Below are 288358 nucleotides of genomic sequence, written 5' to 3'. Positions count from 1 at the left end.
TGAGTAATTGAAGATGTCGCAATAAAGTCGGGCTAGCTCCCGTCTTCATAGCTGTCAAACTCCTCTCTGTCGTTCGTGTTTCATTGTTTCCCTCTGGACAGCTTTTGATGAGTTGAGTTACAGACCAGTCAGATGGGAAAACAGGGCTTTGTGGGGAAATAAGCACTACCATTTCTAAACTGAGCCGAAAGAAAGCAGGAGACAGATCACTGAAGCTACATTTTAATTGTCAAGCAGAATCTTCCTCATATTTTGGGTTAATTAGCTGTAATATATTTAGGAGAACCTTTCATGCATTTAAAGCAAACTATTCATGTTTCAACAGACCTTCATGCAACAGAAGTTAATTAATCGTAGGCCATGTTGCCTCTGTTACAAACAGGACTGTGATTTCTTACAATGTCAACCATCATAGAAAAGTCCCTTGTTATTTCTCTTCTCGATGCTTCTTGTACTTTCCATCTGTACTGCAGTGGCCACTGTAGCCTCATATTTCTCTATCTGACATAAAAATTGCATCTCAAACTGGTTGCCATAACTTTTCCAAATTTTTCAGCCTGCAGAGTTTAAAGGTCCCATGACATGGTGCTCTTTGGATGCTTTTATATAGACCTTAGTGGTCCCCTAATACTGTATCTGAAGTCTCTTTCCCAAAATTATGACCTCATAAGGAGAAGATTCCAAAACGGCTCATGTGAGCTTTCATTTTCTCAATGGCTCGGTTTACACCTATCACCATTTCTAGCCACTGAGGGACCATAGGCAGGCTGGGGGAACGCATATTAATGTTAAAAAACCTCATAAAGTGAAATTTTCATGCCATGGGACCTTTAAGTCTTTTATCCAGTAGCTACAGAAACAACATAATTAAATGATGTCTCAGACATTGAAGGCAACTTAAGATGAAATTACTTAATCAACCAATTGCTCTGCACACAAAGTGCTAAAAGTGTTCTCTACTAGGAAAGACAAACATAAGAGTAGCTGCATTTACTTTCACCAAGAAAAGTGTCTCAGAATGAGGTGGTGCTGCAGAGCTGAGGAACTGAAGGCTTTGTGTAAATTGTGATTTTTTTTCTTTTGGAAGAAGATAATGAAAGTTGGAGTCAGAGCAGCAGAGGTGATGTCATAGGCAGAAAAGAAGTCTGTGGCATGATGAGATCTGCACGGAGCTAAAAGCACTTTGTTGTGACTAAACAAAAACTGCATGTATCAGCAAAACAACGGGGAGTCAGAATGGACATTAATCAGGAGGTGATGTGTATTTTAACTGTCTTGCGCTGCTAAAAGCCTTTTTATACCTTCAGGGCAAAAGGCTCTTGGACTCAGTCAGCAGTTTAAATGTAAGTGATGTAAAAGGATTGAAGGTCAGTGGGTATAGATGAAGACTGGTGGTTGAGTGTGAAATAGTAATGAAGTTGTCTAGCTTTGCTGCTTTTACATCTTTATTGGCACTTCTGGGAAAATTTGTGACCATTTTGGGTATAGGATTTTTTTTGCACCTCTTGAGAGTGGGATGTGATTTTCATTTTCTTTGTAAATTTGATTTTTACAGGCTGAGATGGGGCCACCATAGTCAAGAGTAAATGTCAAAAGCTAAATGAGTGCTCTGTAACTGACACTTTAGAATTTCATCTTCAGCACTGCTGCCCCATTTAGCATTAAGGGTTCAGTATGTTTGAAACAAAGTGGTTTGTACAATCTGTTGTCCAACCATGTCCAAAGACAGATATGTTAGTACCTGCTTTTTAATTGCTGCACTAGGAGGCAGTGCAAAAAGCCGCCTCCTGGTTGCATCATACCGATATTTCTCAAAGACCTCTTTTATCTTTTGTTACCTCTTTATGGTATCTTTGTAGTCTTGATGCAATGAATTATACTTGGAAAAATGAATTGGCAGCAGGGATACTGCTCTAGATTGGCTTAAATTGTATTCATACGAAACGTTTTCTATAGTGGTTTTCTGTTGCCCGTCTGACTTCTGGTGTTCCCCAAGGTTCCATACTTGGCCCCCTATTGTTCTGTATCTGCAGATTACATGCACATTAATGTCTCATTAAAAAACAATGAAGACGGCAATTTTCATAAGCTTTTATGTTGTGTGTCAAAAAATAAAGTGCTGGATGTCCGAATATATTCTCCAGCTAAATGAAAAAAAAATCAGAAATTCCTTCTTTTGGTCCTTCAAAGTTTATCACAATTCTATAAAAAAATAAATTGGTTCCCAGGCTACAAATCTCAAACCTGCAGTGAAAAACCTGGGTGTAATATTTTGACAATGAACTTTCATTTCAATGATTATTTAAATTCATTGTATTCAAACAATTGTCTAGTGTCATGCTCTACTCATGAAAGTACAGGATAACAATAAAATAAAATACAATCAAACTTTTTTCTATTTAGCAGATGCTTAATATAATCCGCCTAGCATCAAAATGTAGATAGGCAACATCCTATCTTGTTAGTTTCAACAAACACCATTGGCGGTGTTTGTGGGTGCAAGGTCAGTGATGAATGACGTATTTGGGGGGGATAGTGTGCACTCTTCTGGTGTAGCCCTGGCAGGTGAAAAGAAGTCAGTCTCTCAAAGATAGAAGATATCTGTGTGCAGCCTCCACAAGACAACAGTATTTTTTAATAATGACAAGAACTGAAGTGCAATGAAAATCTTATGAATAAATAGAATAAAACATTTTTTAGCATGAACCCTGATTGTGTTTGTGCCATGCCCATCTTTTTAGCAACATCGACACATGAGATGACAACTGGAACTAAATCAGTTTGGTTTGCATAATGGCTCAAGGGACAAATGTATCACAAACATACTTTGTCATAATTGCTGGCACATCTTTTCTTTTCAGTTGCTTGTGTGTTATAGATGAAATGCAAGCAATTGTTTATAAAGCAGAATCTGCATTACATTTTGAAATGATGGAAGATGTATTGAGACTTAGCTGCATGTTGATGTTTTTGCCGTCGGGTGAAAACAAGAAATGTATGCAAAGTAGACTTTTTCATGATTTAGCAGGTTTTAGAAGACTTTACACGTACAGTCCAATGTTAATATTGATATCAAGCAGAAAAACTTCACACATTTGAAGATTTCTGCCTTAAAATGGACCTGCATACAAGACTACAGAATATAATGAAACTAGACTCAGTGATTTCTCACAGGGAGGTTTGACCCCGTGCAGGCGCTGAACGGTTTTGGGGGGGTCAAAAGATTCTTTAATGAATGTTAGGATTTACATTTCTATTATGCCCACATATCCTTTGTAAAAATATGTTTGCCTCTCAAATCCCATGTACAGTATTTGCAGCCTCTAGGCTTCTCTGGTAATAAATCAAGTAGCAATTTACTTTAAAATGAAAAACAAGATTGATTTTAGTGTTTTGTGGTCTTTGTTGTTGCATGCATAACTCAGTTTGTTTTTAGCAGTTGGAAGCGAATCAGAACCTTCACATTTACAGGACTGAGCTTCTTTGTTATCCGTTTTTTATTGTTCTAAATGAGAAACCTGGTTAGTATTCCAAAATGATATAGATGAAGATTACGGAAATCAAATTGCGATTTTTTTTTTAAATAACGTTTGGCTTTGACTACAACATTAGTTTATACGTAGGAGTAAAAAGTTAACTTAAAACGCAAAATAAGGCATGCCAGTGTCGGCGAAACACAAGAGCAGCTCTCAGGTGATTACGTGACTAATCACATGTATTCTCAGAGCAGTAATAACCAATAAGACACAAGGATGTAACGTACGTCTGCCCCATTTATTCTTTTGAGAAATCCTTACATACAAAAACAAACTCGATTGAATCTACAAAGGGAATTATGTGAAGTTAGTCTGCAACAGCCTGTATGGTTAATTTTTTTTTTTTAAAGTCAGTTGTATTTGCGTGAAATCTTAATCATCTCGAGCAGCAATAAACACACAACTACTGTAAGTGTAACCTCCAACTATAAAAAAATGAATAAAATGATAGGGTATTCACTAAAACTGAAACCTTTTCTTCTTTCTCCTTAGTCTTCAATTATTCTTGTTGCAGTTTGATAAGTGCATGTCCAGGAAGACAGTGAAGAAGTGATAATAATGTAACTTCAGCTGGAGAATAAAGAAGAAGTACGGGGTGTAATCTTTGGAGAAGTTTAGAACAGCAGCTGAATGTGAAAGGGAGTGAGGTGCAGAGATGCTCAAAGATGGGATGATTGGAGGCCGATCAATATTAATGGCGCTGGGGTCAAAAGCTTTAACCTGTGCCAGGAAGCTGTGCGTGAGTGGTTTTTTTTTTTAACTCTGTGATCTGTAGAGTAAAAAAAGAGCGACTTCTGACCTTTTGTCATCTCAACTCCACTCGATGTTCACATACTGATTGATCTATAGTTGGAGTAGAACATTGCAGTTCAGTTTCAGGATGGATTTCATTTCATCTCACTCTCTGTACATTGCAATTCGCCCGCAGGCACAGATCGTCAGTGTGCAGAGCTGCTCCGACAGGCTCATTAGCAGTTTCTTTAGGACACTTTGGCACAGGGAGCAATCAAACACAGGATGCTTTGCGTGATTGAAGAGACAGTGCTGATGTTAATTATCGCAGACGAAGTGAGAGCTCTCTAAGCGACGCTTCACAGTGGTGCAAAGACACTGTGGCTTGTTGCTTGTGTTGTAGGTAATCTAGAAACAGACATTTCATATAACATCCAAGTGGAGCCTGTTCACTTGCTTCTTTAATTGCTCCAGCTTTTGCCATAAAATATACAGCAGCTATTTCAGTGAAACGGAAAACAAGTGTTTCTCAGCACCTTAAAGTTAAAAGACGTTTGTGCTCAGACTGATGGGAATGACATTGGTTTTGCAGGTATTTGGTCATAAACCGAAGCATTAGACAGATTATAATTTTGACGTCATGATGGTGCCAGCTAAAAAATGTCAGGGGAACACGAAAGTCATTGGGATACATTGTTTGGAAACCATGTCTGTGAATAATTTCATTCAGTAGTTGCTGAGCTATTTCAATCTTGATCAACCAGCAGATCAACACACAGATCATTACAAATATTATTCACAAGAGAAAAGGAAAGATAAGGGACATGGCAGTGATTTGTTTGGCAGTCTTAGTAGTTAGAAATATAGCCCTATCAGTTTCTGAATATATTGTATTTAAAAATGTTAAATAGGCAATGAATGAAGACACCTTCATTGAAGTTAGAAATGTAACATAATAAAAGCAGTGCAAATGCACCACGCGTTTTGGCTTGGGACTTAAATGGCTTGAAGGAATCATTCGAAAAAAGCTCTGATCTGTCTTCGGTCTGTGAAGTCTCAAATTTTCTTTAGCAATTCCTTTTTTTACTTAACAATTAAAAAAAGCAATAGCTAGAAGGATATAAATGCAGGTTTGTCAATAGTTAAAGGACCAGCTGGTGGGCACACGATTTTTGTTATAAAAATTAAAACTAATGCTATCCTCCTGTGGTAAAAGCTGCCGATGTGCCCCTGAGCGAGGCACTAAACTTGTGCATGCTCCAGTGTTTAGTGATGGCAGTATGTTGCTGAGATGGCAAATCTGCTCTCTGTCGACCTTCTCGGATAAATGAGGGTTTAAAAAAGTGTGTGATGGGTCAGAACGTCATTATGTGTCTTACTGTAACCAGAGGAAGACTTCTTTAACTGCATGAAATTTCCATTTATGGTAGAGACGCGGGACCGTGAATGTCCGTGAAAAGCAGTTTGCTGTGACGAAATTGAATTCCATCTGTCATTTTGTGCGTGCGTGCGTGCGTGCGTGCGTGCGTGCGTGCGTGCGTGTGTGTGTGTGTGTGTGTGTGCGTGCGTGCATGCATGCGTGCGTGTGTTTAAAACAGTATGAGAGGCTGGATGTTTAAATCACTGTGTGACCTTCCATGTATGATGGTGTTTCTGGGGGTGGGGCTGGCGGTTTAGAGTACATTATTAAAGAGGAGAAGCCAGAAGGAGGCTGTTGGCATTTGGGGGTCAAGGCGCTGGATGATGGATTATGGGATGTTTTCCTCTTTCCACCATCCAGCTCACAACAGTGATGGCTGTCACTCTGTACACTGTTTATAGGCTGTATGAGCGTATGAGAGTGTGTCCTTTTGAGTGTTTTGTCATCAAGGGTGGCAAGGGAAGCTTTTTCCCGTTGCTAGGTAACGCCATGCTGTTATCTCATTGGTGGTGCTCTCGTAAGGTCAGCGGCAAGTAAGTCAAAGTTAAAATCATTTCAACTTCGAGCAGCAGCGCAAAGCTAATGGAAAGGCCTGCGCAAAGCGGTTTTGCCGCCCATCATGCGTAGGCCACTTTACTGTGTGATAATACATCCATGGAGCTGTCCGTGGTGCTGAAGTAGCAGTCAGATTTGTTAGGGTTGTAGTCCCACCGTTCTGTCAGTTCCATCCTGGGTCTATTCAGGGGCAGTATGCTCTTTACATAGAAACCCTGTGTTTCTACTCTAGTAGACTCAAGTAGAAGAGAGAGAGAGAGAGAGAGAGAGAGAGAGAGAGAGAGAGCCTAATAATGAGCATTGCAGATATGAGTATTATTGTGAGAGAGCAGTTCTATCATAATAATGGATAACTTGCAGCTAATCACAAGTCTGTCTGTCTGTATGTCTGTCTTTGTGTGTGTCTGTATCTTTGTGTGTGTGTGTGTCTGTGCGTGTGTGAGCAGTCAGGCCGGCAGTGAGACATGGCAGACAGCTCCTATTGCTCTTTTGGATGAGAGCAGAGCGTGTGCCAGTGCGCCGACAGGCTCGCTGGGAGAAATACTGGATATCATCACAGCGTCTGGGTGCATCGCTTCGTGCCTCGGCGTCATGTGTCTCTTGGTCTGTCTGTCTAAATGCCTCCAGTGAGGGCGGCAGGCATTAGACAGCAGCTTTAGGATGGCCAGATCTTAGCGAATATATTTTTTCATCCTTTGACTATCTTTATCCAATGTCCTTGGGCAGGATATCGGTCCCAGAGTGAAATGTGGCATCTTTTTTTCCCGTTTTTATTTCTGTGAACTATCAAGAGCTTGACACATATTATGGGTGTGTACATAAAACCATTTGACAGCTGTTTGTGAAGTACCCCTATCGCTAATCTGTGTCAATGTTCTTGTGTTTGCATGTAACGAATGTGTGGGAGTGTGTGTACTGGGCTCAGGAAGCGTAGCCCCCCCTGACTGGTGCCTGTCTGAGTCTGGCAGTGACGTTGCTGCTAGCAGAGACAGAGATGGATAGCCATGCAGCAGTGGAGGGTCAAGGATACAGCTGGCTCAGCCCCAGGCCTTTGCACCGGCAGCACAAACACACCAACGTTGGAAGGACAAGCATGTATTCCGTGTAAGAAAAACCAACAGTCCTCTGAGATGCAGATGGATGTTCTGATGCAAAAGTTTTGACACATAGTGGTTGTCTAAGAATTCTGCTTAGTTTAGGGACAGCATAAAGGGTAGTGTTGCTATGGACTTCCTCATGAGTATTCTAGACTGTTCACACCATTAACGCAATAGCATTGGTCGTTTGTTAAAATGCTTAAAACAACCGTACAGTACAGTAAGTGTACATTTTCCTGACGAATAACCCTGACAATAATGACTATTCTCTGTCAGTAAAGACTTGCGTGACGATGTTATACTGCCACAGACTGTGCAGGAAGAAGTTGTTAGTTGATAGTGGCTTTCATGTACAAAGCCTCTGATTTGTCACAGGAAACTGTCGACTTAAACCAGAGATGCGGCAGATCAGAAAATACTAAAATATGTCATTTTGGAAGGCATTGTTTTCTTGAGTGTGAGGACTTGCTGGAGAATATTGTGTGCTAAAAAGAAAACCGATACCTCTGAAAAGGTTGCGTTTTGGGTATTCTGCCGCTAACTGTCGTTACGTTTAATTAGTTTCCACGTATACTGTAGGTTGCTGTGGCACAGGAATATGTGCAATCATTAGCACTGTCTGTTTAGGTTACTTTGGAAACGTTATCTCAGATTAAGCTAAAAACAAACAAATAAACACTGCCATCTCAGATTAGATCAGGAGTTGGTGACCCTCAGGTCTTTAAAGAAAAACAATAAATAAGCTTCAGCATTATTACATAAACTGCTTATTTGGACATTAAAGGTCCCATGGCATGACAATTTCACTTTATGAGTTTTTTTTTAACATTAATATGAGTTCCCCCAGCCCGCCTATGATCCCCCAGTGGCTAGAAATGGCGATAGGTGTAAACCGAGCCCTGGGTATCCTGCTCTGCCTTTGAGAAAATGAAAGCTCAGATGCGCCGATCTGGAATCTTCTCCTTATGAGGTCATAAGGAGCAAGGTTACCTCCCCTTTCTCTGCTTTGCCCGCCCAGAGAATTTGGCCCACCCATGAGAAAGAGAGAAACATTATGGCTTTCAAAAGAGCAAAGTGGTAGGCCACACCCTCCACCTTGCCCCCCCTCTCTCCTCCTCAATAGCATTTAAAGCTACAGACACAGAAATGGCACATCCTAAGGAAAGCTCATTGTGGGACTGGCTCTAGTGGCTGTAATTCTGCACCAAGGCTGAATTTCAGATACAGTATTAGGGGACCACTAAGGCCTATATAAATGCATCCAAAGAGCACCATGTCATGGGACCTTTAAAATGGAGCACACCTGAAATGTCAGCTGTAAATATTCATGTCCGATTTATAATCGTCCAATGATGACTCTGGAGTAGAGGCGAGGATGTTGTGTTTACACCAGCAACGTGAGATACTGTATCTGACCGGACAGCTGTTGGCTATTGATCAGACTTATCAGTGTTGAAATGTTAAATTCCACTCAGCCATGTCTATTGATCTCTGTAAGGATGGCCAAGTTGAACATTTAGAAAAGCAGATCGGCTCTTCACTTATCTTTATTGCTGCACAAGATCTGAGGACCTCCAACATGGCCGCCAGGGAGTTCTTGCCACACCTGAAAGCCCTTCATTATCTAAAAGATAATAGGAGCGCTGACACAGCAGCAGTTACGGTTCATTTCTTTTCCCATCGAAACAAAGCAACCAGCAGGACAAGTGTATTAAGTCATTAAGTTAACACTTGACTTTATAGCACATAAGATAATTGATCAGGTCATTGTGATGTGATGGGAAAATGACTCTAGTTTCTGTAGCTTGCTTTAGCTAGCTTAAAGTGCTCATATTATGCTCATTCTCAGGTTCATATTTGTATTTAGAGGTTGTACCAGAATAGGTTTACATGGTTTAATTTTCAAAAAACACCATATTTTTGTGTGTTGAGCTCTCTGTTTTAGCTACAGAGTGAGCCATCTCACTTCTGTTCCATCTTTGTTGGGAGTCGCACATGCGCAGTACCTAGGTAAGGACTACTAGCCAGTCAGAAGCAGAGTATGAGGGCGTGCCACGCTAGCAGCTAGGCGAGCATGACAATGTGTGTTACAAAGTGACGCACATTCGTCACGGAAGGCTGGACTACAATAGAGCTGTTTGGAGCAGTTTGTGAACAGTGTTTTCTCTGGAAGATGGTAAGTCCCTTTGGGGTGGACTTTGGGCTTTTTCACTTTGTAAACCTATAACATGCACAAAAAAGATACACAATACTATAAAGGAAAAGGAAAAAGCCAAACAGAATAATAGGAGCTCTTTAACAAAGTGTGTAAATGACTTATACTGTACCGTCTATATTGTCTTGTTTAACAAGTTGCGAACACCTTTTAGTCACAGAATATACCAAAATCCTTAAAATAACCCCTCATGAACATGCTTTATCAACTCTGCTCTGCAACAGCAGACCAACAGGATCACAAACATAATCGATATCAGATCTGTAGAGACTTCGGACACAGAGCGATAACCTTTCTGGGCATTTTTTCAGCCAATCCGAGCCGATTAGTCCTTGTGTGTTCAGTGAACTCTCCTCCTCAATGTGCCTTGATCCCTTTAGCTGTTAACAAAACTCAGGAAGTCTTGTTTTTTTTTTCTTTCTAAAGTCAGACTCCCGGAGTCAATCCAACCATAAAACTAACGTTTCACTCAGAGGATTTAATATTGAACTGTCACGCAAGATCAACTTTCCAAATAACAGCCAATCCCCTCTTCCCTTGCCAATAAACAAATGCAGAAAAATGATAAATCTGTGATGGCCTGGAGGCTGGTTTCCGAGAGTTTTGGCTGCAGTTCACATGACACTATCCAGGGAAGTGATTTGAATGGAAATTAGGGCAAATTATTTAAGATAATGAGTCGATGGAACAGTGAAATTGTTTAATATGCAACGTACCAAGCACCAGCGGCTACTGGTTTGTTCCTTCTTGTTCTTCTCAGTTGTTCTCCATGTTTGCGCTATTTTATGAAACTGTCGATACGCAAAAATGGAAATTGATTCCCCCACATCTCCTTCAGGGCGTCCACATTACTCAGAACCAGCATTTAATAGATAATAAGGGTCAAGGGTGCAGGGAGTTATCAATTCCCGTCCGATCGCTGCAAAGAGGAGCTCCTTTCCTTCTGCCTGCTCTAGACATTTACACACAGACACACACACACACACACACACACACACACACACACACACACACACACACACACACACACACACACTCTTAATTGTTTTGTCAATGGCATAAAGCCTCACTGAGTTTCTTTACCGTCATATATCTCCACACACACACACACATGCATTCCGATCCAGAAACCGCTGCCTCAGCATATGGCATGATAGGCCATGCTGCTTGCTAAGCTGTAATGCATTCTGCTACTGAGGTGGGTGTTTGGTTTATAGCTGGGGAGTGGTCCTCCAGGGGATCTTGGACTGTCACATGTGTGTGTGTTTGGTTGTGTGTATGAGAGGGTGTGTGAATGTCTAAACACTGGAATAACTGTCGGAGGTGTGAACGTGTGTGGAGGCTTCTTAAAGTGAAATACACCTATGAGCCTGTGTGTGGGTGTGTGTGTGTGTATGTAGGGTGTGTGTGTGTGTGTGGGGGGTGATCCCAACTAGGGCTAATCACGATTATTTAACACAATTACTCGTTGACTTTTGGGAAGATGTTGCATTTATTGACCTGTGAAATTTCCCTCAGTACTCTTCACTTTTTTTTTATTTAATTTGTTTTAACCCTAACCATTTAGAACACAAGACAAAATAAGACTTTACTTGCAGAACGTAATGCGCAAAATAACCGCTTTTCTCCATTCCTCTGTTTTTGTGATCGATCCAAAATCATAATTGTGGGTTTGAATTTGATTAATTGCACAGCCCTAAGGCCAGCAGTGTGTGTCTTTGTGCAGTGTGAAGGGGTTTCCTGCTTTCTGTTTGGGGGGGCATCTTTCAGGCGTCTGTGTGTCACACACGATTGTGCAGCAGTTTTGTTATTTTCGTTGTCATCGCTGCCAGGCTGTTGAAGCTCATATGCAAACAGGACCGGCTGATACCGAGCAGATTAACTCAGGCCACACAACACTCATGAGCAAATCTGTGTAGCAGTCAATATTTGGGGAGCAGCACGGCCGGGTGGTCACAGAGACGGTCCTGTAACCAGAACAGCGTGGGTTTGATCCCCACAGCTGCTAGTGAAGCATGCAGGGAGGAATTTTAGATCAGTTTTGATTATCTTTTCAATTAATTGATTAATCGTTTGTGTCGGAAGATAGTGAAAAAAAAGCGCCCAAGATGAAGTCTTCAAATGTTTTCTTTGACTAAAGTCCAAAACATAATGATAATACTAACAATATTACAGTCATTTAAAACAAAAAGGAAGAACAGAAAAGTGGCAAATTGTCACATTTTCGAATTTTGAAAGATTTTTTTCCCTTTTTTCCTTTTTAAATATTTGAAACAGTTATTTGATTATGAAATTGTTTTAGCCCTGAATTTCTGTAGATTAAAACTCAAATCTAAACAGAAGTATTAAACGTGCTGCTGGAGGGATATCAGTATTGCCAACATGACATCATGACTTTGCGTAAACCTACACGCCCACTTTCTTAAGCCAAGTGGCGTGTTATCTGTACGCATTTTGAGCATTGTATACAGCGGACGGGTTGGGTTTAGGAAAAGAAGTAAGCGACGGTTGAGTTTAGGAAACGTGACACGCGGGTTGGGTTTAGGAAAAGAAGAACCGGTTGGGTTGAGTAAAAGAAGAAAGCCACGATTGAGTTTAGGAAATGTGACACGTGGGACACGATCCACGGCCTCCTGGGTGAAAGTCCTGCGTTTGACCACCACCAACCTCCCAACGTGGATTTTCGCCCTTTCATACTACTCGCTACAGCGTCAATTCACAGGCAATCGCAAGGTAATGTAAGTCAATGGAGGCCAAACACGCTAAAAAGCGAGTATGCGTCTTGATAACACGCCAATAATGGCATACCAATTGGCGTGTCACAATACACACGCCACTTCATGAGATCAGTCTGGTATTGCAGAAAAATCTTCCTGGACATCATATAAAAATGTTTTCCGTAAACCTTCTAGAAATATTGCCTAATAATCATGTTCACAAAATGTCTTCTTTGTGTCAAAATGAGTCCAATGATTTTTTTGTGTTGATGTAGTGTGAACACAATCTGCTTGTCGTGAATGCAGCACGCTTTTCAGTGGTGCAGATTTACAGTATATGAATCAGCAGAAGCATTCAGCATACCTTTGGTCTCCAATAGCAACATTACAACATACTGCACTACCTGTTTACCCAGAGCATGATGGGGACCCTGGTGGGAAAATCCTAAAAATATATTCATTCCATAGGAAAAGGAAAAATAATAAGAGTGACAGACTGCGGAGCGCCTTTGGAACCGAGTGGTTACACTTCCAGCCTCGGGGCCTTTGTTGCATGTCACCCCACAGCTTTATTGTGACCTGTATTTGAATAAACCGCATATTTAGGACTCAAGACCCAACTTATCCTGCAGGAAACAGCTGAATGAGCGAAAAACCAAAGTAAAGACACACACACACACACACACACACACACACTGTAATGTAATATTTTCTCCCCGCTGTTTCAGATTTAGTGTGTTTGCACTCTGTTTTGAATTTCAACTTTTGCCGACTTACTTGTGAGCAAATGGAGTACATTCAGGGAGGAGTGCAGAGTCATGGTTTGCATGACTTATTTTTCGACAGTGAGCTCTAACATTATATTTGTAATGCCAACTAGTAATGAGGAATATCGTTTTTTTTTCCTAAAACTGTTCTAACAAGTTACAGTGTGCGTGAGTGTGCAGTTTTACAGTGACGTGTAATTATAACGGCCTTTTTGTGTGTTTTCCTTTGCTTCCACTTCCACATAAGTAAGGGTGATTTACTCTGAACCTGTTGAAACTCTCACGGTACTGTAACGTTCAGAATAAGCGGGACTGTTATCACATTCCAATAACTCTGCCGCCTGACTGTGATGAAAGGATGCATTAGTCTTTCAGTGTCTGCTGGAGAGAGAAATGGCCTGAACTTTCCAACCTTTCTAAGGTAAAAGCGAGTGGCTACACCTCTAATGTGCCGCTATAAATCTGAGGCCAGAAGGGTGGCAAAGCTGATTAGCTACTTCTGGTGCTCCCCACACCAGAGAACGTGATAGGCATTTGTCTTATTAGGATGTACTTCTTGTTGACAACAGAGAATGACCACAAAGATGCAAAGATATTCAAAGCAACCAAGAAGAGAAGCTAAACTTACATGCAGAGATGCAAAATGACCGCAAAGAGACTCACGCAAATGTGTCCCCCTTCTTTGAATCTGTGCCCCAGTCTGATCTTTTTTTCCGTTTACAGGGCTAAAAACGGCATCAAACACAATACGAAAAAGATTGTTGATCTGTCACACCAGGGAGGATCAGACGCTGACATTTTTACGGTTTCCAAATTGGCGGGCTCGATGTCTGTAACACAGTAAAACATCTAGTGCATTTTGTTACAGATAAAATAAATAAAATATCTTCTAAGCTCTTTGATTTAGCAAGCTTGTTTGCAATCTACGACCATGCGTAACGTCAACTTGTGACGAACGCTCTAAACCAGCTGATGGAAACACTATTAATTTGCATTTCCTTTTTTCTTCCTCTTTGTGACATTTTAAAAGTTCGCTTAAAATTCGCTTGACAATTAGATGGAAACATGGCTACTGGCACAAATGCCTCTTTTTATAGTATATAGATATAGTATAGTATATAGTATAGATGAGGTATTTAAAGGTCCCATGACATGGTGCTCTTTGGATGCTTTTATATAGACCTTAGTGGTCCCCTAATACTGTATCTGAAGTCTCTTTTATATAGACCTTAGTGGTCCCCTAATACTGTATCTGAAGTCTCTTTTATATAGACCTTAGTGGTCCCCTAATACTGTATCTGAAGTCTCTTTTATATAGACCTTAGTGGTCCCCTAATACTGTATCTGAAGTCTCTTTTATATAGACCTTAGTGGTCCCCTAATACTGTATCTGAAGTCTCTTTTTATATAAGTAAGTAAGTAAGTAAAATTTATTTGTATAGCACATTTCACAGATAAAAATCACAAAGTGCTTCACAACAAATGGGTGGATACACAACATTTATACATTGCAGTACATAATCGGAAAATAAACAGAAATACACTTAAGACACAATAAAACCGACCTAATCACCCTATGGTCTATTGAAACGCCTCTTTAAAAAGAAGAGTTTTCAACTGCGTTTTAAAATTTGTCACTGAATCCAAGCAGCGTACGGAAGGAGGCAAAGAGTTATAGAGAGATATAGAGATATAGACCTTAGTGGTCCCCTAATACTGTATCTGAAGTCTCTTTTATATAGACCTTAGTGGTCCCCTAATACTGTATCTGAAGTCTCTTTTATATAGACCTTAGTGGTCCCCTAATACTGTATCTGAAGTCTCTTTTATATAGACCTTAGTGGTCCCCTAATACTATATCTGAAGTCTGCTTTATATAGACCTTAGTGGTCCCCTAATACTGTATCTGAAGTCTCCTTTATATAGACCTTAGTGGTCCCCTAATACTGTATCTGAAGTCTCTTTTATATAGACCTTAGTGGTCCCCTAATACTGGCCTTGACCAACTGCCACTTTGCTTGTTTGAAAGCCATGATGTCTCTCTCTCATGGGTTGGCCAAATTTTCTGGGCGGGCAAAGCAGAGAAAGGGGAGGTAACCTTGCTCCTTATGACCTCATAAGGAGAAGATTCCAGATCGGCCCATCTGAGCTTTCATTTTCTCAAAGGCAGAGCATACCCAGGGCTCGGTTAACACCTATCACCATTTCTAGCCACTGGGAGACCATAGGCAGGCTGGGGGAACGCATATTAATGTTAAAATACCTCATAAAGTGAAATTTTCATGCCATGGGACCTATAAATATATATGTATTTAGATATTTTATATAATGAAATTGTGTTATGCCTCTGGGATTATGTCTGTATTAAGTGTTGTGCATATTGTACTGGACCATGAGTTTGTTATAAAGTCTTATTATTATTATTATTATTATTATAATATTTCTTCCTCCTTGTCCGAGATTTGAGGTCCGTAACCTTCCAGTCGCAAACCTAGTGGCGATCACCAACCCGTACTGTAGCTGGAGATGTAATTAAAGTCTTTTTCTGATCAGATCACCAGCTGGTTCTCACAGAGATCAGTCCTGGAGGGAACTGCTGATTATTGGTTACAGAATCTCAAGCTGCACATTTACAGCTAAAGTGAACATACTGTCATCATTACTATTAGCCGTGATTATTCATCTCAGGGAATTAGCCAACATTAGTGAATTTGGTTTTCACCCACAGCAGCTGTGAGTCAAGTGAAATAACATTTTATGTTTCTATGAGGCAGAATTCTGCAATTACCAATTATGCAAACTAAATTTACACTTTGCATTTTCACAAATCAAGTGTGCAGCTCTGTGACAAATGGAATGTATAGTGTTGGTATTCATCAGCCCAGATTGTATTCATAAACTCGGAGAGCAGGCTGCCAGAGCCCAGAGCCAGACAGCTGGCAAGATATTGGCAAGATATCTCAGCTGTCAGAGCCGAGGAGATGGTGAGTGTCATAACCAAAAGGGTAATTGTAATATCTGAAGTTGTGGGTGAGTGAGTTTTTATATCCTAATGAGAATCAGTTGGGTTTCAGGGTATAGTACACGTCTGTGGCTGCAATTTTAGGCATTAGGTTCAAGCGGCAACTTCCAGGGTTTGAAAAGTGAAGCCAATGGGGAGTTGCCTTTAACCTGCATTCTGTCTCATTTCCAGCAACTCCACTGGCTCCAAAAATAAGTCGGTTTCTATGGAAATCTGAGAAAATGACCCTACTACTCACTTGATTTATTACCTCAGTAAACATTTATATTTCATGGTCTCAATCGCTTGTTTCAAGTCTTCTTCAATACAACATGACGTTCATTTTGTAAATTATGGTCCCATTTCTTTTGAAATAGACGATAAAGCAGGGGATGCGTTAGGGGTGTAGAGGCTTAGTGACGCTAGCCATGGACCTGTGTACTCTAAAATAGATGCGACCTTGTTTTGGGGTTTTGTTGTCCATGTATTCATCTCAGACGTGACCCCTCTCACTGGGTTTTCACTTCATCAAAGCTGATAGGAACATTTTGGTAGTCTAAAAATGTCTTTTTTTTATTCCAACTAACTCATGTGTTTTGTTGTGTTTTTGAATTGTTTCGGTGCTTGAAATGAGTTTACCAAAGTCTTTAGGTTATATATGATTAAAATAGTGAATATGTGTCTGAAATGAAATTTTGTAATATCGCTTTTTTAGTAGTTTTGTCAAACATCGTTTGGACGCGTCAGTGCGTCGTGCGTCCTCAGAGGAATAAGTGAGTAGCACTGTTGTGGAAAGTGTTGAAATGGAGATGTTGCTCTGTTTAGAGTTGTGTGTGTGTGTATATATATATATATATATTAGGGTCATTATGCTTCATGGATATAATCTCTGCAGTATGTTCTGGGTCTCCCCTAGTGTCTCCTCTTGTTTGTATGAGCCCACAACACCTCAACATAGAGGCATCTGGGCAGCTTTTGGATCTACCTCCGCTGGCTTCTTTGCCCCGAGAGAATTCGTTAAGAGTTCCTCTTCAGCCCATCTTGAAGAGGATAGAGCCACCTTGTCATGCTGGACGAGCGGAGGGGCCTGTGTGGTGCCAGCCAGGCTGCAGGCAAAAGTGGACTCCTTGGCAGAGTGTTGGCAGGAAGTAAACAACAAACATGTCACACATTAGTACAATGTTTGTTTATGAAAACATCCGGGTAGAAAACTATAGCACCCAGAACAACTTGATATATCGCATTTATTTAAATTCATGTTTTATGCTTTCTTATGTCAACACCTTCACTAACATCACATTGGAGACCTAATTTACCTGTTGGGCCACAGACTACAGAAAATGACCCCACCCAAACTAGCAGTCGGTCCATCCGGTGGTGAGATGTTGCTCTTCCTAACACTAGATTTGATTTATCAAAGACGCTAGCAAAGCAACAGAAAATAAGCACAGCAGAAATGACAGATAGGTCGGACCCTTTCATGTTTGATATCTTTAATTTTACAGTTGCACCTGAAATTGACAACAGGAATGAACAAGTTTGGCCGTTTATCTACCCTGACGCGATTGTCACAGTGATTCGGTCTATTGCACATTATACATTTTATACTTGTGTGTAGTGTGCCTTTAATGGTGGCAACATTTTAGCATGACAAAGCCAGGTCTGTTAAAGAGATGTATATCGCAGTTTGACTTGACTGGCCTGCACAGAGAGCGCCCTGATCTCAACCCACATCTGACATATTGGAACAGCGACTTTGAGCCAAACCTCATCACTGAACATCAGTGGCTGGCATCACTATTGCTCTTGTAGCTGAACTGGAGCAAATCCCTGCAGCAGTTTTTTTTTTTTTTTTTTTAGAAGAGTGGAGGCTGTTATAGCAGCAGATTAAAGCCCGTAGTTTTGGAATGAGAAGTCCAACAATCACACAGTCCCTCCAGAAAAACGCAATTCAATGCATAATCAGCCACAGTCAGCTTTTTTATGCGGGGGCCGCATTTTTTCCAAATACGCCGCACTTTCGCCGCATAAATTGCCAATTTCCGCGCAAAATATGCGGGCTTGCATGATTTCATAATCCCCGCATTGTTGTTGAAAAATGTTGCGTTTACTTCACACAAGTGCAGCCATTTTCCCCTGTTGCCATGGGAACCTTAAGAAGTGGCGTAATTACACGACGTGAACATCATCGAAAAGCAGGGTGGTGGAGGAATCACTTTTTTTTTCTCTTTTTCATCAAACATCGCAATTTTTGCAAGTTCCCGCGATTTCATCGCATAAAATTGCATAAATATCCCGCATATTCCATTGCACTTTTTAAGAAAACGTGCCACATAATCAAGGATTTTGCCCGCAACAATCACAAAATAAATCCACATTTTTCTGGAAGGACTGATCACGTATTGTTGAAATGTTTGGGTGTCCCTATAGTGTTGGTCATCTGTCTACAGCATGTTCATAGACAGAGGGGTTTAGCTTACCTGAGGTTTTCTGCTTGTTCAAAGGGAGTTTTTCCCCGCCGCTGTCGCACCAAGTGCATGCTCTTTGGGGAATTGTTGGGTCTCTGTAAATTATAGTGTGTTAGAGTGTGAACTATCAACCCGTTCTCACTCCCAACTCCTAAAAAACTCAGCGTCGGATACGATGCAAAAAGCACCCTTCAGCGTATGTTTGCATACGCACCGGGCCGAGCAACAGTGCGACCGCGTTGCTGTAAGATGACGCAGCATTAAGAACGACAACGTTAGCGAGTAGTATGAAAGACCGTAATGCAGCGTAAGGAGGTTGGTTGGGGGTGGTGGATGGGTCAAACTACATTTCATAACCCCACCCACAATCTTTTCCTAAACCTGTCCCGTTCTTGTGTCGGTACGCCCCGACCCAGAGCGTCAAAAGTGACGTCAAGAGTCCCGACGCTAAAGGAGACTTTTAGCGTGAATAACAAAAGCCAAAGGACGCCAAGAGTCCATATTTTCAAGATGGAAGAGAATGTATTGGGTCTAGACCTACTCTGTCTGTAAAGTGTCCTGAGATAACTTCTGTTATGATTTGACGCAATAAATAAAATTGAATTTAAACTGAAATGAATATATGCTTACTTGCTTGTTGTACTGCAGAGCTGCACTCAGGCAAAGTACCACAAAATTCCTATTTTTAAGATCTATCTAAAATAGTTACAATATGGTTTGATGGTAAATATGGCGCTGCAGTCCATGGTCACGGGTTACAACGTGAATGCATTTAATTATGTCCTTGATAAGCGCAATAATACAAATATGTGTGGATGTGTGTTTGCAGTACAGCTCCTGCCCTGTGTGTAGCAGCCCTGTGGGGCCCAGCAGTCAGCTCCCTGATCACTGCAGCTTCTCGTTTTAAGCCAAAACATAAGAAACCATTGAAGCCACAAGCTCTCATCATGCACACAGGATTCACTGCAGGCACAGATTTCAACTCTCATGGAGATTCACAACCCACAGTCTAATGCAGAACCTTTTTAGTCACACACTCACACTTACAAAAGCACCAGGCTGGAAGCAAGGATGCACTTTCTCACACAAACACACACACAAATACAGACACACACACACTTGCAATGCCTCATCATGCCAGCAAGTCAGGGGGAAACCTCACAGTTAAAGCGCGATGGATAGCAGTTGACAGCCGGCAGGAGACGAGTAACTGGTGGCTGTTTTTGTTTTCCGAGGCTTTCATGGCGACTGCAGAGCGGCAGAGAAGGTAGAATGGTGGAGTAAATCAGCATGTGTGGTAGGTTGCTAAATTGGAAAGCAAGCTCACAGATTCACAGTTGACTTTCACTCCTGACTTTGCTTTAAAGGACACATTAAATGCATTCCAGGGGCAATGAAGTGATAAAGCGTTTTCTTTGGTAGCCACTTTTTTTTATCAAGCTGCCTGATCGTGTTCTGCTTGAGTTTGTTTTTTCCTACAATTTAATTTTTTTTTACTTTATTTCCATTCAGTTTGAGTCTGAAATGGTTTTCCATCAAGCTTCCTAGATGTTATGCCATGTTGGGAGCAACCTGTGACGCCAACTGGGTTTAAAATCAAACTCGGTGGTAAATGTTTGGACTCATTTTGTTTATAGCAGTTCGAGGAATTGCAGGTATCAACTCTGATTTTTTTATTGATTTAAGCTAAGCTGTTGCATTGGTATTCAAATGCACATCAGTTCACACATCATCATCATTCCTGATGCTGTGATGTTACAGCACTTAGATTTTAGTCCGTTGCTGTTTCAAATTATTCTGTTCACTTCATTGCAAAACCAGGTGCATACAAACACTGTTTCTAAGGCAAGGCTAGGCGAGGCAAATTTATTTATAGAGCACTTTCTCATACACAGAGGTCATTTAAAGTGCTTTACAGGCAGAAACAACAACAAATATACAATTGAGATACATGAGAAGACAAACATATTATAAAGGTATAACATAGTTTAAAAACAAATAATAAAGTAATTAAAATACCATCAAGCAAGACTAATTGAAAGCTCTGGAGAAGAGAACATTCTTTAACTTAGATTTAAAAATGGTTACAGTTGGTGCATGCCTTAGACCCTGCGGAAGCTGATACCAGCTAGAGCTGGGCAATATATCAATATTTTATCGATATCGTGATATCGTCTTAGATTTTGGATATCGTAATATCATGATATGACATGATATGTCTATTCCTGGTTGTAAAGGCTGCATTACAGTAAAGTGATATCATTTTCTGAACTTGCTAGACTGTTGTAACTGTTCTATTATTTGCCTTTACCCACTTAGTCATTATATCAACATTACTGATGATTATTTATCAAAAATCTCATTGTGTAAATATTTTGTGAAAGCACCAGTAGTCAACACTACAATATCCTTGCAGTATCGATATCGAGGTATTTGGTCAACAATATCGTGATATTTGATTTTCTCCGTATCGCCCAGCCCTAATTCCAGCAGTGGGGAACATAATGGCTGAGGGCGATTTCACCACTCCTGGAAAGAACTCTGGGCACCACCAACTGACCAGTACCTGCTTATCTGAGAGACCTACCAGGTTTGTAGTCAATAAACATGTCAGCAATATATTTAGGGCCTAGACCTTGAAGGCAATAAGTAAGGCCTTGAAATCGATTCTGAATTTAACCGGAAGCGAGTGCAGGGATTTGAGAATTGGGGTAATGTGCTCTCTCCTCTAGGTGTTTGTGAGTATTCTTGCAGCATCATTTTGGATGAGTTGCAGCTGTTTTATGGTCTTATTAGGAACATTAGTAAGAAGCGCATTGCAGTAGTCTACCCTACAAGTAATAAAAGCGTGAATGATCTTTTCTAGATAATGTTTGGATACAAAGGTTCTGATCCTCGCTGTGTTTTTGAGATGCCAGAAAGTTAACTTAGTTACTGCTTTAATGTGACGACCAACATTTAGGTCTTCATCAATTATTACGCCAAGATTCTTGACTTTGGTACTCGTTTTTAGTCCTCTATAGTCAAGGTAAGTACTAAGTGCTAGTCTTCTTTTTTGGTTGCCAAACAGAATTATTTCAGTCTTATCTTCATTTAGTTGGAGGACATTTTGTTGCATCCACTGTTTTACTTTCTCCAAACAAAGACATAGAGAGTCTATAGGAGCATAGTCATTTGATGAGAGTGTCCGCATAGCTATGATAAGAGATCTTATGGTGTTGCAGAGTATGACAAAGAGGAAGCATTGGTGAGGTTTTCACCACAGTACGCAAATACTCAAACGATTTGAATTCACCTAATGAAATCTGTTTACATTGAATTGTATCTTTGAAAATAGCAACAACACTACCACCCTTTCTGCCGACTCTGGAGACATTTAAAAAGTTGAAATTTGGGGGTGATGCTTCAATAAGGACTGTAGCGCTGGAGCTATTATCTAACCATGTCTCCATAAGAAGCATAAAATCTAGATGGTAAAGGGTAATAAAATCGTTGATTAAAAATGACTTGTTAGATAAAGAGCCGACATTCAAAACAGCCAATTTTAACAGCAAACCGGTATTGCTTGAGACAGTATGAAGTTTATTGGGTGCAGATTGGATAAATTAGCTTTGTTGGGGAGGGAGAGAGGGACTTTTTTATGGTGTATTATTGATTATGACTGGAATGATAGAGCGGCTCTGTGGGCTAGCAGAGTTATTTGAGCAGTAGGGGGAGCTTTTGGAACAAACAAGTGGCAAAGAATCAACATCAGTGACCTCTAATGTTAAAGAGCTAAAAGCTAAAGCTGGAACATGCACTTTCACTTAAAAAAATGCTTTGCACTGCCTTCTGATCCCTTATCAAATTATAACCCCGAAGAAAAATTACATTTGTAACTACTTTTCTATGACTTCTTTATGGCCGACAGATTTATAGTCTGTGGTGGTCAAGACAAACGAAGAAGAACTCACCACATGGTTGACAGTTAAATTCTGGTTCAACCCGTTCTCATTCCCAAATTGTCAAATACTGACGCTTGGTCAATGTCTCTCAGCGTCAGATTCCGACGCAAAAATCATCCTTTAGCGTCTGTACGGGACGCACCGGGGAGAGCAGCAGCTCGGCCGCAGCGCTGTAAGATGACATGGTATTAAGAGCGACAACGGTAGCGAGTAGTATGAAAGACCGAAAATCGGCATGAGGCTTTTGGTTGGGGTGGTGAATGGGTCAAACAACACAGGACTGTCACCCAGGAGACCGGGGCTTTGTGTCCCGCTTGTCACTGAAACATACATTTTATAACCCCCCCACAATCTCTTTCTAAACCTAACTGTCCTGTTCTTGTGCCGTATGTCAGGTAAACCTACGTCCCCACCCATAGCGTCAAAAAGTGTCGCCAATTATCCCGACCAAGCACATTTAAATATGAAGCTAAAGGAGACTTTTTGCATCAGTGACAAAGGCCAAAAGTACCTGACCAAGCGTCGCTTTTTGATGCACTGGGAGTGAGAATGTGTTTGTTTAATATGTCTTCATAGGAGGGGCTAAAACCCCAGATTGTGATAGGACATGGGACACAAGGCATCACTGATTTTCACATTAAGTTGAGTCTAAAAGACAGAATTTCCCTTTTTTCTGTTTTCCAAAAAAAGCACACACAAAAACTGCCATTACAATGAATATTATGGACTGGAACCAGAATCCATTGGTCAAGATAAGATAAGATAGAAAGACTTTATACTTGTTATAACATTACAATCAATACAACGGAATTATGAATGCCCCTCCCGGTGCTTAAAAGAAACTATGTTGCACACATCCGTATGTAACATAAAAAACACACACACACACACACACACACACACACACACACACACACACACCGAGTCAACCCCATTCCACGTCGTATACCAACATTCATCACAAAACAAGGGGCAGGTAGGTTGTTATAAATAATAAAGTACATTTACTGAATCGGAACATATTTTAGTGTTATGGATTTTATGTTAAGTTACTTTTTATTAGCTCATCACCACCTCACATTCGGATTGTTTTTATGAGTTCTGCTGTCTTTCAGTACTTTTAACCAAGAAGTCAAATCCTGTATATCACAGCTGAGCGGACATCAGGACTTTTAGTCATCAGTGAGTGGAACAAAAACCCACTGATTTTGTCAGTGACACTGATGACAGACTCGGTACACTCAGCTCATCTCAGTTCACAGCTTGCGTCTTCCTCGCCATTTCATTTGACTTCTTGTCTGATATTAAAAACAGTTGTGGGTAAAAATAAATACACACCAAATCTAGACCCTACATCAATTTTCGTGGGACAAGCTGATTCACGACAAAGGCCTTTTAGTGGTTTAATAGTGGAAGGCTGTGACTGACGTGTTGAATTTGCATTAAAGCGCCAATATTATGCTCATTTTCAGGTTCATAATTGTATTTTGAAGTTGTACCAGGATAGTTTTACATGGTTTAATTTTCAAAAAACTCCATATTTTTGTTGTACTGCAGATTTGCTGCAGCTCCTCTTTTCACCCTGTGTGTTCAGGTCTCTGTTTTAGCTACAGTGTGAGACATCTTACTTCTGTATCATCTTTGTTGGCACTCGCACATGCGCAGTAGCTAGGTAAGGATCCCATCAGCTAGCTAGCTGTTTCCATAGACAGTTAAAGAAAGTCTGTTTCTACAACTTCAGTTAGTACAAGGCAGGATTAGCCGGGAGACTTCTTCTAAACGAGGGCGCACTTCCAACTTTGCGTGGAATAGCTGCAGAACAGGGACATGTAAGTAGTTCTTTTGTAGATTATGGTGAACTTGTGTGTGTTGTAGCAGTGTTTTGCCATTGAGAACAAGGTAGCAGCGCTAGCATTCTAGCGGTTCTCCACCTCGTCTCGGCTACTGACGTAGAAAACCCTGTAGATTTTGATAAGCTCACTCGAGACTGAAGGCAGAAGACATTCAGAAACCCTTATCTCACTGAAAACAGCATGGATTTTTTTGTTCCAAGTTTGTATGCGTATGGAAGAACCCAAGACACAAAATAACTAACCTGACTCCGCCAGATGGATTGCTTCGCATTTGCTCGGCATATCCATCTGGTAACTTTCGGTTGGAGAACTTTTGGGAAGGGGTGGAAATACTGGTTAGCTGATTGGATGAACCATCTGATTTGTTGATTTGGCCTGTCTATCACCAGTAATAGACAGGCCAAATCAACAAATCAGATCCATGAAGTGTATGAAAATACAACCACAAGCCCCTGCTGCGGCATGCAAAGCATAGCTCGTTAGCTCAGCAAGCAAGCAACATGTCGGTAAAGGATATTTGCCGTTTGTGTAACGAGAATTTAGGAATAAAAGGCACCATTTCAGATTCCCGGACCATATTCCAAAAGAAGGATCCAAGATAAAAAAAAGCATTAGCGAGCGGCTAACAGAATTAGGGCTACCGCTTTCTGAAAATACTGGTTAGCTGATTGGATACACCATCTGTCTATCACCACCTAACCCACCTCAAAACCAACGCTGATTGGCCCGGTCGTTTGGCGAACGGCTCCAAATTTTCTCTATCTCAAGATGCCAGACTGATCTGCGAGCTTGCGAGATCAGGACGGTCTCACGAGGCTACAAAATAACACCCCAAATCCCCGAAAAAGTGATTTTTTTCATAATATGGGCACTTTAACAGGCAGGAAGGGTTGATTACTGCATTACAGCAAAGGCATATTTTTGTGCTGGAATGATACTGCTACTCCAAATCTGTCAGATATTATATTCATGCTTTTTCAAAACAAATCACAATATTAAACAGGATGAAAACAGCATTTTATATGCATTTTACAAGTTTGTGGTTTCTTGTGGCAGAATGTTTGTCAGGAGCAGCTGGGACAACAAATCTCCCCAAACACTGTGTTTACTGCAAAGTCAATATTAATTATCCTCATTGTAAAAATGAAACGAACAAGCAGACTTCACCGCAGCAGTCAACGTAAGATTAGACTTGAATTCATCAACATAAAACACTTCAAACATCCAATTTAATCTTTAACACCCTATAAGTTAGCACAATCAATGTGTGCTGTTTCTATATGGAAATGGGTTCCCTGTCATGTTTAATTCAGCGTGCTGTGGGATATCTCAGGTTCCCTGTGGAGAAGTGAAGCCTTCTCCCTCGGCTTTGAAGACATCACCAGGGAGCGACTTGATGACATCTGTCAGGACTCACTGAAGCCATCTGGGTGGCTTGTGTCAGCCCAGTGTCCTATTAAAACCCTTTATGTTGGGATTTTCAGCATTCTGGCAGGTACATCTATCATGCTTTCATCGGCCTAAGGGATGTTGGCTTATTGATTAGCCGGCCTACTTCCTGTTTACCCAGGATAACCTAGAACACGTTCAAACAGCCACCGACATGCTGGAGATGGACATCAGCTGAGGGCAGGGACAAGATTTATGATGTAAGATAATAAAGCCCATAACTAAACTTTTAAAGTGGCTATAAGAAACTTTTCAGTTTGTGTTGATTCTAGCGGCCCCTTTGGACAAAAAGTGGCTGTCGCAAAGATTTTTTCTTTACAGAAAAGTGTAAGTGGGGGCAGGTTCCATTCCGACACTTAAACCCTAGTTGCTCCAGAGGTGTGCGACCTCTGACATATATAGCAATTGTAAGTCGCTTTGGATAAAAGCGTCAGCTAAATGACATGTAATGTAATGTTTTGAATAATTTACAATCCCATAATTGTCTCCATCTGTTGAAATCCCAAAAGAGCGTGACTCGGGTTTCGCCCGTTGTCTGTCACTTTCCCTTTTAACTTTTACTTGTTCTTCGTTTAATTTCCTTCTTTCCTGTGACGGCCCTGCACCAGTATCAGCAATAACTACAACAGATAACTTCTAGAGTAAAATTAAAATACAATTAAGCCTATTTAAAGAAATCCCCTGCTACCTTTTACCTGCATACTCACTAACACAGGCTTTTCCGGTGTCATGCCGAAATCTGTGACCCATCAGATTGTGTGCTCTGTAGCGCTGTTCTACCTGCAGCAAATCATTTTGTGACTTCGCGGGAAAAATGGGACCCGGGCGGAGGCATTAATTAATTAATATATATATATATATATTAATTAATTAATATATATATATATATATAATATATATTTACTTAATTATTAATTTCACTTTAAATTGTTTGCTGTAACCTGTCATTTATGATGATCAGATGAAAAATTACACAGTTTCAGAAACATGTGGCCAGCTGGTTGAATGTCAAGCATTGACTTGAATGGCTGCGATTGCTTGCGGGGGACGTGGCGCCTCCGCAACGCAGCGCAGACGCGCCGGGTGGGAAATGGGAGATAGCAACTGTTGACGTCATCTCAGATTTTATTTTGACGCTACAGTAAATGTGCACCGGTCTGCAAGGCTGCTCGGGCTGTGTTAACATTTGTTCATTTTCAGAATAATTCCTGGTACATTTTTGTACCAATTATCAAATAATGAGGGCTGTGCAGATTCATATTTTATTCATAATCATATAATAATAATCATCATCAACAGTGATCAGTCATCGAGACAAAGAACGGAGTAGAGCGGAGCTTCCTCAAGAGAGTCAATTATTTTCTCGGAAACCTCGAAGGACATTATTGCAGCCATCATCAAACGTTTAAGCATTTCCATGGTCAATTTAAGCCACGGTAAGGTTAGTTTCTCCACTTAATCTGTAACATAGTGTGACGCCTCAGTATCGTTGCTATGGTTACCAACAGTTTCATGATTTAACAAAAAAAAAAAAAAGAGTTTGTGGACATCTGGCAGCGAAACAAACAAGTATTCTCAGTGGCCATGGTGTAAACAAAGATTACAAAGATGCTCCTTCTTTTTCATTATTTACAGGGCCCCTTAGTAGCTCGGGTCAACAGAATACTGTGCGGTAGAAAGGGCCACGAGCAAATCAGTTTCTTCTCCTGGAAATCTCTCCTTCCTACTTAGCAAATCCGCCATCATAGCAGCAATGCTCCTAGGTCCAAACGCGCCTGGCTTTTAAAGGGAATGGGAGATGACACTCTGATTGGTTTATTGCATGTTTACGCCCAAAACACACTTATCAATTAATGAAGACACTAAGTACAACCCTTTTAAACCATGTGCCCGGCACACAGACCCTTTTTTTCTGCCGTTAAACTAGCGAAAGTGGATTCTTAAACGCCCTAAACGCACCTGCGCCAGACGCTGCACGCCGTGTGCTTAGATCGTTAAAACAGGGCCCTCAGTTTCTGATTTGATCTCATATTTGTATATTCCCATTTTCCTGTATACAATAATAATCATCAGGCTCAAACATGAAGGGAGGAGTGCTCTACCGTACAATAAACAACAGGAAACATTAGGAAGCAAACCGTGTCAAATGAAAAGAAAATAAGCAGTCTCTGGCTCAGTGATTCTCAAAGTGGGGTCTAAGAACCCCCGTGGCACTCTTCCAGGAGGTCCATGAAAAGTTTTCTGATTCATTCATTTAAATTATGATTAAAAAAAAATTGTTTTTATTTTTTTTACAAAAGGCTTTATAGTTCAACAAATAATATTGAAATGTTTAAATCTAAAATAGTCAATGATAACTTTCTTATCAAACAAATCTATAACTCTCAGAATCTGCAATGTGTCTAATAGCTTCTAATAAGGAGGGCCCTCCGGTATATTCTCTACCTTGTAAGGGGTCCTTGGCTGTAAAAAGATTGAGAACCTGTGTTCTAGCTGCAGTCTCCACAGCTGTTTCTGTACTTGTTTGCTGCCTAATGTACAATGAGACACATTATTTCTGCAAGTGATCACTAGGCAACATGCTTACTTCACCCTTGTGAAGTAGGTAGGTATACATTTTGTGTAAATTGCTTCTATTTAGAGAAATATTCAATAATGTTTTTGCCAGGCAGGGAATGACACATACACACTTAAAAGCACACACCGACACACACACCGACACACACACACACACACACACACACACTCTCTCTCTCTCTCTCTCTCTCTCTCTCTCTCTCTCTCTCTCTTTTTGCCATCTCCCATAATGGCCGACGGCTGTGTGAGCCCTTTAATATCTGCCTGAATAATGCAGCCGCGTTTCACGAACCACGAGTTGTTGCTCGGCTCATTCCAGGCCTCGCCGCCTGCCGCAGCCCGAGTAAGAGATATCAGGAATATTTCTCTTTTTTTTTTTACTCTCTCCTTCGCCTTAATATCTGTGTTCCCCCCCCCCCCCCCCTTTTCCTCTCTGCCCTCCATTTCGTGTTTCTCACCCTTTTCCCCCTGCCGCTCCGCTCATTATACGGTGCACTCTCTGTACTTTATTACTCCAATGTCTCTCTTTCTGGCTCTCTTGCCCATTCCTTCTCTCTACAAAAAGACAAGAATACTAATGTAGTCATGTGAACACACTCACCTCCACTCATTCTCAATCACCCCCTCTCTCATAGGCTTGGTATATATTTTTTTGTTATTTTCCACCAAAGCTACAGTACATTTATCCTCATCTGTTGTAAGCTAACTCTCTCTTCATTCCTTAAATGTGCAGTTTTTTTTCATCTTAATCCCCCACCCATCTGTTTCCTCACTCTTAAGACTGCTTGCAGAATGAAAAAAAACAAAAAAACATGGACAGAGGGATGTGAAAATGAAATCAGAGAGAGAAAACAAGAGGAGAAAGGTTGGAGAGTCTGAGAGAAGAAAGAAAAAGATGAGAAAGAGGGAGAGAGAGCCTTACTTCAGAAAGCCTTCTGGTTCTAAGCAATGCTATTAGAAAGGGATGTTAAAGCAACCAATCTGGGAAGAGGGTGACAGTTATGGGGTGTGGGTGTGTGTGTGTTTGAGTGTTCATACTCTACGGGCCCTATCTCGCACCCGGCGCAGCTCAAAGCCTGACACAAGTGTCTTTGCTAGTTTAAGACCGACCAAGTTGTCAATTTCCATTTTCCAATTTCACCAAGGTCCAAACGCGCCTGGCTTTTAAAGGGAATGGGAGATGACACTCTGATTGGTGTATATGTTAGGCCCCAAAACACCCCTAGGAATTGATGAAGACACTAAGTACAACCCTTTTGAACCATGCTTCTGGCGCACGGACCCTTTTAAACTTTTTTTAAACTAGCAAAAGTGGAATTGTACACGCCCTGAACGCACCTGCACCAGGCGCTTCACGCCGTGCGCTTCGATCGTTAAAATAGGGCCATTTATGTGTGTGTTTTTCAGTGGTGGATGTAGTGTATATTTTGTACTGTACTGCAGTTGCTACAGAAACTCCCACTTCGGAAACACACTCACTCCCAACTCATCACATGGGTCAGGACCCATTAGCGTCACTTAACACACTGGGTACCCCTTAAGGGCCATTTTTTTTTTAACATGCAGGGTAGTTTAGTATAACCTGACTCTGCCAGACGGATTGTATTTGCTCGGCATATCCATCTGGGAACTTTCCGTTGGAGAACTTTTGGGAAGGGGTGAAAATACTGGATAGCTGATTGGATGAACCATCTGTCTATCACCACCTATATGTTGGTGATAGACGGGCCAAATCAACCAATCAGATCAACCAGGCATATAAAAATACAACCACAAGCCCCTGCTGCGGCAGGCAAAGCATAGCTCGTTAGCTCAGCAAGCAAACAACATGTCGGTAAAGGATATTTGCCGTTTGTGTAATGAGAATTTAGGAATAAAAGTCACCATTTCAGGTTCCCGGACCATATTCCAAAAGAAGGACCCAAGAGAAAAAAGCATTAGCGAGCAGCTAACAGAATTAGGGCTACCACTGTCTGAAAATACTGGTTAGCTGATTGAATAAACAATCTGTCTATCACCACCTAACCCACCTCAAAACCAACGGCCTCAAATGTTCTCTGTCTCAAGATGCCAGACTGATCTGCGAGTGGAAAACTGGAGCTCGCGAGATCAGGTCGGTCTCACGAGGCTAAGTCTAGTAGACTTCAACACGTGGTTAACGTTGGGAATTCAGACTATAGATTTAGGAAAAGTTAGTGGTTTGGGTTAAAATAATGTGTTTGTTACTTAACTTAAATTAGGTACACAAATTAAAATACATCGACACATCATAGTTGACTTTTGGTTTCACACAGGACACAGGTCTCTTGAGTGTAGGTCCTGTAGGTCCTCTTTGTATAGTCCATATTGACGACGCTTCATTTCCGGGATTGTTCAGGTGCCGCCGGAAATTCCGCCTGATGTCCCTCATTTTGTCCGGATGTCTGTCACCTTCCGCTTTCTTTGTGTTGGCATTTTAAACTCCGGTGGATTTCTGAGGACTATGGTTAACTGCTCCTCAGATCTCTGCAGGGTAAATCCAGACAGCTAGCTAGACTAGCTGTCCAATCTGAGTTTTCTGTTGCATGTATAAAACATCCTTTGAACGTATACATGTTCCCTCAAAACAAGTTCCTCCCGAGGCTACTTTTTAGGGGCACTGTTGCTCCCTTTGTGCTGTGCGCCTCCCCAGACGATTGTGATTGGTTGAAAGAAATGCCAATAAACCAGAGCAGAGGTTTTCTCCCATCCCGGAATACTGTGTGGACTAGCCAGAAGGTCTGGCAATGCAAGACTACTCTTTATATTATGTCGCCTGCAGTGTAATGACAATTTCTAAAAGAAATTCATGGATTGTAATGTATTGTAGGTGTGTGTGTGTGTGTGTGTGTGTGTGTGTGTGTGTGTGTGTTTGTGTGTATGTGCAAGTGCTATTTAGTAAGGAAAATGTTTGTATTGGTGCCTTGGCATGCATTTGTGCAAGCCTGAGGGGAGTAGTGGGGAGGAGGCAGGGTTAATTAAAGAGAGTGAGCGGAATGGAGGAGTGTGTAACGGAGGGTGGTGAAGGTGAGGGGAAGAAAGATGGAGTGTGTGTGTAGGTAGTCTGTGACATTTGAGAACTCAGTGACTTGAGGATTCCTGGACGCCCAGTCAAGGCCTCAGTTGGCTCACTTTCCTTGGCCCATATTTCATTCACTCACTCAGGATGGTGTGTGTGTGTGTGTGTGTGTGTGTGTGTGTGTGTGTGTGTGTGTGTGTGTGTGTGTGTGTGTGTGTGTGTGTGTACATCCATCTTAAACACAAGCTCATGCAGGAACATCCTTGTAACTTACCTGTTAAATGACAAGAACTTAGATACTAAAATGGTTTACATTTTTCCGCTGGATGATTCGTTTAAGAGCCTGACACTCGCCACACAGGACTTTGAGTTATACTGTCACTTCCATTATCCAGTGATTGATGACTGACCTTTAAGGGAAAAATGGCCACTGGTCACATGGACACATTGTAGTTTCACAAAATGTAATTAGTCAATGGGCAATGGTCCTTTCACAGACATTTTGACTTGCAGCAGGAAAAGCACAGGTGGAACTAATAAAATGAATGGTTCAGAACCATTTAAGTGTTCCAGTAAGTCGTGCCAGTGAGTACAAAAGGCATGTAAATGCTTTTCAGCCTTGATTAATACTAACCTGTGCTTTTCCTTCATGAGAGAATGTCTACTTAAGCCTATTCATAGTAAGTGGGTTAGGGTGAGGTTAATTAGCTTATATTTGACTTATGGATCGATTGGTATAACCATGGAGTAAAGTAAACATAGACTAGCATCACTACAGGGAATTCAGACAGTAAAACACCAATGCATTTTACAGGTTTGTGTTTGCAGACATGCTTTGTTGACCATTTCATCTATTAATCTGCACCTCAATATTTTCACCTTTTCACACTGGAATTAACATAGTTGTCATGGTTATAAAACATATTGTCTCAAACAATGTCTAACTAACTTTATGTAGTGTGTTTCTGGTAAATTCAGAGACTGTCCTCACCTGGAAAAATGCTCCCATAGGTCGTTTGTTCAAGCAGCAATTACGACCCATATTAACGTTTATAGTGGAGGCGCCCTCCAGTGGTCGTAGTTACCATGACTGGAAAAAAAAGCAGGAAGTAAAGTGACGAACTTTAAGAGCGCCAAATTCCACGTAAGGAAGAAGGTTGGGGTGCTGGATGGGTAAAAAAAAAACGTAGGACTTTCACCCACGAGACCGAGGTTTAGTGTCCCATTTGAAAATAAAAGTAAACTGCGAGTTTTTCTTTTTACTTTACGGAACAAACAGAACTTTGTCACATTAAGCGTCACATGTGTAACCGGAAGTGAGGTAACCATACAACCACCCCCAATAATCACAACTAACCAGTTTTTTACCCACAACGCAATGTTTTTCTAAGTAGCATACTAAAGTTGTGTTTAATTGAAACCAAGTATGTTAAAATGTTTCACTTGAATCGTACTTGAAATCTGTTGAGGTATGAAACAATATGCCGTTTTATCATGCCAATCAAGGGACTAATCAAACTGTGAAAAAACTGCTTCTCTGTCCACCGAGCCATCACCATTGCCTGGAACTCAGGTGCATTCAGTGATGATTTATGGAATGATATATAACATGCACTTGTATGCATTTGTATTTCTTTCGGAGGCACTTCTGTAAAGGAATTTGCCACCCGTAGCGAGTAGTTTCAAAATAAGATTTGGCGGAAAAAGGCTCTCAACAGGGGCGAATTCTCTGAGAAGTAATTCCTCATTGTGAAACGTGAATATTAGATCTACTAACGTGAACAATATCGAAAGCTTCAACCCATAAGGATATAAAGGTGGGTGTGGCGAGGGAGCTAAAGCCACATCATACACGCTGCCTTGTATACCTGTATACATATGTTTGGACTCACTAGTCAGCAGGCAGCCGAGCAGCTGATGTGGAAGGTAATGAAGCAGATGATTTCTTAAAAGATACCCTTGATCTCCGTCTTGCACACACACTCAAAAAAGAGCGCACACACAAACCCACAGAGAGAAAAACCATCATTTGCAGTGTGTCTGTGCAGTTCAGCAAACCCTAAGACCCCCCCCCAATGCTTGTTACGAAGACGGGAGTTGTTTGCAGCTGCAGACGTACAGAACAGGATACACAGCAGGTTGCTGCCTGTAATGATGGCTTGTTGGGGGGCCTGCTGATGGCTTTCTACATGTGTGTGAGTGATGTTTGGGGGGAATTGCATGGGTTGTGTGTGTATATAAATTCACGACGGACATGCTCTGTTTCACGCCCTATGTTCATTTATCCATGCCTTTGATATACTGAAATGTATGCATGCAGTGTGTGTGTGTGTGTGTGTGTGTGTGTGTGTGTGTGTGTGTGTGTGTGTGTGTGTGTGTGTGTGTGTGTGTGGGGTAGCCGCAGATTTATAGGCATGCCTCCATGCTCTCCAATGATGTGGGACTGAGCCATGAATCAGCTCAGCCTGTAATGGATTCTGATGGCCCACAGGAGAGGAAGAGGAGGAGAGGGAGTATGAGGGGAGGAAGATGGAGGAGGAGGGGAGGCATGGTAGAGGAGATGAGAGAACAGGATGAAAGGGAGGAGGAGAGGAGGCAGGAGTAGAGGAGGGGAGAAAGAAGAGAGGAGATGGTTGGACAGAAAAAGAGAGGAAAAGGGAGGATAGAATATAGAGAAGGAGAGGGATGAGGAGAGGAAGGAAGCACATTGCGGAGCTGTGGCTTCATTGATTTATCACGAAAAAAAAAAACATACACACTAAGGGTTCTTAAAAGAAGGAAAAAATACAACAATTGCACTAAAATGTTTGTTACGTTCATGTTATTTCCCCACATCTTAACACCAGCGATGGTACATTAAGTGTAGTATCTGAATCAATGGAGAACATGCTTCTGAATGAAAAGTAGTTATCCCAACACGGATTCCAATGAGTGATCTTATTTGGAAAGCTTTCATTGAAAAAGTGTGACGTTGGGATAAAAGTGTTGATTGTTGCCAACCCGTTCTCACTTCCAACTCGTCAAATACTGACTCTTGATCGGTGGCTCTCAGCGTCAGATACCGACTCACAAGGTATCCTTTAGCGTCTGTATGGAACGCACCGGGCGGAGCAGCAAGATGGCAAGAGTGAAAACAGTAGCAGAGTAGTAATAAAGACCGAAACTCTGTGTATGGAGGCAGGTTGGGGGTTCCCTAACCTTAACTAAGTGTGTTTACCCTGCTCATTGAAAAGATCTGCTGAGATCTAACTTTAAAGGTCCCATGGCATGAAAATATCACTTTATGAGGGTTTTTTTAACATTAATATGAGTTCCCCCAGCCTGCCTATGGTCCCCCCAGTGGCTAGAAATGGCGATAGGTGTAAACCGAGCCCTGGGTATCCTGCTCTGTCTTTGAGAAAATGAAAGCTCAGATGGACCAATCAGGAATCTTCTCCTTATGAGGTCATAAGGAGCAAGGTTACCTCCCCTTTCTCTGCTTTGCACGCCCAGAGAATTTGGCCCACCCATGAGAAAGAGGCATCGTGGCTTTCAAACGAGCAAAGTTGGTCAAGGCCAGATACAGTATTAGGGCACCACTAAGGTCTATATAAAAGAGACTTTAGATACAGTATTAGGGGACCACTAAGGTCTATATAAAAGACACTTCAGATACAGTATTAGGGGACCACTAAGGTCTATATAAAAGAGAATTCAGATACAGTATTAGGGGACCACTATGGCCTATATAAAAGAGACTTCAGATACAGTATTAGGGGACCACTAAGGTCTATATAAAAGAGACTTCAGATACAGTATTAGGGGACCACTAAGGTCTATATAAAAGAGAATTCAGATACAGTATTAGGGGACCACTATGGTCTATATAAAAGAGACTTCAGATACAGTATTAGGGGACCACTAAGGTCTATATAAAAGAGACTTCAGATACAGTATTAGGGGACCACTAAGGTCTATATAAAAGAGACTTCAGATACAGTATTAGGGGACCACTAAGGTCTATATAAAAGAGACTTCAGATACAGTATTAGGGCACCACTAAGGTTTATATAAAAGAGACTTCAGATACAGTATTAGGGCACCACTAAGGTCTATATAAAAGAGACTTCAGATACAGTATTAGGGGACCACTAAGGCCTATATAAAAGAGACTTCAGATACAGTATTAGGGGACCACTAAGGTCTATATAAAAGCATCCAAAGAGCAACATGTCATGGGACCTTTAATTCCTTTATTAATAATACCTTTATTCTGTTGCCTGGACCTTAGTCTAGTCTTAGTCTTCCGGGATTGCTCCATTGCCTTGGGCTTCCTTTGTGTTGGCATTTTAAACTCTGGTGGCTTTATGAGGACTATGGTTAACTGCTCCTCTGATCTCTGCAGGGTAAATCCAGACAGCTAGCTAGACTATCTGTCCAATCTGAGTTTTCTGTTGCACGACTAAAACAACCTTTTAACGTACTCATGTTCCACCAAAACAAGTTCCTTCCTGAGGGTCTGGCAAAGCGAGACTACCTGGACCTTAAAGGACTCAGGGTGGGAACCATGGTCCGTGTTGTTCTGCACCATCCAACTCAAACTCCTTTTTAATGGCTAGTTTGCTTCCTACTCTAGAAAGAAAAAAAACTGTATCAGGGAAACAATCCAGGCAGCAATTATGTTTTCCCTCAAAATGTAATTGGCAAAACAAATTATAGTGGCTTAGCCATTTTCATTTCTGGGAGGGCTATGATGAAAAATAGCTAAAGGGTTTTTCTGAAGAGCAACCAAGAAATGCAAACAGAATTAAAAGCTGTAATTTCACAATAAATGGGAGAGCTTCACTTTCTCTACAGCATGAACTATACATGACTATAAGGAGGCAGAACCCAGTCAAGTTAATTCACATCGTTGCAGCACTCAGTGGGAGGAGGCAACAGGCTGTAGTGCCAGCATGAGAGCAGCAAAAAATCCATATTAAATAAGAAAAACCTACAGTAATATAAAACTCCTGGGCGCCATAAGTAGATGTAATTAATACGCAGGGGAGCAGCCACGGTCGCTATACCCTCGGAGCAGGAGGCTCAAAGCTCCAGAGGATGTGTACTGTACTCTGCATTGTGGGTGAGCTGACCTAAATTGATGGTGATTGATTGTAGTGTAGACTCCCGACTGCTCCCTCCTCCCCCCCAAGACCATCTATCTCCCCCCGCCTAGAGAAATATCTCTGCCACTGCATTTCTATATGTCTTATCCCACTTTTTTTGTCTGTTTTCTGTCTGGTTTCTTTTTCTACGACCTCTATAAACCTTGTCTTTGTTGCTGCGGGACTGTTGATGGTGGCCACTATTTTCAACAAATCACCCATGTACCCACATGCACACGCCGCATTCACACGCAAGAACAGAAAAGAATCGACCATTCTGAAGAACACACAACCTTTCAAACAACCCGCAAGAAGAGCACGCTTAGACTCGCTAACAGCATCTCTTCTGACTCCATGCATGTTGTAAATTATGAATACCAACTTTTGCCTTCTAACAGGCAATTTAGAGTCGCTTCGTTTGGATACAGAAGGCTCAAGAACTCTCGTATACATCAGTTTATCCTGTTGCTTAACCAAAATCAGTGTGCTGCCAGTTAAGACCTGGATCCAAAGATATCATGAAACATGTTTCTTTGCCATGGCTGTTGATATGTCTTCATCTTTGGACTACAGTGGGCGGCTGTGGCTCAGGTGGTAGAGCGGTCGCCTGCCAATCGGAAGGTTGGTGGTTCAATCTCGGGCAAGACACCGAACCCCGAATTGCTCCCGATGCTACTTGTGTGAATGTTTATCTGATGAGCAGGTGGCACCTTGCATGGCAGCCTCGGAATGTAAAAAGGTGAATGGTTCCTGTACGATGTAAAAGCGCTTTGAGTTGAGAAAACTAGAAAAGTGCTTTATAAATAAAGTCCATCTACATTTATATGTGTAATTGTAGAAAAGTGCTTTATAAATACAGTCCATTTACATTTATATGTGTAATTGTTGACTAGCTCTGTGTGTATTTTTATTTTTACTTCTTCTTTTGAGCAGAGCTGCTCGGGAACGTAAAAGGAATTTTGTTGTGAACTGACAATAAAGTTGTATTGTATCGTATCATATTGTAGATATGCACCTGTAAATCTTTATCTGTTTATAGAGTGGATTGAAAGCATTTAAATGCATGTGCTTTGACAGTGTCTTCAAAGAATTTTGCATTTGCTTTCACAGTTGCAGATATTTCAAATGCTCCAGGTCTGTTGCATCCCCCCTGTGTCTCAGGCAGCAGAATACTGATTGATGATCAATCATGCATTAGCAGGCTTCAAGAAAAAAAGAAAAAAAATCCATCTCACCAGCACCGCACAGCGCTAAACTCACAACATGTTCCAACATCTACCCCAGAAGCAGCCGATTGACAGTTTTTCTTGTTCTTGGGTGTTTGCGTACTTTGCATTTTGTTTTTCCACGTTAGCTGCCAGTACAGCTGTTCATCTCAAATTTGAAATGCTGGGTTTGATTAAGGCCCATTAAACATCCAGTCTGACAGCCTAAATCCTAACCTCAGACCAATTTTTAACTCTACAATGTTCCTACCTCACTTTTAAATTGACTGCTGATTAAAGTTATAACCAAGGGCGTAGGTTTTGTTTCAACATTGGCGGGGACACATTATAGCCGGTGGGTTCTTGGGGTACTCCCTCATCAAATTTGGAGCGTCAAAAACTTAATTTCCTGCATTCTGGTGAATTTCTATGCAACAATTTATGGTGCAAATGTCTTTATTTACATAACGATAATTTTTATTCTTCTGTAATGTTCAAAACTTTCTGCATATTCAAAACATCACACTTGTTTTAGGATAGTTTTTTAAGGAATAATATACATCTCAACAACAAATCTGTTAGAGAATGTGACCTAGTTAAAGCCAGACGCTCCAAAGTTGAAAGCAATCTTTATTTTTCGGTACATGTTTTTACCTCTTTTGGGGAGTGGATTGTCTTGAGGAGGACAAACATACATACAGTGGGGGAAATAAGTATTTGACCCCTTGCTGATTTTGCAGGTTTGCCCACTTACAAAGAATGCAAAAATCTACAATTTTAATCATATGTACATTCTAACAGTGAAAGACAGAATCCCAAAGAAAATTCCAGAAAATCACATCATATGAATTTATTAAAATTGATAACCATCTGATGAGGAAAAACAAGTATTTGACCCCCTGGACAAACAGCAAGTATTCTGGCTCCTACAAGCCAGTTAGTCTTTCTTTAAGACACAGCCCCAATACGAACCAATTATATACATCAAATATACCTGCCTCACCTCGTTACCTGTATAAAAGACACCTGTGAACACCCAAACAACCAGCATCCAACATCACTACCATGGGCAAGACCAAAGAGCTTTCTACGGACATCAGGGACAAGATTGTTGATCTGCACAAGGCTGGGATGGGCTACAAGAGAATCGGAAAGCAACTTGAGAGAAAAGATCAACTGTCGGTGCAGTTATCAGGAAATGGAAGAAGCACCACACCACCGCCAACCTCCCTCGGTCTGGGCCTCCACACAAGATCTTGCCTCGTGGGGTGTCCCTGATCATGCGAACATTGAGGAATCATCCCAAAACCACAAGGGGGAACTGATGAATCAACTGAAGGCAGCTGGGACCACAGTTACAAAAGAAACGGTTGGTAACACACTACGCCGTCATGGATTGAAATCCTGCAGCGCACGCAAGGTCCCCTGCTCAAGAAGAAACATGTACAGGCCCGCATGAAGTTCGCCATTCACCACCTGGACGACTCAGAAGAGGCCTGGAAGAAGGTGATGTGGTCAGATGAGACCAAAATAGAACTTTTTGGCCTCAACTCAACTCGCCGTGTTTGGAGGGCAAAGAACACCGAGTACAACCCAAAGAACACCATCCCCACCGTCAAGCATGGTGGTGGCAACATCATGCTTTGGGGGTGTTTTTCAAAACAAGGGGACGGGACAACTCCATCGTATTGAGGGGAGGATGGACGGGCCATGTTGGAATTCTGGACCGACATCTCCTTCCCTCAGTGAGAGAGCTGAAGATGGGTCGAGGATGGGTGTTTCAGCACGACAACGACCCTAAGCACACCGCCAAAGCAACAAAAGAGTGGCTGAAGAAGAAGCACATCAAGGTTCTGGAGTGGCCTAGCCAGTCTCCAGACCTGAATCTGATTGAAAATCTTTGGTGGGAGCTTAAAATTCGAGAACCTGAATGATTTGGAGGCTGTCTGCAGGGAGGAGGGGCCAACATCCCTGCCGAAATGTGCACAAACTTTGTCACCAACTATAAAAACCGTTTGACATCTGTGCTGGCCAATAATGGCTTTTCTACAAAATATTAACATGGTGTTTGTCCAGGGGGTCAAATACTTGTTTTTCCTCATCAGATGGTTATCAATTTTAATAAATTCATATGATGTGATTTTCTGTAATTTTCTTTGGGATTCTGTCTTTCACTGTTAGAATGTACATATGATTAAAATTGTAGATTTTTGCATTCTTTGTAAGTGGGCAAACCTGCAAAATCAGCAAGGGGTCAAATACTTATTTCCCCCACTGTACATACAGTATTAGTGTTATTAATATCTACGGGGACAAATCTACCTCTTCTAAATTTTAGAAGCCAGCATTTGAAAAAGTTAATGTGATTGCAGAGATCAGCAGATCTGCTTGCCGGGGTAAAATAAATATGTGCAAATCTTTCTAATCAAGTTCAGCTTTAGTAAGTTTGACAAGCAACTTTGCGATGTTGAACATTGGTAAACAATGTTGACGGTGCCAGACTGTTTAAAACAGATGAAGCTGGGTGCCTGGGTAGCTCTCCTGGTGGAGTGCATACCTATACATAGAGGTTTACTCCTCAATGCAGTGGCTGCGGGTTTGACTCCGACCTGAGGCCCTTGTCAAAATAATCTTTAAAAAAATAAAAAATAACAGAAGAAGCTATTGTGGCCTTTTAGTGGTGTTGCACCATGTTCCTTGTTCCGCGTTCCAATGCTGACAACATCGTTTTAAGACATTTGTGAGAGAGTTGACAGTCAAAATATCTTTTTGAATAAATTGTTGTCATACAGTTAGTAACCAAGCTAACTAACTGTCAGTTGGCAAGCTAGTTTGCTGGGAAAGCCTTAGATCACTGATTAACGCTAGCATGTTGCTGGCTAGCTAGTGTTTTAGTAGTTAGCCCTGCAAATATGTCAAGCTTCTAGAACCAGCTATTTTGCCAAAATATGCTTGGATTATCTAACAGTTCAAACTGTGTAGCTCAAAACAAGGGATTAACAGAAATGATGCATGTACATACTGGGTAAGGGTCACTGGAAATAAGTAAGGAGTCCTTACTTTGAATCCAAGCCGTTTATGTTTATTTCATAAACTTCTAGAAACCATATTGAACTTTTACAGTCAGGAGTAACAGGCTACACATTACAACTTGGCGGGAGGTGTGCACACTGAACCAGAAACCTACTGCGCACGTGCACTTCCTCAAGTACGGTGTCTCGTAGCGTCCATACAGAGCGCGAACATAATCATTCGCAATGATCTACAGTAACCATGGCTTGTTGTTGGTGACTGTGTTCTTTGGTAAAATGTTACATTGTTAACGGATACACCATTTGACTTTTTGGACGTGTGTTTGCTCAAACTCTGGGACTTGTATTATCACAGATTCTTTATTACAAAAGAGAGCACATTACAAGCTATTAGTGTAGCTGTGTGTTGGTTATAATTTTGTAATGTATACATTTTTTCTGTTGCTAACATTAGATATTTCCACAGCTAAAAGACATATTTAGCATTACGGAAATAAGTTTTGTTAGGGTGTTCACAAACATTAGTTGACGTTGGCTTATCTGTGTTGCCAGATCTCAGGAGAGTTTGATCCTGAGACAGAAACCGGTTTCAAACAAAGTCACAGACACAGACGCTCTGTGGGACACACGTGTTAACTTTAATTGATACAGAGAAGATAATCTTGTCCTCTGAAAAGATAAGAAGACATCAAACAAGATGAGGTTTTAATGACACTGATGGGAAAGTGGGTCGCTGCAGCAGCAATATTTTGAAGGAAATATAACTAGAACATTCATGAAGATTGGAGAAAAAGGTAACCCTAATCATCTTAAATCAAAACTGACAATATCTGGCAAAAATAGTTTTTATTTTAGATATTTAGATTTTCTTTTGAAGAAGACATAAATTTATGGTTTTCTTTAAGGATAATTTTACATGATAAAAAAGCCTATAAATAAACTAAGCGCAGGTGAGATTGCTTGCATCCACGACTGTCTCTGCAGTGTGTGATATTAAAGGCCTTTCAACACCAGGCAAATTAACATTTAAATAATATCTGGGCAGTCTTGATTGCAGCATTTACCGTTTCCTCCAAATGGACATCCAACCTCTGAAGGCTGAGACTGTGCCAGTATCTTACCAGCTGTCTGGGCTCTGCTGTTTGGCAGCTTGAAGCCCTCAGACTGCTTCACATTCTCTATGTATCCGAGGCCGATGAGTGTCAACAGCTTGAGCCTGTACTGACAGTACTGCCAAGGCCAACTACATGACTAATGGCTGGTATTAAGAATACGTAGCATAACATTTGTAATTCACTTGCAGGCTTTCTGTGCACCCTTCATTACATTTCCATCCAGAGTGACTCTGGAGACATGAAAACATCGATACAAACTTTATTTCTTGGTTGAACTTGTATTGTCAGGTAGTACTTGCCCTAATACACAACATGGAGCTTGCTTGTACAAAGGGGAGAATCCTGTTGGAACTGAAAGGCCCCCCCACACTTGCCAAAACACATTGTTTGAAATGCAATTGTATACTATTTTATTAAAAGTATCCTTAATTGGAGCTAAAGGAGCCTATAGTCCAAAACATGAAAAACAGCCCTGTACCAAAAGTACACAAAATTATGTGGAAAGAGGTGTCCACATTCTTTTACTTGTTGGCATACGACATGGTTAAAAGCACAAATGTTACCTTATAGACTAAACAAAAATGTAACCCAAATATATAAAACCTGTTGGTTGCTTTTCCAAAAAACCCAGGGCTTGCATCTGTTTAGCCAGTAATGCAGAGTGAAATTTTATGTTGTTGAAAACGAGTCTGTTTCACGAGATATTCACATATGTTGTCCTGAATTGGAGACAATCTTTAAAGTGTATATAGTGCCAGACTTGGTGCAGGACCCGCCCCCTGGAAATACCTCTTTAAACAGTCTGCCTGAGGCTGCTGAGAATGGCAGCAACCGTAAGGTGTGCAGTGACAAAAAATCCATCCATTCATATTCCTCAGCAACAAAAAACAGACCAGTGAAGCACTTCTGGGTATTGCAACAGATGGTCTCTCATTTTTTTGTGTATTTTACTCCAACATGCAAGAAATGCCTCAATTGCACCTTTGCATTCAGCCTGTTCTCCTGAACCATACGTTCAAAAAGCTCCGAAAAATTAAGCACTACAATTCATAAGTATTCAAGTTTTTTTTTTTGCTGTATGCACCACATTGACTGCTGCTGTATAAGAATGCAGCTGGGTGCATGAGGAGGAGGTCTGGGTGGCTGGGTGGGTGTTAAAACACAGGACTTTCATGCCAGGGAGCAGAGTTCGCTTCCCTGGGAAATGTTAAGTGTTTTAATCCAAACCATGATCTTTTTCCTAAATTTAACTAGTCGTTTTGGTGCCTAAATTTAACTTTCGTCGCTGCCTAACGTTCACTTTTTTTGTGGCCTAAACTTAACCGTAATGTCCATTGAAAGCAGCTCACAGTGCCCTGTTCCTGGCTCAAAGTCACCTATTCTCGGGTAACTCAATCACCAACTACCGCTGATACAACGGAGCACCATGCGTAGCACCATGCGGAGTACCATAAGCCGGCGTCACAGAGCTCTGTAGCAGCCAAACACATGTACTAACTGCCGCTGATACGACCAAGCTGTGACAGAAGTCTTTAACCGGCATCACGAAGCACTGTAGCAGCCTTACACAATTAAACTAGCAACTTCAGCTTGGCGTCATGGAGCTCATAGCCAGCCGCTCTAGCCGTCGTCAGATGACCAGCCAGTGGTCTCCTAATTTCGTAGGATATCACACGTTTTGGTGTGCATACAGTACATTTTTGTACGATATCATACTTATGAAGATGCATTGTTGTACCAGAAGCCTGCAACTGCTTAGCTTCTGCAATTCTTGGACCAGTTTTGAATGAGGATGTACTTGCAAATAGGATCTATGCTACACGTTTGTTACACATGGAAGATGTCACTTAAATAGCAAACACATGTTCTTTAGCTTCAATGAGCCATTTATGAGTTTATGAAATGCTAATCCACAGGGAGAAAACCATGCCAATGTGATGCTTGAGTGGCGTATTTTGAAATGGCCACCGAGAAGGATCATGCTGGACTTTACACTTTAATTGACCACATTCTCTCCGTGCATTAGAAAAGCTTTGACATTCTTTTAAATAGGTCAAGCCTGCACAATGAAAAATGCTATTACCTCTATTACCTTTTTCAATGCACTGGTTTAGTTGTTGAAATGGCCTCTCTGGTAAGTGCTTCTTTTGCTGTATTTTTCATTCAGTGACCCAGAAAAACAGAATCACACTAGAAGAAGACAATGTGGAGTGTAAATGTTTTTATATATTTAATCCTCGCATTATTCTGTAAAAAAAACATTTGTTGGTGAAGTGACCTTTTGAATGAAATTTAAAACGCATGACTACTGATGCCAGTGTGTCACTGAGGTCTAGAAAAAGACTATTTTCGCTGGCAGGTGATTGGCAGTGGAAAAGTAGACTTACCAGATGTGTGTATAGTGGCTTGTTTTGTGCTCCTAATCACTGCAGCTCCATCAGAACACCAAGAAATCTTCTCAGGGAAGATTGAGCAAAAACAGTCTACAGCCAACAATACTGAAGGCTAAGCTGCAGTTACAGGTCTTAGATTTTCATCTTCTACATATTGTACATATGAGCGCTAACTCACTGCTGCTTCTATTTTTACATGCATTTGAGAATGTCACATTTGTCTTTCTGAAGCTGTCATTTATTTCCATGATCCCCCACAATTCTGCCTTTTCCATCACTGCCAAAATTGCAACGAGATTCAGGTTATACTTTAGCAGCAGAGAATCCCAATTTCTCTCTCAACAGTATAGCTTTAATAGACCAGAACGCTGTCTGGCTTTTACTGTGTTATCATCTCTGTATTACCCCCAAATAACACTGCAGACATTATCTGAAAACAACAAAAAAGTATCATACCTTTCCTGGATGTTGATGAAAAGTGTTCCAGGAAACTAACTGAAAAGTGTTATGTATTTGAGGGGAAAGTGGTTACATACAAAGGAAAATTGCAACACCAAACACCAGGCAAGCATTGAACATTTTTTTGTTGTTGTTAAAGATACAACTGGGACTATTCTGCTCTCATTTGCTATGACTCAGAAAATCTGTTCTCATATTCTAGCGATCCAATAATTCGCTTTTGGAGACATCAGTGGAAGCTGTGAAATATGTGATCATAAAGCTCAAATCTGTAATTATTTGATTATTTGTATCTTATTAGAATATAATATGTCATCTGTTTAAACTAGGGCTGTCAGCATTAACGCGTTAATCGCGATGCGATTAAGCGCCGAGCGTAACGTGTTAATTTTTTTTAATCGCATGCCGCCATTTATTAATCTATATTTCACATTACTCTGCTTCGTGTCGTGCCTAACAGGCTACTATTTTGACCCTTTGCCGCACTTTGCCATACTTCCTCGTAACACATCCTGCTGCTGCAGGCTGCAGGCATGATGGAGAAAGACAGCAGCATGGGATAAGGGAAAGAAACGCTCTATTTGTTTGCATTTCTATATGTTTGCTCCACTGAGCTTCAGATGCAGCGGCGATAAATGGTTGGCAAACATGCAAGAACGTCCACGTTGGGCAGCAAATGTAGTAAACATATTCTTTCTGATCTTTGCAATCATTCATCGGAAGAACCAAGCAGGCCTGCCTCATTGCACGATCCAAATCTTCGTCAAAACTTGCCATTTTCAGCATGTAGGTAGAGCTGTAACCATTCCACATGTTGCTGTACAATCAATTGTCTCAGAATGTTTTTGCAATTAATAATAATAATAATTGTCTTTTTCAGTCAAATTTACTTTATTACTTTTACAAATTAAAGTTTTGAATAAATTCCAGCATACATCTTTTGGTATTTATGTGAACCAGATAATTTAACAACACAAGTGCACAGCGTCTGAAGTAAACCACGACTGTCTTTTTTTTCATAAAACAGTTTTGTTCTTCTTAAATGAACATAAAATTGACAAAACCATCAACAGTCATACCCATAAGACCTCAGCTAATGTTAGCAATTACTTGCAGTTAAACAAAGAAACGGTGAATACTTAAAAAATATTGCAATTACACAATTATGTAATAATTATTACAGGCCTACGTATAGGTTGCAAGCTCGAATTTTTTTGGGGGTATCGAAGAGAATTTGAGAATAACACACAAAAGGGAGGGATAAAGCCTGACATCGTGTCAGGCTTTATCCCATAACTGTACATCCGGTAAGCCAGAATACACTTAAGTAACTCAACACCAGCTGTAGCTCCTGTGTTCACCTACCTCCAGTGAAGAAAAAAGTGCACTTAGGGTGTGGCCACCAACACCTTGACATCAATGTTACATGATAATGATGTTGATGACAATGGCACGGACCCTTTTTCCCACCGTTAAACTAACAAAAAAGGATTCGTACTACCCCTAAATGCAGCTGCGCCAGGCACTTCACGCCGTATGTTTAGATCGTTGAAATAGAATCCTATAAGTTAACATCAACCAGAACTACAAAAGCACCACGTTCATTTTTAAATGTTACTACTAAGAAAACGTAAAGCATACCAATTCACTTGAGTCGCATAACCAGAATTTCAAATCTTCATGTAATCTACAGCAAAATCCATACACTTCTTATAAGACTTATGTAATTGTAGCCCACCATCTGTACATGTGCTACAGTGCACAGATATCAGAACAACCAGACAAAGCCATCAGCTTTCCAGCTTGGTATTAAGTTACTCAAATGTATCATATTGTAATAAATAAATTCAGTTGACATCTTGAGTTACACATCTCAGAGATCACTTGCAGATAAACAGTATTGTTGACACTGGGACATCATCCTCTAAGAAAAGTGTTTCATCATCTGCATATAGATTGATTTAATGTTGTATTACACATTAACTGATGATATATTAGCAAAACCGATATTCATTTGAAAAAGTGACAGATTATATTTAAATACCACAAGAATGTTCTGCTGGTTGACAGCAGTGGCTGAACAATCAAACCATGAGCACAGCTCACATGTTCACTGACTCCGCTTTGTTATAATGTAGCTTGTTAAATTCAATTCATCAAAATAGTACTAAACTTGTAACATTTACATTCTACACATTTAGCTTAGGCTAAAATGTACAATGACTTAAAAGTATGTGCAGTTGCATTATCATTAGCAACAAGTAGTGGGAAATGTGACGTTAAGAATCATAATTTCCCAACAGAATTCCTGCAGAAATGTTGACTCAAAATACAGAGCTAAAGGGCAGCTGTGGAGGTAATTTGTTGCTGGAATTTCTTCATTGTGATTTTTTTTTTCTGTTCATCTTAAGCTAATTCAGAACATTTGGAATTGGTCATTGTATCAAATTATGCACAGATTGCTTTGCCATTGCCAGGGATCATTATATACTGTAGCATGCAGAGTCTCATTGTTCGGATTCAGTTGCACTGATTGTGCATTTTTGTCTGTCTTGTCTGCACATAAACACTTCCTTACACTCTCTTTCCTTCTCACTCTCATAAATATGCAGGTCTCATTTTGTACCCTTTTGCTCTCCCTCACAAACACATACCTTATCTGCCCTCCCACAGCAGCTGAATCTACATTCCTCTATCTAATCCTTTCTTCCTCCGATCCCTCGCTTCATCTACTATCCCTTCCGTCACCTGCAGGTCTTTCTCTGCTTTCTTATTCGGCTTATACTCACCATTTATTCTCTGTGGTCCTGCTCTTGTCTGTTCCTCTGGGTCCATCCAAACGCTGGCATGCTGCGACTCAGACCTCAGTCCATGCCGGATTGCAGAAAAAAAACGAAATGAAAACCACTCTTCTGTACTTCCTGTCTTGGGAGGAAATGACCTGACCTCCATGCTATGCTTTTTAACCCCTCTGCTAACTTTCTCAGCCAGAAATACTTGCTGTGTCTGAATTCCATACTACACACTACTAGTGTACCATGGCTAATAGTACTCATATTCAAAGTATATTTTTGTGTAGTGTATAATTTGTCTAAAAAGAGTTTTATGTTGTCAGTTTGAATCCGGATGATGCATTAGAATCTGTGACATATGGTTTTATAGTCTTGTACTAACATAAATAGTAGCTTGTCCAACAGGTTAACATCACCTGCACTTTACCCAAGTTCAACTAGATAAACTTTGTAGTTGTTTGGCTAATTTAGCCTTGTATTAATTACACTATAAAAGAACGTATTCATCTAACAATTTGTTATCACTGCCTAAGTTCCTTGTCAAAACGTGTTAATCATTTTTAGGGGGAAAAGATTCAATTAACAGATTGACGCACTTCACTTCCAGCCACTTCCCATTGGCCCACAGACTAGCAGATGTTTTTGCCAAATATTTAATGGATTTAATAATAGATTTTCCCAAGGTTTAATTGTGTTAGCTAGGTAATATTGTAGGAATAAAAGTCGCTATGCTCAGACTTCAAACCCATCTTGTATTTACAATATCATCAATGTATTTAAAGTACTAATCCGCAAGATCCTCATTTTGATTTAATCAACATCAGTGTTGATACAGTAATCAGTCTAGCAAATACTTATCAGTTAACTTTTATTGTCGTCCTTTTTAAATCCCAAATAATGTCAGCAGGATTGAAGTATTAGGAATGTCCACAGTATCAAGTTTACTGACTAACAGGAAGTGTGAGTCAGGAGCAATAAATACAAGAACGAGTAGGTGCAGTATTTGTCATTTATTTGCATTGTTTACTAGAGAATAAGTGCTTCATAACACGAGATAACTGCATAATATATATACTAGGCCAGGGACCCATTAGCTGAAAGAGACACAGAGTAGGGACCCCGTACTGTACATATTGTATACAATTGAGTTACATATTAAACTTGGCCTAATGGATGAAAATAAATGATTATTTATGTATCATGTTTTAACGTTAAACATACATGTGGAAGACCCAGTGAATCCTTACGCTTAACTGTATGGCTACCCTAGTGGCTACATTACCTATAGTAAGCTTATCTTCAATGTGTAAATCTTTTTTTATTTTCACAAATTTATCTTTGCTATTTATGTTGGAATTATATTAATGTATATTTTCAAACATATTTCAGTTTTTTGGAATAAAACTAACGTTCATATATATATATATATATATATATATATATATATATATATATATATGGTGCCCCCTGCACTAACTCTGAGGACTCCCTAGGGGTCATGGACCCCCTGTTGAAGATCTCTTCATTATATATAGAGTATATAACAGAGAAAAGGGTGTTATGAAGTGTGACAGTGATGACATTGCTTTTAATCATCCTCTCTCTCTCCTCTCCAGGGTCTCATCTCCTCATCAGGTGAAGCACTGTGAGCCGCCCCCCCCCCTCCCCTCCTCTCCTCCCTTCCTCCCCCCCTCTCCAAAGAGTCACCCACTACCCCTAAACTCCCTAAATCCCACCTGGCCTCACCTGCCCCATACCTCTTCCGACGGGTGCCACTGGCCCTCCCCTTACCCCATGGTGGCCCCAAGGCCCGCCCTCTCACTGCTCTTGGCTGTCCTGGCCTGCACGGGGCCTGTGCGCCCCTCGCCCCCCCTACTGCTGCGGCCCCAGGAGAGAGAGAGGGACTCGGGTGGGGTCAACATTGCTGTGGTCCACTCGGGCTCCTCCCTGCTCCCGGAGACGCCGGTGGTGGGAGGCGCGGGGGTCGGCGAGCCGGGGACGGGGTCAGGGCAGGGGCAGGGGCCCGGTCCGGGAAACGGCCCGGGAGGAGGAAGAAGTGGAGGAGGAGGAGGAGGAGGAGGAAGGGGAGTAACGGATACAGCTTCGTTGGAAGAAGCAGCTGCGATGGCCTTTTTTTCCTCCTCCTTTTCAACATCCCTGTCGATGGCGGCACTTGTGGGGGAGACGGTTATGACGCCGTCGGGTCAGGCCAACGTCATCTACCTGGCTGTGAATGAGAGCAGCCCGGGCAGCCTGCTGCTGCAGCTGTGTGAGCTGCTGGCCACCACACCATTACAGGTAACCCTCCCGGCACACAGCATGACATTACTGCAGTCTTGTATAAAGTACTTGCAAGCAATACTTGAGTAAAAGTACAAGTATCTTACCAGAAAATGACTTTGGTAGAAGTTAAAGTCACCTTATAGAACATAAAAGTCTCAAAGTATATGATATTTAGTAAGTATGTAGTAAATGAAAAAAAAATGCCTAAAGCATAATATTCAGAGTTTCCACAACTTCTTAAGCATCGAACTCAAAGTCTTTTCTAGGACGTTCCAGGCACAATTCACTCAAGTTAAAGGACCAAACACTGCATATTTTGAGAGAGCTGACATCAACAAAGACAAAAACAGATAAATAATTGTCAGTTTTTTTTTTTTTTTTTTGTGAGGAAGAACCTTTCACTCCAGAAAACATTTCTTGCAAATACAGTACAGACACAGGTGTGTTATCTTCATAACCAACCCATTCACCGTTGTCGTCGGGGTGGTCATCATCTGTTTCCATGTCTTTCCATGACACTTTCAATTATTATGCTTTCTCCTCTTCTTCTTTAATTTTGGCCTATGGTTTAGGTGCTTGGCAATAAACAGGCGTTAGGTCACCAACTGGTATGGAGCGTTCGTTAACTTGCAATCTGGGAGCAATGATTCACCAAACTGCTTTTTTTGCATTCTAACAAATTACATCTGATTTTATTTTGTAGTAATGAAGATGCTTAGGGGAAATGTAGTGGAGTAAAAGTAAAAGTTTCCAGAAATATAAATAATGAAGTAAAGTACAGATATGCAAAAATTCTACTTAAGTAACAAAGTATTTGTACTTTGTTACATTACAACACTGCCTTACTTGTACATTTCTGCAAAGTTTCTTATAAAGCAACTATCTGAAAATGATCAAAGAGCATCCCCAAAAAGCTTCTACAAAAAGTTGCCAAACTGCAAAAAAAAAAAAAATCCCACAAGTTTTAAGAACATTTAACAAATGGCAATGTACAAAATAACAGTCTGACCACAAATACTTTTGGGATCATTTTAGTAATGCTTCTTCAATGTTTTCTCTTGGAAGCTATAATGGACCAATGCAAGTTATCGTGATCCTAATTATACTGTTTGGTTTAATCTAGTCTATATCCATGATGTTCCACTTCCGGGATTGCTCCGTTGCCGCGAGAAATTCCACCGGATTTCTCTGTTTTCGGCCAGATGTCTCCTTCTGTTTTTTTGTGTTGGAATTGTGAACTCCAGTGGATTTATAAGGACTATGGTTAACTGCTCCTCAGATCTCTGCAGGGTAAATCCAGACAGCTAGCTAGACTATCTGTCCAATCTGAGTTTTTTGTTGCACGACTAAAACAACCTTTGAACGTACACATGTTCCACCAAAACAAGTTCCTTCCCGAGGCTATTTTGCTGCGGCACCAGGACTCAGTCCGGAGCTTAGCCCCGCCTAAGACGTTTTTGATTGGTTTAAAGAAATGCCAATAAACCAGAGCATGTTTTTCTCTCTTCCCGGGAATGCTGTGTGGACTCGCCAGACCCTCCTCCCCTGCACTGTGGAGGAAGGTCTGGCAATGCGATACTAGGTTTAATCTAAATCTTGCATCTAAATGCCAGAGTTTGCTTAAAAAGAACAAGTTTGTACGATATTTTGTCCAAACACGTTACCTGTGCATGCGTGGCCACTAAGTGATCGTGACTGACGGATTCTCTTTGTCACAACACATTTCGGAGTTACAACCCTTTTCCAATATACCCCCCACGCCCCACCCAAGCCCCAGCATACTGACCCCTTAAAAATCAAACAGTTTTTCCTAATAGACCATTAACATGGTCTTGTTGTGATTTGCTTGTGTTTGTACATCCAGCTGAGTTTTTAAGGACTTGCAAACTGTCCCTTTATTCAGTCATGTTCATTTTCATTGTTCAGTTTGCTCATCTTTTCACTCATCCACTCATTTATTCATAGTATAACACTTGTGGACGGGAGTCTGCAACCTCATCTCTGAGAGCTGCTTGTGATCATACTGACGGAGGTAATAAAACACACTTCATGCAATACTCTTGATTAATTTGCTCGTTCTCACACTCATATATTCATTAATTCATGTTTCTATGAAAAGTTTGCATTATGTATGTATCTATTTATTCATCTAATCTTTCTCTCTCTCTCGCTCTCTATTTGTTTTCATGTCAGAATAGTGGAAGGTTGTTGCAAACGTCTTAGTTTAAGTATAGTAACTCTTTTAAGTAACGCTTGCGATCTCATTTGCAGGTTCTGTCACTAGCCTATTAGCATATCAAATGCTTCTCTGTGAGAATTGAGCTGTCGGCTTCAATTTGCTCTCCCGAATCGCTACAAGAAAACAAGCGTTAAGTCATCAAGCTAGTCTCCAATTACTATTGCTCCTCCTCATATCATTATGGAGGGTAATGGCAATTTCCAGAACTTCATGCATTTATCCTGACTTCATTACCGCTGCTGACAGTTCTTCCTTAAAATGAAAAAAAAAAAAAAAAAAAAAAACGTTCATACAAAACCTGGCTTGTTTGCGGCACTAGTTCAGCATGTATGCAACAGCAACACCTGTTATATTAGTAAGCCCCGTGGGAGCTGTGGTGGCCAAATAAACCAGGAGCTTATCTGTTGTTTTTGTGGTGTGTGTGAAGCAGCTTACGTCGTGCAGCTACAACACACACACTCTCTCGTCCTGACAGGATGCCAGTCCACTGCTGAGACTTGACTCCGATTTTTATCTCTGTGAACATTGATCGCCAATCAGTGAAGCACAGGAGTTCCATTTTTTTAAAGCCTCCAACAGTTGTTTCATTACTTCATTGAACTTGTAAAAGAAAGAATCAGTTACTTGGTCCAGATATGTTTTAGCAGAGGAAGAAAACACAGTCTTTATCAGAGTATAAGCTGTTATCTTGAATACTGGGGGGCATCTTGTGAACGTATACATTGTTCTAATGGATTTTGCTCACTTGTTCTCCCTTTCATTTATTCTCAAAGGTTGGTGTATTGGAATAAAAGAAGTGGCAGCTTTGATGAATGAAATTGTGATGAGAAACTTATGAAATTGCTTCTCAATGAGGCTGATGTAATGCCCTTTGTCTCACGTGCTTTGTGTCATGGTGCAACCTCTGTTTTACTTCCAGGGTTTGGTGTTCGAGGAGGAGCGACCGCCGCCGCCAAATCGTGCCCCCCTGGCCCCCATGCTGGAGTTTGTCTCCGCCCAGACGGGGGTTCCCGTGGTTGCCGTAGGGGGAGGGGCCAGCCTGGGACGAGAGCCACAGGTAGAAAATTGGATTACCTGACATTGCATCATCAAGCCTTTTAAATGTTATTGTTCTGGACTGAAAAGATGGCTTAGAAGATGAAACGCAGACTGTAAGAGATAATGAGTAAAGTGACTGAAGAATTACCTCTTGACCCAGCGGCGCCGGCAGGATTCTGTTTCATAGTACGCACAAAAACCGACCACCTTCTGAAAAGGCGCCACAATTGTTTGCACCCACACAAAACCGCCCAAATTTCTTGCCGGAAAACAGACTAATCTGGTAACACTGGCCTGTTGCATTGTGTCTGCAGCCGGCCAATTCAAACGGACGCAGAGTTATTTGCTTCATTCTTCACCGGCCAAATTGGCTAGTAACTTTACAACGTTACCCGCCAAAGTACCTGCGTTTGGCGGGTTGGCGTGTGTTAATTTAAAGCCCTGCTCAGGACACTTTAGAGATCAGCCTGTTCTCATGAACCATTCCTTCAAAAAGCTAAGAAAAGTTAAGCACTGTAATTCGTAAGCATTCCACATTTGTTTTGCTGTAAGCTCCACATTGACGGCCGCTGTATAAGTGGGGAGGACGTCAATCATATTACAGCCATACAGGGATAGTATAATACAGCTGTTAAAACATATTAAAATATGTCTTTTTTAACACACTGGTATCAGATCAGTACTCAGTATCTGCCGCAAGTTGATCCATTGTCAATATACAAATAGAGGAGCTTTAAGACCAGCACTAATCAGCACTAATACTTATAATACTGTCACATTAACCTAAAGGCCCTTTAGTTAAACGTACCAATTTTAGAAAAGAAGCAGAAGTTATTGCCTCACTTCTTTACACCACATTAGGTTCTTATCAGAGCAAGAGCTGGCACAGACTTGAAGCAAGGCTCCTTTTTTCAGACATTACTCTTCACGGAAATGTACATTTCAGCTCTGGAAGTGACAAACGCTTCAGGCCTGTGAGTAATATCAATGTATAACAGCCACCATCTGTAACAGAGGCCTGTACCTCGTAGTGTTGGCACCAGAAAGTAGAGCTGAGTGAAGAATATGTAGTTGCATTTAGACTGAAGTTCCTTGTAGGACAAAGTTATTTTCTAAATGCCACACACATCATAAAACATGCTGGCCTCATCACTAAGCAGTAATGAAGAAGAGGAACATTTTGTCAGAATTGCTCTAGTTCTGTCACTGTTGCTAAGCCCATCAGCATCCAAACTGCTTCTGATTTCTGAGTAGAGAAAATGTGTATAAAATTAGATTTTCCTGGTGCACACTGTTTGAGTATTTCAGTAGTCCAGTGTATAGTCTCGCTTTGCCAGACCTTCCTCCACAGCGCTGCACAGGATGGTCTGGCGAGTCCACACAGCATTCCGGGATGGGAGAAAAACGTGCTCTGGTTTATTGGCATTTCTTTAAACCAATCACTATTGGGGCGGCCTCTAGCTCACCGCGTTCGCCCCATGTTGGCTGAGTACTGCGTGTCGTCCCCCATCTCTCTCGCCCTTTCAAGTCTATCCACTGTCACTGCATATTAAAAGGAAAATCCCCCCAAAAATTATCTTTAAAAAAAAAAAGCAATCACTATCATCTTGGGCGGTGCCAAGCGCCGATCGGAGCCATGGTGCCTCTGCAAAATAGCCTCGGGAAGGAACTGAATTGGACAGATAGTCTAGCTAGCTGTCTGGATTTACCCTACAGAGATCTGAGGAGCATTTAACCATGGTCCTCATAAATCAAATGGGCGTTTAGAACGGCAACACAAAGGAAGCGGAAGGTAACATACATCCGGCCGAAAAGAGTGACATCCGGCGGAATTTCCGGCGGCACCGGAGCAATCCCAGAAGTGGAACGTCGTGTATATCCAGTGTACAACTGAGAAAAAGTGTATTGGCAATTGTATACAGTGTACTGTTTAATGGGGGTTAAAATCAATGGATCAAAACAAGTTTTGATTGCATGTACGATCCAGTTAGTCATTATGACTGCTCTCCTTCCTTGCATTAAATTAAGGCTTGCTTGCCCATTGTTACAGACCAATGGGTGTTCAGCACTCTAACTGGCTAATCTGTGTGTGACAAAAAGGTAATGTTTTGCTGACAGATATTAGCAGTAACTACATTAAGGTAACAAAGCCGTTTAGCGTGACAGATTAGGTTTGTTTCTAAGTGGATCTTTTTGACAGTGTCATGTAGTTATTGTGATTTCTACATAAGTGTAACTTCAGCTATGGTAAGATTTAATGTAACACGCTCGGCTGGGCTCTGAAATGTCAGATTCAGAAAATATCCATTATCGAAAGCGGCTGTAATTAAGGTGGGAGTTGAGTTGGCTTTGAAGTCGCACAAGGTGTCTTTCCTTTTCCACTGTGTTTGTCAAATGTGACTTTGGCTGAAAAAGCTACTGTTCTGTGACCCCGCCTATCGGGCTTCAACACAACAGGCATTATTTGCCTCCGGAGTAGCTTTGCATTTGAGAAACATTTAAATAGCTGAACTCTAATCAGTTCTAAATTGCCTTTGGGACACTGAGTCATGCATTTCTTTCCTGACACACGGCAAGAATCAATCAACCTTGTATCAACAGTGCTTTGAAAAACTATGACGCAGTGCCAGTCATTCCTTTTTTCTGGTGTTTTCCCAGAGTGCTAGTATTTATAAGGGGGAACAAAAAATGTTTGTCTTTCAGACTACAGTGGAGGAAGTATTCAGATCCTTTACTTAAGTAAAAGTACTAATACAACACTGTAAAAATACTCTGTTACAAGTCAAAGTCCTGCATTGAAAATGTTACTTAAGTAAAAATACGTGTCATCAGGAAAATTACTTAGTATCAAAAGTAAAAGGACTCAATGCAAAACAATCCTCACATTTTAGAAACTGGAAACGATCCAAACTGTTGTGTGTTTAATGGTTTAATCATTTCAGCTCGACTTATAGGCTGTTATATTGTTTGCTAGTTTATTAATTAGTTTATAATAAAACATTATATTTCATAAACTGCATGTGTTTTGTGTGCATACATCTTAATTTGTAAAGTAACTAAAGCTGTCAGATTAATGTAGTGGAGTAAAAAGTACAATATTTCTCTCTGAATTGTAGCAGAGTAGAAGTAGAAAGTGGCATGAAAAGAAAAGACTCAAGTAAAGTACATGTACCTCAAATGTACTTAGTTACATTTCACTGGACTACACCCATACCATGTTCCCTGTACACTCTACTCTAACATCTTCAATCTAACATCACATCATAAGTCAGGATGACGCTGGTTTGAAATTTGACCTAGTTCAGAGCAGCGTAACCTGAGGTGATTCCTGTCGACACGGGAAGGCGCAGACTTTCCTTTTTGATCATCTACATCACACGTGTCAAACTCAAGGCCCGCAGGCCAAATCTGGCCCCTCGCAGATTTTAATCCGGCCCGCATATCAATGTAGGTTCACAGTAGATTTTGGGCCACCTAGTTTTTGACGCTTTTTCTGAAGTTTTTGTCACTTTTGCCTGCGCTTTTGGCACTTCTTTTCCACGTTTTTGCCACTTTTTCTGAACGTTTAAGTTTTTCTACCTTTTCTGGCATTTTTTTCTATGAGGGCTTAGGAACTTATTTCCAGACATTTTTAGGGTTTTATGTAACACTGTATGTAACACTGTAAGTGAAAATAATTTATAACACAAGGCAATAACACAGTCAAAGATATTTGACTTTTTCGAAATAAAAGCATGTCAATAAACTACACGTCTGGCCCTTGATGCAAATCTCATTTTCCAGTGTGGCCCTTAGTAAAATTAAAGATTTACATGTACACAAAGCTGCAGAGTCTCGATGATTGGTTTAAACACATTCCTCACTGCCTCTTTATTTTATGTTCAGGACGAGTGAAGTCATTAATTGTTAACAACATTCCTGAAAACTTTGGACAATGTCGAAGAAAATTGCCAAGAAATATTCATACTGTCATGATAAGTCCTTTGCTTTATTTCAGTGTTTAAGCTCACATTCATTCAAACTCTCCTATATGGATTCTTCCTTTGTTCTAGATCCGAGAAATTTAGAATGGAAGAAAGAAAGAAATTAATTCCTCTTTCAACCAGCGAGCGGCTCATTTATCCAGATTACACTAAATGTGACTGGAGCAGGAAGAAGGCCATCACGGTTTCTTTCACTGACACTGAAAGCCTCGTTCAAAAGTCAAGGACTTTTTTTTTTTGACAGACTGTTATTCCTCTGAGGAAAACAGAAGTTAGTCAGCCACGAGGCAAAGAAAAGAGCTGAACTGCATGAGAATGTCAAGAACTAGACTGCTGTATGGATACACTTCAACCTAACTGGGAGACTTACAGCATTGAGTCCAACGGTCTCTGAATTATGTCCATGGCAGTTACGATTTACAGCAAATGCCAATGTCAGTGGGCTACTTTTTGATAGCTTGTTAGCTTGTCTTCCTGGACTAAAGACTGAAGTAGCATGTAACACAACTGTCCTTGGGGAAAAAGTAAAACTCACTACAGCAACAAAACAAAAGTTTCTTAAATAATCAACCCGTTGCCCTTGCGGTTTTATTGCAGAACTTTGATATAGAGTTCACCCAGTGAAAGACTTCCACCAGCTTTATTCAGAATGTGTCTGAAGAATGTCGGACAATGAAGAGATCTCAATGCCAGTGAAGTAAAAAGACATGCATCATTTGAAATAATCCAACACTACTGAAATGTGCCCATTGTCAAACATTGTTAAACCCAGTGACAGTGACAGTAAACACAGTGAGTGTGAGTGTGGTCTACTAGAGTATTTTGTAATGTTAGCTCAAACAGCCAATGATGGTGAGCCGGCAGTAAACATGCAAGCAGATTAGCTCGGTAGCGGTAGTGCTAACTGTGTATCTTGGACTGAGTGTGTTTATAACTGTGCAAACGTTTATTTTGGCTCATATCGTTAATGCATTAAGTACCCAACACAGACAAGTTAAGGTGAAAGCTGAGTGTTGGTTTCTTCATCACTCTCTGCATGTTATTCACCCAGTTGGGCTAACAGATGCATGTAGTTTCTGACTTCATGCTGGAGACTGGACTGCATCCTGTTGGCTTTTTTTTTTTTAAACTTAACTTAAAGGAAAACTGTGGTTTATTACAGCTTGAGTATTAACTTCATAACTCAGTTTTGATCAGACCCCAATTTTTACGGCAGGAATCCAGAATGAAAATCTCCGAAATTTAGCGGACTGTTTTTCTGCTTGGGGCAGAGATGTGTTAGCATTCTGAGTTTTATTTTAAATTGTTTAAAATCTGAGGGAAATCTGAGGGAAATCTGAGGAAAATCTTGCGTCCGCAGATTCCATGTGACCCTGGTTATGATAACTTTTAAACCCACGAAAGAAACTGCTGAAATCTTGTGATGCGGGAACCTTTCTAAAATTCTGTCTAAAAAGGAAGCAACGAGTTTGAGCAGTCAGAACTGGTAACATTGATTTGTTATCCACCTTTTTTCTGATTGACCTTTGTCTGTATTTGATAAACTGTAACATTTATTTAGGGACAATATGAACCAGAATGCCCACATGTACTCATGGCTTCATGTTGTCTCTCAATGCTTCCAGGAAAGCGGCTCCATCTACCTCCAGTTCACCTGCTCCACCTCCCTCCAGCTCGAGGTCATCTTCGAGGTGCTTGAAGAGTACGACTGGACCTCCTTCTCTGTGGTGACCACGCGTCACCACGGCTACGAGGACTTCCTGGCTATGGTGGAGGGTATGACGGACGGCTCGTTCATCGGCTGGGATAAGAAGAGCGTGGTGATTCTTAACGTGACTGATGACCCTGGCGGAGCTCGGACAAAACGGCTGCTCAAAGACAACGAAGCCCAGGTGAGTCACTTTTTTTATTCTTCTCTTAAAGTATTGCTTTTTTTTGCTGGACACAAGTGTCGAAGGAGAATGCTGTGGATTTTCTTAGGTCGATTTGTGGAATCAAAGAATCTTCAGGGAGACCAGATAGGTTTCGTTCCTTTTACACATAGGCACAAAACAGGCGCACACTTGTCATTGGACATCCCAGCAACCAGCATCCCCATATAAGGTCACTCAAACTCCTCATGTTCTTTCAATCATTTATCTAAACAGTTGTTGGAGGGACTCCCAGATATAGTTGTGGACAGACGCTCAAAACTGCACGTAGGCAGAAAAACACTTTTCATAACAGAGTCAGGACACCATGGTCAAGAAAAGTTGACACAGAAATATAGGAAACATAGCTTTAACATTTAGGAGTTTTCAGTAGGAATGTAAGAGATAAAACAAAAGTCATACAGTAAAATAATATCTCTTATGTTAACTCATATGATTTAATTTCTCTAAAAGCTGCAATATCAAATATTTAACCTGAGAAATGAGTGTTTCCACAACACCTGTCTCGATAACACTTTACAATAACCATCGCTAATAAATGGTAAATTGATAGTTAATTAAACTTAAGATAATAGTTATTTTGCTGTTCACTAACAATAAAATAATCATTAATAAGTTTGACTAATTATTACTTAGGCTATAATTTATGTTATTTTAACAGAGTGTTACTGCTGCCCAAATCTTAACATTTTTTATTGTTATAATAAGTATTTGTTAATGATTAAGAAACCGTTCATAAACCGTCAAACATGATTTGGATGGCAGTTATAAAGTTGCATCTGATGAATACATTACCTTGTTAATAGTTAATTAAGACTTTGTAAAGCAACTATAAACATTATTTATATAGCTTTTATCAGTGTTCAAATAATCAAATAACATATCTTTTATAGATTGCCAACAAAAAATTTGTTGCAACTTTATAATAGCCATCCAAATATTGTTAATAGATGGTTTATGAAATAATTATTAAGCATTCACAAAGTCCTAACTATCTGTCTAAATATATGAACATAATATTTTATATTACACTAAACTAATGATAACGTAACATAAATTATAACATTACTTATAATTAGGAAACATTATAAATCATCATTTCATTGTTAACAGTAAACAAACTTATATTTACTATTTATTAATGATGGTTATTATAAACTGTTACCCCTGTCTTTTATTTTGATAGACTGTCTACCTTGAAACGACTTGTTTTAAAGCATGAGGCTCAGCTATCTGACCTCTGTAAAGCCTTCACAAGCATTAAAGAAGCAGATGTTGAATGCATCTCCAGTTTGAAAAAGACTCTTGGCGGCGCCCATGAAAGAGGAAGTGATACATGGCCTAAAAGTCCCAGATTCCTAACATCTTTTAAACGTCCGTTTTGATTGGGTTTATAATGTTCTCACAGGATCACAGACAGACTTTGGTAACCAGGGTTCAAAATAGCTAAAAAAAATAACTTTTTTGTCCACCAGCTAAATGGCTAGTGAATGTTCAAATATTACAAGCCACTCGATAGATTATCATTGGGTTTTTTTAGCTGGTGAGTGAAGCAAATCTACCAGCCAATTGCATATTATACCAGCATTTGGCTAGTAGATGGTGCTCATTTTGAAACCTGCTGGTAACATATAATAATCTACAATAAAGAATGGTGGAAACATACGTACATCTATTAGAGTTAAAGAAGTGTACAATGGAACGACTGTGAGTATAAAAATCTTCATTTTGGAGGTCAATAAGAAGTTAAAAATGCCCATCGCCTTCTTCAGGGAATTCAAACTAGAATGGCCAAATAAATCACAATTTGAAATGCATTTTCAAACACAGTGGCAATAGCCTTATGCAAGGGCATTGCTTTGATAAATGTATTAATATGTGAATTTTTAACTTGTTTTAAGAAAAGCCCAGAAATAAGTAAATGCACATTGAGACAATTTAAAGAATTAGAAAAGAAATACTTTAAGTCCAACTGAAATGGCATCACATTTTTCAGTAAAAAATCACTAGAAGTACTCTAGTACTCTAAAAGCCAGTGTCACCATCATTCAATGAAAGCCAGTTAATGCAGTTTTAGAAATGATTTGATTGGCTAGATGCATTCAGATTCACGGATTGGGGGCGTAATCACGAAACCAAAAAAGATATATATATATATATATATATATATATATATATATATATATATATATAGTGCTGTTCATAAGTATTCATACCCATGCTAAAGTTGACTAAAAAGAGGAATAAAAAAATAATCTTTTGGAAATTGATCTTAATGCCTTAATTAAAAAAAGAGGAAAAATTTGACCTTTTAAGGACATCAATTTAACTGAGATAAGATCCATATCAATGCAAATCAAACCAGCTATTATGCTAACTGAAATAAAACCATGCCAATTGTGAGATATGGTGAAGGGTATGTGATGATGTGGGGGGGTTATTTTAATTCCAAAGGCCAAGGGAACTTTATCAGGATGCATAGTATCCTGGATCCATGAAATAACTGGCCTTTAAAAATAAAAATCTTCTTTCCTCTATGGGAAAGTAATATAGGAGTATGTATAATTATGGCCCCTGTATTTTAAGGAAGAACATTTATTTATTTATGATACAGTATTCATTCACAAAAAAAAATTGGTGTCCTTAAAAGGTTGAATTTTTCCTCATTTTTTTAATTAAGGCATTAAGATCAATTTCCAAAAGATAATTTTTTTATTCCTCTTTTTAGTCAACTTTAGCATGGGTATGAATACTTATGAGCAGCATATACATACATTTCCCTAATTTTAAGTTTTCCTCTGTAAGCTGTAGCAAAAAAAAAAAAAAAAAATTAATTTTTTAATTTTAAAATTTAATTACAATCGGACTCCAAAAACTCAAAACCAGGTTAATCAAATTTGTCAGATCCATATATATCTAAGGTGCACCTACAGTCGTGACTTTATAAGTTACTTTAGGCGATTTAACCAGAGGAAAGAGTCTAAGGAAAGCTATAGCATTGCACCATTTAATATTGGCTTACAGTACAAGCTGTATTTAGGGGAGGTTGACTGAGGACACACTATTCATTTACACTGACGTCCTGGGGGAGCACTTACACACCCACACACACACTCACTACCGCACACACACACACCTGGGAGCTTTGTAGTGTAACTGTTGCTGCAGCTGCTCTCCTGAAACACTTGAGCATTTGGTACTTTACCGAGGGATTCTTCAGCAGTGCTTCATCCTGTATGATAAGTCCACTTGTGTGAAGGTTGTCAGCGCATAATTGCAAATAAATCACACATCTTATAAACTATGGACAACGGGAAGGTGCTCTTCTTTAACAGTGTCTCTTCATTTTTTCCCACGGCACATCCAAGCATACGGTTATAAAACACAAAGTGACCAATCACAGCAGAGGAGCAAAAGGTTTAACCCTCGGGTCTGTCATTCACTCGCATGGCTTTTCTTATCACAGCTACGCAGATGACACCCAACTAATTCTTTCCTTTCCGGAGTCTGAAACTCAAGTAGCAGCACGTATCTCGGCCTGTCTGACTGACATTTCTTCTTGGATGTCCACACACCATCTGAAACTCAACCTTGACAAGACTGAGTTCCTTTTCCTTCCAGGGAAGGGCTCTCCTACCCAAGACCTGACTATAACAGTTGATAACTCTGTGGTAGTCCCCACGCAGATTGTTAGAATCCTGGGTGTGACACTTGATGACCAACTCTCCTTCACTGCTAACATTGCTGCAACTACCCGATCATGTAGATACATGCTGCATAACATCAGAAGGATACGTCCCCTTCTTACACAGGTTCTGGTTCCGGCTCTAGTCATCTCATGTCGAGACTACTGCAACTCCCTCCTGATTGGCCTGCCTGCATGTGCCATCCAGCCTCTGCAGCTCATTCAGAACGCAGCAGCTCGACTTCAACCTCCCCAAGTTCTCTCACACTAAACCGCTCCTCCGTTCTCTTCACTGGTTACCGATTGCTGCCCGCATCCGCTTCAAAACACTAGTACTTACATACAGGGCCACGAATGGATCAGCCCCAGCTTACATCCAGGACATGGTCAAACCCTATACCCCAACCCGTCCACTCCGCTCTGCATCAGCCAACCTGCTTGCTGCCCCCTCACAGCGAAGGACAACTAATCACTCGACCAAATCCCAACTGTTTGCTGTCCTGGCTCCTAAATGGTGGAATGAGCTCCCTACTGACATAAGGATGGCCGAAAGCCTACACATCTTCCGCCGAAGGCTTAAAACACATCTCTTCCAACTACACCTCGAATAAACATTAAAAAAAAAGTATATATATTTCTTGAAGCTGCACTTTCATACTTACACTTCCTACTTGTTGTCTGGAGTTTGCACCTTCAGGGTTGAAAGCACTTAATTGGAAGTCGCTTTGGATAAAAGCGTCAGCTAAATGACATGTAATGTAATTTTGTAATTTTGTCCTTGGGTCAAATTTGACCCGTTTTCAAGTTTTTTTGCATATCAGAAATATGGGACATCAAAATAAGCGCTGAAAATATAAATGACAAAACTTTGGGAAAAGTGACAAAGTTACAGCAGGTAGATTTTAGCTGTAAATTTACATCAAAGGTACAGTGTAGATATATAAAGAGGCACAATACAGTGCTGCGCTATCAGTGTCTGATTTAATAAACAACTATATTGTAACTGAAAAACACTTAGCTAAATTTCAAATATTAAGAATAAGTAAGCCATAGTGTATAATTATTTAAGGAATTATGCATAACTGATATTTTTTAAATGAACATGAACCCTTGTGTTGTCCGTCTGTTTTGCACATATATGAACCTGAAGTATAAACTATCACCCATTTTTGTGTTACATCTTCTTAGCCAACTTATTACCCCTAGTTTTACACTTATTTTTGGATGTAATAGTCAATAAACCTAATTCATATTAAATTATAACTAATTATTGAGTTATGATAATTAAGTTATTGGTTGGTGATGGCACAGTGGATATGACACATGCCTTTGGTGTGGGAGACCTGGGTTCGATTCCCACTGCGATACATCGACCAATGTGTCCCTGAGCAAGACACTTAACCCCTAGTTGCTCCAGAGGCATGCGACCTCTGATATATATAGCAAATGTAAGTGCCTTTGGATAAAAGCGTCAGCTAAATGACATGTAATAATAATAATAAATTATAAAAACCCAGAAATTATGAATAATGTTGACTAATAGTTAAGATCAGAGTAACATATGTTGGTGGTTAATCACAGCCTGTTTCTTATATGGAAACTTCTGTGTTAGTTTTGGGCAATTTGGTTGAAAGAATCCGATATTTGTGATATTCAAACTTTGAAAACGGGTCAAATTTTACCCGAGGATAACAGGAGGGTTAAAAAAAAAAATCCGTCATTTAGAGCGGATATCCGTTGCCTTGGGCTTCTTTTGTGATGCCATTTTAAACTGGATTTCTGAGGACTATGGTTAACTGCTCCTCAGATCTCTGCAGGGTAAATCCAGACAGCTAGCTAGACTATCTGTCCAATCTGAGTTTTCTGTTGCACGACTAAAACAACCTTTGAACGTACACGTTCCACCAAAACAAGTTCCTTCCCAAGGCTATTTTGCAGAGGCGCCATTGCTCCGTACGACGCTTAGCTCCGGCCAAGACGATTGTGATTGGTTTAAAGAAATGCCAATAAACCAGAGCGTGTTAGGCATCCTTCCTCGGGAAAATGCATTACATAAAATAAATTTTGAGTCTCTTTGTGGAATTTTGTCTCTTTGTGGGATTTGGCATCTCTTTGTAGTCATGTGAGTCTCTTTTTAGTCGTTTTTGTTTTCTTTGTGGTCATTTTGTAGTCGCTTTGTGTCCCTTTGTTGTAGGTTTGCGTCCCTTTCTCACGTTATTTTGTACCATTATTATTACCACATCTGTGTCTAAAATGTTGGAAAAGCTAGAGCAGATAATAAATAAATAACTCTCAAGAAGCTTAAGGCTATAGTGCGTAATTTTTCTGTCGCCCCCAAGAGGAATTCTAAGTAATGACGACAAAATGCGCGTCCACATGATACAAGCCTTCCGTGATTGCGAACCCTCCTCCACACAGTTGCTAGTAGCCAAGGAGGACACAGAGGATTAAAAAAAAAAACATGATGGACTCTTCAGAAGAGGTAATTAAATTCACTCGAGTTACGCACCAAAGCTTTAGTTACATTCATTCAGCTTAGGTGGTGCCCAAAACAGCTCGGGTGCTGCACCTTAACCTTATAATGGCAGGGAAAACCCTGGTCTTGGGTAGCAACCCTAAAAGTGCACATTTAAAATATCAGAAATCAGACTGTATAGTGACCCGGGAAACTTTTTCTAAACACTAACCTCTAAAAGGTTATAAAATAAAGAGACTCTGTTTCTACATCATTGCTGTTGAATATAAAAGCTGCAGACAAACAACATAGTCCAGGCGAAATAGCAGAATGGACAGAGGTGACAGAGTATTAGCTGCTCTAACACATCAGATATGGAGGAAGGAGTTTCTGGGTGTCGAAGATCTTTTCTCTTCGTTCACCCTAACCCTTGTCTTTGTACATGAGCATTATCTCCTCTGTCTCTCTGTTTCACACTGTATCCTTTTTATTCGTATTCATTCCTTGCTCTCACCATTTTACCATTGTCAGAGTAAATGACCTTTGTCAAAATGAAGTCCATGAAAGGGAGAAAGGAAGAAAGCAAGACAGAAAGAAAAAATAAAATGAAAGGGAGAATGGACCAAAAGCAAAAGGTCCAGAGTGAATGATGTAATGTAATGAATGGGATATGAAATGTTGAATGGGGGAGGGAGGGAGGGAGTGGACTTTCCGTGGGCTTTAGCTGTGGAGATTTGTGAAGAAAGCAGAGATGCATGAATTAAACCCTCCTTTCAATACCATGGATACAGTTCAGCCAGCCATGCCAAAGCACTTATTTATGAACTTCGATATCCAATGGAAATAGCCAGAGTCCCGGAGATCTGTAGCGGCTAAATACAACCAGCAACTGCTGGTCAAATTTTATTGTTCTATGGCACTATAGACTGTTCATGTTACAGCTTTACTTAGTTTAAAATACTTCTCATTTAGGTATATAATATACTGTATGGTCTGTTGGTGAAGTAGCATTGATCGCTATGAGGGGGGATACATTTTGTCCCCACCGGGGATAAAAAATAAAAATAATTCAGCAGAGGAAGGGATATGTAGACCAGAAACGGGAAAATCCCACACATCTCCCCCTGCAAATCGCACCCTATATATACGTTTAAATGTCTTTTTTGAGAAGATGAGTTTGTACAGGTGCAGGATATTTTAGGAGATGGGTTTGTGCATTTCTAGCCAATGTGTAATGCATTACATTTAGGTGAGCCAGTTCCAAAGATTTGGTGTTGTGCATGCTCTCTGACTGACATGGCTTACTGGGACACAAAATGGAATAGAGCCATATGTAATAACATTCCCATCAACCTCATTTGTACTTTGCATTGAGTGCTAATTAGCAAATGTTAGCATAGTGACACGCTAAACTAAGATGGTGATATGGAAAAGATCCCACTTGCTTAGCATCAGCATGTTAGCATTGCCATTGTGAGCATATTAGCGTCATGGATGTGCTTAGCATGCTGAAATTAGCAATTAGCTCAACGGCTCATGGCTGTAGACTCTTGTTAAAATCTGAATCCACACATAGAAACCAATGAAGTTTCCATTATGTTGCTTGTTATTAATTTATTTTGTTAATGATGTTGAAGGTAAATTCAATCATGTGGAATACTTTTATTGGCAATGACATGATTATTTATAGCCAAAAAATGGGAAATGAAGTACCAAAGATTATCAACTGTCATTGACCACCATTCATTTTGATCAATTCTCTATGTTGAATGATCCATCCGGATGAACACAAAGCACTGTAAGACATAAAACCTCAACTCTTTCTGTAGACTTGATATTTCCTGCCTTTGGAATTAAAGGTTGTTTTAAATCGTAAAGGGTAATTTCAGTATTTTTCAACCTGGACCCTATTTTTAAGTCTAAGTGACCTAATCCTTGAAATGGGTCCAGTATTGAGCTAGAACGCTGGAACCTGCAGATGCAAATCAGGCTGCAATGTAATGTTGTCAAGACACTTATCTGAGCGTGGACGGAAGTTGAAGGTGCACAATTGCCCATTTACATTACATTGCAGCTTGTTTGTCTTGCTTAATACTGGACCAATTTTTTTAATTGTTGTTTCCATCAGTCACTTAGACACAAAAACATATATATACCGAAGTTACCCTTTAAGCCCGCTGCCGGTATAAGATGTTATGTTTAAAATACATTGATTGTGTCAAAGGTTCAACATGAACTGGAAATGTCGAGTGGTACTTCAAACTACTTTGACGTGATGGTGCAAAAAGACATTTGTTAGCTGAGAACTGCTGCGGCTGCTGAACTATTATTAAATGTCCAACACTAAAATGTCCACTTTCACGTCAACAAAAGTCAACAATGGGCAGTTATGCGGCAGGTTTTTGGACATTCTCCAACGATGTAGTGTAGTTTTTTTCAAATGTTGCCCTCTGGGTATTGTCTTCCAGGGTCAGTATCATCCATCAAAATTTGGTATTTTTAACAACAATATATCAGCATGATGTCCTTGAAAAAATAAATAGCATATTGCATGTGTATGGGCCTTCCGGCCTTTAAAGGAGCACTGTGCTTGGAAGCAGTCTTGTATGTCTCATTTGTTTTGTCTTCTACTCGATTCTTGTAATGGTGATCTAGGAATTGATAGGGTCTGCTACTGTATCATAAAGTACGTTCATGTATCATAGGGCTGTGCAACTAATCAAATTTTAATTGCAATTAGGATTTTGCCTCCTAACGATCACAAAAACAGAGTAATCGAGAAAAAAGATTATTTTGCACATCACTGTATGCAAAAGTCTGTTATCGGATGAACGCACCCCTTTACTGGAACCCTGTTAGCGATTGCACACACCGGCTGATGGGGCCAGTTTTTAAACCTGTGTGCATAATCAATAGGGATGCATTGTGAATTGGTTAAAAATCGATTTAAAAGTGTAAAGATCACACCGGTTGAGATGAAAAATGAATCGCCATGCAATTTTTAAACAGCCTAGGGCCTAATCTACTTTTGATTTCACTTCAGACATCACTACGTCTTCGTAGTTTATTTATTTGAAGAGATTTTTTTTTGTTAATTTGATGTTGGATTTGTATTAAAAATCTTATTTTTTAAATTTTTCCTTTTATTTAAGATAAAATACAACTTCAGTTGCACTTTTGATAAGAGTACACATTGGTTGGTTTGCACTGTTTATATAAATAAAGGAATATTTGTCTGCAGCTGATTCAGTTCAAAACGTGAGAAAATTGTATTGTGAACTTAAAATCGGGAATCGTATTGAATCGTGAGTTGAGTGTATCATTACATCCCTTACAGTCAAACATTAATCCTAAACATATTAATATATTTTTATTAAATCTTTTTTTCCAACTAAATTATTTCCAGTATATCTGTGTTCTCTGTGATTTGGAGGAGTCGTGATTTTGAGAAAAATAAAGTTATAATAGGCTATTACAAGAATAAAGTCACTATTTCAGAAATCTACCTGCACCATAGTCTGGTTTTACGTGATTGCTGTAGCTCTCAGACCTTCTGACAGACACAGAGCCCTGTTTGGGTGTCTGAATGAGACAAAGAGTTTAGCTAGGGAAGTGGCCGTACGCTGCTCTACATCGGAGGTGGAAAACCGAATCTACTGCAGAAATACACGGAGCACAAACGCAACACATCTACCGCAGCATGTCGACAGCAGAGCGCATCCGTTATAACCTGAGGCTGCGCTGCATTTTACAGAGAGAGTGGACACTAGAGTGTGGTTGAGTCTGAACAATAGACTGTAAACATCACGTCACAGGAACTTCAAACTGAATCATTAGTATTGCGCTCCTTAACTTTGTGTTGATGGCATCAATGTATTACACTGATTTGGCTAGGATTCCTCCGAAAACTTCACCCGGCTTTCACAGCTTTTCCTCCACGTAGAGACGGTTGCTAGGTGATAGCAACAAACACAACATGGTCGGACCCTGCATGTAGCTGCCCGTTCTATTCGCCTCGGAAAAATAATCTGGAAAAAGTTACATTTGGGACTACACTCAAAATATTCGGGGCTCAAGCCCCAGCAAAATCGTCTGACGCCGCTCCTCCTAAAACCGGGACATTTTAGCATCCCGACAGGCTTTTGTCGGGACTCGGGACATTCACTTCAAAATCAGGACTGTCCCGGTCAAACCGGGACGTATGGTCACCCTAGGAGTCACCTGCAGTGGTCCAGGTTAGTTTAGCGCGTTTAGTTTAGCGCGTTTAGTTTAGCGCGTTCGTAACGGTTACATTTACAACTCAGATTTTTCCATTGACATATATGGATTTTTCATTGTGGGGATAGCTCTAGCCAGGTTAGCCATTGTTAGCAACATATCAGTTGATAACGCATTACGCTGGTTTTTGTGCGTACAAACAACGTAACAACATGTCCACAGATAGAAGATGGACATGGACCGTGTGTAGGGTAGACTGCGTACAGTTGAGACACTTTTGGGGTTTTGATTTTTCACACAAAAATAGATACTGAAAAGAAGTGAAATTGCACATGACATGCCACATGACATTTCGTTAGCTTGTAGACTAAGATATTATCAATCAATAATACCCATAAGTAGTTTATATTTTCCACAATTAGCTCATAAAAATAAGGTGCTTTTTGTCTCAACTGTCCATGGTACAGTTGAGAGACCCATTTTTAATGATGTAAAGGTAACTAACCATTCACTGCAAATATAACAAATAAAGAAAATAACAATTGAGCAAAATGTTTGTTTATTCATTCATTTTATTCAAATTAGCACTGGTTAAAAGGTATAAAACAGGACCAAGATATTTAACCAACAGATATTGTAACAGTACAAATGGAAACATTACAATAACAACAATATCAAAAGTAACAGTAAACAAACAAAGGAAAAAACTGAATCAGGTGCCACTTTCACAATGATGGTGTGTAGCGGGGACGGTCGATACAGTGTGTCTCAACTGTACCCCGCTGGCCACCTCGCACATTTTTCTCAATTTTGCAATGACCTTGCATGACACAATACCATGAAATATGCCAGTTTTTAGGGCACAGAATAACGTCTGTGATGATGCCAGTTATGTTTAACAGTCACATAAGGATAATAAGCTATTCATTGTGGAGAGTGCATGGTGCATGGTGAAGGGTTGAGTTCCTGCCTGTAAAGCTTAGGGTTGAACAACTTAAACCCAATCATATGTACAATATTATTAATGGTGTAGCCCCAAAGTATTTGGGATTTCAGATTCTGATTGTGCACACGCAACATGCCCACGAGACTAGGGGCCAGTTGTCCGTCCATGTAAGGCCGGTTACACACTGGATGTGTCGCGTTTCGGTTGCGTCTCAGCTGCGTGGCGGCTGCGTGGATTTTTCTGTGTCCTATAATATGCATTTGTGTCTAAATGACATATATAAACATAATTCGTCACCTTGCTAAAATAATTGTCTAAGTCATTTTTTAACAACAATGATTTTGTTGCCTAAATCATCTCCTCATGGTGCTGGCCACCTCTGGTAAAATTGCCTACATCCTCAGTTGAACAGGTCATGTGATTCTACACCTTTAGTATAATTGCCTATGTCAAGCATGTGACTTAAGCCGTTTTATTTTTTGTGTTTTCTGAAAAACCTGAAAAAATGACTTAGGCAATTATTTTAGGAAGGTGACTATTCTATTTTGCCTGGAAACGCTTCCAACACGCTCGCGTGAAAAATAGGCATCGGTTCTATTTCTAGCAGGCTCGCGTCTCGCCGCGCCTGAGACGCGTGTCTCACACAGGCAGTGTGTAAGCTCTAACCTGTTAACATGGGAGCCGAAATATAAACGGACACGCCACGCAGCTGACACGGTCGCGCGACGCGACCAGTGTGTAACCGGCCTAAGGGGCCATGTGTGAATAGTGAAGCAAGAAAATCCTTTTTTTAAACAGGAATTATTTTATGGAATAGTCTTTCACTTCATATTAAAATTGCAGAAAAGAAAAGGCATTTTAAACATAAACTTAGGGTTTACTTGTGGAATAAAATAGATATTTAGGGGAAAATAGACTAGACTGGGGACTGGGTAATTTATTGCTTTGTTGCTCATGGTGTTTTATCTGGTACTTTTGATGTGTAGTTTTTTCTTTTTTATCCTTAGAAGGGCTGTATGTATTGTATGTCCTGTTCTCTTCTATTGGGGACCATGTTGGAAAAAAAATGTCATTGCTTTGACATGTAAGGCTATCCCTTGGATCCTTTTTGTCTTTATATATCCATAAATAAACCAAACCAAAAAGTGAACGTCTTACCTAAGGAAAAAAAAAACTTTTGCCGATATCTTCGGATCGGAGATGCGTCCGTTGTTCAAATTTCCCACGATCAAAGAGGACACGAATATGCACGTGCACAGCAAAAATCACGACTTGTGCTTGCTGCGCATGCAAGTTATTTAAGGTTTCTCAACTGTACACAGTCTAGCCTCTACGACTGATTTAATGAGACCCAAATAAGACAGAAGGGCTAATAACTGTGTTACTACAACTTTCACAACTGTTGATGCACGGGGCAGCCATGTTGGATTTTGAGTTTGAGATTTTATGGAGGTTGTCCGAGATCCGAGCTCGGAAATCCGAGGTCAGGGGGCTGTTTTCGAATTTGACCTCGGAAAATCCGACTTTCGAGTCCAAATGGAAAGCCCTATTAGGCCAAAAACCTTTTTGGATTCCAGATTTCGGTTGTGCTGGTTTATCTTTTCAGGATTGCAGATCTGTCACTGTGCTATGATACTGCCTGTTATTCCCATTATTGTGTTGCTCACAGCTTGCCACTGTTCCATTTTGAAACGCTGCTGGGTTACATGCCAATTTCTGCATAATCCTCTCCTATGAAGCTGAGGCCTTTGATGAAAAACCAAAAGAGCACTTTGTCATAATGTATCTATAGTTGCATTTTAGTGCAGGTTTAGTACTGAATTAGACAAGCCCTGCACTCTGAGTGAATGCTCAAATCCCCTCCGCACACACGCACGCTCACTCTTGATCATTGATTAAATTTGGTTCGTCCTTTCTTTACCGCTCTCTCCATCTTTCCCACCTTCTTTTTTTCTGCTCCTGTTCCCTCTCTCGTCGTACATTAACAGGCCTCACAAGAGATATTTGCATGGTAATAATCTGTATTTGATTTACACCTGGAAATAAAATTAGCCTCCAGTGCCCCTGAAGAATTCCTCTACTTCTCACAAGACATACATACGATTGCGGACCTGACAACTTTCTGCCGCAGCTGATGCAAAATTATTAATGTAATACTCCTTAGAGCAGATATCTTCAAAAGGGGGTCCACAGACTTGGCCTACTGCAGGGGGCCACCAAATTATTGTTAATTTTTTTGAAATGTCTTAACATGAATTCAACATACAACAATAAAAAAAAAGAAATAAACATTGATAGGACTACTGGCCTATAGGTAAGGCAATCACTAAGATAGCCATCCACAGATCTAGTTAATAAGGATTTACTCTGCCACATGTATTTTTAACATTGTAACATAATTGATAAAATCATGGCAACAAATATTTTGACAGCTTAGTATTCTATGCACTATATAGGTATAGACCTCAACAGTCCTGCCCACAGCCAACTCCAGAAGTAAGAATACAATACAATTTCTCCACTGACAATTGGAGTATAATCCATGAAATCGTAACCGTCTGGTAGACTTAAAACCAGCTACGACATGACTAAGCGATTTGTATATGCTCATATAGACGCCAAAAGTACATGGGGCACCAACCTTGTAACTCATGTAACTGTTTGGTTAAACCCTAAACCCCGCGAAGGTCCGTGAGAGTCTTTGCTGCTGTACTGTGTAGGCCACTGTAACGTTCCTGTCTACTGTATGATCTTTAATAAAAGGACAGTAGACGGTAGACTTATCAGTGCAATCATGATCTCCTTGGCTGCCATGATGGCTTTTTTCAACAACGAGAACAAGAGTGTCCAAAGGGACTGTGTCGTTGTTAGTTAAACCAATCAGGGTCGGCCATTTGTCACGAGCCTATCACAGCTTGATACCCTGCTTTAAATCTGCTCTCTCTTCCGCGGTTGGCAGTTGTTGTTTCAGGAAATAGAGTGCGTCCCGCCTCCTCCCCTTCTGCCACCGGTGGTCATGCCCTCGGACCTGGGTTTTCGTCTGAGCTTGGCTGTCGATGGTTCCTCTGCTCATTCACCACCACCAGTGTCTGGACTCCATCAGGGGATTTGTTTGGGTTTCCTTAAACCCTTTAGGACATTTGGGTTCGATGGAGTCCAATCACCAGAAACTTGTACATTTACGTTTGTACAATAAATATGTTCATAATTGCAAGGAAGTCTCTCCTGATTGAAATAAGAATCACTATGTTTTGGAGGAAAGAGTGCGCGAGGCTGTCGTCGGATTGGAAGTTGTTCAAGAGGCTCTTTTTCGCGGTTGTGTCTTCGACTATATTATTCAGTGGTGCGCGGTGGTTTACGGCATGAGTAGTTCCTTGGCTCGGAAATGAAAATATGTCCACAGTCTTGTACCTTTTTGACTTTTTGGGGGATTTTCTGTTTCGTTTTTTCACTCGAAACGATATGTTGTATGCTTATGAGTCACGTCGTAGCAGGTTAGCTTAAGGCATGGTTTAAAACTCTGAAACTTAGAAACTTACTTCCGTGACCTAAGCCTTCTCGGAGGAGGGGCGGGACTGTTGAGGTCTATGTATAAAGGCTTTAGGTCGCCCTACACATTATTGTGGCTCAATTTAATGTAAATGTAAATGGACTGTTCTTATATAGAGCTTTTCTAGTCTCATCGACTACTCAAAGCGCTTTAACATAGTACAGGAACTATTCACCATTCACCATTCACACACATTCATACACTGTGGCCGAGGCGGCCGTACAAGGTGCCACCTGCTCATCAGATAATCATTCACACACATTTACACTCCGATGCACAGCATATGCAACTTAATTGTATATAATATGTAGTAGGGGGTCCCTGCTCCATCTCACTCTCAGTTGCGGGGTCCTTGGCTTAAAAAACGTTGCAGAAGCCTGTCTTAGAGGCATTGGGAAGGCTGTGTGTAGTGCTGAGTGGGCTATTTATTTTACTTCAAAGCTTGCCTTCGCCAATTAGCATAGCCCAGGCATCAGCTGATGATTCGCATCTCAGTTGTGACTGGTAAGCAAGGTAGCAGGCCTGTTTTCCATCTGCATGTTTGTATCATTACAGGAGAACACATGCATGGCAAGATCAGGCAGTGCAGCAACCGGGAGTACTTGTGTAATGCAATCTTTTTTTTTTTTACTTTTGAATTCAGACTTTGATAGTAAAGTATCAGAGGGCAGCTCTGAACATCTCTTGAGGTGGTTTGAGTGATTCGTTTGTTTAGTTGATTTGGAACATGTTAAAAAGAAAAACGAGATGAATAAGAACATGCACATTTCAGTACAGGGAAGAAAAGCAACAAAAACTAAATCCTCAGCAAACCTTGCCTTCAAAATAATAAGGATTCAAATAAGGATTTCCATGTTCAAAAGGTGTTTCTTCTATTTTTATACCCTGGTTAAATACAAAACAATGTGTGTATATATATATATATATATATATATATATATATATATATATATATATATATATATATATATATATATATATATATATGTATGTATGTATGTATGTATGTATGTATATATATATATATATATATATATATATATATATATATATATATATATATATATATATATATATATATATATGTATGTATGTTAGGGCTGTCAATCGATTAAAAAAATTAATCGAATTAATTACATACTCTGTGATTAATTAATCGAAATTAATCGCATACATAATTAATGGTGCCTGAACCGATACTTTTTAAGAAAGTAAAAAAAGAAAAGAAAAAAGAAGGGTACTAAACAACAGTCGGTGACATTAAAGAAGGGCTTGTTTATTGCTAAGGCCATATGGTCAAAATTAAATGATTTGATAATAATCTATAACAATAACTTATTTCACTAGTAAATTGCTGTTGAACGACAACAAAAACCACCAGATGGGAAAAGGACATTTACAATAACTTCAAATGCACCACAAGGCTGTAGTTTACCAGTTTCATTGAACGCACCGTCTGTGTTGTTTTTCCGACGGCAGCTGCAGATTGCCTAGAAATCTAGACGCACCCTAGTGGCAGCTGGCTTGTCAGGCTAGCAGACTGTTACATACCGGTGTTGGATCCTCTACAGTAAAACACAGTCAAACTTTACACCGTTTAGCGTTAGCTGTCAACATTTTAACAGTGTTTAATCCAGCTACTAGCTAGCGGTAGGCTAACGTTAGCTGCTGTCGAGTATAGTGTTAACTAGCGTCACGCGCAGCGGTGTTTGTGTTGCCTGTATCGTCTGTTTCAGAGCATCAGAGAGAAGAGCAGACATATCAGGGGAATCAGATTTCGGTAGTCAGGGCTGGCAGGAAGAAGTAACAAGTAGCTACGTGTTCCAATCAATGATCCAGGCAGCACGTTCTCGTCTCCCTCCTTCATTTTACAGTCGAATAGTGGCTAGAATGGCTCCGGGTCAAACGTCAATATGGAATGGATTAATCTGCGTTATTTATTTTAACGCGTTATTTTTCTCAGATTAATTAATCGAAATTAACGCGTTATTTTGACAGCCCTAATATATATATATATATATATATATATATATATATATATATATATATATATATATATATATATATATATATATATTAGGGCTTATTGTAAATGTCCTTTTCCCATCTGGTGGTTGTTTTTGGTGGTTGTTTTTGTAGTTCAACAGCAATTTACTATATATATATATATATATATATATATATATATATACAGTACAGGCCAAAAGTTTCGACACACCTTCTCATTCAATGTGTTTCTTTATTTTCATGACTATTTACATTGTAGATTCTCACTGAAGGCATCAAAACTATGAATGAACACATATGGAATTATGTACTAAATAACTGAAAACATGTCTTATATTTTAGATTCCTCAAAGTAGCCACCCTTTGCTTTTTTTGATAACTCTGCAAACCCTTGGTGTTCTCTCAATGCGCTTCATGAGGTAGTCACCTGAAATGGTTTTACCTTCACAGGTGTGCTTTGTCAGGGTTAATTAGTGGAATTTTTTCCTTTATTAATAAAAAAGCAAAGGGTGGCTACTTTGAGGAATCTAAAATATAAGACATGTTTTCAGTTATTTCTAGGGCTGCAACTAACGATTATTTTAATAATCGATTAATCTGTCGATTATTTTTTCGATGAATCGGATAAAAAAAGAGCATTAATTTACATCAACTCAATACATACATACTTGTTGTTTTAGTTAATAGTTGTGTAAAGGTAAGTAACCCAAATAGCAGAGACAGACAGACAGACAGACACTTATTCATTAAATTATTACCATCATTGTAGTAAGTGCAAGTTAAGTTCGTTTATACACCACACACTATTATATTTGTCAACAATAACTGATATGGGACAAAACACATAATATATACATGACAACAGATTGAAAAATGAATGGGCTAAAAAAGCTAGTAATGCTAGTCAGCTGGATAACGAGTAAACAGCAGCACTAGACGAGCTACTGGAGGGACGGTACGTTCCTCACTTCAGAACGGAACACAAGTAGGATAGTGTAGTGACTTTACCCTGCTGTTGAACTCCCTTCCTCCTCATCAAGGACTCCAACATGTTTACGGTTTAGGTGCTGACTCATCACCGTGGTGCGCCCGTGCCATGCCGTGTCGCTTTTGCTTATCTTGCAATTAACACGTTTTTAATTTATTTAGTGTGAAATGCTCCCACACCTTGGATGACTTAGGTGGTACTGATTTCTCTGCCTCCGCCGAGTGTTTCAGAACAACGTTAAGGGTCTCTCCGGTCTCTCTCCGTATTCCCTCTACCCCCGCTCTGCTCTTTTTTTTCCTTCCTTTCGCTCCGCGCTGCTCTGCTCTGCGCTCAACTCAATTTTTTTTTTTATCTCCGCGACTAGGTTGCCTAATAGTTGTGCGACACAACGAATCGATAATTAAATTCGTTGCCAACTTTTTTAGTAATCGAATTTTATCGATTTTATCGATTCGTTGTTGCAGCCCTAGTTATTTCACACTTTTTTGTTAAGTACATAATTCCATATGTGTTCATTCATAGTTTTGATGCTTTCAGTGAGAATCTACAATGTAAATAGTTATGCAAATAAAAGGAAACGCATTTGAATGAGAAGGTGTGTCCAAACTTTTGGCCTGTACTGTGTGTGTGTGTGTGTGTGTGTATATATATATATATATATATCTCATTTGCATAATAATTTGGAACACAGTGTATATATACACATACAGACATGCATATATAAATACACCATACATACACATGAACTACCAGCTTTCCGGTTGGATAGTTAAGTCATATTGGTTTATTTTGCAGTCATTACTCTGGAACTCTTGCCAGATGTAAACATTTTAAAGTAGACATTTGATACAGGGAAAGACTTGACTGAGTACAAAAAAACTGAGTGCTCCGGAAGAGGCTATTGTTAACTGTTGAGAGAGAACTATCTAGCTGTTGGAAAACATGGAACGCGGTGTAAAAAAATAAAATAATAGTGGCACAAAATGAAATCAAATTCCATTCCTTTATTAAAAGATGTGTCTTTTGTGCAAATGTTCACCATTTTCGAAAGCGGCTTCTTTCATTTCAACCTGGATGTTGGAGCAATTGAACTCTGTCACGATAAAATATGATGCCCCACAGGGATCTAAATGAAACGTTTTCTTCTAAAATGAGATGTCCAACGTCTGAAAAATGAGACACCTTGCACGAACAGAGTGATTGATGGCTGGAAATTTGTAACAAATTAGGCCCTCCTTCTGAAGGATGTCAGAAAGCCGTGAACCTCGGCTCCCTCTGGGGGGGGGGGAACACTTTGACAGACGGGATCCTCTTCATTTCCTAGATGACAAAACTCAAAGCTCAAGAAATGCCAACGGCCGTACGTAAAGAGATCTAAATATACCCCGAGTGCTCCGAGGATGTGACTGACAGGGACTTTAGCGTTCGCTTGGACCTGATGACGACCCCGATTCCATTTGTCGGCCGAGTGGGATGGAATCGGCGTCATCCGGCCGCCCTCTCTGACGCGGGGTAACGGCGGCGAATGCGCAGCGCGTGCACGGTCACGCACCGCACGCCTGCTGGTATCGGAGTGTGTTCTTGTAAAGCATTTTGATCTTGACTAATTTCAGTTGTACAACCTCTCCAATTGTCTTACAAAACTGTGGCGCAAATTTCCCTCTAGTGCTTCCTCTGAGTAATCATCTGAAGTACCCTCAGCGTCAACCGCACACACACACACACACACACACACACACACACACACACACACACACACACACTTCAGCCTCCTCCTCTCCTCTCTTTCTTCTGCTCTTCTGGAGCTTTTTTTTAACTCACGCTTTGTCTTTTTTTAATCTCGCTTCCCCCCCATGCTATTCCCCCCTGGTTAATAATGTATGAGAAGGAAATGCAAGCAGACCAAGAGGCACCATTTTTCAAGTGCAGCTCACCGTGTTAAAAAAATAAACAAACGGAAAGCATTATGGTATAAGTGCACCAAGTATATAAATGAGTCGAATCCATAACTGTAAAGGAAACGTGAGAGAGCATCATGGGTCCAAAAAGCAGCGAGGTTGAACCATGGGGTGGGAATTCACTTTTTTTTTTCTTTTTGTTTTCACACATCCGTTCCTTTCTTTTTCTGCACTTATTTTATTTTTTTTACCATTCTGTCACCTCTTTCCTTTCTCCTCATCCTTTTGTCCCTTGCTCTTTTTTTTTCTTATTCCTCCTTTTCCACCCATCTCCCTCCCTTATTTTTTTGAGCTTTTCCGCCTTTAATTTTGACAGGCCAGCTAGGTGAGAAAGGGGAGAGAAAGAGAGGGGGAAGACATGCAGGAAATCATCACAGGTTGGACTCGAACCGCCACATCTCCCTCCTTAATTTTGGGCCATAACCTTTTTTTTTTTTCATTTATTTTTTAACCTTCAGTATCTCCTCTCCCCTCTTTGTAATGCTGTGATTGTCCTCTTTTCTCTCCATCCTTGCTGCTCTATCCTTTCTTTCTCCCTTAATCTTAAATTCTGTCTTTCTTCCTCTCTTAACCGCTATTGCTTTTTTCTTGCCGCCCTATCCACTTTCTGTCCTTTATTCCCAACTCCCCATACTTGACGTACATTACATCCCTCCTTTTCTAATTACACCTTTCTCTGCTACATCTCAATCATTTGTTTATTTCTCTTCTCCTGTCTTTCATTTCATTGTTTTTCTTCCTCTTTCCTTCCTTCCTTCATATTGATTCATCCTTCGCTCTCCCATTTTCCCATATTTTTTAACCTACCCCTCATTATCTTGTTCATCTATTCCTCCTTTTCCCCTCTACTCTCCCTCCTGCCATGTCTGTCCCTTTCTATACTATCCTCCCTCTTCCTATTCTACTAATTACTTCCAACCCTTTTCCTCCCACTTAACCATCCGTTTACCCTCTCTTTGCCTCTCCTCCTCCTGCAGGTCCGTCTGCTGTACTGCTCCCTGGAGGAGGCGGAGCTGGTTTTCCGGGCAGCCGTGGCGGCCGGTCAGGCCGGGTCCAGTCACATGTGGTTTGCCGTGGGACCGGCGCTGTCCGGTTTGGGCCTGGAGGGGCTGCCCAAGGCCTTGTTCGCCATCCGGCCGCAGGGCTGGAGGGACGAGCCACGAAGGTACGAGCAGGGCAGAAGGGCTTCAAGGGTTCACTGGCTGTGGTGCTCCTACAGGGCTACAGGAAAGACCTGTTGGTTGACCACTGATGGACCTTTGGGGCTCCCTGTACTGTACACCTTTAGATAAAAACAATACAGCATTAGGTCGATATCGATATAGACTGTTATGTAAGTGTATGGAAAAGTATAAAGCAGCATCAAAAACTCAAGTAAAGTATTCTAAAACTGGGCCTATGGGTCTTGAGTAGTACATGTACTCTATATATAGTCTATACTGACGAAGTTCCACTTCCGGGATCGTTCAGGTGGCGCTGGAAATTCCACCTGATGTCCCTCATTTCGGCCGGATGTCTGTTGCCTTCCGCCTTCTTTGTGTTGGAATTTTAAACTCGGGTGGATTTCTGAGGACTATGGCTAACTGCTCCTCAGATCTCTGCAGGGTAAATCCAGACAGCTAGCTAGACTATTTGTCCAATCTGAGTTTTCTCCACCAAAACAAGTTCCTTCCCGATGCTATTTTGCAGAGGCACCGTCGTTGTGTCCGGGGCTTAGCGCCGCCCAAGACGATTGTGATTGGTTTAAAGAATTGCCAATAAACCAGAGCACGTTTTTCTCCCACCCCGGAGTGCTGTGTGGACTAGCCAGACCCTCCTCCGCAGCGCTGTGGAGGAAGGTCTGGCAATGCGAGGCTACTAAACAGAAACAGATAGAAGGGACTGTCCCCAGAGCAAGCCTCGTACAACAATATCGATTGTATTTGTGATACAAATTGAAACTTAATGTTCACTTACTTGGTTTATCCCCGAAGTGACTACCTTCAAAGTCACTGTTCCACTATCTTCAATGCGACTATTATCGCCATCACACCCCCAACCGGCCCCGTCAGACACCGCCTACCAAGAGTCTGGGTCTGCCGAGGTTTCTTCCTAAGAGGGAGTTTTTCCTTGCCACTGTCGCAATAGCCACTGCTAATGCTTGCTCTTGAGGGAATTACTGTAATTGTTGGGGCTTTGTAAATTATAGAGTGTGGTCTAGACCTACTTTATCTGTAAAGTGTCTCGAGATAACTCTGTTATGATTTGATACTATAAATAAAATTGAATTGAATTGAATTGTTCGACACAACCCACAGCCCAAGGGAATATATATAAGTAAGTGAACCTTGCGATTCAAATTTTTGTGACAGATATGTGTTCCCAAAGTCAAGAAAGAACCGCATTCTCAGTATTAATTTGGAAGTTCACAAACATCCACTAACATTGGCTATCATAAGCCTCTGGCCATGCCAGAACCAGTGGCAACAAAACCCCTGAACTGACCAAGGGTGTGTGGCATTGACTAGAAACTCAACTTGTCGTACATAAAAGGAAGATTGTGCCAGTTGTTCCTTCAAAAGTAGCACTGCCGTTCTGTGCAGTCCCAATGTTGTAGTTTCTGTTCTCTCAGCTGAATTGAGAATTCATACATATTGAGCGAGTTCTGCAAGGCCGAGCCCTTAAAGCTGCCGAACAGCGGAACCTTATGATTTTAAACATGCATATGAGGATCAGTGAGAAAATTATTATTCTCTTCTTCAACCCCTGAAAAACACACTTAGTGCACCTTGATTTTTTTTCCTGCAGCAACACACAGAGGTGCGCAGTCCAGTTTTACGACCACCTGCTCTGTCCATGATGTATTCTTTGCTGCAGGGATGACCTGATTTCACCGCAGGGATCATTACATTTTCATCTAATCTAATCTAAATAGACTGACCAGGTGAAAGGTGGAATCCTTTATTGATTTGAAGTAATAAATCCACCTCAGTCATGATGGGAAGCGTAGGGGGAGGCGGGTTTTTACCTAATACAGTTCAGCAATCCAGGATGAACACTTTGTAAGTGACATTTTGTTGAATTGTATTGCATCAGAAATCCAAACTAGGTCAACGATTACAAACTGTGAAATAAGTTTTCTATTTTTCTCCTAAACAGGTCAAAATACAAATATCTCTCTTTTGACTAGATGTGCTACATTTGGAGCCATGAAATGCCCGCTGAGCTTGAGGATATGACTATTTCTTTGCATCATCCTACACTTCATCTTGGGTATTGCCACGTCAGTCTTCCGACTTTTCTTAAACACTCGCTCGTCTACTGGCCATCTTGATTCCATTTAAATGGAGGGTTCCTACCATCTTGTATAGCTGCGTTTCCAACGCGTCCGATTTCTATTCTTGTGAAATTTGTGTCCGTGTGAGAAGGAAATTTAAAGCCCGTGAGCGACACACTTGTCACTATCAGGCAGAACGTCACGGTTCATTGTGGAACACAGATGGTGAGTTCCAAGACGGGGGCCAGCTACTTAGAGTGATGTGACTAACGCAGATGGGTCCTTCTGAAGACCTGACGGTCAGCCTGAACCTGCGCCTCATTCCTAAATGAACAGGTTTTTGCCATGTTTCAACTGTATGGTACAGCTCTCTGCTTGACTTTTTTGGCACTAGTACTCCTCCCCCCCCGCCCCCCACCCCCCTATCTTAGCTGATCGCCATAGTGTGAAACTGCTTTGACATCATCTTTAATGTGACACTTGCTGAATCCTTTCATCGGCAACCCAACAGTGGAATGTCTGCACTTTGTCAAATTGCATGGCGTAGTTTTGCAATCTGCCATTTAAAAAAAACAAATCTGGGTTGAGTGATTAAAAACAATTGCGTTCGTAATTGTCGGTAGAAGAAAAATTTCGGGTTTGTGCATGATGTCCTGTGTTGCACCACTGGCGATTCTCTCTGACCAATCAAGTGGTCGGCAGTGTTTTAACTCCACCTTGTAGTATCGGCTCAGCCTGCTTTTGAAGCGTGAGTCGAGTCCAGTCGAGCCGTGCCATGCAGTGCCAAAAAGTGGAAAATTAGACTTACTCAGGCAAGATTCTATGGTGCGTTCAGGCAATCCTCCTCAGTAGAAATTCCCAATTTTATCACCAGCAGGAAGCAAGTAATACAAAGTTCTTGTACACTTATACTGTAGACAGGTGTGTCACATCAAAAAACATCTGAAATAACCCACACTGTCAAAAACTCACTTTACAGTATTTACAATGTTTTGGTCCTCTCACAAATAATGTACCAAGTTAAAAGTGGTAATAAATCCATATAAACTTAAACTTTTCTTAAATTGGAGTTCATGCCTGCATGGCTTCCATTATTTGCAACCTGCTACTAGTGGAAAATAACTGAGTACATGTACTACTCCAGAACCGATTTTAATACTTGAGTATTTTATGCTGCTTTAAACTTTTTCATATATATATATATATATATATATATATATATATATATATATATATATATATTTGACTACATTTTCCATTGGTCTATGTAAAAGTGAGATATTCACCAGTGACTAAAATGTAAAAATTGGTTGGGTCATTTTCCGACTGAATAATTTGATGAGGATCGCCTGAACACACCATTTACCCAATTGACCGGTGCACATTATTGGATACTGAGGGGTGCAAACGATACGCCAGCTGTGTCCTCCAAATCCCTACAATTAAATATTTGAAATGAATGGGACACAGTGATCCACGCCTCCTGACAGCGGTGTATTACAGTAAGTCTGCTCTCTGCTGCACTGTTTATGCCTGCTGCTGCTGATGGATCCTTCCAGCGAGCCTTTCTAGAAACTTAAGAAATGATTCCTCTGATGTGGACCAGTAGTTTTTCTGAACACTTTAAAGAAAGGGCACGCTTGCTGCCACGGGAGCCGAGTCTTAACCCGCTGCACCGCTAACAGCTCTTTCAAGTCACACATGAACAGAAATTCAACCTTGTTATCTGATTAAGGGGCGGAGACAGACATTATAGACATTGGGGCCCAAATCTGGGGGGACGGGACGGGGGGGGGGTTGCTATGGAAGTAAATCTGTTTCATCGGTTTTAAAAAGCCATTGAATTTCTAGCTCTGAATATCCTTGGGCTTCCGGATGTTAACACTGAATTTTATACATTACATTTTGCAGCTGAATTTGGTTTATTGAACATTGAATTTTTTAATTCTGAATTTGTGAACTTCGAAAAACAAAGGTGATAAGAAGTTGTTGAAAATATGTAAATGTAATAAAGTAAAATTCAGAGGCAAAAAATTACATCAATTATAAAAAGGTACATAATTTCAATGCATAAATATTCAGTGCTAGAAATTCAACGGCTTTTTAATTTCACAATCCGATGAAACGGATTTGCTTCCATAGGTCGGGGGGCATGCTCCATTTACATCAGCTATGTGCACTATTTTTCAAGCCATTCGATCAAAGAATCCCTAACTTCTGTACATAATTTGGGAAAAACCCGATAGTTGCCGAGGAAAAGAATCCTCCTGTAGAGACGACGTCCTATTTTTTATCTAACTGTTCTCCAACTGTCTTCATCATTCTGAAGCCAGAACACAACTAAAGTTGAGGATGAACTCAAGGAATCATTTTCACTCCTGACACTTACAAAAGGTCAAAAGTTGTCTGATGTTTCTACTTTTAAGTTACATAACGTAGAGTAGGATTTGGCGTAATTCACAGAATGAATGTTATTTCCCCAATGATAGCACTTCTGCTCCATTGATTTGCCGCTCCAGTCAGAGAGACTGAGGGGAAAAGACACACAGTTAAAGGTATTTCAAAACCCTGAAAGATTTGGGGCTTTTGAGAAAACATTCAGGGCTGGAGCCCCAGAAGCTGAATACTTCAGGAATTTGGGATCATTCGATAGTGTTTCCTGCATCACTGGAGCAACCCTTATCGTCAGGACTGGGGTGGAATTTCCAGAAACGCCATGTTGTGGTAAGATGAGACAAAGGGAAAACTTAGATAACATCAGGCCATTCTCAGGTCACAGGTCAGGTGACGAGAATATTCGGCCAGTCTCTTATAATCTAGTCTCGCGTTGCCAGACCTTCCTCCACAGCGCTGCGGAGGAAGCTCTGGCTAGTCCACACAACACTCCAGAATGGGGAAAAAAACTTGTTTATTGGCATTTCTTTAAACCAATCACAATCGTCTTGGGTGGGGCTAAGCGCCGGACGGAACAACAGTGCCGCAGCCAAATAGCCTCGGAAAGGAACTTGTTTTGGTGGAACGTGTGTGTGCGTTCAAAAGTTGTTTTAGTCGTGCAACAGAAAACTCAGATTGGACAGATAGGCTAGTCTAGCTAGTAGGGCTGCCACCTCTTAGTCGATTAGTCGACTAATCGGTCGTTTTGGTCTTAGTTGACTAAGATTTCTTAAGTTGATTAGTCATTTTTTATGCTTATTTATGCTTAATTACTTATTTCCAAGAAACTTCTGAGCACATTTATGGTAAACACAAGATTTAAAGGGGTTTCTTTACAGGATTAATTGTGGAGAAACTCAGTTTTACAGATGGTTAATTAACTACATTAATATTGTGCTTTTCTAGTCTTAACCACCTCTCAAAGCGCACAGCTCTGTCAATTAAATCAACTAATCGATTAGTCGACAAAATCGTATAAGTGTTAGTCGACTAAGAATTTCTTTAGTCGAGGACAGCCCTACTAGCTAGCTGTCTGGATTTACCCTACAGAGATCTGTGGAGCAGTTAACCATAGTCCTCAGAAATCCCCCGGAGGTTAGAATGCCAACACAAAGAAAGCGGAAGGTACCGGACATCTGGTTGAAAATGAGGGACATCCGGCAGAACCTCCCGTATATTAAACGTCGTCGATGTAGACTACTTGTAACCAAACCTGTTCATGTATGAATTTGGGTGTCTCTACAGATTCAGGGAGTCTAGGCAGCTGCATGATAAGGGAATGTTCTGTTCCAGGATTGTCTCCTTTTGGTCGGTGGAAACAGGGTAAAGGGGGATGACGCACTGTAGCATACATCCCAGATAGAGATAGACGTAAGTGGGTTTTAGGTGAGCATCTTTTGTTATGGCGCCATCCAGTCTTGGCAGAACAAATTTGAGAGCTTGAGGGAGAGATATAAATGCGTCAGGGAAAAGGCACAGACCCTCCGAGTTGGGGGCGGCACTGCACAACAACACATCGTGGTTAAACTGTAACGTCTGCCTTAATCTCTCCTCGATCGAGATCAGTAAATGCACATGCATAAGTCGTCAAAGTCTCCCGAACCTTCATGTATCCAAAAGTCAAGCTTCTCCTGCGGTTCTCCATAACAAGGACTATAGCAAGAGCCTATTGTTGGGCTTAGATGTTTATTTTAATCAAATGTTTTTCATGTATCATAAGATGTAAGAAGTGTATGGTGCTGTTTTTAATGCGGTGAGTTACAAATCCGAGTTGACTTTACGGCTATATTAAAAAGCAGTATATCTGTTAAATAGGATCTTGCTCTGTGAAAGCTTCCTGCAGATCAAAGTCTGATCTATTGTTAAATTTTCCCGAGACAGACAGCCAGAGAGTGTGTTGATATTTATTTATGGAAATGAGGGGAAACTTGAAACATGGATACATTTAGAAACTGGATGTTCAGTGTTGAACTGAAGTCGTGCTCGCATTAGCTTGTTGGCACCAGCTGCTTCACCATCAGTTGCTCAAGACAGTGTTAGGGTTGTGATGTTCACCTGTGGTTTTTCTTATTTTATTTTGTTAATCCATTCCCTGTTTTGTTACTTTGGTTTGTTCCCCCGTTTTCCCATTTTTGCTTCTCATTCCTTGTTCATGGTTCTTTTATTCCGTGTTCTGTTTTGGTTCTCCAGTTGTATCCTTTGTGTATGTTTTTGAGGCCTTAGTTCACGTGTCTCAACTCAAGGCCCGCGGACTGAACCCAACCCCTGGCAAAATTTCATCTGACCCGCGTATCAATTTAGGTTCACGATACATTTTGGCTTGCCTAGTTGTGCGCCCAAACCAAAAAGGCAAGAAAAGGCATATAAAAGTATAATTGTTTGGCTGGATTTACTAAATTCTATTAAGACTATGCAACATTTTTGCTGATTTTGCATTTTCGGGTGCTTTATGTTGACCAAACCGTAAGTGAGAAGACTATATGAGACATACAATAATACAGATATTAAAGTTGTTTTTTTTTTATTAATAAAACCATGTAACTAAATTATACATGTCTGTCCCTTGATATTGTTCTCATTTTCCAGTGTGGCCATTAGAGAAGTAGAGTTTGACACCCCTGCCTTAGTTTCCTGTTTTATTTGATGGCGTTATTTCTCCTGTGTCATGTCTTGTTTGACTTCCTGCCTTGTGTGTTCTTGTGTGTTTCCCCGCCTTTGTGATTGTCTGCCCCTCCCTGATATGTTTCACCTTTTCACTCCCACCCTGCTCCTTTGCCCCTGTATATGATGCCCTCTGTTCTGTTCAGTCTTAGTCTTAGTCAGTTTTTGCTTGTTCCCCGTTACTTCTTCACGTGTTGGATTGTTTGGATTCTTCTAGTCGTTTGGTGTCTTGCTCGTCATCCACACGTAAGACTAGATTTTCTGTTTAAATAAATGATACACCTGAACCTGCTCATCGTCGGGTCTTGTATTTTGGGTCCAGGCGTTCTGTTCCTGCCTCGGCACTCGGCCGGCCTTGGCAGACAGCAAACAAAAAGTGGCAGCGTCCCTTTAACGCCCAGAACTCCTGACAGCGCCGTCATGTTTCTCAGCTTGGCTGCTCTCTGATCTTTTGTACAAAAGCAAAGAAGAGAGGAAAGACATCTAATGATGAGTCCAGTTTTGAGCTGATGAGGAGACCAAACGGATTTTGCTCTTTAGTCTCGATTCATCACTTTCTGTGCACACCCCCAACACAAGGACCTCATTTTTTGAAATTGGGCAGTTCTACAGTGTCTCAGTCAGTTAAGTTGTAATTACTTTTCATTTTGTTGAAGTCACACTATTTAAACTGCCAAGATGGGTGTTCTTTAACATTTTGCCCAGTTCAGCTTTAAGGTACGGAGAAGAGGAGTAATTTAATTCCCCCCCGTGGGTTCGACTCCGACCTGCGGCCCTTTGCTGCATGTCATTACCCCTCTCACTACCTTTCATGTCTTCATCTGTCCTGTGAAAATAAATGCCTAATGCCCGCTGTCTGGCGGCAAGGTAAAGCGGTTAACATATTCTAAATATAGCGTACACATTTTTTTTGTTGGGCCTTTTTTAAGGTGACTAGAGTGTTTTGCTGCTGACCCTGTCTCCATTCTGCAGCATGCTAACCACCATCTACTGTAGGTATTTCACTAGTCTACAGTATATTTCCAATGTTTAATTTTCGAGATTCTTTAGGTGCGGCTGGAAATTCCGCCGGATGTCCCTCCTTTTCGGCCAGATGTCCGTCACCTTCCGCTTTCTTTGTGTTGGTATTTAAACTCCGGTGGACTATGGTTAACTGCTCCTCAGATCTCTGCAGGGTAAATCAAGACAGCTAGACTATCTGTCCAATCAAAGTTCTCTGTTGCACGACTAAAACAAGTTCCTTCCCGAGGCTATTTTGCTGCGGCACCGTCACTGTGTCCGGCGCTTAGTACCGCCCAAGACGATTGTGATTGGTTTAAAGAACTGCCAATAAACCAGAGCGCGTTTTTTCTCCCATCCTGGAATGCTGTGTGGACTAGCCAGACCCTCCTCCGCAGAGCTGTGGAGGAAGTTCTGACAATGCAAGACTAGTATTCCACTGACTGGATAAGTACCTCATAAAACTCCACTTTAAAAAATCCGAACAACCCCTTTAGGTTTGTGCCTTGTTGAATGTTCATTGTCAATTCACTTATTGAAGCAGTGACAACTGCCTCAGACACCCAGACAGTCTCCCTCACTCTCTCTCCAGCATTTCCCTGGACCTCAGCAGTGTCAAAAAAGACCTTAGAAAATGTCCCTCTCTCTCTGTCTCACATTATTCTCTCCCTCTAATCCTGCAGGCGCATTGCCAAAGGCGTCTCGGTGCTCACCCACGGGGCGATGGCTCTGCGGAGGGACCTGGGGACCAACAGCCGCTCGCAGTACGCCGGCAACTGCCAGAGTGACGGCAACCAGACCCACCGAGTGCCAGACAGAATCAGGTGAGAGGGAGGGGGCCAAGGGTGACTTTGAGTTTCCGTGTCATTCACACCGGCTTCTGACATACAGCTGAGCGAGCGAGGCACAGCAAAGCAAATAGTGGCAAGCAGCTTTAGGAGAGCTTCCACATTCAGGGCAAATCCACAGAGCTGAGTCATTCTGACCTGGAAACAGCTGCTTCGTTTCTATAGTGATGTTTTGCAGGTAAAACTCCATCCACTTGGTGGCAACTGATGGAAACATGGATATCTGTGTCACTGTTCTTGTACTATAAAATAAGTGTATACTTATTTTTCTATTTCCTATTCATATTTAATGTGTATTTTTCTTATTGTGTTGCATTGAGCTGATGTGACGAGTGAATTTCCCCATTGTCGGATCATTACACAATCATCATCAGTCCATCTTATTTTATGTTATCTTATCTTGCTAATGCTACAGATTTAGAGGATTGATTATGTATATCACTAACACGATGTCAAACAAATGTTAACATATTTCATAATGAAAGACCCTAACACTGAGAGCTTATTGATCTGCAACTCAGCATCACTGTACAGGGTCACATTCAGCACTGCCAAAACAGAGACAGACATTGTGGTGCATTCATGTCCTGTAGGACAAGACTGTTGCTAGTAGCTACCATTGTCAGTGTATTAATGTAGTTGTCTGTGTATCTGCAAAGGGATGTCTGGAAAAACATGCTCTGTCTTTTCATGGCTCTTGCGTTTACATCACTTCTCTGTTGATTTTGTAATATGGAGGTTTGACTGCAGTGCTCTAGTACTTGAGTCCGGATTCAGACTCAAAATGTTTTTCTATTATCTCGGACTTGTCTTGGACTTGTTGGTATTTAGCCCATGGACTCGCCAAATATTCTAGTTGGTCTTCACAGAGTCCAGCACTTTTTTTTCTAAAGTAACTTCCTCCAAAAGCAAAACCATTGTTGAAGCGCACTTGTGCAGAAAACTGTTATTGGTTTGATTCAAAATCCATCTAGAACGGGCATTGACATTGGTCTGGTACGTGCCGGGCTGTGTCATATGCCTCAATCATCAGGTAACAATCATTTAGTTGGCGGAGGTATAAATTATCATATTTTCATATAATTTTTTTTTTTATACCACACCTCCCATAACTCACTAGATGATTAATAACCCAATTTTAGGAAAAATCATGGACTGAGAGATGAAGGTTTTTTTTTAAATAACTTTCTAGTGTTAAAGGATGTGGCCCACAAAGGTGTGTCCTTCAGAGGACTGAAGGACATGTTTGGCCTCATATAAAAGAACACTAACGGTTCTTTTGGTTGGCCCTTGTCAACGTGTATCGCCAGGATGTCAAATGCAAATGACCAACACAATGCTAAAATCGGTGTGAAATTGGCAAGTTCAAAACATCCATGCTTTACATTTTTAAAAATGTGCCCCTCTTACTTAGCCTGGCTCTGCCCTCATACGTACTTCTGCTCAATTTTCATTTTCTTTCAGTACACCGTCTGGGTTTGCGGTATATTCTTGGGTTTTCTCCGGCCAAATCTTTGGCGGTCCAATCAGCGAACAGAGGGAGTCGCTGAGAAAGATGATGTTGAGGCCGTGCACTAATTTGAGTTGTAGTTCCGTAATGGCGGCGGAGAAAGATGCGAGCGAAGCCATTCGGTCCGTTGTGGCAACACTGCAGAATATCCAGAAGTTAAAGCCCGAGCAAGAACAATCTTTGCTGAGTTGTGTTGGTGGCCATGATGTTGTGGCCCTGCTCCACATGGGGTTCGGGAAAAGTTTGATTTTCCAGTTCGCTCCGTTAGTGGTGAAGGAGTTGGCTAAGGCTAATGCTAGCGAAGCTAAGCCGACATCACGACCAAACGTTAGCGATTGGTTCTGGCAGATCCAGAGTGGCTCTGGGCAGATCCAATAGTTTTAAACTTCAACAGAGTACCCGCCTTCAAGGAAGTTCACACTTGTCAATGGAGAGTGGCCAGACTCTCTGTACAAATGAAATGTACGAGAGTCTGGTAGGACCAGGCTACCTCTTACCCAGGGGGACTTTAAATATTTTGATGAAAATGAGCAGAGGAGCAGAATAGCAGAAGTCCAACTTTCACCTGCATGCTTGATTGACTGCTGCTGTTCTTTGGCACAATCCCTTCTGGGAACTGTTTGGGGAAACAATTCAGGTTTTTCGCTCTCTTTTCAGCTGTCAGGGTTACAGGAGCTGTCTGGTAACCTGCTGCTAGACTGGCTCTGGAGATTGGAGTTCAAATTTACTAATGCGGTTGTACTGTATGACATTCACAAATGACTTGCAGAATATATGCAAGGGCGGTTTGTACATTGGGTACCATTAGTTCAACGGAAAAACCTCTGTATCAGGAGGCACACGTGAATGTATAATACCCTGATGTCCACAGATAATGTCAAAAGATCCTTCAGCAAGGCTCTGAATCCACCACCGCTTCATTTGAACTCTGAAGAGAGGACTGCAGCTGTGCTGGCTCTCAGGCCTCAACACTGATCTGAATATGAAGAGGCGTGTTTCTGGAAGGAAAACAAGTAGAAAGTAAGAAAGACGAGTAGGTGTGAAAACAATAGCATGGCATTATGTGGGGGCTTGAATTTGCATTGTAAAGGAAACGGGGCGAAGCTAAATTTGTTTCGTTTACAGCTGAAAGAGATTATGAGTATCTGGGGTCATGTTTCTGAAGTTGTTTTGCCTCATTGTTGCCATGGCTCTAAGATGTAATGGATCGACCAGTTCATACAAACAGTTCCACTGACATCAGGCTGCATTGGTATTGATAGGGGACACCCAAAAACACAATTGACATTTTTTAATAAAGAGAAGATTGAGAACATTTGTAGTCACAGTAAAGACACCAGCTTTCACCAGATTTGTACACATTTGAATGCTGAAGTGTTTTTTGCGGTCTGTGTTCATTCCCTACAAACAGCAAATGCAGCAGCATTAGTCCCATAGCTACCATGCGCATATGGCGTGTCCGTTTGTATTTTTATTTACCGCACAGATTCAGACTTATCTCAAAATCTCTTTTTGTTTTTCTCTAGAGTCGCAAATCTTTTGCTCAAGCTGAAAATCTTTAAATCCACGTAATAAGTAATAAGTCTCTATTCGAGCCGCCAAATGCTAACTTGTGTTTTTGAATCTAATTGTATCTTTCCGTAGACTTTCTATGCAACCATACTCTCCTTTTAAAATTTGCTCAACGTTCAGAGTCTGAACAGACTTTGAGAGATGTGACTCACTTTTTATTTCTTTAGGGTGGCTGTAGCGGGTTGGCCGTTAATTGTGGTCCACTGTGGCAACGTGGGAATTACAGGATAAAAATAAATGCTAAAACATGCAGTACTGTGACATCAGCTCATAATGTCTGAAAGTGAGTGAACCAGTTCAGTAATGTTGGTTCTACAGCATTAACCTACCAAAGGTAGCTACATTAACATTGGCTAACATTAGCTATTGGTCATACCAGACCAAGTAAGGCTAGAACAGCAAAAAACATCTTAAGTTTATTGATTTGAGCAAAGGTGCATTGTATTTCTTATAAATTCAATGCCGAATGTATGTCTCTTCAATGTTAACTGAGAAAACCAGATGTTCACACCTGTTCCCTCTAATTATTGAAAGACACTTTGGGAAGTGTTCTTCCTGGAATAGATGCGGATGAGGCAGGCACAGCAGAAAGCTAAATTACAACAGCCAACGCCAGGAAATAACAGATTGGTACAGATATGACTGATTGATGACAGCGTTGGAGAAATCTTCCCCGCGAAGACAACATGTTCGACTGCAGATGGATGGTTACTGCAGGTTGCCGGCCTGCGCTCTTTTAATGAAGTGAGGCGGTTCATTTTCAACTCGGCAAAACATTTCATGCCCTTCAGTATCTGGCTTTTGAATGCTCTCGATCATCAGCACGGCTGTCTGTCACGCTGACAGGCGCCGGGGCTCGTGGGAGTCTGCTAGAGCGCCGGTGATAGTCCTCGCTACAGCAGCATGAATGACACCTGTAACACGTGAAGGATTTCTCTCTCGAGGGAGATGAACACCTTCCCAAATATGGCTCGGCTCTGACTGAAGTGTTGCTGACATAGAAATGAAACTCAACCTCTTGGTGTTTTGAACAACTGTGTGGCCTTGTTCAACATCTTTATTTTGGGAACACTGGGAGCTTCTGGATTTATAATTTCTGAACACTTCATTGAAAATCTACCTCTACAGTATGAAGGCCTCACTTTTCGTTTTAAGTTTGATATCTGGCTAAAACCTGTGATTCGATACATTTTACTTCACTCTTAGCCAAACGTATGCATCTATTTAGGTCGATCATGAATCTAATTGCATTGATTGTTCTTGTTTTGTGCTGGATACAGATCTGGGTAGGCCCTCCTGCAGTCTAGTCCAGTGTAGCGGTAATGCAACCGAAGGTGTTTGGTAACTGCCAAAAGGACTGGAAGAGTATACACTTGTGATAAACAGTTTAGCTCGCTCACTTACAAAAATCTGGATGAATTGTATAGTTGGACTAATAGTCCGTAAAAAACTTTGACCCTCTCACTGTGTGTTTTCACTGTGTGTTTTCACTTTATCAAAGTTAATTGGAACACTTGATCACATAAATGTGCTGCCTTGTGCTGCCAACCAAGCTAACTAACTAGCGCTGGTGTTAGATGGTAACTTAAGGGAAAGTTTGCCATACATGCAAATGAATGGCGGCAGTACCCGGAGGTCTGTGTTTACCTGCCAGTAAACGTCTACTGCATGAGCCTCTTCAGAAAGGTAAAAAATCAGCAATTTTCCCTCTTTAGCAATTAGCTTCGCGCCATTGCTACCATAAACAAAATTGGCTTGGCTACATCATCCTCCCCAGCTCCATCCTCTCATCCAAAAAAACAATACGGGGATGGCCAAATTGCTAAACTTAAGGCTTTAAAACAGCAGTCTACAACCCAATGGGTGATGTCACTGCTGCTACGTACGCTAATTTTAAGGTCTATGGACTATGAGCCAAAAAAAAAGATTGACTCACTATCATGAGAGTACTGGTTTCTGCAGTGATCAGGAATCACATAAATGCTACAAATGCTCGTTACACGCTTGTGACAAGTGTTGAAATGGCTGGAGCTGCCATCTTCCTGCTGCTTCATGTGACAGAGTGAGATGTAATGTTCACTGTCATTTCAGTCAGCATGACTGACTGTAGTTACACTTGAGAGGAGTAAAGACGCAGCTTGGAAAAGAGGGTTGCGTTCACATCTTTGCAATTTCAGGTTTTAGTGGCACCTCATGAGGTTTGAAATGAATCTTTAATGCTTCTTGATTAATTTCCACTTGGCTTTAGATATCGGATGTGATCCACCCAAAAGGGCAGGAAGTGGTTAAGTGTAAATTTGGTAAACATGTTGGATTGACGGCAGCATCTGTATGTTCCACTCCTGCTTCGCTGTATGTGTCACTCCTATAGGGCTGGGTGATATGGAGAAAATCAAATATCACGATATTTTTGACCAAATGCCTCGATATCGATACCGCAACGATATTGTATGTTGACTATTGGTGCTTTCACAAAATATTTACACAATGACATTTTTGCTAATCATCAGTAATGTGGATATAATGACTAAGTGGGTAAAGGCAAATAATAGAACAGCTAGAACAGTCTGCTAAGTTCAGAACATTACATCATTTTACTGTAATGCAGCCTTTAAAACCAGGAAAAGACAACACTTACCATATTATGATATCCAAAATCTAAGACGATATCTCGTCTCCTATCACGATATCAATATAATATTGATATATTGCCCAGCCCTACACTCATAGCTCTTCGACAACATTACTTTTTGTGTCCCCACTATAACCTCTAGGGCTGGGACAATATGAGTTCAGTTTGTATTGCGATTTTCATTTATCTAGTAGTATTGTGATTCGATATTTATGGAGTATTGCGATTTTCTTTTTCCATCTTTAATAAGAACAAAAGTTTAATAATAAACATAATACACCAACTTGTATTTTCTGCATTTTCTGCTTTCAGTCAGAAAACTGAAATGATGTTTAGTGGGGTAATCCTACAATTTTATGTAAGTGTTACATACGGTCCCATATTTGATATGGGACGATTGCAGTTCCTAGACGGGAGGTGAACTTAGATAATACACACTTCTACATGAAAGTGTGACGTGCTACACACCCATCCACCACCCTGACTTCCACACCCATACATTCAGTCTTGCTACGTAAAGCTCACACTCCACAGGAGTGTTTTCCGGCCTCTTATCTAAACCAGAGAACATAATGGTCGCGGCTTTAAACACGTTAACGCCGCATTCTGGTTATGTTTAGGCACCAAAAATACTTGGTTAAGTTTAGAAAAACATTGTGGTTTGGGGTAAAATCAGACGTTACTTCACTTCCGGTTGGGCATGTAAAGCTGAACACAACGTAGCTCGGTTTGTTCCGTAAAGTAAAAAAAAAAAAAAAGAAGCTACCGTTTACTTTTATTTTCAAAACGGGATACAAAGCCCAGTCTCCTGAGTGCAAGTCCTGTGTTTGCTTGACACATCCACCACCCTAACCTACCTCCTTCATACGCAGATACGAATACTAGAGGGGCGCCGTCATTGTAAACGTAAATATGAGACATGATTGCTGCTTGAACTAAGGACGTATGGGAGCGTTTTTCAGGGGAGGACAGTCTCGTTCTGAAGGATGTAAATCATGATGTGTGGAATTGTCCAGTATAGACATTACTCTTAGGGATACTGAGCTGGAGGAGCAGCAGAAAAGTGTAATATGCTGCAGGAGTGAAATGGGAAGTTATCATTTATGTTTTGGCACAAGTGACTCTGGAGTAGGATTGGACTGTAACTGCTCTGAATCATGCAGCTGCTGTCCTCCAGTAGGAAGAATGCTACGTACTTTACAGGCAGCGCATGTTTCACACTTTAAAGATAGACCTACAGCGCTTTAATCCTTTTTAGCTAATTATGGCAAAGACTTTCGTTTCTGATTCAGATTTGAGTTTTTTTTTTCTGATTCTGAGCTCACGCAAAAAGCTTATTATGAGAATAAAAACTCCCCACAATCACCTATTGTGAAGCTCCTGCTAAAAACATTGCCTCCCATGCAGCTCGTTTGTTTGAGTTGAGTTTTGAATACAAGGTAGTGTTTCAATAGTTATGCCTTTCATGTCCATGACATCCTCTTTTTTTCTTTTCTTCACCAAAATCCCTAAAAATACTGTTGATTAATGGAGCTGCACGCTTGCCGACAGTGCTCCTCTGTTTGAATGAATAGTACTGAATGAGTGGGAAGCAGAGCCCATGCATGCTCAGCAAATCTCCCCTGTGTGATGAATCAATAAAAGACAGTAAAACAAAGTTGATATAATTAATTGTCCTATAGATTTATGGACTTTCTGAAATATGGAGATTGGACGATGGGATGGCGCTCGTCTACACACATTATAGTTATACGTTGCAGCTCCAAAGTAGGAGCCTCACCATCAGGCCCGCCTTAACCTGCTGTTAGTATCGAGTATTGCCACTGAAAATATTGCGGTACCATGCTGTATTGATTTTGTCCCCCACCCCTAGACATCATGTGTTTAAATTTCTTTTGCACTAGAGACATTTGAAAACAACATCCACACACAGAAAAGTCAGAAGAGACAATACACATATTTTTTTTTCTGCTCTTTGTGTATTTGACAGCTGAGACAGATGTATATTTAACAAAAAAAAGACGTAGCTTTCTTTGTTTTATTCACCAAAACTCCACTGAACCAGCTGCTCATGTATACAGACCCTGGCAACACAAATCTCAGGATGTACAGACAGAAGAAAAGGAGGGACCGTGTGTGAGGACTGAGAAGACAGGAAATGTGTGAGATGTTTGGAAGTTTGGCGGAGAGGGAGAGAGAGAGAGCGAGAGAGAGAGAGAGAGAGAGAGAGAGAGAGAGAGAGAGAGAGAGAGAGAGAGAGAGAACAGATGACAGGAGACCGAGAGATAACGATGATGGTGATTTGGCTGTCTGCTTGGAAATCATTTTGCAGCCCCCGGCCTTTAGATTACAAACAACAGCAGCAGAGCACAATGTGTGCCAGCGCAATGAAATAAATGAGTGCATGCAGCACAACATAACCGAGTGGAACTCCCTATAATGACATAAAAAAAAAGCACACAAAATTCAGCTGAAATACGGCACAAAAGAAAACCAACAAGTCTATGTGACAAGTTCACAAAGGATAGTGACAGATGCGACTTCAGCTTATATTCAAAGATGACATTTTCTAGATGCCTGCGTGTTTTAGGCCACTTGTAAAGAGAACACAACATGACAGACACACAGTACTGGGACATGAGCCATGGTCTCTTAGGTTTGTTTGACCCATCCAGCACCCCAACCGGCCCAAGTAGTGTGGAATGTGGCGCTCTTATACTTACTTATACTTTACTTCTTGCTTTGCTCCTGTCAAAAATACTAAGGCCACTAGAGGGCGCCGCCACTATAAACATAAATATGAGTCGTAATTGCTACTTGAACAAACAACTTATGGGAGCGTTTTTTCGGGAGAAGACGCCGAATGCGTCAGCAAACTATCGTGCAGAGACGGAACCATACATGTGTCGTAAAAAGAGCTAAAAGAGGCTAAAAAAAAATTCTAAAAAGCTGCAGAGTTTGGTGATTCTCGATTGGGATCATTACTGAGGGTCAATATCATTTTCTGACACCATATATACACTTAAGGCTGTGTTCAGACCGACTTTAGAACTGCATGAAAAAACGCAGCCAGTCTGCCGAGGCACCAGCAAGATCAACGCAGAGGTAACGCCACGGTGTCTGGTGCTGCTGTGAGTGCCAAACGTGTGCAAGCATGCATTCCAGGTAAATTCATTTGTAACGTGAACACTGTATTTCTACTGTTATAACCTTACTGGTCTCGCTTTGCCAGACCTTCCTCCACAGTGCTGCGGAGGAGGGTGTGGCTAGTAGGGCTGTCAACGAATATTATCAATTTGAGTATATATTCGAATAGTTCTAAAAAAACGAATTTCGAAGATGAAAATTAATATTTGAATTAAAAAAAAAAAAGTGGAAAAAACCGCTCGCGGTAGCAGGGGCTGTCTGGCTGTCTGCTTTGCTAGCGCGCCTGAAAGCCGTTACATACTGGATGCAGCCCAGCTGGCGCATACAAATGTGACATCATGAGATCGCCGTGACTATTTATACCCGCGCTCGTGGTCGCGACACTAGCTGCAGTCTTCTCCTGAACAGCGGTGGCGCTAATGAGCAAAGGCTACCGACGCTGCCCTTTCTATGGACTAGAAGAAGAAGGAAAAGGTAAACAACGGCAGAACTGGCAGCAGTATTGCCGTCAATGCTTCGATGTGATTCACTGACCTACTTCGTCGGATCGAGCCTTTCATTCACCATAAAAGAGCTCATCTTAACCCGGTAAGTTTACCAGAGAGACCTGCAGTCACTCTGAGATTCCTGGCATCCGGTTGTTGGCGGACTCATTCAGGTCTCCTGTTTCCGCTTTGTCGTGCGCCGCTGAAAAAAAAAGAGCCGTGCGCGACGTCGGCTCGGCCGGATATTGCATCATTTTGACGTCACGATGTCGCGCGCCACCTTGGATGCATGCGCAACCAGATGTTCGAATAGTTCGAATATTCGGTGTTATTGTAGAGGGAATATTCGAACGTCATTTTTGAGCAATTTTGACAGCCCTAATGGCTAGTCCACACAGCATTCCGTGATGGGAGGAAAAACGTGCTCTGGTTTATTGGCATTTCTTTAAACCAATAACAATCGTCTCGTCATTGTAGCCCCGGTGCCGCTGCAAAACAGCCTCGGGAAGGAAATTGTTTTGGTGGAACGTTCAAAATATGTTTTAGTTGTGCAACGGAAAACTCAGATTGGATAGATAGTCTAGCTAGCTGTCTGGATTTACCCTGCAGATATCTGAGGAGCAGTTAACCATAGTCCTCAGAAATCCACCGGAGTTCAAAATTTCAAATCAAAGAGTGGAAGGTTAACGGACATCCGGCCTGAAAAGGAGGACATAGGACGGCAGCAGCGGGGCAATCCCGGAAGTGGAAGTTCGTGGATAATCTTACTAATACTATTTAAACCCATTCCCACTTTTTCGAAATATTCTCACTTCTTCCCCTATACTTCTTACACATTCAAGCCAGGAATCCAGTCAGCAATCCAGTCAGCCTTTCAACATTCAGCATTTCACTACCTTTTTCGACAAAAGATAAAAGAAATCCCACCGTGATAACTTTTGCAGGTTGCATAAATCCTGTCTGATGAGCCTTTTAAAATCATGGACTGTTTCCTCAAAATGGGACTATTGCATTGTCTCACTGGTACTGCCTCAAGCCTTAAACCTAAATGAAACTGGGACATTTTTTACGTGAGAAATGCAACAATGCTTCGACCACGTCAGGTAACAAATGCCTTGCGGTGAATGAAATTGTGCTGAACAAAACCCTAGGCTTGCCTGCTCTTCGTTTGAAAATGCTAATCTGGTGAATCCAGGTGAAAGCAGTCGCATCCTGTTCCGGACGATTAGTCTCATCAGACATGCAGAGCAGGGAGTGGGGGGGGGACACGGATTTAAGGAGGATTTAATGCCTTCAGACAACTGAGACACAGAGTGCATTGTAACTGAATAAGTAAAACACACAAGGACTGGCAGAGAGGTTGTCAGGAGACTCATTGGACAGAAGGGAGACATGAGGACCAGAAGACGACTGCCAGGATGTAGCTCAGCCTAATTACAGAAAATCTGAAAAAAAGGAGGACATCTTCATAATTGGACTGTTCTTTATTTGTGTTTTTTTTAAAATGACATACTGCAATTCCCTCTGGATTGAAGCATTCTAGCTTAAATATAGAAACACAGCAATGCAGAATGTAGGACATAACATGCAGGGAAGATATTATTGTTGGCTGTTAATTAAAATATTGCATGCTATTTTTTCACTCTGATGATAAAGCTTAATGTAAAAACCCAACGAGACAGAACCGAGGAGAGGAAAAAACGGGGACGGGAAACGAGGATAAAGAGGTGACGGAGACAGAAGGCAGAGGGGGAAGAGGAGCGATGGAAGGAAAAGAAAGGGAAGCAGATAAGACAGAAGTGGGGAAAAAAAGAGGAGACAGTCACCTCAGGGGGACCGACTGCTCATATGGAGTGGAAGAGTGTGTCTGTCTCTCTCTCTCTCTGTCTCACCTTTTTAATAACCACACTCCCCGTAGAACTAGTCTAATACGGAGGACAGTGCATCATTGCGCAATGGTGGCATGAAGTTTTTTATTTATTTTAGAAAGTGATGAAATATGTTTTTCATGAAAAGTAAAGTGTATTTATGTACACGAACAAGAAGCGGTTTGGAATACTATAGCTTGCATACATTTTTAATGATCTTGAAAATTTGAAATGGACTTTGAAAATTTACTTTCAGCTGTCTTTCCTTTTTTGTGACCTAGAAGATTAATTTCCAGGTACTTTATTTTTGTAATGAACTATTTACATTTTTTTATTTCATCAGTTTATTTCTCAGGGACAATACATATAGGCATTGTTACATCTAAAGTGCAACCGATGCGATGCGTATGGGACTTCTAGCCTGGGCAAATTTGCAGTCCTTGTCCCTGGTTAGGCTTTTAGAAATGACACATGGTTAAAACATACAAACTAACAGGCAATCACAGATGCATAAAAACTAACAGTAAAGCAAACTAGGGCTGAAACGATTCCCCGAATAACTCGAATAATTCGATTACAAAAAATCCTCGATGCAAAATGACTTGCCTCGAAGCTTCGTTAAATCAATGTTACCAACGTTGTATCGCTGACGGACGGTGTTTCCGCACGGGGCATTATTACCGTCGCACGGACGCGGCTCAGTCTGCTGCTGGCGACACATGCCGGAGCGTAAATAGCGAGGGGCTAAGAGAAGAGACAGGCTGGAGAAAACGACAAAGTGTCCAAAGTTTGGAATCAGTTCAAACGTAATTAAAAACTATTATTAAAACTCTGTACAGTCAGTGTCTACTGCAAAATCAAACTAGCTTAGCACGACGTTATGCTTTAGCATCTCAACAGAAAAACATGGAGTCTAACTTTATCACCCATTCCACGAAGAGGACCCAACGATGAAACTACACCAAACACAACAACTACCAAAATCAAAGACAAGAAAATACGTAGTGGTGACCACCATCTGATCTAAAGAGCCGACGCGTTGACTATCCCTTCGGAAAAACAGCTGATTGTTGCGCATCTCTCTCTCTCTCTCTCTCTCTCTCTCTCTCTCTCTCTCTCCCTCTCTCCACAGAGAAACAGCTGATCAACGATCTAATAGCATGAGTGTAACAGAGCTGTGTGACATTATAATCAAATATATAAATGAAAATAGGTTGAGTATAACTAATATTTACATATAGGCCTACTGTATATACAGATCAGTCTCAGGTTGAAACTTGTAGTTCTGAAAGTTAGTTGCACAACTTAATGTGATGTTTGTGTATGTTTAATGTATGCCTTAGTTTGAGTATATCATTTGAAAACAAATTTTCTTTCAAAACAATGTAATATGGCACTTAAATGCACTTAATATGTTTAGTTTTTTAAGAGATGATATTGTAAGCAATGTATGCAATACAAATGTTGCTTTTTTCCGAAAATGTTGCTTTTTTCCCTAGTTGTGGTTGTTTAAAAGCGCAAAAAAAAATTATCCGATTAATCGATCGATAAAGTGCTAGATTAATCGATTACAAAAAGAATCGATAGCTGCAGCCCTAAAGCAAACATAGACTAGCAGACACATACGGTACACGCGCAGAGACAAACGATAGAACAGACTGAGGCAGTAACCTAGAAGCTTAAAAGCTGAAAATTAAAGCAAACCGTCACATATGTCAGCTTGTTCTCATCAATCATTTGTTCAAAAAGCTACCAAAAGTAATGCGCTCTCGTAAGCATTCCACGTTTTCTTTTGCTGTATGCTCCAGATTAGAGGTCGACCGATATGGGTTAACATACAGGACTTTCAAGCCACAGAGCAGAGTTGGCTTCCTGGGGGAAAGTAAAGCCTTTCACCCAGGAAATGAGTGTTCCTTAGGAGTGTTTCAATCCAAACACGATCTTTTTCCAAATCTTAACTGGTCGTTTTGGTGCCTAATCTTAAATTTCGTCGCAGCAAAACGCTCATTTTGTGGATTAAATCTAACCGTAATGTCCGCCGAAATGACCGGCAGCTCACGGTGCTCTGTACCCGGCCCAAAGTCACCTATTTTTGGGTAACTGAACAACAAACTACTGCTGATACAACGGAGGTCTGTAGCCGGCGTCACGAAGCTCTTTAGCGGCTTAAACAATTAGCAACTGCTGCTCAGTGTCATGGAGCTCGTAGCCAGCCGGCGTCACGTGACCAGCCGGCGGTCTCTTAATTTCGTAGGATATCATACGTTTTGGTGTGCATACATTTTCGTAGGATATCATCCGGACCCGTTCATGAAAATGTGTTGCATAAGTACATAAAAAACAGTAAAACAAACACAGACAGGCAGACTTATGTAACTGTAATTGTAAGATATAAATGATTATGTGAGCAGCTGTATGGATTAGACAGGTTTTGGGCTTGTGTTGAGTGTTGTTTTGATGTATCGTGAGTATGAATGTTATGGATGGATGTAATCCAGTTTATGTTATATTCTTATGAAATTATGGAGACCCCAGGAAAGTTGGCTAAGGCAGAAGCTAATGGGGATTTTAATAAACAAACACCATGGTGATCTTGAACAGCCAAACTCATTCAGGACAACCAGAAAAACCCTTCGCACTTCTCCCTTTGCACTATCTAAAGCTTTGGTAACTTAACTGCATACTTCATTTATTTTTCTCATATTTTAATCTCCCCAAATCCCTCTTTTCTGTTCTTTTTCGATTGATGCCATCACACAGCAGGGGAGCTTTTGCATACATGAGCTGCAGCCATTGAGTGTATACTGTGATATTGCCGATATAGCATAATCTTTTTCAGCTGGAAGTGTATTAAATATTCATGCAACACTTGAGCCCACAGTGCTATCAGCTAACAGTAATATTTATCAAGTGTAAGCAGTAAAAATGCATGTGAAATGATAGGCGAGAAAAATGCTGTAGCTCACTATCAGGTTTGCTTCAGTCAGGCTGTTCTCATGAACCATTCGTACATATACTGTAGCTACCAAAGTAATGCACTGGAATTTGTATGTATTCCACATGCCGCTGTATAAGACTGCGACCGCCACTTTTTTTCTCCAAGTGAGAAAATAGAATATCTGCAGTTCGCATAATTTGATCAAATTTCTTTTTTTCTTTTTTTTTTTGTGCTTGAACATTCAATAATTGAAGCATATGTCATGCAAGAGGGACAATACAAAATGGAATGGTTTAAGTTGTCATATGGACATTTATGGTATTGTGTGTATTGATTGATTAACATTAAAGACATTCCAATTTAAAAGCTGGTGCTAGCTATTGTTGAGTGGCACACTGAAACTATTTAGCTAACTGTTAAGTAGTAAAGATGAAAAGACAGCAAAATATGCTTTCATTTTTATAGTTATAGTTGACTATGTATATGTTAGTCTACAGTATATCCTCGACGTTCCACTTTGGGGATTGCTCCGGTGCCGCTGGAAATCCCGCCGGATGCAAGTCTTTTCGCCGATGTGCGTTTCCTTCCGCTTTCTTGGTGGATTTTAAACTTGGGTGGATTTCTGAGGACTATGGTTAACTGCTCCTCAGATCTCTGCAGGGTAAATCCAGACAGCTAGCTAGACTATCTGTCCAATCAGAGTTTTCTGTTGCACGACTAAAACAACCTTTTGAACGTACACATGTTCCACCAAAACAAGTTTCTTCCCAAGGCTGTTTTTACAGGGGCTCCGTGCGGAGCTTAGCCCCACCCATGACAATTGTGATTGGTTTAAAGAAATGCCACTAAACCAGAGCACGTTTTTCTCCCATCCCGGAATGCTGTGTGGAATAGCCAGACCCTCCTCCGCTCCGCAGCGTGTGGATGGTCTGGCAAAGTGAGACTATGTACTGTATATGTAAACTTAATAATATGTCAACCGTAGAAACTGTTGAAACTAAATATAGGTCCGCGGTTCAGGGCCAGATTTATAGGCGCGGACCTTATCGCCAGCTGCACTTCACACTGTCAACTTCTCTTCAAGTTCTCTTCAAAGTATGAAATAGTCCCAAAACAAGGTCTCAGAAAACTACACAGAGTCAGAATCGGATGTGAAAAAGAAGTTTTAATGTGCACGACAGATAACGCAGAAAAACCTTGAGCAAGTACCGTCTGAGGGGCTCTCGGCGTTCATTTTGGCCGACCTGACATGTTCGGTCGGGACTCACCTGGAAATGACGAGCGGAATGAGGTGACTAGAGTCTCTCAAGATCTGATGAAAATCTTTTAAAATGACCTTTGTTGATCTGAAATGAAGACAGATTCAGCAACTGCACGGCCTACTTCTCGCTTAAAATGTTTTCAGAAACATCAAGGTCAAGGTCTGAATTTCCAGAGAAAACAAACCCGTGTGACCTGTTCGTCCAATCAGCTGCCGGTTTTCATTTCTTGGGCAACATTACAGATTAGCGCCGCCTGCTGTTGTGGAGATGTATTACGTCTCGTCTCCGCTCGTCTTTTTGGTCTGTTCTGTGGCAGTTTTTTGGACCTCAGGAACGCGACTGATCACATCGACGGGGTTTTCTGTCAACGCTCGCCCGTCGGCTATGTGTGTCTACACCTTAAGGCGTTGGCTTGGTTCCCGCCGTGGCTTTTGCGGCTATACAGCGGCAGGCCATCTGTGGCTGTTGCGGCTGCATGGGGGGGTGAGTCTATGTGTAGCAGTGAGGAAGGCAGCCGCGGGAAGCACTAGGAGAGAGAAAGTCTGAGACTCCCACCAGGCACACACATTGACATCTGATACACGTTGTATATGTCCCCATAATTCAATTTAAAAACCAGATTTATCATATTTTGCCACAACAGAACAGTGGTTACAACCTTGGAAATGAGCCACAATTTAAACGTGTAATAGATGCGTTTCGGTACTTCAACAACTAGCACTACACCCCTGACCACTAAGATCACATAGGGGACGGGGTGTGGGTGGATCCTAAAACACTGGGCTTTCTAGTGGGTGAGCTGGGTTTGTGTCCCCGAAGAAGTTAAGTGGAAAACGCAAAACGCTTACCCAGAAAAAGGATGTTTCATGTCCCGGGAGTACTATTTAAGGGAATCTTAACTACCGTATTTTTCGGACTATAAGTCGCTCCGGAGTATAAGTCGCATCAGTCAAAAAATGCGTCATGAAGAGAAAAAAAACATATATAAGTCGCACCGGACTATAAGTCGCATTTATTTAGATTATAAATACAAGAGTTATTCAACTACACAATAGCACACAGAACAATACGCTGAATACGGTAGGGGTCCGGTATGTTAACGTAACACATTAACAGTTATTGAACTATACAATAGCACACAGAACAACTAGCTACCAGGGCGTGGAGCACGGAGGTATTAAAAGGCGTGGAGACGTAACTGCACCCTGAACGAGCCCCTCCCGACTCGTTCCTCCAGCTCTGGCCGTCTAGCTTTCAGCCCGCGATTAGCCGATTAGCTTTCTTTGTTTTCTTCATTGCAGTAAGAGTCACCTTTTCGCCAGTCTCCCTCATAAGTTTCTCCCTCATTTCAAACTCTCTTTCTGCTGCTCGATTACCGTTTTCGGCTGCATATTTTACTACCTGCAGTTTGTTATCTCTTTTCTTTCTCAGTTGTCTTTAGGAGGAGCGTTCTAGTTGTCACAAGCCTAGAGCGCCCTCTCGCGGCTGTAGACGGTAATGTTTTCATGTAAAAGCATGTTAAATTATATATATTTTGATATATAAGTCGCACCTGACTATAAGTCGCAGGACCAGCCAAAGTAGGAAAAAAAGTGCGACTTATAGTCCGGAAAATACGGTAGTCATTTTGGTGCCTAAACTTTTATATATATATATATATATATATATATATATATATATATATATATATATATATATATATATATATATATATATATATATTTGTGCATATTTTTCTTGTACAATATCACACAAACCCATTTGTGAGAATGCGTTGAATCAGTTAATCATATAGTGAGCTGGCGATCTCAAGATTGCATTAAAAGAAACTGGTTATCAAGTTCAGTTGCAGCTGCCCTAAAGAACCTGAAACAGTTTTTTCTTTTCTTGTAGAAAGTCAAATCCCCTTTGATGAAATGCTTATTTTTAGCTTCAGTTTCCTCTTCGTAAAAGAACTAAATTACAGTGAAAGATGAGGCGAATGATCAAGAGGTGTCAGGACTCTACGGTCATGATACTTTTTTATCGTCTGCCTCTTTCTTTCTCTCTCTCACGTCTTTTCACACCTTCCCTCGTTGCTCATCATCATGTCTGCTCGTCACCCTCCCATCTGTCGTGTTTGCTGGCCTGGTATTATCTTGTGTTCCCTCTCTCTCTCTCTCTCTCTCTCTCTCTCTCTCTCTCTCTCTCTCTCTCTCTCTTGGCTCACACATACATTCACTCCATTTTCTTTCCTACCTCTTTCATTCTTGCTTTGGCGTTTGGATCTTATTTCTTTCTTTCTTTTCAGTTTTAGCTTGTTTCTCTGATGTAGCACGTAGATCCGTGTAATAAGAATCATTTGAAAGTAGGACCTGAGAAGACCTCTCCACTCCGACAGATGATTTATAGTGAGGTGAAACTGACCAAAAATAAAGCTAGAAATACCTTAACATGGTGTTGGATGGGTACCAACAGTGTTTTTTTTTTTTATACACATTTTCAAAGATGTGCTAAATTTTCTGCACTCTTTTAGCCTGCCTCGTCCTCTACTTATCTGAGCTTTCTGCATTCAGTACATGAAGTCTGAGAAAAGCTTAAACGGTACTGCTGTAACGAGAAGACTTTAACAGGCTCTCCAGTGTCTAAGCCCTTAACTCACTTCGGCATGTTGTCAGGCCTGCGGAGCCTCCTGTTCTCCGGAGGCGACTGCCGTCTGTCCGTCGTTGCCTTCTCCGAATCTCGCCGCTATAATTGGTGAGCGTCGGGGCAGAATGTCGGATTCCGACGAGCTGACGCCAAAAAACCTGACGTTTACAGCTGATCAGCCTTGGATCAGGAGTAGACAGACTCCGCTGCCGGCCATGACGTACATCTGTCTCTCTGTCTGTCCTCTGTGCCGTCTCTCTCTCTCTGTCTCTCTCTCTGGCTGTTAGCACTGACCCGTCATGCCGTGCCTCCTGTCCGCCTTTTAAATATGCATGAGGTGCGTCCCAGGGAGTCGAGTTAAAGTTACATGACTCTTGTCCTCGACAGTCAGGATAATTTTAGAAGAGAGAGAGAAAAAAAAAAAAAAAAAGTCTCGAGTGCTCAGAAGTTTCAAACAAATCATGAAGGTGCTCTTTGGAAGGGGAACTTTTCTTCTCTTCTGAAATCAGGATAATTTATTGAGACGGTGAGAGCCGATTGTAGGGAGGGCAGGCCGGTTATTACATTTTTGTAATATGTGCTTGGGGGGGGGGGTTTAAAAAGGAGGGTCAACTTTACTGCCTAATTATACCATGGCTTTGTTAATGGTTCTGCCGGGGGTAATGGCCGCCCTAATCTTTCTTTTTTTTTTTTTTTTTTACCCCTCTTCCGCTCTGAACGATAATGAGACGACTTTTCAAAATACATGCCGTTCAGTCTTCTTGCGGCGCCCATTCCAGCCGTCGTCCAGTATTTCTCTCAGAAACACACCACAACTACCCACAAAGTTATTATAAATTACCATTTTGTTTTTAAGTGGGCATTTTTAAGAACTTTCAAGGGTATTTTTTTTGTGTTTTTAATTCAAGGCCCTGATACACAGAAAACAATCCAGATTAACATGCACAATAAGCACAGATGCCTTTTACTTATACATGTTCACATGAAAGCGTCCTGGCTTTATTTTTTAGAGTTGCCTTTCCTGCTGGTTCTCTGTAGAATCTGAGCTTGTTATGAACCGTTCCCCACCGCGAATAATAAATCTAATCTCGCTCCCTTTTTCTGAAATCATTCTTTCTCTCCATGCCGGCCGTGAGGTCAGGTTTGTGGCATGGCTGCGATGCAGTAACCTGACTCCGCCAGATGGATTGCTTCGCATTTGCTCGGCATATCCATCTGGGAACTTTCCGTTGGAGAACTTTTGGGAAGGGGCGGACATACTGGTTAGCTGATTGGATGAACCATCTGTCTATCACCTACTGTATGTTGGTGATAGACGGGTCAAATCAACCAATCAGATCCACGAAGCGTAGGAAAATACAACCACAAGCCCGCCCCTGCTGCTGCAGGCAAAGCATAGCTCATAAGCTCAGCATTCAAGCAACATGTCGGTAAAGGATATTTGCCGTTTGTGTAATGAGAATTTAGGAATAAAAGGCACCATTTCAGGTTCCCGGACCATATTCCAAAAGAAGGATCCAAGAGAAAAAAAGCATTAGCTAGCGGCTAACAGAATTAGGGCTACCACTGTCTGAAAATACTGGTTAGCTGATTGGATAAACCATCTATCTATCACCACCTAACCCACCTCAAAACCAACGCTGATTGGCCCGGTCGTTTGGCGACCGGCTCCAAATTTTCTCTATCTCAAGATGCCAGACTGATCTGCGAGTGGAAAAGTGGAGCTCGCGAGATCAGGACGGTCTCACGAGGCTAGCAATGTAGGACCTGTGGAGCAAAATCCCTTCTCCATGCATAAATGTATTTCAAAGTTCAGCTGACGCTTATTCAAGGCTTCAGGAGTCTTGAGTTGGCAAAATCGAGTGGTTCTCTTCCAAACGTTGGCCTATTTGTAATAAAATTCACTCTTTCAGATTCCCTGGAAAGCGTGTCCCTGCTGGTCTACAGTGGAGGCATTAACGCAGGGAGAGAATTTTACTCTTAAAAGAACTCTTCTAAAAAAAAAAAAAAAAAAACAACTCCGGTGTGCAGTTTTGCACTGTGACAGGACTGCAGATTGTGTTCCTTACATTGGAGTCATTCTAGGAAGTGCTACTTCATGGCCAGCCTGGAGAGAAGGAATGATTACAGCCACCACTAACTTTTTCAGTCTGTGCAGTGGGAATGTGAGTGTAGGCAGACTTCTGCAAATTCTGAACACATCCTTCGATGAATGGTTTGATTCATGAGTGAATCAGTGACTGATGTATACGGACATAAAGCATACATAAACAGTCACAACTCCGCTCTGGGAGACACCGGACTTAAGTTGGTGCACAAAATGGGCAGGCAGGAAGTAGAGGGAGAGAGAGAGTGATGAAGAGAAAAGGGAGAAGGAGCCCAGATTGAAAGAAAAATTTCATGAGAAACCTGATTCTGTAGAGAAAGAGCAAGAGGGACAACTTTGCAAAATGAATCCCAGAAGAGAGATTTGGGGCCCTATATCGCACCCGGCGCAGCCCAAAACCCGACGCCAGTGTCTTTGCTAGCTTAAGACCGACCCAGTTGTCAATTTCCCGTCCAGCGCCCACGTCGTTTAAAAAACAAATGCACCTCCGCCCATCTGTGCGCCCATGGGCGTGCTGGTCTTACAGGGAGGTGTGTTCAGGTGCATTCTTGGCGTATTGCTATCTTGAAGCAGCGGGAAGTGATCGCACCACTGACCAGCAAAAACCTGGTCTAAAGTCAGTAGCGCAGCATTTTATTGTTATTTTAACAGCACATTAGTAAAATGCGCCTAGGCTCGTGCACAGCACGTGCTTGTTACAGACACACACAGGGACATGTAGCAGCACACAAACATGCAGAAGATTACAAATAAAAATATCACAATGTGAAATAGTATTATGATCTGCTCACTCGCTTTCACTTCACGCACGAGCCGATCAGTTTCTTCTCCTGGAAATTTCTCCTTCCTGCTTAGCATCATAACAGCAATGCGCCAAGGTCCAAATGCGCCTGGCTTTTAAAGGGAATGGGAGATGACACTCTGATTGGTTTATTGCATGTTACGCCCAAAACACACCTATGAATTAATGAAGACACTAAGTACAGCCCTTTTGAACCATTTGCCTGGCACACGGACCCTTTTTTCCACCGTTAAACTAGCAGAAGTGGATTCGTACACGCCCTAAACGCACCTGCGCCAGGCGTTGCGCGCCGTGCGCTTTCATCGTTAAAATAGGGCCGTTTGATGTAAAACACGTGTGATCTGTGCACACCACAAACTATTTCAACGTGTTTGAACGGGACTGTTGTTTTTAGACACTACTGTTATTTTTGTTAAACCAAATTTTCTGAGCTTTATTTCTAAGAGTTATACAATTGTACTCCCCAAAGTAAAGATCTGGAAACATAGTGACATCACATTAAGGTCTATTGAGGCAAAAAAAAAAAAAAAGCAGACAAGCAGAAAGGTTGTAAACAAGCCAATAGTTTATCCAGATCCTCTAAATCAGTGGTTCCCAACCTGGGGTTCGGGCACCCCCAGGCGTGGCGGCAAAGATCACAGGGGGGGCGCAAGTCTTTATCTGGTTTGAGGTTGAGGTAAAATATGTATATATATATATATATATATATATATATATATATATATATATATATATATATATATATATGCATATATATATATATATTTATATATATATATAAACAAATTATGATAATACATTAGAATATATAATATATACAAAAAACAAATTATGTCTGTATATAATGAAAAAAGTCTGTATGAAAACGATATATTTAGTTGTATCCTCGTTTTTCCTGCCGCCACGGCATCCCTATTTTAGGAATGAAACATGGCGGAGCAATGTAAAAGTGCTGATAACTCCTCTGTATCAAAAAAGCAAGTAAGGCTCTATCTCGAGAGTTACCTCAACTTTGGTTTCGGGGGGGCTCAGCTTTTCTTAGACATGAGTAGGGGGGGCGGCAAGGAAAAAAGGTTGGGAACCACTGCTCTAAACCACTTTATTTCAAAGGTAAAACCAAAAGTGAGCACTTCCGAAATGTTTGTAATGGTCCCTCTTTGTACCACGTCTACGCTACGGTAGATCAAAGTGAAACCGGGTCTGTAAACTGTGATTTGCAACGGACAGTTAGGGTAATAAATGTGCTCTTTATCTTAATTTTCTCTTCCAAATACGTTTGACTAACCGGTGGGAGTGTTTGAAACCTGTCTCATCATCGACTGCGTTCCTAGATCTCTACGGAGTCAAATGCCATTACTGACAAGAAGGATAGATAAAACTGTTGTTGTATGACGCCGGATTATCCCATTGGTTGGTGGATTAATCGATTGATTGATTGATTGATTGATTGATTGATTGATTGATTGATTGATTCAACCATCCATTAGCTCAGTCAGTTAATTGGTTTTGTCTTTCACTCCGTCAATCAGTCTGTTATTCAGTCATTCAGGCAGTCATTCTCCATCATTTTCTTTCTTACACTCCCTCCCTACGTCTCTCCCATTCATAAACAAATCTTGCCCCCCATCCCACTCTCCACTCTAATTCTTCAACTGTCATTCCCCCCCACACTTTCTTGCTTATTAAATCAATCCTCCCTGCCCTTCCACTAGTGCTCCTTCCATCAATCTACCTATCTGCCCTGCTCTCCCGCCCATCTTTGTCTCCCATCTTGGCTCCCCTGGGGAACGCAGTCACAAAGGCATCTGATGCATCGCTTAGCATGTAAATTGGATAATTGGATTCTGGCGCACAATGCATCCTGGCAGAAAGGAAGGAGGAAAGAAAGCAGGGGGAGAAGGTGGGACTGAGGGAACAAGAGGAGCGAGAGAAGCGAGCAAAAGAGGCAGGAGTATTGAAAGAGGCAAATGTTTGTGCATGTTCACACACTCGCGAAGGTGCAGATGCACGAATACGTCGGGTACAGAAATTCTGTCACACACACACACACACACTCTCGGAAAACGGACACGGAGGCATCACGAATACGACGCTACTCTTAAAATGCACTGGAAGCCTAATCGATTGATTGTGCTCTACCTGCAGAGGCATCCTGCAAACTAGAGAATACTATACGATAGTGGTGGGAATGACCAGAGGCCTCACAATATCATCACAATACTTATGTCATGATACGGTATTATTGCGATTTTAAACATATTGCAATATTCTGCAATATATTGCAATTTATTACCTTTTTTTCCCAACTTAAATTTTTTTTCCCCAATTCCAAATTATATCCCCAAAAAGAAAAAAATTGTCAACATCTTTCTTTCTCTTTGTTCATCTCACTTTAGTTTTATATCTGCAAAATTGGATTGTCATGCAGACAAACTGACCAACACATATATAACAATAGAGGTATACTTGGCGTCTGTGTATCCATACAGCATTACATGGAAAATATCGCAATACTATGCTGTATTGATTTATTTTTTTACCCATCCCTACTATACAGTAGAGCTGGGTGATATGAAAAAAAGAAAGATATTTTTGACCAATAAATCAATGTCGCTATTGCGGCGATGTTGTAGGCTTGACTATTGATGCTTTCACAAAATATTTACACAATGAGAGTTTTGATAAATAATCATCAGTAATATGGATATAATGACTAAGTGGGTAACGGCAAATAATAGAACCAGTTACAACAGTCTGAGTTTAGAAAATGACATCACTTTACTGTAATGCCACCTTTAAAACCAGAAAAAATTAAACACTTGTCATATTACGATATCCAAATTTAAGACGATATCTAGCCTCATACAGTACAGGCAAAAAGTTTGGACACACCTTCTCATTCAAATGCGTTTCCTTTTATTTTCAGGACTATTTACATTGTAGATTCTCACTGAAGACATCAAAACTATGAATGAACACATATGGAATTATGTACAAAAAAGTGTGAAATAACTAAAAAACAAGTTTTCTTACAACACAAGGGTTATTTCAACATATTGTTGGACTGGTCCAACATGAATAAATTAAAAGGACCACGTCTATAGAACAGGACATGTTTTACTGGTTGGACAGTATAAAAACAATAAATAAAGAGCATGTCTACAGAACAGGACATATTAGAAACAAATATAAAAAAAATTGCATACTTACCGCAACACTTTAAATATAATATTGTGATATCGCGATAACCATATTGAGTCGATATATCATGCACCCCTACTTGTAAGGAAATGGTCTATATCGACGACAGGATTGTTCAGGTGCCGCCGGAAATTATAGACTACGGTTAACAGCTCCTCAGATCTCTGCAGGGTAAATCCAGACAGCTAGCTAGACTATCTGTCCAGTCTGAGTTTTCTGTTGCACGACTAAAATGCTTTTAAACGTACACGTTCCCCTCCCGTAGGCTATTTTGCAGAGACGCCGTTGCTCAGTCCATCGCTTAGCACCGCCAATGACGATTGTGATTGGTTTAAAGAAATGCCAATAAACCAGAGCACGTTTTTCTCCCATCCCGGAATGCTGTGTGGACTCGCCAGGCCCTCCTCCGCAGCGCTGTGGAGGACGGTCGGGCAATGCGAGACAAGAGTAGGAAGTGCTGCGCGGTGGGTCCAGTCCATGCCGATGTGAAGACTGGTGCATGTAGATTCCGACAAAGTAACTGACAAATATTTAAATAAACTTTAACGTGTTAACTTGAGACCTATCCGCCAGGCCTTTAGCCAGTGAACCTAGTGAAAACACTGACCTACTTGCGCCCATGTTGGGAGGGGGTGGGGGAAGTAATACCAGCCTTGGGTTAATCCGCCGGCCGGCCATGGCTTTACTTGGTGTCGTAGAATTGTTTTTCTACTTTCGTTACAGCTGTGTCTTCTACGCGAGGTCTTTACCATAGCAGGGAATCGCACCGTCGCTGCACTTCACAACATGAGCGCGACCTTGCCCTGCGTGCAGCTCACCGTGGCCCTGCCGGCCGAGGAAGGAGAACAGGAGGACGCCCTTATCTCCGTGAGGAGTCGCGGGAAAAAAAAATCAAATCACATTACGTGAGCCGTTATTTAATCGGCGATTGATCGTGGCGCTCTCTGCGATTCACCTGCCCGCCGCAGCCCGAAGAGCAGTGAGCAGTGCTCCCGATGTGCAGTCGACTCGCATGCTAAATTACCTGTAGTCAGTAAGCAGCGAGCGGATCTCCTCGGGCTCTGTGACTTTGGCTGGGAAACACACACACACACACACACACACACACACACACACACACACACACACACACACACACACACACAGGCTCACACACTCCCCCAGTATCCTTGCTGCGACCTGTCCTATCAGTGCTAATGAAGGCAGTCACATCAGTGTGATTGTTTGTGTGTGTGTGTGTGTGTGTGTGTGTGTGTGTGTGTGTGTGTGTGTGTGTGTATGTGCTACAAGAGCTGCCACTCCTGCTTATAAACATGCAAATGGGACTGTAAAGGGAACATTAAGTTCCCCCCGATGCCGTTTCATGTTGAAATAGCTGCTCTTCTCCACCCAGCGCCCTCCTTTTTCTTTTCGTCCAATCACAGTCATCCTCTCGGACTTTGATTGTGTCTCCACTCCTCCTGCCTCTCTCCGTCACTCCTTGTTTCTCCTGTCGGTCTCTCTTCTCGTTTTCCTCTTCAGCTGTCCATTTCCTCTCATCAACCTCAGCTCCTCTTGTCCTTCCCCTTCCTCCTCTTCTATCTTCATCCATTCATTTCTTTCCATCTCTCCTCACCTCTGTCCTTCTCCCTCGCTCTTCCCAGTCATTCTCTCCTTGTGTTTTTTCCTTTGAATTCCTCCTCTTCCTCACGGACATTCTTCACCTGCTGTACATCAGGTGCTTGATGGGGAGTTTTTTTCAGCCCGAGTTTGATATTTCTTTACAGATTTAAGCCACTTTTACATTATTAAAAGTAGTTTCAACCATTAACCCCTTTGAGGTCTAAGGGCATTTTTACATCGTTTTTTAAATTCACCTTTTTAAGGGTATTTGCATATAACTGATTTCACATCAAAATGTTCAGAATAAACTCAGCTTTGTGAACAGTGAGGCCCAAATTTGTTCCAGGGCAATGCATGAAGAGATAATTTGGCCCTAAAGCTGAAAAGTTAATGTTCGCTTTTTGAAATTTCTCAAAAAACACACCTAAACTCCATTGTGTTGGTGCTTGAAATGAATTCACAAAAGTCTTGGGTTCACAAAAAATAGTGTAAAATATGAATAAAATAGTGAGTGTTGTCAAACATCGCTTGGACTCGCCGGTGCGTCTTTTGTCCTCAGAGGGTTAATATTAATTAGGGTTGGGCATCGGGAACCGATTCCTAATCAGAATCGTTTCAAAAATTACAATTCCATCGGAATCGTTTCTTTATTGGAATCGTTTGGAGGATTTGGTTTCAAATCTGATCATGGGTTCCAAATTTAATATGCGCAAGTTTTGGTTTCTATAGCAGCCAGGCGCTTGTTGTGTTGCAGCCGTGCAGCACAGTAAGCGGAGCTCTAGTGTGGCTTTATTTAGCATTGTAAAAGCTGTTTAACATTGACATTCTTTTGGCCCTTTTTTCAGTCTACAACATTTCAATTCAATTTTATTTATAGTATCAAATCATAAAAAGAGTTATTTCAGGACACTTTACAGATACAAAAGACCCAACAATTCCAGTAATTCCCCCAAGAGCGAGCATTCAGTGCAACAGTGGCGAGGAAAAACTCCCTTTTAGGAAGAAACCTTGGACAGACCCAGGCTCTTGGTAGGCGGTGTCTGACAGTGCCGGTTGGGGGTGTGATGAACAGCGGCAATGATGGTCACAATAAAAGATAATGGAACAGTGACTAGAAATAGTAGTCGTAGTAGTTCATTTCCTTCCCTCCCAGTCTCTTGTCCCCGTTAGGACAGCGTTTTTTTCTAACATCCTTCCTCGGCTACTGCTGCTGTGGTTCAGCCGTGGCCATGTTCAGCCTTAATGAAAACACATGTAATACCAAGCTGCACGCATCACTATAACAACCCTGCCGGGACGAGGGAGAGACGGAATGAAAGGCGGAGAGAAACGGGTAGAGTGATAGACTTGGACAGAGAAAGGAGGGGAGGCAAGAGAGAAATCAAGAGAATCAAAGAGGAGGGAGTAGAGTAAAAAGAGAAGGACGATGAAGTACTGGGAAAAGAGAAGGGAAATTTGAGAAATAAGGGCTGTGGAGACGGAGGAGAAAGTGGTTGAGATCCAAAATCCGAAACCGAACGGTGCACTGAACTGAGTGTTTCCAGTGACACACTGCAGATTTTCATCCTATTTGAAATACTTTGGACTGTGCTACACCGAGGAATCAAAGTCCCAGCCGGATGAATAATTTTCTATTTGTCAGCGGGATTTTCTTTGTAACTTCTCTCGAGTCCAAAGCATGAAATAGTTATTCAGCTGCGGACCGGAGACCAAGGGCAGACCCATTTTATTCAACATCTGTTTTTCATTTTTTTGTTGTTAGTTCTTTCCGTTCTCTCTCAGATTTTCTCCCTTTCAATTTCTTGAGCGTTGCTTCCTCTCTACTCCTCTTAGGTAGTAACAAGTCTAGCGGGGAGCTGCACATCTTTCATCTTATTGATTTTTCTGTCAGTGTCACACACCTTCAGTGCCCAACTCTAATGGGCTCACAAGATACATCCATGCACGAAGAAACATATTCTCCACATAAATCACTTTTCCATATTTTTTTTTAAATTCACCTTTTAAGGGTATTTGTATATAACTGATCTCCATGTGTTTCATATCAAAATGTTAAGAACAAAGTCAGCTTTCTGAACACTGAGGCCCAACTTTGTTCCAGGGCAATGCATAAAGAGATAATTTGGCCCTTAAGCTGAAAAGTTGATGTTAGCGTTTTGAAATTAGACCGATTTTATCGGCCGGCCGATATATCGGGCCGATATTTGCGTTTTTACGTGAATCGGCCGATACGCGGCTGCTGCGTTCGCGGATAGTTTTTTTCCCGCCATTATTTACAGACAGGTGTCCACAGGCAGCTCTGTGTTGCTGGAGACGCTGCACCCATCCATATGGTGCACACTGCACACATAATTTGGGTGATATGAATGTGATACTGATCTGTGTTTTTTGTTTATTATTTTTAAAGAAATGGCAGAGCAGATTCCGCAAATGAATCCAGTGTGGCAGGGTTTACATTTTTATGATGTAAATTGAGGGGGCAAAAGCAGTATCTGCTTCAAATGTCGGCTCAAGAAAATCTGCAGCCCTCATCGGTCATCGGCTAAGGCTGACAAAAATAAATTCGGCATCTGCACTAAAAAATTCGTCGATCCCTATTTGAAATTTATCAAATCTCTTGTGAAAACAAACCTAAACTCAATTGTTTCAGTGCTTGAACTGAATCAACAAAAGTCTTGGCTTCACAAAAAAAATAGTGTAATATATGAATAAAATAGTAAATAAATGTCTAAAATCTATGCACACTATACTGTATATACTGTCATAGCAACCTACCTCATGTATATAAAGCCATCTGCTACATTAATCATTTCATATTTATTCAGCTCCCATTGCACTATCCTACTGTTTCCATGTTGTCTCTATGCCTCTGCGCCGGCGCCAGCTATGGCCGGAGGCGTTATGTTTTTCGGGTTCTCCGTCTGTACGTGAGTCCCATTCTCGCGATATCTCAGGAACGTCTTGAGGAAATCTCTTCAAGTTTGGCACAAACGTCCACTTAGACGCAAGGATGAACCCCCAGTCTCCTGCGTGAAAGTTCTGTGTTGTTTGACCCAACACCACCCCAACCACCCTCCCTGCGCGGAATTTCGGGCTTTCGTACTACTCTCTACCGTTGTCGCTCTTAATACTACGTCATCTTAAAGCGCCATCTGCTTCTCTGCCCGGTGCGTTACATACAAACGCTGGACGGTGCTTTTTGCGTCATATGTAACGCTGAGAGGCAGTGCCCAAGCATCCATATTTTTGTTTTTTTTGTTTAGTTGGGAGTTAAAACAAGTTGTTTTACCACAGTTTACGGCTTGCGGTCAGCTCTGTGCGTTGCTGTGGTTGTTGTACACAAACCAACCAGTCAACAGTTTGCCAGGTTGAAGTAGAGATGCATGTCCAATAAAAAAGAATGGGAACACAACTACTTTTAAACATTATGAAAGACTTGGCTATCAACAGGTTTTTGGATATGCGCAAACATCACAACGGCAACCTTTTCAAGAAGCCGGTTAAAGGAATGAAAGAGGGAGGCTGTGTTCGCACGGTCGGAACCGGTGGAAAACTTTGAAAAAACGCTATTTCGCATGGCTACATGTAAACGGGAATATGAGTGGAATATTCACATTTGTTAGTCGTAGCTTTGTCGTGGTATCGTCTTTTTCGCAAATAAAGGCAAAAAAACCCGGAATATTAGGTGCATGTAAACGTAGTCAGTGACGACAATGAAAACTGGAGACAAATTCCTTGTATGTGTACACATACTTGGCTAATAAAGCGGATTCGGAGTCTAAATTCAAACATTACACATCCATGGTGCTGGGACGCCTCACACAGCCATTGGAAATCCTTGAACGTTTTTGCATTTTGAAGAATGAATGAGTAGCCCTGAAAGCATGCGTTTTCCATCAGTATGCGTCAGCGCTCTTTGTCCAATGAAGCGCTTCAGGTCATGAGACAAAACCCTGTCATCGCAATATCAACTGACGCAACATATCGCGAAAGACACTCAGAGTTGTTTTTTTTGTGTTGTATTTTGATCATTTCTGTCCAATAGGTCACAAAGCCTTTCTTTTAGGCTGTGTGCAACTTGGTTGAGTTGGATTTTAGGGCTAATTTGATGTTGCCCTGATACTCTTTGGCATTTTTGTAATGCAATCGGGTGTAATGGGAGTTAGCACAATGCATTGCTCTCTCTTTCTCTGTTCCCCTGATGCAGCACATACAGCCGATTGAGCTTTCGTTTCTTAATTTCCCCACTTTTCTCTGCCCCATCATTTATAACAAGGCTGATCCATTAGAGGGTTAAATAAATAGACGGATGACTGAATGACTAAATGAATACATAAATGAATAAAAGCGCGCTGCAGCAAATGCTCAATAGGGTTCGTCAGCATGCCTTCCTCCCTCCCTCCCTCCTTCCCTCCTTTCCTCTCTCCCTTAAACCTCCTCTTATTGACTGCGATGATTCATAGTTCATCACTTTCCGTCCCGTCCTCTGGAACTGAACGCACACACACACACCAAACACACACACACCATAGTGTATGAGAGAGAGAAGCCGATGGCTGAATCATGCAACACAAATGAAAGGCTCGACCATGGACACCAAAGGGAGGGGGAAGCCTTAACCGAGCCGTAAAGGCTATCTAGATCCTGTGTGACTTGTAGATTCTGCAGTGAAGGAGACTAGATGAGCACACAATCTGTTCTGCGTGATTTAACTGGGCTACAGGTGGCTCTTTAAATATTCATAAATCATTAGAAAATGTATTGACGCATGATGCCGTCAGTCGACTGTCAGTTGGTGGAATCCTGAATCGCTGCATTCTGAAGTTTTTTGGAGAAATGTGTTGGACTGTTTTGAAACGACAAATCTGCGCTGTGATTATGGATGCATGTATTCTCTCTAATGGAAGTAGCTAGCCAGGCACACGTGCCAAAAAAACGTGATAATTCCGCATTTTCAGGCCCATAGAGCATGAGCATTACAGTGTTTCTTTGGACTAGTGTAGTGCTGTACAAAATGTTCCCGTTGGGAACAGGCCGAGTGCTTGGCCTCTGATACTCCGTTCTGGAGAACCGCTCATCCAAACAACTACACACTTGACACTGCGCTTCCTAGGGTCCTGAGTAATACACTTGACATGACCTAGTTGCCTCCCCTAGCAGTGCTCGAGTTAGTCTATATCCACGACGTTCCACTTCCGGGATTACTCCGTTGCCAGCGGAAATTTTGCCGGATGTCCTTCTTTTCGGCCGGATGTCTGCTACCTTCCGCTTTTTTTTGTGTTGGAATGTTAAACTCCGGTGGGTTCGTGAGGACTATGGTTAACTGCTCCTCAGATCTCTGCAGGGTAAATCCAGACAGCTAGCTAGACTATCTGTCCAATCAGAGTTTTCTGTTGCACGACTAAAACAACCTTTGAACGTACACATGTTCCACCAAAACAAGTTCCTTCCCGAGGCTGTTTTGCAGCGGCACCTGGGCTCCGTGCGGAGCTTAGCGCCGCCCATGACGGATTGTGATTGGTTTAAAGAAATGCCAATAAACCAGAGCACGTTTTTCTCCCATCCCAGAATGCTGTGTGGGAGTAGCCAGACCCTCGTCCGCAGCGCTGTGGAGGAAGGTCTGGCCAAGCGAGACTATACTCGAGTATACACATAATTTGCTAACAGCTAGCTATTCGGGACCTGGCTATTTTCAGGAACAATGTAACATTTCCTCTCTCCCTTTGTTCATCCGTTCTTAAATGTACTGTAGCGGTGGTGTAACAGTGAATAAGGGTCCCCTCTTAATACACTACACAGTGTGTCAAATGTCAAATAATTTGCCAATAATTACAGTATGCACTATACGAGAAAACCTTAGTTTGGGCCCACTTCACATGAGCCACAAAAGATGGTGAAACAGTGGTTCTGACGCCATGCAGAAAGTAGAACGGCCACAGTGCTTTTCATTTTGATGAACAGAACTCCGATACTCGTAGTGTGAGATGGTAGCTAGGATTTTACTATAAAGTGTAATGCCATTTGTAAATTGTAAAAGGTCTTTTTCACAGAAGTCATTTTGACATATGACAGCAGGAAAAAGACGTGTAAATTATAAAATCCATTTAGCTGAAATTGTGCATTCAGGGTCGGAGTCACACTGCCATGTCTTAATGGGACACTTGAATAGAACAGAACCGTTGTTAATACGGTTATTAACACCAAGTCAAAATGTCTCAAGTGAAAAAGGCCTATTATTTAGTTGACATTATGTACCGACTCAGTGAGGTGTAAATACCTTTCAGAGGAACTTTCTTCTCTTTTTACTTTTATTTTAACACCAAAAAATGACCCTAAGTCAGTTATTGTTATTAATTATACCAAGCCAAAACAACAGCAATTGTTACTAAAAATGAAATTTTTAAAAAAAAACATGTATGATTTCATTCCAAAATGGAGGAAGTGTGCATTTTGGAAACAAGGTTTTCAAAAGTAAATGGATGAGACTTTGATTTCTAATAATTCTCTCTGGTTAGATAATCAGGATTAATAGCAAGTTATGTTATTTCGCTGGTCAGACTCTCCACACTCAACACAGCGTGTCCCAACAGCATCTTTAATTCCAAATACCACATCCTGATTCCCTCCGGCTGTATCGGTCAAACAGTTGAAGTGTTGCTTTCTTTTGCTCTCGGCTAGCTCAGAAAACCCCATCAATTAAAATAGAAGCGTTCTAGTTTTCTATGGATGCTCAGTTGCTCTGTTGCTCTAGAGGCATACATGGGTTCAGACTACATATTCAGGACTTCTTACTGACTCCACAGTGGTTGATTAGGAAAATTCAAGCACTCAGAAATTGGTACAGGTGTGTGTGTCACACAGGGTTGGGTACCGAACCCTGTACTTTAACCGGTACCGACCGAGTCACGTTGGTATTACTGAGTATTGGTTCACGTAAAATCCAATGGTGCCAAATTTCGGTTCCTGAGAGCGCGCAAGCTTATCTGTCCTCTCTGCATGTTGACAGAGAGCGGAGCTCCGACACACACACTAGTGCGGATCGGGCAAGCGCACGTTAACACAGGCTCACCCAGGGTTAATCCACCTTTTCATTCGCAGGAATAAAGTTACCCCGACCTCCAGCTGATCAAGCTCTCATAGAGGTCTAGCAAAAAGCTTGTCACAAAACCTTGGATAACAAAGTCCGTGGAGGCATTTGAAAAACTCGACAGCAATGTGATTTGCTCGCAGCACCTGAGAAGCCCCGTGGTGAGGAGCAGAACGTAACAACGGTGCTTTTCAGGTGTTGCGCTAATCACTCCGCCCAAGTAGCAGTGCTTCGCCCTCCGAGAATATAGTTCCCAGCATGTATACGGTAAGAAGATGGCTGTGTCTCATGTGACCTTGTTATTTGTACACGCTGTGACTATACAAATCGCAACATGTAAATAGGAACATGTTGGCGTTATTTTGTCACTTATTGGGAGCAGTAGGCTAGATGGAGCCGATTACCTCCAGGATCTGTGCTAAGCTAGGTGGACTTATCTAACTCTGGGGGATACGGTGAATAAGCTGAAGTCCCAATAAGTCAGCGTGTTCCTTTAAGTTAAGCTAACACGTAACGTCTGACATATTGTCGGGTTAGTGTCAGGATCCCACAGTCCTTCCCATTCTGCTGATTCCTCACGTCTATATCCACTTTTCTCTTCATAAAAGCTCGGTTTTTCGGTTCGGCAGCTTATGAAAACTTCAGTTATGGATTCTTTACATTGTTGGTAGAGAATATTACCACACGGCAGCTTTTAGGCTATTTTCTGTTGTTTGCTAGAGGACAAAGTTGACGTTGAAGGAGGCACCGTCTCGCAATACAAGTCACCGGAGAGCGGAGAGTTGTTTTCCCCTTCGGTGGCCGTGGCTTTCAGAGTATGACGCGATGCTCTCTGTCTCTGTGCCTCCGGAGCCTGGCAACTACAACTGTGTGTCATGACAGCAGCTACTTCCAAATTACACTACAAAAACAAAAAGCAGATTCCCAAATTTCTATTGAGGTGAACATGATGAATCAATCCTGTATAATTTGTTTAGTCTGTTGGCAATTTCAAGATAAAACAAGCTGAGCTGAGTATTTTACTTTATTTTGTTTTACTAGTAGTGATGACTAACGATGAGAGCCAGCAATACTGAACTTTTATATTGGAAAAACTGACTGGCAATAATTTTATGAGGTCTCATTAATGTTCTGGGTGAACAGAAACAAATGGATCTACTGGCCCCAGTCATGTCCTCTATGGTTATTGGTATTTAACTGCTGGTTACATATCTACAAAATTTGGATAACATCCATGAATGAAATGAAAGTGCCAAAAAGCCCTATAATCTCAAAAATATACCATACCATTTCATATGAAAAAAACATGAATCCAAAAATCTATGTAAAATTAACTTTTAAGGACAACATTATTATAAAAGTATTTTCCATTTCTAGTCATCATTTCTAATGATGAACAATGACATTCACAGAAAAACATAATACTCTGATGTAAATGCTGCAGCAAAGAAACAGAAACCTGGACTTACAGATTCATCTGTTCATACAGAGGCTGCATGGTACAGTGGAGACAGACAGATACAAAGATCCATTCAGACAGGAAAAGATGTCTGTCTGACTCTGTGTGTCTATTATGGAGTGTGTACTAATGGTTTACACTCCTGCTCTAAAAAGCAGCAAATATCGTGTGTGTGTGTGTGTGTGTGTGTGTGTGTGTGTGTGTGTGTGTGTGCGCGTGAGATTTCCCATCAGTGGAAATATTCAGCCTTTTTCTCGACTGTTACTGGGAAAGCTTTCTGTGTAACCATGACAACTTCTTTAAAAGCAATAAGATAAAGGGAGACCGAGAGAGGGGGGGTTAGAGAGAACAAGCTGAAAAGAGCAAGAGTGATAGAGAGGGGAGAGAGAGGGAGAGATGGCCAAGTTAGTTTGAATGATCAGGAGCCATTTCATGCTTCATATAAAGAGTCTCGGATTTGTCAGCATTTATTCTCCATCCCTCTTTATCTTTCTATCCTCTTACCTGTCACTCTCGATTTTATCTGTGGGCATGTTGATGTCACATTAAAGTTAAATGCTATATCATTGAATAGAATGCATTTTTAGGAAAATAAATAATAAATAAACAATCACAAGATGACAACTTTAACAGTACAGTCCTTTAGGACAGCGATCCCTATACTGTATATGTTCCATAAGCCAAGATATATTTTCATTCAGGAAATATAAGAAATAAAATTGGGGATCAATGCTAAATAATCTTTATCTTTATATATTTTAAAAGCAATACATTTGAGCATACATACAGTAGGTCTATTTAACATTTCATCAAGGGGAAACTAAGGCGCAACAAGAAAAAAAAGACCATCACTATCTCCAAAGTCACAAAACAACGCAAGTTAGAATATGATCTCAGGCAACAGGTCAATAAAAGTGGAACACTTGGGCCATTCCATGCTGTGATCAACCACAGTAAAAGGCACTGATGATGTGTGAAGGTGTGTTAGCACCAGGCTTTTTTCTCATGAACCGTTCTTACATGTAGCTATGTAAAGTAATGCACTGTAATTCTACAGGATTCTATATTTGTTGCTGTATGCACCACAATGACCAATGTATAAGACCACTCTGGTCTGCATAGGACGGAGGATGGGGTGGATGGGTGGGACATAAAACACAAGGCTTTCAAGCCAGGGAGCGGAGTTCATGCCCCTGGGAAAACACAAGACTTACACCCAGGCTTACACCCAGGAAACGTGTGCTCATGTCCCGGGAGTACTACTTAAAGGGGGCCGGTGTTTTAATCCAAACCACCATCTTTTTTTTCTAATCTTAACTAGTCGTTTTGGCGCCTAAACTTAACTGTCGTCTCCGCAGGACAGTCACCTTTTGTCGGTTAAACTCAACTGCAACGGCCCCTGAAACAGCCGGCACCTCACAGTAACCGGTAACCGGCTCACAGTCCCCTTTTTCTCAGCTAAATTTGAGTAAGTGGAAAGACCGCCAAACTTAAATGTCCTGTGACCGATTGTCACATGACCAGCCGGCGGTCACCTCATTTTGTAGGATATTATGCAAATTGTTGTGCATACGTTTTCGTATAATATCATATGAGCCCGTTCATGAGAATGCGTTGGTTAGCACAGACCCACGTAAGAAGTCTACCCCTCCTCTCTCAGTCTGTAGAGTAATAACCCGCTGTTAATAGTCTCGGGAAGGAAGTTGTTTGTCGTACAACAGAAAACTCAGATTGGACGGATAGTCTGGCTAGCTAGTGGAACGTCGTGGACGTGGACTGTCTATAGTCTGTTAATAATAACTGCACCAATGTTTTAAGTGATATGTGATGCTATTGGTTGCAGTTTGAGTGATTTTACCGAGTACTAATACTCTCTGACATGTATTCTTTGGATTTTTCGTTTTTGTGTGAGGCAGCTGTTGGATTGTACCCGTTTGATGCTTCCCAGCTCATGTTTCTGTGCCATGCCTTACACTCTGCCTCTCTCGTTCTCTGTATCGCACCCTCTCTCCCTGTCTGCGTCTGTCTCCCATTTTTGTTGCATTTTTTTCTCCGCCTCTGTTCCCCTCTCTCTCTCTCTCTCTCTCTCTCTCTCTCTCTCTCTCTCTCTCTCTCTCTCTTCCACCTTCTCGTTTTGCTTTTTAGCTCTCTGCACCTTCTGCCCCCTCCTGCTGTTTCTTTCCACTTCCTCACTGCTGTCACCTCTCGTTCGCTGCTCCTCGGCACTATACTGTAATCGCCGCCGGGGAAAATCAAGAGAATTTGAGATGGTAGGGCGGAAGGAGGAGGCAGAGCGGGAGGGTGAAGGAAAAAAAATAATAGAGAAAGTGAGAGGAATATAGGGGAAGATTGGAGCCCACGCTCAGCTGCAGTTTCACTGCCCAGCCGAAGGGATGGAGACACTCCGGACCTCTGTCATTCTGAGCCTTGAGGCTGATGTTTTCCCCCCTTTTGTTGAGGTAAAACTGGGTGAGAGAGAAATACTCAGGGCTTCGGGGACCTCCCAGATGTCAGTTAACATCGGTTACAGCGGCAGGGTAGAGGTTTCCTCTTACAAAACTCCTGCCAGGGAGGCCAAAACACTTTCCAGTCACGGAATAGGTGAACATGAATTCAGAGGCATAGACGCGAGTACCTTTTTGTCAAAGTGCCCTTGGAGATTGCATGGTGTGTGAGGGAAGTAGGTAGGTAGGTAAGTAAGTAAGTAAACTCTATTTATAAAGCACCTTTCCAAACAATGGCTACAAGGTGCTACAGTGCAACATAAGTAAAATACACAGTTAAAATGGAAGCTAACAATATAAAGTGCAAACATAGTAATAATAATAAAAACTACAAAATAAAAGGCAGAGGTGGAACACAAAAAAATAGGAAACAGCCAGGAGGCACAGCACACATTAAAGGACAAAGTGCTAATGAAACAAATTAGTTTTTAACAGCTTCTCAAAACAATCTGCTGACTCTGCATTTGTTATAACTAGAGGAAGACTGTTCCAAAGGGTGGGAGCCGCCACTGCGAAAGCATGGTCACCTTTGTCTTTGAGCCTAGATTTTGGGGCAGCCAGAAGACCTTGGTCAAGAGATCTCAGTGATCTAACTGTGGGCAGGGAACACAAAAAATCAACTATAAAGTGCAAAAAAATCAAATGGATTCTGCACTTTACTGGTAACCTATGTAGATTGACCAGCACTGGTGTAATGTGTGTAGTATTAGCTAAAGTCTAGCAGCCACATTTTGAACTAGTCGGATAGTCATTTGATTTGAAAGACGGGTATAACTGCCTATCCTCCACACATGGATAAGAAATACACTTAAAACAACTAATTAAGAAACCAATGGGGAGCATGTACAAGGAGAAAATAATAGGACCAAGGATTGAACCCTGGGGTACACCACACGTCATCCGAGCAGAGGAGGAGACCTATTAATCAATGGCCACAGAAAAACTCCTGTCAGATAGGAGGCAAACTAGTCGAGGGCAGTCCCTATTTTTATATCTGGCCATTTCATCTGTAGCTAGTTTATTGCCATTTCTTTAAACCAATCCCAATCGTCATGGGCGGTGCTAAGCGCTGCACGGAGCCGCTGGAAATAGCCTTGGGGAGGAACTTGTTTTGGTGGAACATGTGTACGTTAAAAATATGTTTTAGGCGTGCAACAGAAGACTCGGATTGGACAGATAGTCTAGCTAGCTGTCTGGATTTACCCTGCAGAGATCTGAGGAGCAGTTAACCATAGTCCTCATAAATCCACCAGGAGTTTAGATTTCCATCACAAAGGAAGCGGAAGGTAACAGAAATCCGGTCAAAAAAAAAAAAAAACGACATACGGCGGAATTTCCGGCAGCAATAGGGCAATCCCGGAAGTGGAAGGTCGTGGATAGAGACTAATCTGTAGCCAACGTGTTGAATGTGTTCTGGTTGGATTTTGATTTCCGCCACTGCACGCCAACACAATCGATTACATGCACTGATATTCTGATATTACTCTGATATAATCCTCCTGTGGTGCTACCATTGCACTGCTTACCTATCAAACATTGATGGATGTTGGGGTAGAGGAGGCTACTGAAAAGCACCACCGTATGATGGGGTAGAAATGTATATTACGATAACCTGGAGAGAATCAGGTTCAGCTTTCCTGTTGATGCTTTATTTGTGTTTTTCAGAGTGCATGCTGCAATTTCAGCATCTATTAAGCCTCTGAATTTCTGCTGGGTAATATTGTTCGTTTGTAAATGACAAACAGCTATTCAAGTCTACCTTCATGCATTCTTTCCTGAATCTATTGCACATCAACAATGTAGTGAATTATCTGTCTTGCATATACTCCAGGACCACATTAGCATACCATAAGGGAACTCAAGTTTCTCTCAACCAATTAGTGAACTGACCGTTTCTTCTAAATTCAGAGTTCCCCTAACTGTTCCCCTTCGGATAATGAAGCCAAAGTCTATCAGCGATGCAGTAAAGACTGTGACTTTTCAGTCAGCTGCACCTATAGGAGCTGCATCTCATTTAACTTTTTGGCTTTAAGTCCTTCTGAAGAAAAGCGTTTGCTTAATGCCCAAAATAGAAATATTCGGAATGCTGAGGTGTTAAAAAAATTAAATAAAAAAATACTAAACACCATATTTCATTCACAATAGCAGGGATGAGCTCATACTCTTATTAGAAATCAGAGCTGGGATATGCATATAATATCCAGATTTCTAGCTTCTGTAAGCTGCTTTCTAATGCTGTTTTTCATTAGGCCTATTCCTTATCCTCGCTGCATTTGATACACAACTTACAGTCAACATACAGTATGACTGGAGGGTTATTTTGCACTTTTACCCAAACAAATTCCATAGTGGACCACTAAGGATTATAGGCCTAACTCATAATGGCAAATAAGTAATTTGTTTCTATGTTTATCTTTGTCTGACACTAATATTAATTTTACGTACCTCTGCGTTTTTCAGAGCATCTAACAGCATCTGAAATCATTCTTACAGCAGATTTAAAGAGGGGAGCTTATATGACAATGCTTGTCCTCATTCCCATTTGAATGATTCACTGTGTTGAAACTATAAAGACACAGAGATGCTGTAGAGCAGAGAGATCAGTACAATGATGCAGTACACGACGGCAAGCTTGAGTTTTGCCATTCCGAACATGTATGAACCTTATTGCCTCATTTTAAGATAAACTAAATCCTTACATTCTGTTTGTGTCTATATAGTATTATTCAATAAATTATAAAATAGCAATTAGGTGAGTAATTGTTTAGTTTATTGACGTAAAACGCCTCAACAATTATTCCAGCTTCTCAAATCTAAGAATTTGCTGCTTTTCTCTGTGTTGTATATAGAATACTTTTTTAGGCTTTTGAGCAATTGGTTGAGCAAAACAAGCAATATGAAGATGTCATGTTAAGCTCTGGAAAATGTTGATTTTTCACTATTTTCTCCTTTTTATTTCTCTCTGACATTTTAGTAGCTTTCTCGTGCATGCATGCTTACGATCTGGCACCTGGTCGCTACAGAGTCCAGCCCTCACACCCTGTACACTGTGGCTGGGAGGGTACGTACCCAGTGCCCACAGGTTGACACCCAGAAATGTCTCAAACTACACCCATGCACCCAAAATACAGGCAGGGTCTCATTTTTCAGGCTTCATTTTTGACCTTTGGGTGCACTATGTACACCAAAACAATGTATGGCTGATATGTTAAATCTGAGCTGGTCTTACATTGCGAGACGTTCCCCCACAGAGCTGCGGAGGAAGGTCCGACTAGTCCACACAGTATTCCGTGACGGGAGAAAAACTGTTCTGGTTTATCTGCATTTCTTTAAACCTATCACAATCGTCTTGGGTGGCGCCAAGTGCCGGACGCAGGTATGACGCCACTGCAAAATAGCCTTGGGAAGAAACTTGTTTTGGTGGAACGTGCACGTAGGGAGGCGAGCTCTGGAATTAAAATTGTGTGTGTGTGTGTGTGTGTGTGTGTGTGTGTGTGTGTGTGTGTGTGTGTGTGTGTGTGTGATGAGAATTTTACTTAAAAAAAAAAAAAAAGATTATAATTTGATTGTAGGTTGTAGCTCGGAGGATGTTTACAGAATCGATCAGAGTTTACAATGCCAACACAAAGAAAGTGAAAGGTGAGGGACGGCCGGCCGAAAAAGAGGGACAGCCGGCTGAACCTCTGGCGGCACCGGAGCAATCCTGTAAATGAAACGTCGTCGATATATAGACTAGATCTGAGCCAACACCACTCCCTTAACAAAGACTGTAAAAGTGGTACACTGTAATAAATTTCATGTTAGTTTAACTTGGAAATGCAAGTTCCCCTGCTGCCTTGAAAATCGAAGTTCACTCAACTTGAAGACTGCCTTTGTTTTAACTTAGAAATTAAAGTTAATGAGGTTGATGTACAGTGTTCTAGTTTTGTTAAAGTTGTTCTGTTAGTTGATTTAACTTTGTATTACTTGGTTTAACTTCATACTTTAAGTTAAAACAAATAATTTATTTTCTTTAATAATGCAAGAAACCTTCCTTGCCTAGTATAACAGACATACCTTTCTGCTTTATTTCAACTCACAGTTTCAAGTTAGAACAACACAAACACATTTATAGCGGAGATAGCGTGGGTGCTTGGGTGGGGCCACCCCAGGGCCCCGTGCGATATAGGGGCCCCTCTGCTGATCTTGCATCACTTGGCACAATATGAACAGTAGTGAAGTGACACGCCGCAGATTAATGGCTGAAGGAAGCCTATTACTGCTCAATGTCCAACACCGTAGTACTCCACATCTTCTTATCAAATGTAACAGTCACTTAACTCATGGTTACAAATGTAAACCAGCACAACAATGACAATTACCAGGCAACAAAACACTACATTCTAAACACGTTTAATAAATGGAATTCATAAAGTTACATTTGTATTTCGAACAAACTGCAAACTTTTCAGCAAATTTTAACACAACTCTATTTACCGCCTTGCATCATGGGAATTGGCCAGCCAATGAACCAATAGCAGTCCTGACTGCAGTACGCAGATTGGGGTTGGGCTAAATGTGGGCGGAGCTAAACGTTTGACTTTTGAAAAGAACTTTCCATTTCAATTTGAGAAGAGTGAAATTCACAAGTTGTTGACCGGTACTCCCTCCTCCAGGCACCAGTGCTTTCTTGTTTACCACAACACGTGTTATATTTTAGTAGAAATTTGAATAGGCTACATCACTTATCTGCGGTGTATAATTAATTTATTGTGTCCATGCTTTAACTTTGCCGTGGAAGAAGACAGGTTATTTTAAACTCAAAAGGCAGCTCTTTTTTGTTGAAACACACACGCTTTTTTTTCAACTGATAACTTAACTTACATACCAAAGTTCAATCAACACATACCTTTTTTTAAATAGTCAACCCAATGAATAAATGCAAGTTTAACTTTCAAAAACTCATAAATTTGAGTTCAAAATCCACAACTTGTAAAAGCTTGTTCAGTTAAAAATAAGAAATAAGTGGACATAACTAAATGGGTCTGTAATATAGTACAGTGTAGTCAGTGGACCTTTAAGCTGATACTATTTTCTCATCGGTTAATGTTGTTGGTTGCGGCCTCAAATTGCAATAAAAATGGACTGGAATAGACATGTTTGACACGTCTGCATATAACATGTGACTTCATGAAATAACCCACCGAGACATTATGGAGGATTTTGTTTGTTTGTCAATCAAACAAATGTATTTTCCATTTCCTGTTGACTCTTTTATGATTTTTCTTTCTTTCCGGACGTGACACTCGCTGCTATGTACCAAGTTCTTCCTCTTCTATTATTTTTCATTACATCACTGCAGCATATACCTGAAACACACCACTTCCTGTGCACCGGAGCTTTTTTATGTCAGGGATATAAAATAAAGATGCTCCAGTTTTTTCAAAAGAGAAAATTAGTACCATGAGAATATGTAGAGTAAGGTCTGCTCTTGACTGCTGAGTCACACTAGTTACTAAAACTGATTTCTGCAGTGCGTACTTTTTGGCTGTTTTTGAAGTCTGATTGCAGTTATTTGAGATGATGTTGAGGTGTTCATCAGCGAGGTCGCCTGTGTGTTTGTGAGTGTGCGGGATGGTTTTCATTAGGGGGCTTTGATGTGCTTTTTTCCAGATGCTTTTAAGGTAGATGTTTCATTAAAAAACATCAAAGGTAAAGCTCTCTCTTTCCCTCTCCCGCACTCTCTTGTTTCACACCAACGCTCTTTGCTTTTGTCTTTCCCTGTATTAAGTATCCTCAAGTATTTGTCCTCTGTTTACAGTCTTTCAGCTTTTCTCCCACGTATTCCTCTTCTCTGCACACTTCCCGCTGCTGCGTGACACGAGAAACCAGCGCAAGACAGGGGAAACATTTTGGCCAATTTTGCCCTTCATGTCGTCTCTCTCTCCGTGCGTCACTCACCTCTTCTCCGCTCTTTGTTTCTCCCCCCCCTCACGATCTCGACACCTCGGCAATGTGATTTTCTCTCATATTAACAGAAAATAGTTTTGACTTCAGTGCAGAATCCCTGATGTTTGTTTCCCACAGTGAAGGTCTCGGCTCTACCTCCACAGCTTTGAATACTTTTCTCGTTCGCTTTTCTTTCCCGATTCCTCCTTTTTCTAAAATGTTATATAAGGGATCAAATTGCTTAATGTCTTTTCTCTGTTTCTACTGTTTTTTTAGAAACAGCATATCAATTATTTTTAGGTAATATGGCGAATATTTGAAGATAGATATTTACGTATTGTCCCATGAGGGAGATTTGTTGTCACAGTCTGACATGTGCATGGCAATATACACGGACAAATACATCAACAGATAACATAAAGACAGGTACAGTACATCGACACAGTCGAAACAGTCCAGTATCTATACAAAGTCAGCGAGGTAGTTTGTTCAGCAGTGCTGTGGCAGAAGCAACAAAACGTCTGCCAAAGCGAGTCCTTCTACACCTCAGAGTTCTGTATCTGCGGCGAGATGGCAGCAGTGTAAAGTGTGGACGTAGAGGGTCAGTGTAGCGCTTATCAGTTCAATTTTCTAACCACCAAAATCCACCAAATTTCCACCTTGACAAATAAAAAAAATTGGATCTTTAATCTGTTTTTCCAATTTTCTGTTTTTTATTCAGAGGATCAGAAATTGAGGAAATTACAAAACTGCGTGTGATCTCCAATTATTCAATACTGCAATGGTATCCTCTTCCTCTACTTTGTGGAATATGCAGATCATTAACTGCATATGGACCAAAAGGAAAAGTTTCAGAGGTCAGAGGTGAGAAACTGATGGTTTCAAGTGGGGGGGCGCGTAGCTAGGCAGAACGAGGGAGAGAATACCATGGCAGTATTGAATAATTGGAGCCCAGATGCAATTTTGTAATTTTCTAAATTTCTGATCCTCTGAATAAAAACAGAAAATTGGAAAAACTATTGCTTGTTAAAGATCCAATTTTTTTATTTGTCAAGGTGGAAAAAAATAAAAAATTGGATGTTGGAACCCATTTTTCTGTTTTTCTAAATGTCCGTTTGTGCTTAGAAAATTGAACTGATAAGTGTTACACTGACCATAGAGGGTGGTTGGTGTCATCGACACTGGTGAGGGCAAGGCGCGTGATGGCTCTGAGATGTTGGGTATAGACGCGCTGATCGTTTTGGAGGCGACGTGCGTGTTAGGGATGGCGTTAAGATAATTATCAAAGAATAGACAGAAAGTTCTCTTAACGTTCATTTTCACTTGCGCGAGCAAGAAGTCCTTAAACAGCAGCTTTTTCTAAGTCATAAGTCATAATAGCCTATAAAATGATGTTGTCTCCCACAAGGTCAGTACGTGGCTCCCAGGAGTTTTCTCGTGAGAATGTAAGCAGTATTATGGCTTCCATCATGCAAACAGTTTGATATTAACTGAGTTAGAGAGAAGATAGTTATATATTAGAGAGTTATAGTTTCTAACTGATGGTGGAAACTATAATGGAGCATTATATAGAAACAGGGAACGGTACAGCAGGATGGGTTGGATGATGCTTTTGTAAAGTAACTACAGGAGGTGTGGGGCAACAGGAAGCGCTCTGAGTTTACGGATGACATGTCATCTCGGCTGAGATCGTTTGTGGATATCGGTGACGTGTTGATCAAAACTGAGGTTACTGTCTAAAGTGAGTCCAAGGTATTTGAATAGCTGTGTGTTGAAATTGATTGTGACATTGAAAAAGATTGATTTTGATCTGCTATCTGCTGCCAGAGGAAAGCAAGCAGAGGGGGCTCAGGGTGTCAGACTCAGCTTTACTGTTCAGCATCTGATTTGGCAAAACCTCCAGTAGCCTAAACTGTGTTTAGTCAAGTTCCATCAGCTTCTCCTACACTCTCTCAGCTTCATCACTGAGTCAGCCTCTGCTGTCTGCTTTGAATCCTACTGTAATGTCAACCGAAAGATATTACTCATTCATTATTATTAGATATATTTAAATTAACAGCTTGTGCAACAAAAGACTTCACTTAACTTTAGGGCTGTAACAACGGATCGATGAAATCGATCAAATTTGATTATTAAAAAGGTTGGCAACGAATTTCATTATAGATTCGTTGTGTCGCGCAACTATTACGCCTCTCAGTCGCAGAGATAAAAAACAATTTTGTTGAGCGGAGCAGCTCGGAGCGAAAGAAAAGAAAAAAGAGCAGAGCGGGGGTAGAGGGAATACGGAGAGAGACCGGAGAGAGACCGGAGAGACCCGTAACGTTGTTCTGAAACACTCGGCGGAGGCAGAGAAATCAGTACCACCTAAGTCATCCAAGGTGTGGGAGCATTTCACACTAAATAAATTAAAAACGTGTTAATTGCAAGATAAGCAAAAGCGACACGGCATGGCAGGGGCGCACCACGGTGATGAGTCAGTACCTAAAACGTACCGTATTTTCCGGACTATAAGTCGCACTTTTTTTCCTACTTTGGCTGGTCCTGCGACTTATAGTCAGGTGCGACTTATATATCAAAATATATATAATTTAACATGTTTTTACATGAAAACATTACCGTCTACAGCCGCGAGAGGGCGCTCTAGGCTTGTGACAACTAGAACGCTCCTCCTAAAGACAACCGAGAAAGAAAAGAGATAACAAACTGCAGGTAGTAAAATATGCAGCCGAAAACGGTAATCGAGCAGCAGAAAGAGAGTTTGAAATGAGGGAGAAACTTATGAGGGAGACTGGCGAAAAGGTGACTCTTACTGCAATGAAGAAAACAAAGAAAGCTAATCGGCTAATCGCGGGCTGAAAGCTAGACGGCCAGAGCTGGAGGAACGAGTCGGGAGGGGCTCGTTCAGGGTGCAGTTACGTCTCCACGCCTTTTAATACCTCCGTGCTCCACGCCTTGGTAGCTAGTTGTTCTGTGTGCTATTGTATAGTTCAATAACTGTTAATGTGTTACGTTAACATACCGGACACCTATCGTATTCAGCGTATTGTTCTGTGTGCTATTGTGTAGTTGAATAACTCTTGTATTTATAATCTAAATAAATGCGACTTATAGTCCGGTGCGACTTATATATGTTTTTTTTCTCTTCATGACGCATTTTTTGACTGATGCGACTTATACTCCGGAGCGACTTATAGTCCGAAAAATACGATAAACATGTTGGAGTCCTTGATGAGGAGGAAGGGAGTTCAACAGCAGGGTAAAGTCACTACACTATCCTACTTCTGTTCCATTTTGAAGTGAGGAACGTAATGTCCCTCCAGTAGCTCGTCTAGTGCTGCTGTTTACTCGTTATCCAGCTGACTAGCATGACAAGCTAGCGTTAGCTCGTTAATAACAGTAGTAAAGCAGGGGTGGTATACTTTGCAAGACTAAAGACACAGTTTTATTCACTTGCCTTTTTTGGCCCATTCATTTTTCAATCCTTTGTCATGTATATATTCTGTGCTTTATAATCGACAGATTAATCGATTATTAAAATAATCGTTAGTTGCAGCCCTACTGGACTTTAAGTTAATTATAAAATTGACACCATCGTCATATACATGGTTTTGCTTTACGATACATTCTTTTTTTATGATTAACATTTAACGTCTCTCCACAGTACATGGCATCTTAGGAGCCCTCCAGAAAGCCTACGTTTTTAGTTTTTTTTTCTAGTGTATTTTCTAGTGTAACCATTCAATCTGGCAAACCATTTATATGAAATTCTTTTCAAACGCTACCACTCTAGCCATCTCACAAGCCCACTCCTGGATTGACAGCAACCTTTTATTCCTGCATCACATTCTTTTGTCCAATGCTTTTGTCTAGAGTGACTTAACAACCAGTGCATTCAACCTTGAAGTAACAAGGCCAAGATGTCAAAGGATGTATATAGGCGACTTGAACTGGAACAAATAGCATAGAACTCTAACAACAGACCTCTGAATTGTTGCCCACAAGTGTTCAACAAATTAAATTGGTCCCAATCCCAGTGTCTTATGAGAGTAGCGTAAGTTAAAGCAAGAATGCCAACTGTGTTAAATGATTGACGTCAGTGAGCGAGTATTTTGTGTTTTTATTAAAAAAAAAAATATTTCTTTATTAAGAATACAAGTATACAAACAAACAAGGCACATTTACATCGTCAGAGACTAGAGACGAGCGTTTGCGGTGTCATTGTGAGAGTAACTTAACGTATGAGTGAATGCAGTGCGAGGAAAAGGAAACAATAAACGACAAGCTTCTCAAGACACGGTGGCTTCATCTGCTCTTTATTTTGGCGGTAAAGTGAAGGGTGTTACCCCCAAAAGCATCGGCCCTGGAGGGCAGTTCTCCCCTTTGCTTCCCGACTACGTCTGGGAGCCCAAAACAGGAAAGGCATAACAACAGCTAAGTGGGCGGAATCAAGAAAGGCGACATCATCTCCCTACGTACCTTGCTAGCTATCTAGCTACATCCAAGAAGTTGAAGTCCACTTAGCATATTTTTGTGATTTGTTGTAAAAAAGTACGGTTGTTAACATGAACATGATGTCGGGCTTAAAGAATAAAGTGAAACTAAACCAGAATTCAGTCTGAACATCAGTGATTCACAGCAACTATGATGAAATTTAGTAACGGTAATATAACCATATTTTAATTTTAATCATGTAATGTCCACTTTTCACAACTACAGTTAGCTGTTACTTTAGCAACTGTCCAAAACTCATTAACTCGCATCGGTACTGCATTCGCTTTAATGACATCTTAATGACAAGTCCAAATTGTTTCACTTTACTTGAGGTCAAGGAAAAATATTCATGATATAATTATAATGGTCTCATGACAGCCAATGTAAAAACCAACAAATGACAGTTTAATGTAATGTGCCACGGCTAAATAGTTTCTTAAAGTAGTTTTCTTAAAGTTTAATAATTAGGCCTGCCATGACTTTTATGACTTTTAGGCTAATGTCAACTTGTCATAACAAAGACATCGACATCTTAAACTATACTGTCTTGCTTAATATCAGGTTGTCCTAACACAGAGATTGTTGTCTTCGTTAATTCTAAGTTGTCATAACACAAAAATCCTGAACATTGCATTTGAAGTGTCATCATTTCCCAAATGACACTTAATGACAACAGTCATGAACTTTCAAAAAGACTCATTCATGTTCATGACAAGAATCGGATCATAAATATGACGGTGTCATGTCAGTCTTATGCACACCCCTTCAAATAAAGTGTTACCCAGTTTTGTAGTTTTTGTGTTTTAATGAAAATGTGTATGCTGTATATTTACTTGACTTGCTTATTGAATATCACAGGTGACATGGGACTACTTCTCAGGGACATGGAGCCTTGATAACCACACTGTGAAACCGGCAAATGTATTTCCTTTTCCCCTTCCATGGACTCCCATCATGTAGAGCAGTAAAATCTCTTATTTCACCTCTCTGTTCTCCTGTGTTCTCTCACAGGTACTTCAGCAACATATCCCTCGGTGGGCGGGATTATTCCTTCAACAGTGACGGCTACCTGTCCAACCCGCTGCTTGATGTCATCTCCTACACCAATGGGAGAGGCTGGGAGGAGGTGAGTACGCAGCCGTGCAAGTTGGCACTAACTATCATAACGCAGCGGCTGGACGGGCTAACCGCTAATTTCACAGCCCATCAAACATGCTAACTTATCGCTGCTTGGCTTCACCTTTCTGCTGTCTCACTGTTGTTCTCCCCGCCCCCCCCTCTCTCTCTCTCTCTCTCTCTCTCTCCCTAGAAGTCATTAGAGCTTTCTCCATGTCCCCTCCTCCCTCTACTTTTCCGTTTTGGTTGGTCAGCCTTGTTAGCCAGTGCTAACTCAGAGTCCAATATCCTCTCCATCGGGGGCCATTTGTAGCAGTTGTACAGTAATAGCACCAAATCCAAGGTCTGCCCTCCGAGGCACTTACAATTCCTCCGGACTCTCTTCAACCTGAGGAAAACAAGTAAACCTTTTTGTTCAACCCCGCTGTGTTCCATTTGCTCCTGACCATTTATGACTATATTTTCACCGGTGAGTGCAAACTTAAGACCCCCTTCATTTAAAGGATAACTAAAAAAGGAAATTGACTTTTGAAGGAAAGAAAACGCATTGCTTTAACAGCACAGCATCAGTGTGAGCCTTTGGATTTGAAGTTAAGTTCTTCTGCTTCCTGACGAAGCTTAACTTCCTGAAAGGTGCAGTCCTGTACAGTATTTCAGGTCGGCTCCATAAGCGATGGAGGGTGAACAAAGGTTACGGATTGCATACATGCCCAAACCGCATATCTGATAAACAATCTCTTATACCGGGCATATACGCGTGCCGAGTATACAGGAGGCAGCATTTATACTCTGCCCGTTGCTGGTAGTTGCCATGGTAACTGTTATGGCCAAACTCCCATAGTTTGGGTTTAATTAACCAGTTCCTCCAGAAAAATGTGATTATGCGATCGCATAATTCAATGCATAATCAGCCAAAGTCCGCATATTTATGCGGGAAACGCATTTTTTTTCAAATATGCCACACTTTCGACGCATAAATTGCCGATTTCCGCACAAAATATGCAGAACTTGCATGATTTCATAATCCACGCATTTTCGTTGCAAAAAAAGTCCCATATATCTTAGCAGAAAGTTGAAAAATGTTGCGTTTACTTCACAAGAGCAGCCATTTTCCCCTGTTGCCATGGGAACGTTATGAAGTGACGTAATTATGCGACGTGAACATCATCGAAAAAGCAGGGGGTTGGGGGAATCACTTTTTTTTTCTCTTTTTCATAAAACCGCAGTTTTTGCAAATTCTCGCAATTTCATCGCATAAAATTGCACAAATATCCCGCATATTCCATCACATTTTTTAAGAAAACGTGCCGCATAATCAGGGATTTTTGCCCGCAACAATCACAAAAAAACTGGAAGGACTGATTAACTATTATTAATTAAACCAAAACTATGGGAGTCTGGAGGTCTGGCCAAAAAGAACAAAAGAAGGAGCCTGAGCCAACCCATCAAGGGCCGTCGGACCCTTCTAACTGAGCTACTTTAGTTTCCTCAGATAAAAAATAAGAACGGTAAATACAACACGTAAAGGACTAAGTTTATTGAGTCTTATTTATTCAAGTGCAAACCATAATCAAAGTAGTACTCTCTCAATAATCAAAGTGCAAACAGACACTGGCCAATTTTGTCCTTCAAGCATTATACACCGCTCAGCCTAAGCTATGGTCATATTTCACAGTGATTACGTTCTAAAGCCCAAATAAATAACCAGCACTCAACAGATGATTTTGATAGATATATTCATGAACAGCAATCAGCAAGGAGCCAGTGAGAAACTGTGGAGACATTGGATGGAGCATTGTCACAGTAAACGTTAAACAACATCTTTTGCTCGACACTTTTTAAGTAAAATCCGTCATTTGTAAAATCGCATTTTGCCTTTCTTCTACCAGCAGTTTTAATCCTTCTCAGTGTCACATGGTGAATCTTTGATCTGAAGTGGCTGCGAAATCCCCTCTTTTTCAGTTGTCAATATTCATGAGAATACACATTCACTTGACAATGCGTACGCTTACTGTTACCCCCTCTGGACCGTCTGTGAAACTCGACTTATGGTTGGCAATTTGCATCTGAAAAAGCTTGGACTAAATGGTGGAGTTTGAAAAGGGGTTTGCGCAATTGTATACATCATGCATACTGTCATCTGGAATTGACCCCAATTTTGTTTTGCAGAAGATAACAAGCCTCAGAGTGAGATTCAGATCGAGGAAAATATTAAAGTTACCGTTAATACTTAAGTTTTTAAACCTGTCAAATAGGCAGCACTCATGAAAAAATAAAAGTGCTGCCTCTTATCATTTGATTGCTGAACAAGGGGCATTTATTTTTGGAGAGTTTCAGTTATTCCTTTTATCACTCTTCTTTGGTTTTTGAGGTCAACACATCCAGCCTGTATTTCTTCTGGCAGAAGTTAACCTGACAGAACATTACAGTAGTGCCTGGTGCAATAAGCACTATTCCATCTATGGGAATCATAGCGTGCCCTTTTTGTGCCATTTCCCAATGTAGCTCACTATTATCGTATTGGATTTTTTACTCAATGAAGGCTGAGATACCGACTGTGAAGACAGGTTACTGTCCATGGGTTTGTAAAAGATAAAGGATGAAAAACTGGCTACAGCCGGCAGAAAAACCGACAGATAAGGGTTTCATTTGCACTGCTGCTCTCAAAAGACGACCCATGTGTTGCCCTTTGATATCTGAGGTTTATGTGAGTGGAGGAGGAAATCCTCAGGATGGCCTGTTTCTAACAGGAAACCTTTTAGTGTTTTACAATATTTAGTAATTGTACAGTATTTAAGATCCCTGTCTGGAAATTACTGGAACGAAAGTATGCTGATGATCTTGTTCTTATAATGCCCAAGCACACGTAAAGCTGCTATAATACATACAGTATGTTTTTATTTAAATTTTTTTATTTTATTAAAGAGACTTTGTAATGTTAGTGACAAACCTACAGGTAATTATCGCCGGACTCTGCAGATCCACGCAGCTCTGTGGAGCCCTTGAGCGTCTCTAAAGCTGTGGTAGGCAATTTATTTTAGCTGTCGTTGGGCAAAAATTCCGTAATAATGTTTCAGCACCTTGTAATTAAAGTGTTCTGAGAGAAAACTAGACTTCTGCACCTCCTGGGGATGCTATCTTTGGCTTTTCTTCTGACCGATAGCCGACCATCGTTGGCACCACCACGATGTTCCGTGCGTTGGTCGTGAACCACTTTCCTGGAACCGCATGCGCGACCGACACAAGTCCGCAGCGGCGTGTATAGCCTGTCTCCACTGCATCCGCAAGGTTGTCAGCTGTCTGTCAGCCTGGCATACTCGGTGTGTAGGACGGCTGATTTAACCCGCCAGTCCTCATCGATCTGGTGACATGTGTCACCTAGCTCTCCCTGTGAGCGCCATCCAGCAGAGAGCCACGAGCTGAAAAGAAGAGCAGCTTAAAACCCAACTTGCTAGGGCAAAGTAGTAGCAGTAGTAAGTTTACTAGCAGTTAAGTTAAAAAAATTCCTATTGGCGGTTAACAGTCATAACATCCCTAGCACCTCCTCTTCTCCTTTTTTCAGGCTTTAGATGAATTTGACGGGAGACTTTGGTCAATCACAGGTCAGTTCAGGGAGAGATCGTTGCTATTGGCTGTTTTGCGCATGCATTGATCATGTGATAGAGAGGAGAAAGGGAGTGCTGCAGGAAGAGTTCTTTTTTTTCACACCTTTTATCAGGTGTTGGCTATGAAACAGGTCTTTGAACCAGCACTTGAACAACATGAAACAGCTACCAGAAGTCCCAGGCAAGCAGCAGGTAATCCTATCCCAAATAACAAGTGCCCTGGTCAAACAATAAAGTTGTTTACTATGGAGAACAGTTTGAAAAGGACAACGTGTATCAAACACTTAATTGCATTGAAAAAGATAAACCGTGGACACAACTAACGTATGAAAGTCCCTTTGTAAATATGGAATTCATCTTTTTTTTTAGCTTTTGGGTGGATATAGATTTTAAAAAATGACATTTTTATCCATGATATAATTTTTTTTTTTTTTCTCAGTCATTTCCAGGCAAAGACTCGAAGGTCTCTTAAAGTGACTGTTGTGTTGGGGGCTTTGACCTGAGGGATAATGGCAAGGCAAAGGACATTGATACAACTCCCTCAGAGACCAGCACTTGACCCTATCTGCCCACTGGTTCTCTCCAACCTCATTTGTCTGAACATCCCTGTTACCCGGGCGTATATTTGCTGAATTAACCTCTCTTGAACTGAATCATGGAGTATATTTGCCGAGCACAGCAACCTTAGGGCGGCTGAACAAGAGCTGGCTGTAGAGCTCGTGGTGAGATCTGGGATTGTATTTATCAAGAGTCTCAGAGTCAGAAATATTCACAGAGAGATTAGTATTTGGTCTGGCCTTTGGGCAAGGAACATATTTTGTGAACTTTTGTAATTGCCAAGCAGGTTTGGCAATTAACCCGTTTCTGATGTCAGCTGCACCTCAAACTTAAAGTAGCACACAAAGTAAATCATTTGTCAAATTAATTTTCGATGCATAGTTAATGATTTGGGGGTTAAATGTTACATGCATAATGCATAGAAAAGCACAAACCATAAGGACAGTCCAACAGCACCACCTGAACAGTGGCTAAATTATTAGCCAAGCTGTATTTGCATTTAATCTTCCTGAATAACTCAAGAAATAACGCTGGATCACACTAATGTAAATCTTAACCCTTAACATATGTAGTTTGTTAAACACTCTGAAGTGATTTTATTTTCATTATTTCATGCCATTTGTTCTGCATCAAATAGTTGTAATTATGTTATTGTGTCATATTTGAATTGAAGGGGTTCTTTTGTTTTTAGATTTGTGTTTTGCTGCCAACGGAGCCTTTTTTCATACCTTTTGAGCGTTTCATTCTGTGAGCTTTATGAAATTTAGGTGTTATGTGATGCAACTATACAGTACCTCATCTTACATTTGTTTGTCTTTTAGCCAAGGTGTAAACCGGGAAGTACACAGTGGATCAATGAGCGAATGAGACAAGACAGCCGCAGTACCTTTTTTATTTAACAACATGGCCGAAGAGCTGGAATCCTAAACAACACAAAGCTGCATATCATTTCACTCTAATTTAAAGCCGCAATAAGAATTTTACAACCTCGCAACACAGAATAACAATATATCTGCAGGAAGAGTTTGACAGAGCTTTTAATCGATTACAAGAATTCAGCAAGTTCTTCACAAAGGAGCAGGCTTTAAAACTGACTTTATATAATATAACTCATCATTTTAAATTATATCAAGGCATAAAGTTACTAGACTGTAGGCTTCATTCAGCCCGCCACAGCTCCATTCATGTTCAAATCCCTCCCCCAGTAACTTTTTAGCATTCAGGGAAACAACAAGGTCAAATATTAGCTGTGGAACCTCGAATCCTCTCCGAATGGGTGACCATGGGTGATCGTTGGGAAACAGAAGCAGAGACAGTGCAAATCTGACCAAAATAAATGCCAGACCTGAAAAGTAGAGACGCAGACAGAAAGTCCAGACAGTAAAAGACTCTAATAATGAACACTAATAATGAAATAATAATGTTTTAAAGGACATGTATACAATTAATGAAACTTTATACTTGAGAGTGAAGGTTACGAGTTTAAGAGAAGGCCAAAATGAGTACAATGATTTAGCCAAATTATATGATGGTGGTGGTGCATGTGAATCGCTCAGAACCACAATGCCACAGTTGCAAATACTTTTCATGTCATCTAATTAATTTAAGTTTTAACAAACAACAAAAAACTGCAACCTTAGGGCAAAGATTGTTCTGATGACTCCTGAACTTTCCTTCCTTCACGTCCAAGAAAACGTTATCTCTCCAGGTCCTCCAAATCATCAGAATATTTTTAAAGGACTACTCAAGCAAATTATTTTTGCATTTTAATAAAATTAGAGGATTTGCAACCGACAGACAGAGGGAAAATATCGTCCAAATCAAAGCAGCAGATGCTGAGATATCCTTACTTTATGTACTGTGATAATATATACTTTGAAATCAAAACAAAAAATGGCTCTAACAGTGCCACACATATTCATATTGATTGGAAAATACATGCAACCATTATTTTTAAGAAAATTGTTAGCGACAGCTGAGCCCGGAGGGGAACGTAATTAATTGGGAGACAGTTCCAAGAACCCAAATCACCAGCGGATCCACTTCAACATATGCCACAGGACATATCGGACTCCTCAGAGATATGTCTCTAAAGTCATTCCAACTCCCTATTGTTCGCTCTGTCAACCTGAACAAACTGGAACTTTCCTACACATGGTCTGGGAGAGTGAACAGGTGCTTGAGTTTTGGAATAAAACATCAATAATATCTGATGTGACAGGATGTCGACTTCCTACTGACCCGATTGTTTTGTTACTTAATGACGACTCTAAATTACATCTGCTTGGGAGACGGAAGAAAATTTGGCACAAGCAAAAAAAAATGATAGCTCAACGCTGGCTCCCCACCCACTCGCTTTGTATAAAACAGTGTCTGGCGTACTTCCTAGACATAGTTATGCTGTTTTAGCTACAGAGTGAGCCATCTAACTTCTGTTCAGTCTTTTGTTGGGAATCACACGTGCACAGTAAGAAGCCATTATAACGAGCATTATAACGTGTGTTACAAAGTGACCCACGTTTGTCTCTGAAATAAAGGCTGGACTGCAATAGAGCTGTTTGGAGCAGTTTGTGAACAGTGTTTTCTCTGGAAGATGGTAAGTCCCTTTGGGGTGGACTTTGGGCTTTTTCACTTTGTAAACCTATAACATGCACACAAAAGATATATAACACTAAAAAGGAAAGGGCAAAAGCCAAAAAGCACAATATGAGCATTTTCATATGAATTTAGTTTTTTGCTACCTTCTAGAAGAAGACCAAATAAACAGTGACTGAGCCTATTCCTAGGGTCGAACAGTTTTTACAATTGCTATTCTCATCACTGAGTGTTTGGGCTTTGTATGAAAAGGTCCTCTGGTGCTCAGATAGTGATGAGTTTTACCAATGCAGCCGCTGCAGGAGCAGTGATTTGTTTGTAATGAATAAAACAGGACCTGTGTAACAATGAGCCACCTCAGTCACTATGGCTGAACAAACAATGAAGAATATATATAACATTACATATTCTGTAAAGCATCTATTGGTTGGAATGTCAGATTATTAAGGGCGTATCAGATCAGATTACCGATTCTTTAAAAGCAATGACAGAAAAAGTAATAATTATTCAAGTACATGCATAGGAAGTAATGCACATTGAATTATTGAATCCTCCAATTAGAGAGAGAGAGAATCCTCCAGAGAGAGAGAGAGAGAGAGAGAATACTGTGTGTGTGTGTGTGTGTGTGTGTGTGTGTATATATATATCACAAAAGGGAGTACACCCCTCACATTTTAGTAGATATTTCATTATATCTTTAAATGGGACAACACTGAAGAAATTACATTTTGCTACAATGTAAATATTAAGTGTACAGCTTGTATAACAGTGTAAATGTGGTGTCCCCTCAAAATAACACACAACAACACACAGCCATTAATGTCTAAACCGCTGGCAACAAAACTGAGTACACCCCTATGTTAAATTCCCATAGAGGCAGGCAGATTTTTATTTTTAAAGACCAGTTATTTCATGGATCCAGGATACTAAGCATCCTGATAAAGTTCCCTTTGCCTTTGGAATTAAAATAGCCCCCCCACATCACATACCCTTCACCATACCTAGAGATTGGCATGGTTTTATTTCAGTTAGCCTAATAGCTGGTTTGATTTACATTGAGAGATGATTTTATGGAAAGTACCCCATGCCAATCTCTAGGTATAGTGAACGGTGTGTGGAGGGGTGGGGGGGTGGGGCTATTTTAATTCCAAAGGCCAAGGGAACTTTAGCAGGATACATAATATCCTGGATCCATGAAATAACTGGCCTTTAAAAATAAAAATCTGCCTGCCTCTATGGGTCTCTCACTTTTGTGAGATACTGTATATATATATATATATATATAGTCCTCTGAGCAGTGTACCTTAGAGTATTGATTGTAATGAAAATGTCAGAGACACAAAGACTAAAAATGATTACGGTTCAGGTCCAGTTCTTTGCAACAGAACGGATTGTATGAATTATCAAAAGTACATCTCTGTGTACTTTCTGGAGTTTACCTTGTATTTTTAATGCAACATTTTGGCAAAGGTACTCCATGGTAACTGAAAACCACAAACTACCGTGCGTGCATGCATGCATGCAAATTTGAACGAATTCCGGAAGTCGAATATAATTTGAATAGTAAAAAATCAATACTAAATGAATGCTGAAATTACTATTAAAACTATTACAATATGACTAACATTAGCTAATCTCCCTCTTTTCACCTCGGCCTACCCGCATGTGAAAACTAAATGCTTTTGTCATGTCTGAAAAATAAGTAAGCAGGAGTGAGAAACACAAGGCATTGTGAGGTCTTAAGATCACAGAGCTATAACATTAATACGGGGGATGTGACAGGCTGCGGCTGGAAATCGAAAGAAGGATGGGAAATAGTTTTACCATGACTTCAAAATCGACATCCACCGAGCCAAAATGTTATTATTAGTTAGCTAGTTTGTGTTTTCTAACTGCGTTGCGAGTTGTCCGAGCTTAGCTGGAAACTTCAAATTTGTTAGCTGTCAGAGTTAGCTTCGACTTCATTTATTACCTTCTAATATCTGTATTCTCAGTAACGTGACAATCTGAAAGAAACCGGTTGCTTATAAATCACAAAAATAGTAGAAACGGCACCATTTGGCTTAGTTATCAATGACGTTAGCATCGTGGCTAACACTAGTGTTACTTAGATTATGACAAATCGTTTCGGCTGTGCTTTCTAACATGATGTCGTTGTGCTAACCGAGCACCATTAGCATTTACAACAGAGCTGCTTCACTACACTTGATAGATAATGTTTCATTACAGAGTTCTGTTTATTTTTGTTTCTCGCTGTGGGCTTGTGGTGGAAAATGAATGTGAACAAAGTTGCATGCAAGAAATGCATGCAGCTGTAGGTCCCCTATAAGGCCAGGTTGATTTTGGAAGTCCCTCTAGTGGACAGAATGTGTAACAACAGCCACAGGCTTATAGTGGCTTTGACATAAGCCTGAGTAGTGTAGTACATATTAAGAACGGGCTGCATTTGAGCATCAAATATTTGAATATCAAAAAAAATAACAAATGGTATTATAGAGGAAGATTGACAGCTATAGTGTGTATATGTGTGTGTAATTTTGTTGTTTAAAGAGCAGTTGAAGGCATTTATTTCAGTTAAGCTAATGCAAAACCTGTTAGAGAAGTGAACTTAAAGACAAATGAGCATAGAAGAGCAACTTATCATTATGTTCTGTAATTCCGTAAAGAAAATGCATAAAATATACAACGAGTGAGGTTGGTCCAAATTGCCAGGTGCTCCAAATTTGTTATTTACATCACTCTCTTGTTTGTATCTCTGGTCCTTGTGTTAATGTATTAAAGTAGCCAAAATGAATATTTATGAATAACAATGTGGAAGTGTGTCGGTGCACCTATTTGTATGTGTGTGCCTAGTTGTGTGATTGTGTTCTTGTAACTTGTTTGTCTTTGTATTTCTGCATTTCTGCTGGTTAAGTGTAGAGTATTATGCTTGCACCTGTTCTTTTGTGTTTGTTTGTGTGTGTGTGTGTGTGTGTGTGTGTGTGTGTGTGTGTGTGTGTGTGTGTGTGTGTGTGTGTGTGTGTGTTTGTGTGTGTGTGTGAGATAACTTGTATTCATCACATTGTGGGGACATCAGTCTCCACAGTACATTATAGGGATGACCTCCCATCTGGGGACAAGAAGCTGGGTCTGGTTGCACCAGCTGTTCCTTAATTAGATGTAAGCATTGCGAAGATGGAAGTGTTTACCAAGTACAGATTAACAACTCTCTAAATGAAAGCTATGAACTGTTTAGATTGAAGAGTAAAGGTAACTGACCAGACACTTGATCAAATACTGATTGATAATTGTGTAAATGTTGGGGATCAATGAAGGAGTATCTTATCCCAAATGAAGAAGATTTGATCAAAATGAGATAATATATCTTTACCTCAAATTCCTAAACCTAAATTCTAATGCCAATATCATTAGCGAATTACGGTCGGTCAGTATGTGTAATCTGATATTTCCCTCCCAATGAACTGCATGAATACTACTTTTACAAACACACATATTTCTCCATGTATATAGGCTAAATAAAACAAAGTCATACCTTCATTTACAACAAAAAATGTCTGATAAGTTTCATTTAGCTCTTGGCCCTGATACATTAGGATAACACAGCTAGTGATTTGCTTTTTGGTTGATTTCTTGACTGGACAGTGCCACACGTTTCCCAGCAACCAGTTTACACAATATTAAGTTTGTTCCTAGTTAAGACATTGCTTAAGTTTTAATGGTTTTAAAACCAGATTTAGTACAGTAAATCAGGAAGAAGAATTGGGAAGACATTTACGTATAAACGTAGTAATGAATTTGACTAATAGTTGGTGCAACACTCCTGGTCCCCACAAGGTCAATTTAGGTTAAAGACTTGGTTTTAAGGACACGGTTGGAGTAAGGATCCAGTTAAATTCAGGGTTAGCGTTAGGTTCTAGGGAATGTCAACGAGTTAAGTACAAATGCACGTGTGTGAAGCCTTTGTGGGCACTCACTTCTTATCAAAACACTGGTCCCCTTAAGGGGACCAGGTTTTAGACCTGGTTTTAGAGAGATTAGAATCATTTCAACATTAAGGTATAGTAAGGGTTGGGAATAGACATGTAGTAATTATGATTTAAGGTTTATGCGAGTCACAAGTGACGCAACCTGTGTATGTTTTAACCTTTGCATGTTTATTCACAAATCCCAGCAGACACGTCTGGCAGCATCAGGGGGATTCACAGGAGAATTGGCTGTATGCTAATAACATCTAAATATGACACCACAGCTAGAAAATGGTAAAATAAAAAAAGACAGATTAGCTGTGTTGTGGCTGCACATCCTTCCAGTAACATCTCAGTCGGTGTGAACAGATTTGTTTACACATGTAGGTCACTGTGACACTGTAAGCTGTCTCTTTAGTCTATGCTCCAAAATACCACGTTGCAGCATAAAGCTCAGTTAATACAAACAAACTGCTCATTATACAACACAACCAATGCAAAGACACACTCCCCTGTTTCGTTTCATCTCCCCCCACAACCCATTACTGTGCAGGAAAAAGCATGCGGCTGTAGAGGAAGGGGAAAAGAAGCATATGACTGGAAACTTGAGCTAACACAAGACTCAAACAGTGATAATCTACAATGAAGTTAATAGACCGATGGGCTGAGGTACCTCATGTAACACACTTTACCAAATTGTGTTCACAATTGTCAGGTCTCTGTCATTCTGTGATTAATAATAATGCCCATTGGGGCTTACTGTAGAGGTGAGGGTATAGGAGCTGACAATTTAGTTAACAATTACACTGACATCAATGGTGAAGACACAACTACTTAAAATGTCAAATCTGAACAGTTAGAAGCTTCTACTGCACCAGATACAAACCGTTTTTAGACATCTAATACAGACCTCTTTTTAGGAGGCCTTTTTGCCATCATTAGATTGCACAATAGATACAAAGAGAGGGGAGAGAATGGGTATGATGTTCAGCTAACATACCCAGCAATTCAAATGACTGGGACACAGTGATGCCAGAATTTCCCAAATGCTTTTGACAAAACATTTGAACCAATTGTAAACTTGGACTACCAAAATAATGTTTTTGTATTGTATGCCACTGGGGGAGCATTCTGGACATTAATCAAGGGGTGTCCTTTTAAAATGATACTTGTAATGTGAAAGCTAGATTTTGCTAGATGCATTAGCTTCCCAGTAAGCATGGATTGGTTGATTTGCAGGTGTCAACGTTAAAACCATGTTGATCTTTAAGTGACAATCCTCAAGGTCCTTCAAGGTGCTTATTGGTTGTGTGCAAATCAGATGTGTTAACAGCAAGGTAACGATATATGCTGTGATACTAGGTTACCTGGTTAACTTACTGACTACATGAAATTATCCAGGCTAAAACACAAAACTGAAGTGTCATTGAGTCATATTCTCTGGAGACTGTATAAAAAGAACATATGATCATCAGTCTGTTCTAAGCCACTGAGTTCCTGTGTCTGTGTGTGTGTTCCCATCCAGGTCGGCTGGTGGGAGAACGGCCACCTGCGACTACGTTACCATCCCTGGTCTCGTTACGGCTCCTTCCTAAAGCCTCTGGATGACTCCCAGCACCTCCGAGTGGTTACCTTGGAGGAGAGGCCCTTTGTCATCGTGGAGCCGGCTGACCCGGGCACCAGCTCCTGCATCCGGGACTCTGTACCCTGTCGCATGCCCGTCAACACCAGGTAACACCCACCAGCAGCTGAATATGTAACGCAGCCATCAGTGAAACCTTTCTCACTGCTGCATTGGGTTTTCTTTGCATTGTATCCAAAAACTCTGCAAGGCTCAGCTCTCAATGGTTGGTCTGTACATTTGTATTTATTTAATACACAAAAATAAGACTTTATTTTAGTTACGTTGTTCTCCATGGTTGCGCACAACTTTATAAAGGGATACTTTGCCTATTTTCAACCAGCTTTGTATGATAACAATGTGGGTAGTATGTGTAAATGAACTTTGGTAAAAGAGGACCCTTTCTCTTTCAAACTCAGACCAAACACAAATTAATCTGTAAAAATATAATATATATAAACAACGATTCTATTACTTCATTGCCTGTTTCTCACCTATATTTTTTCAGAAACATATTTTAGTGCACTGTTAAGCAGTAATACAAGTTTGTGAACACTGTTTCCTGTATTACAAAAATGGAGGCAAAAAGAACTTGTAGAATGAAACGGTAGAACTAGGCAGCGCTGATCAGATATAAACCAAGATTGTGTTACTACATTGCCTATTTCTCACCTTAAATGTTTTCAGAAACGTATTTTAGCTCACCCTTTAACTTTAATATGTGATTGATTGTTACCAGCCGGCCGCCATATCTGTAATGACTTGCATTACGTCACCCGACAGCGGGAGGGTTTATTGGTTTGGTGCGTTGCAGTGCATTCTGGTATTTGAAGGTTTTCTACCTTTTTAATAAAAATGAATACCACAGCCCCTTTTCTGTTTTCTCTGGGCACGTAGCACCAATTTGAAATTTTTTTGCACCATTCTGCTGCATAGACGGCATAGAAAAGACCCTCTTTCCAGTGGTAAAATACTTCTTTAAGTGAATAAAGAATTCTCTCTAGTGCCATCTAAACATGGTCAAAGAAAATGTTCATTGTTTTGGTGCCATGCATTGGTGGTTTCTCAACAATAGTTTCTTCTCCTTCTTGGCTTTTAACGACTGCCAAACGGCCAATTATTTTGTAGCCATTAAAGCAAAATGTCACCTGCACTTAGAGGATGAAAGGTTTGAAATTGTTCAGCATCGCAAAAGCAAAAATAAGTGAGATAAAATGAGAAAAACAATATTGCAATGGAAGTGAGTATGAATGCAGTACAAACGTAGCAATATGTTTTTGGAATCCACCAAAGAAAGTGGCAGGTCAGGATGACCCACTGTTTATTATTGCCATTCAGAATAATATAGCTATCCCATTTTCTATCTGAGAATGGACTGAAACGGTTTAGTATATAACAAATGATTTCTTACCTTGATGTCTCCTACTGTTTTCTGCTCTCAATCCTTATCAGCCTATGATCCCTTGTGGAAAGTAGCAAAGAATTTTCAAAAAGTGGTTAGATAGAGACCATCCTGAAACCAGAGGAGTCCAGGCTCTCATCCCAAGTAAAATTGAATTGTCTGGCCAAGCGTCTATGAACAAGACAGTAAATCGTTACCATCTGCAGGTGCTGGTGTGCAGGAAGGAATGGGCTTAAATAAATACTTTCCTTCTGGGATCAATAGATTAAAACATCACACAATAAGGTAATTATTCCAGGGAGAAAATTAAGATATGTTTAAAGTCATAGGGCACCTGAAAGCATGCAATTAAGAACAAAGCATGATTTGGTTACAGCTATTCATTAAAACCGTTATATAACCTTGAAACCACACATCAATTTCAGGTGAATTGTCTTTTAATCAATCCAGATAATTAGAGTCATGGAACAAGAGACCCCTGCTGTATTCCCTTCCGACACTTATATTGTGAACCACAGCACGTTTGGAGTGATTCAGTCCAGTTTACAGTGAGTTGCACTGTCCTCATAACATATGTACTAAAAGATGGCAACAACTTGATGCAGTTCAATACTGATGTCAAGTCAAGTCAACTTTATTGTCAATTCTGCAATATCAGTCCTTCCAGAAAGAGAAGAGTTTTTTTGTGATTGTTGCGGGCAAAAATCCTTGATTATGCGGCACGTTTTCTTAAAAAATGCGATATATATGCAGGATATTTATGCAATTTTATGCGATGAAATTGCGGGAACTTGCAAAAAATGCGTGAACTTGCAAAATTGCGGTTTGATGAAAAAGAGAAGAAAAAGTGATTCCCCCAACACCCTGCTTTTTTTAAACTTAATTTCCAAAAATAGTTTACAGATATTCAGTCATTGCAATAAGTAAACAAATAAGATACAAAAATATATACAGAGGGAAAAAACAGAGGGAAATAAAAGAGACAGACTTTCAAAAATCGTTAATAATATAGACAGCAGGAGCACTTAAACAAAGAAATTTGAGTAGACATCAGATATTAAGATAGCTTTCTTATTGGATACCAACTTAAGAGACTCAAAGTACATGTCAAATTCAACCTCCAACACCTGCTTTTCGATGATGTTCACGTCGCGTAATTACGTCACTTCATAACGTTCCCATGGCAACAGGGGAAAATGGCTGCTCTTGTGTGAAGTAAACGCAAGGGGGTAAGCTTCGCTTCAGAACTCGAGCCATCATGGCGCCATTTTGTTGCTAACTGGCCATCACCTCCTGTTAGCATTCCGCTGACCGCCATTTTTTTTTTTACATCACTTGACTGCGAATAACTTTACATCTGAAGTGTTTGAAGACTCTATTTGTCCGTTGTTTAGTTCCAAAGAAACACGACAATGTATAAAAGGCTCCATTACCTTGTACCTCACGTTATGGCTCCGTAGCAGACGTTTTTGTAAAAATAGGCTAACGATTGTGTCATAACCAAGTGACTTACTGTCGCATAGTAGAGGAATTACCGTATAGTACAGGAGAAGCTCGCATTCAGTTTCGACTTACATGAGATGTTTAGGTTTAATTACTAATGTTAACTAGCATGTTAGTGATCAATAATTAGCCTGTGCCCATGTTATCTCCTTACATACACCTACAGTCTCCCTATCTGTAAGATTGGGAATGATTGAGATTTCTCTCGGCACAGCTACCAGAAGACTTACAACTTTCAGACACGTTGCTCACGTCACATTCTCTCAGTTGGAGGCTGCGCAGTAAAGCTGGCCATCACCGGAAAAGTGCTTCTAATAGCCTTCACTGGTCTCCGTCCAGAGCAACGGGGTCTATTGGTCCATTATATACTGTCTATGAGTAAACGTAACATTTTTCAACTTTCTGCTAAGATATATGTGACTTTTTTGCAACGAAAATGTGGGCATTATGAAGTAATGAGAGCCCCGCATATTTTGCGCGGAAATCTGCAATTTATGCGGCGAAAGTGCAGGCTTATTTGAAAAAATGCGTCCCTCGCATGAATATGCAGACTTTGGCTGATTATGCATTGAATTATGCGATCGCATAATTGTGTTTTTCTGGAGGGACTGCAATATGTGCCAGACATACAGAGCAATTGGAAATATGTTTCTCTCCGACCCCCGGTGCAATAAGGACACGTACAACAAATATCATATAAAAGATAAGAAATGTATACAAATAAAGATAACAAATACATCGAATAAAAAAAATGAAGATAGGTAATATGTGATCCTGATGGGGTGGGGGGGGGGCATTGTATCAGCTGATAACTGAGGAGAACTTGTATATATTATTATTATATTATTATTATTATTATTACTATATCATCATATAGTAATAATAATATAATAATATATATTATATATATGTTGTATACAATATGCAGTAGTATTCATATTCCTTTATAATCCATGCTGCTCCTGTTTCATGTTCATATACGGTTCAACCGAGGCTAGTAAGTCAGGGAGAAAAAGAAACTGAGTGAGTGTGAACGCGAGCGTGCGTGCACGCGCTCTAGCTCCCGGTCTATCCAAGATAAGCTTCCTTCCTGCCAGCACATAACCAGGCCAATGGGAAGATAACGAGTTCATCCTCCATCAATTTTATTGGCTGAGCGAGAAGTTTGCTCTCGTTAATCAACCTACATTGACCCAGGTTTTTTTTTTTTTCTTCTTTTTCTTTAAAAGACTTCTCCCTCAATTGCTTGTCTTTTTTTTTTCTCATTAATATGTATTTTATGCACTACTTTTATGTACTGTATGATTGATTTGCAAAAATGTTTACCTGTCGCAGCTTATTTTCCTCTGATGCTGCTGCAGTGCACTGAGGTGTTTTTATGCTTTTCACAAAAGGGAGGAGGAACAGCTGGTCCTGTTAGGCCTTTTATTTCAGAATTGTGTATAACATCATGGTTTTTCTATTCCTAACACTTTTAGTATTATAAATTTGAAACCGGTTAACACTGACTGTTTTCCAAACCTCTGACTGTGGTCTTGATTTTTTGGTCCAATGCTTAAAATGAACATGCATTTGACCAGGGCACAACCACTCACTTAAACTTAACTTCCACTTTTGATAAGGACCACCACATGTGACTGCGGTGGTCATGGGTATTTATCGGCTCCAGCTCTGACGGTCGGTGATGGAAACATGACACGATGCTATGCTATCTCAGCTACAAAGTCTGTCCGTCTCTGTACAAATGGCACTCGAACATCTTTCCAAACTAGTCTGAGTTTATCGCCTATTTTTAACAGGTTTTCAGGTGTTAAAAAAAGTGCATATATGCGCTAATTTTGGTGGGGGGGGGGAAAAAGGGTATCACTGAGCTATTGGTCTTCTAAATGGCCATGCAGCTGGGTTTATATGCAAGTTTAAAAATTGAAAATTGATGTGGGTCTAAACTTCCAGACATTTTGTGCACATATCCCAAAATCCTATGACTTCACTAATAATGAAAAAAGGATGAAATGCACAAATTAACAGGATATTTAAATATTTGCAATTGATTGTCTTTGTATAATTAAAATGAGTCGCTCCTATTGACTTACCCACAGAATTATCAACAACTTTGCAGTTACTTTTAGCTATACAGTATACTAGCATCTTTCATCTCTTTATTAATTAAAAAGCTCTTGTGTTCTAACGCTAATGGGATCTTAGTTCAGTTATTTACCTGCTTGTGGGGAACAAGCTGCTATTCAGCACCCGAACTGCAAGCAAATCATTTCTTGTGCTTATATGAAAACATTCAATGTAGCCATTGTGTTGCCCTACATAATGTGGGATCATTCTGTGTAATTAAACATTATGTCAGTGATGTGACTTCATTTGCACACGCACAAGAAGAGAATTATGTCTCTGGAATGACAAAATAACCTTGCTAGTCAAAATTTCACAACAACACAACTTGTTTTTCCTTGATAATTTCTGCTAAGTAAAGACCAGACTTCATTTGTAGAAAATAAAATGTGTTGCTGTTATACAAATTACACAGAGGAGTTAGGTATCCCACCCTCATACGTTTGACGCTTGTACTTTGGCTTGACGTAAAAACTTGTGCAAGTTGTGTTGCTAGGCAACAGAGCTAAGAGGTTGCCATAGCTGCCATAAGTGTCTCAGGGTCCAACACATGGGCACTTGGTAAGGACAGCTGATGGAGGGCACAGCAGCCACTCTACTCACAGTGATCGTAATGCTTTCGGATTCCCGTAGAAGTCACCTGCTCATTATGCTTTCACGGTAAAGTGTTCTCTTGATGAAATCTCACGAGAAAGAGGCTTTTCAGAGGCCTTTGTAGAATCTTTCTAATTTTAGACGTCATCCAAGAGCACAAAATGGAGTTTAATTTAGTTTCAACAAAGCAACACTTTTCCTGTTGGTCTCTCCGACCTGTCGAGCAGCCCAAACTATCAGCCCAAGCCGTCGTTATCGAATGAGGAATGGTATCAATGAATGATATTTTATTTACGTGTCATCCCACACGGAATTACACGACACCAATGCAAAGGTAATTTCATCCATAGCTTCTGGTCCAATGTCCCCACACACAACATACTCTACTTAAAGAATAAATGAAACATATTGCAGCAGCCACAATACAATAGTGGAACCCTGTAAATTGTCCAACTAAAACTAAACATTTCATGCATAAATAATAATAATAATAAAACTACAGCCACAGAAAAATAAATAAGTAAATAAACATGGAATGACACAAAGCCGTCCTTCTTTTAACCCAAGCTTGTTCTTAAAAGCTTGCAAATAAAAATGTTTTATGTTCAAACAACCAAACCGACAGGTTCTAATCCACTCGCAGTCTCTTGCCAATAATTCACACTTTCCTCAGTCCCCCATTCCTCCTCTGTTACATTCTCCCCATGTCTTTAAGGGTGGTGCTGTGTTCACTCCTCTAGCAGCACGCTCTCTTTCCTTTTCAATTTCTACACCTTAGCCAAGCAGCCCGTCCGGGTCAAGGTGTCCTTGATAAAAACATCTTCAAATCTCATGAAAAAAAGGGGGTGTTCACTATCTCACCTATCTTGTCTTTTCTCCCATCCTCTCCTCAGCTTGGTGGTGGATGGCACCGGGCCCACGAAGCACTGCTGCAAAGGGTTCTGCATCGACGTGCTCAAGCGACTGGCAAAGATTGTGGGTTTCACCTATGACCTGTACCTGGTGACCAATGGGAGGCACGGGAAGAACATTGATGGGGAGTGGAACGGCATGGTCGGAGAGGTGAGGAGCTTAATAATAATAATAATAATAATAATAATAATAAGACTTCAAGGCACCGAACCCTAACCTTAACCCTAACCATTGCCTAATCCTAGTAGATGGCGTTGGGGGCTTAAAACACCAAACCCCATCCAGGTCACACTGCTCCCTATTTCAGGCACACTGAAAAAAAAGGGGGCACTTCAAAAATGAGTATAGAAAGCAATGAATACAAGAGGCCCTATTTTAACCATCGCACGGTGTGAAGCACCTGGCGCAGGTGCGTTTAGTGCGTGTACGAATCCACTTTTACTAGTTTAACAGCAGAAAATGGGTCCGTGCACCAGGCACGTAGTTCAAAAGGGTTGTACTTAGTGTCTTGCCATAGCTGTGTTTTGGGGAGCAGGTTTTTGTTGGTGTATGGCGCGATCACTTCACGCTGACTCAAGATAGCAATACGCCAAGAATGCACCTGAACACACCTCCCTGTAAGACCAGCACGCTCATGGGTGCACAGATGGACGCAGGTGCATTTGCTATTTAACCCTCCTCACTATCCTCATTCATTTTTTAAAGTGCTCATATTATGCTCATTTTCAGCTTCACAATTGTATTTAGAGGTTGTACCAGAATAGGTTTACATGGTTTAATTTTCAAAAAACACAATATTTTTGCTGCAGCTCCTCTTTTCACCCTGTGTTCAGGTCAGAGGTGTCAAGTAACGAAGTACAAATACTTTGTTACCTTACTTAAGTAGAAATTTTGCGTATCTATACTTTACTGGAGTAATTATTTTACAGCATACTTTTTACTTCTACTCCTTACATTTTCACGCAATTATCTGTACTTTCTACTCCCTACATTTTAAAAATAGCCTCGTTACTCATATTTCAGTTCGGCTTGTTTTCATTCCAGCTCGTCAGTCATCGTTCAAAAAAACACACACACAAAAAACCTATCCAAATCGCTCCATCCGGAGAGAGTGAATTTGATTCTGGTTGGATGAGAAGTATAAACATAGCTATTCCGACACCCTATTGGTTTGTACGCGATCCATAACACCTGTACAGACCCGGTGCTAATACGACACCGGTGCCTTGACGACCGTTATCTACCGGACCGAATAGCAACACGGATTTCGGTGCCTTAGGTGCCTGCGCGATGCTCCGAAAACGGACGTTAGAGGGAACTGAACATCGCCGCACGGGACTCTAGTCAACACTACAGTTGGAAGCAGGTTAGCCTAGCGTTAGCTAGAAGATGGAGTAAACATGATAAAATGCTGAGAGCTAAACGGTGTAAAAGTGTGTCTATATTTCACTGGAGAGGAGTCTGACACCAGACTGTAGCTGCCGTTGTCTGAAAAACACAGAAGAGATGTAGCCTACATGTCACCTTTTTCAGCCCTTCTGAGTTTGCAGGTATGATTTTAATATACTGTAACATTATTATAGTCATATGATTTTGTCCCCGCGTTTTAGAGTTAAGCTGTTGTCCTTAATGGTATTTCCCCCACTTGATCAGGGGTCTTGAACGTTTTTTAAGCCAAGGATCCCTTAACTTAAAGTGAGATGTAGCAGGGACCCCCTACTACATATTGTATGAAATTAAGTTGCATATTAAACTGGGCCTACAATAACTGTTAGGGTAACCTAAAGCCTTCTTACATACCTTTTTTCATAAGCTATTAAAATATTAATTGTTGGCATGATTTTTAAATCATATTTTAATGTTACATACTGTATGTGACATACTGTATGTGGCACAGTAAATCTAGGATTAACTGTATCTGTGGGCTGATATCTTAGTGACTACCTTACCTATAGGCCAGTAAGCCTATCATCAGTGGGAATTTATATTTGCTAATAATATGTTGGAATTATGTTAAGGCATTTTATTTTTTATTTTTTTAAAGACTCAAAATGTACAATAATTGGAGGCCCCCTGCAATGACTCTGAGGACCCCCTGTTGAAGATCTCTGCCTTACATTACTTTTACTTTTATACTTTAAGTAGTTTTGAAACCAGTACTTTTACACTTTTACTTAAGTAAAAAGCTTGAGTTGATACTTCAACTTCTACAAAAGTCTTTTCAAACCCTAGTATCTATACTTCTACTTGAGTAATGAATGTGAATACTTTTGACACCTCTGGTTCAGGTCTCTGTTTTAGCTACAGAGTGAGACATCTCACTTCTGTAACATCTTTGTTGGCAGTCGCACATGCGCAGTAGCTAGGTAAGGATCACATCAGCTAGCTAGTTGTTTCTCTAACTTCGGTCAGTACGAGGCAGGATTAGCCCGGAGACAGCAGCATCAGAGGAAAAGAAGCTGCGATAGGTAAACATTTTTGCAAATCAATCATACAGTACATAAAAGTAAAAACTTACATAAAATACATATTAATGAGGAAAAAAAAAAGACAAGCAATTGAGGGAGAAGTCTTTTAAAGGAGAAGATTCCAGATCGGCCCATCTGAGCTTTCATTTTCTCAAAGGCAGAGCAGGATACCCAGGGCCACTGGAGGACCATAGGCAGGCTGGGGGAACTCATATTAATGTTAAAAAACCTCATAAAGGGAAATTTTCATGCCATGGGACCTTTTTAAAAAAAAAAAAAATAAAAAATAAAAAATAAAATAAAATGTTGGTTTAAATCGGGCTCATGATTACAGTTAATGTGTTAATTTTTTTGGGCCCGATCTAAGCTCTAGTGTAGGTCTACAGTCTGTGTTAGCTACAATAAACTGCATTAAGCTTCTCACTCTCTGAAAGAAACCAAGTAGGAGTATTTCCCCAAATGTTAAACCATTCCTTTAAAGCTACAGAAAAAGCTAAAGCTGAAATAATGGCCACTCATGAAACATTCATAAGCAATAACAATGCTCACAGCAGGAAAATAAACATCCCAGTGACAGCAACATGGGTGAGAGATTAAATGCAAGTATACAGAAAAGTGTGTTCAGTTGGGTCTTGTAGAAGCCGCAGCTTGCAGACTGCATTTCCTGTGGGAGTTTATTCTAAAGTTTAGCAGCCCAGATCACAAACCCACTGTGACCCTGTGTTTTTAATTCTCCCTGCATGTTCAGTAGCATCGTGGTTTTTTCCTTATTCCATTGTTTTGTCTTCCCCTTCGTTTTGTTGTGTTTACAGAAAGGGGGTTTAGTTCGAGTGCGCCTGTGAAATTCTTTTTATCCTCCCTCAAATCCTTTAAAACGCAACCCAGCGAGAGAGACTCGGACCCGAATCGAAGAAGGAAAAAAAAGCGAGAAAATATGGAGGGAGGCTGTCGGAAAGATTAGTGCTGGAGAAACGGAGAGAGAGAGAGGACAACACAGACTGTGAGGCTGTTTGTACGTACTTGTGTGTGTGTGTGTGTGCGTTGTGTGTGCGTGTGTGTGTGTGTGTGTGCGTGCGTGTTGGCAGATACTCTGCTGTGCTGAAAAATTGAAAGAGAGGACAACACAGACTCTGTGTGTGTGTGTGTGTGTGTGTGTGTGTGTGTGTGTGTGTGTGTGTGTGTGTGTGTGTGTGTGTGTGTGTGTGTGTGTGTGTGTGTGTGTGTGTGTGTGTGTGTGTGTGTGTGTGTGTGTGTGTGTTGGCAGATACCCTGCTGTTTCCATGTTGCCAATCCCCCTCTGGTGGCTGGATTAATGATGTTGGTTTAACAGGGGACGCAAATTATCACAGTGTTTGTGTGCATGGTCTTGTACTTCAGTTTAACACCGTTAGAGTGGCATTTTGTTCTGGTGCGAGCTTCTTCAAAGGTTTAAGGTTTCAGACTTAGCTTTATGTTCAGCGTTAGGTTTCGATTATGATTAGGAAAATAGGCCTTTTGAAAAAACTTTGATACTAATCATTATCAGGCCATATTGTGCTTTATTTAACCCCAAACTTCTTGTGTTTAGATTCTTTCTTTCAATTTGTGGTACCATTCAAGGGTCGTCTTGTCCAGCTTTTTATTGACCTACTTACTTTTGCTGTGTAATCATTTATAACCTTATAATCTGGTTTAGTTAGTGCCCTATAAATGGCTTTGCAAGATCACAAAGTACGCTGGTGTCACAGAAAAGGTAGTCTGACTAACTGGATGTTGTTAGTATAAAGTTTGCCATTGGCCACCTATTTCAGACGACATTCCCCTGCCCTTCCGCTATCCATGCTGTCTTTTTTTTTTTTTTTTTTTTTTTTTTGGCAAGGGCACCGTCGCTGTGTCCTGGGAAAGACCATGGTGAGTGGTTTACAGAAATACAAACAAGCCAGAGCGCTATGTGATGTAATGTTTCTCCAGGTCTGACTGCACTGTGGAGGTAGGTCTGGCAAAGTGAGATTTCTGAGCCTTGGAGTAAGAAAACACAAGCAGCCCCGAGCTGACCAATCACAGTTCTCCACATTTCTCCTTAGCATAGCGCACGCCGTATTAGCAAACACAAAGCATGTAACCTCTGAATGCTCGCAGTAGAAATCCAGCTTTAGGGTTTTTACAGGGTCACACACTTTACGTGAAACCGAGTGTGTGTGTGCGTGTGCTTGTGCGTGCGTGCAGATTAGGGTCTGTATGAATGAATGTAAATAAGTGTGTATACTGTATATGCACGTGTGTGTGTGTGACAATATCAGTATATAATTTGCTAAGCGTCCTGATGTCGTTTACGCTTCTGTCTCAGATAGGCCTCAGAGATGCAGGTGGTCTCTCTCTCTTTCTCTTTCTCTTTCTCTCTCTTTCTCTTTCTCTCTCTCTCTCTCTCTCTCTCTCTCTTATTCTCTCTGTCCCCAGCTGCCTCCTGCCCAGCTTTTGTCAGTAACTCATTAAGCTGCTTAATTATGGCGGCAGATGAACATGTGTGCACAGGGACAGCTGAGTCTGTGTGAAAATCTCACATCCAGTCCTATCCTTGGTTTTTTCCTGCGGCAGTAATTGTTTTTAATCCAAACTAAAAAAAAGAAAGCACCATTTTTGTTTCCCTTTTGCATTTGTGTTTCAACCCTAGACTACCTTCCTCTTTTTCTCTTTACAGCCGTTGTATTCTTTTCTACGAACTAAACTCCTCTCACATCCTGACAAAGGTGCATTTCACCAAGGCTAAGTGTCTGCCTTCCTCAGACTTGTTCTGTGCCCTTGTGCCTACAGTGAAAGGCCACACTTATTTCCGCTATTTTTCAAACTTTCATTCTGCCTTACATTTTTTTGTCCTTCTTTCTTACATGAATGCCTCCCAATCAGGCAGTAATTTCCTACGCCCTTAAAATTTTTTCACCCTTCACTGTGACTCATCCTGTTATAATATTTTGTGGTTCCTCTATGAAGTCTGGTGCAGCAATGAACAGAAGGGCCACAGGTGTTGCTTTCAGACTATCTGAAATGACCTAGTTGAATGAAATTGAATAATTATCATGGATTGATTGATCTTGACAAGCAGAGAGGCAACCAATCACGCAGTATCAAAAGTGTAAAAATGGTGCGTCATCACACTCCTGCAGAATCTTACTGGGAAGTCGGATTTTCCGAGTTAAATCAAGCGTGCACGCAGTACTGTCCATTTTTCATGGACTACGGTGTTTGCACGTGCAAAATATCAACTGGAATTGCTAACAGTGGCTAACCTGGGTAGAATCCCCTTACCCCTGTTTTTCCAACTTGTAACTGGAACACGGTCAACTCGGATGCAACGTCATTCCCAGTTCCGACCTCTGACTTCCAAGGTTGATGGAACACCGAAAAAGTCCAACATGGACAGAAACGCTTGCACTTTTGCACTCTGCACATTTTGTCACTGTCTGTACAGCCCTGTAGTGGATCAAATACAAACTCCAGAACCCAGTCTGAATCTCTTTTTTTTTTTTTTTTTGCTTTCTGTGTGCAAGCTCTTCCTTGCTGCACTATACCTGGATATCTTATGTCTACCTAAAAAGCTCTGATTAGTGGATTGTTTTTCTACAACTTGAGACCTAATGAATTCAAATTGCTGAAGAAATCTGAGAAATGGGCTGCGATTCAGAGGCCTGGAACCAGGGTAGTTTTTCATCTCTGCAAGTGTATTTTTGCAGTTTAAAAACTTGATAGTTGGATGTACTTGTTGGAAGAATTCCTTGTTGACCAGGATGTAAAGTGTTTTATGTCTGTAGCAACAGTAACAGTTCAATTGGAATAAACAGAAGAACGGGGGTTAATATGTGCCTTCTAATGTAATGGGAATTTGTCAAATCTGACTCCCAATTTATTAATTCCCGCGCCTTCATTCATCGGATTTAAGTTGACCAGAACACAAAGATCAATCTGACACAAAAAGTTCAGTTAAGCAAAGTTCACTGAGTCCAGCATAAAAATTACAACACAATTGTGGGTTCACAAACACAGAGTTTAAGTTTCCCTAGCAACAGACATGGAGTCACAGCCCAGTCCACCAGCATCTCGGTTCGAATGAACTCCGATCTAAACCGGCTCTGTGTTTTTATTCTCTCATCACGGGGTAGGGGGTGGTCTCCTAGTTTCTAGACAGAAACTGTTATCTTTCACAAACACACACACCAAGGTCGGGCCTCTGTGTGTAGTGCAACCTTCTCTCCTAATCTCTTAACTTAAACTGTCTTTTCCTGCACTTCTGCTTATTGGTCTGGTACACAATGCATTCTTATGCCATAAAAAGGCTTAACCTTCTATGTGTCAGAGACATTTCCTTGAACCAGTTCATCAATGACTGCACACAGCTAATATTCTACACTAATAACTTCTACACCATTCTAGCTCTCTATGTTCTGCTGTTACTACTTCCCTATTTCAGACATATCTGAGCTCTAGTGGCCTCACCGGTTTAACTTTGGCTCTCCAGCAAGAGCAGTAATAGCAAATACCCTCCATACTAAAGAGAGCGCATTTCAAGCAGCGCCAATGGTATGAAATGGTACACACTTCCTGTCTCCTAAAGGGGCGTGGCCTCGTTTGAACGTGTAGTGAACGCCGTGTGGATGGATGAAAAGTTATATTTGAATAATTTATCACTATGTTATTTTGCTAACGTTAGATATTTACACAGTTAAAGGACATATTTCACATATTATTACGTTAGGGCGTTCACGGACGTTAACTTCTCTGTGTTGCCAGATCTCGCGAGAGTTTCTCCTGATGTGTCCGTCTGAAAAATGCAATGTTAGTGTCAGAATGTTCTGCAGATATGTGGCTTGTGAAAAGCGGGTCCAATATCTGTATTGGTGACGATGGGGCGAAAGAATCGCTCCTAGCGTTCACGTTCACTTCTCCCGTTGGAATCAATACACACGGGCCTGCCGCTAGTCTCCTAAAGAGGCGTGGCCGTGGCGGAGACCACGTGACCCAGATACAGGAAATTACTCTGAGTCGGGGCGCCTCGGTTCTAAACCGTCTCTGGTAATAGCCATCTTGGCTGAAGACACTACTTTCATTATCCCAAAATCCATCAAGAGAAAATTTCAAAGACAAAGACATCACCGCGCTGCCGCTACTCTTTGAGTGACAGGTGATAACACTGAGTGCTAAACACTTAAGATGTCAACAGAAAAACGAGGCAGAGGACTTTGAAGGATCGTGGCTTTAAGAGCCCGATAAAGGGCGTCTCTGTGGTGTGCGGTCAGTGAGCGCAGAGCTTTTTGTCTTGGCAGACTTTTGGGCCAAGGCCAGGACTCGGACAAATGAACTCCTCTAACCTCCGCAGTCCCTCCGCTGCAGCCAAGTAACCTTTGTTTCCTGCCAGGTGAAACACGACGGAGCTGTGAATCCCCCCACTGCCTCACCTTCTGACCACCTGAGCCTCATTTACAGCTGTCTGCACAGCTCTGAGGAGGAACACAGCCCAGTTTCATGTTGCGCGGAAAGACAAAAGAAAACTCACCCATATTTACATCCAGGTCATTAACAAAGCATATGAAGCATTTTCACAGAGGAAGGAAGACTCCACTCTGTGCTAATGCTCACAGTTTTGAGGCAATGCTTTGCAGCAGAATTTAGAAATGTTTTTTTTTTTTGTTGCCAACAATTAAATAAAAGGAACACAGTACACAATGAAGTTAATGCAGGAAAACAAGAGCAGGGATTTGAACTTGTGAGATCAAATTTGAAGAGACGGCTTATTGTCTTGTTTTGGTAAAAATCTATTTTGTTCAAACTTTTTTTGATCTTCTTTGAGTCATTCTAACTCCCAGGCGTCCTTGTCTTCCAGGTGGTGTCCAACAGGGCTGACATGGCCATCGGTTCTCTCACCATTAACGAGGAGAGGTCGGAGGTCGTAGAGTTCTCCGTTCCGTTCGTGGAGACCGGCATCAGCGTCATGGTTTCGCGCAGCAATGGCACCGTGTCGCCTTCTGCTTTCCTTGGTGAGTTATTGAGTTAAATTCCCCTAGTGCCATTTTTATGGGGTATGTGTTCATCTGTAGGGACTCGAAATGGGCTTTATTAAACGTGCATGTACTGTAGTTTAGTGACAAATTCTTTAAAGGTTCCATTTTATGCTCATTTTCAGGTTCATACTTGTATTTTTGGGTAGTGATGGTCAAATGAAGCTTCGCGAAGCCACTGTCTTTATTTTCTGAGCTCACTAGACGGTGCTCTCTGTTCAACAAAGGGTTGAAAACACACTGAATTGCCATTCCTTTATCCTTTTTCTTTGAACAGAGAGCGCCATCTAGTGAGCTCAGAAAATAAAGACAGTGGTTCGTGAAGATTCATTTGACCATCAGTATTTTTGGGTTTCCATGATGTTCTTCGAAGGAGTTATTGTGATCAGTCACGGATTATCCAGAATTTTCCAGAATACCTTTTGACGTTAAGAAGAATAGCTGCGTCGTATGGATTAAGGCCGATTCTAGCCCCAAAGTGGTCACCCTCGACTAATTTTAGAGTCTGACTGTGTGAGTGTGAACAAAGCATAAACAGGGTTTCCGCAGGGTCTTAAGTCTGAAAATTTGCTGAAGTATGATGTTCTAGGTCTTAAATCATTTTAAACAGGTCTTCATTTTCCTACATCCATGTAATTCCAACTATAATGTAATGGGCTGTATTACAACTACAATTGGAGACCAACATGCAACTTATATTGCAGCCAATTTAGACACCAGTCCTTTAATGCCAATGAGGAAAATCGGGGAATTGTTTCAGACAATGTTTCCGGACTCTGACATCTGACTTTTTGTTGTTGTGATATAGGTCTTACATTTCATTTATAATGGTCTTAAAAGGGTCTTAAAAAGTCTTAAATTCGACTTGGTAAAACCTGCAGAAAACCTGGTAAAAAAAAAAAAAGACAGCACTGCTCTGAAAGTTTCCCTATTCAACAAAAGTTCAAAATGCAGCTTATCTTGTCTGGGGGTTTATGTGCATTATATTCTGTGAGTGTGGTGGTAGATATCTGTCTCTGAAATAGATTTCTACTTCAAGATTTGTTGAACGTTGCATGATGGTGTGTTTTCAGACAGAGGTGACGGAAAGATCATGTGCCTATAGTATGTGAAGGTTTTTACATGTAAAATGATTTTCCAAGTCATTTAAATGCAAATGTTTTTACTTATGTGCTTTTTGAGTGGAAATATACATGGGTATATACACACACCTCTTGCACCTGTCTGCAAAATGGACCCAAAAATGGAAAAAAAAAACCCTCATCAATAGCTGTTAATCAGCAGTGGGGCAGTGTATTGATAACTTGCATATTCCTGTACATCCTCAATTATGTAATAGACCTTCGCTTCTGACCTGCTTTTGTCTCCCACTTGAAAGGGTTCACACTCACGGCTTTGCATTTCAAAGCCAAGCTGTTTGATTCAATATTCTCCAAATGAGCTCTTACAGTGAACATTTTTTCGTTCTTTTCTTTTTTCTTTTGTAAAGTATATGCCTCAGTCTAGTAGGCCTTTCCTACAATAAGACCTCTTATAATTTACAAATCAACTTCGACTAATTCCAGACATTTCCAAGCACGAAGAAATGGAAAGATGAGAGAGGGAGAGAGCTGGAGGCAGTAATACATTGAGAGAGAGAGAGAGAGAGAGAGAGAGAGAGAAACCAGACACCAAAGAGTAAGGGCGAGGTTGAGTGGCTTTGATAGAGCGAGCGATGGAGCTGCTTCAGATATTTCAGATGTTTTAATCTGAGCAGCGGTTGGTAGACATGATTTTGTGTGTGTGTGTGTGTGTGTGTGTGTAAGATCTGCAATCTGCCAATACTTAAAGGGTAACTACCGTTTTTCCCAACCTAGACCCTATTTTCCTATGCTTTTGTGACTGATTGACTGACTGAGGGAACAACAATCTTTGACATTGGTCCAGTATGTAGCCAATGTAAGGTAATAGGGCATTTGTGCAGCTTATATTTACCTTCACAAAAGTGCTCGTTTTGCCGCTGACTGGCTTAGATTAGTATGACAACGTCTGACAACATTATGGAAAGGATTTCTAAAGAGAGTCGACCTTTCTGTTAAAGAGTAAGATCCTTTTTTAAACATAAAAACATCTGCAAAATTGCGTTCGGTAAACCCGCCAGACAACATGTAAATAAACAGTAATTTTAGCATCGTAAAATACACTTCACTCAAAGTCGACAGAAACAAAATTGAACTATGAAACGCTGTTTTGGGTCTAGCTTTGGTTTAAATAAACACATATTTTATGTTAGCGACTTCAGAGCGGTTTCTGGTTAAACAGAAAGGTCTCAAAGGTCTCAAAATCCTCTCCATAATGTCAGACATACAGAATATTAATCTGCGCCTGTCAGCGGCAAAATGAGCCCTTTTGTTACATTGTAGCTTGGTTCGCCGCTGCTAACTGCAGCAATCTCGCTTAATACTGGACCATTGTCAAAGATTGTTGTTCCCATCAGTCACTTAGACACAAAAACATAGGAAAGTAAGGTCCAGGTTGAAAAAAAAAAATTATATTCACCCTGTAACAAAATCAGTTTGAAATAGGAGCACGATTAGAATAAAATTATGATTTTCTCAGTCATTAATGTTTTTTTCCTCATAATAATTTGTAGTTGATGGTTTTCTAATGACCCCTTTTCCCTTGATGGGTCCGTCAAGTTCGTATTATGTTAACAGATACATATTAATGTAATTCACACTAAAAGAGCAATAAAGTAAATATTCTATTAGTATCGGTATTAGTATTTGTGAAATACAGAAAAAAGACAAAAAAAGACAGCTATTAAAAAAATAATTAAGAATTGTAATATTTACCTATGGAAATAATGTGCCAAAACTCTGATGTACCATGATTAAATTCTATAACAATATACTCTCCAATCAGAGGTTTATTAAAGAGATCAAAACCTCATCAGCTCTTTTCGTAGCAAAAAAAGCATATTTCACAAAATGTCAAGAGGTAAGAGGTACTTACTTCTTTTAGCTATATTCAGCAAGGTGTCAGTAATATTTCATGCTACTTATGATGTTCTTAAAAGAGCAAGTTTTCAAACCTGGATGCGCCTCCTACATCAAAAATCTGGTTTAAATTTTTCTTTTTTAATAAAACGTAGCCCTTCAAGGCACATGATTTAAAACAAGTCCGCTTCAGAAGAGGACTTATATTCTCCCTTTATAGACCTGAACTTTTCCTCCCACTCCTTAAGTGATCTATTTCATACTTACACAGCTGCAGTAGTGCATCTATCCCTCTGTCAGAGGAGATTTAGGAGACAATCTGAAACATGTCATGGTTGGACGGAGGAGCAGGGCTCCCAAGGCCCTTTTATCTTAAGACCGCCGGTCCACGGGGCTGACAGTGACTACTATAGCTTTGCATGGTTGTGTGTTTGTGTGGGTCGGAGTATATGTCTGCGTGTAAGTGGATGGGTTGTTAGGAAGGAGAAAAAGGGCCAGAGAGAAGAGAGACTCGTAGGGAAAGGACAAAGGTGAAAGAAACTATCAACTGAGAAAGAAGAAGTGGAGCGACAGGAAGATTGTTTCTGATGAAGGTGCCTCCGAAAGAAAACTCCCAGGCGTTTAACTGGAGCTGTTTAGATTGGGGGAGGAAAAGAGAAGGAAAAACAGGCAAGGTAGTAAGAAGGGTGAACAAGGTAGTTGTACTCATTAGATATTGCCGGGATGCTCAAATTTTCATAGAAATTGATCTAAGGCATTAAGAAGGAAGGAAAGGCAAAAACAAGGAGAAAAGCATTCTGGGAGCAGTGCTGCCTTGGCAACAACCGATCTTCCTGGGGTCTATATTCAAATAAAATACATGCAGTCAACAATGTTTGCACTTACAATTCATACCGTACACAATAAAATTACGTTAACCTATTGTACATATCGTCTACAAAACTTAAAAACAACAACACTGGAACAATTTCAATTGATTATCAGGCAGAACAGAACAACTATAATCTATAATATGAAAAGAAAAAAATCATTGCAAGCAATGTGTTTCCATGCATCATTTTTCTATGCTATGTAGAAACATTACATATGTATTTTTTTTTTTAATTAGCTCAATCCTCTAACACCTTGATACACTCAGTGAAAATGAGACCGACAGAGACAGAAAATGTAACAAGTAAGGAGAAGGGGTGTGTGTGTGTGCGTGTGCGTGTGCGTGTGCGTGTGCTTGTGCGAAGGAGTGCAGCAAAACGTTCAGACCGAACCACCAACTCGTGCTTCTTAACAGTTTATATGAACCCAGTGCATTCCGCTGTGGTCAATTTATAAATACATTTTGCCTTCTGCAGATTAAAAAAAATCAATAACTCTGTGGTGAAATAAACAAATTTGCTGCCTAATATCCAATGCAGCACTGGAGCATAGGCCTTTTCCCCACACAGCAGATATTTTGACTTCTCATAGCAGGAAAGGCCCAGGTGGTACTAATACCATTAACATGGCTTTTGTTCTATTCAACAAAATAGCATGCAGAACACCAGCCCCCTGAATCTGACACGGCTCCATGGAATTCACCTATCCTTAATTATTTTATTTGGGCATCTGCTTTTCCTACTCTGACATGTCAAAATGTCTTCTGTGATGAAGGCCTATTAGCTGAGTCAGTCAAATTCTCTTTCAACATCTTGCTAGAGTTTTATTTTTTTCATTCATTCATTAATTCATGGGTCATGGATAGAAAAAAAAAATTACTACAACAATGTAATGAAATAATTGTAAATAACAGTAAGTGTGAGTAATATTACATACATGGGGTAATATGATGATGTCTGTTAAAACTATACGTCATATTACCCCCAATCCTGGCTTCTCTCAATTGGCTCCCTGTTTGTTTTAGAATTGATTTTAAGATTTTACTGATCACTTTTAAAGCCTGTATAGGTCTGGCTCCCAGCTACATAGCAGAGATGTTGTCCCTGTATGAGCCAGCTGGTAGCCCAGGTCCTCAGTCAAGTACCTTTTTAGCCGTTCCGAAGTCGAGGGTGACCGTGCTTTCGCCATCAGGGCCCCTCGACTTTGGAACGATCTGCCTGAAGACATAAGGCTCGCAGGATCGGTGGACTCTTTTAAATCACTTCTCAAAACAAAAATTGTTTTTAGACTTGCTTTTTTGTGATGTTGGCCCCTTCGGCTTTCTGTTATTTTTACTGACCTCATCTGCCTTTCTTGTCCGTCAAAGCACTTTGTAAACTTTGTTTGAAAAGTGCTATACAAATAAAGTTGTTAATATTATTATTATTATTATAATACATTATACATGTACATACAGTATATATGAAACGGGTGATGAATGAAAGAAAAACAAAGCACAGTACTAGTTCATGATTTAATATAATCAGCAGATTTTGTACACACTGACACACTTTCCAAAACCAAAATCATTCAAGAAGCTACGTTTCAGTGGTTTCATCAATGCCTCACGAAGCGCTATGACCAAATGGTAGGACAAGAGTCCATTTCCCGATGCACTTGTCTTCTTATTGTGAATTAGATTAAATAATATATGCACATAGTATTTGCATAATACACACCCCAGGTGCACACTATGGCAGCATGGAGACGGAATGAGCAGGTAAATGGCAATATTGTGGTTGTCACAAGTTCCATATGGAAACTGAAATATTAATGGGGTCCATTTAAACGTCTTAATTGGAGAATACAGTACCTCACTCTAATTACTGTCCATGATGGCGTTATTATGTAAATGTAGCCGGTGGCATGTCTCATACATTACCGTGTCCTTGTCCTTTGCTGCTCTGGTTCTCACTACGGAGATCCACTCAGGCTCACAGTGTGGCGTTCTCCCTCGGAACACGAGCCGACTTCTCAGCGCTATAAGGTACTAAGGTCACCAGTTAGAATCCCTGGACCTGCTGGGAGCATGTTGGCAAGCAAAATGAATAAGTAATGCTGTCACTTTAAGTACCAAACTGCTGCTTTAATGCCCTTAGGTAAGGGCACGTACGCCTCATTAACCCCAACCTTAACCCCATCTGCTCCAGCCGATATGCTCACTGGAACCAGTACCAGACTGTGTTTCTCAGGTGTGAATTGTTTTTAAAGGGCCTCATTTCCAAAGAGCACATGTCTTCTCCTAACGTTCCCTTGTGAAATACGGAGTTATATAAATAGATCTACTGTTGTCCAAACATGGATATATAGCTGCTGGGACTCACTGAGAGTGTGCATGAATGCAGAATAAAACAGGAATAAAACAAGGCTGACAGCACTTTAAAAACAACACGCAGCTGCTTTACACTCCTCGCCCGTCAGAGAAAAGACCGTCAGACTGGATTAATTCATACAGTCATTTTACTAGAGTTGGTGGTAAAATGACCTGTTAAATAAAAGGAACATTTAGTTGATGTTGGTCTGTATAGTAGACTCACTCCCTGTAATATTTGGTTAGAAAAAGACTTCAGTCCACATATTTTAAATCACTTTTAAATTGCCTCCCTTAGGCTACACTAAACATATACTCTGAGACAAAAAAAAAGCTTTGCAGAACACTCAATGTTTTTACAAACACATTTTTTAAATCCAAAACCACATATAAATGGCTCATAAAGTTAATGAAAATTGCAACAAAATAGTCGTTCAGGTCTTGAGACAGTTCTTCTCATGGCTAGACTCCGTAATGTATAAACATAAAGCATAAAATGTAACAGTAACTTGCTCTGCCACATTACAGCAAACAAATTGTCTTCTGGACATTATATGAAGTTATCAATTCATTAAGTATCTGTGCAATCTAGTATAATTCAATAAAAGAGCGCTGCAACAAATCCTTCCTTTGGGAAGACAGTTTAAGACAGACAATGTTTATGTTTTGCTCACAGTGTGCCCGACAGATGCTGATTTAACTCGGTGGTCTTTGTTGAGGCTGTAGTTTGTGGTGATGATTTATTGGACTGCACTCATGTATATAAATCTGGTAGACAAGCATAAGGAAGACCTCTCAGTATAACACATAACATTGAATGAAATCTTGTCAGACACTGCTGTATTTTACTACATTGCATTAGACTGTTGAGTAAAATAAACTGGTACCGTTCACTACAGGTGGTGTAGTGTGGTCTTATTTTTCCATTGCTTATTAGAAGAATCAATCAATAATTATCTGCAAGTTCAAAGCTCACAAGCTGTGACCAGTGCTACCAACTCTTTCCCAATGAAAGCAGCTATAGCACTAGCCCCAAAAGTCGCTAAAAGTCATCATTGTGCATCATTTGCATGAAGCTTAGTGGTTGTGTTGGCCGACGGCCTGCGCATAGCGCACTAGATGGAGAGCTCCTGTGCTGTTGGCAGAAGAGCCATGGACTGTGATTACTCTGAGCAGTATTCATGGGAATGAATTACAATATAATATATTTCCTGCTTTTTCCCTGGTGGTCTAAATAAGTCTCAAAAGGGATTGTAACTTGCTTTTTAGAAATAAATTGGCTAAATCTAGCAGGCCAAGCCAAGTTGACAACAATGGTTTTGAGCCAGGTATTGTTTAAAAAAATTACAGTGCCAATACCAGAACCCTTAATGTGATAGGCTACCAGTACCAAGTATTGAGTATTTCATTTGGTACCTTGTTTTTGTACTTCATTTAACGCCCATCATGTGAATGGAAGCATCTCGGCATGCTAAACTCCGTCAAATACGCTGCGCTCGACTTCACCACACCACAGACTGTATGGGTTGTAGCTGCTGTTGTAGTGGGCAAATCACACGTCGCAAATTGAAGATGCTGGCAGTGATTGGCTGCGAGCACAACCATACAAAAAGTCGTGTTTTTTTTTTTTTTTTCAAAATCTGGTTACAAAAAGGATTGCATCAGTTTGACTGGAGAAGTTCACATACTACTTGGTACTGGGTTATTTCTGTTGACATTGTAACACTATAGATATGATATGACAGCAAATACAGAAAAGCATAATAGGTCTCCTTTAAAGGTATCGACTAACGAAACCCAGCCCTAGTTGTGACTGAGCTGGTGTTGTGGAAAATGCAATAGCCCAACGACCCTCTTCATATTTTTTGTTGTCGACCCAATTATTGTTCCTAGCACGTCAACCAATCACCCATCACCACTTAAAACAAAAATGGAATAACACTATGGCAATTTCTGGTGCCAGTCACTTAGCAACAGGTGACATCAACCACAATCAGAAAAGATTACAAGACGTTCAAGCAGCACTTGAATATAAGGCCTATTGTGACTTTGGCTTCCCATGTTCCCAAACCACAACCTCACAAGTTAAAGGCAGAATTGTGTTTCTGCTGACATGAGTCTAGTTTTCAATACAACATTAACTAAGAATGATGTTCCATGTTTTCAGTGAATCCTCCTGAAAAGGCAGGGATTTAAAAACAAAAAAAAGTTATTATAACATGCATACTTTTCTAATTCCTCTACTCAGAGGCATTATATTTTATGATATAAATATTCAGGAGTTTTTGATTCACCTCCTTGTGAGTGTTGAAAACTAGTTTTGGTCTTTTCTTTTGCTGTTTTAGAAGGAAAAAAAAAACTGTGTCTCTCTATGTGGATGACTATGATTTGTTTATGTTTCTACCAAAGTCTGATAAAACAATAGAACATAAAACCAAAATCGAATGAAAAGATGTGTGAACAAAATTACACAGGGTCCTGCTCCTGTGATATTGTCCACTGCGACAAACCTGGATGGAAATTAAACCTGCAGCCTCTCGGCGCTCATGGCAGACTTAAAAGCATATTATCCCTGTCTGGCAGAAAGTTTAATGGATAAATCCCGAGCCTCTCCACCTGCTCCCCCACTGCACTTCTCTCAGCGGGGGAGCAGCAGCTAAAAGTCTCCTATGTAAACAGTGCTTGTTGCTCTTCGATATGTCGGCACACAGTCTCTTCCTGGATGTAACGCTGAGAGACGAAGGTGTTGATGAGTCGACCCAGCGGCTCAGCTCGGGTCTCCGGTGCTGTTTGATTAGCGTTACAACTGCTACTGCGGCTGCTGTCAGCGTCGGCAGCAAAATCCCTCACTAATTTGGCAAATCTCAGAAGCATCTGCTCGTTTTGTCAGCCGGCAGTTACTGTAGACTCGCACCCATTTCTTAAGAAGGATGAGACGAAGGGGAGACAATCTCTTCCTGTCTGTTTAATACAGTATGCTCATTTGCTTTGGCATGCAGTTACATAAGGAATGACACTCATTTCTGAAAGCAAAATGACGAAATACCAAAAAACTAGGACTGCCAATCGATACAAAAATATTTAATTGGGATTAATCTCAACGTCCATGCGATTATTTTATAAATTAATGGCTAGGGCTGGGCATCGTTCAATAAATTTCGATACCAATACCGTGACTTTCATACCGGTTCCTAAACGATACTTTTTTACCAATTTACCAATTTTATAAAACTAAAAGAAATTACAACGTCACGGCACAAATCTTTTCATTTATTTTTCAGCTCCTACTATGTGAGCCTGTCTCTGTGTAACGTTGAGTTCTGAGCCAGCCAATCACAAACATTATTAGATCTTGGTAAAAGCATTCTGCATGCTGCATGCTTATTGGCTCAATTATTGGCTCAGCTTACGTTGATGAGATTTACTCCTTAGGTATTGAAATTTGGTTTTGAATGACGAGGCATTTTTCGATACTCAATACTTTAGAGGCACTTCGGTCAGTGCCTACAAAGTATTGAATTTGGTACCCTGCCCAATTAATGGCACTTTTTTGAATCTCTTCTAAATATACTCTAAAAGGGATATTTTTCAAATGTTTAATGCTCAAGTGGTATTGGAGACTCAACTAGACTCAACGTGTTTTGCTCAGATTTGATTGGCCTTCAGAAAGAGCAGAGCACAAACTGTGGTTTGACTCCCCAAACATTTATTGAACCAAACCACTTAAATATTCTTATTGCAACACGTTACAAGGTGGTCCAGTGGGTGACCAAGGTTTCTTTTAAAGGAACACGCCGACTTATTGGGAACAGATGGCGGGCAAACTTCAGAAACTTTATCTGACATTTGCATGTGCGTGTTTGTGTGTGTGTGTGTGTGTTGCAGAGCCCTACAGCCCAGCGGTGTGGGTGATGATGTTTGTGATGTGCCTGTCGGTGGTGGCTGTCACCGTCTTCATCTTTGAGTTCTTCAGCCCCGTGGGATACAACCGCAGCCTGCAGAGCGCCAAGAGTAAGAGACGGCACGCCAATCAACCCGCCGCCACTGCTCATTTCACAACATTATTACTAACGTGTCACTTCGTCAGTTATGCATGCGGGGGCGCTGATTTGAGGAGGGTGTGTGCTAAATTTATGCAAAGCATCTTTTCACCACTTTTCTTAACAAAAGTCAAAACAATCTCTCCACACCCACGATCGGGCTTATTTAATTTTAATTACAAACACTGACGGGGCCGTGGTGGTTGATTTTGACATTTTTACAGTACTTGTCAGTTCATCATTTATTCCAGCTGTTGACTGGCTACTCCTCCTTACTGCTACATTCATTTTTCATAATCATTTGGAAATGTTATTCATTACTTCGTAATAATTCGACCAAAGTGGAATTATACAGAACTGTAGTGACAGGTAGGTGTTTGTTCATCACCGGTTGTCAGTTCTAGTTTATCCTGTGCTAAACACCTCTGCCTCCGTTTATCTTCATTTTCAAACAAACCGCTTTTACCTATTCTTCTTCTTCTACAAAACATCTAAGAACAGGATATTAAGCTTGTACACCACAAGTTACGTTGAAAAAATAAATTACACTAGGCCTGCATGTGTTATGTTGTGGGTCAAAATTAACCCACGCCACTCACTGTAGATATAATTTCATAAGTTTTGTCAATATGATTGCCTCACTTTTTCAAGAAAAATGTAGGCTAAGTGTTTGTATCTTGCAATATTTCCTGCAATGTACACACATAGTTTTACTGTCGAGTACTTGTCTAGAACCAACCCGTTCTCATTCCCAACTCGGTCAGTGGCTCTCAGCGTCAGGTACCGACGCAAAAATCTAACACAGGACTGTCACCCAGGAGACTGGTTCGTGTCCTGCATGTCACTGAAATGTACATTTTGTAACCCCACCCATGAGCTTTTCCTAAAGCTAACTGTCCCGCTCTTGTGCCGCATGTCAGTTAAACGTACGTCCCGACCCAGAGCGTCAAAAAGTGACGCCAATAGTCCCGGCTAAGCACGTCAAAAAATTACGCCAAAGGGCTAGACGCAAAAGGAGACTTTTAGTGTCAGTAAAAAACGCCAAAGGCCCCTGACCAAGCACCGCCTTTTGACGCACTGGGAGTGAGAATGTAAGACCACGCCATCGTGTGAACTGTTTTGTGTATGGACCTTTCCGCCAAATGATGGCCGTAAAATCCCGCTCAAAGGTCCAAAAGTGTCTAAGTTAAATCTTAAATTCTCGGTTCCCATATGTCACTCACAAATGAACATCCCAGAACTAGTAAGCACTAACTGCAGTTTGTCACAGTATTGAATACTTTAAAAGGTCAGTTCACCACTTTAAAGTATGAGCTATCCATGTTTTGGGAAATCCATGTCAGATTTCTGCCTCTTCTCTAATTCAATGGAGGTGAATGGAGTTGAAAGCATCAGAATGGCACAGTGGACAGTTTTCACCGTCTTGGGACAGTTCTACCACGAAATGGCAGAAAGGTAGTTATTCAGCAAATTAAACTCTGTATGACTAGACACCACCAGTTCCAGTTAGTGGGGGATGTGTTCACACTTCTTTTCATCTCTTTTTCAGCTTTTAAAGTTTGAATGACCTGTTAAGCAAAATGAAATTCAATTCTTCGTGTCCGTTTTTTCTCTCCATCTTTTCATTCATACATTCAGTTTCACTGTCCTTTCACTGCAGAATAGTTTGCAACTCATTTCACTTCAAACTCTTGTATTCTCTCCCTCTATCCCTCACTATCCCATTGAGCATGATGACCACCTTTCATCTTGAAAAACCAGCTAGATTGCACTCGGTTTTATTTAGTCTCTAATCTTTTTCCCTTTGAGGCGTCACAATAAATGTTTTGATAACTCCATATAGGTCTTTTCTCTTTTTAGCTTAATCTCCAGAGTTTGCATTTTCAACATCAGATAATTGTTAGATCACTGTGTGTTTGTCTCTGTTATCATTGCAAGCCCACATCAAAATGCATATTTACTATGGCCAAAAGTATGTGGGCATCACGCAGCTTTTGTGTACCATCTTCTTAGTTTGTCATGGTTTAGGATTGGCGATTGGGAGTTCAATTTAAAGGAAACCTGTATCATCATACAATACTATTTCAAGAGTGAGCTTCCAAATTTGTGTTTGTCCCTCTCCGGTTTTAACATGACACTGTCCATGTGCGCTAAGAAAGCTCCATAAAGAAATGTGTTTTTCCCAGTTTGGTTTGGACAAAACTGGAACGCGGACTGCAAGCCAGACCTGATCACCCAACATCAGCGTTGGACCTCATAATGCTTTTGAGGCTGAATGGGAGCAAATATCTGCAGCCGTCCAATTCAAATTCTGTTAGAAAGCTTGGAACCAGAAGAGTGGAGACTGTTATAGCAGCAGATTAATGCCAATAGTTTCGGAATGTTAACCAGTCACATAGTTATTCCTTGACTGTCCACATACGTTTGGCCATGTGGTGCATTTTTATTTTCTCATAATTTAACTGTAGCACAGCGATATGTTCTCATTTAACTTTAGATGGGAGGCTAACGTACCTCAGCTCATGTGTGCCAAAGTGTATTTTATATTGACAACTTTTAATTTCCGGGATTGTTCAGGTGCCGCCAGAAATTCCGCTCGATGTCCCTTTTTTCGGCCGGACGTCTGTCACCTTCCGCTTTCTTTGTGTTGGCATTTTAAACTCCGGTGGATTTCTGAGGACTGTGGTTAACTGCTCCTCAGATCTCTGCAGGGTAAATCCAGACAGCTAGCTAGACTATCTGTCCAATCTGAGTTTTCTGTTGCACGACTAAAACAACTTTTGAACGTACACGTTCCACCAAAACAAGTTCCTTCCCGAGGCTATTTTGGAGAGGCGGCGTCGCTGTCCTGCGTTTAGCGCCGCCCAAGGCGATTGTGATTGGTTTAAAGAAATGCCAAAAAACAGAGCACGTTTTTCTCCCATCCTGGAATGCTGTGTGGACTAGCCAGACCCTCCTCCGCAGCACTGGGGAGGAAGGTCTGGCAATGTGAGACAAAGTGTAATCTCTACAAGATACAATACTTGATGTGTGTGTGTGTGTGTGTGTGTGTCTCTCTCTCTCTCTCTCTCTCTCACTCACTCTCTCTCTCTCTCTCTCTCTCTCAGAGTCAGGTGGATCTAAGTTCACCATAGGGAAGTCCGTCTGGCTTCTGTGGGCGCTGGTCTTCAACAACTCTGTGCCTGTGGAGAATCCCAGAGGAACCACCAGCAAGATCATGGTGATTACACCACCTGACTCATTTACCTGCACATATTATTCCGTTTTTTGTCCTTATTTCGAAAAAAAGATGATACTTTTACATGGCTAATTAAAGTGAATATACCACTAATATTCCCGTTGACAGTACATATACAGTACCCATGCAAAATAGGATTTTTTTTCAGTTTTCCACCGGTGGATGACTTGTTGGACCGTGCGAATGCAGCCTCCTGCTTTCATTCCTTCAACCACCTTTTTAAAAACGTTGTTTGCACATATCCAAAAACCCGTTGAAACATATTTATAATATATAAGCATTTTGTTTAAAAGTAGGTGTGTTTCTCCTTCTTTTCTTTTGAGCATGCATCTCTTCCGCAGCCCTGCAAACTGTTGGCTACTTGGTTTGTGCAACGCGCAAAGCTGACCGTAAGCCGGAAACAGTAGCGCTGGGCATCGAGAACCGGTTTCAACTTGGAATCGTTTAAAAAATTACAATGGAATAATTTTTTTATTGGAATCGTTTGGAATATTTGGTTTGGAATCTGATCATCGGTTCCAAATTTAACACAAGTGACTTGCTTTCCGTAGCGGCCACCGTACTTCCAGGTGCTTGTTGTGTGTTACAACCATGGAGCACCGTAAGCAGCGCTCCAAAGTGTGGCTTTATTTTATTATTTATTTTTGAAATAGCCCGGTAAGACTGTAAATCACCATTGAATAAAAATAAAATGTGCCTCTTATCTGTGAAAAAAGCATGAAAGGCATATTCCGAATGCGCTGTGTACATTTCTAAAGAATGCTTCTTAAACCCAAATAATTCCGGCATATCCCACACATCTTCATCGGAAAATGCTGTGTTCGGAAAAAGGCCTTATTCGGAATATCCAAACGGAATATGCTGTTTACATGACCTGAAACATATTTGGAATATTGTCATATTAGGAATAATATGTGGATATTATTGTGCATATGTTAACGTACTCAGTGACTGACTCATTCCTGGGGTCCACACAGAACATAAAACTAAATTTTTTGTCTGAAAATTGAGTTTTATGTTCTGTGTGGACCCCAGGAAGAGTAGCTGATGTTTTGCATCAGCTAATGGGGATCCTAATAAAATCAAAATCATTAGTTTGACGGGCTGATCGCTTGTTTTATTTGGGAGCTGGAGGACAATCAACCACTAGAAGGCATTGATTCGATGATTGACCATTGAAACAATGTTGTTTTAGAATTGAAATGACTATTTTATTCTCCCATGTGGTAAATACCTGCCTCACTTTAAAATATTGCCATTAAAATGCTGTTATATGTAACCTAGACGTCTAAAATCTTCGACTTTTCAATCAATTTTAGCCCAGAAACTTACCACATCCCTGCTTACTGATCAGCATTAGTAGTCCATTGAGTTTAGTATTTACTTATGTGAGGAGTTCATTGATTGAAAAGTGAATAGGCAGGAGAAAATATAACACAATACCGCTCCATCTACAACTTTATCTTGACTTTATAATGTCTGTTTTTTTTCCCCTCTTACAGTGGCACATCTGTAATTTGCATTATTACAAAGAAAAAACTGAAACGTATGAGTCTTATGAGCCGGTGCAATCAGTTCGAGAGTGCTCATTCACTTGTTTCACCGCAGTGGTCTTTTTAATACCTGCTGTTGCTCTCTGCCCCTCACGACATAAAAATAAAAATCAGTTGAAGGCTTTTCCACCTCTGCTGCTGAGCAAAAAGCCACAGGAGGTTTTTTCTTCTTAATGTCACACAAAGTGCTCTTCACAACAACCCCAATCATCTCAAGAGCTCATTAGCTGCTCAAACAACTTTACGGAAGGGGGTCCGAGGCGAGATTGTCACTTCTTTTTCTCTGGAATTATTTGTTGTTAAACTGTTGCTTTGCTTCATGTCACCTTGCAGGTAGAGCAAGCTTCATGTTCCCGTAGCCCATCATTCGCCATTTTCTTGTATTCAACAATGGAAGACAAAATCCAGATCTCACAAACACATGCCAGTTAGAATATCATATCAGACAACCACAACTAATCACAAGCAACCCAACAAGATTACAAGATATATTTAATCTTTAATAAAGGCTTATTCTCAAAATGACTTCCATTTATTTGTTAATTTTTCATTCCTACATGAGCGTGTTCAGGGTCGTCGTCCCAGCTTGCACTCTATTGATAATTGACAACCGTGTATTATTGATATCGTACATTAAAGTTGTATTGATTTTACATTGGCCCAAAGGTCATGGAACTCTCCAGGGAGCCATTGTAAGCAAGAAGTATGTCCTTCAACCCTTCTGTTGGGACAAATCCTGTGTCCTTTAGCAAATCACTTGATACTAATTCGCTAACATGACTTATTTTTTAAATTATGCCTCAGTTGCCAGCGCTAAGCTGTACATTTTTCATCTTATTCATTAAGGAAATTATGCAAATGAACTTTTGGCATAAACACAGAGTACTGTGGAAGCAAATAGCCCCATACATCACCAACTCCAAGTGCAAATTTAGTGCTAAGACTAATCCACATCTCTCACTTGCTTCCTGGCTGAATGTCAACAGTGTAGCACCTTGCAGCAATAAAATCAGCACTTTCTGCACAGCTTAATGTCTTCACGCCTAGTCCTGTTACCACCTTTCAAAGGATCTTTTATTTGTACTACAGTAATTTGGGTCAGCTGGTTTTATCAAGCATTGGAAATTGGACTTAGATCGGTTACTTAAAGGAACACACGTTTGATTAAATAAGGTTATTCACCGTCTCCTCTATATTTATAGAGGGAGGCAAACGCTTTTTTGGCTCAGTGCATGTATTGTTTTAGGCCAGCAGCGCCGGCGCTAGTTTAGCTTAGCGTAGTGAACGGAATCCTTATATCTATTCTATCTATATATATTAACTCCAAATACTTGAGACTTGACTTGCACTCTAGCTCAGTGACTTGAGACTCGACTTGGACTATAGCTCAGAGATTTGAGACTTGACTTGGACCCTAGCTCAAGGACTTGAGACACTGCTTGGACTCTAGCTCAGTGACTTGAGACTTGACTTGGACTCTAGCTCAGGGACTTGAGACTTGACTTGGACTCTAGCTCAGGGACTTGAGACTTGACTTGGACTCTAGCTCAGGGACTTGAGACTTGACTTGGAATCTAGCTCAGGGACTTGAGACTTGACTTGGACTCTTGCTCACATACTTGAGACGTGACTTGGACTCTAGCTCAAAGACTTGAGACAGGTCTTGACTAAATGCAATTAGTTTTTTATTATCATAATCATTACTGTGACATACAAACATGACGATGTCAGGAGGGGGGGCTCAAGAAAAAGACCATTTCCTCGCAGGAATCTCCAACATGTCACTTTATCATTATTATAAGTCTGAGTTCAAGTAAGAAAAGGACAAAATAAAATGCCGAAAATGCAGTGACTTTTTTTTTTATTTTTTTATTTTAACCGGCTGAAGTGTCACACACACAAATACGACTCTACCCTCCAGGCAAGACAGCATCCGCTGCGGGGTTAGTAATGAAATGCCAAGAAGTGAAAACAGTGTCAGTGAAATCTTAAAATACTTCCACGCCTGTCAGACTGCCTCACGCCCTTATTGATCTTACTCAACCGCAGGTGCTGGTGTGGGCCTTCTTCGCTGTCATCTTCCTGGCCTCCTACACTGCCAACCTGGCCGCCTTCATGATCCAGGAGGAGTACATCGACACGGTGTCAGGGCTGTCAGATAAGAAGGTACGGAACGGGAGAAACGGTGATTGGTGGATCTATGCATGAACAGGTGGATGCCCAGATGGACCGATAAATAAATAGATGAGCAAGAAATTAGGCTTAACGAGGATTCAGAATGACGCAGTGGTGAAAGAAGTATTAATAATAATAATAATAATAAATTGAAAGTCGCTTTACAGAGTCGGTATAGGTAATAGAGACAAAAATACTCTATCCTGCATTGAAAATGTTAAGTAAAAGATTGTAAGTATCCTCAAGAAAATGTACTTAGTATTAAAAGTAAAAGTACTCAATGCAGATGTAAAAATTGTATGTAAAAATATTCAGTTGTAAAGCAACTAGGAACTAAAGCTGTCAGACTAATGTAGTGGCGTAAAAAAATACAAAATTTCTCTCTGAAATGCAGCGCGGTAGAAAGGGAATGAAAATAAAGCCTCAAGTAAACATACCTCAAAATTGTACTTAAGTACATTACTTGAGTAAATGTACTCTCCACCACTGGAATGATGTGTGCGTTTACATGATGTAATGTTCATTTTAAGAAGGAAACGGAGACAGAGGGACCAAGAAATGACATCATCCTATGAGGTTGCTTTGCTTATTATCGTGAGAATAGCTTGAGTTAACAGAAGGATAGGGAATAGTTCCCTCTCTCTGTTGCCTCCTCTTCTTTTATTCCTCAGTGCAGTTTCAGTAAATACCCACCAAACTGTATCCTGCAGCTCTGACACTCGTCTGTGTTATCAGTCTTCCCCCTTCAGCCCTTCACAAAAGTGTAGCAGAGAGGCCGTTCTTTCATAGTGAAGACTTTGAATCCCTGTGGCGTGCCGCTTATCCTGCGGCAGGGATCAGCTTCCATCCACGCATTTTACGTTTCTGCGTCTCTTTCACTTCCACTCTTTTCGCTTTTAGTCTTCACTCACCTCTTCTTCTCGTACAGTTCCAGCAGCCGGCGGAGCAGTACCCGCCGCTGCGTTTCGGTACAGTACCAAACGGCAGCACAGAGGAGAACATCCGCTCCAACTATCCCAACATGCACCAGTACATGATCCGCAACAACCAGAAGGGTGTGGAGGAGGCCATTGAGAACCTCAAGACTGGGTAAGCAAAGAAAAATCTTTGGTAATGACCCCATTCGCAGAGAGTCACTGAAATGGTTTTGGGGATAACAAATGGTGTGAATTATTTGCTTTGGCCTTTACAGTCTTGGCCTGTATTAAACTATGAACAGTCCCTCCAGAAAAACGCAATTATGCGATCGCATAATTCAATGCATAATCAGCCAAAGTCCGCATATTTATGCGGGGGCCGCATTTTTTCAAATACGCCGCATAAATTGCCGCATAAATTGCCGATTTCCGCGCAAAATATGCGGGGCTTGCATGATTTCACAATCCCCACATTTTCGTAGCAAAAAAGTCACATATCTTAATAGAAAGTTGTTGCGTTTACTTCACAAGAACAGCCATTTTCCCCTGTTGCCATGGGAACGTTATGAAGTGACTTAATTATGCGACGTGAACATCATCGAAAAGCAGGGTGTTGGTGGAATCACTTTTTTTTCTTCTCTTTTTCATCAAACTGCAGTTTTTGCAAGTTCCCGCAATTTCATCACATAAAATTGCATATCCTGCATGTTCCATCGCATTTTTTTTTAAAAACGTGCCGCATAATCAAGGATTTTGGCCCGCAACAATCAAAAAAACAATTCTGGAAGGACTGTATGAATACCAATGTTTGCCTTCCAACAGGCGATTTAGAGTCCCTTCGTTTCGACAAAACAGGCCCAAGAACCCTTTTTATACATCAGTCTATCCTGTTCAAATCAGTGTGCTGCCAGTTAAGATCCGGATCCGAGAATATCATGGAACATGTTTCTCTGTCATGGCTGTTGATGTGTCTTAATCTTTTGTATTATATGTGTAATAGTTATCTAACTCTGTGTGTCATAATGACTTGGACCGGATCGCTGTGTGTCACTATTGTTGGGAGTTTGGAGTGGACTTGGTGTTGGTGTGGATTGATAGATTTGTAGAAATGGAAGCAGAACACACATAACAGATGCCTTAAACGCTTAAAAAAACTGGTTTGGATTGCCCATTGGAGAAGATGGAGTACAAGAAGTCAGACAGATATATATTTTAAATTTTTTTGATCTTGAGGCAACGGTGGCGTCCACGCTTCGTTTCAATTACAGGACCCTTTTGTCTTTCTCCACCTCTTAGCACATTGGTCTTCCTCGCCTCAGGAGCCCCAGCTATCTCTTGTACACTGTGCACCCCCCTGTAGGATGATGGCTACTAAACGAGGCGCGAGAAGTGGAGACAAAAAAAAAAAAAAAAAAAAAATAGATCTTTTAAATAATACATGCTGGCAGCAGCCGCAGTGCAGGGGGAAAATCCCGCCATCTCAGCACTGGCTGCCACTCAGGCGCCTCTTGTCTTCAACGAGGGGGGGGGTTTATTATCCGCCTGTGGGGCCACAATTTACACAAAGCACTTGCCATAAAATATACACTTGCTCATCTTGCCTGAGGGGAGAGGGGGAGGCAGGGGGGGATGTGATGTTAGTTGAGAGTTCAAATGTTTAATGGGACAAGCAAACACACGCTTTGGCATTCAGACAAGCAGCGGCCGCAGTCCTTAGCAGATTTGACATACCGTGTTATTAAAACTCCCATAATGCATTCCCTTTTATCATCCTCACTCATCCGTTCTTTTTACTTTCTAGCTGTGTCTGTCTCACCTCAGTCTCTCAACCATCCCTCTCATTACTCGCTGTTTATCTCTCTTTCATTATCTTTCTCTCTCTACCTCTCCGCCCTGACATTATTCACGGAAGGAAACATTAGTTAACGCCGTCAAAGCAAAGCGGTATGAAGATCCCGGCTTGATTTGGCTGCCGAGGCACCAAAGCGTCACTTCTCCATCTCCGTCTCGTCTTTCCTCCTACTCCCCCTAACTCCCTCTGCCTCTCCCTAATTCTTTTTCTGTCTTCTGTGTGGCCCTTTCCTCCTCCCTCATTAACTCCTTGCCCATAGCTCATCAACTCCTTTTGCTGCTGCTTTGCACTTCCCTCACTCCCTCCCTCACTCCCTCCCTGCAATCATTATCTCTAACCCCCTCTTTTCTCTCCTTTTCCTGTCACCCACCTCCTCCCCTCCTGCACCATCAACCCTCCTCTCACCTCTTTTCAATCTCCCATCCTTCAGCACATTTCCCCTCCTCTCTTTCCGGGAAGACTTGGGTTGTACATTGCAGCTTCCCACGTGTGAATGTAAATGAATGCGAAGTAGAAGAGCAGGTGTAGTTACAGATCCATCATCAGATCCTGCGATGTTCATCGTGAGTCTGAGCCGAGACGTTCTGTTTATCTTATGATAAATTGTTTTAGCTCACTAGCTTTTCCTCAACCTGCCTTTTCTGCTTTTTTCTTCATCAGGAATTTCTACTAATTATGTTTTTTTTTCATTATAGTTGAATCTATTTATTTAGTTTTTTTTTAAGTTAATTGTTTTGTCAAAAAATTGTGTGAAATGTCACTTTTTCCCCAGAGCCCAAAATCAAGTCTTTAGATCCCTTGGGCCCTATCTCGCACACCAGCGCAGCGCACAGCCCGACGCGAGTGTCTTTACTAGTTTAAGACCGACGCTGTTGTCAGTTTCCCGTCCGGCGCCCACGTCGTTTAAATAGCAAATGCACCTGCGCCCATCTTTGCGCCCATGGGCGTGCTGGTCTTACAGGGATGTGTGTTCAGGTGCATTCTTGGCGTATTGCTATTTTGAGGCAGCAGGAAGTGATTGCATAATTGACCAACAAAAACCCAGTCTAAAGTCAGTAGCACAGCATTTCATTGTTATTTTAACTGTGAATTAGTAAAATGTGCCTAGGCTTATGCCTAGGCACACTATGCTTGTTACACACACACACACACACACACACACACACACACACACACACACACACACACACACACAGGGAAGAGCAGCAGCACATAAACATGCAAAAGATTACAAATAAAAATATTAAGCAGCAAATCCACCATCATAACAGCAATGTGCCAAGGTAAAAAATGTGCCTGGCTTTTAAAGGGAATGGGAGCTGACACTCTGATTGGTTTATTGCATGTTTACGCCCAAAACACACATATGAATTAATGAAGACAACTAAGTACAACCCTTTTGAACCATGCGCACAGACCCTTTTTTCCGCCGTCAAACTGGCAAAAGTGGATTCGGACACGCCTTAAACACACCTGCGCCAGGCGCTTCACGCCGTGCGTTTAGATCGTCAAAATAGGGCCCCTTCTGTTTGACTGACTAGGAGTTCAAACCCCAAAGATATTCACTGTGCAGTGAAATAAAACAGTGAGAAGCTGCAAATCCTCACATTTGTTTTTTTTGGTGGATTAATCAAATAATTGTTGCAGCAAACAGCACTCGTGTTTTCCTTCTTTTCCCAAAGAGTGTTAGGACAACCGACGAACTTAGCAAACATGTCAAACGCTGAATGTGACGGTGAACAGATGGTACATTTCAGCAGCTATGTGGGAAACCCTTCAGTCTCCTAGTTGTAGTTATGAGAGGGAGGTTCAGGGGATTTAAAAAATGGCTTTGATGACTCCAACGTGAAGATGGCAGAATGTGAGAATTCAATATCATTATCTATGGGATTTATTTTGTTATATGTATATAATATAAAAAATAAAACATTATTTTAAGTGTATATAGTCTTTGCTGATTTACAGCATAACCGTGGAACACATTGCAATTAACAAATACTTTATTTATTATATATTATTATTACCTAGAATGTTGCATACATTTACCATATTGTGATGGATTCAAAATAAAAAATCTTGGAAAAAAGAAAAAAATCCCACACTCTGCTCTTGCTATAGCATCACCATGTATTTAAATAAACAACAACTAATGTTTTGGTCCCTTTGGACAAAGTTAATAGCCACGTGAGACCGTCCTGATCTGGCGAGCTCCAGATTTCCACTCTCAGATCAATCTGGCATCTTGAGATAGAGAAAATTTGGAGCCGTTTGCCAAACGACCGACCAATCAGCATTGGTTTTGAGGCGGGTTTAGGTGTGACGCAACGAGAAGCGACTGTTCAGTCTAAACAACATGGCAGCTTCCACGGATGAGATGAGCGTAGCTATCGTGCAAGTTTGATCCGAATTAGAAAGTATTCCTTCATTGAAAGAAGAGAAAAAAACGGCACCGCAGGGTTTTCTCGGAGGAAAAGATGTTTTTACTCTTCTCCCGACAAGAGTTTGATCTGATTGGTTGATTTGGCCCGTCTATCGCCAACATAGGTGGTGATAGACAGATGGTTTATCCAATCAGCTAACCAGTATTTTCGCCCCTTCCCAAAAGCTCTCCAACAGAAAGTTCCCAGATGGATATGCCGAGCAAATGCGAAGCGATCCATCTGGCGGAGTCAGGTTACCAAAATACTCTCGATGAAGTGCCAGAGTGACCAAAACGTTACTTTTCTTCAATAAATGGTGATGCTATAGCAAGAGCAGAGGGCTGGATAGTGTGTGTTATTTTCCAAAGCCTACTGCAAAATGCGGACTTTAGGTCCGTCGCACTACTCGTTACCGTTGTCGCTCTTAATACTAGGTCATCTTAGAGCGCCGCAGCCGAGTTGCTGCTCTGCCCGGTGTGTCCCGCACAGACGCTAAAGGGTGGTGTTGGTGTTTGACGCTGAGAGCCACCGCCCAAGTGTCAGTATTTTACCAGTTGGTTGATAACGCGCTCTGTGTGTAGGCTACACAGATAATTTGGGCTGCTCTGCTTCTGTTATGACGTGGTTCCTACAGGGCAGCAGTGTTGATAACCATCTTGGAATAGTGCAAGAGGGTTTTCTGTTCTTCCGTTTCTGCCGGCAGGGTGCGGTGAGAGGATGAAACATACGCTGATACGACATGAGAAGAATCACGTTCGTTACGTTTGTGGCCTAATAACTAATTTTATATTCTCTGCGTATATGAAACAACATTAAGTGAGAAAAGTGCAGGGCAGTCAGAAGGACATGAGAGTGAGAAAAGTGAAACTCACACCTTAACTTGCATCACAACCTCCCCTGCTGCAATTGCTGCTGCTGCTGCATTGTATTCTAGTCCATTGAGGCTCTCGCAGGTGGAGAATTGACATCTCTGCCTCCGCTATGATGAATAGCTCTCTGTGCGACTGTTGACTGTTGGTGCAAAATGGTGTCGAGAAAGAAGCTCTTCTGCCTCCCGTGTGTGTTTTCTTTTGAGACAGCCATTGTCTCAGTGCTGCTTTATCCATCATCTCTGTCATTTTCTCCACTATAGTTGCACTTCCTCTGTTGTCTTTGAGCTCCAGGTCAGTGATTTCCATTTCTCCGATGTAATTTTCCTCCTTTCTCCCTTCCTTCCTTCCCTGCAGAAAACTGGATGCCTTCATTTATGACGCTGCGGTGCTGAACTATATGGCCAGAAAGGACGAGGGTTGCAAGGTAAGGAATCGATCGGTCATTTCAAAGCCCTGCACAGTGGCACGCTCGTACGTAACGGCAGCTATTGATGATATCCCTGTGGCCTGCAGCTGCTGTGTGCTACAAAACAAGATCTTCAGTGTGCCAAGCCTCTCTTGTGCAGAAGCACAACAGGCGTGCCAAATGAGCACTTCTAAAGGCGCTAGATCTGCATTAAAGAAAATCAGACCCACCCGAAACATTTAGATTTTACCCTCGCTGCCTGTAGCTATTTGATATTGTCATTCTCGGACCGCGCTGGCGTTGATTTATTTATAAGTTTGCATTTGATACGGCTCCCACAGCGAGAATGAAAATCCTGCCTGGTGATCATTTGTATTAAGTTCTGTGGGAGGCCGCAGCTCCCAGCACTTTTCATACAACAGCCACTGCTGTAATTGTTACAACTGATGTGGCTCTATATTAATTCCTCCGATGTAACAATATCCCACACTCAAGCTCTGGGATTTTTGGGGGGGATGTTGATATTAGAGCCAAGCCAACCGTTTCGTTCATCCATGCAACAGTGATAGGAGACAGGAAACTTTAATTTGCTCATTGCCATCTGTCTCTTTGAGTCTGACTCTGTCTAGGGATTCATGCGTTTTGTGTGTGTATGCGTGGATCTTTTATGTGTTTTTATGTTTTTATTCTACAAGGTGATGACCATCGGCTCCGGTAAAGTGTTTGCCACGACGGGCTATGGCATCGCCCTGCACAAGAACTCCCGCTGGAAACGGCCCCTGGACCTGGCTCTGCTGCAGCTGGTTGGAGACGGTAAGACAGAAGGGTAAAGGGTGTAGCCTGGAAATCCAGACCCAAATCTGAAAGATTAAGGGTCATTGAGTAATGAAAATGGCCCAACTCGAGGGGCAGCACCAAGCACGCATTTGAAAATCTCACTGCACGCAACTGGATAACACTACTACCAATCACAACAATACACGGGGTGACTGGTCTACCAGTTAGCTACCAGCGCCAGCGGAGCTAACTGGTAGATTAAACTGTCGTCATCTGTTTAGCTCGCCTCTGGCCCGCCTATATCAGATACACCAATGTGATTGGTGCAGCTCGGCTACAAGGGCATCGTTAATGAGCATCATTACTTAGTGCCAGAGTGACTCGCTGAGCAAATTCAAATTGTGGTATCGCGAGAACTCTGGATTTCCAGGGTATAAAGGGCGAAAAAATAAATAAATAAATGGCTTTTCCAAAATCACTTTCTTACCAGTGCCTGAAATTAACACCCATCCCCACGCCCCAATCCTACATCCTGTCTTCTGCACATTCTGTATATCCTGAACTTTGTACATCCCTCAACATTTTTGCACATCCTGCACTAATCCAGTCTATTTTTTTATTTCTTAATGTTATATAGTTATATGCATTTGTTATTTGTTTCTGTAATTTATTGTTTATCTCATATTAATGTTTAAACATGTTTTTTTTATGTATGCACCAAACCAAAGCAAATTGTGCTACTTACCTGGCATTACCTCTTTAATTCGGATTCTGCCAAATGCGGGGGAATTTTGCCATTGGCGGGTGAAACTGTCAATCCACCTGCCACGTTGGCGGGTAGCCAATGAGAATTGAGTGATTTATTGGTTGTTTTTTGACGCTGTTCTTTTACATTTCAACCAAGTCCGCCATTTCCTTGGATTTGAGCTTAAAAAATGAGGCAGCACATTATTGGGGTGAAGAGGCCGGCTGAAACAAGCAACCAAGAAAAAGATGAGGAAGATTCAAAGAAAAGAAAAGTAAAAGAATAAATTTTTATACCAAGTGGAAAGTCGGTGCCAACGGCAGGGTTTGTGAGTATACGCAGTATACGGTCCATATGTACTGCAGTGATTGTCGTGTGTATGACCCAGAGAAAGCTAAAGTTAAAATAGTAAAATCACAGTTAAATCTTTGTAATCGGGACTTGTTGTGGACTCAGAGGAGCAGTAGGTATATGATGAACTGTCTGTGACAGGGCAAATCAATAAATGAAAAGATATAAAAATAAAAATATATATATTCTAAGAATCATTATATATAAATGTGTATTCCTAACAAGTTCAAGAACAACACTCAAGCATTTCCTGGATTTCACCTTTAAGAGGCAACAAAAAACATTGGTAAAAAGCCTGTGTGGTTAGTGGATTTTAAAATCCACCTGCCACAGTGGCTATTGGGCAAACAAGTTAACTTCAGGCCCTGTGTTTTACACTACAGTACATTAGAACATGCTGGTCTTCTTTGGAAATGTGGACAGAGATAAAAATAAGTTTTAAATGCAAATCACAATTATTACACGGTTATGTGATCAGGTATAAAGCTGCTGGCAGAAGTTGCCTGCTCCTACAAGACATTTAAGTACTTTCTATTGTTCTAGGATTTTAGGAAAAGAACAACTAAAACACTAGTAACAATAGAAAACATGTATTAAAAAGTGATATTAATGTTAGCGAGAGTTACAGTAGATTTTATTATTAAGTGGGGATACAGACAAAATTCAAAGTTAGTCAGGAGGCATGAGGAAGAGGAAATAAGTTACGAGGAGTGAGGATGGGGGACGGTGTGATGGGACGGGTGAGGGTCACTGGAGAAATGAAAAAGGAGGAAGGTTTAAAGAGGGAGGAAGATCAATACGGGAAGGTAGAAGGGAGCAAGAGCAAAAATGAAGGGAAAAAGGAGGTGTGATCTCTGTTACAGCTGTCAGATAACGCACATAACACACGTTCTCTTTGTTTGGCACATCACACATTCTCGGTCTCATCTCTGTGATTACACACACACACACGCACACACACACACACTGCCTGACTCTCAGAATTAATTTCCTTTATTTGTTGTTTATGCATGATGTTGTTTTCGTACCAGTCACCTTCTATTTGAAAGATGTCATTCTTTGCGCTGACTTTTTTCTTCTCTTTTTCTAAACCTGTGAGATATATTTGAAAGTTCATCAGAGGTCTTTGTTTTGCCTTCACATCTTCTCTTTCTTCCCAACCTCTGGCTTATGTCAACATCTCTCTCTGTTGAACTTAATGTTTCTGTGTTCAAAGTGTTTTACTAAAATAATTCAAGATTATTAAAATAATTAGAGTTTTTTGGGGTTTCCTGTTGAGTTATGAGGGTTTATTAACTCCGTCATTTAAAGTGTCTGTTGGGATTAAAATGTTACGTATGCGTTTACATATGTGTCTGCGGTATAGGCCTAGTTATAGTTTCACGTTGTAACCTTTCTGCACAGTTCGGTTAGTAAGTGTGTATGGCACATTTGTTTTGCCATTCATTAATTTCAGAAGAAACGGCCTGTTTTTCTTGAAAATGCAGTTCTTTTTTTATATATATATTCTAACGCCACAACATGTGGATAATATTGGGTCTCAAAGAATGGGTTTGTTTGATTTGGAGGGGGAAATAAAAATCTATTTTTCTCGTTTGTATTATTTATGATCCATCAGCCGAAAAAACGTACTTACATACTGAGTCTGGTGGAAAACTTGGACCAGGAAATAAAATGCAGCCTTTGAGCAGTGATGATTGTGTTTCCCCTGATGAGAAAAGGAACGTCTCCAGAAAAGTAAGAAAAAAAGCTGAATCTCAATCACTAATCACAATATCTTATTTTTAGTATCCGTAATCAGAATCAGAAAGGAGTTTATTGCCACAGTAGGTACCCTACCTGGCATTTGCCTTGGTGATTGGTGCATACATACATACACAAATATTAAGCACATATGATACATTACTCAAAATGCTGAAGATCTTAACATGCTGATGATTACCATGCAGAACAGCAGCTGATATATTATTAGTTGTAAAGACATTATTAAATGTACAGTTTTGTAAAAATCAATTTTCAGTCGAAAAAGAAGTACATCGTACGCAATCAAACGGGAGAAGTTGATTAGAACCAACAGGTGGGGTCAACAGGTCTGTGCAGCTTTTCTCCTGACTTCTCTACTACTTCGATAGTATCCTGGTGTATGTAAAAAGTATGAAGACTACAGGGAGAGGTACAGCAATAACAAAATCAATCAAGCCCAATATGTTAAAGTGCTCATATTGTGCTTTTTGGTGTTTCCCCTTTCCTTTATTGTGATCTTTTTGTGCAAAGAACAGCTCCAAACAGCTCTATTGTAGTCCAGCCTTTACTTAGGTAACGGCCGTGCGTCACTTTGTAACACACGTTATAATGCTCGCCTAGCTGCTAGCGTGGCACACCCTCATGCTCTGCAACTGACAAGCTAGCAGTCCTTACTGAGCATGTACGACTCCCAACAAAGATGGAGCAGAAGTGGGATGTCTCACTTTGTAGCTAAAACAGAGAGCTCAGCACACAGAGTGAAAAGAGGAGCTGCAGCAATGTGCAGTACAACAACATTTTTTTTTATTAGCAATCAGCAACGGCCCCACTGACATCTGACAAGCAGACAGAATCCAAGCTAAATCAGGAAAATATGAAAGGGTTGTTTTTCTCATGATAGTTGGACATTGCAGAGGTTTGCATATAGACCCATATCGGTCATAGGCCATGACTGCCAACGGGGAGAATTCTGAAGAGGCTAGAGAGTAATATATAAACTACTGAAAAAGAAAGGCTGGTTAAGATATGATCAGTTTTTTTCTGTTAAAAAGTCAATCAAAAGCTTTGGATAGATGGCAGGCTGAAAAGAACATCTTGATTAACAAAACTGCAATGAAAATGTACATAGGCTCATGGAGGGCTTTGTAAATCACTATGATGCACACAGCCGTGGTCTAAACACACACAGTTACACATATAGCTATACTTCTACCTCCTTCACAAATTCAAAAAATTGCAAACCCAGAATTTCTCCTCGACTGTGCACACCGATGCGTTTCAGCATGTCAGTATCTGAAAAAAGATAATGATAGATATGAGTTATTAAATCCCACAAGCAGGCTTGGTCTAAATTAAATTACAACTAGTCTATATTCACGATGTTCCATTTCCGGGATTGCTCCAGTGCTGCAGGAAATTCTGCCGGATGCATATCTTTTCGCCGATGTCCGTTTCCTTCCGCTTTCTTTGTGTTGTAATTTTAAACTCCTGTGGATTTATTAAGAACTATGGTTAACTGCTCCTCAGATCTCTGCAGGGTAAATCCAGACAGCTAGCTAGACTCAGTTTTTTGTTGCACGACTAAAACAACTTTTGAACGTACACATGTTCCACCAAAACAAGTTCCTTCCCGAGGCTATTTTGCAGCGTCTCCCGTTTTTCTCCCATCCCAGAATGCTATGTGGACTAGCCAGACCCTCCTCCGCAACACTGTGGAGGAAGGTCTGGCAAAGCGAGACTACATTACAACAAACTGGTTGATCAAAATTATTTGATCTGCAGAAATGAAATCGAGAGAGAGAGTGAGTTACATTTGAAAATCCAAACTTCCAAAGTATGTCACAATAAGATACAAATATGAAATGACTCAAACATCTTTACAGGTTTTCTATGCTCACCCGTTTCATGAATTACTGGTTTTTAGTCGAAAAAACGCTACAAGGACAGATATAAATGGTATTTGACCAAAGCATTTCTCTACTACTTTTAAAGCAAATGTACTTTCTTTTTGGCTAAAATGTTTTGACAATATTTTCTCTTCTCCATTCATGCCAGCAGCACTCGTTGAATAGAGCAGGTGTTAGAGAGGAGGCGCACATGTCCAAGAGAGAGATGGTGAATAACTAAAAGGACCTCCAATAATACGATAATGACCCTTCTTGTACAATTTTTATAATGGCAGGAAAGCCTTTTAGCTCCTGCTGGCGTCAATGCCCAGAGAGGGTAAAAACAGTGATACATCTGCATTCAAAGATAAAAAAAAAACACACAAATGAACATAAAGTAGGAATGACAAGAAGCAAAATGACTTCACAAAAGTGTACATAGATAAGCATGTTCACGTGCATATTAGTACTGTATCTTACGGTGGCCCTTAAGTGAAAATCACAACAGCAAATACAAAAACGCAACAGCAAATCTTAAAACACAACGGCAAATAGGAAAACATTTCAACAAATGATAAAACACAATGGCAAATAGGAAAACAAAACGGAAAATCATAAAACACAACTCCAACTGGAAAAGGTAGGGCCTATCTAGCAGAGACATCTAGCAACCCTCCTGATTGGACAGATGGACTGTCTGTCTTTTAACAGGAAGGAGAGGTGAAATACACGGAAAAGCTGTTAACAGTCAGACAGTCCATCTGTCCAATCAGGAAGGTCCATCCTCTGCTAGATAGGCCCTACCTTTTCTGGTAGAAGTTAATGCTGTTGTGTTTGTGATTTGTTGAAGTGTTTTCATATTTGCTGTCGTGTTTTCCTGTTTGTTGTTTTGTTTTCAGGAGATTGTCTAGACCTGGACGACACGCCTAAATGCATTGAAGAAGCTGCCATGTGATTGGTTTATTAGATAATTGCATTAATGAGAAATCTTACAGGTGTTCCTAATAATCTTTAAGGTGAGTGTATACTGTATATACACACACACACACACAACCTATATCTCTTTTTTTGAGTCCTGGCAAAAAACACCACCACAATTTTTACATTAAAAACCCAGGAATGAAAAGGAAGAAGTGTTGAAAATACAAGAGGTGAAAACTTAAATGAACTCATGAATAACACTAAAAAGATGTGTGTAGGGGGAGGGGGGGATGTTTAAATTAAGGGTGAGGCTATTTGCACCCCTGGTACAATTAGCAGTGTATGCTATTTGTACCCTGGTGCAATTAGAAATGAATGCTATTCGTACCCCACCGGTGCACACAGCAATGTGTTCTATTAATACCCCGTCTGGTACAAATATCAATGTATGCTATTTGCACCCCTGTGCATTTACACTACCTTGGCAATTATTTACACACAGTTATCCATACTACTCATGTATTACACCTTTTTGGAATATTATCGCTCTCACATTTTAACCATAACCAATCCCACTCCTCTTGCCTAAACCTAACCAACCCAACCAGAGCAGGCATATTCATGAGTCTTCCCCTACCACCCTGCAAAAAACCCTGACTTGCGCAATTGCATGCAAATTATCTAATCCAAAATTACAAAATCAAAATCGCCTCACAGGGGAATCAAACTCCTAACTCCCTTACTAAAGGTAAACATTCTAACCACTCACCTAGCAGTTCTTACAGGATGTTGAACAACTGTTTACCCCTTGCTTTCTTCAAGCCTCGGTTGCTAGGTAACCGTACTGTATACAAAAAATAGGTACTAACTAACAAACCAACGGTTGTATGCTTTCACTGAAGACAGAAAGCGCAACTGTAGTATCCATTTTCCGCTAGAAATTCAATTTGTATAAACTTTAGAGACAAAACTTCCCTAATATGCCAGTTTCTGCGGTCATGGAAGATGAACGACCGCCATGATTTCGGTGCTCGCGAGCAACGTGTTTTTGTTGTTACGTCACAGGGTGTGAATAGCTCAGCTGTGTGGCCGAGGCTATTTGTACCGGGGGTGCAAATAGACACTCCGTTAAATTAAAGTTACGCAATGATGTATGTAGATTATAAAGGATAACAAATAACCTACACACATTAATGAGGCTTAGTATCAGTTGTTGTGCTCACATTTCATGGTAGAAAGTTTCCAACAAATTCCACGGCAATCTTCAGGCAAGTCTGTTTATTCTGAACTATGGAGAATTGGATTAAAGACTATTTGTCTGAGCAACATTGTAGGACCAGCTGTAAATTGCATTGTACTGTACATTTTCTGGTTAGTACTGTTTAGGCTAATTGTGCTCTCTATATTGTTGATCCAGAAAGTCCACCCTGAGCCACTGCATGATTGACATACATTCACCATCCACAGCACATGCACTATGGCCACTCAACAGGACCTATAATTGTTCCACACATCTCTTTGTTCGAGCATCGTTTTTTTTTTTTTTTTTTTTTTTTTTTTTTAGTTAATGACTGGGCAGTCACCAAATTGGCTCCTCTGGGGAGCAATTTAGCCCATTCCCAATTAGCGACTGGAGAGTCGAGGTGGAAAATGCCTCTGTGCCGGCGGTGACAGCGGCTCCCGGGGGGCGGTGAACACTAGAGGCTAACTGCACATGGAAACTGAACATGTTCAGTCTGAAAACTGTCTGGTTTTTTTTTTCTTCTTTAAATGAGACATCTGGCTATGTGACAGGGTGAAACCACATTTACAAAACTGTTGATATGGAAAAGAATAAAAGTGTTTCTAATGGATGGATCCTAAAGAATTTAGACATACTGTTAAATTTAGAAAATATTGAATCCGTAACCCTACCTACAGAACAAACTGGAATTTTGTTTGAAACAGGCTTATACTAGTGACCTTTAGTCCTATCGTTTTCTTTCAGTTTTAGTAAGTCGTACTTAATTTGTTGTTGATGCAAGCTCAATGCATCTTCTTTGTTTACGTTTGTCTTAATTAGTTTGTCAGGACTGCTTTTATTTCATCAGTGCAACACTCAGTAATGCTCCGAGTTGTCTCGTTTTGCCAGACCTTCCTCCACCGAGGCGCTGCGGAGGAGAGTCTGGCTAGTCCACATCGCATTCCGGGATGAGAGAAAAACCTGCTCTGGTTTATTGCCATTTCTTTAAACCAATCACAATCGTCTAATCACCAGGAAAAGCTGAGGTGCTGGTTTATAATGTTTACCTGCATGAACACACCAACAAGATACAGTAACAATGTGCACGTGAACATGCTTAGATGTACACTTTTCAACTAGAAACCAGTAATTCATGACACTGGTGAGGAGCGGAAACCTGTAAAGATGTTTGAGTCATTTAATATTTGTATCTTATTGTGACATACTTTGGAAGTTTAGATGTTCAAATGTAATTCACTCTCTCTCTCGGTTTCATTTCTGCAGATCAAATCATATTGATCAACCAGTTTGTTGTAATGTAGTCTCGCTTTGCCAGAGATGCAAAATAGCCTCGGGAAGGAAATTGTTTTGGTGGAACGTGTGTACGTTCAAAAGTTGTTTTAGTCGTGCAACAGAAAACTCAGATTAGACAGATAGTCTAGCTAGCTGTCTGGATTTACCCTGCAGAGATCTGAGGAGCAGTTAACCATAGTTCTTAATAAATCCACCGGAGTTTAAAACACCAACACAAAGGAAGCCCAAGGCAAAAGCCTAAATGACAAAATCCGGTGGAATTTCCATCGGCAACGGAGCAATCCCAGAAGTGAAACGTGATATAGACTATGTTTTCATTCTATAACACTTGGATTGCTTTGTTGTTATTAAATCGGTGTTAAGATACAATGAAACTCAACACTTCCTGCACTAGGAACTTCCTGTTGTAGTTTTTATATTGTGGGAAATCTGCAGGAAGTGCTGTTTCCCTTAACATGATAGAAAGAACAGCAAAGTAGTAGTTGTTTGAGTGCTGTGGAAATGTACATTATGCTTAATTTACCATGCGATCCATTACAGTACAGGTAATTCCCCCACCCTTAATGTTTATTTTAGCTGGCCTTCATCAGCAACCATGCTTTATTTGACCAGGTGTCTTTTAAAAAAAAACAGCTTTTTAAATTCAATATTCCATGAGTATTTTCCTCTAGTTACAGGCAGTTAATAGTAGATGCTACCTGTTAACTCTCTTTTTGGAGTGCTGCTGACCCCCCATTAGCTAAAACCTAAAGAGACCCGGTTGGCGAGCAGATCCACCGAAGTACTTTTGATAAAGTAAACCTTTTGAAGATGAGGAAGCCGCATGTCAAGTCCCACTTGGCTCCAACAGACTTCCAAGAAATGAACAGTCTTCAAAGTGAGGCTGCAAAAGGCAGAGATGCAGCAATACTACAGTATATGTATCGTTATAACTGCTGATGTTGCACCCAAAATCAAATCCCAGAGCAGTGTGTATCCAAAGTTCGCCTCGGTTCCACTTCTCCTTTGTGTCACTCACATTGATTCATGCTGACTGAGCAAAGCTGATACAAAATAAATAATAAAAAAAAAACACAAAATAATGATAAAAAGAAAATGTGAACAGCTAACAGCTTTTGGCACTGAGGATGGAACATACCATATCAGCATAGTACACCCTTTGGGAAATTGATTTATTTTTTGTTCAGATGGCTTTGAGTCTACAGAGACCCAGATGATGAGTTTAATTGTATAGGCTGAGAATAGAGCCACCAATATATCCCTGAACCTGCAATTTTGTTTTTGTGTTTAGTTTAGTTGCACAGTTAAAGAAAAGGACCCTATTTTCCTATGTTTTTGTCCCTAAGTGACTGATGGAAACAACATTGTTTGACATTGGTCCATACTAAGGACGCACCTTCACTTTTCGTGCACAAAAGTGCTCGTTTTGCCACTGACAGGCTCAGATTATTATTTTAAGTGCCTGACAACATTATGGAAAGGATTTCTAAGGAGGTCAACCTTTCTGTTAAAAGAGCAATGTCCTTTTTGTTAGACAAAAAAAGAAAACCACGAAATTGCTATTGCTTAAGCCACCAGACTCCATGTACATAAACAGTAATTTTATCATCGTAAAATACACTTCATTCAAAGTTGACCAACACAAAATAAAGCTACGGAAACTCCGTTTTAGTTCGTCTTTCCACTGTTCCAATCATCACAACTCTGCTTTGGTTGAAATGAACACATAGTTAACGGATTTAAATGTGGAAATATGTTGGCTCTTTACTCGCTAAAAGTAATGTTTTTTTAAATGCAGTCTGGTGGGTTAAAAGGTAGCGACCTCTGAGCTGTTCCTGGTTAAACAAAGACGATTCAACGGTTTTAAAAAAGTTCCGTCTCTGTAGGGATCCTTCCCATGATGGAAAATGGCACTTTTAGTGGACAAAATTGACAATGCACAGTTGCCCTATAGGATTACATTACAGCCTGGTTCGCAGCTGCTGGTCACTGCATTCTCACCCAATACTGGAACAATTTCAAAGATCGTTGTTCCCATCAGTCACTTATACACAAAAACATAGGAAATAACCTCCGCTGGCTCATTTGATGTAAATGTTTCTCTGAGTAAAAATTATTTCGATAAGTCGTCAGTGGTCGACTCCAGTCCCCTCACAGTGTAGTTTTGTTGGGAGACGAGAGAGTATAAAATAAAAGATGAGATGGTTGTTAAAGTTGAAATTATTCTGGCAGTTGGAAATAAAATATTCTGGCCCTGGCTCTTTGATAAGCCCTATAAACTCCAAGTGCCTTGCACAAGTACCCTTGAAAAGATGAATATTTCTAGGGATCCATCTCCTTAGAGATTATTGGACTTCACCACCTCCCCACACCCGTGCATTACACACCACCGCTCCCACCCTGTAAACATGTACTGTCTCTCAGGCTGGTTGTCCAATCATTATTTGTGCTTCTAAGCCTTTCAGTTTTCACAAAACAATTTATTTTAGAGACAGAGGAACTGTGCGATGACACGGCGGCTGGAATGACTGCAGCTCTTGTAATTTACTTCTGTCACTCATAAAAATAAAAAAACAAAACCCTGTTACAATAACTTAAAATGATTTTCTGTGTTTTCTGTCCCGTCCAATATTTCTCTCCTCTCCATCTACAGTTATTCATATGCTGGCGGCAATGTCACAGAGGATAAAATGTTATCACGTGTGAATATGACTTGTACAAAGAAATTAATGAAATATGAAGTTGAACAACTTTGAAATATGACCTAGGACCCCACCAAAGCAATTTCCTCATCAACCTATCCTCCATCTCCAAAAACATTTTCAGTCTAAGAAAAGCTTGCCCCCAATCATTACTAATAATAGTCGATTGTTGTAGATCATGTGTGCTTACTACAGACAATTTGGAATTGATATTACATAATTGAAATGCAGATGACACTTTACTTGTGGCTCCATTTGTTGAAGATACTGTCCTTTTGCTTTTTATTTGCTGATAATGTAGTTATTTTAGCTTCACCAGACTGAGACCTTACACACAGGCAGTCAGTCTGGGGAGTACTCAGTCGGGAAAATAGTAGATTTCCCCCTTCAGTTTGGGAGCAAGTTGTTGGCACAAGTAAAGGAGTGTCGGTGTCTTGGAGTCTTTTGTATTGTGAGCAAATCTGTGTCAGGGTTTTGTGCAGAATTAGCCCAAAACTCTGTATTTGTATTTGTTTTTTTTAGTTGAATTTGTTTACTTGTTTTGTAACTTGTATCTTAACTTTTGTTAGGAAGCTCTGTAGGGGTAACACGTTCTCATCCCAGCTCGTCTCGTGATGACACTTATCGTATTGCCCTAGCTTCAAATATGCAACTCGCACGCTTCAAGGACCGGGTAAAGAACATAAGTAACAAAAACTGCTTCTTCTGGAAGGAGCCAGTTGAGGTGCTTCTGGCATATGGTTAAGATGTCTCCTGTTCACCTCCTTGTAGTCTATATCCACGACCTTCCACTTCTGGGATTGCTCTGTTGCCGGCGAAAATTTCGCCGGATGTCTGTTACCTTCCGCTTTCTTTGTTTTGGAATTTTAAACTCCGGTGGATTTCTGAGGACTATGGTTAACTGCTCCTCAGATCTCTGCAGGATAAATCCAGACAGCTAGCTAGACTATATGTCCAATCTGAGTTTTCTGTTGCACAACTAAAACAACTTTTGAACGCACACACGTTCCATCAAAACAAGTTCCTCCCTGAGGCTATTTTACAGCGGCACTGAGGCTTTGCCCGATGCTGAGTGCCCCTCAAGACGACTGTGATTGGTTTAAAGAAATGCCAATAAACCAGAGCACGTTTTTCTCCCATCCCGCAATGCTGTGTGGACTAGCCAGACCCTCCTCCATAGCGCTGTGGAGGAAGGTCTGGCAGTGCGAGACTAAGCTCCTTGTGGAGGTATTCCAGGTGAGACTATACATACAGTATAAAACCTCTCCAGCTCATCATAACCTTCCCTTAAAAGCTTTTCCTGCACAGATTAGATAAAGGAGTGTGTATGTATAATGCCACTGAGAGGATTGAAGATTTGGGGGGGGGGCTTAATTCCTCACTACTGACCAATGTAAAGCTAAAAAGGGAGAAGGGCACATTCTCTAGGTTAGTGTAGAACTGAATGAAATTGAAATAAATTCTTCCCAAATCACTGCCAAGCTGTCAAAACTCACAGAATGAAACGTGAATTTAATTATAAGCTCTGTTTTTTCCCCCTCAGTGTTTTGCACGTCTGCCCCCCCCTCTTCTCTACTCTGTGGCATTTTCCTCCTCGGAGCACGTGAGAGAGGATACAGCTGAAATTCTGCCTGTCTGTCAGAGATTTCTCCCAAAGAGCAGCTTTGTGCGCCACCGGCTGCCGTGATTAATGTATTTACAGGGAGATAAAGGGAGAAAGGCGGTGAGCCGGACCGGGAGAGAGAAATCAGCCGAGCACTCATCGAAACTCGATGAATTAGATTACGGGAGTGAGCCGCACACAGAATCAACATGCATGTATTAGCGTCTATTGTCAGGGTCTGCGCGGGGAGCGGGGCGAGATGAGGCCCGGGTCGATGGAGTTGAGCCCGGTTTAATTCAGCTGTCATGAACGTTTGAATTCCCACACATGACTGTCGGGGAAGTGAAATATGGCACGCGGTGATTCATGTCGGAGGGAGATTTGTGTTCTGTTTGAGCGGATTTGACGTTTCAGTCAACATTGCCGAGTCCGGGTGGTCTAATCCGCGTGGCAGGACTTTAGGAGGGGTTTCCAGACCGCGTTAATTAACCCAGAGGTCAGTCAATATTGTAACTCTGAGCATTGGGAATTGGAACTTCCTTTGCCCGGGACATCTTCAGATTGTGTGCACGACAGTGTGTGCATGTGCTAGTTTTAAAAAGTCCTCTGAAACCGGCTCTACATAAGTGTCTCTGCACATTTGATCCTGCTTTTTCCCACTGCTTCATTCTTTTTCATTAATGCATTAATGGCCAGCACTGAGAGTCCCATTACGCTGCAGCTCAGTGTGTGTGTGTGTGTGTGTGTGTGTGTGTGTGTGTGTGTGTGTGTGTGTGTGTGTGTGTGTGTGTGTGTGCGCGTGTGTGTGTGCGATTGTGACAGCGAGGGGAGTGCAATGTTTGTGTGTTTTGTCCCCCTTTTCATCATCCATTGATCTGTCGCGACGATCTGCCCTCAGTGTGCCCGCCTCAGATGCCAGGCCATTTCACAACCTGCCTCAAAGGGTTTTTCTCACTTCCAATTCCAATTTTCTCTTTTCAATCTTGTGACTTTCTCTGCAAATGTCTTTGGCCTCTCCCCGGTGTTCTAATTTTTCATTCACCATTCATGCTTCATATTTCAGCGATTGTAATTTGTAGCCAACGACAGATGCACGTTTCTGTGTACTTTTATTATTTGCTTTGTCGTAACGGAGACCCTGTACTTTAATTTTACCATCCATACCAGTCACCGTGTTATCTTTTCCTCGGTTCACTCACTCCCATCAGTCTCACTTCCCTCTCTTTGTAACATCACACAAAAAAGGTTTCATTCTCTCATCGCATTTCTCTCCCACATTCTGCATTTCATCATCTGACCCTCTCTATATCTTGCCTTCTCCTCTCTTCACATCTTCAGCTTTCCTACTCTTGCTTTTTTTTTCTTCTCCCTCGGGGGATCAAACACCTTGCTCTCATAACAAAAAGGCGGTAATCCCCTTTAAATCTCTTTCATTTTCTCCTCTAGTTCTGTACCGTTTTAACTCCTTCTCCCCTATTTCTTTTCTATCTTGTTATTTCATTTTCTTCCAGCTTGTCTTCTTTTTTGACCTCCTTGTTCTCCCTCCATCTTTTCTCTTGCAGATGAGATTGATATGTTGGAGCGTCTCTGGCTGTCGGGTATCTGCCACAATGATAAGATCGAGGTATGACGTCTTATACCTTTTCTCCATCAACCTGGCGCACAAAGTCAGCCTCTGCCCTAAATGTAGCCCAACCGCAATCATGCTCAGCCAGTCAGCGAGATACATATATAGCTGTCCAACCAGGCTGATGTCACAAGCGCTATCCATGGTGCTGATCCTGCTGTGACCCCAGGCCAGACACATTATACGACATTATTGTCACTTTTTCCAACATTTTTGACACTTTCTTCTAGTGTTTTTGAAGTTTTTATCGTTGTTTTTGTGGCTTTTTCCCACCATTTGTTGTGCTTTTCCCAACATTTTGACGCTTTTTCTGACATTCTCTATGCTTATTAAAACATAAAATTACCATTACCATTCATAAAACACATTTCTGAATATAAAAATGTGTCAAATTTGACCCGAGCATAACATGATGGTTAACAATGTTCAGGCCTATTTGCTGCTATTTCTGTCGGCAGATAACCAGGTATCACCAAAACCAGACTTACTCAAGTAATCATCATCATCACCCTATATAATTTATAAATTTAAAAAAAGTGTTTAAAGCAACTTTTTCAGTTTATAGTTTACCTAGTTGTGAGCTAGAGTGACCTATCATCACCTTAAACCTCTCTGAGAAATGTGAAACATATATTGATTGAATGAGAAAAGGGTGATTTTAATTTTTTCTCTAATCTTTAATCTACTTGATGGAAAGCTAAGTAGAAAAACTGATCATTAATTTTAAACTGGCGCTTAAAGTCCTCACAAAATCCAGAGTTTCTGATTCTCTGCAGAGCTTGTAAGTGGACGTTACATGTAATCAAAAGTCCCCTGTCATCTCGCCATTTGACTACGCATCCACATTGCTGCTTGCCTTCGTTCAATGTTGGCGTGCTTCCAAAACGCAAGTAACCACTGCCTGATAACAGGTCGGCCTGCGTTTTCTTGTTGCTTCCTGTAGTTGGTTTGCATGACAATCGCACGCAGGTCTCGTAAAGGAGGGCCAACACTCTCACTTTCAGGGATGTATGTGCGGTTTATGGTGTTATACAAATCAATAATAATTATTGATGTAAAAGTGAACGCAGCCTGGCGGCAGATGGGAGCTATGAATGTTGAAACTGAATAAATTTAACAGGCTGAAAAGCTTTTTTGTTTGATGGACCAGGGTTTTCTGCGGTGATTGACATGTTTTGGGCTTTGCATCAGTGTTCCGAGCGCAGGGAGGGGCTCTAACGTATCACAGATGGGCGCTCTGACATCCGGTGACAGCAAAGGAATTCTCTATTGTACTTCTGGTTGTAAATAACTTTTTATCTGCTGTCTGGGAGACAAATTGGCCCTAGTTAGTGATAAATCTACTCGCCCGTTTCATCTCTGCTCCTCCCTCCTCATATGCTTTCCCTTTACCTCTTCTGCCTCATGCCTTCTCTCTGCTCTCACCTCCTATAACATTTGCCATTCCTCTCCTTCCATCGTGTCTTCCCCCATCCGTCCCTTCTCCCCTCCAGGTGATGAGCAGTAAGCTGGACATAGACAACATGGCAGGGGTCTTCTACATGCTTCTGGTGGCCATGGGCCTCAGCCTCCTGGTATTTGCCTGGGAGCATCTGGTGTACTGGAAACTACGGCACTGTGTGAAGCGATCTGGCAGGATGGACTTCCTCCTGGCTCTCAGCAGGGTGAGATAAAGCACCCCGATACACCTCAACAACACCTCACATCCTAGTTTATTGGCTCACCATAAAAAAAACACCTTCTAGATGTGATGATCTAAGCAGCCAGGAGGGGTTTTGTGGTTGTAGAATACAATGTACTACAAAACAATGTGCTTTAAGGCAAGTCCAGACCAAAGATTTGCGACAAGTCGAAACTACTTGCAGTGCGCCGGTCTGCAGCCAGTTCACACCAATGCGACGAGACGGTGTATCATCTCCATAACAACTCTTTGTACTTCCGTTTTCACTTCCGACTGTTAGGCTTTTTTGTAGCTGAAAATATAATTTGTTTCATCTAGATATGAATGTGGATAACCTTAGTGATAGTGAGATGCTCGCTACAGTTGCATTTCTAGTGATGAATCAGCGATGACAGTTTATTTCTCGGATTCCCTGCTTTGTTGTAACGCCGCTCCGCCTGCTCCCTCTCTTCAGTCACTCTCTAGCTCGCTTAACCACATTACTAAAACTCTGCCATTTCAAACCAGCTGGCAGTTTGTAACTGGGAAATAAAATGGATTCTGGACCATTTTGTTTCTATAGTTTATGGCTGACTTCGCTAACAGGTGATGTCGCTTACGTTCTAAAACCAGCCTCTGCGACTCGACCAGCTGAGTCGCAGCCACACCATCAGCTGTTTTTTTGTCGAGCTGAGGCGGGCCGGTTCAGACCGCTGCAACTTTTCCCTGCAACGTTCTAAAAATGGTTTTGTCTCGTCGCAAATTTTTGGTCTGGACAAAAGATGAAATTCAACACGGTGAAGGCAAAACAATGAAATCAGAAGACTATCATCTGTTAGGTAAGATGTGACCCAGAATTGTGCCAGAGAAAAGAGCCACAATACCACAATATGTTCTGGTAAACCATGGCTGTTTTGAAAATTGCCTCCTGCAGACAAATGCAGTATGCAGTGCCTGCTGCATACTGCGTTCATCAGTAGTATGCACTATAGTTAAATTGATTGATTCTGCAGCATTCTAGGCCAGGCTGAGCCTTTAGAACAAGCTGTTAAAGCACTGGACAAAAAAAGTCACACCACTATTGTAAATAAAAAAATACAACTTATTGAGCTTTGATTTTGTTTTGTTTATGACCGATGTTTGTTCACTTAACAGTATCTACCATAGGCCTACAAACTGAAACTTAACTTCTTAAAATCTTTCTTCATGTGAAATAAATACAACAATCAATAATTATGAACTGAAATGTTAGATTAATCTATATACATGTTAAAATGTATTTACAAATCTTACAAAGAGAGACGGGTATTTCTCTGCTCTGTCAGACGCTGACCGGTGTGTGCGCAACTGACCGGCCGCCAGCTTGTTAACGTTACGCCCACAATCGCTGGTGGAGCTTTTTAAGTCCAAAAAGGCAGATACCACAGGTTCACGTTAATCTTATAATGGATATCTGTGTTGTGTTAAATCAAACAATCGGGGAAATAAACGCCTCTCGTCCTCAAGTCTCTTGAGAGAGCTCCAGCCAGCTGACAGCGGGGTCTGTGAAGGTGGACAGGCTGGGCAGCAAGCCAGCGACCCCGGCAGGAGGCTGTCACGTCAGACTGTGGAGCTTCTCAACTGCACGTTTGATTTCTCACGTAAAATCATCTCAGAAGTGAATTTAGTGATGAAATAGCAGACAAAAATTGTGAAATATTTCCAGTTGTTGGCCTCAACGCTAAGCCGCGGTTGTTCTGACTTTTTTTCCCGGCGCTTTGCATTGTGGGACTACAGCAGGCGACATAGACTTGTCCGAGGCATACTGGAGATTTTCTCCGAATCAGTACGACATCCGGGGATTTTTGGCATACTGCAGATTTTGCTTTTGTTTGCCCACTACATGCTACATTTGGTCCAAATCAGTACGCTATGCTAGTATAGTATGCGGTTTGGAAAATGTGTACTATCTCACATCCTGGTTTGTGAAGCCATTTTTCTTCGGGGTGGATTCCAGACGGCAAGATTTCAAATTAGAACATACATCACTTGGTAGAAATGGATGCTTTTGTATAGTCATTGTCTAGAATGCATATCACACCACCTTGTGAAGTTTTTTGCAGAGTGTAGTCGTCCTCAAGACTCGTGAAAGAATACCTGAGAAGATAAAAAAAATAGGTAGAAATATAATTAAACTCCATCAGATTGAAACAATTCCAAAGTTCTGCCAGGTGGTGAGAGAACTAAAGGAAGTAAACTCTGTTATGAGAGATTTTCATTTTTTTTTTTTTTTTTTTTCCAACCAAGCATTATAGCAGCTGATCTCTCTGATTGCCACACCCTAAACCTGAGAGGCTTTAACTAGTCAGCCAAACAACTGCTGATTCATAATACCGTGCTTGGGGAGCATTGGTAAGCGATTTATTCAGGTGCAGATGTTATGCTAGACTGAGAGAAGACTGTAGAAGCTTTTAGGATCTCCTGTTCTCTCTATGGAATAGATTGATAGTAGCCATGAAGTCCACTTCATTCAGGAAAATAGAGATGTATAGATGAACCAAGGTTAATGAACAGTTTTCAGATACAATCAAGATATGGATTGTACAAAAGTAGGGGCCACTCAATACTAGTGGTACTTGTTTCTGGCACCGAGCAGGGCGAGTAGAAGATAGAGCCAAAAAATAAAAGAGAAACATCAATGGTGTTTATCCTTGGCATCGCGCCAAGGGTCCAGGGCAGAGTGATCACTTAGCTGTCGCACAGCTATTTTCTTTGAGAGCCAAAACCGTTTCTGTAAGTTCAGGAACTATCTAGTACAGGTCCTGAGAAAGACTTTCAGGGCTTTAGGGAAGAAGGGGGGGAGGGTTTAGTGGAAAAGACCAAGAAGGTAATGAGGGAGGACACATGATGAAATGAAAGAAGGGATCACGGTAAGATGGGGTAAGAAAGGGATGGAAAAGAGATGAATGCTGTGATTGGGGAGGAGAAGTAGGAAGGTATAGGGGAGGGAAACGTTGAGATAAGAAGAGAAGATAGCTGGCCGAGGAGGCAGCTGTGGGTTTTGGATGGCAGAGGCAGTGGAGGATAGCAGGCAGTGGCGCCTGCTATCCTCCACTCCATTCTGTATTCCTGTACGCACCACCTGTAGTTTATTTTTTTTCAGTGATGAACGCTATTTTCTGTGAGACAGTGTGACACATCTGTAAGTTTTCTCTGCGCTGTTTTGAGTGCTTTAATAAACCGGTTAAGTAAGTGGAACATTACAGTGAGAACGTGCAGCCCAGATGTAACTGTGATTAATAGACCACCGAATCCAAAATTAAACAGCGCACTGGACACTTTCTTATTTTCATCCCAGAAATTGCACCCCGAACAGGTTCCGTCGTCCCTCAGATACGGTGATTTTCTGGTGTATTTGTATTTGGTGTATATACTGTATGAAAGCCTCAATGATGGTTGCGTAAAGCCGTTCTATGAAACAAAGTCCTGCCGGCAGCACTGATAGCAGGTGTTGGGGAAAGGCCAGAAGGAGGGACAGAAACGACAGGAACAGAAAGGAGGAGGGAAGACGGGGGCGTGCTAGACGGGAGACTGCTGAATTAGAAAACAGGCTTCATAGAGCACTGGGGAGATGGTGTGTAAGAACCACTGGCTGTAAGGGCAACACCACCATGTTGGAATGACAACAGCAGCTTGTGATTTATTAGCTCCTCCTGCCTGAAAAAGCAGAGAAAATGGCTAATTTATGCACAGCGGAAGAGTCTTCTTATTGCACTATAAAAAGGAGGGAAAGGGGAATAACATTACAGCTCTAACTTTTGACGTTGTGCTTCCGACATATGAGGAGACTAAATCAAAACTCTAATTTCAACCTGCAAAAAAATTTAATTGCTTTTGCAAATTAATACAATCCGCAGTTCAAACTATGCACTATATAGTACCTCAGCAAAGATCGTGAAGCACATTCTAGCAATCTTATTCTTTTGGAAGTTAATTATATAAACATGAATTTCAGTACAAGTCAATACACATTATGAGATAAGACACAAGAAGGTTCAAAAAACCTGGAGGTGGCACAGATTAGTAATGATTACACAAAGAGCAATAAGACAAAGAGGACAAAAGGAAATGAGAGTTTAACTGTTAAGGGATGCATCTAGCATAATGTGGAATAAAAATGAAATTTCAAATTAAACGCATGCTTGCAAGTCAGTTAAATGAAATATTCATTACTATGACTATTTCACTATAACAAACACCTTACAACAATGGTAATCAAAAACTGCCACTACAGCACTTCTAATCAAACATCCAAATCAAGAACAAAATTCTGCTGTATGGAGTTTGGCTTGAGTCCAACATAGACACCACTTCTAACATTTTTACATGAAAACTACGGTGGCCGACCCGGGCAAAACGCACTGCGACTTAAGAAAAAACGCAAGTAGACGAAACAAGCAAATTAAGAAAACATCTTCAATAATTTGACAACACATGCGCAGCATTCAGCAAATGCGCTGCAAATGCACACAACGCAACCAAATACACAAACGCGCTGCAAATACACAAACGGTGCAAAATGAAAAGCACACAAACCCCGAAAACAAATGCAACAAAAAAAACACTGCATCCAGATTACACAACGGAAGGCGAGGTTATATCAGACAGAGTGGATATTGTGTTTTCCTAATTTTTGTTTTTTTTTATCCGTTGCCTTCCTCATTCCATGCAAAGGGCAGACCAGTTAGCTTCTATCTCCCAAGCTGTATGCTGCTTTAAAGCCTCTGCAGCTGGCCTCTGTGGCTTGCCTTAACCCAATCAGTGACTCACCCAAGTTTCAATTTCACAGTGTGCTGCGTGCGCCCCATGCTCTGGGGACTGTGGTAGCACTTCTGCGGCTGGGACTGCTGATTCATGTGTCCGGAAGGGCCATTATTACAGTCTCTCCATCAGATCTGTGTCCCGGTGGGGAACAGAGATTTACACAAGGCCCCACACATTTTGTCATTAAGATGTGACAGATATCGATGGATATTATGAATCATCTTCACGTTTGAAGAATAATAGAGTCTTTGTGATTTACATGACTCCCCCCAGGACTGCTAATTGAGTCCCATCTATCTACAGGGAGGTGTAAATACACAAAGGTAGCAGAGAAAGAGCACACGGGCACAGGAGAGGTAGCGGTTGCTCATCTCACATGATTGTATAATTGATTGATTCTCCTTGGGGATTAAACTTTAAAAAGATGTCATGAGGAGCTAATAATTTACACCGACTCTTTCATTTCATGTTTTATTCATATCAAACATTGTTGGATGTTGCTGTTAAGATGAAAAAAAAGCTTTCTCACCATGCATGTTTGGAGCAGTTCATTAAAAGCAAGAGAGAACGATCTTATTTCAACTCAAGTGGCGACAAATAACAGCACAGAGACATGCAAAAATGAGATTCTCTGTCCCGAGGTGTCCCAGTCAGCCAACTACAGGAACCAAATTGTACAATTTTGTGCGGATAAGAAGATGAATCTTGACATTGAAGTTCCTCTTGCATCCTAAGGTTTGGGATGATGCCCATTTTTTTACTTTTTCCTTCATTACAAAAATCACTCTTTCAAGGCATTTTTAACTCTATAATCTTAATATCTCAAATGTTTTTACACAGACAAATACAGACACTAATACTTCTAGAAGATTTTTTTTTTTTAACACAAATTGATTTCTTTTGGAAATGATCTGAAATCTTCTTCAGATCACTTGTCAATTGGTTTAAGAAAATGAGGCTTTTAGGAAAAGGGTTTCTCGTCACAAACACCAGAGAAGAACGGTGCAGCCCACCCTAAAGGTTTAGTAACTGGTATGAGGTCTGTTCTTGTTGCCACTAAAAGCTCTAACCTTGTGATGGCAGAAAATTCTACTTTGGTTAATTTCAAAGAAAATAAACATTTTGAACTTCATTTGTGCACTGGGGAAAGACAGACTGAAAAGACAATGACCTTGTTGGGTTACGGTCAAGTAAGCAAGCTAGCAGCATTCTCTTAAAATTAAGCATCTGTCACCTATTGTTGTATTTGCACAATGGCAAAATAGGTTCTGTAGCATTTGCTCTCCCCCGTTGTTTTGACTCCTCTCCAGAAGCCGTGTACTCCTTCGCATACCTCCCTCTACAATTATTTTTCACCGTGCTTTTGGAGAAAAAAAAAAGTCCTATTCCAGCTGAGTGATGTTTTGTTTGCTGAAAACTCTGTTTGGTTTGATAGTGTGAAAATTGACACTCCAAGAAGCTCGGTAAACTCGGTCCAAAGTTTCTCCAAAACTCTCATTAATATTTAATGGTCAACGCTCCCTGCTGTCTGCCTTTTATAGGAGATGTGGTGACACAGAGAACCAGAGGTAGAGGGAAACCACCCAGAGCGATTTCCCAGCATGCTGAAAGACAGAATAAAGATAGATTATTTTCTTCTTTTCAAACTGGGAAATGTGTTGAGCCGACAAAGTTACACGGTCGGTGTTTGTGCAATGTACTGAATCAAGATAGAAAATAGGGTGGATAGAGGATAAATAAAAATACATAAGTTGTAACCCAGACAGATATAAAGCCTCTGTTATGCAGCAACCTGTCACAGGTTTAACTGGATCCTCTGTGAGGTATGGTAGCTGTTTAACAGACTTTCTTTAGCACAGCATTAATACGTCGTTTTTTATCAAGACATAGGCTCTAAATATTGCAACTATTCTGTGTTTTACAGCTACATGCTATTGTAAGTGTCTTTACAGTAGTACAATATTATAACCACAAAGCTCTTTCCAAAATAACTAGAAAAACCAGGAGTCTGGTAATTTGTGGGGAAATACTAACACAGTTTTTACGCTAAACTGTGGTCACCATAGTTCAGCGTAAAAACAGATTTTTGTGGTGCGAAGGGACATACAATCAGTGGAAAAAAGAATGTTTAAATGCATCTGCTACTTTTAGATCTGGATATTGTCTGACAAACTGGTAAATGCTGACACAACATGGAACAATGACACTGACTTCGCAGACACTGTTTTCTAAAGATAGCTTTCATATGGTTTGTGTAGGTATCAAATCAAAACTGCTCTGTAAGTTTTCTTTTCAAAATTGGGGATGTCTCTCTCTCTCTCTCTTTCTGTGTGTCTCTCTAACAAACACAAACACTGTTCTTCCTTATCATCCTTGGCAGCCTGCTCATCTAATTACAATCTCTCTTTTATCTCTCCACCCAGGGGATGTACAGTTGCTGCCAGTTTGAGGATGAGACGGCACCGGGAGGTAGTAAAAGCTCCCTGCCCCAATACCACACCATGACCACCATGAACACCATGCCTACTGGATCCCAACACCTCGTTACAGCCACGGTAAATAACACAGCTGCCATTGCCATGGTGCAGCAGCAACAGCAGCAAAAGCACCACCAACAACAGCAACAAGGGCCAACCTATACCACCATGTTACCCGGATCACCACCAACTATAGGACACTCGGCAATGGCTCTGGGACCCTCCAACAGCCCCTTACTGGAAGGCCCCATGCCCTGCTCCACCTTCCTGCCTCGCCATGACCGCAGACTTGCTGTTGTTGATCGCTGGAACAGGCCAAAGCCAGAGCAAGTCATGAGCGGAGGCAGTGGTGGAGGATTGGGTGTTGGGGGGATAGCAGGAGGGATCCATGAACTTCAGGTCCCACAGTATCAGCCGAACCTTGGACAGCACTGGAGCCTGCAAGTGGCAGGTGGAGCAGGGGGAGGCGGTGACACAAGTCTAGATGAATATAAGCGCTACTATGGTCCTATAGATCCAGAGGGGCTAGGAGTTACCTCTGACCAACAGGCAGGGGGCCCCCAGCAGACTCCAAAAGCTAAGCCGCGAGGCCCCAAAGCCTCAGGGATGCCACGGCCGCCTCCTAAAGGCCTCCAACAAGGCCTCCAACAAGGCCCCCAACAAGGCCCAGGGCACCTAATCTCCAAGCCACCTCCACTGATCCCATGTTCACCACGAAGGCCTCCTTTCTGGCGACGGGGAAGCCTCACTCAGGCAAGGAGAAAAAGCTCAGGAGGTCCCCTGTATGAGAATATACTCCCTCTGGGGAGACGAGGAGGTGGGAGGTATGGCGCAAGCGATGGAGGCGGAAGAAGAGGGCGACGTCCTCCACCTCCTCCTCTGCCTGTTCCCCTTTCCTCCCCAACACACACTCCGACCACGCCCTCCTCCCCATGCCGTTTCTACCCTCCTGCTCCAGTGCCTCATCCTCCTCCTCTTCCTCTACATCGACCTCATCCTCTTCTTCGTCCTCCGTCTCGCTGTCTCGGTCGAATTCCCCGTCTTCTTGCTCCAGTGACAGCTCCTACAACTCCTCGTTGAGTTTCCGGTATCAAGCAGGTGACCGGGACTTTACGGTTGATGACGATTATGACTCCGATCTGCTTACAGAGGAGTCTAGCCTCCTCTTAGGATCACGGAAGAAGATTCGTTCACGGCGCATGTCATCGCGCTCGCTGCCGTGCAGCCCGCCACCTCCACCAATCCCGCCCAGGAAGCCCCGCCCTCAAAAGGATTATAGCAGAGAGAGAACAGGCAGCCAGCTGGCCCAGTTACAGGAGTGGTGGGCGTCGTGGGGAGAGAGAGAGCGAGCGAGGGCAGGAACAACGAGCCGGGGAGATGGAACCGTTAGTAGACAGGATAAGAGACACCACAAAGAGAGGGAACGCGAGAGGAAGAGGAGGAAGAAGGGCCGAAAGAAGAAGAAGAGGGAGGAGAGGGAGAGAGAAAGGGAGCGAAAGCGGCGCAAAGCAAAGAAGAGGAAGAAAGACGATAAGGTGAAGAAGAGAGAGCGGAAGAGGTCAGTACAGGAGGGAGGAGATGCTGAAAAAAGGGAGGAATTCAAATCAGGGACCGCAGATTACCCTTCATACCCGCCCCTGAGACGAGAGTCTTTTCGGAAAAAGAGCGAGAGCTCAATCCGAAGCTATGGATGGAACATCTCAGGTGAAGAGGAGAGGAAGGAAAGAGAAGAGAAAGAGAGGGATGATGGGGAAGAGATCAGAGGGAAAGAAAGAGAAAGCAGACGAAGGAACAGCAAGCACTATCATAGCTCGAGCGCTAAGCCTTCGACGTCTGTCAAGTTCTGGGGAGGGGTCAACCCATCCTCCGTCACCATTCCATCTGCCTTTCTGCCCTTGTTGCCTGTCTCCTCTAAAAGGAGGAAGAGTAAAAGTTCAGACAGGGATGCTGTAGGAATGGAAGGAGAGAGGAGGCCATTGCTAGGCCGCGACGGAAGAGGTGAGATTCACTCCAAGGAAGGGTTGTCTATCCACGAGTGGGGGTCCGGAGTAGAGGGGGAGGCAGAAGATTCAGAGCTGGAGAGGAGGAAAGCAGATCGTGGAAAGAGGCGTGGAGGAGGAAGGACAATGTCCGATGAGGAGCGGGACCGTGATAAGGTAGTCGGGATATATTCGGATGATGATGGTTCTTCGGGAGAGTTTGGAAAGTTTGAGAGGTACTGGGAGGATCACGAAGGCAGGGCAGTGGGAGGGATTGGTGGGGGCGGTTGGTTTTTCAGCACCTACCCCTCCAGGGAGAAAGCCGGCAGCATCAACAGTAGAGATGATCTGTTCCTGGAGCGAGGAGAGAGGTGGGGGACAGCCGAAAGTGGATGGGGGTCTGGTGGAGGTCGTGTTGGTGGTGGTGGTGTTGGAGGAGAGAGAGGGTGGGGATCGGGATCGCAATGGCCCCCTCCTCCTCTCACGCCACCACCTCCTCGACGATACTGGTCCGTCGACAAACTCCCCATGCAGGATGAGAAGAAGAGCAAACGCAAGTCAAAGGAAAAGGGAAGAGGGCACGCTGCTTGTTCCTCCTGTCACTCCCCCCGGCACCATCCGCACTCCCATTCCTCCAAATGGGCCCGCGTCACCTCGCGAAGCCAGGAAGAGCTGTACCAGCAAAGCCAGAGTTTTGGTGGCCCCCCTAAGCCCCAACAGGAATCCTCGTCCTCCTCCAAACCCGATCGCTCACAGAATCCCTCCAAATCTGGCAGCCAGTCCAACCTCAGTATCCAGCAGCGGACACAGAGAACAGATAGGGATCGAGATCGAGGACGACAATCGTCCCCACCTCCGAGCCTCATACCAAACTTGCCGCCCCCGCTTCCTGCCCTTCCAGCTCCTCCGTCCTCATCTCACCCTATCCACGTTCCTCCCCCTACCTCTTCCTCTTCTGTATCCTCTCCCTCTGTGGTCTCCTCCACCCCAGGGGCACCCCAGCCCTCCTCCATGGCTTCGGCAAGTGCCAAACTACAGTACCAGAGGCTGCGCTCTGTACCCCAGCCCCAGAGGTTCCCTCAGTCTCCTCATTTACCCCTCAAAGCCAAGAGCCTTTGCTCACGAAGGGGCTCAGCCCATTTCTCCAGTGTGGAGAGTGAAGTCTGAAGTTCAGCAAGGTGTCAAAAGTCAGAAGGGAGCCTTGCGAGGCTGAGGCTAAGCAGGTGATCTGAATCTGCCCGGCAGCAAACATGGGTGCGTAGCCAGGTCAGTACAGTGTACGCACTGAGCCCTTTCCTAAAATTGTGCACAAAGAAACAAAGAAAGAAGGAAACAAACCAGAGAGCCAAACAAACCCAATGGGTTAGGTCAAAGGAAGACGGGAGCAATCTTGTGCTAACTGTTTTTTTCCTTTCATCCCCCTCAGTATGTGAAAGACTACAACCACAGCACCATCTTGCATTCTGAACTGGGTTATTAACGAATACACTAAAAGCAAATTGGACATTAAAAGTGGTACAACCGAAGGAGACTCCTTTGCTATAGACAGTAAGAGATGTTGAAGTAAAGCAGTAGTTTGTATTCAGAGGATTCTTAATGCTTACTGAGGGCTCAGGAACTTTGTAGTACTGTATGCCTGCTGCTCTCAGAAGCCTTTAACACAGAACAGTGTTCTTATATTTTCCCTTAAACAAATCGCTTACCCCTATTTTCCTTTTTCCTTAAGAAACTGTTTACACACCCCCGCAGAACTGTGACACCCTTTCGAGGCAATTTTGTTGCGTATGATCATTTCCTCTTGTTTAGAGGGAGAGGAGGGTGATAACGACCTTGTCTTCTCTGTTACACCATCTCTGTTGCACCATCTTCTGGTCTCGTTTGTTCTGCCCTATCTTTTCCCCCCTTTTTTTCCCCTCTGTTCTCACCCCTTTTTTCCCCTTTCTATTTTTCTCTGCTTTACCTCTTTTCCCACCTTATTCATGTATTTGTCTTCTCCTCTCCCCTCTTGGCTCCTCTCCTTGATGTGGTTATTCTGTGTGTCTGTGCTTTTCTGTGTTTGTATTCTTGACAACAGGGTAAGTCAACTGTGACTGATATTCTACTGGTTTAATGAAAAGCTGAGTGCCAAACTTAAGTAGAACTCAACATCAATCTGTACAACGTTAGCTGCTATGTTTCCTTTTATCTCGCAGAGTATTCCATCATCTCCCAAATATGTGCACATGCAAATACCCACTCACACACACAAAAGTGCAAACAAACGCTTGTCTACATGCACGTGCAAGGACGTGCGTCTAAACAAGTCAACTGATCTGTTCTCTTTGTTGAGCAATACATTATTCAGCCTATGTTCATGTTACAATTTTATACTTTGAAACTTTTACTTTACTTCTGTGTTGTAGTTGTTGTTGTTATTGATTGTGTTCTATATATCCAGACATGTATTGAGTCTAATACAATGTAAGCACTGTGCCATACTACTCAAGCTGCACATGAAACGTTCTCTCAACTACCTAACTACAACAATGGTGGATAAACAGGCAGGTGTCTTTTTCCTCCCTGTATTTGACTGAATGTAACGTCAGCCGCCATAAGGTGTGCTGCAACAACAATTAAGACACTTGGAGATATGAAGAGAGTTGACTTCAGTTCATGGTTGACGTAGCCCGACATAAGCAACGGTATGCAAAACTTGCAGGGTAAGCTGCAAATGATGTAAGTAATAATCTTGAATATTTTCATTAAAATAAATGTCGCAGAATCGCCGAATGAGGTGACACAAGCCCTTGCATTTGTAGTATTACAAACTGGGTGTCTGTGGTGACATTACCAGGAAAGAAAAACCAAGCCACGCACACGTTTTCTGTCACCCAGCAGTGGTTGGGTCCGCCAGAGAGGGTAGGCAGAGCTAACGCAACAGAATCGCTCTTCAACTCGAACTTACTGACGTCACACAGGCAACACTGTTTTGGATCTCTGGTGATCCGGAAACACACCTGCAATCACTTATCCCCATAGGTGCCGCCATAGAGAATGAAATGGAGATTTTCAAGATTTTTATTTCCTGTGCAGGTGGTCAAATTGGTTAGATTAGATAGAATACAGCCAAACTAAAACGAATTAACCCAGGTCTGCTTGCCATCAAGCAGGAGATATATTTTGAGCGGGTTGACAAGTCAAGTTGAAAGATTGTTGCAAGAAAATACATACTTAGCTTTTACTTACTACAGCCTTTGGGGTCGATCACACCGAGAAGCGTTGCTAGAAACGCGGCGCCAGCAAAACCATCGTTTTCCTTCTTTCTTGTGCCGCACATTGCGCGTTTCTAGCGGTTTTTAGACGTGCATAACTAATCATTGTTTTAGCAAATGCCGCGAGTCGCACCACCCGTCAATGTCACACTTTGTCAAAGGCAGCCGATCAAATTGATCAAGAGGTGGGCTTTACCACTTCCTTCCTGTTTTGATGCCCGTAGGTGACAGCATCTAGCTTCCTGTTTGTTAGCATGTACACAACACTGTTTATAAATCAGTACAGTAAGAGTAAAAAGAAGTTGAAAGTGGAGTTGAACTACATTAACTACACTTTACTGGGCTTTACTGACTAACTGGCCGTAAATGACGACCGTTAAAACTTTAATTAGCCCGTATATTGCTTATGCTAATTTCCAACTATTACATTAGCCTGCAAACAGCTAATTTTGCTGCTCTCTCTCTGCTTGAATCAATTGTTTTTTTTTCAGTTAATCACAGTTGATCGCCCGGTTGCCGTAGTGGCAGCTTTTCGGTGTGATCGGGCCCCTTATGCTAATACTTTCTGCCTAATGTTTTGTGTAAAGTATAAGTATGAAGGTATGTTTTTGTTATCAACATGTCTGAGGTTAGCCTCATGCTATGAAGACAGTGTATTCGGACAGGGAGGAATTCAATCAGTGAGCAATTAGATGTAATGCGAGTGCCGTTTTGATGTCAAAGAGACCGTGCCTATGTTAGATGCTAGCTAGCGGATGAGACTGTTTTGAAGAAGTGCTAGATCTGAGTGACTGTGTATGAAAGACACAGTAGCACCTCCTGTGCGATTATTATAATTTGTTTTAAGTGTTTCCTCACCTTGTAAACATGTAATCAAGAGCTACAGCTTTTTAATCCATGACCGAGCTGACACCAGCAGTTACACTCCGATGCCAAGCACTTAGCTAGAGTAGCTACGTACATCCATCAACATTAGAGTCTAGCATCAGGACACTGGACATGGAGTTTTTAAGCGAAGAGGCAAGAACCGCTGGCACAAACAGCGTAACGCCTGAGCCATCTTCCCCACAACAGTCTGGTCAGCTCTTGTTTGCCTGGAACTGCATCTGAGCCATAATTTACTTAAGCTGAAGGAAAAAAAAGAAAAAAAGAAGAGAACTTACGTTTTTAACATAAACTTGTTGTGTAGAGTTTGTCTGCCTTTCTTTAGGAAAATAAATCTATATATATATTTATCAAAAATATATATATATTTGTGGCGGTGGGTAGTGTTAGAGAAAATTGTAGTTTAGCGTCTTGGTATTTAGGGATATGGTTTTTCATTCCAAGTCCATTTCGATAATAATATAAATGTTATGTGTTAAAAACACATTCTCCCTCATATTCATTGACGACAGGGAAATTCTTGATTACTTTCTTCGACAAAGATTGACTGTATTAAGCCAAGTTGGAGGCAGTTCAGTGATTTGCTTTTTAAAATCAGCAATCAACATCTTTCACAATTTTCAATGAAAGCCGGGAAAAAGGGCTGAGTAAGTGTGACATGTTTCTGTGCATTCACACCGCAAGCAACTCTGCAAGTCTGTTGCCCCAAATACAAACAGTCTCTGCGACCTAACAGAATTGGCTTTTACTTTTGCCTCTGAAAAGTTGGCTTTAGCCCAACCATTTAGGCGTATTCGTCTTGCTGTGTCTGTTGCTGTATAGCGTCGGCGAGCTAGCATAAACAGCACAGCAGCTGCTAGCGGTGTGAACACAAAGCTTGGGCGTTTCCCCGTAGAAACGAGCCACCTATCTTTCCTTCTCTCCCCTCGCCTCTTTTTTTCTCATGTCGATCCATTGTGTTGCTGCGTGTCTGCAATTGTAAAGCTTGTCTGTTTTAAAAAAAAAAAAGAAGTATCTGTGGATATATTTATTTCATCTAAAAATATATATATATAAATCTAAATATATATGATAGTATATTTCAAGGCGCTAAGATCTATGTTATATAAGTTTGTCTACTAAATTTTTGGTATAATCTCAATGAATGTCTTTTTTTTTTTTTTTTTTGTCTGTCTGTCTCTCCTTGTCTCGAACCTCCTGCCCAGCTCCCTACCCTCCAGCGAAAACAGAGACCAGTATGTAACTGTGTTTTTGCTCACTTAAGACCAACCATTCGCCTCCATTAGCTATTTACTCGTAGCTGACGCTACGATTTCAACATGAGTGACGACGCGGAGGGGCGCGCGAGTGTCTTAGGACCGTGTCACTGTAGCAGTGGTGGCGTGTGTTTGTCTACCCAGAGGGGCCTTTATTTTTGGTTTGGGCTACAGATTAAACCTTTTATGGATACAGCAGCTTTTACCACAACTCACTTATGTAGTGGGGGGGGTCACATTCTCGACCCTGTTTTGGGGTTCACATCGGACCTTGGAGTTTTTACCGCAGCGTAGAGTACGGTGACCTCTTTGAAACACAATGTAGCGAGCAGCACAGGCTTTTTTTTGCATTTCTTAGTAGCTGTATTACTATACAAAAACATGCACAGCTACCCCTGCCAACCAACCTATACGGTATATATAAGGACTTTGATAAACGTACATAGTGTGTTGTATCTGCCAAGCTGCTGTGCTGTAAAAAAAAAAAAAAAAATCTACAGGAGATAAAAAAGAATTATACACAACAGACACACTGTTTCTTTCTTAATTTTACAAAACTGGTAAAGCTAATATGACACATGTCAGGGGCAGGGCTAAATCTGCTCGCTAGTGTGGTTTCCACTAAGGCCAAAAATGGCCCAACCAGGGCTTTCTTTTGATAATCGCATCTTCAGACTTTTATTCCTAAATGGACGACAATGATCCTGCACACGTCATTGGCTAGAACTTGGAAACACTGCCTGAGATAAGAGATCACCCTCCTGGCCATGCTGCACTTTTATGTGCTTATGATCAGTCAGTATGGTAAATCAATTTTCAACCTTGTGTTTAGTAATATATGAAGCATTTACCAGCCCTCAGCCCTGGTAAGCCCAGTTTTAGCCTGCAGTGGAAACGCGTCCACAGTTTCTGCCTGTACACCTCTGAACAATGTCTCAAGGCCTTGTATTAATACTGCTGTATTGACTGTACGGAATCATGGCTCGATGTGCTCCACTTTATTGTCAGCACCTCACCCACACAGACCCACACACATGCACACACTGTCAGATTCACATGAGCGCGCATACACACACAAACACACACACACACAGGTAACAAGGGTGGTAAGACATTCTGAATGACAATACTGTGCTGCACTGCAAGCAGGACAGAAGTAAAATGATGATTTTAATAAAGAACTGAAACAAATAGCTGAGTTTTTTATTTTGGGTGAGTGGGATGATACATATTAACTTAATTGTTTGATTGTTACTTTCATATTTGAAAAATATGGCTCACTTTCTTAACCAGATTCATTTTTTAAAGACATTTTTAAAGATTAGGCAACTTTGCAATTTAGCCCAATGGAACCCGGAGGTAACGGGTTTTTACCAGAGTTTGATCACTTGAAGGACAAAGGCAGCATGCGGGCGCATGATGTCAGGATAGCAGGGGAAACAAATTACAGTAATCATTGGTGCAGCTTTCTCTAGATTAAGTACATAACCGTAGATCACATGGAGATGTTTGATGCAAAGTGCAGAATAAATTAGACTATTTCGTGAAATGAAGGGGTACTCATGTCGTATGCAGATTAGATTAAAAAGGGTGAAATGCCAAGATGTAAAGAAAATTAACAAGTGCCCAGTCATACCAAATGGCATTGCATTGACAGAATCAACACTGGATGTTTCTCACAGAAATGAATGTGAAGAACATATCTTTTATCTTTTGGTTTGATGATTCATCCGGGAGAGTTTATTGCCGATCCAAGCCTTAGAAGTGCTCTGACTGTGTGTCACTTTACCTTGTCTATGAGAATAATGAACTGGACTTTTACCGGGGTGCCCAAAATAACTCCTTCAACTTTGTAACACGTGGGGCCAAAAATAAAAGCTGCCAAGAAGTGAATGATTCTGTTACGTCAAACCACCTTGTGCATCAACTGCCTGTCATTCCCCTTTTTGTCACATTTTTACCACATAGGGAATCAATGACTTCATTCGAGTTATTGAGACATTTTTCTGTAAAAGGCCCAGTCTTCAGTAGAAGCTAATAAGTGTATTTTGCAATAGAGTCAATAAAACTCTGGCTTAATGTCTTTAAAATCCAAGATAAAGAAATGATGATAAGGCTGAAAATGAAGAGAGGGAAGATAGGGCTGCTAAATAAGACGCAGAATAAACAGAAAAGTGTTGGACAAAAGGCATAAAAGACAAAGTGAAGAAGAGAGAGCAAGTGACTGATAGATGGGGGTGGCGAGAAGTGGGGAAGAGACAGTCAAAGACAGCAACACTGATAGAATGAGGACTAAAAAAAGAAAAAGAAAGGTGGGAGGAAGGAAAAAGAAAGAGAGAGAGAGACAGCACTTGTGCTGTCTGCAGGGCAAGAAAGAGCCGGTTGTCATTTCTGCCAACGATAGGCCACCGCTGAGCGCTGCCTGTATTAGGAACACTGCAGATATGGATAAATCTCACACACACACACACATTTTTCTTTCTCCCTCACTTGCTCTCCTTCACTCAAACATAACACACACACACACTTTCTCCCTCTTACACAGCAGGAATTATCTTCTAATAGTGCCTCTGCCTGTCGTTTCACAGTCCTATAATTAGACGGCAGGTTCAGGAGTTCAAATGTATTGACTCTAAATGAGCTTTAATGCACACACTATAAAAGCCGCCTTTATTTCTGCTGTCATGTGTGTGTGTTCTTTGATTAATGTCTCCTCTTATGATGTCTCTCCTTGGGCGTGTATTCTTGCGTACACGTGTCTACATAATGCCTGCAACGCTCACTACACACTTGTGCGAAGCGTAGTAAAATATCAGGGTTATCACATTTACGAGACGGCTCGAGCCGGCGTTAAACTGCTTAATGGACGTGGTGTGACAGTTCTTTATGCCGCACATGCAGGAAATGACACAATGTGATAATGCATTCACCGCTGACCTTAGCGGATGTTTGGCGGCAGAAGAATACACACCAGTAACAAAAAAAATACACAGGAATGAAAACCTTTTTTCATCCGTTAAAGCAGAAAATGTCTCATTTTCTTAAGGGAGACCATACAGTGAAGTATGGTCTCTACGAAAAGTATTCACCCCTTAGATGTTTGTACGACATCATTGGCTTTTTGGTTACTTGTCAATGGCAAAATACCCCGTTCATGTGAAAGTAAAAACAAGTCTCTACAAAGTGGTTTAGGTAGGTAGGTAACGTTGGTAGCTTAGTCTCAGAACGACACGTCATGACTGATAAGACCCAATCGGGCGGCGAAACTTTTGGCCGTTTTCTGTTAGTTTTCCATTTCCTGTTTTATTTTTGTAGTTTCTCTGTTACCCCATGTGTTACCTGTCCCCGGCCTTATGTGTTGCACCTGTGTCTCATTGTCTCCTCTGTCTTGTGTGTTGAAGTTCAGTCTTCCCCTTACACCAGTGCGAGATCGTCTGATTCCATGTGTTCAGCATTTGAGCGGTTCTCCCTGTGTCCTGTATTCCTGGATTCTTGTTTTTTTTTTGGATTTTTGTTTTCCCGGAATTCCCTTTGCCTGCCGTTTACTGGACACTGTTGCTTGTGTTTTATTAGCTTGCTAATAAAACCCATTGTATTTTACGCACATGAGTCGTGCATTTGTGGGTCCATTCTTTGTGTGCGTGACATAAACGTAGCAAAAGATATTCATTTTTTTTAAACCAAAACGTAAAAAAAAAAACCCAAGTTAAATTCCTTGTGCACATGTACTTGGCCAGTAAAGCTAATTCAATGTTGTAAAGAAATATAACATTAAAACTTCCAAGGGGGTAGAATACTTATAATAATTTTAGGATTCCCAGATCAGGTCAATCAGATAGGGCTTCTCTAATTTTATAGAAATTATAAATACAAACATTTTAAAACCAAACCAAATCATATCAATTTAACAAAAAAACTAAACGTGGGCACAAGAAGACGTTAGGTTCAGGGTCGGTTTCAGTAACACGCGGGACAAGAACAGGACACAAATCCCGGTCTCCTGTGTTGTTTGACTTACACAGATTTTCAGTTTTTCATACCACTCTTTTAATTTTTTTTCCTCTTCAATACTACTTGTTACTATTGTTGCTCCTAATACTACATCATCTTAAAGCCACAGCGTTGTATATGACACGGAGAGCCACTGACCAAGCGTCAGTATTCTACGAGTTGGGAATGAGAACAGGTTGTACACACACGCACACACACACACACACACACACACACACACACACGCTATGCCTGTGTCGACCTTGCTCACAGGCAGTTTGCACCATACTGTATGAACTCAAAAGAGGACGTTTGTACAATCAGCCGTCAGTGTCAGGCGTTATCACAGACTAAGTTAAAGTGAAGAATGATCATATAGACGCCGCTATAGAGGAAGCACTCGGGGGCGTGGCTTCTGTGGCTTCACACACACAGACACACACCTCGACACATAGCTTGATGTATGAAAGACCTCTCAAGGCATCATACATCAGTGGGTGGTGTTGAGTTACGGCCTTGTGGGGTGAGTTCACATTCAGTTCTCTGAGGACATGCATGTGCGCACACACACACACACACACACAACATCTGACCTGAACCTGTAACATAAGCCCCTTCATATAATTAGTGTGAGGGTTATATCGTTGAGATGGATGATATTTCCGGTTACGTTTGTAAAGGTTTATTAAAAGGCTTTTTAATGAATGAACTTTGGCGGGAAATAAAGATAAATACACTCGTGCCCTTTTTTGTGCAGCCTATGTTTCAGCTGTCTCAATGTTACACAAAAAATAAAAACAGCATTTCCCATAATACCAACTGTTACAATGATGAAGCTACGTCACGCATGTATTATAAGAAGTGGATACAGTGTTCCAGGCGGAGCCCTGGTTTTTTCCTATGAAAGTTGCTCAGCGGTGCATGAAGCCACAAGAAACCAGCACAGCATGTAACATTAACACTGCTTCCGCTCTGTGCAGCCCGTAGAGCAGGTTCTGGGTTCTGCTCACTTGAATGGGAATTATTAAATGTTTTGATCCTGCCACTTTTCTAGACTTTCCATTTTCCATGTTTTTGAACTGAATGCATCAAATTCCGATAGTGAAACGAGTCATTTCGTGGGGGGGTTGTGACGCTAAAAACATTGGGTTTCTTTCCATCCGCACACCTGCTCTAAATCAGCATCGTTAGTCCTTCCCTGCTCAGCCAATCAGCTCCCTGCCTGTTCTGCTGCCCAATCACTTCATTTGCTTAAAGAAACCGGAAGGTGACAGACACCCGGCCAAAAACAGAGTGACGTCCGGCGGAATTTCCGGCAGCAACGGAGCAATCCCGGAAAAAGTGGAACGTCACGGATATGGAATATGGAGCAGCATGTGTTCCTCAAAATAAAAACAGCATATCCCCATAACCTCACAATGATGAAGCTACGGTAGTTGTTCACTGGCGCATGAAGCCATCATGGAGCCAAAACCGTGTATAAAATTAACCGAATGATCGGCAGTGCAGGGTTATGAAGCTCAAAACAATTATCCACTGATTTAAAGACTTGTCTTTCACCATGATAGTCTATGGCAGAGATCTTCAATGTTTTTTAAGCCAAGGACCCCTTAACTGAAACAGAAGCGCATCAGGGACCCCCTATATTACATATATTGTATAAAATGAAGTTGTATATTAAACTGGGCCTACAATAACTTTTAGGGCAGCCTAAAGCCTTTATAGATACCTTTTTTAGAATACATAGAATACATATATTCATAACACATAGCATAGAATACTAAGCTATTCAAGCTATTCAAATAGCCTAATAATTGTCGGCATGATTTTATGAATTATTTTATAAATCATGATGTGGAACAGTTAATCCTTTGGGATGAACTGTATCTGTGCTACCTTAGTGACTACCTTACCTATATGGGCCAGTAAGCCTATCATCAGTGTGGATTTATATTAGCTAATAATATGTTGGAATCATGTGAAGACTTTTTAATTATTTTTTTAAATGTTCAAAAATTAACAATAATTTGGAGGCGCCCGTGCAATGACTCTGAGGACCCCCTAGGGTTCCCGGACCCCCTGTTGAAGATCCCTGGTCTACGGGGAAAATAAGATTTGGGACTGAGGGGATCACGTGTCGTGACAGGCCGGGAGTTATAATTCTGCTGTTTGGGTCAGTTCGCCCCTTTGTGGCGCACTTCCTGGGGGCCTGAGCTGCAACTTCTCCCCCTGAAAAAAAAGAAAGAAAGAAATGACACAAAGACGAAATTGCGATATATTGAGAAATATTACACGCTAAATAATCCAAAATCCATATTTTGACCAGGTGAGCTAATATCATTCTAAACCTATAATGTGTTCAGCCATCCAAATAGGTCTAGGGTGGTGCTCGCTGGCGGCTGTGTCCCCAAATTGGACAAATCGTCGACCAATCAGAGCTTTGTACAGTATGCTGGATTGAGAATGGGGAATTTGTATTTCTGCATAGCTGGCTAACTACACAGCTAAATCTGAAGACAACCTGCAACAGAAACAGAGTGGGAAGCAGCTTCCAAAGTGGGAGGAAAACGAGCGTAAACATGGCACGTACAAGCATTAAAGAAACCGCCCAACGGCGTACAGAGCGACCCACGTGCACGTTCGCCTAGATGCAGTCCAGGGAAGCATAATTCCAGCAGACAGCTAACAATTAGCTAGTTTCTCAAATCAACAATCAAACAATCAAAAGTAATGCCGTGATAAAAAATAGCACCTACATATAATTCTCCAACAAAGGCTTTTGGGGAGAAGATAAAAGCCGCCTGTCAATATTCTCTTGCTCCCTGATCTGATAAAGAGCTGAATGTGAAACTGCGATGTTTCTGTGTCAGAATGGGTTGCTCCTAGCAACAGAACCCCCAACTGACCGACTGCACCCCCAGCTACTGCTGGTAGCAGAAGATGATGAAATCTAGGTGCTTTCAGACTGAACGCTAAACAAATACCAGAGGTGTTGCGACTGCACGGAAAGATGTACAGACCGTTGAGGCATTGAGGCGTTAACACTCACGGGAGAACTTCACACCCTCAGACTTTTTGTGCTCAGGATTTTGTTGGATTTAGTTGTTTTTTTAATAGTTGGCAAGTTAGAAGGCTTGATGATTTGTCGGTTTATTATTAAAAGGATCCTGTTTTCTGTTTGCTGTGTTTTTCCTCCTGTTTCTTTCCATCTACACATCTGCTCTGAATCAGCATCGTTACTCCTTCCCTGCTCAGCCAATCAGCTCCCTGCCTGTTCCGCTGCCTAATCACCTCATCCCCCCCACCTGAGCTTCTCCGCCCTTCTACCCACCTGCACTTCATCCCCTCGTCAGATTAGTTTGTATTTAAGTCCTCAGACTTGGCTGGATTCTTGGTTTGGGTCTGGTATTATCAGTTTTGCCTGCATGGCCTGCACCAACTGTGAAATAAGTTATTTCTGTAACTTCTTTAAGTTACCTGCTTTTCATTTGCACAGTGTCAACCAAATCAACCAATGCTTTCTGGTCATACACACAGCCAGTCAAGAACTCTAAAGAGAGAGCATTATTTCATTCATTAGACATTACCTCAAAAAGTTCGATAACACAGTGTCCAGGGCATGTTACAGAATTATCTTTTAGTTTCATACAATGAACACATTTTGCAATGAAAACCAAAAGTATATTTAATGGGTGACAAAGGCCTTCACTCCTTTGAAGAACTCTCCATTCAATTTAACCTTCAGAGCTCTACCTTTTTTTTTTTTACTTACAGTTGAGGGCAGCTATGAAGGCTTATGGGGTCCCTTGGTTGGCTCCTCTTAAAGACCATCCTTTACTTAAAGTGTTACGTGAGACCCGAGGTACAAGAGGTTTGGTTTCTAAATTATATAATTTTTTTAATATAAAATGCTTCCTCCTCTGACAATAGACTCTTCATGGCGGGCAGATATTCCTGACCTTTCCCCCAGTTTTAATTGGGACAGTGTTTGGGCTATGGTAATGCATGCCTCAAGGAATCCGGATCATCAGCAAATCCATTTTAATTTTATTCATAGGACTTACATGACTCCACGTAAACTCTATAGAATGAAGCTTAAACCTGATCCTAATTGTACTCTGTGCCATACAAGGGAAATGGGTACTTTTTTTTTCACATGATTTGGGAATGCCCTGGGGTTGCTTACTTTTGGAATATGGTTAAAGAAAGTTTGTCCACTTTATTAAATGTTTCGGTCCCTCTGTCCCCCTCTGTTGTTATTCTAGATGATCTTTCTGATATCCAACTTAATAAAACTCAGAAACGAGTGTTTTTAGCTGGTTTGACAGCCACTAAGAAAATAGTAGCAACGAGATGGAAACCTCCACATTCTCTTAATAAGCAGTATTGGGTTCTCACATTTATAGATGTGGTGTATCTCGAATTGTCCACTGCACGCATTCATGGCGCAAGAGAGGACACCATTAGACTCTGGGCCCAAACATTGGAAAAACTCAAGGGTTTACTGAGTTGAATTTATACCCCCTTTTCTCTGGTTTTTTGGTCATTTTGTTTTATATTATTCATATGTCAACTGTCGTAGATTTCTCTCAGCTCTACTCCACTGGTTTAATTATTATCCCCCCTTTCCTTTTTTAAAATTTTTTTTTTTTAAGGATATTTTCTAACAATTCTAATAATCTGTAGTACTTAAATATATTTGTGTATATTTTGATATTTTGAAATATGTTCTGTAGGTTTGTTTATTATTTATTTATTTTATGTAATCTCTCTGTATATTTTGTTATGCCACTGATATAGTGCCCTTTATAGCCTATTTATCATTGATTTATTCATATTTATTTCGTACTGGCGTAATTGCTGATTGTTTATCTTCGTCGTTACATGTCATGTTTAAACGATGTTAAAACAATAAAAATTTGATAACAAAAAAGAAAACCAAAAGTATTTCTGTAAAGTAAATGAAATGAAATGATATATCACAACTTGTACAGTGATTACATTGTACACTGCAAGTAGTGCAAGTAGCCTACTACAATATTGAATGTCTGCATATTAGGCACTTATATTAAACAACTGCAAAAGGCCAAAAAAAAGAAGACGAAATGAAAAGCACATGACGGTACACTAAAAAAATATTGTGAAACTGCAAAATCAAAGTCAATGAAAGATTTATTCTGCCTCAGCATCGTCGTCTGTGTGCAGAGGCTGGCCAAACGGTCACCTTATTGGAAACCTGTGTACAATTTTTGAGTCGTTGCAACTACAGAAGAGGATTAGGACCATGTGTGAAAAATGTGTTTGAGTTCTGGCTTTTTTTCTCAGAATTCTGACTTTAATCGCAGAATTCTGACTTTTTTTCTCAGAATTCTGACTTTAAAGTCAGAACTCAATACATTTTTTCACATGTGGCCTTAATCCTCTTCCGTATGCAGCACAAGTCCATCACAGTGTGAAATGTGTTTAGCGATTGAGAATGAGTTTTGCTAGAAGAGTGATTGATTCGAAAAATGGGTTTAGGCCACTGAGCATTTGGTTCAGAGAATGGGGTTTAGTGTTTTAGCAGTTCCAAAAAAACTGTAAATGTTCTCTTTAATCATACTAACACCATTGAACTATTGTGGTAATGTTTAGACGCCACATGTAGCACCTTTAACCGTCTCTCTTCACCCTGTCTCCTGCCTTTATCTGCGTCTCCCTTTATGTCCCCAACAGGCTTAATAAACTGCTATCTTCTGTTAATAGGTGCAATCACAATAACAACACGCACTTTGATTATCTGGTTGATGGAAACAGCATATGTTACATTATACTGACACTCTGTTGCCAGCTGTTTGAAAATGTCATCTCATTAAATGTTTACATATGCATTCATAGTCTATATTTTATTTTTTGTTTTCTTTGCACGTCCTCCTAGACACTTGTGATGATCATCTGGATATCTGCACACAGACGATGCTTCTACTTCTGCTTTGTACTCTTAAATCAATACTTTACACATGCACATACTTCTAGACTTTTAGAAATCCGTCTCCTCCGTTACATCTGCATGTCCCTTAACGTCCCCAAAGGGCTTAATAAACCGCTATCTCCTCTTAATAGGTTCAATCACAATAACAGCACGCACTTTGATTATCTGTTTGATGGAAACATTACATTATGCTTCCACTGCGTTGCCAGCTGTCTCATGAAATGTTCACGTGTATGTATTCATAATATATGCTTTTTGTTTCTTTGCACGTCCTCACAGAGACTGGGTGAGGGGGTGGGGGGGGGCGATGCATATCTAAATGTCTGCACACAGTCGAGTCTGCTACTTCTAATATATACTTTTTAAGCAATGCTTCACAAATGTAAGCACGTATAGACTTTCCATTTTACTGTGCTGCATCGACGAATCTATTTACACGGATAAATACAGATTTTCCTCACTGACCTGCTCGTGGTCATAAATATATTTAAAATTCTAATGCATATACCAAAGTTTCCACAAAGAATGTGTATGAAATGATGCACAAGATATTTGGAATATGTCTATCTTTTAATATTTCACTCCATGTACCTTGTAGCTTCGTTGACGAGCTGGAACAAGCTGATAGCCAACACACACTGGTGACTTGATTAGATACACCTGTGCAATCTAATGCAATCCGACACAACAGCTCTGCCATGAATTCAATTTCAATTTAACAAGTCTCCTTTGTTTTGTTTTTTTATTGAGGTCACAGTAGGGGTTGATTGTACTAGAATGTTGGAAAGTGCTTCAAATATTTTGCCCTCTAGGTTAGACAAAATATTAGAAACCCTTTTTCGAGGAGCGTCTCTTAATTTTTAATTTGGTTTTCTGGCCAGCAACTTTTCTTTTGGTTCACTTTCACCACTCTCATTAGCTGTTTTATTAAGTGAAAAGGCTCTAAACCGCCCACCGTACACTACCTGTCAGCACAAAACGGCAACTTTAGTGACGAGCTGGTGAAGATAGTGGAGCACTGAGCAGCTAAAGAGACAGATATTTCCCTCAGGAGTTGGTGGAGACCAAAAACAGAGCTAAAAGAAAGGATATAAACGCACCGACATTATTATGTCGCTCCACATCTGCTGGATGTGTCAATATGCAAAAAATGTTGTAAACAACTTAAAAAGGTGAAAATATATCAGTGATGTGTTCACGGCTTGTTCTGAAGAGAAACCCTGCGAGAAAATCCTAATGAACTTTTGAATATGAGCCAGAGAAACAAAACGTGGTTAAACCACTAATGTCTAATTTCCAGTTTATTTATTTTTTTCTTTCACGTAAAGCAACTCAAATACCAATTACATTTACATAAAATTATTTTTGTTTTATTAAAAAAAAGAAGGAAATAATGAGCTCCAACTATGCTGTTTGCTTTTTGGCCTCTCACACACATCCTGGCATCTGACACCATGTTTATTCATCGAACATGCTCATGTTGCTGCTTATACAAACAAACACACACACACACACACACACACACACACACACACACATATACATAAATAAGTGCATGCTATGGTGTACACTCATGACCTGTGGTTCTTGATTTCAACTACAATTCAGCACTTGTGGGCACATCAAGTATTCATGTTCTGGGCTTTCAACAGTTTCAGCTTCTACTGTGTATATATACATACACACGCACACACACACACACACACACACACCTCATCTGAATGTAGTTAACTTCAGTCATGGTCTTCTGTGTGATGCAACAACCTGATATATATTAGTATTGGCACTGTGTGTGTCTGTCTGTACTGGACTACATTCATGTCCCCTGTTTGCCACTTTATGTTCATGTATTTAATTGTGTGTGTGTGTGTGTGTGTGTGTGTGTGTGTGTGTCTGAGACTCTCCTCTTGCTGTGTTTGTGTGTGTGCGCGCCCTTGACTGCCACACACGCACACACACTCCCGGCTGCGTGCCTGGAATACAAGGCAGGTGATGATGGGAGGAGAAGAAAAGAGATTGCCCCTGTATCCAGGGGCAACGCAGGTAACAAGAGGATAAGCGGCGATTACTCGGAGGACGCCTCTCCAGAGCCTCGGGACACGCTGGAAGACTTCCACAGCTTTCTGATACATTGCATCACACACATAATGAAGAGGTTTATTTGTCTGTCAGATTTACATAAAAACAGCCACGACAGTGTCTGCACTTTTTCAGTCCAACCACACACACACACACACACACACACACACACACACACACACACACACACACACACACACACACACACACACACACACACACACACACACACACACACACACAACCAGCAGCAGCTGATTTCACTGATTAGTTCGTCCTCGTTCGTGTCTGGTTGCCACTGCGTCATCAGTGAAATCACCTGGTGTCCTGATTGGTTGGAGTTTAAACTTGCAGATTGATGGCACTCCATGACACATGATTGCCCAATCATACACAATCTGGTAATTATACTTTTTCATAAATTCATACTAATACTCACTACCTAAATCCTACCTCCAGCAAGCATTGATTTGGTACATTTTCAGGTTAAAAGACATATGAACATAAAAGTTAAAACTGGAAGGTTTTGCAAAAAAAAAAGTAAAAGGCATAAACAACATTGCATTAACTACATGTTAATGTGAAGCATGCAACTATACATTTAATCACTATTGGGGTCTGTATCATTTTTTTCTTTTTGTAAGGCAACTATTAGGTTTGTTGAATGAAGGTGAATTTTGTGATGTTTAATGTTTACAGACCTAATAGTGTTTTTGAGAACTTCCTGTGTCTCAATCAGTGACAGCTCAAGATGCATCAGCCATGAGTTTCGCTTTGTTTATGCTGTAGCCTAGCTACACGCTTGTCTCGTTAGCCCGTTTTTAAAGAAAGGTCTAAAAGTTTTTGGATTATCTGCAGGATATGATATGATCCTCCAAATATTCCAGCGTGTCCCCAGACTGATGAAACCGAAATGGCCTTCCCTTTTTTCCTCCTTTTTCTATTTCTTCTTTGATGCAGAAGTTAGTTGGCGCCGTCTTAGATGAAAATTGTATTTGCATTGTTCTCTTCTGTCTTTCATCCTCATCTTGGAGATTCAAATTGCACCTTCCTGTGGGAAACTTGTTAGTTCAATTTTCAAGGGAAAAGAAAAAGTGATTATTGACCCTATGTGCACCTGATTTCTGACCTTTTTTTCTTTTTGTCCAGAAGAACATAATGAAGACAGAACATATCACAGGATCACATTACAGCCTAATTTGACACTGACTGCCCATTAAAGTTAGGCACCAATTACCAATATCTAGAGTGAGCCTAAACTAAACCATACTAAGACCCCTCATCTTTTGTTCACTTGTGTTTCACAAATACATTTGGTGTTTGTGTGTGTGATATCAGATGATTTATTGCAGCATCCCTTTTTTTGCTTCACTGATTCCACTGCCTGAGTCCAAAAGGTCATCAGAAATGCATCTTAAAACCAACAAGTCCTCCAAACCATACGACCATATGGGTTGTTTGTTTCCTACCCTCCAATACCACCCACAGAAGCATTGATATAATGGCGCCCTTAGTGTTGGCGAAACGTAAATGTCTCAATTTTAAGCACGTATTTAATGTTGTGACATGGTTTGGTTATGTTTAAGCTAGTTTAGTTTTCGGCCGGATGTCCACTACCTCCCGCTTAACTTTGTGTTGGACAGCTAGACAGTCTAGCTAGCTATCTGGAATTACCCTGCAGAAATCTGAGGAGCAGTTAACCATAGTCCTCATAAATCCACCAGAGTTTAAAAAGCCAACGCAAAGAAAGAGGAAGGTGACCGAAAATCCGGCTGAATTTCTGGCAGCACCTGAACAATCACGGAAATGAAGCGTCGTCGATATAGACTACAGTGAAAGTAACGTAACAGATGTAGGCTACAGTACGTACTGATTTTAACCCAAACCACAATCTTTCTCTAAACTTAAATTGTTTTGGTGCCTAAACCTAACCAAACTCCGACCATTTCATGTTAACATGTTTATTAAGACCGCAACCGTTCTCTGGTTTAGATATGAGGATGTAAAACACTCCTGTTGGTCGTGTTTCCTGCCACCGCTAGGGGGCGCTAATTTATGAAACGTTCCTATGGGTCGTATTAGAAGGTAGGAATAAATATTGTATGGTTTGGAGGACTATGGTTCTGCTTTAATATTCCTGACTAAAAAAAAAAAAAAGGCTTTGAGGGTTAGGTTGACCTCCATACCTGATGGCTGACATTGACCACTGACCGTAACAACCATATCCTTGTCCACGGTGATCTTTCACCGTGGACATTGTCACATGCCAGTTTGTTAGACATAGCCCAACCCTAAGTCATTTGCTGTTATTAACTTGCCTGCCAAGTACTTCAAATAAAGTACTTGAAAAGTACCGTAATGATGCCGTAAAAAGCATTTTAAATGTCAACCTTAAAGTCACTTTGAATTGTTTGAAATGCTGTGCGGCTCACTTTGGTAAAGAACTCCCAAATGTCTCACTGTCACAAGGTTGACACATGCGGACAGAGGTAGTACTTGGACCACATTTATACTCCTAAATTGACAAATGAGACCCATTGGGCGTGTCTAAAAGCTACAAAAATCCCTTTTCTGTCCCTCCACTGTGTCCTACTTTTTTGGGAAATTGATGTCCGTGTCGACATGTTGTTACCTGTCCTGACAGTTGAGGAAAGAGGGGGGAATGTTTCCTACACTGTGTGGATGTTTGGAAGATTTGACCTTGGTGTGATCCTACACAGAAGTTTATATCGACAACAAAGAGTAGGAGCAGCAAAGTAGTGAATAAGCTGAAATAATTCCCCCACAATAACAGTCAAGTACAGTCAGTTTTCTTTCCAGCACAGCTTGACTTTTGTGTAGGAGAACAAAATACATTAAAATGTAATATTCCGCCATGATCTTGTTGAACCACACACATTTCAATCCATTTAGAATGAAAGCAATGCTGCTGTCATCACAATAATAAAAAAAACCTGAGAAGTGAAGTCTGAGGTCAGTGTTTCAGATGCACACAGGAGGCAAAAGAAACTTTGGGAACGTATAAGTCTACGTAAAACTTTCTGCTCAGGTAATGGATTTATATGAAGTTCCTGGAGGTCTGATTCATTGCAAGCCAAGACGGGCATAAAAACGTTACTGGCAATGATAGAGATACTGAACCTCAAATATCGTGAAAATATTCCCTGCATGCATATTACCTAAAAAAAAAAAAAAAATTAGCTGGATCCCTGTTGCCTCCCTTCTCCTGTAACTGTTGTTTAATTCTCCCTTTGGTTCTTATCATGAATATATTCAAAGTGATATTAAATGATAAATCCATTCCTCAGAAGGCTGTTTTTATGATTGGGTCCTTACAGTTTCATTAAAAACCATAACTCAAAAGTTCATTGTCATTACCAGAACCCCTATAGTTTTACAGGTGCTCATAAATTCTAAAGTTTAAATTATTACAAAGATAATACACACTATACATCATTATGAGATCAGATTAATTAAGATCTTTACATAATTTGGGCCTTACAGTTTAACTTCAGTTTTATCCTACAATTGCCAAGTTCTGTTGACAATTGAACCTTCAGTTACAGGTGCGTTTCTTGAAAGTAGAGCTGCTGTGGAGGCAAAAATACACATTTATTGAGTTTATATGAATGTCGATAGGCAGAGGAAAAAGGAATACATTTGGCGATGAACTCAGAGAAAAAGAGAAAAGGCAAGAAATTAATAGGTTGAACTATGAACTCCAGCATCCTTCCCGGTGCTGTAGAAGTCATCTGCAAGAGCTTGTTATCTCAAGGTGGGGACACACATTATGCTTGTTGAGCTACACATTGTTCTCATTATTTTAAACCTGTTCCTATTCAGAGTTTATGGTCCTTGTTGCCCTATTTCTTTCTTAGTTTTTGTTCCCTTTTACAAATGTACAAAATAGGCAATTATTACTTTGTTTCTGTTTTTTTTTTTTTTTTATTAAAATTCATGTTCTCCCAGGTTTTCATCTGTTGCCTAGCGAAGCCACTGCAATCATAGTCTACCCATCGCCCATTGTGATGCCTCCGTTTCCACTCAGTTGTCCAAACTTTGCACATTTCTACCAGCTGGGACCAAAATATGTGTATATTTAGTATTATTAGTTGTGTGAACTAGCCAGACCTTCCTCTGCAGTGCTGTGGAGGAAGGTCTGGCAATGCGAGACTAACACCACAATGACTGCTGCTGGGGGGGGGGTGGGTAGGTCCTAAAACACAAAATACAAGGCTTTCGAGCGGGGGAGCAGAGTTCGTGTTCCAGCAAGAAGTTAAGTAGAAAACTCAAGACTTTCACCCAGGAAACGAGTGTACTTTCCCGGGAGTACTGCTTAAAACAGAAAACAGTTTTTAACAGCTGAGATTACAATCATTCTGCGGTCTCAAGAAGAAGTGTTTTGTTGAAATCACAAAGGCAAATCAAAACACAAAACAAACGTTTAGCTTCTTTCTATAACTAACACTCCAAATTGCTCTCTGTGTTGCCCACATTTTCCTCAGCACATACAGTATACTGGATGTGACAATGGCTATATTTATCTGAGTAAACCATTGTAAAATGTTATTGTCAGTTTTGTCACCTACTCTCTGAGAAGATAGACTCCTGCAACTGTGGCTCTAGAGGGAGCATACCTTTGTTCCCACAGCCCACAGTTCCCACATCTCTAAGATTTTTTTTCTCCAAAATTAGGCCCCCACATTTCCTTTCTCATAAATTTGTATCAGATTTTATCCCCTAACCCTAACCCCCTAACCCTAAAAATGTTGTGGGAGGATAGGGCTTAAATTGAACGGAAATGTAGGAACACAAGACCTAATTTTGAAAACGTCCTAGAAATGTGGGAACATAGGGCTGTGGGACCATTCGGCTGTGGTAACGTAGGGCTGACCCTGCTCTAGCAGCTATCGACAATGTATGCCACTAAAAACAGATGACTGTGGAAGTACATGGTCTGCACCTTTTTTTGCTCTGAGAGTATGAATGTTGTTTTAAGATTGTATTCTTGGCGAAGATAGTTATGAATTCTTTGGATGCGGTATGGTGCCATAGCGAAGAATAAAAACACAAAGAAAACATGCTGTTCTTTGTTTCTATCGCTGGTAGACAAAGTGGAGTGGAAATCAGGCCAAGGTAGAGAGAGACTCAGCGAGATAGATCGACAGAGAACGATGGGAGAAAAGGGAATAACTGAAATAAAGGGACTGGGGTTGACCCAGAGAGTTAGAGGGAAGTGAGAAAAGATATTTTTGATTGTGAGAAATGGCTGATAGACATGCTGAGGCAAAGTGAGAGGGACGACATGGGGCGAGAGAAGAAGGGGCGCCAGATAGAAATAGACTGATGGATAAGACGTGTATTTTCGGGAAGGTTAAAAACGACATGTTTTTGAGAAGGTTACAATCAGAGGACAACTGGACTTGGTTAAAGGTGTTCAAAAATGCAATACACTAAGACAGATACTGGTCCACCCTTAAGGTTGCACGACCAAACAGACACGTTCTCACTCACAACTCGTAACATACTGACGCTTGGTCAGTGGCTCTCAGCGTCTGATACCGACGCAAAAATCACCCTCTAGCGTGTGCATGGAACGCACCGGGCATAGCAGTAGCTCGACCACAGCGGTGTAAGATGATGTAGTATGAAGAGCGTCGACGGTAGCGACTAGAAGAGAAGAGCGAAAATCGATGTAAGGAGGTTGGATGGGGTGGTGGATGGGTCCTACAACACAGGACTTTCACCTAGGAGAGGTTTGTGTCCCCGTTCTGGTCCCGCGTGTAACTGAAACATCCATTTTGTAACCCAACCCACGATCTTTTCCTAAACCTAACTGTCCCGTTCTTGTGCTGCAGGTCAGTTAAACATAGGTTCCAACTCAGAGCGTCAAAAAGTGACGCCAAGAATCCCGACTAAGAGCGTCAAAGAGTGACGCCGACCTAGATCGTCAAGAAGCGACGCCAAGAGTCATGCCAAGTATGTCTAAATATGTCGCCAAAGGTCTAGACGCTAAAAAAACTAAAACAAAAACCCACATTTGGCTGTATGCGAGAATGCCAGCAATGGCCGCTCAGACTTGGCCTCGGGTGTCTCCAACGACCATAACGACTGTTAATACAACAGCCACGAGCAACGAATAAAGCGGTATCTATCATCTTGACAACGACCCCGCAGAGGTTAGATACCTGGGTTTCCCTACCGTTGAGTCAGAACTGAAGAAGTCTCTCTGATGAGATATGAAATGTTTTCAAGCACCTTTAACCAAGTCCCAAGTCCAGTTGCTCTTGATCTGAACATTCCTTTGATAAGTATGACCTGGATGACTGAGAACCTTCACAGACACTATTGCTATTACTTGTCCTTATCTTTGCCCTTTTCTTATGTTCTTCCCTTTAGTCTGGACCTTTTTCTTGCAATATGTCCTTGCTTTACATTTAAATATTAATGACATGTCAAGTTTGACTTTGCAAGTAGCCCCGGTTTGTGTTTTGTTTATAATGACAGAAGAGCTGGTAACGTCAAACGCCAGTTCACATCTTATATTTTTTACTTTTCATTCGCATCGGTTTTGATTACATTTTACTCAAGTTCATTACTATTGTATGCCACAGTCGTTAACGAAACACATTAACACATTAACGAAACTATTGTTTTCGTTAAAGAAGGAATAGAAAATTGCAATACTCAATACCGTGGATCGCAATTCTTCTATAATCGCAATAAATGAAAGTCGCAATACAAATCGAATCAGCAACCATGTATCGTGAAAGAATCAAATCGGGACAAAAGCATATTATCCCAGCCCTAATATATACTGTTCATATACATGTATACAACATTGAACTGAACACTGAAACTGGAGGAGCAAATATATAACGACGCAAGGCTGTAAAGTGCTACTCATTACAGTTTTCAACAAAAGATCTAAGACCCCGAAAAATGTACCGAACTCCTTGCAGCAGAGGAGATGAGACATTTATGGGTCAGGGAGTGCTGTGGGTCTGGATAGGAAGATGACTAGAGCAAAGAAAACTGGATGACATAAAAGAAGGAATGAGTGGGGGAGTGATAAAGTAAAGATTCAGAGAGAGAGAGAGAGAGAGAGAGAGAGAGAGAGAGAGAGAGAGATGGGTTATTTGCTCTCTTTCAGCCTCACTGGAGTTTCTTTTTCTTCTTCTTCCTATTAGTGTCTATGGTAACTCTTTCAACCTGGCCCTGATCTGAACATCAAACAGCACCGTGGACAGCATCTAACATCTTCAGCTCCGGTATTTCTGAAAGCAACATTTAGGACTTCAAATAGCAGTATCTGAATTTCCAAATACACCAGATTTCGGAATATTACAATTATTTTAACATGCAATTCAGATAATTTAAAGCTGTATTAAGCTGTGTTGTTAATACCAACAATAAATCCAATGACTTGTGGTCTTTAGTTCCACTGAGAATACTGAGATACAGCACTGCTGAGGGTTTAGCATCTTTCTTTGGGTCTCTTTCTAGATATTGGGTACGTCTCAGGTCATTAAATTGCATCCATGTTTCCTTCACTTGCTTCCCTTCCTTGCATGGGAGAGACGCAAGGAAATCATGTGAAGAGAGAGGAAACGAGGAAATGTGTTTTTAGAGTGAGGAGACGTCCTTTCCCCTGAAGCGTCACATAAATCCGTCAGCTGTATTGACGAAATAAGCAACGGCTTTCAGCTGCACGGCTTCCGGGAAGGCTGCTCTCGTGCATCCTCACTCATTGCTCCTCAGTGATCCCTCCTCCATCCTCGCTCCTCTGGGCAGGAATGAGAGCTTTGAGACAGCCTTCACTAAGGTGAACCAGAGTGACTCAAGCTAGGAGATATCAAATAAGAGACCACCCATAGACTTGTGGTTGAGTCTTACAGCTCTCACCATCCCACCCATATACAAATCTAGTATACGACTCCAGCTGTTTTTAACAAACAAGCTCAGACAAGCTGACTGTACTCTTTCTGCACTCTTCCCACATACATCGAGCTAAAAAGCTGGATATATATGACCAGGAAACGGAGAGAAAATATTGGATTTACGTTCATCATGTGAACAGAACTCCAATAGGACGATAATGTTGCCTTAGTTCTGCTAGAGTTGGCAGCTGTTTGCACAGACATCAGCCAACAACCCGATAAGCTGATGTTGCAACAGGGCCCCTTTTTAATGAAACTTATCACTATTTTTATATTGACAAATGAAAAATGGACTATATATAATGTGAACGCTGTTACCATGAAGGACTTTACAACTTGACTGCAAATTTACTGTTATGATTCAGTCTCATCAAGCGCTTGCATCAGCCTCATTTTCAGCAGCAACAGGCAGCCGTTTTCAGCGAAAAAGCATTACCGACACTATCGCCCCTGCCGAATAGTCTCGTATTGCCAGACCTTCCTCCACAGCGATGCGGAAAAAAGTCTGGCAATTCCACACAGCACTCCGGGATACAATAAAAACATGCTCTGGTTTATTGGCATTCCTATTTCTGCCGGAACTAAATGGCAGACAAAGTTAGGGACTAGCGGAGCATTTTGAATCTACGTTGCTCTGTCTCATCTGGATGTGTAAATAGGCAACTGTAATGTAAACTTTATACAGTGATAATATATCACTTAGTTACATACATTGGATATGGTATCTTTCACGTAGCTGAGAGCGATAACTAGTTCTGTATCCTTTTTATTTTGTCGACTTTTGGTTTATTCCATGCCATTACCTTCATCTAATGTCATTCATTTTACAACTGTAATATTATTTTTAATTGGAACAAGCAGCACTGCTCCGCATTGTCACAAGGAGAATGACAATGAATGTATATTCAACAATGTGTTCCAATTCTTCACTTCAATTTCAATTGTTCCCAGCTGAAAAGGCTTGAAAATTGCATCCTGTTGAAAAGAAAAAAAAAGAGCTTGTTCTGACTCACAATCTTTGATGTCTCACCACTGTAGAGCTCCTCTGAGGAACCAGCAATCAGAGAAAGACTTCACTTGCCATGTACAAGTGAAGCAGAGACATATCAGTTATACGAAATCAGAACACAATACACAGTGACACATGGTGAGGGGATGGCAGGACCTCACGTTGTGGAAGCTGACTGATGATAAGCAGAGGAGATTATAAATCAAACACTGAACAAGAGAGGTGTATGGTCAAATAAAGGTGTTGTCACTCTGTAAACGCTGAGTTTTCTCACTGTGCCTGGAGGGGCATCGATGTCCTGAGCTGAGAAAAGATGAACACTGACATCTCAAACAAACTGTTGTACTCTGGTTAAATGCATTCAAGGACTCATCATGTTAACATTATTGTGTGTGGGTGGATAAAACATAATCCTATGATGGATTTCCCCTAGGAATGTTGAAGTGTTAGAATAAAAAGACACCATCTTCCTTTTGTAGGTTCTGACTTTAAAGATGTTTATTGTTGATGTTTCAGATCTCTGATATACTTTCAGCATTATGTTTGTGCTGGAAAATGATTTGGCCATGACTGTGTTTAAAACATAGACTGTGAAAGTAATGTATGTAGCAGCAGTAGTCTATATCCACCACGTTCCACTTCCGGGATTGCTCCCATGCCGAGGAAACTTGTGCAGGATTTCACTCTTTTCGGTCCGATATCCGCTTTCTTTGGGTTGTAATTTTAAACTCTGGTGGATTCAGAGCATGACGTCAGAGCAAGTCGGGATCAAGTCGGACAAGAATCTGACCGGCGTGCATTGGGCATCGATCACCGGTGATCGATTCTGCACAGATCTGGCTCATCTCGAACGAGCCTAATGAAAGATGATTGGAATGCGAGGCATGAAATCGCTGGAATGTGAGACGTGAAGTCGCTTGTAGTCATCAATTGACTTGACATCGACTGCATTGTGGGGAGGCTTCAGTTGGGAATCCGCTGTAGCACCCAGGCACGACGGACTCCCTTAGGGCCTAAAGAAGAAGAGAACGGAGAGGAACTGAAAGAGGATGGGAGGGAGGTGGTGCAGAATGCGAGAGTGAATGAGAGGAGAGGGTCAGGTGGGTATTCATACGAATAACGGAAGAGGCGTGTTTGAGGTGTGGCCCTGCTCCTGAAACTATGCTAGGTAGCATCAATTAAAAATATATATTCAACCTTTATACTAATTGATAGGTTAAGGTATAGGACTGTTGCATGTGAATGCTCCAAAAGCATGGTGTACTGGAGAAGAGTTGTGCGATGCATTTTCATGGACTTGCATTAAAGCTCACTAACATTTGATTGCTTCATATTGGATTTTCCCGTACACCCTGTCATGGCACTGGGTCGTTGGCTTGTTTACTGCTTCCAGAAACACAGGAATACATTCTGTATATCAATGATTTACCGAGTTAATATTAATGCCATGTTTTGCCTGCTGTATTTTGACTCACTGTTGACATCCTACAATAATTTTATATCCAGCCAGATTAAAATCTGGAATTTCAGGCACTTGGACACCTAGCATGATTACACAAGTTGGATAATTTTAAAAGAGCTGTGATCTCGTGTCTGCGTTAGTGCGTTTGTTCAGTTAATTAATTTATAGCCCACATGACAGTTTGAAATTTTAAATGTGCATGACCCAAACCTAATGGCTGACCTTTCCTGATAATATTAACGATGTTTCGAAATTGTTTTTGTCCATGCAGCTTTTACCTGAGTCTGTTATCACTAACACATTGTTGACCTGGGGCCTGTTTCACAAAAGCAGAATATATAAATCCAGGATAACTGATAAAGCGAGGCTTGACCTAGTCTAATCTGTGCATCCTGGCTTGGTGCGTTTCACGAAGGCCAAGCCAGGCTGAGGAGGAGCGACTAGGTCGAGCCAGGCTGAAGTCATTCAGATAGATGCGCGTCCACGGATTTCCTCAAAAGACCGCGAGGTCGAGCACAGATTTACTGATGCCAAAATGGAGAATACGCATTGTACATACTTTATACAGAGTGAGCAGCAGCTTCTTGTGGAAGTAGGATGACGTGAAACACATTATTTGTATAAAAAGAAAAGAAACACGGCCGCTGTAACGAAACAGCGAGAGAAAGCGTAGCAGACGATCACGGACCGACTGAATGCGTAAGCAGCCTAAATATATACATTAACTGACCACGGCTCTGAATTGAAGCCATCATAATCCTACCATTCAAGGATTAGGCTACTAATCATTTGCACAAATTAACAGTTGTACTCTTTGCCTTAAAAGTAAGCAGAAGATAAGATTACTCAGGGAATTTACCATGAAGATCAATTTTCTACAACGCTAGAATATGATGCGTAAATATGTCTTTCACTCATTCCTCTCCCTCTCTCTCATGGGCTAAAATATAAATGTCCTAAATCATATTAACTTCCACTGCTCGCTTTTAATGCAAAGTGCACAACTGTTCGTTTTTGCAAATGACAGTGACTCATTGAATGGTTTCAGTTAAGAGCAGTAGTTTTTAAATGTATATTTTTAGAGGGCGTTTTTTTTTTTCATAGAGGACGAGTTTCCTTCTCTACATATTATGTGCTTTGCTCCCTCATATATATGGACATAGAAAATAAAGACACTGAAGAAATTGGACTCTAAAATCTAGAAACTATAAAGATAATATAGTGATAAATTCCATGCACACTGTAAACATGAATGGAACAGAGTATATTCATCAGTTATATCCCCCCAGCAAAATATAAGGTCAAAAACCATTGGGGTGTCCTCTCCCTGTTGTTACATGAATGTACAGTAGCATACATCACTATATAGTTACTGGTCCAGTGAACTAAGACTATCATTTGGGAGGATTGTACAACTAGGATATGTTCTTAAAATTGTACAATCCTCCCAAATTATAGTCCCAGTTTACTGGACAACACAAATTGTGTGCTAAGAATGCCAAATACAATGCACATGGAAGCAGAACAAACCTGATCCTTACTGTTAAAGAATGAAAAAAAAAATGAATCAACTAAAACAATTGCATGGTGCATTCTTCAGCTATAGAAACACACATGTACAGCATTGTATGTATTGACCTTAGTAACACTTCATTTAAAACACATTTGAATTTTTTTTTTATTTCATACAGCAATATAACGGTAGCAATGAAAAAATAATGGTCACAACTTTAAATAATTAAATGAACAGCAATACGCACCTGTTGTATTTTAATCCAGGCTGATAACAAAAGGGTAAAACCACTGCTGGGTGATCAGAAAAGGCTCCAGGATTAAATAAATCCTGGCTGTTAGCCTAGTCAGGAGCAGGCTAGCTGCACATAATAAATCTCCATGGTGATTTATGTGCCTCTGCTTTCGTGAAACAGAGTCAAGGCTAAATTCATCCACGATAACCAGGAAATCCCGGCTTAATCCCTTATCTTGGTTTTGTGAAACAGGCCCCAGGTGTAGGGAGGTTTTTATTTCACAAATGTTTACAACAGCTGATTTCACTGATTCAATCCTACCTTCTGGGAAAGTTTCCCAATCATAATAGAGCAGATGGTGTACAGGTGTTCCTTTTTTATAAAATAAATGCAAATAAACTATAAATTCTGCAGTCATTATGAGAATTCATGAAGTAAAATATGCGGGAAAACTTTCAGGGATTGTGAGTTCAGAGCAACAGCGAATGTTGCAAATCCAGGCCCGTTAAAAGTTCAGATAATAACAGTCCTTATTTTGTGGTGAGTTTAATAGTTTATATCTGGAATTCTTAATTAAAAAAATAGTCAAGTTTTCAATTTTAAAGCGCAGGTTTTGTTCTACAGTGTTTAAAGTAAAACATATTCTGCAAACATGTCAAGGTAGCTCAAACAAGTTAAATTTTCATGACAAACTGTTTTTGTAACATTGTAAAATAGTGGCTCATTTTGAAACAAACATCGACTTTGTCAGCTTCCCCATGTTCTTGCGGTGTCCTCCTTTCCTCTGTATCTGAGATCCTGTGAAGGCGATAATTCCTTCCATTTTGGAACTTGTTAAGCTTATGAAACAAGCAAGCGCCCTGCAGAGTAAATTAATGCACCACTCCACTCAATTTCCACTTCTTCTCCTTACTTTCCCCCCATTTTCTGTCACTTGGCATTCAGTGTGAACCTCACCTGTGAAGACATCCAATACAAAGTTTGAAAGCATTTTAATTTGCATGTCTCATTATTGAAAATATGCAATATTATATTGCTATAGTTTTTTTTGTCTGTGCGCTGGTGGGCAAATATACTTAAAGTAGATTGTATTGGGTGACTCTCACCACCTGAATAAATTACCGAATGAGTGAATTGACACATATGACTCTAAATCACTGCAAATCTTTTATCTGATTAAAGTTGTGAATTGAGCCACTATGGCCTTCAAGTAAAATATTTCACTTTGCATATATTCAATTTGTGCATAGACACACATGAATGTATCCAAAATGTTTTTGTAATTGGCTTTTGCATAAAGGTGAGAAGCCTACCTTGGATTAAAATAATTATAATCCTGTGTAAATCACTGCTAAAGTGTTCAGGTGTGACGGCACTTAGGATCCGGAGAGTTGTTAGGACTGATGGCTGACACCTGGGTTGGTGTGACTGCTCACATATATATATATATATATATATATAATATGCCTGAGCAATGGGTTACTTGGTTTGGTTGGGCTTAGGTTGACTTATTTTTTGATTTGCACATCTACACATATTACTGAAGAACTGACAGTATACTTAAATTTTTTTCACTTGTGTGCATAAAGAAGAAAGACTCTTGAATGCTTAGAAATATTTAGACATATACTCTTTTGCATTAACTATCAAAAAAAAAATGAACTTTTGTTTGTAAGTAGCCTAAAACTGATTGTCTGTCTGATTCTCAGTCTGTTATGTAAGGCTTCAGTATGAAGTCATTTGATTAGGAGAAGATGAGTTAAAAGGCCAATGGGAACGCATTTTTGAATATACAATGCCATTTGTTTGATTTAGATTTTATTTCATTAGTTTGACAAGGGCAGGGTTCAATGACACAGCCAACCTCCGCTTTAAATCTAGACTGAGTAAACTTAATTTAACCTCACTCTGATCTGTGCCTGAGTTTCACTTTTGAGTCCAAACATTTACCAATAATGGTGTTGTTGTTGAGCAGCAAATACATGCAAAGATGTACCAGGTTTTGGGATCTCACAGCCCCATGCATATTGATTTCTATTTGATTGTTTGGCAGGTAAATTGATTCAAAACATTTCACCACATTGGAAAATACCCACTGACACAAAGAATAAAGTCATATTTTCAAAACCCAGATGGTGTTAAAATTATAGATGATGTGGTCTGATTGGGTTTTTTAAATTTGAATGTTTATTGACTAATCAATCCAATTTAAAGCAGACTTCCAACAAGAGCATAGCCTATTATAATGACTTCATGGCAGCAGTTTTATTTTTATTCCAACATGGACAATAAACCATACAAGGCAGTTTTAAAGCACCCACTGAGTTGTTTGCATTGACCATAAACCTATCAAGCATCTGCCGATATAATGTAATGGTCATTTTGAGCTATGGTGCAATAAAGACCTTACAAGTTGACCCTTTAACTGGGCTGTCCAGATAATAATCCTCCCACTGACCAGAGGAGGGCAGTCTGGTTGGAGTTCACGCTCTCCATCAGCTCCTCGCCAGCCTCTGGTGACAGCACGTGGCTGCAGGCAAAGACGCAAAATGAAAAAGAGCTTCTAGTGACACACACACACACACACACACACACACACACACACACACACACACACACACACACACACACACACAAGCACATGTACAGTGGGGGAAATAAGTATTTGACCCCTTGCTGATTTTGCAGGTTTGCCCACTTACAAAGAATGCAAAAATCTACAATTTCAATCATATGTACATTCTAACAGTGAAAGACAGAATCCCAAAGAAAATTCCAGAAAATCACATCATATGAATTTATTAAAATTGATAACCATCTGATGAGGAAAAACAAGTATTTGACCCCCTGGACAAACAGCATGTTAATATTTTGTAGAAAAGCCATTATTGGCCAGCTCAGATGTCAAACGGTTTTTATAGTTGGTGACAAGGTTTGTGCACATTTCGGCAGGGATGTTGGCCCACTCCTCCCTGCAGACAGCCTCCAAATCATTCAGGTTCCGAGGTTGTCGCCTGGCAACTCGAATTTTAAGCTCCCTCCAAAGATTTTCAATCGATTCAGGTCTGGAGACTGGCTAGGCCACTCCAGAACCTTGATGTGCTTCTTCTTCAGCCACTCTTTTGTTGCTTTGGCGGTGTGCTTAGGGTCGTTGTCGTGCTGAAACACCCATCCTCGACCCATCTTCAGCTCTCTCACTGAGGGAAGGAGATGTCGGTCCAGAATTCCACGATACATGGCCCCGTCCATCCTCCCCTCAATACGATGGAGTTGTCCCGTCCCCTTGGCTGAAAAGCACCCCAAAGCATGATGTTGCCACCACCATGCTTTACGGTGGGGATGGTGTTCTTTGGGTTGTACTCGGTGTTCTTTGCCCTCCAAACACGACGAGTTGAGTTGAGGCCGAAAAGTTCTATTTTGGTCTCATCTGACCACATCACCTTCTTCCAGGCCTCTTCTGAGTCGTCCAGGTGGTGAATGGCGAACTTCATGCGGGCCTGTACATGTTTCTTCTTGAGCAGGGGGACCTTGCGTGCGCTGCAGGATTTCAATCCATGACGGCGTAGTGTGTTACCAACCGTTTCTTTTGTAACTGTGGTCCCAGCTGCCTTCAGTTGATTCATCAGTTCCCCCCCTTGTGGTTTTGGGATGATTCCTCACCGTTCGCATGATCAGGGAGACCCCACAAGGCAAGATCTTGTGTGGAGGCCCAGACCGAGGGAGGTTGGCGGTGGTGTGGTGCTTCTTCCATTTCCTGATAACTGCACCGACAGTTGATCTTTTCTCTCCAAGTTGCTTTCCGATTCTCTTGTAGCCCATCCCAGCCTTGTGCAGATCAACAATCTTGTCCCTGATGTCCGTAGAAAGCTCTTTGGTCTTGCCCATGGTGGTGATGTTGGATGCTGGTTGTTTGGGTGTTGACAGGTGTCTTTTATACAGGTAACGAGGTGAGGCAGGTGTATTTGATGTAGATAATTGGTTCGGATTGGGGCTGTGTCTTAAAGAAAGACTAACTGGCTTGTAGGAGCCATGTTTTGACCAGTTTGTCCAGGGGGTCAAATACTTGTTTTTCCTCATCAGATGGTTATCAATTTTAATAAATTAATATGATGTGATTTTCTGGAATTTTCTTTGGGATTCTGTCTTTCACTGTTAGAATGTACATATGATTAAAATTGTAGATTTTTGCATTCTTTGTAAGTGGGCAAACCTGCAAAATCAGCAAGGTGTCAAATACTTATTTCCCCCACTGTACTGCATATTGGTCAAAAACCTCTTGTGACATCTACTTACAGATGCTGACATATACGTATAATTGAAATCTTGTCATGATACACTTCTACATGCACACACACATAAAAGATTGACTGCCATATGTCATACTTCATCATAGACACACACCTATCCCACCGGTGTGATTGAAAACCTCATTGCATGGAATTCAGTTTGACCTTCGACCCCTCCCTATCCTGTGAAAGCTATGAACTGATTTAACATTGATTGAAGTATCATGCAGCTGATGGGGTGCAATGGCCTGAGAGGTACTGCAAATATACCATGACTGAACTGTCTTTAATTACAGTGAGGCAGAGTGAAAGGAGCATGTGATGATTGAGAGGCAGGAGCCAACACGGGAGAAACAAAAAATAGAAAAAAACGCTACTTTCCTTACAGTTAGAAGTAGACTATTGTCCAAAACACCATTGTATGCTGTAGCATCATGGTTTACCATAATTGGAACAACAGGACCTAGACGTAACCCTAGACCAGACCTGAAGTACACCAAACAATGTGGGCATTGGTTTCCACTTACTTAGAAACACTTAAAATAATCCCCAGCTGCAAGTTTATATTTAGCAAAACTTTGATATCAATGAGTTAAAATGTTCATAGTCTGTTAAAGCAGACCTGTGCTGTAAACTCAAGAACCGTCTAGGTGTGGTCTTGCAACGCATTCAGTACGAAAATGTATGCACAATAATTAGTATGATATACTATGAAATGATGCGACTTACTTAATACTTTACAGATTACTTGATTTTAAAAGTAACGAAGTTAGATTACAAGTTACTTTATTAGTTACATGCAGCAGCTGCCGACAACACCCCTACAACCTCAACATAAAAATGACAACCAGTTTACTGTGAGGCAGCTCGGCATTGCCAGTAGTAGGATCTGGTTTATTATGGCACGAAAGAGAGCGAGTCAACCATGTTTAAGGGCAGCTGCCAGACCAACTTCTTCAACTCTCCCCCACTTACTGGTTTTGCACCGAAGTCCAGCTTTTGTTGTTTGGGTGGTGGGGGACCTCCTGCTCTCTGCTTCGCTCCACCTGCTGGGACTTGCTCCATAGGTTTGACTGCAGTGCTGCGACTCCAAATGTTTCTTCAAATTTGACGTACCAGCACAGAGTGTACAACCAACCTTAATATTGCCGTCTTTAGCTGACACAAACTCTAAATAGTGACTGTATTTCCAGCTAGAAAACGTGCATCTCTCTCTCTTCACTCCCCGAGACGCAAGAAGAAAGCAAAAATATATATTTTTACTAAGTAAAATGACAAATAGTAACTCACAGTGACTTGGATAAGTAACTTTAATGTGATTACTGGTTTGGAAATAGTAACGTGTTAGATTACTCGTTACTGAAAAAAGTGCTCAGATTAGAGTAACGCGTTACTAGTAACGCGTTAGGTGGCATCACTGGTCATGACGGTTACGTTTAGCGGTCACATGACAGTTGAATTAAGTAGTCTTTAAAGTTAGAATTTGTCCAGAAAAGGTGACTTTGAGCTGGGTAACAGCCACCGTTAGGTTCCGGTCTTTTCAGGGGCCGTTGCAGTTGATTTTAGCCGACAAAATGTGACCGTCATGCAGCGACGATGAGTTTAGTTGAGACACCAAAGCAACTACTTAACTTTAGAAGAAAGATCATGATTTTGAGTGAAAGATCGGTTAACCGGTTAACTTAAGGAGTTAAGTAGTACTTCGGGACACAAACACACGTTTCCTGAATGAAAGTCTTGTGTTTTTCCCGGGAAATGAACTCTACTCCCCCACTCCATTGCCCTATGTTTTATGATCCACCCCGAAATCCTCCCTATGTGGACCCAAACACTCTTATACAGTGTATTAGGGTTGGGGTTACACACACTATGGTGTATACTGCAAAAAAATACGTGGAATACATACAAATTAAAGTGCATTATTTTTTGTAGCTATGTACGGATGGTTCGTTAGAACAGCCTGCATCTTGCGATTAATTCCAGGCCTTTTTCTATATAGAAAGCCAAACGGGTCATAATACGTCATTACTCTCATGGTGTGAACGCCGTTCTTGGTGCAACTTGGCGTTTAATAAATGTCACCATACGTCTAATAAACGCCATAAAGCGCGTGACGTCACCAGGTGCTTATTAGACACCTGGTGGCATTTTGATAATCAACTCCTCCCTTTGGTTTTCACAGCCAATAGATTTGAACTGTAATCACCCAATAACTTAAGGAGGTCAGGCAACACTAATCAAGCACTGATCTCCTTTGCAGCTTGTTTGAGTAGCCTAAAGCAAATATTATTCACATTGGGTGTTATTTTAGTTTTTATTTATTATTATTTCTACTGTTCAAATATGTGATCTAGAGTAAAGTTACAGAATTTATAAAGCATTAATTTGTTCTTGTTGACTGGGCTAAACCAGTTTGCCTACTGTTTCTCTAACATTCCTGAGGGTGGCAGCAGAGGACAGTATATACATTATTCCCCCTTATAAACTATGGTCATGTAAAGCATGGGATTATCAGATTTTTCTCTATTCTAAATAATCCGTTCTAGTTTTTGTTTAACTATTAGACATTGTTGTTGTGGCATTATTATATTTCAATTATTGAGATTATTAAGATTACATGGGCACAAACTAAAGCCTGCAATTTGAAGTTTTTGAATCCAACAAAGTAACCTACAGCAAAGTATAATTTTCATGATGTGGTGGAAGAAAGCCATCTATTTATCTTCCTGTGTCATATATGAGTCAGTTCAAAGGTTAACAGAGTGGTAAAATTACTAGCACAGGTGTAAATATGTCTGAATAACACACTGACTGACTTGAAATTGAAATAAAAAATTGACTCAAAATATTAAAATATTTATTCAAAAACATTTAACTAATATTGAAACATACATTTATAAATAGGAACTGGAATGGGCAATGGCATATTTGACAAATAAAAAATACACCAAACTAAATTTAAGAAAGAGAAAAAAATGAAAATAAATAATTAAATAACAATTTGCTTGTTCACTGACACAAACAGTCGGTTGCAAGCAAAAATTACCCTCAGTGTATATCCAGGTAAGTTAGGACATCAATCCCGAGGTTCACTCTGCGGCCTCCAAGAAGGTCAAACTGCTCTTCAACTTGTTGATTCATCAGTGTCCACAGTAAAGTGTGTCTGAGGCACTTTCACTAGTTCAGGCCAGTTGATATCAGGTGGCTCTCTTGCACCAGCCGCATCCCCAGTCCCTGCAGCTTCAGTCTCTCTTGTTGGAGCAGCACGGCCACCACCCATTGCTCCTGCAGTGCTATCAACTTCCGAGGGCTCAGATGCAAACAGATCCCTGATTGCTGTGGTTGGCTGTCTCTGCTGTGCTAGGCAACCCCTAACAAAGATTTGCAAGGGAGACTGGTGCCTCTCTGTCCTTAGGCCATGGTGGTTCCACTGGTTCATGAAGGCATTAAAGTCCCTGTTGATCCTTGGTAAATATACATAGTGCAGTGCCCAAAGATGCATTTCATTATCAGGGTCCACTATACCTTCTCTCTCAAGATAACTGAAGAGGTCATGGTAAACAGTGATTACTCCACGCTACATGTCACCCAAGAGTCTATGACTATCTGCTGATTGTGTGTACTTGTTCCTCTTATTGCACTGCCTCTACCAGAACCTCAAAAGACATTCATCAACAGGCAAACATAATTTTTCTCACCACCACGGTCTGTCCGTACCCTCGAGGGGACTTGGCCACTGCACTCATGAAGTACTCCGACACAGTGCTGCTGCGGTTGTTGTTGGACACACAGAGGAACACAATAAGGCGACTGTAACCATCTATTAAACTATTAATCCTTTTTGTCAAGAAGATTTTCAGGGTTATCAGATGTTCTGGTAGGCTACTCTTTGGTCCCTAGTAGTTGAATTAAGAGTATATTTGAAAATCTGCTTACTCTTCATGTTAACCCCCCACTTGGTCTTGTAGTAATAGACAGATATTTGCAGCAATTAAATATCACCATATCTGAAACCCTACAAATAATACAAAGCTGATCTTAAAAAAAAAAAAGTTAGAAGTGTGGTGGCGTTTATTAAACGCCAGGTGGCGCCAATAACGTTGTTCAAAACGCCATGAGAATCGTGAAGTATTATGACCCTTTTGGCTTTCCATATTTCTACTAGAATACCTGCAGACGAGGGACATATAGTTCTGTAGTGTTGTAGCAGTGTTTTGCCATTGAGAACGAGATGGCTAACCGCTAGCAGCGCTAGCTTCTAGCTAGGAGTCCTTACCTAGCTACTGCGCATGTGCGACTTCAAACAAAGATGGGATAGAAGTGAGATGCCTCACTCTATAGCTAAAACAGAGAGCACAACACACAGGGTGAAAAGAGGAGCTGCAGCAATGTGCTGGTGTGTATTTTGAAAATTAAACCTATTCTGGTACAACCTCAAAATACAATTATGAACCTGAAAATGAGCATAATATGGGCACTTTAAGATGTTTGCTCATTCGCATAATTTCTATAACATCAAAACCCCTTAAACATTGATTAATTTTCTTATATGGGGACAAGCATAGTTCAAACAAAAATACAGAGCAGCACTTAAACTGACAAAAATAAACACCACATATTTAACTAGGAAAGAAGAACAGTACAGTCCTGAGTATTGTATTGTTATAAACTGGTACTGCTAAAAATGGCTAACCTGGCTAGAGCTAATGAAAACAATGAAATCCGACTTGTAAATGAGGGGTGCACGTGTGATCCATCCAAAATCTAATGTTTTACCATGTACCAACAGCACTTCATAGTAATGTTTTTACTGTTCTTCTCCATTCATCCATCTTTGTCCGCTTATCCGGGATCGGGTCGCGGGGGGAGCAGCTCCAGCAGGGGACCCCAAACTTCCCTTTCCTGAGCTACATTAACCAGCTCCGACTGGGGGATCCCAAGGACGTTCCCAGGCCAGGTTGGAGATATAATCCTTCCACCTAGTCATGGGTCTTCCCCAAGGCCTCCCACCTCCCAGCTGGACGTGCCTGGAACACCTCTCCAGGGAGGCGCCCAGGGGGCATCCTTACCAGATGCCCGAACCACCTCAACTGGCTCCTTTCGACGCAAAGGAGCAGTGGCTATCAAGCTACCTTAGCCCCTAATGAGCACAATTGAAAATTTGAAATCTAATTTAAAGACCCACCTTTTTTCCACTTGCTTTAGCTTTTTGCTGCTTGTTGCCGCTTGATTTATCTTTTATTTCATTATACTGCTTTTTCATCTATTGTTGATTTAATTCCCTCTCCTAACTTCCTTCTTCTCTACTTGACTTTGGTGTCTTCAACAATCAATCAATCAATCAACATTTATTTATATAGCACTTTACAGTCACCAACAGGTATCCAAAGTGCTTCACATTAGAAACCAAGACTAAAACACACATCATATAACATATCATATGAAAAAGAATGACCTATAGAAACAATAAAATCAGAAAAGGTTGCATAGAAAATAGGAGAGGGAAATAGTCACACCACTACTATGTATTAAAAGCCTTTCTAAACAGATAAGTTTTAAGTCTAGACCTAAAAAGTGCTACATCTGTAGTTGTCCGAATTTCAGGGGGTAACTTGTTCCAGAGTCTCGGGGCAGCAACTGCAAAAGCCCGATCACCCCACCGTTTATACTTTGACCTTGGGACTTCTAAAACCAGCTGATTTGAGGACCGCAAGGACCGGTTGTGCTCATGCAGTGTTAAGATATCGGACAAATACTCCGGGGCCAGGCCGTTTAAGGCCTTAAAAACAAACAATAAAATCTTGAAATCGATTCTAAAATGCACAGGGAGCCAATGTAGGGTATAGAGAACAGGAGTGATGTGTGCGCGTCTAGACGTATTTGTTAAAAAGCGAGCAGCAGCATTCTGTACAAGTTGGAGTCGTGAGATGGTGGTCTGATTCAGACCAACATAAAGAGCATTACAGTAATCCAACCTTGAACTAATAAAGGCATGAATCGCCTTTTCTAGATCATGCCTGTTAAGGAAGGGCTTAACTTTAGCCAGGAGACAAAGCTGGAAAAAACTCATTCTAACAACATTGCTGATTTGCTTATCAAATTTCATGTTGCAATCAAAAGTAACCCCCAAATGTTTGACAGCAGGCTTAGGGTATGAAGCCAGGGCTCCCAAACTCAAAGCTGGACCGTCTGGCATATCTGAAGTACTGAAGAAGATACACTCAGTTTTAGCTTCATTCAAATGAAGAAAGTTTTGTGAAAGCCACAACTTAATATCATTAATACAGCTAAGCAGGGAGTCTAGTGCAACACTGTCATTCGGTGTCATAGGCAAATAAATTTGTAAATCATCTGCATAACAATGAAAAGACAGGTTGTGTTTTTTTATAATAGCCCCTAAAGGCAACATATATAAGGAAAACAGGATGGGGCCAAGAATAGAACCCTGGGGTACCCCACAGGAGAGAGGAGCAGTTGACGAGGATAAGTCACCAATCATGACAGAGAAGCTTCTATTTGCCAAATAGGATCTAAACCATGTAAGTACAGAGCCTCGGATGCCTACACCATGCTCAAGGCGAGAGAGGAGGACTGCATGATCCACTGTATCAAATGCCGCCGTGAGGTCCAAAAGCACCAAACCAGCAGGATTTCTGGCATATACAGATAAGGCGATATCATTGTGCACTTTAAGTAGTGCAGACTCAGTGCTATGACTTGGTGTCAGTTTGTTGTATTGTTTTGTACTTTTTATCTATGCAATGTTGTCTATTGAAGCATATTTCAAACCTTCTGCCTTGGTTGTAAAGCACTTTGTGTCAACTTATGTTTTAGATGTGCTATATAAATAAACTTGACTTATCTTGACTAACATCTACAGTCATATTTCTGCTAAGGGCAGCAGATAAAGTATATTTCATGCCTATATGTTCCAGTACTTGGACACAGAGTGCACTACAGTGTTCCCTCCACTAGAGGGTGCCAGATGCAGTGCTTTTCCCAGTCAGAGAGGGAGGAAAGGGAATCCTTCCTTGCACTGCCTTTCCGACGACCTGCCTGAGTGACTAACTTGCTGCTTCAGCCTGACCTAATAAATCGCATTACCGTGGCCAGCGGTGTAATTACTGGCCAGCTGTCGTGCCTCTTTTTTAACTCTGGGCTGGACTGTGTGGACTGGACTGCAGGAGAGCCAGCAGAGTGGAAGGAACAGAAATCCAATAGAGTGGACAGAACTGGATTCACGGCACAAAGTGACGACAATATGCTGTATCTGTGAGGGCTTTTGACAGCTTGCTTGAGACTGATTTCATATTTTCCTTTTCCTTTTTGGTAGTTTGTAATAACTCAGCTGCCTCATGCAGCAACAGAGAGAAAGATTATCAGACAGATAGCAAAGAGTCACTGAGAGGTTAATGGAAAATGGTGGGTTAATTCTGACAATTGGGGTTGTCATTTTACTGTCCGCCTTAGTTTTCTCTTCCACATAACTCTGATTAACCTGGAGGTTTGTTCAACGTCTATGATTGTCTGACGTCAACGTAATTGCTGAGATCTCAGCAATGATGTAGGTGAGTACAATGTTACCTGTTGTAAGACCGACCTCCAGACTGCGACATTTTTAGTCTGTCTTATCTCAGTCTTAGATAAAGAGGACTCGGGATTTCATTTTGAGACCACAGACGCAGTTATATCACTAAATTGCTGACATGGTCAGCGAATGCACACATTATACAAGGCTTGTTGGTGGTTCAAAAACACAAAAAGCTACTATATTGTTGTGTTGAATAAAGATGGTTAAGTTGATTTCATCCCCTTTGTTTTCTATGAGCAAAGGTCATAAACTGACAAAGGTCAGTTTAAAAGATTTTCGTCAGATTTTGAGACTCTAGTCACGCTCATCCCGCTCGTCATTTCCGGGTAAGCACTCCACCAATCAGATTGGTCATTGAGTCCGAATAACCGCCTTCCGATTCAACATGTCAAATCGGCCCAAATGAAGGCCGACGGCTCCTTCAACTGACGACGGCATGGAGCACAATGAACAGACTTTAGCCACTGACCTCGCCAGACTGTTCGACGGCCGATAATCGGGTTGGTGTGTCAGGGCCTTTAGGGTCAATTTAGGTGGTCTTGACTACAACATTACAACGTAAAGAAAATAAAACCAAAGTTGTATTAAATACTTTATCTTGGTCAAACATGGCTCTTTCTTCTCTGGCTGCACTAATCTATTGAATTAATTGGCTGATCTGCCATCAAACTTCCATGTAGGAAGACAGCTTTAAGTCCCCAGCTACATAGATGGAGTTCTCTGTTAAAGATGATTCAGATGCTTATTTCCACTCCAAAAAAGACCACACTTAGTTTCCTTATTATGAGGAGCTACTGTACTGTCACTTTTAGCCATTACCAATGTTTAAAGGAGTGATAGAATGATTATATAGGGTATTTCACACTGTTCCTTAAGGTCTCCTAATAGGGTATGTAACATTGGTTGGGCTGAAAATGGCCCAAGTGATTTTCTGTGGGCCATTAACTACCCTGTGAATATCGCCCTATTTTTTGAAGAGCTTTTCTTCCAAATATGGTATGCTCATGAATATGTAGCTGAGCTGCACGCTGATTGGTTGATCGCGACCCACATACGCATACATTGGAGTCTCATATTACACACACACACACACACACACACTGTCTGCTACATGCCCAGACATGCCCGAGTGCAAGCCGGCTGCAGCGGCTGTAGCCGAGACAAAAATTTCCGACGCTTTCATTATAACTAGTGTAGTTGCCCTAGTAACGTTACCCTTGGTACATAAAAAACCTCCACCAAAGAATCACAACTCACCTAATAGCTAGTAAGTGCGGGGAGCGGAGAGTGAACTCCTGCAATGTCCTCTGCCAGTGCCTCTGCAGCGCTGCATTAGATCCACAACTCCCGCTCCATTGTCCGATATACTTGTTCTAAACACTTTTCTCTGGGCCAGTAGGCTACTCCATTGTACAGTCTGGAACACTGCATTTACGACCGTGGTTCATTTTCAATATCCTTGAAAAACTTCCACACTTTGTTCTTTCTAAAGTCCTACATAGCGCAGCTCGTGTGTGAGATCCTGACAGAGCTCCAGCTCAGTGGGTCTGTGAAGGGGGAGAGGCCGACAGAGAAGGCAGCAAACCCGGCTGGCAGCCGCCACCTGTCCCGGCAGATTGTGGAGCTCGTGAAGTCCGATACTGTCCTACCAAATTTGCAATTAGCCATCAATTTTTGTGAAACGGTCCATATTTGAGCTTTTACATAGTTGATTTCTCGCATAAAAAAGTCTCAGAAGTGAATTTAGTGGTAAAATAGCAGATGAACAATACAATTTCAGAGATCTGCGTGACCTAGATTCAGAAGACTAGCTGACCTCAGGTCAGTCGTGTAGCCTATATAAATGTCGGGGCGTGACAAAGACTAGAGACTAGAGCCAGATGAGGAGGAGTTGAGAAGTTGACGTCAACTTTTAGCTTTGTTGAGATTCGCCCTTTTTCAGCAGCAGTTTCAAATTGTGAGATTTGCAGAGGAAAGAGGTGTCAATGGGATTTTTAGGTTCTATGTATGTCCTATTTACCCACCAAACCAAATCGTTTTTCAACTATGACAAGGTAAAATCGGTTTTGCATTCTATCACCCCTTTAAAATATGCAACGGTTCTGGCAGCAAAGTCAAACTGAGATCAGGACTTTAAGAACCTTGAAGTAAGAAGGACAATAAACTTGTTTTAATCTGATCCCATGGTGTGGTAATAAAGTCTGAGCTGGCTGCCTAATATTGGCATCTGCAGGAGGGCAAGAGAGAGAGAGTGTGTGTGTGTGTGTGTGTGTGTGTGTGTGGGGGGGGGTGAAGCTTCGGCTGATGACAGTCAGCAGGAGATCCAGAACCCCTCCCTCAGCCCGACTCCATCAGAGAGAGAAGAGGATAGGAGAGGATAGGAGAAGCTATGAGGACGATGGAGGGGGGTAAAAATGTGATTCTGTTACTGTGTGTGTGTGTGTGTGTGTGTGTATACGTGTATGTGTGTCTGTGAATGAGACAGAGAAGAAGACAAAAATGAGATTAAATGGTTCTGTATGTCATGATTCTATAACCATGAATGTAGAAATGTAAAAATATTATGTTTGTGAAAAAGGTTCCCTCTATATCTTTTCACATGCCCAGATTTGCTACATTTCCTGCATGGAACACTATCATCAGGCTTAGTCAAGCCAGGGAGCCATCAGTTAGTGTTTATCTAATGTAGTCCATAAAACATGAAATAGGTTTTCCTTAATCTGGTTGATGTGCTTGTCTGTGCAGTGTGTATTAACCAGGGTGACGTTTTCTAATTGTTATTTTCTCCCTTTTTTAAACTAGTGTCAGCAAATTTTCAATTCTGCATCAATTTTGGCAAGACTGCCTGTATTCGAAATGTTAACAGTTAATTTCTCGCCTTAAACGTTGTCAGAAGTGAATTTAGTAAATTTTTGTTTAAATTGTCCTGTTGCTGGTCTGTCTGTACCGGAAACCCGACCCTCGTTGACCTAGGTCACTATGCTGAAAAGGGAACAGCAAAAAGACCCTACCCTGAAGTAGGAGCTGAAAGAGTTACAGGAACTGCAGCCAGAGGAACTTAAAAATCCCCAAATTGGTCCAGTCGGAACACAAGAAAAAAAAAGAGTTCTAGGAATTTTATATTCTAGGAGCTGCAAAAATCCCTCCGGTCGGAAAGTGGCTATTGTAATCATTGGCAATCTAGGCTGAAGAGGAAGAAGAGGGCTCAGTAGTCTCTTCCTCTTCTTGTGTGACCAGACACTGTTTGGCTAGGAGCATAAAATCCATCCTATTCATAGTTGCTCACCTTGAAATATTGGTGGCATTCAAATGTTTGCTATGTTCCTGTTAGGATCAGGTTTCAGTGTGCCTTTCTGGTTAGTCAGTATCCTTGACGTTCCACTTCTTGGATTGCTCCGGTACCGCAAGAAATTTCGCCGGATGCGTTTATTTACCGTTTTCTCACTTGTTGGAATTTTAAGGACTATGGTTAACTGCTCCTCAGATCTCTGCAGGGTAAATCCAGACAGCTAGCTAGACTATCTGTCCAATCTGAGTTTTCTCTCGCACAACTATTTTACAGTGGCTCCGTGCAAAGTTTAGCGCCGCCCATGACGATTGTGATTGGTTTAAAGACATGCCGATAAACCAGAGCACGTTTCATCCCGGAATACTATGTGGACTAGCCAGATCCTCCTCTGCTCCGCAGCGTGTGGATGGTCTGGCAAAGCGAGACTACTCTCTGATTTATCTAATCCTAGTCTATATCGACCACCTTTTATTTCTGGGATTGTAAATTATGCCGGATGTACCCCATTTTCGGCCAGATGTCCATTACCTATTGCTTTCTTTGCGTTGGCATTTTAAAATCGGTGGATTTCTGAGGACTATGGTTAACTGCTCCTCAGATCTCTGCAGGGTAAATCCGGACAGCTAGCTAGACTATCTGTCCAATCTGAGTTTTCTGTTGCACGACTAAGACAACTTTTGAACGTACACATATTCCACCAAAACAAGTTCCTAACTAAAGAATTACTACCAGTAATGCTACAATGTTATGTGTGGGCTGTGTCTGTCGGTGTGTGTCTGTCCTCAGAAATAAATCCAATTTGAGTGGGCACAGTCAGAAATAGTGCCACAGTAGGAACATGAATCACACACAATCACAGTGGGATGAACTGAGGCTTTATATTTTTTTAGTTTCAAACTTTCCTGCAAATACATTGTCCTTTGGAAAACAAATTAAGGTCGTCAAACAAAAGATCCACTCTATTGGCAGAATCATTAAAAATGCTCAAACATTGAAAGCAGCAGTTAATCAATACTTTTTTTGCAATTATGTTTCATTGTACAAAACTGGATAAGAGAGCTGGGATTTTCTACTGTGAATGTGGAGAATAGAAAACAAAAACTCTCTCCCGAACAAAAACATGCCAATTTGAAGCAGCATCAACTATGAGCATCATCAATGTGTGACAGATGACTCATCATCGGCTAGCTGTTGAAAGATGCACCGTGTAGCAGCTTTAACTAATAAATGAATGTTCCCTTGAAAACTAATAATCTCAAAGTGCAGGCCTGCCTTTTAGGTGTATGACACCGCCATACATCACTGCAACGATTAAAACATGTTAATTAATAGACGAGTCAACGAGCTCCGAGTTTCATAAGCGGGTCGTTAACCGACATCGCCCTGGCCAGTGAAAAGCAACAAATTGAATACTTCCCTGTCTCATCCCTGAGATCGCTGTTTTAGTGTGTGTTGGCTCGTGTGTGCGGGTTACAGGGTGTAAAGGTCTTTAGGGTGATAAGACGGCCACCTTGTACACACTGCATCATACACGATCGCCCCCACCTGGAACAGCAGATGGTGGGAGCTCGCAGTGACACCGGACAGATGGTAAAGTGTTGTGGGCCTCTCACCTCCAGGAGACACCGTCTGAACCTGCAAAATATTCTCTTCACTGCATATTTTAAAAAGGTCAATTTTCCCAAAAGGTGAACAGATTGAGGTGTTTCCAATCATTAGTTCTACACTTTTTTTTTTGGCCAACACTATGAAACTGAGAAAACCGTGTGTAAACATCCTGAGGGGAAGTGTTGTTAAAGAGTCAAGACATTCATTAAAACTAGGGATGCACCGAATACAGGATTCTACTTTGGATTCGGCCGAATATTGGGCTTTTTGATGGGGTTCGGTTTCTGCCGAACCTTTGAATTTTTTTCCACTGAACAGAATCCTACGCTTGCACTACGCGCGTCGACTAAATGTCTCCACCGTTGATTACGGGAAGGTGTTTATGTTGGTGGACCATTCAATGCAGTAGGCTGTGAGAAAGTGAAAATGGAACTTCTGAGCAGAAAAAGCGTTGTTTGGCAGTACTTTCAGTCAAAAAAAGGCCATTCAAGTCAAGCTACATGTTCAATCTGCAATGCCGATTCGTCTCATGGTGACGAGGACCCTAAACAATACACAACGTTGCCGCTGTTAAAACATTTGCGTATGAAACATCTGAAAGAATACGAGTTGTGCATGAAGGAATCTACAGACAGCAGCCAAAATGCAAAAACTTCAGGTAAGGCAAAGGAAGGACAGTCACAGCTAAAAACTGGTGTTAACCAGACAACCATTACCAGCTTTGCTAGCCCTACACCGAACAAACAGTAGGCCTCAGATCACCCACGAGCCAAAGCCATTCATGCAGCAATTGGGAAAAGGATAGCCATTGACTACTTTATGGGATTATAAATCTAAAGGCTAATATTTTGGATATTGATTGGATCTTGAGATAGGGTAAACATAGGCCTATGGTAATTGTCAAAATAGTTTTTCCCACTTGTCTTCCTGTCAAAATGTAGCCTATTCTTTTTTTTACAGTTAAAATAAAACAAAATGAAAAATACAGTGCTGTGGACGTTGTTTACTTCATTAATGTGTTTACTGTGTTAATGGACTGAGGATGGGAGTAGGATTCGGTATTCGGTTTCGGCAGAATCTTAACCAGTGGATTCGGTATTCGGCCGAACCCCAAAAATCTGGATTTGGTGCATCCCTAACTAAAACCTGCAGGAATAATGTTTTAGGGTCTATTCTGCTTGCATGGACTTTGCATGTAGTTACATACATTTCTTTGCCAATCATCATGACAATCTCTCTTTTACTTAAATCACTTAAGATAATGATGTCAATTCCATCATTGAATAGAGACAACTAAAAGATGAGGTTCAAAATTCTTGACACTGGAAACAGCAGTTGAAAGAAACAATCAAACCAAGAGGTGCATTTAGTAGCTATCCTCAAGCGTTTGATCATATATGATCTTCATAAGATGATGGTTTGTAACAGAAGAACACTTCTAGATAAACACAAATTCCTGTTTCCCACTGAACAACCTCTTTTCTTTAACGTAACCAATAAATAGCTACAGCTTAAAAACATCCCAGTTACTGGATAACCTATAATAACGTGATATACTTTTTGCTGAAACTGTCTTTTTGCTTGCCTTTGTTGTCAGAAGGTCAGAGGCATGACACCAAGTCACAGCAGTGATTAATGACGGGCTTCTACCATAGGAGACAGATGTGCTTTGTCTTGCTATAAGACACAACACTGTACTGTACAGTTCAATGACGAGCACATCTGTAGGAGAATGGTTTGCTGCTGGCTAGTGGTAACACACTGCCACTACACATCTTTGTTTAGTCTTATTTTTCTACTCATACTTGTGTTCTTGTGAATCCTTAATGTGTTTATGAATGCAAGGGCAAATCGCACACACAGACACACACACACACACACACACACACACACACACACACACACACACACACACATAGTTTAAAAGAATACAAACAAATGTGCATACATTACTTTAACATTCACATAGGTAAATGCACACAGTCATGAGTTCACATAAGTTCAAGTTCATATCATGAAAACACACACACACACACACACACACACACACACACACACACACACACACACACACACATATGACAGGTGCAGCCTCCAGTCCTGCAGTCTGTCAGATGTGCCTGAGCTGAATGGCCGAGGGCTAAAAAACATTCAGTCGCTCATCTGGCTGAGCAGGAGGCCCTAAATGGGTCAGAGGCATCATAGACCTGAACACATACTCTCTCTCACACACACACTCACACTCGCAAGCAATGATGCAGCCATATCAGTATTCGCAGGTCACATTTATTTGGGAGATAACTTCAGAAAACATCATTTGTAAGTAATTTGTCATTAGAATTTAAAACTGTCATATATTCATTCTGACAGAATTGATGACATCATTCTCACATGTCATTTAAGGACATATTGAGTTATACTAGCATTAGCAAGCTTAATTTTAGTTTAATCAATGTTAATGTGTCTGAATGAGCATGTGAATAGATGTCGATGTGTCTTTTGTGTTGACTGTGTATAAAATAAGTGTAAGTGTGTGTGTGTGTGTGTGTGTGTGTGTGTGTGTGTGTGTGTGTGTGTGTGTGTGTGTGTGTGTGTATGTATGTGTGAGAGGTAAATATAGTCACCATGGAGGGAAGGAGTCAGTTCAGAGCTCCAGGTCCCTTCAGGCCTTGGCAGCGTCTGCCGACTCAACGTGGCTCCCGGCGCTTCTCTCACAGGAAGCCGCTGTTCATCAGACTTCTCTTTTCATGGAAATCAAAACACTTCCACTAATGTAAATAAAAACGTAGTTATCTGTTTTTCTTCGCTTTTTTTTGCTGCTTTTTTTAACATGTTGGTATGATTTATCATCTATATAACAGAGCTAATGTCACTTGATTTATTTCATTTTGGATGGGAGATAAGTAACCATGTGTGTCTGCTGTGCAGTGATTATTAGCTGAACACATATGTCACATAGTCATAACTCACCTTTAACTCCTATGGAGAGTCTAATGTCACTCAATATATTGCATAATAATGTTACCATACGGAGCATCATCTCCCAGGGAATTCCATTTACACCTAAATGTCATTTTATCTTGCAGACACAAACATATGATCAATGTCAAAGATAAAGTATAGTGTGATTTTGTTTTGGTACTCAAAAGTGTCCCAAAATACCACAAATGTCTTCCTCATTCTCTGCCGATGATTTAAAACCGAACCGTGTAATTTTGCAATGAAATTTGGGACTGTACTAATATGGACCTGTGTGTAAAGTTGAATTGATCACCGGGCTATGATTGGCAATATTACTGCTAATATTTCAGAGTCACTGAAAACACTGCAGGAGCAGTGAGGAAGTGTCACTTATGTAACTTTACGACCACGTCAGCGCGCCTCATTTCTGCCTCTAGCCTGATCGCTGCCATATTTCATTTCAAGTGTTTGCAAGCTCTTGGACAAAGGCAGCCCGAGGCGGGTGCTGCTGTCTCTGACAACATCCCTTCACACACAAAAACACATACCCAAAGTTCAAATCCGTTTGCACATTAAAGCTCCAACATCCTACATGCTACTGTATATGTACTTTGTCCGGGCACTTTTTGCGACATCCCACCACTTTTCTCTTATTAATGTTCTCCTATTAATCGTTGTTCTTGCTGCTTTATCAGCGAGGCTCCAAAGTTATGTGATAAGAGGCACTGACGCCATGGTGGGAATAAATTAAGTGGATCCTCAGTGTTGTTTCTGCGGAGACTTTCTCCTGCTGTGATACAGTACATGGAAGTTGGAAGGATTAAGAGAAAGAGAAAAGCCTGAGCCAAGACATAATGCCTCTTTGAAATCCTCCGCACCCTCTGCAGACGACTAATTTCCCTCTCTACTTAAATCCACTCTCCCTCTGTGTCTTCCTCCCTCTCTATCTTTCTCCTCCCCCATCTCCCCATCTCTCCTTCTCCAATGGCGGGTCCCTCTCTTTGGCTTCTTGTCTCTTGCTACTCTTAATGTCAATGCTAAATCCTGTTGACAGCATGTCTATGGTGTTTGTGCTCCTGTGACTAAGCTGATCTCGCCGGCAGATTTCCCACATTTACACTGTACGGAAAGTGTTCTGCTCAGTGAATAGACAAGAATTTGCCCTATGAAATTGGTGCAAAAATACTGACAGCTTCGACATCTTCACCTTTAATGCAATTATCACTTAAACAATGGCTTTTTTGCTCCGTCAAAAAGGTGGCATATCCTGTATTTAAAGATTTTCACATCATAAAGACCTTTTAGACGTATAGAGAAAATTACTAAAAGCTGCTCTGCCAATGCTTTTTTTGGAGGGTTTAGCCTCCACATCATCTCTGCCTTCATTCCTCCCTCTCTCTCTTGCAGCCATTCTGCCGTCTGTTCATATTGTTCTCTCCGTCCTTTGCCACCTCCCTTCCCTCTCTCCTCTTGTTCACCTCTCCTTAATCCTCCCTTCTCTCCTTCGCTCTACAGCAACAATCATAGTTGGTGCAGAGATGTACAATACCGTATTGACAGCTCACACAGCAGCAACAATAATGCAAAATGCTGACACCCATTTTTCCAAGGACAGCCGGGGCCTCACACACAGTGTGACAGTGTACAGGTTACATATGAATGTATATCCATATAGTTAACATTTATGAAAGGGGTATGAGTAAAGCTTGTGCTTCACCAGTGTGCATAAATCACTGAGGAAAAAGTCAAGTCATGGATTTTCTTTAATCTCTACCGGTCACCAGTGAAGGTTGACAAAGGTTATGCAGAGGGTCCTGACGTCAATTCAGGACTGGCCGCTAGCTTTCAATAGCTTCTACAGTACCTAATACAGTCTGTACTATTGTACATGTATTAAGAAGGTTAAACAGCCATTAATGTGTTACATTCAAAGATTACTACTTCACAAAGGTTTACCAGTAATGGATTCCACATGGTATTGTGACAGGTTAAAGGAAATATACTCATAGCCTGTTTATAAGTTAAAAAAAGTTAATACATTTAGGAGCATAGGGATTGATTCAAATCATGACATTGTGTTAAACAATACAAATCTGTCACTTGTGTAAACAGGATACAAATTCTAAGAGAAAGGTGTAAATATTATATTAACTTTATTTTTTGGTGTCTGCATGTACCTGGTACTATGTACATACTGGTATACTGGTATTTTCCTCATTATACTAAAGTTTTCAGTGAGGAAATATCAGGTAGTGGCGTAACATTATACAACTTGTTCTTATTCCCAACTTGCCAAATACTGGTGCTTGGTCAGTGGATCTTAGCGTCCGATACCAACGCAAAAATCACCCTTTAGAGTTTGTATTGGTTATCTATTTGACCCTAACACTATGTATCTAACCCTAACCCTTGTAACTAACTAAGGATGCATCGAATCCAGATTTTTATGGTTCGGCCGAATACCGAATCCACTGGTTAACATTCTGCCGAATCCTACTCCCATCCTCAGTCCATTAACACAGTAAACACATTAATGAAGTAAACAACGTCCACAGCCTCTAAAATAGTTAAATGTAACAACTTAATGTTGAATTCACAGGCTCTTTTCACATCGTAGGAAAGCACATCGTTATCACCAGATGAGTGACAATTTTGTTTGGCAAATTTGTGCTAACCAGTGTATGATGAAGGCATTTTGGGTGGGTGAAATTACAAAGCTAACTTCAGCTAACGAGCAGCAGACGGCCGTTCGGTTGCTCCGCTCCCAGTGTAGGGAGACTCATTTGCCGAGAGAATGGCTGACAGCCCGGGAGAGGCACTGTCTGGTTAACACAAGTTTTTAGCTGTGACTGCCGTTCCTTTGCCGTACCTGAAGTTGCTGCATTTTGGCGGCTGTCTGTAGATTCCTTCATGCACAACTTGTATTCTTTCGGATGTTTCATATGCAAATGTTTTAACAGCGGCAACGTTGTGTATTGTTTAGGGCGCTCGCCACCACGAGACAAATCGGCATTGCAATTTGAAAATGTAGCTGGACTTGAAACACCTTCTTTTGACTGAAAGTACTGCCAAACAACACTTTTTCTGTATCTTCTGTAAGTTCCATTTTCACTTTCTCACAGCCTACTGCATTGAACGGTCCACCGACGTAAACACCTTTCCATAATTAACGGCGTAGTCATTACGTCGACCAGCGTAGCGCACGTAGTGCAAACGTAGGGTTCAGTTCGGTGGAAAAAAATTCTAAGATTTGGCAGAAACCGAACCCCATCAAAAAGCCCAATATTCGGAAGAATCTGAAGCCGAATCCTGGATTCGATGCATTCCTACTTGTAACCCTAAGTATATAACCCTAACCCTTCTGACCATAACCCTATGTATCTAACCCTAACCCTTCAACTGCCCAGTCGTTGGACGAAGCAGTAGGAATCATCGTGATAACTTTCACATCCCCAAACCCTAAGTATATAACCCTAACCCTAAGTATCTAACCCTTGTAACCCTAACCCCATCCATAACATGTCAAATCTATATTTTTTTAACCCCACTCACGATCTCTCCATAACTTCTCCTTTATCCTGCACATTGAAAAATGACGGCAAATTAGCGATCAGTCAAAAAGCGACGCCAAGTTTCTCGACCAAGCGTGTCGAAAAATGACACCAATGGGCCACCCAGAGCTGCGTCTGACTCATGCTAAAGGAGGGACAGTAACAAACGCCAAAGGCACCTGACTAAGTGTCGCTTTTTGACGCTCTGGGAGTGAGAATCAACCACCCTTTCTCTTTCTTATCAGTGTCTATAAAACTTTCAGTAATTCATTAGCATAGGATGATTGTCTGTTTTATTTTCAAATGAGAGACAAAACATGTTCAAGAACCTACAGCATATCCAGTTTTCTTCCCAATCAATCCCTGTGTAATGGAATGTGCCACATGCCAGACTGAAGAGTATAGTTATTTGTAGGGCAGGACTTTAAGGCTTCATTTGCTTAAAATATGATTTTAGAATTGGTTTTCTTACATTTACTTCTTACTTCTGGAACAAGGCATGGAAGTTCTGTCAAGTTAGAGTCACTGGGAAACCATACTTTTTTAAACACAATACATTTATCTAACATGGAAGACATGTGACATGAGCCTCACATCTCGAGGCTAACCCGACTAGCATGGTTTAGCTAACAACTGTCCCACTGTCAAAGCTTTCTGGGTGGAACTCCTGCACTAATATGTTCCACACTTGCAAAGACGTAGACCTAATTAGATCAGGCTAATTCTAGAGTAGTTATTTGGTTCATAGGATGTACCAAATTAAAGACAGTCATGTACAAAATTGTTTGAGATGAATACACCAATACACTCTGATTGTGCACTGTGGGTATTTAAATGGAAAAATGTGGCTGTCATTTTCTGCCAGTTCTGCCTTGTCTTGATTAAATGTAAAACTGAAGTAACTAAAATGCATTATATTATACATGCTACATGTCTGTGATTGATCCACCAGAAATAATAACAATCCTTGCAATGCTTTACTTGTATAATATTTTTCTAATCACATTCCATTGTCTCTGTGTATATAAACATGATGTAATAAATCAATACATCATACATTGCTCCACAGGCCTCTCCTGTAACTCTATTCCTGTTATCACCCATCATCTCTCCGTCCTCCTCCCTGTTTCTTGCATTTAGTTTTTCCTGTCCTTTGAAGATGCTGACCTTCCTGTTCGAGACTATTGGAGCAGCAAAAACCCTTTTCAGGACTTTCACCCAGGAGACCGGGGTTCTTGTCCCGCGTGTCACAGAAACATAAATGTTATAACCCCTCACGACCTTTTCCTTAACCTAACTGTCCCGTTTTCAGTGTTGTGCCTGAACGCGTTCATTGAACAATAGTTCATGAACTCGTTCATATTTTGGGCGAACGTGAACTGCCTGATGAACGTTACTGTGAACTCGTCCATTCTGGTGTCTGTGAACGGCACGCTCTCTCAGTTTAACTTCAATAGGGTGCCAGATTTCTACAGAGCCTTCCAGGCAAAAACCTGGCTAAAACACACCATAAATAGGCCTTAATATGTAGCGGAAAAAACACCCGATCTGGCAACAACAGCCACCAGTGTCGCACCGCCGCATGCATCATCAAAACAAAAAGCAGCATGGAGGCAACGAAGAAGCAAGGAGGTGTCGTATGATCATTTAATTCATGAGTTTGAGAGATCATGAGTTTTATGACAAGTTCGGTGAGGATGGGAAAAATCTTACATTTCTGTGCAAACTTTGCCCGCCGGCTTTCTAAAAGAAAATCCGCACTTCAGTCACATCCACAGCCAACCAGAAACGGCACATTGAACTGAAGCAACATATGGAAAAAAAGAACTATGAACTAGTTCATTTTTGGAATTGTGAACTTAGTTCAAAATTTTGAAGTAGGAACTATAAACTGAACTAGTTAATTTTTAAATTTGTGAACTGAACTTTGAACTAGTTCATGTAGAAAGTGAACTTTCCCAACACTGCCCGTTTTTGTGTCGCATGTCGGATAGTACGTCCTGACCCAGAACATCAAAAGTGACGTCAAGAGTCCTGACGCTAAAGGAGACTGTTAGCGTGAATAACAAACGCCAAAAGCACATGACCAAGCGTCCGTATTTTAAGTGATGGGAGAGTGAGAATGTGTTGGAACATGACATGAAACAGGCTACAGAATAAAACGAGAATAGATCAGTTAAGCGTCATTGTGTTGTGGAATTGTTTAAATCTGTCATTACCATCACATCTTCAGTAATGGGGATCTAATCCAACGACAAGCACTAAGCAGTGATGAGTCCAATTTTGAAATTAACAGTCCAAACATTTCATTCCAAAAAACTAATATTTTAGTAGTCCCCTTTTTTCCTGTGTTTTAAATGAAACTATATATATAAAAATAAACAAATCTTGAAACCCAGCGAAACAGAATACATCCGCTCACGTTTCAAATTACAGAAGCAGAAATATAGCATTTTGAAATAACCCCTCAAGTAAACATGTAGCACAGTACCACGGCAATAAACTGCAGACGTAGGAGCTAACTCTCCCTCATTACCACGCCATCAGCGTCTGCAGTCCATTGATGTAGAAATCCCTCCTTTCTGTGCTATTGCTCACATGTGCAGATCAATGTACAGCTGGCTATATATAGCAAAGCTCATGTATTGGATTTCCCTGGCAGGGAGCTAAAAATAGAGTGAAGGCCGAGGAAAGAGGGGGCGAGAGGGACCCCAAAGGAATAAGACAAACACAGAAAGTATAAAGGAGGAGGAGGAGGGTCCATATGGACTCTGCTTGCTGAACCTGCTATGCAGATTTTATTTTATCTTTTTCCTCCCTGCAGAGTTTTGCTTTTGATTCTGATCGCAGGGTTTTGTGTATTTTTTTTTTTAAGGGAATTAACTGCACAATCGGCCTGCTTTTATTATCTCACCATCACCATTGTTCCTTGTCTCTCGGTCACTTACGTTTTTTTTATGTTGCAAACAACAATATTGTTAATGACAGTGGTGTGTGTGACAGGGCTGTTAAACCCTGGACAGTTACATTTGTGGGTCAATGCCCCCTTATTCCTTTAGCACCTTGGTGCTAAGGGAGTTTTACTTCAGTTCCTCCACAGTGCAGCTCTTAGAAAGGATGCCTCAGGCAGAAGTAGTAGGTTTCCGTGTCCACTGGGAGGTTTTTACGAGCTGTGCTAAGCAGAAGCTTGTGTTCAGCGCTGATCGAGCTGCTGTTGCAGCCAAGCTGCCAGCTTCATGTTATCCATCGGAACATCAGGCTGATTGGGATTCAAGAGAGTTGGTAGTCACCCTACATCACTTCTTTGAGATACATTTTTGTCCAGAGTTGACGTGGAAATAGGTGTTGAGATTACACCTGTTATTTTTAGTTGCATTATAGATTAATCTATAGGTTATTCTCCTGACTATAATTCATTGTGCATATATTCACTGACACAGCTTACAGACATTCAGTGCGGCTAACTCTGCCTATCTAATGCAATTAAACACAGACAGAAATGAGAGGTATTGATTCCAGTCCTTGATCATTTTCGAGTGTCATTTATGGTGGTATTATAGGTAAGTTTAGCGTTGTATTAGGGCGTTTGTTTTCAGATTTATGTTTTATTTTTACAACTGAAATTGTTACAGTCAATGTCATTAAGTGTGTGCAGGAGCAACAAATATGAAACTAGAATGGCATGCTGCGAGCACAGACCTCCACCAAGGCCATGTCCTATCACGCAATGTTAACAATTTTAGTTTAACAGTTTCAGAAACTGTCCCACCAGGGAGTGGAGTAGCAACAGACCCCACATCCTCCTCTTTGGATTGAGACAAGGTGAGCTTATATCAAAATTAAAGCAAACCATGTTTAGCTATTTTGACTGAAAGGTGTTTAGTAACACTAACATGTTAGTGTGTTTTATTATATTAGGTTACAATTAGGATAAGAGGTTAATATCAGATGTATCCTTCATAGAGAAAGATGATGGAGAAGATGTGATTGAGGATGATGGGAGTGAAGACAGCAGGGAGCTCTGAGCACAGTGTGGAAATGAGAGATGAGGAACTGGAAAGTAGGCAGAGCAGTGCAGACCAGTTTTTGCCAGAGGATCCAGGACTATGGACGCGCTCTGCTGTGGACATGCTGCAGCAGATGTGTCCCTATTTCTGCGTAGTTTTGTGTTTCCACCTCCGATGTAGAGCAGTGTAGCCTACAGCCACTTCCCTAAACTGTCTCATTCAGAGACCAGCGTCCCAAACAGGGCTCTGAGTCTGTCAGGAGGTCTGAGATCTACCGTCTCAGCAGAGATATCACATACTGCACAGCAGACTATGGTGCAGGTGGATTATTTTCTGAAATATAGTGACTTTATTCTTGTAATAGCTTATTGTATTATCACTTTATTTTTCTCAAAATATCACAACTCCTCCAAACCTCAGAGAACACAGAGGAGATATACCGTATTTGGAATGTGCACATAGTTTTGAACATGAGCAGAAATCTTGCTCAAACACATCTGAAATATTACAGTCCAGGAGTTTATTAATTCATTAAAATGAATTCATGTATCATTCAGGTGAATAATTTTAATATGCACATTTAAGGAGGTTACTTCCTCAACAAAAGAAGCAAAAGTGGGAAGAGTAAATGATGCCTAGTGACTCAGATATATTTAGAAAAGTCGATCTACAGGAGAATAAATAGTTAAAAGCAATACAGAATGCCTGAGAGCCTTACTGCAATATATTCCATCATGTTTTTATATTTGGATTGTAATCTATGTTTCCTTTTAGATAAAGATATTTCCAGTATAAATTGTTTCAGAAAAAGGATAACAAAAATAAGTGCATAAAAATTCACCAGAATGCAGGAAATTAAGTATTTAATGCTCAAAATGTTCAGGGGGTGGACCCCCAGATCCCCCAAGTATAAGTCACCATGCACACAAATCTGGAAATAAAACACTGGCCTCTGGGTTGCCAGACCAGTTATGATTAGACCAAATGTTGGTGCCGTCTAACTTACATGGAAGCTAGAAACTCAAATGAACATACATTTCTACTGTATCGCTGACACAGCGCTGTGGAGATCTGGCAATGCAAGACTAGTGGGGGGGGCGCGTGCAAAACTCAATCTCGCAAAACTCAATCTTGCCTAGGGCAGCCAAAGGACTAGAACTGGCCCTGGTGAGTGTTACTTACTTGGCAATAAATATTTTTCTGATTATAAGAATTAACATTGTTATTGCTGTCGACTTTTTAGAGGTCACAATATACTTTGCCATTAAATCCATATTCCAATGTTGAAATTGATAAAATGTTATATTAGGGAAGATTATTTACCTCTTTTCAGAGGCTGTAATTTTGTTGTTGCTTGAAGCACTTTATATTTTGAAGTCTATGTTGTAACTGGCAAATAACTGTCGTGATTCACAGTTCACAGTGTATATTTGTTATGTCAATGTTTTTGTAAAAAATACAAAGAACTGCTCATTACAGAGACCAGTAACTCACCTACAACAGCTGAGCCCTCACGCCTAGCAGGTAAAAAGAAGTTGCATAATTCATAGTCCCTAACCTTCAAACTGTAATTTCTCAATATGCAGAAGTGTTTGAAAACAACTGCATGTTGGGGCCTATATTTATATACCTATGGCTATTTGTGTGCAACCTTCTATACAGATACTGGATTTTGAGCAGTTGTGAAACAGACTGCAGCACTAGTAGTTATTTTTCCCCCTGATCCGTGCAGCAGCAGAAGGCAATTTGACTGAGGACCAGTTGGCCTGACGCGGGAATAACCAGTTAAATAGGCCATGTGCTCCCTCGCTATTACTATGTTTGTGATTATGAGTCACACATTACTCCATAAATGGCAGGAGGTTCCTTAACCCTCTGCTGTTGTGGGCCTCATTAGAAGTGTTTTCATTGGGAGGCCGAGTTTTATTTGATAATCAACTCTGTTTGAGCTTTTCACCATAAAAGCAAAAAACAACTTAAGTTGAAAACACTGTAATCCATTGAGTTTCACATAATTTAAAATTGTCTATCTTCTGCCCCAATTCAAAGCAGGTTACAATAATAGTACAAAACGTGCAAAAGTGTTGGAAATTAAAGTATATTTTCAATTCTTCCTGACTGACATATAACAAGACAGTAAATGTATTTTGAAAGCATTTTAAAACACATTTGGGCACGTTTTTTAATATACAAAAAAACAGAAAACAGAAACACAAGTGTTCAATCAGTCAAATTATCATTTGTGTAAAAGAAAAAAAGAAATGAAAAGGTTCCAAGATAGCAGATACATCTACAGACTTAATTTGTTTGTTTGTCAAACATCAAATATTATACATTGATGTATCGATTTAAAGCTAATGTGAAAACACAGACCCAAGAATGTTTGTTTTTTTATTTATTTATTTAGGCTTTTAGCCATTTGACATTTAACTTCCTCAAGGTGATAAACAAAGGATTTAAGACATCGGGCATCACCCAGTTTCAGTGGAAGGTATAGCAGAGTGGCATCATCATAACAGTTATAAGGGTTGTTTAGTTTTTAAATAGAGAGCCGGGTGATTGAAGATAATTAAATGGGACCTAAAATGGATCCTTGTGGTACTCCACAGTACAAAAATGACATCTTATCGGAGACTTTTGTATTTGTGGCCATCCTAAAAAATAAATATTATGGATTGTGTTATAAAGCCTGAGAGATTTGACAGAAGACATGATTACCGGATTCTAAAAATACCAACAAATCATTGGTCAAAGAAAACAACTACTTTGCAATAACTACAGACAACACTTTGGCTGAGCTGAGCAGATTATGACACCAGCTACCCTCCAGCTCATACACATTTTCAGCCCTGGATAAGAAGTTTAGAGTTCTCCCCTGGGAACGGGACATGGGGAAGCAGATTGCTTGTCCTGTAACGCTGAGGGATGAGAGCCTACCTGAAGTGGGAACGACCCATTTTGAGGCTGAACTAATAATTTATTCTGAAGGCAGATCCTATTGAAATGTGTGTTAGAATGTAGGCCAGTGGCTGTGAGTCGTCAACATCTACTGAAGGATGTGATTACTGTTGCCTCTGTACCCTATAGAGACCACATGGCACATGTCAGCTCACATCAGGCTCTCGTTGCAAATGAAAAGATGATGAAATAAAGGGCCAGGCATGCACATTTTTTAAGATGATATAGATTTCCTTGTGGTATTTGCCAATGGATCATTGGCTGCAGTGCTATGTGTCATTGCAGGAGTCCTCCAACTGCATCCATTCTGTATTAGTCCTGCAAGAAATGTTCTTCAATGTAGAAGCAGTGCAGCAAATATGGATTACAGTACATCTCTTATGAAAGGAAATTAAAGCTGTTTACGCATTCTTGTTCCATTTAGTTGATTGATGGTCTGTTTCACTTCCATCCTCATCCATTGTCAATGTTCATTACCAATCCAGCAAGCAGGGTGTCCTTATAGCAAGGCAGAAAACAAGGATGTGGAGCTGGGGTGGTGGTGTGTAGCCCATTTGACTTTAAAGCAGAACTGAGTTCACAACTTGTTACAGACCTGCAGTTAACATGAACCTTTTCACAATCTTTCTCGAATCTTATTTTTAGGGACAGTGTTTTAGTTACCTAACCTTAATCATAATTTCTTTGCCATGACCACAATGTTTATCTAACCTCAACCTTACCGTAGATTCCATGTATACAGTATATATTGTAAAAAGTTAGAATATTAAAAACCTTGGCATTGAAGACTATTTTTGATGTTCCACATAATCTTGAGTTCTACAAAATTGTTGACTACTGACGTTCTTGTAGTGATAGGGTTGAGGCAATGTTGCGACTTGTGTTTATTTACGTTTGATGAAAGTAAATTTCAGCTATCTAAATCATCATTGCAAACTTTTGGTGATCATATATAGTTTTAAAAATAAAAGTAGTCATGCAATACCCTTTGTGTGAAGTCATCACCTTTATATTTTGTAACTTTTTTTTAAAAGATTACCATGACAACTGTCTTGTTAGGTTATAGATCAATCAAGTGCGCGGGGTCAAAATCTCTTGACTGTGAAGAAACAAAAGAATCCTACTCAGTTTCATTCACTTGCAGTGATTTTATTAACAATGTTTAATTTGGTTGGATTATATTAATTTGGTAACAGTCCTTAAAGCTGAAATTGCAACCAAACATATATTTAAAACCTTTTCATTAAATTGGTATGATTATTAAGATGTTTTATAATCGACCAATAACCGTTTCAGCATGCTGCTTAAATTGGCAAAAACAGACCAGAAAATATACTTGATGGGTACAAGTGTGTGTGTGTGTGTGTGTGTGTGTGTGTGTGTGTGTGTGTGTGTGTGTGTGTGTGTGTGTGTGTGTGTGTGTTGGCAGGTAGGGTTGGCAGGTAGGAAGAATTCCCTTGTTGCCCACACACACACACACTTGCACACACACACACACACACACACACACACACACACACACACACACACACACAGTGAGTCACAGGGCAACACAGCCTACTGTATCAGTCTGTGGGTCCCAAGGGGCTGATGGGGCCACTCAACCATGAAAGAGGGTATGAAGGCATAAAACACACACACATGTGTGATGCAAAATCACAGAGAGAAACATAAACACATTTTTTCTAATATGTGACATCTTTCTTTCTCTGCCATGTGTGTTTTTGAGATTCAGTTTTATTTATTACATTGATGAATATTTCTGTAAATGCGCCAGTGTTAGCCAGTCGGCTAATTTTCAACTGTAGTCCTAGCTGCCTAGCATGCATGTCTTGTATCTTACCGTCTTTTAAAAGTTCAAACGAGAGATTTTTAGCAAAAACACTAATTTATGTCAGTGGTTAAAGCCTTGTAGGACTTAAATCTATTGAAGTCTTCACTCTGTTTTCTTAATATTTCATAAATCCTGCTGTCTGGTTGTGTATGCAGCAGGCCGACTGGGTTTAACTTCTACCTAACCGGACCGGATTAACCCTCTAGTCCTGGTCTAAAATGAGCTGTGGGCCCGTAGTGAGATTGAACATGAAGTCTTCAGGCCTCCTGGGGGACGGGGCCTCCCAGGCAGTTGCCTGTTTAGCCCAAACATGTCTTCAACTGATGATGTAATAATGACATTTACCAACGTGAGTAATTACTTTTATCTTATTCTTACACATTAGGCTACAGTACATTATTGCTCATTATCATTATTACATCATCGTTTACGTAAAAACACATTACATAACAATCCCCAGGTTTCTAATCTTACATTTTGTTATGTGTCTACGCTTTCACATTTTCAGTGGATACATGTTGATAAAAAGTGATTCCCACATTCTTGTTGAAGTCTGTTTAATTCTGTTCTTTCTAAATTACAGACGAATGTTTAGACATTGTTACGATTCGTTAGTAACACAGTGCTAATTATTGCTGTACCTTTCAATCAGTCTCAATGTCAGTGTGCTCCAAAGCGATGATTAACTCATACGTAACTAGCCAGCACACACACAGATGTCCATATAAAGTCCATAAAAGTACAGAATAACTAACAATTATCAGGGTTAGATTTCAACGCGCATGAACTATTACTAATACATCATCACTTATTAAGTAACAAATATAGTCAATGTCACATCATCCAGAGAGATGAGATGTAGTCAATGCTGTCAATCTTTTCTCCTCAGTTATTATGTAGAAGGGAATAAATGCACACTCACATTACAAATCCATGTTTGGGTGTTTTGTTCATTAATGACTTACACGATGCTAATTGTTGCTGTATGTTTGAATCAGTCATGCTGTCAGCTTGCATGATGTGTCCTCAATTCCAGCAAGCACGCTCTTATGACATGCTGTCTTTGTGCGCTTTTTTTGTGTGTGTGTGTGTGTCAGTGCGCGTGTCTTCTTCTCCCTCTAGCCTACATCACTGTAACCACCACCCCCCCACCACCACCACCTCCCCTCCCCTCCCTCACACACACACCAGTCCCACCTCCCTATACCCAAACTACGGTGAAGCCCATTCAACCGATTCTCCGCAGTGCTGAAAGAGCAGAGTGAAGTAAAGAAGGAGAAGGAGGAGGAGTGAAAGAGGGGGAGAAAAGAGAGGAGAACAGGGGGGAAACACGAGAGAGAGAGAGAGAGAGAGAGAGAGAGAGAGAGAGAGAGAGAGCGGCGAGAGCAGAGAATTGAGAGAGAGAGAGATAAGGGGAAAACTGCAAATTGGGTGCCCAGGCTTCCCAGTGCGCACAGATCTCTCGTCGGCTGCAACGTCCGACCAGCTCTCCGCTCTGCAGGGTGAGTAAAGCTTCTGCTGCCTTATTGTTAACTGCGCCTTACCAAACCCTCATTTCCACCCATGTTTCTCTCTCACCCCGCATCTGTTTTAAAGCCACTCGCACTCTTTTAGGCTTGTTGAGACAAGCTCTGCTTCTTTTGGCTGCGCACGTCAGGACTTCTGTTTCGGCTGCAGGGATGAGAGATGAGGCTCATGCATGTGACTATGTGTGTTGACAATGTTAGCCTCCCCAGTCCTCCTTAAAAAAAAAAAAAAAAAAAAAAAGCCAGAGATGTTGTATAAGAGAGGAGCCTCCAGTCAGGCGCTGATGAGTGTGTCTGCACGGCGGCTCCCTGCTCGTGTACTGTACAGTGATTAGTGTGGCGCATTTGCAACGAGCGCTGGAACACTGCACAGTCAATATAGAGTCTGGAGAACCAACAGCACAGTAAAGCCGCGTCGCTCCCGGCGGCGCGTGGAGGAGTGGAGAGAGAGAAGAGGAGGGAGGTGTATGAACGGGGAGGGAGGCTAAGTGTGTGGATGATGTGATTGTGTCACTATAGTACGTGTGTGTGTGTGTGTGTGTCAGAGAAAGAGGAGAGGATAGGGAGGAGAGACTATAGGAGTGAGGCAAACGTGTGCGTGCGTGTGTGTGTGTGTGTGTGTGTGTGTTTGTGCGTGCGTGTGCGCGCGCGCGCTCTAAAAAGTCTTGGCTCCTTCTTGGGGAACCCATCCTGTGATACTGTTCCAGCAGACTGCAGTACTTCTTATTATGTCCCTCTCTCTTTCTCTCTCTCTACTGAGTGTACATATATGTGCATAATGTGTGTGTGTGTGTGTGTGTGTGTGTGTGTGTGTGAAGGAAAAGGGATGAGGAGCAGACAGGAATGACGAAGGGACGCTCCTTATTTCTCTTTTTAATTTCCATCTATTTCCAGTCTGCATTCTGGTAATTAAAGCGAACCACTACTCTCTTAAAGACGAATGACATCTGCAGAGATTGCACAGTGCAGAATATGATAGAACTATTTGATGTGCTGTAATATCGCTATTAATTAAATCACAATTCCAAAACAGCTTTTAGAGTGTTAACGTAAACCTTGCAATGGCGTGTTTGTAAAATATGTGTTAATGTCTCTGACAGATATCACAACAACGTGGTTCAACCTTTGCTCATTTGCTTTAACTGTTGTTAACTAATGCTACATTAATGTCATGTGGAATAGGAGGCAGGGACAGAAAAGATAGTTATAACATGCAAGCGTTCAAGCCATCAGACATTCAAGATGGAGGTGAAGTGTTACCAGTAATACGAGTTTTATACATGAATGAGTGTTGAACTGTGGTTGTCATGGACAGAGTTGGCCGCAATGGAGTGTGAAATAATGTGCATTTGCCACATTAGCATTAAATATGGTGCAATGGCCTTGATCGGTGGGCTTAAGCTACTTTGGAAATCCATGTTTCTTTGATATATCAGTTCTTTTATGATAATGCAAGATTTTCCACTCGCAATTACCACTCGGATGAATGTCCAAGAATGGTGTACCTTCCATATGAGATAATGCAGCACAACCAGGCACTTCTTGGGGATCCTCTGCTGTTCAATTACATATTTTTTTAGATTTTCTACCTGGCTGCATACAACAATTCCTAGACCTCTCTCTGGACTTGTTAAATAAGCAGCATTGAAAAAGGTAACCCTTAGTTTGAAACTTGGCCGGCTAAGAGGGAAACCTTGCTTGAGTGGCCTTGGATGAGTGCTTGCAGTCAATATTTGACTTTCTGTCATGTTTTATGTTTCCCGCAGCAGTAACATCAGTTTGTTTGGAATAAGCTGCAGAACGGGACTTTTAACAGGAACAAGTAATGGCAACCAAACATAGACGATCATGTTACAGTCTAGAGGCCATCTGTTGGAAATGCTTTGCACCATAGCCACTTACCCTTTACTACAAATATGGAGACCAAAAACTTGCTTCCCCCTTTAATCCTAGAACACATTAAAAAGTAATTGTTTCATCTCTCCATCTAATACCTCAACTCCTGTATAAGCTTCAGGGATTGGTGGTTGTCTCCCAGAATCAAAAGCCAAGGGAGTAATTACTACTGCTGCCATTTTGCACCAATGTTCCAACAATCCAACAGAACTACGAGCAAATTTGCGAAGAGCAAATACAGAGATCATTTCTGTGTTTTCTGGACAAGAAAAACTCTTGCTGTCCTGCTCTTTGTCTTCATTATCTCCCCCTACACGTACAGAATCATTTGCTTCCGACAGTAAATGCACGATGACATTTTAAGTACAGTTTGGGAAATAAATTAGGGAAGTAAATCATAAACTCAGGGAGAATTATAGACAATGTAGATTGAGGGAAAGTGGGTTTCCCTTTAAGAACCATTGCTTACAATGTATTAGTTGCTCTCAAAAATAGGATTGGGGCCCTGGCATTGCGAGCTCAAATGCCCTGTACAGTAGGTCAGCCGGTCAGGCGTAATATACAATCGTTTAGTTCACGGCAGAGAGGTTTACAGACCTGTAGTCTGGTTGTATAAGACGTGAGGTATCATCATCATCAGTTGGCGGGCAGCTCACCGAGGTTAGGGGAAATGAATCACACACTAACTTCAGTTGTTTAAACGGCTGATTGATGGTGTGAGTCACCAACAATGGCAGGGTCAGTGCTTCAGCTCCCACCGGGGTTACCTTGAGATACATTTGTCCACTAGAGAGATAACAACATGTCAGTGCTGTCACTTTAATAACTTAGGCCTCTGGATTTCATGTTTTACAGCAACTTCAGCAACATGATTTGTTTGTGACACTTTAATGACTCTAACTCCAATAAAAAACCTTATTCGGGAATTTAAAAGTGTTTCAATTGGGAATAAAGCCACATTTTAATCAGCATTGGTTCTGCGTTTTAATCTCATCAAGGAGGTCTAGAGCTCAACCCATCAAGAACAAATCTATCACAAACTAGTGCCCAGACTATCAGAATCAGAAAAGTTTTTATTGCTGCACTAAGTACACTTGTGTGGAATTTGGCTTGGTGAAAGGTACATACAAACAAACATATTAAATATTGATATAAAATAAACAATAAATACAGAAATAAATGGTTGAATGGTTGAGTGCAAAATTGCAAAGAATATAAAGTATATGCAATGGGCAGATGTCAAGTCCAGGATGAAGGTTAGTGCCTGTTAGTGCAAGTGTAGTGACTAGGGATGGGGGGTGGGTGGGGGAGACTTGTTTATTATTATTTATCAGGTGAAGGATGCCCTTAAATTCAAATTAATTGTCAAATGCTACTTTCAAAACAGAAAGCAATGAACAGACACAAATTAAGAATATTGTGGCACAGTGCAGATACAACTAAAATAATAACCTACACAGTTGATCATATGAGAATATATAATGACAATCACATATTTCAATTTGCATAGTTTTAATGTCTTAGAGAAAGAGCTAAAAGAGGATAAAAAGAGGAAAACTTGGCTCCTAATTTCTGTTCAGATAATAGCATCAAGAAGAAGCCAATGAGAAGGGACTTGGGAGCCGTACAGCGATGCAGAAAACGGCCGATTGATTTGTTTGTCCAAGGAGATGATGCTGGAAGCTGTGTCTGCTGTGTCTTTGCAGTGGTATTTCTTTAAACACATAGAGCAACCTATGGTATTTTAACATTTTCTGACAAGCCTGTGTGTTAATAATGACTGCTGGTTCTGAGAAGCAATGGCGGGAGAAGCTTGATAGAGTTGTAATGCTGCATTAAGCCCTTAAGCATGAGGTTGGGGTGCATGGTTGTGCATAGACATTGTGTGACTCAGACATTAGAGACTGTTGTTTGCATCCCATTTACCTAACTGTCAGCATTGATTTCTGCCAACCATAACCACAGTCCTCTCCTGTAGTTGCCTCGACCAACCAAACCTTAAGCACAGATGTTTTTTGTGACAATTTGTAGCGCTTTTGGAAGGCACCGGCAAATGATGACATGAACTGTTCTGAAGGATTCACTGGCATTAGGGGTTCAGTATGCTTGAAACAAACTAGTTCATATGGTCCAACTACATCTAAAGACAAAAGTGTTTTGTGCTCTGAATGGCCACACATCGTCACAGCCTCCTTTTGGCAGCATCATGCTGCCTTCCTGAGTTGTGTGTTTTGCATCTTCGTGGTCTGAAACACACAAATGAATCCCACAAATTGGGGATAAGCAAACACACGTTCATACAGTCTCTTCTCAAAGGCATTCATAGCATTGCACTCAGTTGTACTGTACATACAAAAAATTGTCATGTTGTTGTGTGAAGAATAGTCCGGAAATTCCGCCGGGTGTCACCCTTTTCGGCCGGATATCCATTACCTTCCGCTTTCTTTGTGTTGGCGTTCTAAACTCCGGTGGATTTCTGAGGACTATGGTTAACTGCTCCTCAGATCTCTGCAGGGTAAATCCAGACAGCTAGCTAGACTATCTGCCCAATCTGAGTTTTCTGTTGCACGACTAAAACAACTTTTGAACGTACAAATTTCACCAAAACAAGTTCCTTCCCGAGGCTATTTTGCAGCGGCACCGTGGCTCCGTCCGGCACTTAGTGCTGCCCATAAGAATTGTGATTGGTTTAAAGAAATGCCAATAAACCGGAGCGCGTTTTTCTCCCGTCCCGGAATGCTGTGTGGACTAGCCTCACCCTCCTCCGCAGCGCTGTGGAGGAAGGTCTGGCAAAGCGAGACTATGTGAGGAATGACAAAAGACAGCTTGAGAGAAAAGATCAAATCCTGTATACTTTTTCTCCTTTTGGATGTAAGCCCCCACCCCACACCCCTAACTTGGATGTCGGAAAGGTTAAAGGAGAGGAGGTTTCCAATACGGCCAGTACCAATTGTTAGAAATAAGCAGTAGACTAATTCTGCATGCAACCTGGCCCAGATTCACCCGTTGGGCAAGCGCGTAGGTTCAAGCCGAGAATCAAAACCTAAACCAAAAAAATGAAACCAGTGCAGTCAAAGCTGTTTTTTTCTCACACGCAGACATTTTTGGAGACGCTAGCTTTCCACCCAACAGCAGCACTATATTTTTAGTGTTTGATTCCCCCCTCTGGCAAAAGCCAAATGTGACCTCAAACTCAAATTATACAACATTCAAACTGAGTGGAGGTGAATGAATGTGTGTGACTGGGTGGTGGAGGCTTTTTTTTATTAGGCTTTTGTGAGAACACTGCTCTGCACATACAGTACAGTACAGGCATGTTGGATGTGTCACACCGCCTGCCAGCCAGCCTTGGTGCATGTGTGTGACGTAGAGTGTGTGTGACGTAGAGTGTGTGTGTGTGTGTGTGTGTGTGTGTGTGTGTGTGTGTGTGTGTGTGTGTGTGGTAGAAGGACTTTCCTCCGTTTTTGGGCCAAGGTCTTTCCCTATAAGCTCCCTTTCCTTTTCTTCTCCCTGCCTCTGTTATTCTCCCACTATATCTCTGCTTATCTCTCCCTCTATTCTATCAACCTCTCCCTCTCCTCCGCACATTAACAGACAGTCTCTTGCAGGCCTTCCCTCGTTTTCTCTACTGTGTGTGTGTGTGTGTGTTTTCTTCACCCACCGCATAAGCTAATTATCTTTATCAGTTCAGCAGTCGTTCTACAGACCACAGGACCAGGGTTTGTTTCCCAAAGCTTTCATCGTCTTAAGTACCGCTTTGAGAAATGAGAGTCGTCTTGCGGCTCCCAGAGACATGAACGTGGTTCAGCATCATTTCCTATGAACGTCTGGTCCGGAGAATTTGGATGCTATTTTTAAACATAATTTGTGTTTAGCATTTTCCAAGCAAATGTTTTTTTTTTTTTTTTTCCTTGTACAGCACTTCCCCCTCCTCCTTCACTCTTCTTTCTCTGCTTGTCCTTTTTTCTCCTCTGTGTCCTCCTTTCTTTCCTCATTTCCCTTAAACTTCACCCCATTCATAATCCCATTGACTAGTTTTTCCTGTCTCGTAGCGTCCTGCCCTTTCCTTACCTCCTTTCTTCCTTGCTTCCTCTCTTCTGTATTTCGTTTTGACAAATTAATCTGGAGTTCATTTATCCCATAGATGGATCTGACCTTCTAACGCTCCCCATTCCTTCTTCTTATCTCGTGCTTTTTCTGTCTTCATTTATTCCCTCGTATCGTTCCTTCCTGCATGACTCCTCTCTTCATCTTGTCTTCCTATCTTTAAATATCCATCTCTTTTCCTGCCAGTTGGCAAAAGCCTCTCATTACTGACAGAGGGACATATTGCCTTCTCAACAGAAAACACCCCCCCCCCACACACCCCGCCAATGCTAGCAAGCTAACCTGGGAACGCCATCTGTGGTGCCACGCCCGGCACCATGGGACGTGTAGTTTCGTGGTGCTCAGCAGTTGCTTTGCCCTGCATCGTATTGACCCTTCATTGCTGGAAAGTCTTTCATCTGTGTGTGTGTGTGTGTGTGTGTGTGTGTGTGTGTGTGAGCCTGTCGTGCATGGATGCTGTGGTCTGTCTTGTGAACTTGCAGGCTTGTGGCTGATGTGATAACGATATGACTGGGAGCACCTGGCCAGTCCTCCCAGGCTATTTAACCCCGCCTGCCCCGAAACCAGTGTGCAGCATTCCCTTGACCAAGCACCATCACGATTTCATTCTGTTTAGTTATTTCCTTTGTTAGCTACTGACAACGTGCACCCCCGCGCTGCATCCATACACTCTCATACATCACTGATCCTGACAACCACACCGACCATCGCCTTTCTGTTTGCATCATTATTTAATAAATGTCATTTCATTATTATTAAGTTGACTGTGCATCTCCCTCTTTTGTTGTGGCCTGTGAGTGTTTAATCTGATTCCCCTTTTTTCTTTATGTCTTCGCAAATTCTTTCATTTTGGGAGCCAAGATTTCACCCTTTTAGGGTGCCTGTTATAGCACGCTTCCTAGAAGTCATAAGAGATAACATTTATTTGAACATAGATGTTTTGGGGGCCTTAATAGTTTAAAAGTTTTCCTTTTACAGAAGAGGTAAAGGTTAGACAGAGATCATTGGTCTTATTATGACTCATTTACCACTTTTTGTAATGTGTCCAAATACATTTTTATCCTATATGAAGTCCTAATTATTGCTAAATTTTTTTTACCTTATCAATTTAGTTCAGTCCACCTAGTTTGTGTGCCATAAGAAAGGGCTACAATTGTGTATTTCTGCATAAAGTGAGACGCACGATTACCAACAGATGAATCACTAATGAAGAGGCTTGTTGATAGTAGATAAAAACACCTACCACACTTCTACTGCACAATGGGCTCTTTATTAAGTAAATGGCCTATTTCTGGAAATTAATTCATATGTACAAAGCTCCTGATTAAGGGAACTTATTAGCAATCCTACACTGACAACCCCACTTTAATGCCTTAATTAGCAATGCACACTCATTCATTAAGTTGGACTTCATTGAGGATGCTTCTAAGCCTCCAATAAAATTAAACAGAATTAATAATGAATCCAAATAAAAAATGTAATTGTGCTGAGGACTATTATGTTGAGCCTGTTGCTATGTAATTAAGAAGGAAGGCGGTGGATTAAATTTAACACTTTAAAATCTTCTTTTTTTTTTTTACTTTTGGAAACTATGCTGAATTGGCTAACAATGCTTCAGGTGTGTGAAGATGTAGTCTCGCATTGCCAGACCTTCCTTCACAGCTCTGTGGAGGAGGTTCTGGCTAGTCCACACAGCATTCCAGGATGGGAGAAAAACATGCTCTGGTTTGTTGGCGTTTCTTTAAACCAATCACAATCGTCTTGGGCAGAGCTAAGCGCCGGACGCAGGTACGTGAAGGAACTTGTTTTGGTGGAACATGTGCCCGTAGGTGCAGGCGAGGTCTGGAATTAAAATGGCTGCCGAGTGTGTGATGAGAATTTCACTCAAAAAACAGATAAATATAATTTGATTGTCGGTTTTAGCTTGGATGATGTTTTGCCGAATTTACCTGAGTTTTGTAAATAAAACGTCGAAATTTTACACGGCGTTCCACTTCAGAAAATATTAGGCTCTTTAAGTACCACCATTATTGCCCATGTTAAAATAGAGTAGCATAGGTTTCGCTATTCAGCTACGGACAGTTAATGCAACAGGCAGGTTTATTCCTGTACTTACTCCGTCCCGCTACAACTTAATCCAAATTGTAGGTGACTCTGGTCATATCTCCTTACTGTTTTGAATCATTTACTACTAGCAGGTGTTGTGGAGAATAGAATATTAATGTCAGCCTGTCAGTGGCAAAACAAGCACTTTTGTTAAGTTAAATACAAGCTGGACAATTGCCTTATTAACTTAGATTGTAGCTTGTTTTGCCGCTGCCGACTGCAACGATCTAATTTGATACTGGACCAATGTCAAAGATTGTTGTTCCAGGTTGATCAAAAACTGTAGATAGCCTTTAAGTAATGACTAGCACTTGTGCTCGTCCACTATAGTTTCAACGGGGTTGCTCGAAACATTCTCCTCCTCATCCACACTTCTCTTCCTAATAGTTCCTGTTTGGAGCCACGATTCCAGTGCTTTTGAACCATTCATTTTACCTCTGCTTACTATCACAGCTCTTAATTAATTATGGATGTGTGTGCACTCCATTCATGAACATAACTATATAGCTGATATATAAACCAAAAATATTACACTAAACAAACACTCTAAATTAATTACTTTTAACTGATCATACATTAAGTAGTATTATTTGTATTAATTTTTTTTTTAAATATATCAGAGATTCCATCCACGTACCACTAGAGGGAGCTCACGTACCACCAGTGAATGTGAAGTCATTCACTGTACCATTTTGTAGTCGGGTAACCGAGAAAACAAATAATCAGATGTTGATGTTCAACAAGATGACAGAAGGCAGCTGGAGGATAGATACATCAAATGAAACCAGTAACAGTGGACATTTTCCCTGCTGAAGTGCCTTTTCGCAAGAAAAAGAATCACGTATTCAGGACTGCAGCTGACCCCGACCTCTGACTTCCCCATCCATCCTGAAGGGAAACTTTCCGACATTAGAAGAGCCCATACGTGTGGGAATAACTGATGTTTACTTCTAAAGAAGGTTTGGATTGTGAAGTGTGTAGTGGACAGGGAACCAATATGTGTGTGTGTGTGTGTGTGTGTGTGTGTGTATATATATATATTTATTTTTATTTTTTTTTCTAAAACAACATTGACAGTTGGCAGGAGACATGATGCTGAACAGCAGTCTCCCATATTAAAGACCTTCCTATCCACCCCAACTTCCTTCCTAAGAGGTTTTGTAGTGCTGCAGTTTATATCAATTATGTTTCATTTCTGGGATTGTTCAGGTGCTGCCGGAAATTCCACTGGATGTCCCTGATTTCGGGTTCCTTTAGACTAGAACAACCTTTGAGAAAGTGACATTCAGTCAGATTAAAACCTCTTTTGGAAGTGCGACGTAGCCAAGACAGGGGCACATAGCAGCATCCAACACATAACAGGAGAACATCTAGAATAGGTACGACAAAATACATTCCCAGTTAAAAATTTTAAATATCAATCCCCACTTGGCCTTTCCCGTTTTAAAAACAAACGTGCTAATGTGTGAAATACCGGAAAGAGAGCCTGAAGAGGAGGGAATGTCTGGCCGTGGTAGAGAGAAAGAGAGAGAAAATGAAATGAGTGACAGACAGAGTGTATTTTTCTTTCTTTTGAAAAGAGAGTCAAATTTTTACTCTTAAGCTGTTGGATGTAGTGAGGATTTCAGCACCGCTATGGTGGACAGCTCCCCACCCTGACGCTCGCTGCTGTCTCCTTTCACGTTTTCAGATTTTAAAATGTGTACACAACAAATCTTAAAGACAAACACACACACACACACACACACACATATATATATATAGAGAGGTAAACACGGATTTAAAAAGAAAACCCATCTAGTTAGTTGGATACAAAATCGAAACGTAGTTGCTTTTTTGTTACAATACATAACTTCACATAGCTACTTTAACCTTGCTTTTTCCATTCCCCCTTCTCCACTTTCTCATTTCTATCCTCCTCCTGTCTTCTCCTAAATCCCTCCTCACAAACCGCCACATACTCTCCTATTCTACTTTCTTACCTCACCTTTCCTCACTCCTTCTTCCCCACATCATTACCTCTGATTGTTTGTTCCCAAGCACCACTGCTCCATTCATCTGTAATTCATTACATCGCCTCTCCCAGCACACACGCTGAGTTAGTTAGCGGCTGGTGCGACCTGGGAATTGTGGTTATATTCTCAAGGCTTAAACTACAAAGAGAACCTCATCCCAGCGCATTTGTTGTCAGCTATCTCAGCAAACACAGACTACAGGCAGCAGTTTGTGTGTGTGTGTGTGTGTGTGTGTGTGTTACTTCTTGCACTGACCAATCATAGTTGATGTACTCCAAACCCACATTTTCTTCAGGCAGCCGTCTTTCTGTTGTTTTAAAGCCACAGTTCAAGAAGAGAAAATCATGTGCAAAGTATTAACAAGAGACTATTTTGGTGTTCTGTAGAGGCAGATATCGCCAACATATTGTGCTGTTAACCTGGCTCCCCACAAGTAGAAAAGATAGAGGCCGAGTCAAACTAGAACGAGAAATCGATTAGCAGATCAGTCAAACTACATCATTTTCTTGGATGATTCATAATAGATTTGAAGGTCTTGACAGTAAGCATTGGGCTACTATCCATTTTAGATTTTAGTACCCCAGGTTTCGTAGATGCAGTTACGTCCCCTTGGTACCGGGGACAATAACACGATAATACTAAATGAGTGACAAAGTCGGTGTAGAAGTGAAAATGAAAGTGTTTTATTTTTATAATAGCAAAACTTGGCTAACCTCATCTCAAACTCTTAAAAAACCTAAACACAAACGAAAAAAATCTAGCCTGCAGATGTGCCCTTTTTTTTTTTTTTTTTTTTTTTTTTTGGGCTGCCTCGAATGCTGATTGGCCAACTCCAAGGCTGAGGGAACCAATCCTGCTTTACTGGCTGCAC

The 288358-nt window shown here is 41.0% G+C and overlaps 2 protein-coding genes across 2 annotated transcripts; both read left to right on the top strand.

Annotated features, from left to right (window-relative positions):
* Window positions 1-51737: 51737 nt before the first annotated feature.
* LOC114568544 (glutamate receptor ionotropic, NMDA 2D-like) lies at window positions 51738-141051 on the top strand. Its single transcript, XM_028598168.1, has 8 exons — window positions 51738-51805; window positions 52932-53069; window positions 58659-58925; window positions 79749-79936; window positions 88804-88944; window positions 137203-137317; window positions 140870-140909; window positions 141026-141051. The coding sequence occupies exons 2-8, from the start codon at window positions 52989-52991 to the stop codon at window positions 141049-141051; spliced, it is 858 nt and encodes a 285-aa protein (XP_028453969.1). The 5' UTR covers window positions 51738-51805; window positions 52932-52988.
* On the top strand, window positions 134924-219279 carry LOC114567939 (serine/arginine repetitive matrix protein 2-like). The gene is given in 15 exon segments (XM_028597216.1): window positions 134924-134956; window positions 137203-137317; window positions 149556-149761; window positions 156168-156336; window positions 164506-164659; window positions 174764-174889; window positions 178026-178138; window positions 181759-181875; window positions 182813-182973; window positions 188300-188369; window positions 189047-189164; window positions 203178-203239; window positions 204736-204906; window positions 212129-213124; window positions 213127-219279. Coding segments are annotated over 13 exon segments (4476 nt in total). The 5' UTR covers window positions 134924-134956; window positions 137203-137317; window positions 149556-149744; the 3' UTR covers window positions 215329-219279.
* The last annotated feature ends 69079 nt before the right edge of the window (window positions 219280-288358 follow it).

The sequence above is a fragment of the Perca flavescens genome, chromosome 14 (genome assembly GCF_004354835.1).
Source record: "Perca flavescens isolate YP-PL-M2 chromosome 14, PFLA_1.0, whole genome shotgun sequence".
Lineage (NCBI taxonomy): Eukaryota > Metazoa > Chordata > Actinopteri > Perciformes > Percidae > Perca > Perca flavescens.
Note: the sequence above shows the minus strand (reverse complement) of the source record. Positions and strands in the feature narration are given on the sequence as shown.

What these genes read in the sequence shown, in the direction of transcription:
- LOC114568544 (XM_028598168.1), top strand. Translation starts at nt 52,989, where the DNA reads ATGCTGGAGTTTGTCTCCGCCCAGACGGGGGTTCCCGTGGTTGCCGTA. An exon ending in ATGGGAGAGGCTGGGAGGAG is followed by an intron (nt 137,318 to 140,869) that starts GTGAGTACGCAG and finishes TCCTTTTTTCAG; the next exon opens with GCTTTAGATGAATTTGACGG. An exon ending in GAGACTTTGGTCAATCACAG is followed by an intron (nt 140,910 to 141,025) that starts GTCAGTTCAGGG and finishes ACCTTTTATCAG; the next exon opens with GTGTTGGCTATGAAACAGGT.